Source organism: Xyrauchen texanus, chromosome 32 (genome assembly GCF_025860055.1).
Source record: "Xyrauchen texanus isolate HMW12.3.18 chromosome 32, RBS_HiC_50CHRs, whole genome shotgun sequence".
Taxonomy (NCBI): Eukaryota; Metazoa; Chordata; class Actinopteri; order Cypriniformes; family Catostomidae; genus Xyrauchen; species Xyrauchen texanus.
Genome location: NC_068307.1, coordinates 8,238,613 through 8,526,970, shown reverse-complemented (window position 1 = coordinate 8,526,970; position 288,358 = coordinate 8,238,613). Strand labels below are relative to the sequence as shown.

Genomic DNA, 288,358 nt, shown 5'->3' with positions numbered 1-288,358 from the left:
ATGTGAAATGTCTGAGAATGATTTATTTCAGCTTTTATTTATTTCATCATATTTCCAGTGTGTCAGAAGTTTACATACACTTTGTTAGTATTTGGTAGCATTGCCTTTAAATTGTATAACTTGGGTCAAACCTTTTGGGTAGCTTTCCACAAGCTTTTCACAAAATTTGCTGGAATTTTGGCCCATTCCTCCAGACAGAACTGGTGTAACTGAGTCAGGTTTGTAGGCCTCCTTGCTCGCACAAGCTTTTTCAGTTCTGCCCACAAATTACCTAGCAGATTGAGGTCAGGGCTTTGTGATGGCCACTCCAATACCTTGACTTTGTTGTCCTTAAGCCATTATACCCCAGCTTTGGAGGTATGCCTGAGGTCATTGTCCATTTGGAAGACCCATTTGCGACCGAGCAACTTCCTGGATGATGTCTTGAGATGTTGCTTCAATATATCCATATCCATCATGATGCCATCTAAGTGCACCAGTCCCTCCTGCAACAAAGCACCCCCACAACATGATGCTGCCACCCCCATGCTTCATGGTTAGGATGGTGTTCCTCGGCTTACAAGCCTCACCCTTTTTTCTCCAAACATAACGATGGTCATTATGGTCAAACAGTAACTTCTGTTTCATCAGACCAGAGGACATTTCTCTAAAAAGTAAGATCTTTGTCCCCATGTGCACTTGCAAACTAGTCTGGTTTTTATATGGTGGTTTTGGAGTAGTGGCTTCTTCCTTGCTGAGCATCCTTTCAGGTTATGTCGATGCAGGACTCATTTTACTGTGGATATAGATACTTGTCTACCTGTTTCCTCCAGCATCTTCACAAAGTCCTTTGCTGTTGTTCTGGGATTGATTTGCACTTTTCGCCCCAAACTATGTTCATCTCTAGGAGACAGAATGTGTCTCCTTCCTGAGCAGTATGATGGCTACGTGGTCCCATGGTGTTTATACTTGCGTACAGATGAGCGTGGTACCTTCAGGTGTTTGTAAATTGCTCCCAAGGATGAACCAGACTTGTGGAGGTCCACAATTTGTTTTCTGAGGTCTTGGCTGATTCTACCATGATGCCAAGCAAAGAGGCACTGTTTAAAAGTAGGCTTTAAAATACATCCACAGGTATACCTCCAATTGACTCCAATTAGCCTATCAGAAGCTAACTGGCTAATTGCCTAAAGGTAATCATTTTATGGAATTTTTAAAGATAATTAAAGGCACAGTTAACTTAGTGTATGTAAACTTTTGACCCACTGGAATTGTGATATAGTCACTTAAAAGTGAAAATAATCTGTCTGTGAACAAATTAAAAATTACTCAGTAGATGTCCTAAACGACTTGCCAAAACTATAGTTTGCCAATTACATCATGGCATGAAATCTGTGGAGTGGTTAAAAAAATTTGTTTGAATTTCTTCAACCTAAGTGTATGTAAATTCTGACTTCAACTGTATGTACTTTTCCCAGTGTACTCCCAGTAATGTTTTGTTGGGCTCCACCCCACGATGTTTGTTATTCAGTCTGTTCCATGAAAAATGCACTCATCAAAAACATGATAGAATGCCGCTTATGTTTTTCATGGCCACATAAACAGCTTTCTCCGTGGGAAACATAGGTGCATTAAACCGCTTTCCCTCAATCCCCTAAACGGCATTAGGAAATCAGCGTTCTCGTTTATATGACGTTTCAGAATGACACTTTCTGCAAAAACACTAGAATAACCTGCTTGCTTAAGTGCATGTAAATGTGGTCAGTGAGGCACTTAAATGGAAGTGAATGGAGCCAATCTGTAAAGGTTGAAACACTCACTATTTTAAAAGTACAACTACAAGACGTTAATAATATGCATTAACGTGATTTTAGAGTGATAAAATCGCTTACTTACTTTTTCTGTGTAAATGTACATACATACATACATATGCACAACATAGAGATTATTGCACATGCTAATGTGTATCTCGGGTCCCAAGATAGCCTTAAAAACAAGTAAACAAGTTAAAAAAGCATTTGAAAATTGAAGAGAAAATATTAACTATAAAATTGTATCCAACATTACCTATATGAGACTCAAATATATGGCTTTGAAAATAACATGAATGGGTCGCATTTTATAAGATGAACGGATTTGAATTTGTAGTACTTTTACTTTTTTGATACTTAAAGTAATTTTAAAATGAGGTAGTTTTGACTTTTCACATTAAGTAATACCTAAGCAATACATTTGTGTGGTATATCTGTACTTTTATTTAAGTATGGAAATGTCACACTGTTTCCACCACTGGAATGCATAACATGCTGTAATCCATGTTTAGGCTGTCTTTTCTGAATGCATGTGATGAATGTGTATGTGCTAGAAAAAATTGTGTAAGAGGGAGAAAAGTGTGCATGTGTATATAAATGAAAGGTCAGTGAGGATATATGTGTTTGTGTACAGCTCATCTGAATACTTTGCAATGGAAATTCTCCAGAACTCCTGAATTTTACTGAAAAAACACTCCAACTCAAGATTCCTATCTTATCTGTTTAACAATGGTGATTTCAGTTAGGATCTCGACAGGACAAAAGACTTAAGATAGAAAGTTTCTGTAATATGGCCCCTGATCTTGTGACAAACAAAGCATTGTGATAAAGTACAGAGTATGACATTTGTCAGAAAACAGAACAACGGAAGAGTAATTTCATATCAATGACAGTTCATCTTTTCACCACATGGATCTCTTATACAAATTGTGACAATCCTTGTGATTATTTGAATTATTAATTTAACATACACTTCTATCCAAATGAGAATTATGCAAGAAGAACTGATTAATTAATCTATGAAAACAATACAAGAGGTGTTACCATTCCAAATTTCAATTGAGTTGCTATGTGACTAAAATGTATATATTTGGCAACTGGCTGGTAAATGTTTACATTTCACTCACCAGTAATTGTGTAGTATAGTGGTTGGGTATTCAGCAGCAAGATCCTTTCACTGTATGTTGAGAGTAAAAGTTGTTCTATGTAATGTGTGTCCAAAGACGAGATCCATGTGACCCATTTGGTTCAGTCATCTCAAGTGGTCCAATACAGATTGCTTGACCATTTGTAATTTTCCTAAAAACATTTTAGTGTTTGCCTCTATGTATTGGGATTGCAAAACTACCAGTTTTTTATTTTTATACCTGAAAATTTCAGGTTCCAATCTGGTCCCTCATCAGATATATTCAACCTGAAAGTGAAGGGAATTAAAAGAAAATACCATAAAAAGTAAGAACCAGCAGTATAAACAAAATGTGTCATGTGCCATGACACAAAGATGGCCGTCATGGTTAAACCAAGTAAAATAAAAATTAAAAAATTAACTCGTTACCATGCGCTCATCTATTTTTAAAGAAATGCCATTTGTTAATGAGACAGTAATGAGTTTAACATGTGTACAACATATCAATGTAAATACTCGTTAATAGTTAAAAATTATGGAATTAAACAATAAACAAGCTAAATATATATATAATATATGCACTATTTTATAATATTTATCAATTAAATACATTTGTTCATTTTTTAAAAGCCAAATTGTGACCAAAAATCTGAAAAACGAATTAAGTATAATTTGTCAAATTAACATTTTCATAACGTACGTAGTTAGAAGGTCCTCTGTATAATTCACAGCATAAGCTGCGAGAGAATTTCTTTCATATGTAAGCAAAAGGGACATTAGAGAGTACGCGCATTCCTAAACGGTCAAATACACTTCAAAATTCCACCAAAATGTCAATTTTGGTGGTGTTCTTGTAAAAACAGGTTTATGTTAAAGTGAACGTAAACATTGGGGGACAAGCTGATTTGTATCTAAATGTACAACTTGTAAGTTTAAATGTAACCTAATAGACCTGCGGCAGTCTAGTGTATCATTAATATTAATCAAACAACAATAACAAGAAAACGAAAAACCACTCACTGCCCTTTGCTGGGTAACTTTACTTGTATAACTCTAGTATAAATGTATTAAAGTATTATTCAGGGAAGGCCAGTAGTAGTTTTATGTCAAATTCATTATGAATGTTTAATTGAATAGTTGATACTGTTTTTAAAGCTGTTAAAAAACAGTTTTTGTTGTTGATCTATAGCGTTTAAAAAAAAATTATATTCATTGTTTTTCCTTTGCCATTTTATTCCTTATTTTTTACTACTCTTGAATAATAACTTGAGAACTTAATTCTTCAAGCACATCACAATGCTTAATGTCAAGCCCTGCATGTCATCTGTAGAGAATGCCATAAGCAGGTTGCATCCAAAAGTGGAAGCACTTTAAAACTCTTCCACCATTTACAACAGCACCATAAACTGCAGTATATGTTAAACTTCGTGCTGCTGCTGCTGCTGCTGCAACCCCGGCTGCGAAGACTTGCAGCTCGAAAAGTCTTCTGCCCCAAAACAAAGCAGGTTGCAAGCTTAATTTACCATCTCACATGTGGCTTTGACTTACAACTAAACATTTAGCCCACTTTGTATAAAATATAGAGATATATATCACGTATCGCCATTCAGCATAAAAATATCGAGATATGATTTTTGGTCCATATCATCCAGCCCTAATCAATATCCAGCCCCACTGGAATAGTGCAAAGCTACAGTGGAGAAAGGAATTTTACAGTGCTCGCAAGGCTGCATTGTACTGAGATTTCTTTCTAACAAGTTTTTTCCTTGTTTTTTTAATTAAATTTTGATTAAAGTTTGAAAATCTGCCATTGACTTGCATGGATAGAAAGTTTGTCTTTCAAAATCTAACTATTAGCGATGACTGCGAAAGATACATGCATACTTGAATCTAACTGGATGGAGTGGTGGTGGTGTAATGGGCTAAAGCACATAACTGGTAATCAGAAGGTTGATGGTTTGATTCCCACAGCCACCACCACTGTGTCCTTGAGCAAGGCACTAAACTCCAGGTTGCTCCAGGGGGATTGTCCCTGTAATAAGGGCTCTGTAATTTGCTTTGGATAAAAGCGTCTACCAAAATGTATAAATGTAATTTAAGGCGTTTCTTTTTGTTTATTTGCATACTGAATTGTGATTGGTCTTATCGTCTTTGCATATTTAACCATTTATTAACACTGCACAGTGACAACGTAAAGTTTATTCTTGCAGCTGACACAAAAAACCAAGATGGGTGCGAAGCGTCATGACAACGTCAATTAGTGCCCGACCGATATATCGTATCGGCCATACTGGAAATAGATACTGGAAAGTTAATCAACAATGACCCCATCATTTTCCCTTTTCAATATAACTAATATAACAGTAACCCTGTCCCTGACAACCATGTCACTCTTGTTCATCACATCTGTTTGCTGATAGCCAGCTATAGTTTGTCAGTGCAGTCAGTAATGTAGCAGACTGAAAGGTAAATATCAGAGCATCTTTTTGCAGCTCAGCAGACAACAGTGCGGTGGTGGATTGTGTCTGTTGATTGTTGATATCACACTATATTGTTACCTAGTTGGTGAGACGCAATGCTGGTCCATCTTTTAATCTCTGTGACAACAAGCTTATAGCTAACTAGCTAACCACGTAGCTACTTTAATAACTTGTCAGCTGAGTGGAAGCTAATGTGTAAACATGTATTCACCAAACTGTTTTGTTCAGGATTCACAGTTTGGTACCCTCTTCAACCGAACATTTCCAGCATTTATACATTATAAAATGTAATATTTAAAAGTCTGGTTTTCCACTGTTGAAAGTTTCCCCTAGCAGAATACGGTGTAACACCAATGTCTCTGTTTACTCTTGTCTCAGCAGGTGTAAATGCTTCATGTATTACATTCTGTATCTCAAAGACTGGCAGTATTAAAATAGTCAGCATTTGACTGATATAAAAGAGTACTACTGATGTTTATTTAGCTATTTATTGTATTTTTATTTATTCTTTATTTTAAAGGTCAGCATTTGACTGATACTAAACAGTACTGAAAGTACTTTATTTCACTATTTATTTAATTTGAATGTATTCTTTATTTGATTGGTCAGCAATTGACTGTTACTAAACAGTACTGATGTTTACTTAGCTATTTATTGTATTTTATTTATTCTTTATTTAAATGGTCAGCAACTGACTGTTCCCCTTCTGTCGCCACGTTGTGTCAGAGAAGCGACACTAGGGGTCTCTCTTGAGCGCCGATATTCACCTCTGAACTATGAAAAAAGGCCAATGAGAGTTGGCAACCAGTATTTGCATGTCCCGCCCCGGACATACGGGTACTTAAGCGGCGCAAATACGGGAGTTCATTCAGAAAATTTCTTCGGAGCCGATGGTCGTGTTTGCAGACTGCTGCGTTTTACACACCGAGTTCCTGCTATCCTCTGCTGTATGCTGTTGGATTCTACGGCGCACAACAGCGGCTTTCTCCTGTTTGCACGGCTGTGCACTTCCTGCCCCTGAGCGCATCGACAGTTGCAGATAAGAAAGATCTCTCACGAGTTCTTTCATTCATAAAAGAATGATTTTATTTAAAAGAGTAATTTCCTCTAAAAGAGCAAAAAACACAGCGGCGTTGAACGCCCTTTTAAGGACGCCGTCTTTATAAAGATGCCTTTCCGCCTCTGTGTTGTTCCTGGATGCGGTAGAGTACTCTCCGCTTCCGACGGCCACAGGCGTTGTCTCGTGTGTCTGGGCAGTGATCACACTGAGGTTGCGTTTGTGGATGGTTCATGTTCTCATTGCGAGAACATGACCATGACACATGCTGGGTCGCGGCTTGCTTACAACTGTAAGCAAGCTACTCCAGCCGCCTCGCCGCTCCTTCCCACGGGATTGAGGACGATGCGGCTGGCGATGGAGGCGATTCGGGATGGCAGCGGTGCAGCTCGCCGGTACGCCCTCGGACCACCCGCGCCCGGCATGCTCGTTGACTCCGTCCCCGCCGAGGTGGCGGCGACTCGCCTCACAGCCAGTCTGCCTACCCTCTTGCGATGGAAGCAGATGAGTTCGCCGTGACATCGGAGGGCGGGCTCTGATGCTGAGGGCTCCTCTGGGCTGCCGCCTTGAGCTTGCATGCCCAGGAGGAGGCCGACGCACAGATGTCCGATATGCTTTCCGGCAGCCAACAGCGTGGGTCTGGATTGGAACCCTCCATCCTCCCCACAGCCATCACGGCTGGACGATTGGTTCTTGGCGTGGGCGCGCCACAGCCTCGCCCGCGTTCCTTTCTTCCCGGAGGTGCATGATGAGCTGACGTCTTCGTGGAGAGCACCCCTCTCCACTTGTCACTCCGCCACCTGCTCATCTGCCCTCGCCACCCTCGACGGTGGAGCGCGCCACGGGTACACGGAGATCCCCCAGGTGGATAGAGCTGTTGCGCTCCACTTATGTCCCGGAAGCACTACCACCTGGCGGGGCCGCCCTGTACTCCCTTCCCGGTCCTGTAGAGCAACATCCTCGCTCACCGCGAAGGCCTACAGCGCTACCGGACACGCCGCTTCTGCCCTGCATGCCATGGCTCTCCTGCAGGTCCACCAAGCCAAGGCACTTCGCAACATGCACGGGGGTGGCCCTGATTCCGGCACGCTGCAGGAACTGCGCTCAGCGACCGACCTCACCCTGAGAGCAATTGATGGCCTGGCGATGGCCACTCTGGTGGTCCAGGAACGTCAGCAATGGCTGGACTTGGTTGAGATGCGTGAAGCTGACAAGACTCGTTTCCTCAACGCCCCTGTCTCCCAGTTCGGCCTCTTCGGCGACACCGTTGAGGACTTTGCCCAGCAGTTCTCCCTGGTGAAGAAGCAGACTAAGGCCATTTCGCACATCATGCCGCGCCGCAAGCTTGCCGCCACGGCCCAGGCCCCACCTGCTCGCCGAGGGCGTCCTCCCGAGGCCAGAAGACCTTCTGCTCCGCCCCAACCTGGGCCCAGCTCTCAGCCCCGGTGTCGAGCAAACCGCAGGAGGCGTACGCCCCCTGCCTCACGGACCCCTTCGAGGACCCGGAAGGCTCCCAAGCGTCCCTGAGACAGCGGACCCAGAGGACGATAAGTTATCTCTGGAGGTGGTAAGACCACTCCGTCCCCCGGTGGAGGGCCGGGAGGAGAATCTTTTGTTTTTCCATAATTCTCAATAAAAGAGCTATTTCCTTTACCTCTGGGTCACATGGCCAGCAAATGCCGTTCTCACGGCACTTTGCTTTCAGGCCTCAACAGTCTCGGCGCCCAGGATGCGGTGCTTCCGCCCTCAGCCCCACGACTGTTCCCCGGCCGGCCGGTTCAGACGAGTCCAGAGGACGCCAGCATCAGACCTCCTCCTCAGTCACGAACCCGCCCCCTGCAGGGTGCGTGGAACAAGGTAAGGCTTTGAGTTTATTCTCAGCACCAGAGCCTCGGGACGCCACAGCGCCTCCCGACGCCACGTTACCTGTTCCGCGACCGCTGCAAGCCTCGCCGGTAGGTCCAAAATACTCGTCCCCTTGGTGCCCCTAGCATGGAGCTTAGAGGCATGGCTTTCACTGCCCAGCTCGTCACGGTGGCTGCACCGGACCATCCGACTCGGTTACGCAATTCAGTTTGCCAGGTCTCTGCCCCCCTTCGTGGGCGTTCGTTCCTCCGCAGTGCACGGCGAACATGCCCACTCCCTGCGCGAGGAAATCGCCTCCCTTCTAATCAAGGACGCGATAGAGCCTGTCCCTCCGACCGAAACGAAGAAGGGTTTCTACAGCCCTTACTCGTTGTACCCAAGAAAGGCGGCGGCATACGACCGATCTTGGACCTGCGAGTTTTCAATCGGACCTTGTCCAAACTCCCGTTCAAAATGCTTACCCAGAAACAAATTCTATCTGGCGTCCGACATCTAGATTGGTTCGCAGCGGTAGACCTGAAGGACGCGTACTTCCACGTCTCAATTCACCCTAGACATCGACCCTTTCTACGGTTCGCGTTCGACGGCCAGGCGTATCAGTACAAGGTCCTCCCCTTCGGCCTGTCTCTGTCCCCTCGCGTCTTCACGAAGGTCGCAGAGGCGGCTCTTGCCCCGCTATGAGGAGCGGGCATACGCATACTCAATTACCTCGACGATTGGCTCATTTTGGCCTCCTCGCAGGAATTACTATGCGCACACAGAGACCAGGCTCTCCAACGAGCGTGCTCAGTCAGTGCTGGAATGCCTCGCTTCTTTCGAACCAGGCACCGTGGTCCCTTTGAAATGTTTCCAACGGCTCCTGGGGCATATGGCATCCTCCGCGGTGGCCCAACCCAAATTGGGTTGGGGCGCCGTGTGCAACGGGCGCGCAGCTGCAGGCCGGTGGAACCGAGGCCCGCTGCGCTGGCACATCAACTGCCTAGAGCTGCTGGCCGTTTTTCTTGCCCTGAAGAAATTTCTTCCGTTGATTCGTGGCAAGCATGTCCTAGTCAGGACAGACAGCACCACGGTGGTGGCCTACATAAACCGCCAAGGCGGAGTACGCTCCCTCCACATGTCACAGCTCGCCCGTCGTCTCCTCCTTTGGAGTCAGCAGTGACTGGAGTCACTGCGTGCCACTCACATCCCCGGCAACCTCAATGTGATAGCGGACGCGCTGTCAAGGCAAAACTTGCCCGGCGGAGAGTGGAGGCTCCACCCCCAATCGGTCCAGCTGATTTGGGACAGGTTCGGCAAGGCCCAGGTAGACCTGTTTGCCTCCCAGGAAACCTCCCACTGTCCGCCCTGTATGCCCTCATAGAGGCTCCCCTTGGGACAGATGCTCTGGCGCACAGCTGGCCCGCGGGGCTGCGCAAGTACGCTTTTCCCCCAGTGAGCCTTCTTGCACAGGTGCTATGCAAGGTCAGGGAGGACAAGGAGCAAGTCACTCTGGTGGCCCCCTACTGGCCCAACCGGACGTGGTTTTCGGATCTCACGCTCCTCATGACAGCCCCTCCCTGGCGAATTCCCCTGAGGAAGGACCTTCTTTCTCAGGGACGGGACACGCTCTGGCATCCGCATCCAGACCTCTGGAATGAAAGACGGGACGCGGAGGATCTAGCCGGCCTACCTTCGGCCGTCATAGACACTATTAACCAAGCCAGAGCCCCTTCGACCAGGCATCTTTACGCCCTGAAGTGGCGTCTGTTCACGGACTGGTGTACTTCCCGAGCTGAAGACCCGCAGAAGTGCGCAGTTAGGTCAGTGCTCGTGTTTCTTCAGGAGAGGCTGGAGAGGAGGCTGTCCCCCTCCACCCTCAAGGTGTATGTTACGCTATCGCGCCCACCACTGACACGGTAGACGGCAAGTCTCTTGGTAAGCACGACTTAATCGCCAGGTTCCTAAAAGGTGCCCGGAGGATGACTCCTCCCGGCCTAACCTGTTTCCCTCCTGGGATCTCTCGGTCATCCTTATGGGACTCCTGAGACCCCCTTCGAGCCGCTTGACTCAGTTGGATTCAGGGCCCTCTCTCTCAAGACCGCCCTGCTGATCGCGCTCGCTTCCATCAAGAGGGTCGGGGACCTGCATGCGTTCTCTGTTAGCGACGCTTGCCTGGAGTTCGGTCCGCGGACACTTTCGTGATCCTAAGACCGCGACCGGGCTACGTGCCCAAGGTTCCTACCACACCCTTCAGGGATCAGGTGGTGAACCTGCAAGCGCTGCCCCGGGAGGAGGCAGACAAAGCCCTTTCACTGCTGTGTCCAGTACGTGCCTTACGTATTTACCTGGACCGCACATAGAGCACCAGACGCTTTGAGCAGCTCTTCATCTGCTTTGGGGGACAGCAGAAAGGGAATGCTGTCTCCAAGCAGAGACTCGCCCACTGGGTTGTCGACGCCATTTCCCTGGCTTATCACACCCAGGCCGTGCCCCCCCTTTGCGGGTCCGAGCCCACTCCACCAGGAATGTTGCGTTCTCGTGGGCACTGGCTAGGGGCATTGCCCTAGCAGACATTTGTAGAGCAGCGGGCTGGGCAACACCTAACACTTTTGCGAGATTCTACAATCTCCGAGTTGAGTCAGTATCGTCCCATGTTCTCTCAGGTACCGAGCCCGTAGAATTCGGTGGCACGTCCACGATCTGACTGGGTGAATCGCTTGCACCCAGCACCCTTCCCCCTAACCAGGGGAAACAGGTTTGGGACACTGGTTGACTCCTCCCTTGCCCTCGTGGGTCGCAGTTCTGTGGAGAAACTCGCCGACCCAAACCACTGCGGGTACCTCTAGCTACCCTGTACTGGTATAGGTGCCCCACAGGTAAGGCCTCCTGTTCGGACTCCCCCTGTGTGTAAAATCACGGTACTGTCCCCTCACGAGAGTTGACTCCGTGTTTTCCTTAGGCAGTTACAGCTGCCTCGGGTGCCGTGCTGTATGCTTCCCCCCTCTGCGAGGCTGGATCTACCACCGCACTACTGTTCCGCATAAGACCTAAGTATAGGCCATGCGATGTATTTGCCACTCAAAATTTGCCTCCCCTCCCGGGTAGGTGTGGCCTCCGCAGGGTCTTCTCCGCCCTAATAAGGGCTAAGACCCCCTTCCCTCAATGCGTGTAAGGGCCCCGGCCGTAGTTGCTCTATGCAAGAAACATAGAGAGAAAAGAGGCCCAGCCAGGCTGGCCCGTTCCCATGTTGGCGGCCGTCACCTTGTTCCCCCCTCCAGGGTAACGATAAGGAATCCTGATGGCTTAAATGGGGCATTGGGGAAGGGTACGTGCAGCCTGATACAGTTGGTCGTTCTGCACGTAGGAATACCTGCTCACTCCTGTATCAGCGGATCACGTACACGGCTCAGCGCATGGCTCTATTTAAGTGGACCCCTAGTGTCGCTTCTCTGACACAACGTGGAGAGAGCGACAGAAGGGGAACGTCTAGATTACGTATGTAACCTCCGTTCCCCGATGGAGGGAACGAGACGTTGTGTCTCCCCTGCCACGTCGCTGAGCCGAGCCCCTGTTGTGGCCGGACCATTTCCGGCTCCTCAGAAAAATCCTGAATGAACTCCCGTATTTGCGCCGCTTAAGAACCCGTATGTCCGGGGGCGGGACATGCAAATACTGGTTGCCAACTCTCATTGGCCTTTTTTCATAGTTCAGAGGTGAATATCGGCGCTCAAGAGAGACCCCTAGTGTCGCTTCTCTGACACAACGTCTCGTTCCCTCCATCGGGGAACGGAGGTTACATACGTAACCTAGACGATACTGAACACAGTCCTAATGTTTATTTAGCTATTTATTGTATTTTTATTTATTCTTTATTTTCTCAGTGTTCATTTCTAGAATTTGTTGAGAATGTAAAATAATAATGTCAAATATTCTTTGATAAAAATATTTGTTTAAGAAAGCAGCATTCTGAGTACATTTGCATAGTCATATCGATGCAAAATCGGTGCACAATCCACATAGAAAAGGTCTGTTTTCATTCCAGATCAAAAATTAACTATATCGGCCACCATATCATAATTGGTACATTTTCCCCCTCTAAAATCGGCATCAGTCTCAAAAATCCCATATCGGTCGGGCTCTAATATTGCATAATTAACACAATTGATAAAATTGACAATGCAGCTCTGATGCAGCACTTACTTTAGAAATGTATTTTTTTTAAAAGTGAAATAAGTCTTTGAGTCAATTAAAGGGGTAGTTCACCCAAAAAGGAAAATTCTGTCATTATTTACTCACCCTCATGTTGTTCTGAACCCATATGAATTTCTTCTGCAGAACACAAAAGACGATGTTAAGCAGAATGTTAGCCTCAGTCACAATTCACTTTCATTTTATGAAGAAAAAAAAAAAAAAGATTCTAACAACAAAAGAAGCCAACAATCTGGCTAACATGTTTCTGCATCAGCAGAAATTAGGCCTGCTTCCGCTACCCCACACCCAAGTAACCAGTTTTAGCCACAAGCACTAAGGAGTAACATATTGGACAAGACCATTGATTTCAGAAGCAGGGTCCTTTAATTACACATGATAGCCATTAGTGTGTCAGACCAGAGTTTTATTTTCAACACTGAACATAAAAAAAACTTATTCCAAAGATAGCATATCCTGTGTGAATGGCCCCTACATTTTACTTTGAAAATGCATGGTAAAAAATAACATAAACAGAGATTAAACCCATTTATTATTTGATGTTGTACACTGCAGCAACTACAAGGCATTTTATGAACACCGAAAAACAAAACAATTGAAAAGTGTATAGAAATGTACAATGTTGCAGTACTGTACATTTTTTAATATTAAACCCAATTCTAATTTTTTTTTAAATGTAACATTTATAATGTGTTCTGGAAATTAAAGATTAATTGTTTTTGAATTAATTTGAAATTCTATTGCAATTATTTAAAATCTCTTGCTTTTCATTAGTAACAATTCTAATTGACAGTTCCCAACCATAAAGGTCCAACAGAGTCTACAACTAAATATGTAGCATACATTTTAGCCAAGCTTTACATTTACCTATCTTAACAGTTTCAGTCATCTTTAAAAGGTCTGGCAGACTTGCTTTTTAGAAACAATCAATCTTCAGACAAACGAAGCAATAAAATAAACTAACTTCAATAAATTCTCTTGTTGCTGTACTTCAGCAGGTTTTTGGGTCTCTCTTTACCCCTATCAGATTTTCCACACTTTTGGACCAATCAATTTCCCTAACTTTCAGTCATTTGTGATTACTAGATAAAAATACAAATAAAAATCATTTAATAGAGATTGCACTCACAAATTGCAGTTTCTAGCCAACCAAGTAGTTTAGAACTGATCGTAACTGGAAAAATGTATTCACTAATCACATTTTTAAAATTCCCTGATATTTCCAGGCAAGTCACTGCTGGAAACAGAGAAAGTCCAGTTTTTCCTCACATGGCCTGGCCTCCCAAGTCCCATTTGTTACAGAAAGGGCACCACAATGATTAGGAAAGGGGCACTGTTGCTGTCCCTCACCTGTCCAGTTCTCATACTCTAAACTATCCCCATACACCCAGAACCAACTACCTTCCAGAAAGCGGAGCCCAATCCATACATAATCATTCTGGTCATGTTCAATTTTCCTCTGGGCCACCTGCTGTTCTGCGAATGACACCAGACTCGCCAAGTCCACATATGTTCCTCTGCAGTACTCCAATGCCTCCTCCCATGATTTGGGTTCTGAAACCAGGATCATGGAGCGCACTGTGGCCAAACAAAAGAAAGGGAGTGGCTCTGTACAGGGTTCATCGAACCATTCACCATCCACCGATGCTGCACAACTTTGAACATCATTTATTGGTTTGTTCATGAAATTTATATTATCAGGCTGCATGCTGTGCCAGTTTCGAATGTTTGAATTGCTGTTAGCCCAACACCAAGGCTCATTAAACAACCCAATCCAAAAGTAAAGATCATCCACAACAGATCTGTAGATTCCACGGATATACACAACCAGTGCAGTGATTTCTTCTTGGGTTTTCACTATGACTAATGTCATGTTCAACAGCTTGCAGTGTGTCTGAGATTCACTCCAGGTTTTATTCTCATTCACCAGCATGAATTCAAGTCTACTGTTGATTTTTCTGAGGCAGAGAAATGGGAGTTTCTCAAAACAAACACGGTCATACCAGAAGCCTCTCCAGTCCATCACAGCACAAAATAAGGTGGTGTACCAGTTCGAGTATGTAAGGGGATCGCTGTTCACCCATGTCCAGTTATATAAACCTTTAGTCAGCCCAATCCAGGCGAAACCATCTGGTATCAAAGCACTGATATTGGTGTTATTTACTGCATTACGTATAATCGCAAAACCATTATGATGCGAATCACAATGAGTTTTAGCATCCAACCAAGTCTTATCATGGTTATCAAATTTCCATAGTCCCGTATTTAGATTGCACACAAAGTTGAATGCTTCATTACATGATCTGTCATACCAAAATCCATTTCGGTGTATTGTGGCACAGTCCCCAGGTTTATACCAGTTGAAATAAATTGCTCTGGTTTTATCTACCCAATACCACGCTGGATGCCCCATATAAAGTCCGATCCATGAGAGCTGTTTTGCAGAACCAGAGAGATTCTTCAGATCATTCTCATCTGAGACTCTAAAGAATTCTGCATGATGATTACTGCAATAAACCCTTGCATCATACCAAGACAAATTCTTTTCCACATAGACGTAGTCCTTCACTAATCCTGGTTTAGGTTCATCGGCAAACGCATGTAGCACGAGCAGCAGGAAGCTAAGAAGTCCAAACTTCTCCATGATGAGATCGTCAAGTTGACTGTTACAAGAACTGATGTCATGTTATACTAGTCTTGAGAGTCATTTGCATGGCTTATAAGAACCAGCCTAGACACCAAGCAGTCTAATCAAATAAGTGGCGTGCAATGAAGAAACGACTGGAGATTGTAGTTTTCGACTTCTTGCACATATATTTAAGCAAACTTAATACACACTGAAAAGAATTATGAAATTGTAGACTTGTTGAAACTTGATGGCTAGAGTGTATTAGTAGAAATATGTGACTTTAAATGACAACAGTGTTTTTCAACTTTCTGTTAAAGCAAATGGTATTCAAATGAGATATTCAAAAACATTGAATCTTAGTTTTCCAACCAAACTAAACCACACCACACCATTAAGATCTAGTAGGAAAGAAAACAACAAATAACTAAAACAAATATGTTTGCTGTACTTTTATATACATATTCAACCTCAATAATTGTGTTTGTGTACTTATCAGCATATTCATTTTGTGCAAAAGCCTCAAATGACATTTTCAAAATAAAATGGTTTTAATTCATGATACCTTTATACAAATCCCATAAACCGGGCAAAATAGTTTGTCCAAGAGTCAGAAATAAAGCAATAAAGAAAAATTATTCAAAATTTAGTGATCAGCAATTAATTTGCAAAAATATTTTATAAAAAATACTGTATATGACAATGTCCTTGCCAAGGTATAGAAACACAAGAAGTAAAGCCACAAGTCTGGTCATGCAGTTACAATCTGAGAATGACAACTCTAATGTTTTATGAAACACTTTCTAAAATCAAGTCTTAGTAGTTCCAAAAGCCAACAGGTAACCTGGTTATATAGGCCAACTCAAAGTCATTCGATTCTTTTGACTGATATGTCTCCACTCCACCAATTTTTCCCATGTGAGATTTAACAATTTTCTTTTGTCTTTTCAAAATGAAAAGTCACACATTTATTTCAATAGTTTAGATGAGCTTAGATGTTCACAAACCAGAATTGTAACTTGCAGCATAAACTTAGAATTCAATTAATGTGCAGTCACATATATCAGGTATTACAACAGCTTTGAATTTGAATTTGGCTGTGGCTCAGATGGTAGAGTGGGTTGTTCACTAATCGCAGGGTTGGTGGTTTGATTCCCAGCCCACACAACTCCACATGTCGTAGTGTCCTTGGGCAAGACACTGAAAACCAAGTTGCTCCCAATGGCAAGCTAGTGCCTTGCATGGCAGCTCTGCCATCTGGTGTGTGAATGGGTGAATGAGATGCAGTGTAAAGCACTTTGAATACTGCTGAGGTTAAAAAGGTTTAGTTTAGTTTAGTTTATTAAGATCCCCATTAGCTGCTGCAAATGCAGTAGCTATTCTTCCTGGGGTCTATAGACTTCAACACACAAAAAAATATTCTTTTAACATAAAACCATACATTATATAGACAAAAAAGGAGTGTACACATTCATACATAACAATACAAAACAATCACAATACACAATTACAGCCCTACTACTATAGGGTTCATAATTTTCACAATGTTTTTCCTCTTTTCAACCATCATATCAAAGAAACAACACAAATAAAATAATTACAATTATTCAACTGTAAATAAATAAAGTCTTAATTTTTTATGAAAATTCATTGCATTCGTTCCCAAAATCAAAAACTGCGGAAGAGAATTCCATACCACCATTGCTATATATATCCAAAGGTGCTATATAAGTGCAGACCATTTACCATCTGAGTATTGGTTTTAAAGCTGCACTATCATTTCTTTTTCATTTATATTTTTAAAAAGTTAATTGAGTGAGTACATAAAAATTTTCAAAACCCTGGTCTTGTCTTATTCTAATTAGGGATGCACCGATACCACTTTTTCTCTTCCGATTCAGATACCGGAAATCTCAGTATCGACCGATCCCAGTGTTGTTGTTTGTACATAATCAGTTTTGAATATCTTTACATTATTGTGTGGAACTAATTGGGAGTACTCTTTAATATGTAAAGAACACAAACCTCCAACTACACATTATTTCAATATAAATGTAACACTTTATTGTTAACTAGTATACTGGATAATGTAGCAGCAAAATTAACAGTAACTCCAGTTTTTTTTCTCTCGCTCTCTTTTTTCCCCAAAACTGTTTCAACTTGCATCTTTAAAGGATTCAGATCTCATTTTTGTTAAATTTAGTTGTAAGACATCAGTCCACTTTTCATTCACAGTTATTTTTTGGAATCCATTCAACATAAATATTGTTATAAATTGAAAAACAAATACTAATGATGACAATAATGATAATAATAATAATAATACATTGTTATTAATTTTATTATTGACTTTTAATTTTAAATACAACAATAATATATTTAAATTGTGCACTTTTTAAACCCTCTAGCTTTTATTTTGACATTCTAAACTCTCCAGAAAGTCCTGTATGTGTCTGTTTGTAGGCAAGTTCACAGTAGTTTAATTTGCTTTTTTTCAAATTGCCATTCTAAGTGCACATTATAAGTGAACTGAACTATTGAGCATCTACATCCGGGATGTTGTTTGTGAGAAGCACTCAAATATTGCGCACCATGTGCAGGCTAAAAAAAATGCGCTGGCGCTTTAATGGTTCTTTTATGTCATTTTTGGAGCTTGACAGTAACGAACATGACTAACACTCAGTAACAGATTTGAATTGAGCTCGTCATACCGATACTCGATCCGTCTAAAAGCTTCAGTATCGGAGCCGATACTGATCCAGGTATCGGATCGGTGCATCCCTAATACTAATTCAAAAGCCTACAATAATGATTTTTATTTCGAGATGTAGGGTTGGATTTTGCACGAAATCACAGGCTTACATCATTCGTCCTTGCGTGTTTACATCACGTCCGTAAGCACAGAAAAGAAGGTCCGGCTGTGTTGCGTGTGTGTGCCAGCAGGGGAAGCTATGGCTGTCCAGTCAGTCACTGTTTGGCGATGTTGCATACTTGCTATAATGCTTGAATATGTATTTTGTTTTTTAGGGTTGTTGAAGCTTATATTATCATGCTTTAATGAATCGAATATTACTCATGCGTTTACTGATCACATTGTGTGTAACAGGCTACATTTTCCAGTGAAGTTACTGTAACATGTTTACTAATATACATGACTTCTGAGTATTTTATAATATGGCTGCAGTTTGATATTCCCGAGTGTTGTGTGTGTGTCAATGTTTTCTCATTTCTTTTACACCTGTCACGAAATGCACAAGTTGTTGTATCCCTTTTCATTGCCCTTTTAGCAGATAGTATGTTGTCCAAATTATTGTCCAATTTAAAACTGCATCTAAAAGCCACTATAAGAACAAGGTAATGTATGCTCAATTTGTTTATGAAGTAACAAATGACCCATGACTAACCACGTATACACATATATATATATATATATATTAGGGATGTCGATTTAACGCATTCATTCAGTGCGATTAATTTTACAAAAAATATCGCGCTAAAAACATTTACGCATTTAATCGCAATGCCCCCCCTGGACCATAATAAGGAAGAGTCCTGAGAAATGCAAGCTTGTAGTACCACCTGTTTACTCAAGAGGGCAGTAAGTGAAATTTCAGCTGTATGAGTTTATACAGTGAACAACACGTTCTTGCGTTCAAAACACTTGAAGGAGCGCAAATGCGAACTAAGGAATCTCAAGATGTGTTTAAAGATTGAGTATTAAACTATATTTAACTTGAAACAGTGACCTAAACATTTTATGTTTATCATGAAACACACCCGAGACACTACAAAAGCATGTCTGATGCTGGATTGAGATTTGGAAATTTGGAAATTAGCCATAAATATTTAATCATAAATAAAATCTAAGAAATTTCCTTCAAACTTATTTATAAGTACTACCTCACTAATTATTTTCTTGTAGAGAGATTTAATTATGATGCCGATATTTTGTGGTCTGCAGGAGGAAACTTTTTTGAGTTGTCCCTGCTCGACTTGTTTTTGGTCTTTCATGATTGTTAGAGATCATGTTATTCCCAGCTTTCAACTTTGTTTTAAAAATATTTTATTCATTTTTTTTTTTAGCTATGAAATGTCTCTTCATAATGAATATTATTTGATTAATGTTCTGCTTTTGTTAACGTTTAGTATTCATAAATGTAAGTATGGTGGTTATAAACCATTAGTTTACATTTTTAATTCAGAGGTTCAGCAATACCCAAGAACAATTTCCAATTTGAGTAACAAGAAAGCTGTAAAGTGTATTGAAATATGTAAACAATTTGATATTTTTATTAATCTGTTTATTTATTAATTTTCCTTTTTGTTGTTGTTTGTTTTAATATACCTTTTGGCTCTAGATGTAAAAGTTTTGTAAGCATTACTAAAAAAAAAAATGTCTGACGCAGGTGTAAATTGACGGGTCCTTAAACAAGCCCTCATAATAAATCTCCAACTGATTTACAAATTCAATTGTGAAATGGATTGCTGTGAACTGTGTGCCAATGATTGTCTTATGATCAATAATATGGTAGTAAACAATACATTGTATTCTAAAGCCGCTTTTTGTATTGTCTTATCAATGATTAAGAATGTAATGCATTTTAATTATCTGAATATTTTTATTTATATATATATATATATATATATATATATATATATATATATATATATATATATATATATATATATATATATATATATATAAGATAACCATGTATAATTATATATTGATTTAAATATGTATAATCATTATATATATTGAATTATTGTTATATAAGGGGCTTTCTCAGCAAATATTTATATATGCGATTAATTAATCGGGACACCATGTAACTAATTCGATTAAAAATTCTAATCGATTGACAGCCCTTATACACACACCCACACACACACAGTGGATATAAAAAGTCTATACACCCCTGTTAAAATGCCAGGATTTTGTGATGTAAAAGAATGAGACAAAGATAAATCATGTCAGAACTTTTTCCACTTTTAATGTGACCTATAATGTGAACAACTCAATTGAAAAACAAACTGAAATCTTTGTGGGGGAAAAATTAAAATGAAAAACCTTACAATAACCTGGTTGCATAAGTGTGCACACCCTCTTATAACTGGGGATGTGGCTGTGTTCAGAATTAAACAATCACATTCAAACTCATTTTAAATAGAATTCATTACACACCTGCCATCATTTAAAGTGACTGTTTAATCACAAATAAAGTTCAGCTGTTCTAGTAGGATTTTCCCAACATTTTCTTAGTTGCATCTCAGAGCAAAAGCCATGGTCCGCAGAGAGCTTCCAAAGCATCAGAGGGATCTCATTGTTGAAAGATATCAGTCAGGAGAAGGGTACAAGAGAATTTCCAAAGCATTAGATAAACCATGGAACACAGTGAAGACAGTCATCATTAATAATGGCACAACAGAGACATTACCAAGAACTGGACGTCCCTCCAAAACTTATGAAAAGACGAGAAGTACTACTTGTTGTCACAAATGTGCTACATGTGACAACAATCTCCTGTATTCTTCATATGAATGGGCTATGGGGTAGGGTGGCAAGACGGAAGCCTTTTCTTACAAAGAAAAACATCCAAGCCCGGCTGAAGTTTGCAAAAACAAACATCAAGTCTCCCAAAAGCATGTGGGAATAGGTGTTATGGTCTGATGAAGCCAAGGTTGAACTTTTTGGCCATAATTCCAAAAGGTATGTTTGCCGCAAAAACAACACTGCACATCACCCAAAGAACACCATACCCACAGTGAAGCATGGTGGTGGCAGCATCATGCTTTGGGGCTGTTTTTCTTCAGCTGGAACCGGGGCCTTATATTGCCACATCAAGTTGTGCCATGCTAATAGACTCCTACCCGAGTGCTGTAATATAATCAAAAGGTGCTTCAACAAAGTATTAGTTTAAGGTTGTGCACACTTATGCAACCAGGTTATTGTGAGGTGTTTTTTTTTCCCCTCAAAGATTTCAGTTTGTTTTTCAATTGAATTGTTCATGTTATAGGTCACATTAAAAGGTGGAAAAAGTTCTGACATGATTTATCTTTGTCTCATTCTTTTACATCACAAGAACCTGGCATTTTAACAGGGATGTGTAGACTTTTTATATCCACTGTATATACACACATACAGTGGGTACGGAAAGTATTCAGACCCCCTTAAATTTTTCACTCTTTGTTATATTGCAGCCATTTGCTAAAATCATTTAAGTTCATTTTTTTCCTCATTATTGTACACACAGCACCCCATATTGACAGAAAAACACAGAATTGTTGACATTTTTGCACATTTATTAAAAAATAAAAACTGAAATATCACATGGTCCTAAGTATTCAGACCCTTTGCTGTGACACTCATATATTTAACTCAGGTGCTGTCCATTTCTTCTGATCATCCTTGAGATGGTTCTACACCTTCAACTGAGTCCAGCTGTGTTTGATTATACTGATTGGACTTGATTAGGAAAGCCACACACCTGTCTATATAAGACCTTACAGCTCACAGTGCATGTCAGAGCAAATGAGAATCATGAGGTCAAAGGAACTGCCTGAAGAGCTCAGAGACAGAATTGTGGCAAGGCACAGATCTGGCCAAGGTTACAAAAAAATTTCTGCTGCCCTTAAGGTTCATAAGAGCACAGTGGCCTCCATAATCCTTAAATGGAAGACGTTTGGGACGACCAGAACCCTTCCTAGAGCTGGCCGTCCGGCCAAACTGAGCTATCGGGGGAGAAGAGCCCAAAGATCACTGTGGCTGAGCTCCAGAGATGCAGTCGGGAGATGGGAGAATGTTGTAGTAAGTCAACCATCACTGCAGCCATCCACCAGTCTGGGCTTTATGGCAGAGTGGCCCGACGGAAGCCTCTCCTCAGTGCAAGACACATGAAAGCCCGCATGGAGTTTTCTAAAAAACACCTGAAGGACTCCAAGATGGTGATAAATAAGATTCTCTGGTCTGATGAGACCAAGATAGAATAGGCCTTAATTCTAAGCGGTATGTGTGGAGAAAACAAGGCACTGCTCATCACCTGTCCAATACAGTCTCAACAGTGAAGCATGGTGGTGGCAGCATCATGCTGTGGGGGTGTTTTTCAGCTGCAGGGACAGGACGACTGGTTGCAATCGAGGGAAAGATGAATGCGGCCAAGTACAGGGATATCCTGGACGAAAACCTTATCCAGAGTGCTCTGGACCTCAGACTGGGCCGAAGGTTCACCTTCCAACAAGACAATGACCCTAAGCACACCGCTAAAATAACGAAGGAGTGGCTTAACAACAACTCCGTGACTGTTCTAGAATGGCCCAGCCAGAGCCCTGACTTAAACCCAATTGAGCATCTCTGGAGAGACCTGAAAATGGCTGTCCACCAACGTTTACCATCCAACCTGACAGAACTGGAGAGGATCTGCAAGGAGGAATGGCAGAGGATACCCAAATCCAAATGTGAAAAATTTGTTGCATCTTTCCCAAAAAGACTCATGGCTGTATTAGATCAAAAGGGTGCTTCTACTAAATACTGAACAAAGGGTCTGAATACTTAGGACCATGTGATATTTCAGTTTTTCTTTTTAATAAATGTGCAAAAATGTCAACAATTCTGTGTTTTTCTGTCAATATGGGGTGCTGTGTGTACAATAATGAGGAAAAAAATGAACTTAAATGATTTTAGCAAATGGCTGCAATATAACAAAGAGTGAAAAATTTAAGGGGGTCTGAATACTTTCCGTACCCACTGTATATGTGTATATATATATATAATATATATATATATATACACACACACACACACACACACACACATAAAACAATACATTTAAAAAAACAAAAACATGTCCCAATTGTAACCATTCAATCTGACAATGATGTAATGATGATCATCTTGGATATTTGAGAAAATCTTCATAATTTAAATAAACTGTATCACTTTGAATAAGAAATGGCTCAGGAGACAGCTTAAATATCAAAATGTATTTTTCAGATATGTCAAATCTAATTTAACATAGTACCAATCAACTAGATATTGAATGCTAGGCATACTGAAAAATCAGGCCATGACTGGAAAAAAGCCATTATGTTTCTGTTTGTGTAAATTGTACCGACATCGAATACACGTGACGACCTCCACTTACCCATTTCTTTGCAACCTTACTAAATTTACATTCTCAGTTCTAACTCCTCCAGGTCCCAGCCTGCCGCTGTCCAAACATACATAACATAAAAGTGATAAATATGGATATATTCTCCATTGTTTACATGAGATCTCACCTGGAAGAATTACCCTTCATCGTCATTCTTCAACAAACTATGCAATCTGAGCAGCATTCATGTTGTAAAACTGTATATGATCTTATATATTAGAGTCTTATAAACAAAACGAGCCCATCTCCAAAGTCTATTTTTAAAAATGCAGCGTAGTTTCATTCATAATAGCAGAGCAGTGCCATAGGAGATTGTGTTGAATTTGAGATGCGGAGCCTTAAGTTTACTCCCGGTAGCGATTTACAGAGAAAAAAGCTTGCAGGAGCCTCATTTTTTGATAGATCATCTTCAAATTTGAAACGTAACTTCTTTAGACTTGTGGCTTTGACATTGTATTTAAGGGTTGTCTTGGCACTTTTATTATTATTTTTTTTATTATTATAAAAACATGTTCAGCACAAAATATTTCCTTTACTATAAACTTCATAGTTCTCTAACTTTAAAAAATAACAACATATATTAACTCTGAAACTTGGGAAATAAAGCCCAAAATGTCTTTCAAAAGATACTACAACTGTGTCCATACTCCGAAGGGTCCAGTAAATACAACCATTTAAGTTCAGGTATGTAATTTTCATGGTTTGTGCTCAAAAAGGGGAGCACATCAGTGGCTAAATTCCAAGGTAATTAGGACACTAAATAATGTTTGTCACTAGCCTATATTTTTGTGATCTCTACAAATAACATTGTGGTCTTGACTGTCTGTTTTTAATATGCATTCAAAATGGTTTGAACCGCTGCCATATGGGCAATATAATAAGGAATAGCAACACATTTGACTCATGGCTTTAAGTGATGTAGTTGTCACACTAGTTCTACTAGTATGTACTACATACTAGGGTCTAGTTGTCACACCTTTCTACTCCAGTGACTATTTCTCTGGGTTGTTACTATTGTAAGTCAATTTCAAATGATGTCACATACCTAGAATCCACAAAAGTTTTTTATAATTTAAGGTTCTTGAAACCAACTTAAAAAAACCACAGCTAATAAAGACACATTTGTGCATTTGGAATTTTGACTCGAAAAAGAAAAAAGACGGTTACTGAGATATCACCCTTGTGACATCTCATTTGTTTGCGTATAACTTGCAAGCAATTCAAACTCACATCAAAGACTTGTCTCTCAGTGCACGTCAATGAAGCAGATACAAACTACCCCTACACCACATGAACAGCTTGACAGGTGCTTATAGATGTGGATAATCAAGGGCTGAGACTAATAGGAGGCTTTAGACTACACAATACTGTTGCTAGACTGAACTAGCCTTGTCCAGTTGTTCATAATCACATCAGACTACTCTGACAAGACAATCATGGATCACATTCCTTCCGACTACCTGACCTCATTTATGCATCATACACGGAGGCTGTGCCTCCAAACTGAGTGAGCTATCTACCTACCCCATTGGGAGAAAAAACAAAACGGCTAAAACCAGCCTAAGCTGATTGGCTGGGTTTAGCTGGTTTAAGTTAAGAAGTGCCCAAACCCCTCTAAAACCAGCCAACTGACTAGCCTGACCAGATTGGGCAACCAGCTAAAACCAGCCAACCATCTCAGGCTGGTTTAAGCAATTTTTTTATTTTTCAACATGCATACAGAGTTTTTAGACAGCATAGGTGCTAAAATGCTGTCTGGTACATTTTGAGAAGCTTTCAAACTGTAAACTGAGCCCCAAAAATATCAAAATGTCCTTTCTTAACCAGTGTGTTGGCATTATGAGGACAATGTCAAGATTATAACCCCACTGAACAGACGTATGCGTAACATGTTTTCACTCTCTCTAAAAAAAAAATAATAATTACATCATATATGTCTCTTTGAATGACATGTTAAGATGGAAAAAAAAATCTGTTACAACATTTAGACACATTTAACTGTTGAGGTTTATGAAACAACATTTAATAAACTAAGAGAAGATAGTCACAATATGGAGTAATTGAGATTGAGATTGAGAAGCAGCACCAGCCACTGCAAGAATGTGTCAATGTTCTTTATGGCGTAGAATGCATACAGTATGTAACACAGTTTTAGCTAATCGTTTTCTTACTCCTATTGCCAAAGGTCAAACTTCGGTTAATAGGAAACAAACCAAGCAGGTGTTCAGTTCAGTAAGCAAATAGAAGAAAAAAAACGAAGTATGTGTATATGAAGTTATGTTACATTCAACAACTCCAGAGCATTTCTGATAACTGTCATTCTGATGCTGATCTCACAAAGGAGGCGATGAAACAACGAGAGGCGGGTGATAATGATGACAAATCACTGCCAAGATGACAGCTTCATTTGCACAGTGCCAAAATAGAGGAATCGTCTTCAGGTACATTCTATATTGTATTGCTACATACACAGAATGGCAATGCATGAGATTATTCCATCATCAAATCAGACCTCTTCCATCATTTAAACATACCACTGAATGTTCATCCATGTATTCTTCCAATACTACATCATCCAATACTACACCATTTCTATCAGTGCTAGAGCTCCCCCAAAGTATATGAGAATTAAAATCCCCTCACCATATTGCATTACAATTACCATCAACCCCCATTGTATTTAAACTTTCAATTGTTAATTTCTTACAAGGATTATAAAAATTCAATACTCTTACCTTCCCATCTAACGTCCACACCTCAACCTCTACTATCTCTCAATATCAGTGGTGGTTCTATATCAGTCAGCATCTCCTTTTCCCTTTACACACTGCTGCTATATGACCCAACCTAACAACTAAGTGGAGGATGTACATATCAGCATACTGTATAACAGACATCCTATTTTTACAAGTTCTGGTACGCTTTTGCAGTTAAATGTTATTAACACCGTGATGCTTGCTTCTCTTCTACCATTCCTGTTTGTAGATAAATGTTGCACCTCTGTCACCATTTCACTCTTTATCTGTGTTTTTAAAACTTCATCAGCCAAAGAAATAGGCTCCCCTGTGATCACTCCTTTACTGTTTTCAGTTTCTCCTGATATATGGACATTTACAGCTACCCCTCCCATCTCCTGTATTTTCAATGCGGCATCTTATTGTTTCTTATCCACACAAAAAATAAGGACATGGTTTTTGGACAAGTATCATGCAGATTTAATATTACCAAGCATTTTATTATTATTATTATTATTATTATTATTACTATTATGGTCAATCTCATTGGGATATTGATGTTATTCACCTACAGCAGAAAACATTACCATAGCCTTGTACTCAACTTCCATCCTCCTTGTCTAATTATCCCTTCCTCCTGTTTCTGTTATGTTGTCATTTGAACATTGTCATCTGGATTCCCTTTTTTTCATTTATGTGCAGTTTGAAACTGGTACCATTCCTCTCGATCTATGTTTGAAGATTCATCTTCTCCATCAAATCTTCCCATCTCCATCCTATTCAGACAAAGCACAGTGTAAAGCAGTTCAATGGAAAGGAGAGGCGAGAACCGGCCTGGCGATATAAACAATATTTTAATGATTAACTTAAACCAAAGACAAACACACACACATGACGGACATGTCCGTAAACAATCTCTCTCTCCTCGCACCACTGTCTGCAATCGGCCTTGTCATATTCCTCCCTCGTTCTCCCAGGCAGGGGAGCCCCCGGCATGAAGTACACCCCCCTTTCCCTGGGGGAGGGCGTGCCCTAAGCCCTGTCTGCCAGCAGGTCATCCCCGTCTACCTGGATGAGGGAGGAGACAAGGGGAGGGAAAAATGGGGAAGTTCTTCCTGTAACAGTGTAGTACCCCCCAAAAAAAACACTGTAAAATTTAAACAGGAGGGAAAAGGCCAAGGCGGATCGGCAGTGAGATAGAGAGGAGAGAGAGATGAAAAAAAAAACCACTTACTCGCCAGTTCTCTGATACCCTGTAGCTTGTTCCTCGGCCACTCCTCCACCCTCTATCGGACGACAGCCGTGCCTCTCCGGGTGGATCAGAGGCAGTCCTCCAGCCCCTGGCTGACGGAACGCCCCGCTGCATTCTCGGGGAACAGAAGGGGTCTCCCCCGCCCCTGGTAGCGGTTCTCCCGCACCTGGCGGTCAGCAGAGAGCCCCTCCCCGCTTGCGGTCGGCGGTCTCAGACCCCGCCGTGTTTCAGAAGCCATTAGGGGACTCCTCCACCCCTGGCAGCGGCCCTGACCGCTCCAGGCAGTCGGTTAGGAGCCCCTTCTCCCCTCGTGCTCGGCGGCCGTTCCTCCGCTTCCAGGCAGCCGGGATCCTCCGTCCCCCTGCAGACGGCTGCGGCTGCTCCATTGGGGTGGATGGTAGTGGCGAGAACTCTACTACGGTGTATCCATCCTCCTTCCCGGATTTCGGCACCAGTGTAAAGCAGTTCAATGGAAAAGAGGAGGCGAGAACCGGCCTGGTGATATAAACAATATTTTAATGATTAACTTAAACAAAATACAAACACACACACATGACGGAGATGTCCGTAAACGATCTCACTCTCCTCGCACCACTGTCCGCAATCGGCCTTTATCCCTCTCGGAGGCTTAATTAGCCTGATAAGGGTCCGGGTGTGTATAATCACGACCCGGCCCTGCCCTCCGCCCTGTCACACACAGTCATCACTAATCCACCAAACCACCCAGAAAAAAAAAAAGAAAGAAAAAAGTTAGCCTTGCCCGTGTAACTGAAACTGGAAGAATAGGTTCACATTCTTGATAGAGAATCAGACTGGAATTTTTAAGCTATTTCTCTGCGTAGTGCTGCCATCATGTGGAAGAAAGAAGTCATGCACTCTGCTTTTCACAATACAGGTCGTTTCAAAGCAGCTTTACAGACAGTCATGTTGTAATGTCTGTAATGTCTTTAAGTCCCCCATTGAACAGAAGTCCTACATTGTTCCATTCTCATTATACATTCTGACTTACAAAAGTATGTATATTTGTATTATTTTTTTCAAATATCAAAAGAAAAGAAAGAAAGAAAGAAAGAAAGATAGATAGATAGATAGATAGATAGATAGATAGATAGATAGATAGATAGATAGATAGATAGATAGATAGATAGATAGATAGATAGATAGATAGATAGATAGATAGATAGATGGATGGATGGATGGATGGATGGATGGATGGATGGATGGATGGATGGATGGATAGATAGATAGATAATAAAAAGTACGGTACAACCAAAGGCCTCCCGGGGATAAAGGGTCATTTGTTATTTTATTTTCTCCCAAAACATTACATAGCAACAAAAAACACCACATTTCTTTGCTTAACACCTGCTTGTCACTACACTATACTATATATATGAGGTCAGTCATTGTCTGCAACATCTAAAGGTTAATTCTGAGGTCATTTTATCTAATATTTAATCATTTTAAAAATGTTATAAATTTATGTAGCTAATGAGAATCCAAAAAACTAGCATGTGGAGTAAAAAAAAAAAAAAAAAGAAAAACAAAAGGGGGCTGAAGGCTAAAGTGGGGAAAATTTTGATTTGTTATGAAAAACTTTCAAAGTTGGCTTATATAGACTGATCCAATCCCAATGGTGATTCATTTGTTTATATAATACTTGAGATGTAATGAAATGCAGAACACGAATGAAAATAAAAGAAAATGGTTAACCCTTTTCTGAAGTGTTTATTTTGTGTCTTAATTATTAACTCAAAAAGCATCTTGCTGTCTCAAAATTATTTGCCTTAGTTGACAAATTTTGCCCCATAACTATTGTCCCCATTCCAGGATATCACTATAACCCCCCTGGGAGCCTTTAACCCCCACACATCTGGGATGGCATGAGGGTGAGTAAATGAGAGAATTTTCATTTTTGGGCAAACTATCTCTTTAAAGATCTGTCAACTCTTTGAGAGTTCATTTTAACACTACTGGTGTTTTTATAATTCACACTGGCCAGCGTCAAAATAACACTTTTAATTTCTAAACTTTTAACTTTTAAAACTGGTAACAAATTAACACTACCTCAAAGTTGATACATAGGCTATCACTCATGGCGCTTCTCTAGTCTCCTATAACTTTTAAACCAATCCAACACATAAGTGAATAGATTGAACCAAATAAATCATTTTAAAGAATAGTACAGTTGAATGAACAAAACAGTGCACTTTAGTTTAATATTTTTTATAAAATTCTTCAAAAAGCCCTGTTCTAAACATGTTTAAAAAATCAATTTCTGTGCTCTTACAACAATTCAAACCTTAGATTGTCTTAACAAAACACTGTAAAGGCACAACATGTTCTCGTTTGGTCCATAGGCATTTTAAATATGGTTTATAATGCATTAGTTTTCATCTTGAACAAGGGTATCCTGTTCATTACTATTAACTAATCTGAGTGCATAGTAATCCTCACTGAACAAATCTGCAAGACTGCAACATGTTCTTCAACAACAAAATAAACTTTCTCACCCAACAACAGAATTCTTATCTGCTGATTGTTTTCTTTTTTCAGGTTACTTACTGATCAAACATTAAAAAAAGCCATATAGGTAAGGTCAGGGGAAATGTAAAAAAATTGCAGTGAGATGTGTTAAAAGATCCAGTTTTAATTTTCTGGAGGTCAAATCAGCAAAAGTATTGGATTACAGAAAATTTAAAGATTCTTTGCCTTATGGTATCTGACTGAGTAGAACGATCAGTCTGAGGAGATTTATTTAGCAGAAAAGTGTAGAAGTTGGTAAAAGCATCACCACAGAAAATTTTAAAAACAAAGTGGCTTTGAAAAGTTAATCAAAAACACCCAGATGACCAACCGCTTGACAACGAATAAGCTTATCCTTGGTGATGGAGTAGTATTTGTCCACTACCACTTGCTTACAGGTGCATCATCAAAATGATTGTAGGCTGTATGGAAAAGCACACACATTCTTTGTACTCTTCTCTCCTTGGTTTTTCCTTTAATGCTGCAATTTTATAAATATTTGGAGCCATGAACTACACTTTTTTTAAAATAAAAATAAAATAAAATTGTACAATTTTATCTAATAGTCAGTTTTTCCCTCAAATAAATTGTTTTACACATAACCTTTACATTTTTATATTGTAAGACTGAAAGTCTTGACAAGATTATAAAGGTAATACAATAAAAATCTATACATGTGTGCTTGTGCCTGTGAATAATGAAGGCTTTTTAATTATCTGTAAATTATAATAAAAATCAACCCTGACATTAAAGTGGCATGTAGACTAAACATAAAATACATTTATATTACATTTACCATTACATTTAAACGTCATTGGTGCTATGAATTTTAATCAGCCTTCTTGAACTTTTGTAGTTTTGTTATATTCCAAATTTAATTTACACGGGTTCCAGTTGACATAAAACATGTTTTAATTACACTGTTAAAGCTTTAAACATTTTCTGAATTAATTAGCATAAACCAAAAAGTATTTTGATTATCCCTGATCTCCCATGATTTAGAAGATGATTAAACAACATACATTTTCTAGAAAAATCAGATGAATTAGTGATGAGATCAGTCACAGACACACTATTCTTTATTCCACATACAATACAAGACTGCGTCAACACAATCAAGATAGCACCTTTGTAAATTACATGAGGACATGACAGAAACATAGGCCTGCACCACAAACAATAAATAAATAAATAAATAAACATGATTGCCTATTTCGCATTGCTCATGATCTACAGCCGTGGGCAAAAGTATTGGCAGGGACATAAATTTTGTGTTTCGCAAAGTTTTCTGTTCAGTTGTTGTGGTGTTAATTCACATTGTGTCTATTGTGCAGAGTGATCAGATGCATTTTAAATAATCACAAAAAACCAAATTTCACTGTTTTTTGGCCCTGGCACAAAAAGACCAGCTAACATAATTTCACTAATCATATCAGCAGCACCTGGGAAAGTGTGAATGAGTACTAGTCAGGTGAAATCACTCTATCATTCTGACTGGATTTTAAGAGCAGACTGATTCCTAAAAAAGGAGGGAAGAAGTGCTTCCAATCGTTGTGTTCTTGTTAGCAAGGGTTTCCTCTAAAGAAAGACATGCAGCCATCGTCGCTTTGCATCAAAATGGACTCAAATGCAAGGAAATTGCTGCAAAGAATATTGCACCTGAAAGAACCATTTCCTGGATCATCAAGAAATTCAAGGCGAGAGGTTCAACTGCAGTGAAGAAGGCTTCAGGACACACCAGAGTGTCCAGCAAGTGTCAGGACTGTCTCCTCCTCAGGAGTGAGCTATGGAATCCATTCACCACCAGTGCAGAGCTTGGTCAATATTGGCAGCAGGTTGGTTTGGTTATACTAAGACTTTTGGACAATGGCAGATTGTGTAAAAGAAAAAGACCGTTCTTTTGCACAAAATTATTGTAAAACAATATGCAAATATGTAGTTAATTAGGTCGAATATTTAAGAAAAAATGTAAACAAATATTAGATAGGTGCATTACAAATTACTGTAAAGTTACGCACAAATATAGGCTAATAATGTTACAATGATGAGCAGCACTGCACATTAACATTTCAGCACTGTCGGACAGACAGTGACTTTCTCAAGTATAGCACTTAAAGGGCATCCCACGTCATGTTAAGTGCAGTTTTTGGAAACGCAAGTAAAAACGTTAAGTACAATCGCTCGTGGAAAACCCTACGATCGATGCTTATCGGCATTATAAATCCAACAGCCAACTTAGATTGTTTCTTTTGGACTTGAGTTCGAATTCGATGACAATGATGCACCTGCGTCATAAAGCTTTATTTCGCACGCGGCGAAATGGTATAAATAGCGCGTTTCCATGCCCACATCCACAGATTACACTTGGTTTGAGATCAGTTAGGGCATTATGACTAACTCTACAAGCGAGTCGTTCCTGTCCACTGGTTCGCTGATTCGGTGGCTGGCGGCCGAATGGGCAGGGGAGCGGAGTGCCTGGGAGCAGGTAAGTAATAATATTATAATAATTATATTAATTACAGATGTAAATTAGTGCTTTCTGTCAATCGATAAAAATGTAATCAATACAAAAATGTAGTCAAATTATATGCTGATTAATAAATACAATTAATCACATATTAATATTTGCAGAGAAAGGCCATCAAATATATAATGATTACATAATATAAATAACGATGTTAAATATATATAATATAATGTGAAAAATTACAAGTTCAGAACTTCTTAATCTATTCTTCAGAGTTCTCATCAAAATAAAATCCTCCAAGTGCTGCAATAACAACTTTGCAGATTCTTGGCATTCTAGCTGTCAGTTTGTCCAGATACTCAGGTGACATTTCACCCCACACTTCCTGTAGCACTTGCCATAGTTGTGATTGTCTTTTGGGGCACTTCTCACGCACCTTACAGTCTAGCTGATCCCACAAAAGCTCAATGGGGTTAAGATCCATAACACTCTTTTCCAATTATCTGTAGTCCAGTGTCTGTTTCTTTGCCCACTCTAACATTTTCCTTTTGTTTTTATGTTAAAAAAGTGGCTTTTTCTTTGCTATTTTTCCCATAAGGCCTGCACCCCCCAAAATCTCTTTACTGTTGTTCATGAAACTGGGCAGGTGGAATTCAATGAAGCTGTCAGCTTAGGGCATGTGAGGCATCTATTACTCAAACTAGAGACACTGATTATGGTAAATGGTCTATATAGCGCCTTTTTAACCTTAGAGGTTACCAAAGTGCTTTACGTTGTGTCCCATTCAACCATTAACATACACATTCACACTCATACACCAATGACAGCAGAGCTGCCATGCAAGGCACCATTGGGAGCAACTTGGGGTTCAGTGTCCATGTGGGCCGGGAATCAAACCGCCAACCCTGCAATTAGCAGCCTACCCACTCTACCACCTGAGCCAAAGCTGTGCCAAAGCTGCCCTTATCCTCTTGTTTAGTTGCACATCTGGACTTCCACGTCTATTTCTGTCCTTGTTAGAGCCAGTTGTCCTCTGAAGACTGTAGTGTACACCTTTGTATGAAATCTTCTGTTTTTTTTTTTTTTTAAATTTCAAGCATTTTATAGCCTTTATTCCTCAAAACAATTATTGACTGACGAGTTTCTAGAGAAAGCTTTTCTTTTTTGCCATTTCTGACCAAATATTGACCTTAAGAAATGCCACTCTATTGCATACTTTGGCAACTCAAAAACAAACACAAAGACAATGTTAAGCTTAATTTAATGAACCAGATAGCCTTCAGCAGTGTTTGACATAATGGCAAGTGATTTTCTAGTACCAAATTAGCAATTTAGCATGATTACTCAAGGATATGGTGTTGGAGTGATGGCTGCTGGAAATGGGGCCTGTCTAAATTTGATAAAAAATTACTTTTTTTCGACCAGTGAAGATGCTGGGCCATGGCAGAACACTCACATTCCTGTCTTGCAGAAAATCATGTACAGAACGAGCAGTATGGCTGGTGGCATTGTCATGATGGAGTGTCATGTCAGGATGAGCCTGCAGGAAGGGTACCACATGAGGGAGGAGGATGTCTTCCCTGTAATGCACAGTGTTGAGATTGCCTGCAATGACAACAAGCTCAGTCCGATGATATGTGTGGTCCTGGTGTAACTCGGGCAGTTGTTGTTACCATCCTGCACCTGTCCCGTAGGTGTGATATTCGGATGAACCGCGATCTTGTGCATGTGTTGTTACACAAGGTCTGCCACTGCAAGGAAGATCATCTGTCTTAGGCGTCTCACAGTATGAACATTGCAATTTATTACCCTGGCGACATTTGCAGTCCTCATGCCTCCATGCAGCATCCCTAAGGCACATTCATGCAGATGAGCAGGGACCCTGTGCATCTTTCTTTTGGTGTTTTCAGAGTCAGTAAAAAGGTCTCTTTATTGTCCTAAGTTTTTATAACCTTAATTGCCTTCCATCTGTAAGCAGTTAGTGTCTTAACGACCGTTCCACAGGTGCATGTTCATAAATTGTTTATGGTTCATTGAACAAGCATGGAAAACTTTGATTAAACCCTTTACAATAAAGATCTGTAAAGTTATTTGGATTTTCACAAAATTATCTTTAAAATACAGAGTCCTGAAATTGGGACGTTTCTTTTTTTGCTGGGTTTATACACTACCGGTCAAAACTTTTGAAACGCTCGACCAAAACGTTTCTCATTATCTTAAAAATCTTTTGATCTGAAGGCATATGCTTAAATGTTTGAAATTAGTTTTGTAGACAAAAACACAGGGTGATACCTCAAGAAGTTGGTTAAGAAAATTTAAAGAGTACAGTACATGTCTACAATTTCTAGGCAAAGTGTGACTACTTCAAAGATTCTGAAATATAACTCAGTTTTTAATTATTTTGGATTTTTTTTTGAGTCACAACATAATTCCCAAAGTACCATTTATGTTATTCCATAGTTTTGATGACTTTACTATTATTCTAAAATGTGAAGAAAAAAATTATAATAAAGAATAAGTGTTTCAAAACTTTTGACCGGTAGTGTATAAATACATATAACCCCAATTCTGGAAAAGTAGGGACAGAATGAAAAATGCTGATAAAAACAAAAAAGAGTGATTTGTAAATTATATTCACAGATATGTAAAAATTTTGGAGCAACATATACTGCCATCCAGCACGTCTTTTCCAGGGACGTCCTGGAATTTTCCGCAGGACTACTTCAAACCACATACTGGCCGAATAAGCAGAGAGTGCATGTGCTAGACTGGCCTGCCTTCAGTCTGACCATCTCAAATTGAGAATGTTTGGTTCATTGTGCAGCTGAAGACCTGCATAATGGATGAATGGGGAAACTTGTGTCTTCATTGCCTAAATGTTTAATAAGTTTAATTAGAAGAAATGGTGATATTTCACAGTGGTAAACACTCAACTGTCATCTGATTTAAAATTACTGTACATAAAAACAACAATGAAATTCACAAGGTAAAACATATAATGTTTAGTTTTAGTGCTTTAAATATAGCAAAGGGTGAATATAATTAAAAAATCACTCCTTTTTGTTTTTATTAGTATTTTTCATACTGTCCCAACTTTGTTCGGAATTGGGGTTGTGTGTGTATATATATATATATATATATATATATATATATATATATATATATATATATATATATATATATACACACACCTCACATAGAGACTGCACAGATTTTTGTCCTGTCTGGGCGCAGTTACTCACCTTAATCCAGGTGGCAGGGAACAAGTCCCAGTTGTCTCCACTTTAATCTGCACATCTTATCACGTGGCTTGCTGTGCATGACACCGCAGAAACTCATACTACACTGCATGCGATCCATGCACAACTTATCACGTGCCCCATTGAGAGCGATAACCCTAATTGTGACCACGAGGAGGTTACCCTATGTGACTATACCCTCCATATTAACCAGGCCAATTTGGTTGCTTAGGAGACCTGGCTGAAGTCACTCAGCTCACCCTGGATTTGAACTCACGACTCCAGGGTGTTAGTCAGCTTCAATACTCGCTGAGCTACCCAGGCCCCCACAGCCATAGTTTTAATGCAATTAACCATTGTGTAACTACAGTAATGTGTTAATATAGTAACAATATTTAATGTTGTGGTAACTATGATTTTTTGTACTACAAAATAGTGTTGTAATACAAATTAGTAAAACAATGGATTCTTTTTGGAAGTTTTCAAAAAGTAGGGGCATTTTGACAAAGAAAGTCAGTGCCGGTCCTCCCTATAGGCAAACTAAGCAAGTTCCAATCTGCCAGGGGGTCCCCACACTGTCATCGACATTATAAGTAGTGTTTCGAACATACAAATCAGGGCCCCCACACACATTTATGCTTAGGGCCTCCAAAAAGCTAGGACTGGCTCTGGGCTCAATACACTCTCTTGTCGCTGCATTTTTGATTGCTGATGGCTTGCTTAGCTCACACATGTGCAACAACCAAATGACAGAGAGTTAAATCATTTGGATTAAAATAAAATAAATATCTGTTATTCAAGTAACAACAGAACAGAAACTATAACTGGACTAGTAATAAATGAAGCATCATCCATTCCATCACATCATAACAGGGAAAAGACCAACACTGCTCAGCAGCAGCATCTATACATTTAGGGAACAACGGACACACCTTAAGGAAAATGTGCTTTTTCTTGTCACAAAGTGTATCAAGATAAAAATAAATACATTTCTTTCAATTGAATATTGATGGAGCAACATCATTTGTGTGAAAATAAATAATAATGGAAGGTGGCGAGGGAGCCTGTTAGACCACATTTTAGACATAAAAGCAGTGAGCTCATGGATCAAGGGAATTTTGCAGTGTATAGTGACACACAGGTGTAAAAGAAAGCACTGTGGTAGTTTTTACAATGAAAATTGCCTTTTACCCCGAGGGGCCTTTAGCCCAATTGTACCCTATGTACTTTTCAGTGTGTGGACATCAAAGATAATGCTATCTTTTAGGCAGAAGTGTATAAAACAAAGTGTTTTTATACAAAGTGTGTTTAAAACTAGCACATTAAGCATATAAAGGTGATGTTATGGTGGCAATCTAAAAGCATTCAGGCCTTTTTTTAAGTTATTACAGCAATGTGGCCTGTGACTCCTAATCATTTTTCTGCATCTGGCCTACAGTTGAAAATGTTTGGACATCCCTGCATTACAAAATCCTTCTATAAACCTGCCTCAAAGGCCTTGCACCACATTATCAATCAGCTACTGCATCCTTACACACCAGTGCATTCTCTCAGGTTCTCAGATTCTAAACTTTTTGGTGTCCCTAGTTACCGTCTTTACTCTAAGGCTGTAGATCAAGTGTCATGGCACCAAAATTCTGGAACTCTGTAGCAGTTCCTTCATTTCTGCTTTCAAGTCCCAATAAAAATATATTTTTCAAAGTACTTTTCCCCTATCTCTTAACGTGCTTATTTTCTTCTGAGATTAAATCTATGTAGATTTTAAATGTTTTTCTGTTGTTATGTTTCCCTTCTCGTGTAAAGCAACCTTGATCTATGGGAAAGGCACTTAATAAATAAAACTCATTATTATTTAATCTTTCTGTTCAAAACCAGGCTGACACTGCTATCAAAGATGAGATGAAGCAGCTGAAAGAACAGAGCAGTGAGAGGGATTACATGATCTTGGCTTTGGAGGACCGGGTGAAGAAACTGGAAAGTGTTGTGAGGGAGTGTGCAGAAGTTTTGGCGGAGCAAAACGTCTTCATTAAAGAATTGAAGATGCCACCAAAGAAAAGCAAAGCTGAGATGGTCGCAGAGGACCAGAGAGTCAAAGCTGAAAAAGAGGCAGACATCAAGAGAGTCAAAGCTGAGCAAGAGGCACAGGACAAGAGAGTCAAAGCTGAGCTTAAGGCAGACATAAAGAGAGCGATGTCTGAGCGAAAGATTGAGGAAAAAATAAATAAAGCCCAGCAAAAGTTTGAGACAGAGAGAGCCAAAGCCTGGAAACATGCAGAGAAAGAGAAAGCCAAAGCTCTGCAAAAGGAAGAGAAAGAGAGAGATGAAGCTCAGCTAATGCAAGAGAAAGAAAAAGCCAAAGCTCAGCTAAAGGCTGAAAAAAGGGCTAAAGCCCAGAAGGAAGAGGACAAGAGGGCCAAAGCCCAGAAAAAGGAAGAGGAAAAAGGTTGAGGAAAAGGGGCCAAGCCCCAGTGTAACAGTGTAAGAGAGCCAAAGATTCAGAAGTTCCAAATTCCATGGCCGCTTTGAATCATGTGGAGATGTCTCAAATTAAGTTGAATTTAAAATACCACAAAAATTGGAGTATTCAACTTTGTCCATCTCATTTACAAAGAAAAAATATTGTGCAATAAAAAGACAATAGTGTTCACATATACTTGGACTGTATTTCATTGAACAAAAGAAAAACAGCATTTCATAACATTTCTTTACTGAACATGCAGTGTGTACACATGCATGGACATTGTATTTTGACTTCTCTATACGTAACCCATGGTTTAAATGAATTATACCAAATCATCTCAGTTCAGGAGACTCAATGCTGTCAGTAAAGGTTTAAACTTTCGACGCAGGAGGAAACGCCAACAAAAATACATCTGGTAAGAAAACTAATTAAGTTTTACATTGAAACCTGGTTAAGTCATAAGATCACATTGAGAATCAATGCCTTCATTCCAAGTCTGAAAACTTTTGCTTTCAAATGCTTTGTGGAGTTAGTAAAATAAAGAGCATTTCAAATTCTTCTGAGACCAGTGCAGACTGTAGAGGTTACTGGAGGTTAAGCCATTCACTAAATAGGGAGAGAGGAAGCTTCCCATAGTGCATTCAATCTAAACTTCCTATCAAAAGTTCAGATTTGGGGTGCAGATGATGTTTGAACAACTCAACATGTTTGGCAGACATGAGACAATGGTTATCAGTACACAGATTCAGAATTGATAATCTGTCATTTTATTTGAACACACTAGCCAGTGATTGGAAGATTCTGGCCATTACTTTGAATCAGAATTAATTATGCTAATTTCGAATGTCTGTAACGTCTCAAAAGCATGAATAACCAACACTACATGAAACATAATTAAATTGGATTTAAAAAAATAGGACTTTTTATAGCTTGTTTTTATAAACATTTCACACCTTAGTCCCACTGTCCACATACTGTATGTTGCCATACATTGTTTTGAAAACTATATGCTATGTTAATTAGGGGCTGCTTTTTACAAATAAAAAAGGCACAAAGCAGTCACGCTTGGGTCTAATACAGAGGCGGCGGCAGCTGATTTTGCCGGGGCTTCAGCCCCGAATGTTTTGAGTGTAGCCCCGAATGTATTTTGAAAAGTTGACTGACAAATATGAAACCGGACAAAAGCCTATGTAAACCCCCGAAATCATAAGTTGCCTTATTTCATTGTGCTTTGGCTTTGCACATACTGCATACAGCCTGTAAAAATAGACATAGGCATAATCTAGCCTATAGAATAAGTTCCTTTGCTGTCGGTAGCCTATGGGCGACTCCGTTTCTTCCTCTCTGTTGAATATGCGGCAGGTAGAGGAGGAGCTTGCCCAGTCGTTGACATCAACAAACGTTACATAGTGGCGAGTTAATGGCAGTTAGCAGGAAAGACAGCAAAAATGAAGCAAATGAGGCTTTGGGGATTTTTCCGAAAGAAGTCAGTGGGTAAGAATTCACATTTGTTTTTGTCCTTAAAGTCTGAAGATCATCATCTAGCTGGCTTTCACCCACAGTAGGCTAAACCTCAAGAGTTGTAGCCTGTAACCTCCTTATCTTGATTGATGCAACTTGGTAGCTCCGTGTCAACGCGGTTGCCTCTTACTCTTGAGACTGCGGTTCGAGCCCCGTTCGGAGCGTATTTTTCTTGTTTATCAGGTGTTGTTTTCGCTAAGGATAACCAATAAGCATTAGCATAAAATGTATGTGTGACTTGTTTTGTGATATTAGTTTGTAGTAAATATACACTTTGATTTGATTAAATGGTTTTGTAGAGTGTAGCAAAGATGAGCAACAGACTGAGGAGCAGCAGCAGCAGCTGTGCCGGAATCAGGCATGGAAACTGGTAACAATTAATAAGTCACTTTACTTTAGAGAAAGTTAAAAGTTAAATATTGTTTATCCCAATGATCCTAATGAAAGGATATTGACAGATGAATTATTCTCATAGAGATGATGAGAATTATATACAGTTCGATGCCATAGTGTGTCAATGAACTTAGACTAAAGTCATTCATGTATTGCTTTAACTTAGGATCTTATACATCATTTTGACTATTTATGTCAAAAAATATAAATTATTTATATTCAATATTTTTTTACCTCACTTTACTCACTATAATATAACTCTTTTGTGATGAATTTATGGTAATGTATATGAAAATTCAAAAATCATGATAGATATTAGGGCAATCCCACTGATATGCTCTTCCCAATACATTTTCTTCAATGGTATTGGTCTACAATTTGACATATGTAGCACTTGATGAATTAGTTGTTTGAAGCTGATTTGCAATACGTTATGTGCTGTATCTGTTCTTTTGCATCACAGATGATTCAGGGAGGAGAGAGGATGAGTTGGTCGAGGATAGTACTAGAGTAGAAGATTTAGGAACTGTAGAAACAGGCCCAGCCAGAGCAAATCTCAAAGAATACCTTCTCACCAGCTTTGGACTACAGAGAAGTGGTTGGAAGTCGGAAAACGAGGCACTGGTGAAATGAATAATGAAAAACAAGCATTGGAAACTCAGGGAGAACACAATGGCGACATCTAGTGAACAAAGTAAAACATGACAAGACCAAAACATTGACAATAGTATATTTAATATGTAATTTTCTACAAAGCAAAAACTACTGTATCTATTTTGCAAACACAGAAATATAAATCAGTGAAAAGTGTACAGAACTATACATTTTCAGTCTTATATACTTTTAAAGACTGCAAAAACATCATAAAATCATTAACATTCCGTGTCTTTCATTAGGATTTTAAAAATGTGTTACAAAATTAAAGAGCATTAGACATTTCTTTTACAAGAATTATTTCTTGAATGTTTATCAACTACTTTGAAATTCAGTTGCTATTACACATAATAATAGTTTATTTCCAGCTTTTTCACTAGCAATGCTTCTTCTAATAGACAGATCCAAACCTTAAAGGTCCTACAAAGTCTACAGCTACTGTAAATATTAAGCATACATTTTAACCAAGCTTTATAGTTACCTAACTTTACAAAGATTCAGCCATCTTTGGAATGATGCAATCAAAATAAGAAAAACTATGCAACTAAAGATGAAACTACATTCATTAAAATTTAATTAAACTCTCCTGTTACTGTACTTAAGCAACCTACCATGACGTTTTAAGACCATTTGGATTACTGGATAATGATTTTTAAAATGTATTTATTTAAGATTGTACTACTCACAGCGGATTTACAGCCAATTAAATGTTTTAGAACTGCGAATAACTAGAAAAGTCATATTCACTAAAGACATTTTCATTACATTCATACAACCTTTTAGAATTTAATTACATTCCATGAGTCTTTCTGGCCTGGAAATTTAAAAAATGGACCCGGGTATTTCCAAGTTTTTCTGCATTTTTTCCAGTCACTTCTGGAAACAGAGAAAGTCCAGTTTTTCCTCACATGGCCTGGCCTCCCACTTCCCATTTGCTACAGAAAGGGCACCACAACGATAAGGAACAGGGCACTGTGGCTGTCCACCATCTATCCAGTTCTCATACTCTAATCTATCCCCATACACCCAGAACCAACTGCCTGCTAGAAAGCGCAATCCAATCCATACATAATCATTCTGGACATGTAGAATTTTCCTCTGGGCCACCTGCTGTTCTTCATCTGATACCAGACTTACCAAGTCCACATATGTTCCTCTGCAGTGCTCCAAGGCCTCCTCCCATGATTTGAGTTCAGATACCAGAATCATGGAGCGAACTGTGGCCAAACAAAAGAAAGGAAGTGGCTCTGTACAGGCCTCATCGAACCATTCACCATCCATTGATGCTGCACAACTTTGATAATCTTGTATGGGGTTGTTCCTGAAATCTTTAGCATCAGGTTGCATGCTGTCCCAATTTTTTATTTTTGAATTGCCATTTACCCAATACCAGGGGTCATTATATAACCCAATCCAAAAGTAGAGATCAACCACAAAGGATCCGTAGATTCCATGGATATACACCACCAGTTCATTTATTTCTTCTTGGGTTTTCACCATGACTAAGGTCATGTTCAACAGCTTGCAGTGGGTGTGAGCATCACTCCAGTTTTTATTCTCATTAACCAGCATAAATTCAGGGCTACTGCTTATTTTTCTGAAGCAAACAAATGGGTGCTTCTCAAAACAAACACGGTCATACCAGAAGCCTCTCCAATCCATCACAGCGCAAAAGAACTGGGTGTTCCAGTTAGAGTACGTGAGGGGCTCGCCATTCACCCAACGCCAGGTATCTTTAAAAGGGTCTGCTGTAACTTTAGCCAGTCCAATCCAAACAAACCCATCTGGTATAACAACATGGAACATGCCGTTGTCATTTACATTATGTATAATTGCAAGACCATCATGACCTTGTTGACAGTGTGTTTTAGCATCAAGCCATTTCCGATCAGTATCATGAACATTCCAATCTCCTGTATTTTCATGACATACAGTGGTTAATATATCGTCACATGACCTGCTATACCACAATCCATTCTTGTTTATTGAGACACAGTCCCCAGATGGATACAAGTTAAAAAAAGAGGCTCTGGTGTCATCAACCCAATTCCACAATGTATTCGCCCTATAAAGTCCGATCCAAGACAGCTGTTTGGCAGAACCGTAGAGATTCTTCAGATCATTCTTATCTGAAACGCTGAAGAGTTCATCATAATAATGAGTGTTGCAATATGTCCTTGCTTCATGCCAAGACAAATTCCTCTCCACATGGATGAAGTCTTTCACTAATCCTGGAATAAGTTCATCGGCAGATGTACAGAGCACCAGCAGAAGGACACTAAGAAGCCCAAACTTCTCCATGTTGAGACAGTCTAGATGTGTTTCCAGATTGAGTAATTTAAACTAGTCTTGAGTTTAATTTGCATAGTATCCTAACGTGATCAAGTTTAAACATCCAGCATTCAAATGACTGTCATGCAATGAAGGTAGACTTTCGGTTTCATCATACCATGTTGGTGGAATTACCTTCCCAACTCCATCCGTGAAGATGTCTCAATTTCTGTCTTCAAAAAATGGCTAAAAACACATCTTTTCCATGAGCACTGAACCAGTCACTAAAAAAAAAAGAAGAAAAAAAAAAAAGAAAAAGAAAAACAATTCTTGCACTTTAATATGTCTTGAATACTACTATTCTGATGCTGGAGAAACTTTGTAATGCAGCATTTTCGTACTACTGTTCCTTAAGATGATTCGCTTATAACATATTCCTCTTTTGTAAGTCAATTTGGATGAAAGCGTCTGCCAAATGAATTAATGTATATGTAATTAAAATTAACTAAAATGAAAGAAAAATTATAACATTGAAAAGAATTTAACACTCTTCAAGGGAAATATAAACTATTGCCTTGCTGGCTACAGTGCAGCTAGAGTGCTTGGTAATGACAACAAGGTTATTCAACTTCCTGCCAAAGCAAATGGTATTCAAATGCATTGTTCATTCAAATGCATGTTTTTGGTGATTCACATTCTTGATGCATATTCTTGATGCAAACCCACACCTATCAAATCACTTCAGATGATATGGATTTAACCCCTGGAGAATGTTTATACTGCCTTTGTGCTTTCTGGAGCGTCAAAATGTTGGTACCAATTCACTTGCATTGTATGGACCTACAGAGCTGAGATGTTGAGATGTTTGTGTTCTGCAGAACAAAGAAAGTCATGCAAATCTGGGATGGCATGAGGCTGAATAAATGATGAGAGAATTTCAATTTTGGGTGAACTATCCCTTTAATGTCTGGTTAACTGTTACACTTCTTTGTAACATTTACATCTGAAATGTCAGAGTGTGTACTGTATTTGATGAAGGACGCACTTCTCGGCCAGTAAAACAATATGTTCTATGGGTATGCATGCAAGTGATATTTTAGAGCTCCTTGGTAGTATTAATAGATTCGTAGACCCGTCGCTCTGACATCTGTGGTCATGAAGTCCTTTGAGAGACTGGTGTCGGCCCACCTGAAAAACATAATTTGACCCTTTCTGGATCCCCTGAAATTTGTTTAAAAAGCAAACAGATCTGAGGATGAGAATAGCATCATATCCTGCAACATCTGGACAGACCAGGGACTTATGCAAGGATCCTTTTTGTAGATTTCAGTTCAGCTTTCAACACCATCATCCCAGCTCTCCTATGGAATAAATTAACCCAGCACTCTGTCACACATCTATCTGTCATTGGATCAACAGCTTTCAGATAGATAGATAGATAGATAGATAGATAGATAGATAGATAGATAGATAGATAGATAGATAGATAGAAGCTAGTGAGGCTGAGGAAATTCATCTCCAACACATGCACGATCAGCACTGGTGCCCCCCAGAGATGTGTGCTCTCCCCACCACTCTTCTCCAAGTACACCAATAACTGCACCGCGAAGGATCCCTCTGTCAAGCTCCTGAAGTTTGCAGATGACACTACTGTCACCGGCCTCATCCAAGATGATGATGAGTCTGCATAAAGAAGGGAGTTTGAATGGCTGGCTCACTTGTACAGCCATAAAAACCTGGAGCTGAACACACATTTAAAACAGTGGAGATGATTGTGGTCTTTAGGAGGAACACCTCAACATTGACCCAGCTCACCATTCTAAACAGCACCGTGGCAGCAGTAGAGTCAGTCAGGTTCTTAGGCACTACCATCTCACAGGGCCTGAAGTGGGAGACCCATATTGATTCAATGTGGAAAAGGCCCAGCAAAGATTGTACTTCCCTTGCCAGCTGAGGAAGTTCAACTTGCCAAAGGTGTTGCTAATCAAGTTCTACTCAGCAGTCATTGAGTCTGTCCTCTGCACTTCAATAACTGTTTGGTTTGGTTCAGCTATGAAATCAGACATCAGAAGACTACAAAGGACATTTCGGTCTGCTGAGAGGATTATTGGTTGCCCCCTGCATTCCCCTTCAAGAACTGTACACTTCCAGAGTGAGGAAATGCTGTAAAAATCACTCTGGACCCCACTCACTCTGCCCACTACATTTTTGAACTGTTGCCTTCTGGCTGGCGCTACAAAGCACTGAGCAATAGAACCGTCAGGCACAAGACCAGTTTTACCCTCAGGCTATCCATCTCATGAACAGTTAAAACTGCCCCACTGAGCAATAATTATGTGCAATACACAGCTTAGTCTATTTACTGTATATTCATCCAACATATCCTACCTCTTCTGCATTACAGTCCCTTGCACGGTATATAACAGATTTGTATTTGTACATGCGTATATATATATATATATATATATATATATATATACAGGGGCATACAGTTACATTCCAAAAATGTTTTGTTTACTGAAGAGATTACTTTGCATTTTTAAAGGAAAACAATAAAAAAATTATTATCAAGAATATGATTTTTGCCCTAATATCAAAAGGTTTTACTAGAAAAAAGATATTATGATCTAACGTGAATTTTCTTTATAAAATATGATCGTGGCTGGAACGTGCATGTAAAATGGCTAGAAATAGCATTTTAGCTTAGCGTAAAGCTGCAAATTACACAAATTTCTTATGCTCCAAACGTACTTCAAACATACTTCTCTGTCTGCTCGTATGAATGTAACACATCATAAGAAAGTGTTTCACCGCTGTTCAAATGCACTTTGGATCACGTCATTTATATGTATAAATGTTTTCCATCTGAAAGGACAAAATATTAAAGGAAACAATGACAATAAAATGCAAAGTAATCTCTTCAGTAATCAAAATACTTTTTGAATGTAACTGTATTCTAATTACCAATTATTTAAATTGTAACTGTAGTGGAATACAGTTACTTATATTTTGTATTTTAAATACGTTATCCCGTTACATGCATTCCGTTACTCCCCAACCCTGTATATATAAACATACACTCAGAGATAGATATACACACACAACCACAAATTGTTTTAGAGAACTCCCAACCTTCAATTCAGGATGTGTACAAAATATATTTCCTTTCCTCATTTATAAAAATATTTAATTCAAAATCAACATTCAAACCAAATGGCACCAAAGTTTTAATCTGTGTATCCAAAAGGCTTCTTATTGAGTAAGAGTTGATCCAAATCTCCACCACTTCTCGGTAGTGACACCTTCTCAATTCCTATATATCGTAATGATGCAACTGGATGATTATTTTCTATAAAATGTGCTGCTAATGGGTAATTTATATTTTTACATCTTATAGTACTACAATGTTCTGCAATTCGTATTCGTAGTTCCCTGCTTGTTTTTCCCACATATGATTTACCACAAGGACACATTATTAAGTAAATCATAGGTTTTGTATTGCAGCTTATTATACCTTTTATCGGAATAGACTTTCCAGTGTGAGGATGTTTGGATGACGTACAACGAACGATATGTGTAGTTACATTGGTTACATGCACCACAACGATGGTTACTTCTGGGATAGGTGTCAACATGCCTTGTAATTTCATAGGTTGAGAAGGGATCAAGTCAGATTTAACCAAGCAGTTTCTTAAATTACATCCTCTTTTGAACAGTGTGGGACCAAGTCTCTTATCCGATTGTAAAATATGCCAATGTTGATTTAAGATTTTCTTGATTTGCTCTGAACATTTAGTATATTTCATGGTAAATACAACTAAGAACTTTTGTTGTCATTTCTCTATTCTAAGTATTCAAAGTCTGCCATGATTATTTTAAACAATGAGTGAAAGTGTCAAAAAACAGGACGTTACTGAGATAATGCGAGTAGTATTCGGCTGGTCATGTGATTCTAACATGGCAGCCCCCGTGTCCTTACCCTCTCCATGTAGAATAAAACAGCATTAATAAGGTTATTGATATGACTGGAGTCTTCATATTAACGTGAGTGGTCATGATTTCTTCCATATATTGCAAAATTACAATTCATTTCTCTAGGAGTTAAACTTTTTGCACCTTTGAGTGCACCTTTAAAAATAAATTTGATATGATTTCCTTTTAATTATATCATATTGTTAGATATTTATTTTATTTTTGTTATTTCTTTTGCACATTGTTTGATGAAGAAAATAAAACAAGAAAAATACTGCAATTGTCATTTGATTAATCAAATAAATAATTGACAGATTATAATACTATCAAAATGTTGTTGAATTAAATATATTTTGGGTAGATATCACCTGTAGGCTTTACTTCAAAACAGTGTCACTTCTGTCAGCACTTAAGTATGAGGCTGAGACTTTGCAAAGAGTTGCTTTTATCTTCTTTATAAAAGCTCCTACTCTTACAAAAGTCCTATATTTGCTAATAATTATTTGACACTTAAGTCAGTCACTTGAGTATTCTTTATAGTATTTCTGAGAAGTTTCAGAAGGCCCTAAGGCAAGATCTATCCCAAGCCTAGAATTTCCATGTCATTTTCCTGTGTTGTGCTTCCATCTTGTGGTAGAACTCATTCCCTCTCACAAAAGAAAAAAATATATATAAGCTTGGTATTGCTACACATTGACTGATAGAAACAATGTGATAGTAACACACTCTTATTTGGAACCTTTAAGGGCAGCTGTATAGCAATATTTTGTTTGAATTGGCACAACATTACTTCTTGAATTGCCTGGCCAAAAAAAAAAAAGAAAGAAAGAGTTTCATGCACTACTATTTAATTAGACCGCCTTTAGCTTTGATTATGGGGCACATTTGTCGTGACATTGTTTCAACAATCTTATGCAAGGTCACAGCATTTATTTCCATCCCGAGTTGCATTAATCTTTGGCCGAGATCTTGTATTGACGACGGGGGAGTCAAACCACTCCATAATGTCTTCTCCAGCACATCCCAAATACTTTCAATGGCCAATTCATGTGTGAAAATGATTCCTCATGCTCCCTGAACCACTCTTTCACAATTTGAGCCCGATGAATCTTGGCATTGTCGTCCTGAAATATGCCCGTGCCATCAGGGAAGAAAAAAATCCATTGATAGGATAAAATTATCACTCAGTACATTCAGATAGTTAGCTGAGTTAATTTTATTGCCGCATAACATTGCTGAGCCTAGACCTGACCAACTGAAGAAACCCCAGATCATAACACTACATCCAGAGGCTTGTACAGTGGGCACTATGTATGATGGGTGCATTGCTTCATGTGCTTCCCTTCTTATCCTGATGCGCCCATCACTTTGGGGTATAGGGTAAATCTGGACTCATCAGACCACATTACCTTTTTCCATTGCTCCACAGTCCAATCTTTAAGCTCCCTAGTTTTTTTAGCCACACTAACAAGTGGCTTTCTTGTGGCCACACAGATGTTTAGTCCCAATTCTGTAAATTCTCGTTGCATGGTGCATGCGTAAATGCTCTTACTTTCACTATTAAACACAGCCATGAGTTCTACTGTTGATTTTTTACGATGTGACTTCAAGCATTTTAGTGATCTTAGATCACGACCATTCAAGACGGTTCACCACTATCCTTCCCGTTTTTAATAATGCATTGGACAGTTCTTCACCCAATTTCAGTGATTTCAGCAATCTCCTTAGTTGTTTTCTTCGCTTGATGCAGGCCAATTATTTGCCCCTTCTGAAACACAGTAACATCTTTTCCATGATCATCATGGGATACGACTTCTGACATGGTTGTTCAAGAAATGAGAATCTTCACACTGCATCAGTTAGGGTTAAATGAATTGTTGCCAGCGGAAACATATTAATCACTGCAATAACAATCCAATCAAAGGCTCTTAAGTGTATGCTTATTTAAATCCAAACAGTGATTTTTGTGGAGAGGCACTGTACCTTAAGTTATTGCTGTACAAATGACAAAATAACAACAATATTTAAAGCAAGCTACAGAAAAAAAACCTATGCTTACTGCTTTCATGTATGAAAACCGTACACCTGCATTATTTGGTAAATTAAAATAATTAGCATATATTATTTGTAGCTACCATATTTTCCATGATGCACTTGGACTTATTTATTTGCAAATTGACTCAAAGCTGCTGACCTGCCTGTTAGAGCTGACTACTTCTAATACATTAAACTGCTAAAATATTCAAATAAACAGTTTGGCAATTAGTACAGTTTGTTAGATAAGAAAAGTAAACATGAATATATTTTCAAATAATAACATAAAATGTACCAGCAAAGAGGATAATTCTTGATGGTAGGATGGAGAAGGTTAGGAAATGTAATGTATTATGGCAAATGTAGCTTTTTAGTGGTAATACGACCATTTAGTAATCTGGAACCATGTGAACAGATATAACAATATCAGCATAATATACTTGAATTGATATGATTTATATTTATGTATTTGGCAGACACTTTTATCCAAAGTGACTTACAGTGCCCTTAGTATAGGGACAATCCCCCCAGAGCAACCTGGAGTTAAGTGCCTTGCTCAAGGACACAATGGTGGTGGCTGTGGGGATCGAACAAACAACCTTCTGCTTAGCAGTTCAGTAATTTAGCCCACTACGCCACCACCACTCCGTATGATTTAAAGAAGAACCAAAATAGCACCATATAACTCTGCTCATATATTACAGTAAAGGTTATCAGGTGACTGCATAAGAGACAATGCATAACTGTGTACAGTTTTACCAACTGAGGGACAAAATAAAAAAATTTAAACACCAGAGGGATCTCCAGTTTCCCCTTCTGTCACTCACTCGAAGTTGTGTCGATGTAGTGACAATAGGGTCGCTCTTGAGAGCCCCTAACACCTCCCATTCTTTGAGAAAAGGCCAATGAGAATTGAGATATCTGGGTATAAAAAGAGCTGGAATGCCCACTCCATTTACATTTTTGCTGTTATATTCACCTCTTAAGAAGCGTATGCTGTTGGATATATGGTGCATTTCCAGCGGCTTTCTCTTCTTCTGCACGACAAGTGTAGATTTTGCCCCTGGGCGCTTCGACAGCACTAAAAGAGTGTATATTCCTGCTAAAGTATATTTTCTCTATTAGAGCACACACATTGACAATGAACATCTTTTTAAAGACGTGTCTTTATTAAGATGCCTTTCCATCTTTGTGTGATTCCTGAATGCGGTCGTTATCTCTCCGCTTCCGACGGCCATAGGCGCTGCCTCACGAGTCTTGGCAGCGATCACACTGAGGCAGCATTTGTGGATAGTACATGTTCTCATTGCGAGAAAATGACCATGGCAACGTTGCAGTTTCCTTCTACCGGGGGAAAGCCACTCTAGCCGCGCCTTCTACCCACAGGATATGAGGCCGGCCCGGCTGACACTGGAGACGATTTGGGGAGTTCAATTGGCGCGGTCTCACAGGGCAATTCCCCGCAGACCCCCCGTTCCCCAGCATGCTCGTTTGCTCCTGTTCGGTTCCGAAATGAGACCAGTCTTAGATCAATGCATTGGAGAGCGCACTGGCGATGTCAGACGCCGAAGACTCGACTGGGCTGCCACCTTCGTGTCTGCCCGGCCAGTCTGAGGCTGACGCAGAGCTGACCTTCAGGCTTGCCCGGGCCACCGTGAGAATCGGGTTGGACTGGAATCCTCCACCCTCCCCTGAACGCTTGCGGCTTGATGATTGGTTCCTGGGTTCAGGGCACCGCTCATGGCCATAGACTGGGATAGACTGGCGCTCCCCTCCAGAGCCTGTAGGGCTATGGCCATCCAGCAGGTACACCAGGCCAAGGCACTCAAAGAACTGCACGTGGGCAATGTGCCCAAAGTTCCCACGATCCTCTTCAGGGATCAGGTGGTGAGGAGGCAGACCCAGGCTTGTCATTGCTACTTGGATTGTATGCAGAGCTTTAGGTGCAGCTCTTTTGTCAGCAGAAAGGGAATGTCTAATATGCCCTGTACTGGGATTAGGTGATCCACAGGTGCCGATTAATCCGGTACCCCCTGTGATGTATATTCCGTGGTACGGTCTCCCTGTAGGCGGACCCACGTCTCCCTTGGGCAGAGCTCTCTCTGCCCCGGTCGATGTGTTTGTAGAGTCCCCCCCCCCTTTTAGTTGTGGGACCTACCACCGCACCTCTTCCATGTGCGGCTGCTGAGCCCATGTGTCGGATTGCCAAATGTTGACCTTCCCTTTTGGGCAGGATGTGGTCTCTGCTGGGTTTTTTCCCCCTGAAAGAATAGGAAAGGAAAAATTCCCCGATGTGTATGATAGCGTTAGATGGCCACAGCCAAATCTAATACTTTGTGGAGAAAAAACATTTGTGGAGTGAAAAGGCAATGGCTGGCACTGCCTGCTCCCAGGCTAGCTACACCACTTCCCCCCCTCAGGGATGTGGGGAAATACATGACTTATTTTGGGGCATCGGGGGAGGTTACATGCAGTCTGATGCACCTGCTATTATGCACGCAGCAGCTTGCTTGCACCTGCATCGGCAGTTCACGTAACATGGTTAAGCTGTCGTGGTGTTTTTCCATAGGGACCCCTTGTTTCACTACATCGACACAACGTAGAGTGAGTGACAGAATGGGAATATCTTGGTTACTGTCATAACCTCCGTTCCCTGATGGACAAACTCAATTTTCTGTGACAGAAATGTAAACTGCACTGGGTAGGAGGCTATTGTCATATGGTAATTATTTGGTTACATATGGTAGTCAAATAAAGAAAATCCTTCATCGCCACCATTAACAGCAGGGATGCTCATAGTTCTATTGAATGAGATCTACTTTTTCCATCATGTTCTTGCAGTAAGATCTACCATGTACTGCAAAGCCTATACATTATCACAATACCAAAATTTAAGAAGTCAGTCTAGAAATGTTACAATTCTGAATATCACAACAAATAACAACACTAACTAATATGTTAATTATGGAAGAATGGTTTCAAGTTCTTACATAATTATTCAAGACTAATATACAGTCAGTAATAAAATAACAATAAAAACAGCAATTCATAGAAATAGATTAAAAATAATAGAACAAAAAATACAAATAAAATCTGTGATTTTTAACAGCTTTAAAAGTTTTTAACAGCAGCATTCAAATATTCAAGTAAACATTCAGAATGAAATGCAACATAAAACTACTGGTCCTTACTGTATGATTATAATACATTAATAATTTTTAAAGCTACTCAAGTTACTAAGTCAAGAGCAGTGAGTGTTTTCTCGTTATAGTTGTTTGATTATTATAATAACACACTAGACAGCAGCAGGTCAGCATTTATACTTACAATTCGACATTTTAATACAAATCCACTCTTTCCTTCGCTGTTTACGTTCACTGTAGACATCACTCTCTATGTTTACATGAATACCTCACCAAGACGGGCATTTTGGCGGAAGTTTGAAATGTATTTGACCGTTCAGGCTGACTGACTCTGAGTGAGAGATGCTTTGCCGAAGCATCAAAACACATTTTATTATAATCATATTATTTTTATTGGTCTTTAAACTTCTGCATAATTTTAGCATTTCTCATGACCTTTGCACACATGAGCACATGTTGAGAGAGAGATTGAACACACCTTTAGTTACAGTTGCTAACACTTCATCCTTTTAGTAATTGTTCTGCCACAAAGCTCGGAGGGAGAACTAATGGAGTAAATTACCTCAGAAATTATTAAACAACACATTTGTTAACCACTGTATTATATATAAATATATTATATGGGTCATTGACAAATAAGATTGCCAGATGTGCTAAAAAATAAATAGCTATATTTGTAAAAATCTGTTTTAAAACACAAGTGTCAAGTTCGTAGGCATGTAATATTTGAGATAATGTTGTTTTTACAGTCTTTTTTGTAAATATTCATAGAATTTTGCAAAAAATAAAAGATTTTATGACTTTAAAAATGTCATGTTGTTCCCAAGTAAAATGTATTAAAATAGTTTCCTTTATGTGAATGTGTACACAATTTCATCAGTAATTTCAAAAATCTTTCAAACATACGCTAAGTTTCAAGATGAAAAATATATATTATATATGATGACTCATGACTTTGATTTTGTGGATAAAAGTTTTTCAAATATTAATCATTGTGAGAACTCGTTCGGAGATGGAAGGGAGGAGACGGGGAGCAATGATGCAGATTAATGCTCTTTATTTCTCTGCCTTCAACACTCTTTGTGCACTCTTCTCAGAGCTTTTCTCAGTTCAGTCAGATCAGTTTCATACAAACTTCGTCAACATAAACTTCTCTGACTTCAGCTTCACAGTACGTAAACACTTCAATATAAACTCTTCAGCTTCACAATAAACAATAAGACACGCTAGTCACTCATGTTGATCTCTCTCCCCCCCTCTAGCGGTGGAGTGGCCGTTAATATGCCGCTCTCCCCATGTTCACTGGAATTAGAGACAGATGTTAGACATAATTTAGCTCAGGTGTAAGAGCTCTTACCGCATTCTCTCTCTCCGGACGGACGCTTGACCACGCCCCCGCAATTATATTTTAAAATAATTATTTCACTGCATTTTTAAAAATAAATAAATAATAATAATAAAATATTATTTAGCACAACTCATGGTAGCATTTTGATAAAAAAAAAAAAAAAAACTTTTAATGAGACTGAATTCTTACCGTCTCCAGATGGTTGCACCACATGCCATTTTTACTTTAAGTAAAAAAATTAAGCAAAATATTAAAATTACTTTGAACTCATTCATTGAAAACATGTTAATCATAGAAGAGATTTATTCAAGTAATTGTTTTGTTTGAATTTCATTTGTAATGGTTTTTGAATAATTTATTAGGCACAGACAAATTTATTTTGGATCTTGTCATTGACCCATATACAGTACACACACACACACACACACACACACACACACACACACATACACACATACACACATACACATACATATACATATACATATACATATACATATACATAAACTCAGCAAAAAAATAACATCCTCTCACTTTCAACTGCTTGTATTTTCAGCAAACAACATGTGTAAATATTTCTATGAACATAAAGATTCAACAACTAAGACATAAACTGAACAAGTTTCACAGAAATGTGACTAACATAAATGCAATAATGTGTCAAAATAAAAAGTATCAGTCAGTATCTGGTGTGGCCACCAGCTGCATTAAGTACTGCAGTGCATCTCCTCCTCATGGACTGCACCAGATTTGCCAGTTCTTGCTGTGAGATGTTACCCCACCCTTCCACCAAGGCACTTGCAAGTTCCCGGACATTTTTGGGGGGAATGTCTCTAGCCCTCACCCATCCGATCCAACAGGTCCCAGAGGTGCTCAATGGAATTGAGATCCGGGCTCTTTGCTGGCCATGGCAGAACACTGGCATTCCTGTCTTGCAGGAAATTATGCACAGAACGAGCAGTATGGCTGGTGGCATTGTCATGATGAAGGGTCATGTCAGGATGAGCCTGCCGGAAGGGTACCACATGAGGGAGGAGGATGTCTTCCCTGTAACGCACAGCATTGAGATTGCCTGCAATGACAACAAGCTCAGTCCGATGATGCTGTGACACACCGCCCCAGACCATGACGGACACTCCACCTCCAAATCGATCCCGCTCCAGAGTACAGGCCTTGGTGTAATGCTCATTTCTTCGATACACGAGCCCGACCATCACCCCTGGTGAGACAAAACCACAACTCGTCAGTGAAGATAACTTTTTGCCAGTCCTGTCTGGTCCAGCGAAAATGGTTTTGTGCCCATTGCCGACGTTGTTGCTGGTAATGTCTGGTAAGGACCTGCCTTACAACAGGCCTACAAGCCCTCAGTCCAGCCTCTCTCAGCCTATTGACAGTCATGATCAGCTGTCCTTCCTGTCTACCTGTAGCACTGTCTTATGCGTCTCACTTTACGGACATTGCAATTTATTGCCCTGGCCACATCTGCATTCCTCATGCCTCCATGCAGCATGCCGAAGACACGTTCACGCAGATGAGCATGGACCCTGGGCATCTTTCTTTTAGTGTTTTTCAGAGCTGGTAGAAAGGTCTCTTCTTTGATTTTATGGCGGTTAGCACCAACATTAAGGTGCATTATTACTACTGTGTTGGAGTATGGACAAGAGTCAAGCCAAGTCAAGTCAAGTCAAGTCAAGTGGCTTTTATTGTCGTTTCAACCATACACAGTTAGTACAGTACATTTACATTTACATTTATGCATTTGGCAGACGCTTTTATCCAAAGCGACTTACAGTGCACTTATTACAGGGACAATCCCCCCGGAGCAACCTGGAGTTAAGTGTCTTACTCAAGGACACAATGGTGGTGGCCGTGGGGATCGAACCAGCAACCTTCTGATTTACAGTTATGTGCTTTAGCCCACTACCCCACCACCACTCCACACAGTACACAGCAAAACGAGACAACGTTCCTCCAGGACCATGGTGCTACATAAAAACAACAAAGGACCAACACAGGACCACATGAGACAACACAACGAAATAAAATACCTATATAAAATACCTGTATATACCTATATAAGTGCACGTGCAAACATGTGCAAAGTACGGGACAGTACAACAAATTACTGACAATGAACAGGACAATAGACTCAGTGCAGCGCCGACCAGTACTCAGTAGTGCAAAAAGATGACAGTTTCTAAAAATGTAAACATAACATACTATGAGATAGTGTTCTATGCACTTAGCAGTTATTGAGGTAGCAGACAGTTATAAAGTGACAAGAGTTTACCCATTTCATAAAAAATAAAAAATAAAACTTATTGTGAGAAGCTTGTGGAAGACTACCCAAAATGTTTGACCCAAGTTAAACAATTTAAAGGCAATGCTACCAAATACTAACAAAGTGTATGTAAACCTCTGACACACTGATAATGTGATGAAAGTAATGGAAGCTGAAATAAATAATTCTCTTTACTCTTATTCTGACATTTCAGATTCTTAAAATAAAGCAGTGATCCTAACTGACCCATGACAGGGAATGTTTTCTACGATTAAATGGCAGGAATTGTGAAACACTGAGATTAAATGTATTTGGCTAAGGTGTATGTAAACTTCTGACTATTAAATATGACTTGATATGAAATGTTTCTCATGATCTTAACAATCTTTGATCTGAAGGTGTATGCTTAAATGTTTGAAATACATTTTGTAGACAACTAAACTAAAACTAACATTTATTTATATATATATATATATATATATATATATATATATATATATATATATATATATATACATATATATATATCTATACTGTAGATTTATTTTAGTCTTAAAATGGTGCGTTCGTGCGTCTATCCAGTCATTCCAATCGTCCATTCATGGCAGCAAACACTCTCAGCCTCTGTTGGCATTACCTCGCATTTCCTGCATGAGCACCACCACTTCTCCCATACTCTCCATCTAACAGATTCTTTTGTTTGTACCGCTGCTGCAGCCTCCTCCATCTCCCAGAGTTCCTGGTTGGTGTACTCCGGTTCAAACAAATAGGGCTGGGCAAAAATTGAAATATTCTCTTGTATTGAAATATTCTGACATTTTTCTTTATAAAACCTCGTTGTTGTCTTCTAATTCGTGACCACTGTTTTGTTTTGCTCTATCCTCTGCGCTTCCACATTCATCACTTCTCTCGGAGCTTACGCTATGTCATACGCAGGAACTCGACTCTCTCGTGAATGTGCAGACGGCCGTTACAGGAAGCCAGTGATTATAGATTATACACTTCAGAATGCCTTTATTAACCAGCTGGAGCTGTATGGATTACTTTATTGATAAGGTAACATACACTCCTATTATAAGACTGGAAGAGCCATGATATTTTTTTATATAACTCAGATTGTGTTTGGCTGAAAGATTAAAGTCATATACACCTAGGATGGCTTTAGGGTGAGTAAATTATGGGATAATTTTCATTTTTGGGTGAACTAACCCTTTATATGTTGCCTCAAGTATATGGCTGAAACCTAAATGATGTATTAATAATTCCCCTTTCTGCTGGTCAGAGTGGATTGTGAGGGGGGTTACAACATTCGGTGAACCTATATGAGAGAGGAGTGCTAAGATGTTTTGAAAATTTGGTTCAACATTTTGAGAGGCTTGAGAGGCTCGAGAGGCTTGAGAGGCGGAGCCCTGGGAGGCTCAAGTGACTTGAGGGGCTGAGTCCTGGGAGGCTCGAGAGGCGAAGCCCTGGGAGGCTCGAGAAGCTTGAGAGGCAGAGCCCTGGGAGGCTCGAGAGGCTCGAGAGGCGGAGCCCTGGGAGGCTCGAGAGGCGGAGCCCTGGGAGGCGGAGCCCTGGAAGACTCGAGAGACTTGGGAGGCGGAGCCCTGGGAGGCTCAAGAGGCGGAGTCCTGGGAGGCTCGAGAGGCTTGAGAGGCGGAGCCCTGGGAGGCATGGGAGGAGGAGCCCTGGAAGACTCGAGAGACTTGGGAGGCGGAGCCCTGGGAGGCTCGGGCTCGCTCACTGTGGCTGACGTGGGCGCAGGCTCGCTCACCGTGGCTGACGTGGGCGCAGGCTCGTAGACCAGGGCAGGCGTGGGCCGGGAGGCGGAAGCCCGTCTTCTCTTCCTCCTCCGGACAGACTAAGTGGACCGTGCAGGCTCATGGGAAACGACTGGTGTGGGGGTTTGCTCGCTGGCAGGTGGGGCAGGCGTGATGGGAAGAGCCATGGGCGAGTGGGAAGTCACCACTGCGGGAGGTGAGGTTGGGTCCTCCTCTGTCACACCCACAGTGAGTGGCGAGCCACTGACCAGCAAAGTCTCTTCCACGATTTCCTGCAGGGTCCAGCCGCACGGGGCAGCCGATCCTTCAGCGTCGCGTTCAAATTGCCCCTAAAGAAGACCACCAGGGCTGAATCCGGGAAGTCCGAGACGTGTGCCAGCTCAAGGAAGTCCTGGATGTGGTCTTCAACCGGTCGGTCCCCTTGCTTTAAACAAAGCAGCTGATAGTTGGCCTGTTGGACCGCTGGATCCATTTTTTGGGTCGATCGTTCTGTAACGATGTGAGGAAGAGTCAGACGGGAAGTGCGGATCCAAAAGCGGCTTTATTTGACAATCATGAGACAGATAAAGAAATAGACAAATTCAGGAACAAATGAAAAGTCCACGATGGGAAAAAGAACTAAATACAGGAAAACATAAAGGGGGTACACAGGTTGGGGAAAACATCCACGAAGGGCAGGGAGACCTCAAACGAACACAGATAACCAGAGGAACAAGAGCAGCAAACATGCAACGATAACATTCAACTTACAACATACATCAAACAACGATTGACAAGGACTGAACAAAGAACCAGGGTTTAAATACAAGAGGAACAAACAAGGGAATGAGGGACACCTGGGGGGAACAATCAGGGAAGGAGAAGCAATCAGGGGAACACCAATCATAAAAAGAAACTACAGAGGACTACAAAGACCAAACAGGAAACGGGAACTAAACTAAACTTCAAAATGACAGCACAAAACAAAAGACAACAGTGAACATGACAGAATAAAAGAAACTACAAAAACCAAAACAGGAACTAACCTAAACTTCAAAATGACAGCACAAAACAAAAAACAACAGTGAACATGACAGAATAAAAGAAACTACAAAAACCAAAACAGGAACTAACCTAAACTTCAAAATGACAGCACAAAACAAAAGACAACAGTGAACATGACAGAATAAAAGAAACTACAAAGGACTAGAAAACCAAAACAGGAAACAGGAACTAAACTAAACTTCAAAATAACAGTACAAAACCAAAAGACAACAGTGAACGTGACAGTAATGGGATCACATATTTAAAATACAAAATATAAGTAACTGTATTCCACAACAGTTACAATTTAAATCATTGTTATTTAGAATACAGTTACATTCAAAAAGTTTATTGATTACTGAAGAGATTACTTTGCATTTTATTGTAATTTGTTTCATTTAATATTTAGTCCTTTCAGATGGAAAACCTTTATACATATAAATGATGCGATCCAAAGTGCATTTGAACAGTGATGACACACTTCCTTATGATGTGTTACATTCATACGAGCAGACGTATGTTTGAAGTACATTTGGAGCAGAAGAAATAGAAATAAACCTTTTGTAAATTGTCAGCTTTATGCTAAGCTAAAATGATATTTCTAGCCATTTTACATGCACATGCTACCAGGCACGATCATATTATTTTATTAAGAAAATTGGATCATAATGAATATTTTCTAGTAAGACCTTTGATATTAGGGCAAAAAAATCGTATTCTTGATAATCATTTTTGTATCGTTTTCCTGTAAAAATATCTAAAGATCATTGAAACAAGATCGTTTTGATTTATCTTGTTTTAGAAACAACATTGCATAAGATATTTAGGTTTTCATAGAATGTATTTTTAACATGTGTATTGTGTCTTACTGTACTTATATAGTCAAAAAGAGTGAAAAAAATCTACCAGTGCTGAAGAAGTAATCCAAACTATTTAGAATACGTTACTAACCTTCATGTCTCAATCTAACAAAATACGTTACAAATTGCATTTTACAGCATGTAATCTGTTATCTATAGTAAAATACATTTAAAAAGTAACCCTCCCAACCCTGAATGTATACATGTTGTGTTTTTTTCTTTTTGATATGTCGAAAATCATTTTATTGAGAAAAAAAAATGCATCTTGTAATTGCATACATGATAATCTACAAATGTATTTATAATTAAATGTTTTACATTGAAACTACTGTATCTATTTTACAAACACATAAATACAAAACAGTGAATATTGTACACAAAACTACAATGTTTCAGGACTATATATTTTTAAAGACTTAACACCAGTCTATGACATTTGTTTTCTCAATTAAATGCAAAGTGTGTTTTCATTTTAGGAGTCATACAAATGTTTTTGGAAAATGAAATGGTATTAGACATTCTTCAATTGTTTATACAAGATATTCTTTCTTGGATGTTTATCTATGACTTTGAAATTCTCAGTCCATTATCCATTAGCTGCTGTAGAATAGTTTTTTCCTGATTTTCATTGGCAACTGTTCTTATTGACAGATCCCAAAAGGTTCTTAAAGGTCCAACAGCAGCTATACATTTTAGTCAACCTATAAATGTAACTTTACAGAGTTTTAGCCATCTTTGGAGTGATGCTATCAAATTTCAGAAAAACTGTGCAACTAAAGAAGGAACTACGTTTAATTAAACTCTCCTGTTACTGTACTTAAGCAAGTTTTGAGGTTTTCTTTACCTCTGCCACGGTTCCAATACCCTTTGACCAGTTAATATTCTATGACTTTTTAAGTCCTTTATGATTACTGTATAAGGATTTTAAAATTCACTTTATAGAGATTGCACTCACAAATTGTGGTTTCTAGCCAATTAAATAGTTTAGAGCTGTGCATAACTTGAAAAGTAACGTTGACTAAAAATTCCATGAAATTTTCATGACTTTTTAGAATTCAATACATTTCCATGACTTTTCCCAGCCTGGAAATCACAATTTTAAAATGGACCCTTTTTACAAAATGATATGACACATTTCCACCTTAATTAGCAGCGTAAATCTTGCAAAACATTTATAACATTATTCTTCATGTTATTTTACCCTTCATTAATTTTTACCACTTCTGCAATGGGATTTCTTTTGCTGTTGGGGCAAATGGGAACACAAAAATAATATTTGCTGTGCTCTCTTATTCACTGCTATTGTTTGTTTTTTCCCCCCACTATAGTGAATTTATGTGAAAAGGGTCCATTCCCTGGTTTTTCTAGGTTTTTCATGACCGTGGGAACCCTGCATCTTTTCCATAAAAGTCACTTCTGGAAACAGAGAAAGTCCAGTCTTTCCTCACATGGCCTGGCCTCCCAGTTCCCATTTGTTACATTAAGGGCACCACAACGATAAGGAACAGGGCACTGTGGCTGTCCACCATCTGCCCAGTTTTCATACTCTAAACTATCCCCATACACCCAGAACCAACTGCCTGCTAGAAAGCGTAATCCAATCCATACATAATCATTCTTGACATGTTCAATTTTCCTCTGGGCCACCTGCTGTTCTTCACCTGATACCAGACTTGCAAAGTCCACATATGTTCCTCTGCAGTGCTTCATGGCCTCCTCCCATGATTTGGGTTCTGATACCAGGATCATGGAGCGCACTGAGCCCAAACAAAAGAAAGGAAGAGGCTCTGTACAGGGTTCATCAAACCATTCACCATCCATTGATGCTGCACAACTTGGGACGCCTTCCATGGGGTTGTTCCTGAAATCTTTATTATCAGGCTGCATGCTGTGCCAATTTCGAATTTTTGAATTGCCTTCAACCCAATACCAGGGGTCATTATACAATCCGATCCAAAAGTAAAGATCATCCACAACAGATCTGTAGATTCCATGGATATACACAACCAGTGCAGTGATTTCTTCTTGGGTTTTCACTATGACTAATGTCATGTTCAACAGCTTGCAGTGTGTCTGAGATTCACTCCAGGTTTTATTCTCATTCACCAGCATGAATTCAAGGCTATTGTTGATTTTTCTGAAGCAGAAAAATTGGTGTTTCTCAAAACAGTTGTGGTCATACCAGAAGCCTCTCCAGTCCATCACTGCACATAAGAAGGGTATGTACCAGTTGGAGTATGTGAGGGGCTCACCATTCACCCACTGCCAGGTATCTTTCAAAGGGCCTTCTGTAACTTTAGTTAGCCCAATCCAGGTAAAATCTTGTATTGAAGCACTTATGTCAGTGTTGTCAGTTACATTACTTATAATTGCAATATCAGCATGAACTTGTTGACAGTGTGTTCTAGCATCAAGCCAATTCTGATCAAAAGTATGAAAATACCATCCTCCCATATCTTCCAGACACACAAAGTTTAATACATTGTCACACGAGCTGCTATACCACAATCCATTCGTGTTAATTGAAACACAGTCCCCAGATGTATACCAGTTGAAATAAGAGGCTCTGGTGTCATCTACCCAACTCCATAACGGATCCATCTTTTGAAGTCCGATCCAAGACAGCTGTTTGGCAGAACCGGAGAGATTCTTCAGATCGTTTTCAACTGAAAAGCTAAATAGTTCATCATAATTAATATTGCAATATTCCCTTGCTTTATACCAAGACAAATTCTTCTTCACATAGATGAAGTCCTTCACTAATCCTGGTTTATCGGCAGATGCATGGAGCAGCAGGAAGCAAAGAAATCCAAACTTCTCCATGGTTGGTCTGTCTGGGTGACTGTTACAGGAACTGATGGTCTGTTTAATTAGTCTTGAGATTCATTTGCATAGCTTCTAAGGAAGAACCATCCTAAACACTCAGCCAACTATTCAAATGAGTGTCATGCAGTGAAGGTCCATCTTCAATTAAAACAAACTCATTAAAATGAAAGCAAAACTTTAACACACTAAAAATAATTAAACTGAGGAATGATGAAATCGTGGACTGTTGTTTTGATGGCTACGCAAGTGTTTGAATACAAAATTTGACCTTCTTGGTAATGACAGCAAGGTTTTTCAACATTCTGCCAAAGCAAATTTTATTCAAATGCACTTAGTCTTAGTTTTCCTACCAAACCAAATAAAAAAAAAGCCCTATCAGGTATAAAAAAATAAATAAATAAAAAAACACACACATATACACACACACACACACACACACACACATTACATTGCAATGTTTATCTTTCTGTTCGTTTGTTTGTTTTATAGTTTTTTTTATCATTTTAATTTTCCAGTGCTATTTTCACAAGACAAAATGAGACATCTAATATTCATTTGGATGTTTTTATGCAAGATGCAAGTAAGATGGCTTACATGAGTATCATTATTAAATGCAATGCAACAGATTCAGTTAATTACATTTTTTAGGATTGACGTAATTCACACAATTTAACATCTGATATATCTTATTCATTAAACCAATACCATAACCAAACCAAATAATACAAATCAAACAGGTTTTTTAGATTTTTCCAAATTTAAGTAATCAGTTCTTTTATCATCTTATCATGAATCTTTATTAATATATGAGTATGCTGGTTTTAAGTGGCTACATTCAACTTAATTAACTTAATTTTAGGAGACTCAAATGGAGCCCCAAAAAGATAAAAATAGGTGATGTAAGACAATTTCAGGATAAACTATAGGCTAACCTCAGTGTACAAACCTACTTCGTAACACGTTTTCCATAACAAATGAATGCTTTACATTACAAATTTCTTTATTTTGAATGGCTCAATGGTTGAGCAAAATAAATAAATAAATAAATAATGTCATTAGTAATCTCTGATGTTTGTAAAACAGCATTTAATATACGAACAGAAGATAAAATCAGGTAATTTTTTTGACAATTTAAGTATATGAGCAACAGCCAATACATCAATATCCTTTATTCTTTATGCAATACTGTAGCTGAAATTTCAACGGCAGCTAGACCATGCACAGCCATTTTAAGTGGCATTGGCCCAAACAATGAAAAGGGCACAAAACGTGTGGCCATAATAAATGATGCAACTAGAATTTTGTTTTAGTTTTGAGTTTTTGGTGTCATATTTCAGCTTATTTATTTCTTGCATTTTATTAAATTGTTAAAAAAAAGTAATTTATTTGTCACATAACTTTTCCATAATTATAAATCTGGTAATAAGAGTTAGATAATTCTATATCCTCCTGAGACACAAGCATGACTGCTGTGTGAATTCTGCATTTCCCTTTTGATTTGTAACTAGTAGCTCCTAATAAACGTGCAAAAAATAAAAAAAATAAAAAAAGGAAAAAAAGAAAGAAAAAGATGTTTCTACAGCAAATAATTTTCCTAAAAATATAAGGCAACATATGTGGACAGCAGGACAAAGTTGTGAAATTTTAAATAATACCAAGCTATAGAATATTTTTAATAAAATGGTTTATTATGTTTTCAGAAGTTTTGGTTATTCCTGTTTTTGAGACAGTACAGACATTACACCAAAAATTAGCATAGATTATTCTTATTCAAGTAATGGCCAGCATCATCCAGTCACTGCCAACTAGGGACTAAAAACGATTCAAGGAACGAAAATGAAAACCAAATACAAATAAATTTTTTAACAAAGAGGATTTTAAATTATTCCATTTTTAAATGCTGGTAACTGATTATAGCCTATATATTTGTTCAGATAATCTTTTCATGAAGCAAAGGCCAAAGGGTTAATCACAGTACATTTTTGGAACTACACTTCCAAAAGACACTTCCAGACCTGGCTGTATTACAGGGGAGCTCAGCTATGGAAATTTACACAGGGAGATAAAGTCCTTGTATTACTACCCACATCAAGCTCTAAATAGCTCGCAAAGTGGCAAGGGACCTTTGAGGTCACATGGTGAGTCGAGGAAGTCAATTATGAGGTTAAACACACAGATAGTTGCGGGGAACATCTGATTTACCACCTCAAACCCTTAAAACCATGGAGGGAGGTGGTCCCCGTGGCTTTGGTGATGGTGGTACTAGAGAGGGAGCTTGGGCCAGAGGTGAACTTCAAAGCCACGCTTCACGCTACACCCCGGTCACTTGCGGAGACCACCTCTCACGTCGCAAATCACGGACATCTCCGGTTGCAAAGAGAATTCTCGGACGTGATCTCGCCCCTTGCTGGTCATATGAACGTCTTAAAACAACCCCAGGGGTAGTGGTATGCAGTCATCCCTATCGATTACCTGAGCAAAAACAAAAGTGGTTCGAGAAGAATTAAAGGCCATGCTAGATATGGGGTAATATAAGAATCCCACAGTAACTGGGCCAGCCTGGTGGTGCTGGTTCCGAAGGGCGAAGGCTCGATGCGGTTCTGTGTGGATTATAGAAAGGCCAATGCAGTGTCTAAATTTGACGCGTATCCAATGCTGTGTATTGGCGAACTGCTCGATCAGTTGGGTGCGGCTCGCTTTTATTGGCAGATCCCCTTAACTCCAATGTTCTGTGAGAAAACAACTTTCTCCACACTGTTTGGCTTACACCAATTCGTGACCCTTCTTTCTAGTTGTTTGGGGCCCTGGCTACATTTCAGCACCTTGTGGGCCGAGTCCTCAGACTGCACTCTGCATACGCCACTGCCTATCTGGATGATATTACATTATATACAGTAATTATAAGCAGCGACATATGTTGCATCCGAGGGTGGTTTTTCAAGACCATGTTTCTTCTTTCTCTTGCAAGATCTGGCAAAACTGCAATAGGTATTTCACCCACCCCTTATACCTGTCATTTACTACTGTCATTTTAGAAAGAATATTATTAACCTTTTTATATTGTTCAAACCGGAAACCTTTTGGAAAGGAGGCTGTTTAACTTCTGAATGGAACAAAAAAATACAGATTTTGCTCATAACAAACCAAAACGAAAAACAGTTATTTTTTTAATTCCCTGCTGCCAATCATATTAAAATAAAATTGTACATTATAAATTCTGAATCTATGTACTGATTACATTATCTGATTACATATCTGCCAAACATGTTGAGTTCAAATATCATCTGCAGCCTGAAACTGAACTTTTGGTTGGATTTTAGGAGTGAATGCACTTAGCTGCATGCTATAGGATGCTCCCTTGCTCCCTATTTAGTAAATTACTTGACCTCCAGTGTGCTGTCTGTCTGCACTGGTCTCAGAACAGTTTGAAATGGATTTTCATCCAAACTCCATTTAAAAGCCTGTGAAAGCAAAATATTTCAGCTTTTGGGTGAACCCATTGATTCTCAATGTGATAATGCAGAGTAATTCTAAGATTTGTAAGAAAAATGCACTTAAGTACATTATGTTTAGCAGCGCGACATTTCACAATAAATCAAAAGAAAAAAAATGGCTTATTGGATAAAACTAGAAACTCAAATCTTTGTCTCAAACATGTTTCAATGTAAAAACTTAATTAGGTTTCTTACCAGATGTAGTTTTGTTGGCCTTTTCCCCAAAGACAAACTCTGTTCAACGCTGTGATTGGTGTCATGTTGTTTTTTCACATGATTCCGTTTCTTCAAACATTTAACACTTTACTGACAGCACAGATTCTCCTGAACTGAGATCAGTCAGTTTAAATAAATTTAAATTATGTGTTGCTTATAACAAGGCCAAAATACAATGTCCAAGAGGTTAAAGGTGCACTCAGAAATGTTTTGTACTCTTGGACTAACACTGACACTGGCTGTGGATGCAGCATCATTCAAACACATTAGTTTTCATTTACCGATGCCATTATAAAAATTCACTATTCACAATTAGCCATGGTTCATTTAATCCATAAGTGAAAATGTCCAATAATAAGGCCATTACTGAGAGTAAGATAGTTGTATTTGGTTGCTCATAGGCCCTTTCCCTCTGCAGGAACAAAAGCCCATTTTAGGAACTTTTACCTAGAACTAGAACTGTAGTTCCTCTTAGACATTTTGATGGACTTTAGAGAGACTTTTTATTTCCTACTTGGGGATAGGTACTTCTAACCCAGAAGAGGGGATGTGGGAGGTGCTGCAGCCTTTGATTGGACAAAAATGTATAAACTCAAAGGATTGTTCTAAGTTTCCTATTCCCTTAACAGAAATAAGTTAAAACCAACAAAGTTTTACATATGTGTATACGAGTGGTGACCAGAGTTGCTGCTGAATCTAATGGGAGACATGCTTTGAGTTCCCCTTCTGTCACTCACTCGACATTGTGTCGAATGAAGTGACGCAAGGGGTCTTCCTTGGGAGCTTCGCGTACCTCTGAACTTGTTGATATCTCTCCAAGACCGAAGCCACTTCAGCCACCCCCACATCACTCCTTTTTCCCACGGGATTGAGGATGGTTTCACCAGGTAAATCCCCACGAACCACCCGCCCTTCGGCATGCTCGCTTGCTTCCGTCCGGTCTTGGGATGAGCGTGGTTCGCTTCACGGCCAGCCTGCGTTCTCCCTTGGGCCCCTGGAATTTTATGAGGATGTCAGCGCTGCATTGGAGAGCGTCTGATGAGGATGTCGGGCTGCCATGAGCGTGAGCTTGGATTGGAACCCTCCGTCCTCCCCACAGCCTTCACGGCTTGACAACTGGTACCTCGGGTCATTGTGCCGCTCCCAGCTATACCCCACCCCCCTCTAGGACCCGTAAAGATCCTAAGTGTTCCTGAGACGGATGACCCGGGCAGTCAGATGTTTGCTCCGGAGCTGGTACCAAGACCACTCTGTCCACTGGTGGAGGGCCGGGACGAAAATCCTTATTTTCCTTTGCCACACCCCCTTCGGGCTGCGGTACCCACATTCTCAATAAAAGGTAACCGACTGCGTTGGAAGGCTCGGACAATCCGACTCGACTACGTGATTCAATTTGCCCGGCTCTTGCCTAGTTTCAGCGGTTTTCGCTCCACCTCCGTACGCGGCGAAAAAGCCAGCGCTTTACGGGCAGAGATCACAACTCTGCTACTCAAGGATGCGATTGAGCCGTCTCTCCAGCCCAGATGAAGAAGGGCTATATAAGTGAAGGATCAATATAAAGGCCGTGTTTTACATAATATTGAGTAGATTCTAAACCAATATTAAGGGAAATAATATTTGTTCCATAGTATCTATTATTTTTATTAGTACAACCATAGCAACCACAAAACCATAGTAATGTCAATCTGCAAAACAAAACATGGTTTCTGCATAAAATCAATTATCACAGTTAATTTAAGGGATGTTTTTTAGGAATATCCACATTCCTTATGGTTAAATCCAATACGGGTTTATATTTTAGTTAAATTTTTCATTTGCCTTAGTTGCAAGGTGTCAGGTCTGATAATAAAATGGAACACATGGGTGAATGGATTTTGCAAGTGTTGTTATGGAAATGTCAGATGAGGGACAATATAGGGACGGTCTGGCCCAGACGAACATTGGACTGGTCCGCCAGCGAACGTTACAAAGCGGACCAAATGGGACGTTCGCAACGTTCGGGGGACGTACCCTGTTTGCTGGGTTTGGAATGTTTTGAGACCAGTAGTAGTCATTAACTGATTAGGCTGCAATAAGGCCATTGCCTACATTTTCGGATACAACCACTGTTTGTGTAAAACAGTACTAACCAAAGTAGCTTTGATCCTGGAATCCTCCAAAGGTGTTTTTTTATTTTCTTGTTGTTGCCGCTGCTACAGATATCGCTGCTAATATATTGTGCGTGCAAACGGGGTTACTTTGATCTGTGCGAATGAGTGCTTTGTGCGAATGACAATTACTGAGTGAACCTTTAACTTGTTTTTGATGGGTACATGTTAGCTAAGGCCAGGTCTCTTCCATGCCTGGGATTTTTAAATCATTGTCCAGCATAGTGCTGCCATCATTTGGTAGAAATTATCTTGTGCACTCTGTCTCACATAGAATATTGACAGTACTGTAACCTATCAGCCTACTAAAAGACTGGTGCTGCAACTACTAGAATCACAATAACAAAGAGATGTATTTAAAACGGGTTGACTGACATACTTTAAGATGTGCATTATCATGGATCTATTTATGCAGCATCATATATCATGATGAATTATTGCTGTCTACTCAGCAGATTCATCTTGCAACCACAGAATCAATGTGATGTCAACGCATTCTTATTTAACCCTTTGAGGAAATCACAAATGGATGGCATATTTTTTTTTTATCATAATGGCCACAACATTACTTCTTAAATTTGTAATCCAATAAGATATAGCAGTACAAATTAGAAAATATCAACAACTTTTGTGAGAATATTCAAATAAACGGTGACAAACTTAGTGCAGTTTATAACACGAGAAAAGTAAACTTGAAAATATTAACAAATAATAACAAAATGTTTATAATAAAGTTGATAATCCTTGATGATAGGATATAGGTTCTGATAGGAAATGTTATGTATTTTGGGAAATATAGCTTTTAAGTGACAATAACACTAGTTAGTAATCGGAAGCCATATGGACAGATATAAGAATATATAAACATAATAAACTTGAATTGATTTCATGAAGGACAAAAGAAGCACCATATAATGCTGCTCATATAATTAATAGTTCACCCAATTATTATTTTTTTTTTTTTGCCTCCTAAACAATAAAAGTGACTGGCGCTGCAATTTTGCCTAACATCTCCGTTTGTGCTGAACTGAATAAAGTAAGTCATATGAGTTTGGAACAACATGAAGGTGAGTAAACGATAGAATATTTGGTCAACTCTCCCTTTAAAATTTCTTGAAACTAAATTAAAATCTTTTTTTTATTTATTTAATCTTATATATAATAATATATATATATATTGCATGTGGAGCAGAATTTATCCTCAAAAATAAAATTACATTAAAGCAACTATAATCCAGGCTGTTTTGAACTTTTAATTATTAAGGTTTGCATACTCATTGAAGCTGGATTCATTGGGATATATACAGCATGCCTGTTCCATTTCCCTGCTCTTTACCTGTGCACGTAAGCATAAAGGCATGACCCTCTGTAGAAGAGCCAAAGAAGCACTACAGATGAGGTGGAGGGAGATCTGACACTGGTTTGGCATAAACAAATGTTGGAGTAGAAAGAGTGCACTCAGATGAGTGTCGTATTTTCTCCTGCTTTCTTTTCAGCTGTGGAGTTTGTACACCTGTTCATTTCCATTTTATTCAAAAATCTGCTAAGCAACTGACTTGTGTTTTTCAGAATGAGATCCACTGCTTTGTGTTTTTTCCTGACAGTAAAACATGGAGTTAAATATAAACAGTGGGTGGAAAACACAGGGAGTAATGTAGGGAAATGGGAAAGTACTAAGTGGTTGGTTTAATTTGCCATTTTGCTTTAAAAGCTAAATGTAATTCTAAAAGTATTTTATATATATATATATATATATATACTTCTGAAAAATGTTGCATAGTGAGGATGTCTTAAAAAATAATGCCATAAATAGTTTTCATTTATCAATTAACATCATACAAAGTCCAGTAAACATAAAAAAAATACATCAATATTTGGTGTTGCTACCTTTGCCTTTAGTACCGCCCCATTTCTCCTAGGTACACCTGGACACAGTTTATCTTGGTTGTTGGCAGATAGGATGTTCCAAGCTTCTTGGAGAATTCACCACAGTTCTTCTGTCTATTTAGGCTGTCTCAGTTGCTTCTGTCACTTTGTGTAATCCCAGACTGACTCGATGTTTAGTGGGGGGTGGATTATATAGTTATATAACTGGTGAATTCTCCAAGAAGTTTGGAACATCCTATCTGCCAACAACCAAGATAAACTGTGTCCAGGTGTACCTAGGAGAATTGGGGCGTTCATGAAATGTCCTATAAAATGCATTAAAATCAATAGGGGCAAATGGAAACATTTATTTCTGAACACAGTTCCCAGGTTTCTACCTGTTGAAATAATTTGCTCTGGTTTTATCTACCCAATACCATGAAGGATTCCCCCTAAAATGTCAGATCCAATAGAGCTGTTTGACAGAAGCAGATAGATTCTTCAGTTCGTTCTCATCTGAGACGCTAAAGAGTTTATCAGAATGACTATTGCAATACTTCCTTGCATCATACAAGACAAAATCTTCTCCACATAGATGAAGTCCTTCACTTGTGCTGGTATAGGTTCATCAGCAGATGCATAGAGCACAAGCAGCAAGAAGCTGAGAAGTCAAAATCTCTCCATGGTGAGACAGTGTAGGTGAATGACATGTTATACAAATCTTGAGATTCTGCTTTTGCATGGCGTCCAAGCAAGACCCTGTCTAAACACCCAGCAGTCTATTCAGTCTTCAACCTGGTGATTTCACATTTTATTACTTCATGCACAAATATGTGCTAATTAGCTAATTTAAACAAAAGAAATGGAAATTAAAGCTAAATTTGAACTTAAGGAGGAATGATGAAAAATTAGAAAATGTGACCTCGTCTGTAATGACAACAAGGTCATCATGAGTATTGCTATTCAAATTTCTGCCAATGCAAATGGTAAAAACAAAAAGCATTCAGTCCACACCAAACAATACTGTTCAGTATATGGCTCTGCTATTGTCAGAAGACAAAGCAACTACATCTAACATTCACTGGATGTTTTAGAGAAAGCTCTGTGACCTGAGTATCAATGTGAATTACAGTGCAATATATTTATGTAATTTCACTTTTTAAGATACACATTTATAATTTCGAATTATTTAGGATCTGAGATATCTGTCCAGTGAACCATTATCAAATAATCGTCGGAGTTAACTAGGTTTTTAAGGTCTCATCAATTTGCAATTTAAGCAATTAATGCCATTTATTATTCTGTTTGATAAATAAATATTAACCTCAGTCTGACAACGTTACTACAGGGGAATGCATTACTTCTAACCAGGGGCGTAGCAATCATTTCAAAATTGAGGGGGACAGAACGATTAGCGCAAGACAAACATAAATATATAAGATATACTTTTAAAGCTCTCAATCGATTAAAAGATTTATTGAATTAATTACATGATTGACCAGTGAATTTTAACTTTTGCATTTACACATTTAGACATTTGCTGTATGAAAGACACAGCGTAAACACATTTGCCCTGTTAAAAAGTCGAGGGACGAACTTTGGTTTTATTGAAATTAAGGGGGGAAATGTCTCCCGCATACCCCACGTATTCTATGCCAATGCTTCTGACACCACTAAAATTGCTGTGCCTCAAAACTGAAGTGAGCTGCCTACCTACTTATATAAGTGTTTTTGGACATCACAGGTGCAAAGATGCTGCCTATTACCATTAGGTAGCTCTATACATTTTAAGAAGTTTTGGACCCGCCTCAAATTTTGGTCCACTTATATTTTGTCTAAATTATGAGAACTACCAGAATAAACTATAACCTCAGTGAACAGATCTGCGTGCGTATTTGTGTAACACATATTTTATGTAATAAATGACTGATTTACATCACAAATGTCCTTATTTTGAATGGCAAGTTGGCAGGAGTGTAGTCTACTCTAGGGCATTTGCAAGCATACAACAAATGCTGTCTTTTAAGGATTTTGCCCATGCCCCATCTAACACGAATAACAATAAATGTTACAAAGTTCTCCCATAACTTGAGGCGATGTGGCAGCAAGGATGAGTTTGTTGTTTGTGTTTCTGTTGCTCTTTTCATTGTGAAAATATAAATAAAATCTAATTCAATAAAAGGTATAATGATTAAAAACCTATGTAAGGTTCAGGTTAATTCAGGCCTCTCTTCGTTAAAAATCGATATAAAGTGTCCAGCACTGTTTAGTGAATTTTGGATTTATTATTTTATTTTAATTACTCTAGAGGGACTAGCTGAGTTTGAAATGGCATACTACCCATTCTACTCTTACTACTACTGCTATATCTATAGCTACATATCTTTCTATATCTATATATTCTTTCTATTTTTTATGTCATTGCGATTTTTTCATAATTAAAAATCTGGTAAATAAGCGTTAGATAATGCTTTAAATTGTATTTGTGTGAGGGCTAAAAATCAGATTCATTAGGCGAGGTCTCTCCCACACCTGGAAACTCCAAGTCAATTCCCTGCATAGAGCTGCCATCATGTGGTAGAAAGACATAATTTATTCTGTCTCACAAATAAAATCTAGCTATTACTATTACAGTAATTAAAGAGAGTCATTGGAAAACAGCTAAGGACAGGAGGAAGAGGAAGTAGGCTACCAGGTTATTTACTCTGTCCTTTAGTTTAAAAAAAAAAAAAAAAACTTTCTTTTAATTTTAATAAAAATTATTAAAGAGTAGGCTACTGCATATTAAATTTGTTCCACAAAAAAAAAAAAAATAAAAAAGGAAAAAAAAGAGTAATGTCAAGGCTAGTTTATCTTTATCATCCACATGGATGTGTTATACAGTATAAACAATGTAAATGTGACAATCTGTGGTATTATTTGCATTTATTCATTTAACAGAAACATTTATTCAAAGCTACAGTACTTACAAATGAGAATAATACAGGAAGAGCCAGTTAATTCAAGGGAGAAAACAAAGCATTACAATGGAATAAAAACACTAAAGCTACCAGACTACATTTCAAATGAGCCCAGGAATAGTAAGATAGAGCATAATTGTGTACAGTGGAGAAAGACTTATTTAATAGTGCACGCATGGCAGCATTGTACAGATATTCCTCAAAATTCTGGTTATGTTTTTTTTTGTTGCTTTTTTTAAATCCCCCATGGGTAAGTACCCCCATAAACCTCTGCAATTAATACAGACTTAATCAGGAATAAAGGTTGAAAATCTTCATTAACTTACACTAACAGAACATTTAAAAAGTCTACACTCCAGAAACCACCTACACAGAAATACAAAACAATGAAAGATTTATACAATATTCATGTTTCAGGACTATATATTATTAAAGACAAAATGCAGTCTACTAAGACATTTAAAAAAATGTACTCAATGTTTTCATTTTCAAATTTTCAAAAATGTGTTAATGAAATTAAAATAAGACATTTCTTTATTAAAATATTTTTCTATTTGGATGTTTATCATATTCTTTGAAATAGTGAATGAATAATTTTTCTGACTTTTTCAGGCTTTTACATTCCTTTCTGATTACTAGATAAGGATTTAAAAAAATAAATGAATAGAGAATGCACTCACAAATTGCATTTCCAAGCAAACAGATAATTTTACTAAAGACATTTCCATTATTTTTCCTAATATCCCTTAAATATTTAATTAATATATATGGCTTTTCCAGGGTAGCAATTCACACTTTTAAAATTGCCTGATATTTCCAGTTTTTTTTCATGACAGTGGGTACCCTGCATTTTTTCTAGTCACTTCTGGAAACAGAGAAAGTCCAGTTTTTCCTCACATGGCCTGGCCTCCCACTTCCCATTTGTTACATTAAGGGCACCACAACGATAAGGGACAGGGCACTGTGGCTGTCCACCATCTATCCAGTTCTCATACTCTAAACTATCCCCATACACCCAGAACCAACTACCTGCCAGAAAACGTAGTCCAATCCATACATAATCATTCTTGACATGTTTAATTTTCCTCTGGGCCACCTGCTGTTCTTCATCTGATACCAGACTTGCCAAGTCCACATATGTTCCTCTGCAGTGCTCCAAGGCCTCCTCCCATGATTTGGGTTCTGATACCAGGATCATGGAGCGCACTGTGGCCAAACAAAAGAAAGGAAGAGGCTCTGTACAGGGTCCATCAAACCATTCACCATCCATTGATGCTACACAACTTGGGAATCCTTCCATGGGGTTGTTCCTGAAATCTTTATGATCAGGCTGCATGCTGTGCCAATTTCGAATTTTTGAATTGCTGTTAACCCAATGCCAGGGGTCATTATACAACCCGATCCAAAAGTAAAGATCATCCACAAAGGATCCGTAGATTCCATGGATATACCCCATCAATGCATTGATTTCTTCTTGGGTTTTCACCATAACTAGTGTCATGTTATACAGTTTGCAGTGTGTTTGAGATTCACTCCAGATTTTATTCTCATTCACCAGCATGAATTCAGTACTATTGATTTTTCTGAAGCAGACAAATTGGTGTTCCTCAAAACAAACACGATCATACCAGAAGCCTCTCCAGTCCATCACTGCACAAAAGAAGGGTTTGTACCAGTTGGAGTATGTGAGGGACTCACCATTCACCCACTGCCAGGTATCTTTCAAAGGGCCTTCTGAAACTTTAGTCAGCCCAATCCAGGCAAAATCTTGTATCGAAGCACTTATGTCAGTGTTGTCATTTAAATTACGTATAATTGGAAAACCATCATAATTATCTTGACAGTATCTTTTACAATTAGTCCAAGGCCATCCACCTATGAAAACAACCAATGATTCAGGAAATCTATAACACACCAAGTCACTCCTTTTGTCACATGACATTTCATACCAAAATCCATTCCTATTTATTGTGGCACAGTCCCCAGGTTCATACCAGTTGAAATAATTTGCTCTTGTATCATCTATCCAATTCCATAATGGATACCAGCTATAAAGTCCGATCCATGACAGCTGTTTGGCAGAACCAGATAGATTCTTCAGATCATTCTCATCTGACATGCTAAAGAGATCCCCATAAAGATTATTGCAATACTTCCTTGCAAAATACCAAGACAAATTCTTCTCCACATAGATTAAGTCCTTCACCAATCCTGGTATGAGTTCATCAGCAGATGCATTGAGCATCAACAGCAGAAGGCTTAGAAGCCCAAACTTCTCCATGGTGAGACAATCTAAGTGACTGTTACAAGGCCATGTCATTTAAACTAGTCTAGAGATTCATTTGCATGGCATCACTGTAAGACTCTGCCAAAACACCCAGTGGTCAAATGAGTTTCATGCAATAAATTTATAGGCCTGCATCTTAAGTCTACCTGGTGATTTCAAAGTTCAACATTTCATGTGCAAATATTTGCACTAATTAGCTCCTGTAATTAAAATAGAATAATTCAAATAAAAGCTAAATTATAACACACTGAAAATAATTTTACATCTTTAAGAGGCAGTGATGAAATTGTGGACTATTGTCTTGTTGGCTATACTTCAGATAGTGTGTTTACAAAAAAGAAAAGCGTGACCTTGCACGGCAATGACAACAAGGTTATTTAGCATTCTGCAAACGCAAATGGAATTCAAATTAGGGAGTTGTTTATAAGCATTCAGTCATAGTTTTTTTACTACACCAAACCAAACAATACCAAAAATATCTATCATGGATAAAAAAAAAAATACAAATAAAAACATTATATTGCTGTTTTATCATTTAACTTTATCCCAATAATTGTGTTTGTGTAGTAGCCAAAATCCCATTCTGTGTTGTCACAATGTTTTTTGTGGCATCTACAAATTACCACTATGTTCATACTTTTCTATATGTATAATATAAAAACAAATTGAAATCTTAATTTAGTTGCTGGCATATGGGCAATAGGCAAAGAATGTGCAACACATTTTACTAATGGCTGTGTGTCACGAACGCCGGTGAAGGCGCCTCCTCCCTCAGTCGTCAGAGATCGCTTTCACCCGAATTCTGATCACTTAAACTACATTTCCCTTCTGCCCGCATACCTAGGTCTGATTAATCCCCAGCTGTTTTGTGTTACCCTACCCTATTTAACCGTGCCTGTTTAGTCCTTCTTTGCGAAGTGTTGTTAGCCCCGGCGACATTACCAAGCAAGTTATTCTCTGACTCCCTTACTAGTTATTCTGTGTACCGATCCAGCCTGTTACTTAGACCCTGTCAGTTTGCTGCCTGCCTTGTTTACCTCTTGCCTGTTCCGTACTACGTTTGTTTGCTGCCTGCCCAGTCCTCTACTGCGGTCAAGCCAGCCGCCACTTCGAAATGAGCGGTCAAACTAGCCGCACCTATATTTCTTGTTGCGCGTATACACTGGTTATTGCGGTATGTCCGTCAGAACTAAAACAAGTTAATTCCTGCTAAGGCAATTTCACATGCATTCATTTGTTCTGTCTGTCAGAAAGAAAGGAAGACAGAACGAAAGAAAGAAATATTTTGGCACACCTCACAACCTGTCACTGCATGATATATTGAAGTATAAAATAAGAACACCCCCTTCTAATAGAAATAAAAGTCCTAGTTTCCACAGACCAATTTCACCTCAGATGGGGAGGACACCTTCTCAAGGTGTGAACTACAATGCTTCAGGACATTCTGATGTTGAATTCTAAAATAAGAGCCCCCCAAACTCGAATATTAGATGTTTTGTTTACACATTCAGAAAATCATAAAAATAAAAGTCCTAGTTTCCACAGACCAATTTCACCTCAGATGGGGAGGACACCTTCTCAAGGTGTGAACTACAATGTTTCAGGACATTCTGATGTTGTCTTCCAAAATAAGAGCCCCCCCCAAAACTCATATATTACCTTTTTTGTCCATACATTCAGAAAATCATAAAAATAAAAGTCCTAGTTTCCACAGACCAATTTCACCTCAGATGGGGAGGACACCTTTTCAAGGTGTGAACTACAATGTTTCAGGACATTCTGATGTTGAATTCTAAAATAAGAGCCCCCCAAACTCGAATATTAGATGTTTTGTTTACACATTCAGAAAATCATAAAAATAAAAGTCCTAGTTTCCACAGGCCAATTTCACCTCAGGTGGGGAGGACACCTTCTCAAGGTGTGAACTACAATGTTTCAGGACATTCTGATGTTGAATTCCAAAATAAGAGCCCCCCAAAACTCATTACCTTTTTCCACAGACCAATTTCAACTCAGATGGAGAGGACACCTTCTCACGGTGTCAACTACAATGTTTCAGGACATTCTGATGTTGTTTTACAAAATAAATGGCCTTTTAAGACTTCTGTTTTCTGTAATTGATGAGTAATAACATTAATTTCCCTGTTTTTCTGTTTCAGTCACAACAGTGCCCAAGCCAGTGCAGATGATGTAAATTGCACCGTCGCAGTGTATTTCATGATCTCAAGTTGGACAATTATATGCTCTCAGTTGTGAACAATGCCCAGAAGAGACTTTTATTCCTATTCCCTTTGTGCTTGTGTCTATCCATTGAAAATATTAGTTGACACAAATCTCTCTGTGGTGGACATTAATTTGTGCAATATAGATGTCATTGTGATATGTAACTGGCATGTGAATACATTTACATCTTTTTTGACTCACATAAAATTATGTACTTTAAACAAGTATTGTAATCGCCCATGTTGCCTCAAGGACTGTGTGGCAGCGGGGGAGTGGTCAAGCGCCTGTCCGGGAGAGGAAAGCGGTAAGGGCTCTTACACCTGAGCTAAATTATGCCTAACACCTGTCTCTAATTCCAGTGAGCACGAGGAGAGCGGCATAAAAGCAGACACAGAGCCTCCAGTCAAGGGGAGACGACAAGCCAACTCAGTGCGCTTGTATTACATTGTGTGTTGTAAAGAAAGAGAATAAAAGCTTACCTTGCGCTGAACACCTGTTTCCTGTCCTCCTTCCTGTGGGAAGCGTTACACTGATGCCGAAACCCGGGCGTTGTTCATCCAAGTATGGAGATGGGTCGCCCCGTAGAGTCCTCCCAGCTGACGGAGGTCCTCCAGTCCCTCGCGACACTACACCAGAGCCACCAACAATCCCTGCTTGAGCTCCGGCAGGACCAGGATCGCCGGTTTTTTGAGATCATGCGGGCTCAGGCAGAGGACCGGCACACCATCCGGAGCCTCCTCAGCCAGGATGGGGGTAGCAGACGATCCTGAGGCCTTTCTGGATTTGTTTGAGCGAACGGCAGAAATCTGGGGCTGGCCGCATGAACAATGTGCAGCCCGCCTAGTTCCTCTCCTGTCCGGGGAAGCTCAACTCGCGGCTCAACAACTGCCGGAAACTAACCTCCTGGCCTATACAGACCTAAAAAGAGCCATTTTGCAACGGGTCGGTCGGAGCCCGGAAGAGAATCGTCAGCTCTTCCGGGGCATGAAGTTGGAAAAGTCCGGTCGCCCGTTCGCATTTGCCCAACGGCTCCGGGACGCCTGTCGGAGGTGGCTGCTCGCGGGGGACCGCGACGTCGAGGGTGTTATCGATCAGGTGGTACTGGAGCATTTTAGTCAACGGCTGCCCTGGAAATCGGCGGAGTGGGTCCAGTGCCACCGCCCGGCGTCGCTGGAGGAAGCCGTTCGTCTCGCAGAGGACCATCTGGCGGCGAACCCGAGGGCGGACGAGCCCTCTTCTTCGCTCTCTCTCTCTCCCTTCCCTTGTGTCTGCCCCTGCCCTCGCCCCCTCCCCTTTGGTCTCTTCTTCTGTTCTCTCCCCAGGGCCCGTTCCTGCCCCGCGCAGGCGTGGAGGGTTCCAGAGACCAGCTTCCCGGCCTTGGGAGAATGTACCCTCCCACTCCCCGTCTTTCAGCCGCTCTCCTCCTTAGTCCCCGCCTCACCCATCCGCTAATCTTGGGTACCGATTGGCCGAATTTTAAAGATATTTTAGAGGGTATTTGTGTGGATGGGTCCTGCATAAAGAGGTGTGCGGTGTGCGATGCTTTGGCAGGGGAGGCGGAGCCGGGGCCGTCCTCGGCTGCTCGGAATGACGAGGGAAGGGGCGAGGTGGCCGCCCCTCCTCTCAGGGAATTCCCTGAGGGGGACTTCCCTCTAGAGCAGTCGCGGGACAAAACCCTTAAACATGCTCTTGACCAAGTGAGAGTAATTGATGGTCAACAGCTCCGGCCGGGCATCGCCATTTCATACCCATATTTTGCCATGATTAGAGATCAGTTATATAGAGTGACGCAGGACGCTCAAACAAAGGAGGAAGTAACGCAATTATTGATTCCACAGAGCCGCCGGGAAATGGTTTTCCAGGCGGCTCACTATAATCCTATGGCCGGTCACCTAGGGGAACGGAAAACACTTCTCCGTCTAATAGACCGTTTCTATTGGCCGGGCATTGGCGGTGACGTCCGCAGGTGGTGTGCGGCGTGCCGTGAATGTCAGCTGGTAAACCCACCGGCGACCCTAAAAGCGCCATTGCGCCCTCTACCATTAATCGAGGTCCCCTTCGAAAGAATTGGGATGGACCTCGTCGGGCCATTAGAACGGTCAGCACGCGGACATCGCTTCGTGTTAGTCCTAGTGGATTACGTGACGCGATATCCGGAAGCAGTGCCTCTGAGCAACATCTCCGCATGTAGTGTTGCGGGGGCACTCTTCAAGATAATCTCCCGGGTGGGGATTCCGAAAGAAATCCTCACCGATCAAGTCACGACTTTTATGTCACGAACACTTCGCGAAATTTACGAACTCTTGGGCATTAAATCGATTCACACTAGCATTTACCATCCGCAGACTGATGGCCTAGTGGAACAATTTAATAAAACGCTCAAGAACATGATTCGTAAATTCGTACACGATGATGCTAGAAATTGGGATAAGTGGCTAGACCCCCTGTTGTTTGCAGTACGAGAGGTCCCACAAGCCTCCACAGGGTTCTCCCCGTTTGAGCTGCTGTACGGGCGACGCCCCCGCGGTGTCCTTGACGTCATCCATGGCGTGGGAGGAGGGACCTTCTAATAGCAAAAATGAAATTCAGTTCGTTCTCGATCTTAGAGCAAAACTCCACACACTGGGGCGATTAACACAGGAGAATTTGCTCCAAGCTCAAGAACGCCAATGCCGGCTGTATGACAGGGGTGCTCGGCTACGGAATTCGCACCGGAGATAAGGTACTCGTGATTACTCCCAACATCGAGCTCTAAATTACTCGCCAAGTGGCAAGGACCCTTTGAGGTCACACGACGAGTAGGGGATCTCGATTATGAAGTTAAACGTACCGATAGAGGGGGCGCACGTCAAATTTATCACCTCAACCTCCTGAAATTATGGAGGGAGGAGGTGCCTCTGTGACGTTGGCCACGGTAGTTCCGGAGAGGGCGGAGCTCGGACCGGAGGTAAACAAAAACTACAATCTTAACACTCTGGTTACTTGTGGAGACCAACTCTCACTGCGGCAACTCACAGAGGTTTCCGAATTACAAAAGGAATTTGCGGATGTGTTTTCCCCTCTACTGGGCCGTACAAACATCATACAGCACCACATCGAGACTGAGCCGGGCACGGTGGTGCGTTGCCGCCCCTATCGCTTACCCGAACATAAAAAGAAAATAGTACGGGAGGAATTAGATGCGATGCTTGATATGGGCGTAATAGAGGAATCCCACAGTGATTGGTCCAGCCCGGTTGTTCTTGTTCCCAAGAGTGATGGGTCTGTTCGATTCTGTGTGGATTACAGAAAAGTCAACGCGGTGTCTAAATTTGACGCGTACCCAATGCGCCGTGTTGATGAACTGCTCGATCGGTTAGGTACTACTCGATTTTATTCGACCTTGGATTTAACAAAGGGTTATTGGCAGATCCCCTTGACACCAATGTCCCGTGAGAAAACAGCCTTCACTACGCCGTTTGGATTACACCAATTTGTGACGCTTCCTTTCGGTTTGTTTGGGGCTCCGGCCACGTTTCAGCGACTCATGGATCGGATCCTCAGACCTCACACCGCGTACGCCGCTACCTATTTAGATGATATTATCATTTATAGCAATGATTGGCAGCAGCACATGCAACATCTGAGGGCCATCCTGAGATCGCTGCGGCGGGCGGGGCTCACAGCAAACCCTAAGAAGTGCGCGATTGGGCGTGTGGAGGTACGGTATCTGGGGTTCCACTTGGGTCATGGCCAGGTGCGTCCCCAAATTGATAAGACCGCGGCGATTGCGACTTGCCCTAGACCTAAGACCAAAAAGGGGGTGAGGCATTTCCTGGGGCTGGCTGGCTATTATAGAAGGTTTGTGCCTTATTATTCGGACGTCACCAGCCCGCTGACTGACCTCACTAAAAAGGGGGCTCCAGATCCGGTCCAATAGTCAGAGCAGTGCCAACAGGCGTTTATGCAGATTAAAGCCGCACTTTGTGGGGGGCCGCTTCTTCATGCACCTGATTTCTCTCTCCCTTTTATTTTGCAGATGGACGCTTCAGACAGAGGGCTGGGGGCCGTACTCTCGCAGGTGGTGGAGGGGGAGGAGCGCCCAGTGCTGTACATTAGCCGGAAGCTCTCTTTGAGGGAGCCTAAGTACAGCACCGTGGAGAAGGAGTGTTTGGCCATCAAGTGGGCAGTCCTCACCCTCCGGTATTACCTGCTGGGGCGGGCCTTCACCCTCTGCTCGGATCGCGCCCCACTCCAGTGGCTCCACCGCATGAAAGATACTAACGCCCGGATCACCCATTGGTATCTGGCTCTCCAGCCCTTTAAATTCAAGGTGGTCCACAGACCAGGGGTACAGATGGCTGTCGCCGACTTTCTCTCCAGAAATGGGGGAGTGGTAGGCAGGCCGGATGGTGCCCAGGCCTGAGTCGGGCGGTGGGGGTATGTGGCAGCGGGGGCGTGGTCAAGCGCCCGTCCGGGAGAGGAAAGCGGTAAGGGCGCTTACACCTGAGCTAAATTATGCCTAACACCTGTCTCTAATTCCAGTGAGCACGAGGAGAGCGGCATAAAAGCAGACACAGAGCCTCCAGTCAAGGGGAGACGACAAGCCAACTCAGTGCGCTTGTATTACATTGTGTGTTGTAAAGAAAGAGAATAAAAGCTTACCTTGCGCTGAACACCTGTTTCCTGTCCTCCTTCCTGTGGGAAGCGTTACAGACTGTTTGTCTGTCGAAGATCTGTATAACACTGCTTTCAATGTTTATTCCTTATTTACATTTACATTTAGTCATTTAGCAGACGCTTTTATCCAAAGTGACTTACAACTGAGGACTAAAGCAAGCGAGTCATCGTGAAGAGGCAAGAACATGCAAGAAGTGCTGAAAATACAAAGTTCAGGCATTGCTCAGAGTAGCAAAAACCAGAAAAGGGAGGATTTAAAGGAGAAGGAAAGTTTTTTTTTTTATGTTAAGTACTCATGGAAGAGATGAGTCTTCAGTTGTTTTTTGAATGCTGTCTGGGATTCTGCCTTCCGGATGAGGGTGGGAAGATCATTATGCAAATGTATTTCTCTGTGTCCCTATTGGAAGCTTTCTTCTCTCTTTCTGACTTTTACTCACAAAACATCACATATAATAAACACATATTGGTATCCTTGACCATGCCTAATAACTTTGAAGCCTCAAAAGTGCTCTATACAAATCAATTATGCTGTCCGTGGTGCTGAAGTAGCTACTCAATTTATTTTTGCATGTGTTCGTTATTCTGATTCTTGTGTTTCTCCCCATCAGTTTTGTGATGGATGTTATTTTCTCCATCCATCCATCCACCCGCTTATCCGAAGTCGGGTCGCGGGGGCAGCTGCTCCAGCAGGGGGCCCCAAACTTCCCTATCCCGAGCCACATTAACCAGCTCTGACTGGGGACCCTGAGGCGTTCCCAGGCCAGTGTGGAGATGTAATCTCTCCACCTAATCCTGGGTCTTCCCCGAGGCCTCCTCCCAGCTGGACGTGCCTGAAACACCTCCCTAGGGAGGCAGCCAGGGGGCATCCTTACCAGATGCCCAAACCACCTCAACTGACTCCTTTCAATGCAAAGGAGCAGCGGCTCTACTCCGAGCTCCTCACGGATGAATGAGCTCCTCACCCTATCTCTAAGGGAGAAGCCCGCCACCCTTCTGAGTAAGCCCATTTCGGCCGCTTGTACTCGTGACCTAGTTCTTTCGGTCATGATCCAGCCTTCATGACCATAGGTGAGGGTAGGAACAAAAACTGAACGGTAGATCGAGAGCTTTGCCTTTCGGCTCAGCTCTCTTTTCGTGACAACGGTGCGATAGAGCGAGTGCAATACCGCCCCCGCTGCCCCGATTCTCTGGCCAACATCCCGCTACATTGTCCCCTCACTCGTGAACTAGAACCAGAGGTACTTGAACTCCTTCACTTGGGGCAATACCTCCTTCCCTACCTGGAGTACGCACTCCATCGGTTTCCTGCTGAGAACCATGGCCTCAGATTTAGAGGTGCTAATCCTCATCCCAGCTGCTTCACACTCGACTGCCAAGCGATCCAGTGAGAGCTGAAGGTCACGGACCAATGATGACATGAAGACAACATCATCTGCAAAAAGCAGCGTTGAGATCCCCAGCCCACCGAAACGCACACCTTGCCCACCCCGACTACGCCTCGATATCCTGACCATGAATATCACAAACAGGATTGGTGACAAAGCGCAGCCTTGGCGGAGACCAACCCCCACATGGAATGAACTCGACTTCGTGCCGAGGACCCGGACACAGCTCTCGCTTTGGACGTACAGGGATTGGATCACCCTAAGAAGGGACCCCCTCACCCCGTACTCCCGCAGCACCTCCCACAGTCTCTCCCGGGGACCCGGTCATACGCCTTCTCCAGATCCACAAAACACATGTAGCATACATGGGCATACTCCCAGGCCCCCTACAGGATCCTTGCGAGAGTAAAGATCTGGTCCGTTGTTCCACGGCCAGGACGAAAACTGCATTGTTCTTCTTCAAACCGAGGTTCGACAATCGGCTGAACCCTCCTCTCCAGCACCTTGGAGTAAACTTTACCAGGGAGGCTAAGAAGTGTGATACCCCTGTAGTTGGCACACACTCTCTGATCCCCCTTTTTGAAGAGGGGAACCACCACCCCGTTCTGCCACTCCTTAGGCACTGTCCCATATTTCCACGCAATGTTGAAGAGGCGTGTCATCCATGACACCCCTTCCACATCCAAAGCTTTCAGCATTTCTGGTCGGATCTCATCAATCCTGCTTTGCCACTGCGGAGTTGTTTGACTACCTCAGTGACCTCCCCCAGGGAAATAGAATCTGATCCCCCATCGGCCTCCTGCTCTGCCTCTAGCATAGAGAGCGTTTTGGGATTTAGGAGTTCTTCAAAGTGTTCCTTCCGCCGCTCAATAACCTCCTCGGTTGAGGTCAACAGCGTCCCATCTTTGCTGTATACAGCTTGGATGGTTCTCCGTTTCCCCCTCCTAAGGTGGCAGACGGTTTTCCAGAAGCACTTTGGTGCGGACCGAAAGTCCTTCTCCATGGCTTCTCCGAACTTTTCCCACACCCACTGCTTTGCCTCCCTCACGGCCGAGGCCGCAGCCCTTCGGGCCTGTCGGTACCTTGATCCAACTGGTAACCCCACCTCCCTCACCAGTTCCGGCTCCTTCTCCCCCAGTGAGGTGACATTCCACGTCCCCAGAGCTAGACTTTGCTGCCCGGGTCTGGTCCGTCGAGGCCCACGGCCTTCACTGCCACCCATATGGCAGCGCACCCGACTCCTGCGGTTTCTCCAATGGGTGGTGGGCCCAAGGGATGTAGAGGGGGGTTTCACGTCGCTTCTTCGGGCTGTGCCCGGCCGGGCTCCATGACAAGCCCGGCCACCAGGTGCTCGCCGACGAGCCCTCCATCTGGGCCTGGCTCCAGACAGGGGCCGCGGGCTTCCTCCGGGCAGGGTAACTCCTCCTCTATCCGTTTTTTCCATAGAGTCTTTGTGAACCATTCTTAGTCTGGCCCCTCACATGAGACCACTTTGCCTTGGGAGACCCTACCAGGAGCACATGGCTCCAGACAACACAGCCCTCAGGATCATAAGGGCACACAAACCTCTCCACCTCGATAAGGTGCTGGTTCCCGGAGAGGCGTCGATGTAAGCCCCACCAGATCCACTTGTAGTTTAGAATATTATTTTCAAAACTACATAATTAAAGCATAAGCTTAATATGCTTAATTATGGAAACCACTGTTACATGGTTGTATGCATATATGCTAAGTTGGACTGGTGGTAGCTGTTGTCCACCAGAGGGAGCCATAATAAATCGTTTCAGGACTGGAAGTTTAATGTCGGTGAAAGTGGTTCATTATTTTAACCTAGGGTGACCAGAAGTCCCGAAAAATTCGGGACAATCCCGAAATCTAAGCTGTTGTCCCGAATCCCGAATCAGCCCTGATTGGCCCGAAAATTATTCTACAGCAAAATCTTGATTAGTTATTGTCTGATAAAACATTAAAAACTGTCCGTGGAGGTTGAGTCGTGAAGAGAGCGCAAGTTGCAGCAGCCACGAGCTCAGTGAATTAATGTGCAGCCAGTCGTAAAGGAGTGATTGATTTGTCGCGGCACACAGAAAAAATACACAGAAAACAATGAAAAAAATAATTTGGCAAAGAACAATGACTACATATTAGACTACAGGACCCCCCCCCCCCCCACCCCCCCACCCATTTCATCTATTTTAACCTGTAATAAAAACATTTAACTGCAACATTTTGCATAGAAAACTTAACTGCAGCAGTAATGTAGAATTAAGTAACTTAGATTACTGTTGCATTACATTTATATCTTGAAAATAAGCGATATTTTATTAACGTACTGTCTACTTCAGATTTGACCTCTATGATCGCCATTATATTTTTAATGGTTATTATGCCTAAACTATGTTGTATTTGTGAAATTACACTGTGCAACGTAGTGCAATGTCAAAAGAGCAAATATGTAATACGTTTTAAACAGGCACCTGCAAGGCCTAAACATGCACCTACACCTAAAACAACCGTGCGTTGACAGTAGGTATTGCTGTTTCTTAATGAACAACCAAAACCGTAACTTGCACCATCTGATGACGGAAAATATGCCGAAGAAAAAGAAAGGGTGACTGCATCTTTTTATTAAATGTACAATTCCCATTTGCTATACACAGCTGGATTTATTTGCACATTTGAGTAACGTTACTCATCACGGCAATTACATTGTTTGCCACACACCATTAGCCATGCATGTCAAATCAATTAGCCCTACGTTGCAAAATTCAACCATCTATTCTAGGCTAACATGTTATTTCTCTGAGGTCTGTCTAATGTCATGCAAATGTTTATTATACAGTAAAGTGTCTACTGAATAATAAAAGATAAATGTTTTACTTAGGCCAGTCTTTGGTTCAATCAATTGTCATAATTATTTTAAATAGAAACTGACCTTGAGAAGGTGTCCTCCCCACCTGAGGTGAAATTGGTCTGTGGAAACTAGGACTTTTATTTTTATGATTTTCTGAATGTGTAAACAAAACATCTAATATTCGAGTTTGGGGGGCTCTTATTTTGGAAGACAACATCAGAATGTCCTGAAACATTGTAGTTCACACCTTGAGAAGGTGTCCTCCCCACCTGAGGTGAAATTGGTCTGTGGAAACTAGGACTTTTATTTTTATGATTTTCTGAATGTGTAAACAAAACATCTAATATTCGAGTTTGGGGGGCTCTTATTTTGGAATTCAACATCAGAATGTCCTGAAACATTGTAGTTCACACCTTGAGAAGGTGTCCTCCCCATCTGAGGTGAAATTGGTCTGTGGAAACTAGGACTTTTATTTTTATGATTTTCTGAATGTATGGACAAAAAAGGTAATATATGAGTTTTGGGGGGGGGCTCTTATTTTGGAATACAACATCAGAATGTCCTGAAACATTGTAGTTCACACCTTGAGAAGGTTTCCTCCCCATCTGAGGTGAAATTGGTCTGTAGAAACTAGGACTTTTATTTTTATGATTTTCTGAATGTATGGACAAAAAAGGTAATATATGAGTTTGGGGGGGGGGGGGGGGCTCTTATTTTGGATTTCAACATCATAATGTCCTGAAACATTGTAGTTGACACCTTGAGAAGGTGTCCTCCCCACCTGAGGTGAAATTGATCTGTAGAAGCTAGGACTTTTATTTTTATGATTTATTTTTATGGGGGGGTTCTTATTTTAGACTTCAATATATCATGCAGTGACAGGTTGTAAGGTGTGCTAAAATATTTCTTTCTTTCGTTCTGTCTTCCTTTCTTTCTGACAGACAGACAGACAGAATAAATGAATGCATGTGAAATTGCCTTAGCAGGAATTAACTTGTTTTAGTTCTGACGGACATACCGCAATAACCAGTGTATACGCGCAACACGAAATATAGGTGCGGCTAGTTTGACCGCTCATTTCGAAGTGGCGGCTGGCTTGACCGCAGTAGACCAACGCCTGTTCTAGTTACTCCATTGCCTGCCTGCTATATTCTCTGTCTGCCTGCCCACGACCTTGCCTGTACGACTTGTGTTTTGCTTATAAATAAACAACCGCAGATGGATCCCAACTTGCCTGAGTCCTCGTTACACTGTGAGCTAAAACAACAACAACATAAGGTCAAACTCGCTCTAAAAACCTGAACGAAAGCAGCTGACTTCCAGCTGAATTAATCCGTGTATCATTCGTTCATTTTATATTCAATTAAGACTTATTTCTTTATTTGTTTACAAAACCAATATTAAAAACAATAATTTCCTATTTTTATCTTGAGCATTAAATCGAAATGACGAAAAACAAGTAATAATTTTGTAATTTTTTTATATTGGTTTGTAAATGAATAATATAAGTAGTTTTTTGGATTTTAAATTTGAATATAATTGAATATAAAATGAACGGATGATACACGGATTTGATAGCTCTGCATGTTGTAAAGCTACCTGCATACCAAGGACATATGTGTCACATGCCATGCGTAACACGTTTTCCATAACAAATGAATGATTTACATCACAAATGTACACTTTACATGTTGAAGTGGGGGGAATGTAATCCATGTTACAACTCCTAGATACATTTGAAATTTGTGATGCAAGATTTAATGAGCTAATATAAAGTCAGAATAGGGAATAATTCAGAGATTAATTTTAATGAAGAAGAAAGTAATTCATACACATCTGGGATGGCATGAGGGTGAGTATATGATTCGAGATTTTTCATTTTTGGCTGAACTTTTGGTTGAAAGCTGCTGACCTATCTGTTAGCATAGAGCTGTTTTCGGATGTAAGCAAATACATTTAACTAATAGACTTTTCAAACAAACAGCGACAAAGGCAATGTTCCAGTTTGCAACATGAGAAAACATAAAAATGTTAAATATATAATAACATAATATATGTTCTCTTCATAACAGAGAGAGTAGGATAGTAAGATAGAGAAGGTTCTGACAGGAAATTTTATATACAGTATTAAGGTGAATCAGTGATACATAGTTACTAATCCTTAGAATATCAGACAATTGAAAGAACGTATTGATGTAAAAAAGACTAGAATATTCTTAAGTACCTACAAAACCACATAGACAGATATAACAATGTAAGCAAAATATACTTGCATTTGTATGATTTCAATAAGGAGAAACACACATACAGTGCCGGTGCTAACCTTTTGGGGGCCCTTAACAAAACTTCATGTGGGAGCCCCCATCAGTATGTTTGTAACTTTACTTATAATGTCTTTGACAGTGTGGGGGCCCCTTGGACTACCTTAGTTTGCTTATAGGGAGGACCGGCACTGTACACATATACATATCACACTGCTCATGTCATACAGAAAAGGTATTCAGGTGCCTACATAAGAGATATTACATGTATTAATTGTCACAATAAGCAGCTTAAACAATTCAGAAGTTAAAAATCACAAACATGAACATTAGAAATGCATTTGGTGATGTACAGTAGCAATAGCTTTGGCAATATCGTGACCATGCAACTGTGAATATTTTAATTACACTTGGACATGAAATAACTTAAATCAGTTCAAGTAACTGTTCTGCCTAAATGCGGAGAGAGACATAATTTTAATTTAGAGAGTTACAATGTGTATAAAACATAAGCATAATGGTAAAGGTTAAAAGGTTGTTACTAAAATAGTACTTTGCCTAATCTTAACATTTATACATTTCAATTTCATGACACATTTCTATCTAATTGAATTGACTAACCTTTAACAAAATGAAATAATGTATAAGAATTTTCAACAAATTCAACGTTTCTTTTATTTTATAAATTTTATTTAAGATTACTTTAATTTAATGGAAAGTTCTTATGAAATGCATAAATCAGCAATCTGCTCAAATTGTTGTTGAGTGAAGAAACTAAAGTTAAATGCAAGATTTAAAAAGAAAAACACTTTTTTATATTGATTCCACATACTTGATAAGTAAGAAGTTTCATCCTACCATAACGCTTTCTGAGCTAACCATTTATTTATGTCACACAAATCCCAAACCTCACATCAATACACATATTCTGACACTCAAAACACTCACTGTAAGTCTGGGTGTACTTACTTCCCACTCATAGTGTGTGTGGCAGCATTTGGCAAAGAAAAAACATATGACTATTTTCTAATATATTTAAGCTTGTTGATATAATGCTAAAATAGAAATTATTTGCCATTAGTCTGCTATATCTGTTGTCCAAAATACTGACTCTGCTGTGTACAGCTGTGTCACACAGTCACTGGTCAAAAAGCCAAAAAAGATGGATCTTGAATAAGAAAAAACTGTACAACCATGCTACTCTCGCATTCTTTTCTGTCATGTCCTTGCTATATTTCACCCATCTTTATTTTCTTTTTTCTTTTCCAAATTTGCCCCTGGACCAGCCAGTGACAATGTGCCTCCTATTTCCAAGACAGCTTCTCTATCTCTGCAGAGAGAAAAGAGAATAGAGAGTGGCACTCATTAAGTCAAATAATAGTTTTAAAACAACTTGGGTAAGAAATCAAACAAACTAGCAATTATTCTGTACAGATTTAGTTACCTCGGTCCAAATCAATGGCTTTTGGGGAGCACAGTTTGGACATTTCTGCTTCTTTCAGAAGATTGTTCTTGTAGTCTGAGGAAACAGAACAGAAACAGATTAGTATATCCACAGTGGTTTAGCATTATGGGAGGAAATACAGAATAAGGTAAACTTACCCAGCTTTGTCTCTTCCTGGTTGCTTGACCTCATCTCTGAGATGCTTCGCTCACATTCTTTCTTAACATATGATTTGTGGCCCCTAGTTGCATGATAAACAGAGAGTTGATGCTCTACGCACAATATTTTAAAGGGGTGATGAAATAGAGAATAAAATTTCCTTGATATTTAGACATACTGTATAAGAGGTAACTGTACTATAAAAACATTGTGACAAGGCGGAGGGCTGGGCCGGGTCGTGATGCTACACACCCGGCCCCTAATCAGGCTAATGAAGCCTCAGAGATGGATAAAGGCCGACTGGAGACTGCAGTGGGACAGAGAGAGAGATGCCCTGTATTTGTTTGTGTGTGCCTTTTTATTTAACTAAATAGTATTTATATGGTTAAGCTAGTTCTCGCCTCCTCCTTGCCCTTCTAAACTCCTTTACACTGGTGCCGAAACCCGGGAAGGAGAAGGGATGTGCCATAGTAGAGTCCTCGCCACTACCATCCACCCGAAGACGGAGGAGCCCGGCCGCCTGAGAGCGGATGAATGGCCGACGACCGCAAATGGAGAAGGGGCTCCTAACCGACCGCCTGGAGTGGTCAGGGCCACTGCCAGGGGCGGAGGAGACCACTACCAGCCGCTGAAACGCAGCGGGGTATGAGACTGCCGACTGCGAGCGGGGAGGGGCTCTTGGCCGACTGCCTGGAGTGGGTGAACTGCTGCCAGGGGCAGGGGAGACCCCTTCTGTTTCCCGAGAATGCGGCGGGACGTTCCACCCGCCAGGGGCTGGAAAACTGCCTCCGATCCGTCCGGGGAGGCACGGCTGTCGTCCGTTGGTGGAGTGGCCGTATACCAAGCTACGGCGTATCGGAGAACTGGCGAGTAAGTGTTTTTTTTCTCTCTATCTATCCTCTCTCCCACTGCCACTCTGTGTTGTCCTTTCCCTCTCTTTTTTAATATGTTTTTGTTAATTTGGCACGATCGCCGTTACGGTGTGTAGGTGCCACATTTTTTTTTTTTGTTTCCCTCCCCTCGTCCATCCCTCATCCAGTTAGACAGGGATGGCTTGCCGGCAGATGGTCCAGGGAAAGGAAAGGGAGGGGGGGGGTGGTGTATGTCATGCCGGGTGCTCCCCGGCCTGAGAGAAAGAGGGAGGAATGTGACAGTGCGGAGGGCGGGGCTGGGTCGTGAAGCTACACACCCGGCCGCTATTCAGGCTAATCAAGCCTCTCAATCTGCAAACATTAAAATATTAACTTTTTCAAAGGTATAGCCATAAAAGGTGATTTTAGTGTGATAAAATCACCTAGTAACCTTTTCTGTGCAAATTTATAGCCAATTGTACAACTTCGTTGCCATTGACCATGTAATCCTAAAACGACTGTAAACAGGAACATTTACACAAATTTACAGCTCAAATAATATGAGTTTTAACAGAAAAATTTGTTGTAAGTGCTTTCATAAAATTATACGCTTCACTTTTCTGCCTTTAAACCCTCCAAAATGTTGTCCCATTCACTTCCATTGTCACTGTAACCTAGATTTTTAATTCTTGTAAAGAAAAGTAGGGACGAGTCAAAATGATCTTTTGTGGTAATCAATATTATGCCACAAATGCTGTCGATTGAGCTGAACTTGTTTTGAAACTGGAATATTCCTTTAAAATACTTTCTTTTATTCTAACTTAATATGGAATAACTTAATATCCAGATACAACTATAAGTAAGCCATTCTGAGGTTGATTTTCCATAAGGATTTAAACATTGTGGCTCTGTGGCACTTTCAAAATAATGGCTCAACCTATAGTGTGACTGTGGGGTTGGACTATCTGTACCAGTCAGGGGGAGTGTTAGTAGAAACTTGTCTGAACACAGTCATTGTTTTCGCAATTACATTTAGGGAACACTAGTGGAACAAAAATGTAACAAAAATGTAACACTTCACCTTTAAAATATATAGATTTTGATCATCAGTCCATACTCACACATACTTCACCGTTGGCAAAGGTGGGCTTTCAATTTTCTGTGGATCAAACTCTTGGCCTACATTTAACAAACCAAATTAGTTGTAAAGATGGAATCAAATATAGCATAATAATATAAATGTTATTAATAATAATAATATTTGAGCACACAATGTCACACATGTAATAAAAAGTGACACGTATGTACTTGAAATTTAACAGTGTAACAAACAAACTATTTTCACCAAGATTACTTGCATTGTTATGCAAATACATTGAAAATGTGGACACTGAAAACACTTATAGAAGGACAGAACAAAAAACCTTGTCTTTTACGGCGACGTGTGAGGAGAATGATAGCCAACACGATAAGAGCCAGAAGGAGAAGGATGGCCAGGATGTAGCCCAGCTGCTGAAAGAAGAGACTTCTGTGCTCAGGCAAGATGACGTTGATGACATGTGGCGGCACTTCCACCATGTTGGTGTCTAGGAAAAGATAATCAAGAAAATGCATTGAGGTATTTTGCCCTTGAACTTCTATCATTGCAGTCACCACCAGAGGGAGCTTCAGGCTAATACAGAATCTGTTTTGAAATGATTCTGTGAAAAAACAACTGCACAGTCAACTGTTTCTGGCCTTTATTAAACACCGGAAATATCTATAGGTAGTGAAGCACCCTTCCAGGAGAGATAGAGTTCTGCTACTGAAGAAATAATTCAGAGTACAAGTAGAAGTACTGAGAATTATTATGACTAAAGTAAGAGTAAATAAATTGTTTTCTGAAAAACTACTCAAGTAATTACGCTACAATTTACTTTATGAAAATTATATTATACTGTATATAGTTTATATGCTTCCATTTTTAGAACACAAAGACATTTTTGTTCTTGAAAGAAATAGATGCTTTCTTTCACCAAGGATGCATTCAATTGATAAAAAATACTACCAAAATCTTTAAATGCAAATTATTATTATGGTTTGAAATACCTGTTTTAAGTGGTATTTATTCTATGTCTTCTTTACCCATGATGGTCAACATATACTGTGTCACCTATTCCTTACAAAAGCATACTAAAGTGCTAATTTGGTACTCAAGAATATTTTCTTCTTATTAGAACAATTGGAAATGGTTACGCTACCAAACGGAAATAACAAAACAGTCTGTGATTTTACTCCATGTGGAGCAGAAAAACATCCTCAAAGATAAAATGAAAGAAAATAGGCTCCTTTGAGCTCTAAATCATTATAAACCCAATAAAGATCCAAATATAAATTAAACCTGGATTCATGGGGATATCTGCAGCATACCTTTTCTGTTTCCCTGTTCTTTACCTTCAGATCCCCCAGGCACTTGTGAGCATGTAAAGGCATGACCCTCACTTGAAAAGCTGATGAAGCACTACAGATGAGGTGGAGGGAGATCTGTCACTGGTTTGGAATAAACAGATTTTGGAGGGAGAGAGTGCACTCAGCTGAGTGCCGTAATCTCTCCTGCCTTATTTTTAGCAGTGGAGTTTGTGCACTTTTTTATTTTTGTTATTCAAAAATCTACAGAGAAACTGGCAACTGGATTCTTATTTTTTTCCTTTTCTTTTTTTGGGGGGATCAGAATGAGATCCACTGCCCTGTTTTTTTTTCCTGGCAGTAAAACATGAAGTTAAACAAAAAAAGTGGGAGGAAAAGTTGGAGAAATGGGGTAAATTGGGAGGTACTATGTGGTTTTCTTAACTATGAGTATCTTTGCCCTTTTGCTTTTAAAGGAAAGTTTAATCCAAAATTGAAAGAAATAGCAAGACAACGAGTGCCACATCATCTACGCTACAGACGTAATAAAGACACACAGCCATACATGACAACAGGACATGACAAAATATGACATCATAACATAAAAATGAAAGTCGAAAGAAAGGTGTTGTGGAAAATCACCCTCCTGTTTTCATTAGGCATTGCAAAAGGCTGAAAAGTTACATTTTTAAAGAGATATTCTTCCATCTTATTATTCTCAATGATATTATTATTCTTTTCAATAATTAGAAAGTGGAAGGGCCAAAAATGTATTTATTTTGCAAGGAGAGCTCAACCAAATATTTACATTTGCTCATGGATAAAATCAAGTCATACATTTTTCATTTTACATTTTCTATTGGAAAATTCTGTTTACTTGAAAATACCAACCTAGTCTCATAGAATGAGCGTTATTCTAAAAACAATTCACAAACTGACTTTTAAGTGCTGCGTTCTACTTTTCGCTGCAGTTTCCTTGTGAAATTAACAATATAGGCACAACAACAACAACTATGCTTTTTATTTATTTTCACACAAATCACGGCTGATTATGACTTTATAAACATTAATTTTTCACACTATAACTCACACACTGCTATACTATGATATCGAAACACTAAATGATGTGGTTGCTTCAGAAAAGCTTTTCATGAAACATTTTCTTTTATAGAATGCTATCGGTTAGGTTAAGGGGCTAGTGTAGGGTAAGGATGACTGTTTGTTTACCTCTCAGTTGCTTAAAGACAACATTGGTTAGGTTTAGGTTCAAGTTTTAGGTTAGGGAGGTACGTTTTACTCATTAAAACTTCCATCTAATATTCACCTTAAAAACCATGTCTGATTACAACACAGTTTCACTTGCTTTTGGCGCCCCCTCTGGACATTTCACTGGGAAACTGTAGCAAAATGTGTAATAAAGTACATCATTTCATTTGGCAAAAATGTAACTACATAATGTTCACAACAAAAGGCAACACAACCACGGAAAATCGACATGTTGCTTCCGAAAGTTCCCTGAATCAAAGTGTACCCTGAAATCAACTCTATTCAGCCAAATTATTAGCAAGCGCCATTACCCATCAGACATTTTTGCATTAATTCACGCATGAATATATTTTCATCTAGTGCTACTGAGAGAGTGTTGTGCGAGCAACCTCCAAAACAAAGGTTCTGGTCCTATGGAATATAAGAAAAAAGCCGTAAACAATTACTTTCTGCTCCAATTAAAACATTTTTTTTATTTTTTTTATGAGTAACCATGTGGTTCTAGTCCTGTATGAAACAGGAAGTAGTCACGTTCCCATTAAAAATGGTTAGCGTACTCAGCATACTACTGGTTTAAAATATCCCCATTAAGTGATTGTTACCTGTGAAAAACTGTCTCTACCTTGTAATCTCAATGTAAACCACTTATTGTTCCTGTCTGACTCTGAACCCATTCACAGAGGTGAACACAAGCTAATATCTTTAGGGAGATTACTGTAATCAGTGACAGCTGAAGGGTCCTCTACCAACATTTTTCAGAGGAGCCCATAAAAGTTCGGAAATGGCTGGTTAATGGCAGTCAGGAGCCTGTAAAAAGCAATATGGTGTATTCAGTCACCACATTGCGCTCTCAAGTTCTTATAACTGCCAATTAACAATTGCTTAATTTTGCTTCTCTTGTCAACTCATGTCGTAAAAACATAATTTTGCTCCACTGACGGTTAGGTGTAGGGTTGGGGTTGATAAAATATGCACCCCTGTTGACCATATTACATCATTTACTAATGTTCACTCTGTGACTTTTTCACCTGGAAACTGAAGCTAACATGTGCCTCTACGGTCAATAACAAACAGCTTTGGCCACTGGGGGCAGTGATTCGAATTTTGGTAGGCGCAGACAGTTTTCAGCAGCAAAATTGTCAACCTACTGATCACAATTAACAGTGTGATCAGTCTGAGTAAGGGTTATTTCAACCTAGCACTTTAGATGCACACCGAGGTTGTTTGAGATCAAAGTTCACTTTGTTGTCTTGATGTGAATGCTGTTTTCCCAAATCGAGTGAACTCCCATGAACCTCACTACCAGTATGTTTGAAAAGGTGGTCTGGGGTACACTTCATGTTCAAATGAAAAGTTATTTTGCTTAAAAGGCATTAAAACATTATACAAGGTCTTGAGAAGCAATCTTTACTATTTCCTGCTTCTTCTTGAATAAATGTATTCAAGGACAGTCATGTTCAGTCATAAAGCACTTGAGTGTACTGTAACTGGTTTAGTTCCAGGGTTTGAAAAGAAAGCAGGATATTTATGGGCCAAATAATTCAGAACAAGGGTCCCACATGGAAAACATTGGACAGACTTGTACTGTCCTGCTTTTAAGACTGAAGGAAAACAGCAAAATCCTCAAACCTTGCAACTTAGAGAACAGTCATTGATCTACCAGATCCTGAGGAAAGCTTTGAGTTTGTGAATCACATGATTAATACCATCTGGCTTAAAATGGCTGAACTCTAAGAGAATAAACAGAATTAAAAATAGGAAATAAAATATTTTTCCAGTAATGGTTAAGCTGGATCCAAACAGTTGTCTTCTTCCTCATGCTTAAACAAGACAGAGGAAAGTTCTGACAGGATGGCTGAAGAAAGGGATTAAGGAAGGTTGAAGGGGGAATGAGGGGATCTTGAGGGTGGGGTGACCTAAATCTAAAACAGTCTCCTCCTAATGGCTCACAGCTCTTGCTCTAACAGCTGGCCAGATGCTTTACAGATGAAGCAAACTTCCCTTTTCCTGCAGATAAACAAAACACTCTGTAAAAAAACTCCTGAAGATACGGAGGGTAAAAACAGAGGGAATGGCCAAAAAAGAAAAAGAGAAAACTGTGCAGGGGAAAGGGACGAGAGAGAGAGAGAGAGAGAGAGCGAGAGAGCGAGAGAGACACAAGCAAGAAAGAGAAAATTAAAGAAACAGAAGAAGGGAGAGGAAATGCACAACAAGGGAGGAGACGAAATCATGAAAGAAAGCTTGGAAAGAAGACTAAGAAGGAGGAAAATGGGCAGAAAATAAATGTCAGTAGTTGGACATTCGTATGAACAATAGTCTGCATATTGTAAAACAAAGCAAAGAGTAAGTTCAACCAAAAAAGCATATTCTGTTATTTCTGGGGGGAAAAACATGAAAGTGAATGGTGACTGAGGCTAACATTTTGCCTAAAATGTCCTTTTGTGTTCCATAAAGTAATACAGGTTTGAAAAAGTGGTCGATTGATATATCGGAGAGGCCGATAAATCATACGATATTTGGTATTTTAAAATGATCTGCATTGGCTGCAAATGTTTTCCTGTTTGGCCAATTAGTCTTAAAGGGAAAGTTTGGAACAACATGAGGGTGAGAAATTAGAGAATATTCATTTTTGGGTGAACTACTGTATCCCTTTAAGAGATAGTGTTTCTAGGAAATGTTTTGCTTGAACACAAATATCCATAGAGTGCCAAGACACGCAATTCACAAATGAAAGACAGACATGGCAAACCAAAACAACAGTGTATACATAAAAAAAGAACAGTTGCTGCTTACTTTTTTTTTTTACAACAAAAAAATATGGCCATGCAGAAATATGTCATTGGCAATAATGAGTGCAGCAGCACAGAAATAAATTTCTTGCGTGCCCAAAAACACTGTGTGATGTTATTCCACAAAATTCCACTGAGGTTTGTATAGTCTAGTGTCCAGCAAATGCAATATTTCAAAACTGTAGTAAATGACTTTCCCACATTCTCTTATTAGTGGTTTTGAAGCAGAATCCCCATACTACCCTAAACAACCAATATTTCTCCTACTCCCACCACTCTCTTTGCCTCTCTAAAAATTATTAAAATTGATGTATCAATTCCTATCCATCTCTCATCTGTTTCCTTCCTTATTTTTATCTCTCCATTCTCCTAACCTACCTCCCTCTGTCATATGCAAATAATCACCCTCTTATCCTCATTTTCCACTGTCTGCCTGGCAGGACCTCAAAGGAAAATATGGCTATCAAATGATGTGAACCAGAGCAGAATTTAAACTGAGAGAGTGAGTTCTTAAAGTAAGAGGGAGCAACAGTGGAATGTGAGTGAAAAAATGAAGAGAGAAATCAGAAAGATATGTGCAAGAAGCAAAAAGGAGAATAAGCTTTAAAGAAGATCCGCTGCATTTCAATAAGTGCTAAACATTTCGACCTAAACAGCAGGTTACCAAGATCTTTACATTAAAGGAATAGTTCATCCAAAAATGAAAATTCTCTCATTATTCACTTACAATTACTAATATTGTATTAACCATGATTAGTAACCATGACTGTAGTAACCATGTTTTTGTTTTGGCAGAAACCAAGTTTTTGATACAATTAACCATGGTTTTACTACAGCTTTACTGTATTATCCATATTGTAACTTGGTTTTAGCAATAGTAACCATATAATAATTTCTATGGTTAATTTTGAGGTTTTATATGTGGCTTATACTAACTAAGTTTTAAAGGGTAAACAAGGCAGTCTAATAATTTTCCGTTTAGGCCCATAAATATTTAAAAAATGTAAGTAATAATAAAGTTACTAATTTTATCCAAAGAATTCGTAAAAATAAAATTGAATAGAGGTATTGGTATTGATATCGCCGATATTGGCCTAAAAGTACTTGGTATCGGATCGAAAAGAAAATAAGTGATATCGAACATCCCTAATGTTCGTTCTTCTGTTGTAAATAACCGCAGCTTCCAAATTCTCGCTTGAACTCGCAGATGGGATTACGATTTATTTTTTACACAAACGTATCGATTTGCTTCAGAATGTATTCATTGATCAACTGAAGATGTGTGGATTACTTTAATGCCTAAATATGATTTTTAGACCGTCAAAGTGCTGGCACCCATGTACATTCATTATTAGGACCTGACAGATCTATCTTCTTCTAAAAATCTTCATTTGTGTTCTGCTGAAGAAAGACGAAAGTCATGCACAACTGGGATGGCATATGGGTAAGTGAATAATGAGATAATTTTCATTTTTGGGTGAAGTTTACCTTTAACAGTGCATTTGAGTTACTGTGGCTGAACTGGTAGATCACGGTGCTAGTAACACCAAGGTCATGGGTTTGATTCCCATGGAACACACAGTGTCGAATGAAAAGATTTTAAGACTAACATCAGACTTTGAAGTTTTGGGTGATAATGCTTGTGTTTATGCACTCTGTTTACATCCAGTCAATTTTTCTTTCTTTTTTTCATCCCTTTCTCACAAATTTTGTCTTCAAACTTGACTAAATTTAGAAGTTAGACAAAGGAGGCAGATGTCATTCCTGGGTGGTAGTTCTAGAGTTATTTCTTTGGCTCAACAGATGCTTGCTATGTTTGTTTGGATGTAATTGTGCGAAATTGTTTTGTAAAACAAGTTTAAACTAAACCAGGAACCAACCATACCCTCTTTCTCTTGTAAATATGGCCATTTAACAAACTTAATAACCTCCAAAGGGATTAAAAAAATAAATGAGGAGGACTCCCAACTCCCTAGCCTAGGGCTTTCGAATACAACATGATCACACATGAAGTTGACATGCTGCTTTCGAATGTTCATTTACCCTCAAAAATGCCAAATTTCAGAAAAGCACAATCCCCCATAAGACCCCCATCAGGACTTTTCTGTTGTCGCTCCCAAACTTTGGAATAGCCTTCCCTTTCATGTAACGTCTGCTCCATCTCTAACTATTTTTGAATCTGCCCTTAAATCTTATTTTTATTCATTTCGATACTATTTAATGGATTGTTTGATGGTCTGGTTTTTACTCAATGTAATGGTTGCATTTTGACTACATATTGTTTGGTTTTTTATATATATGTTTTATTTGTAAATTGTACAGCACTTTGGATCAACTTCTGTTGATTTTATATGTGCTTCATAAATAAAGTTTGACTTGACTTGACACTTACTGACTGCAGGCAGGGCAAAATGAAGACTCACAGCTAGGAGTGCAACTCTAAATGCAGGGGTCTCAAAAATTTTCTAAGTTTCAAACTAAGTTTTAACTTGACACCATGTACTAAAAGCGTTGTGTTTATGATGCGATGCATCCAAAGTGAGACGCATCAAAAAACGTCTGTCTGATGCATGTGTACATAGACACGTCCTTAGAAAAGCCCTTATAATAAGTCTATCTCTCACAGCTTGAGGAATTCAATTGCAAAATGGATTTGCACCAATTGATTGGCTTATTTTCAATGATCTGGAAATAAACAATTATAAACTGCCTGGCCAAAAAAAGAAATGGCATACATTAATATTTCATTGGACTGCCTTTAGCTTTGTCTTGGCATTGTTTTTACAACCTTATGAAATGTCATAACATTTATTTCTGTCCAGAGTTGCAAACATTTTTGGCCGAGATCTTGTATTTATGACGGGAGAGTCAAACCATTCTGTAAAGTCTTCTCCCGCATATCCCAAAAACTTTCAATTGCGTTAAGGTCAGGATGCTGTGGTGGCCAGTTCATGTGTGAAAATGATTCCTCATGCTCCCTGAACCACTCTTTCACAATTTGAACCTGACGAACCTTGGCATTGTCATCCAGGAATATGCCAGTGCCATCAGGGAAGAAAAATCCATTGATAGGATAACCTGGTCATTCATTACATTCAGGTGGTCAGTTGACTTAATTGTACTGCCATGTAATGTTGCTGAGCCAAGCCCTGGCCAACTGAAGCAACCCCAGATCATAACACTGCCTCCAGAGGCTTGTACAGTGGGCACTATGCATGATGGGTACCTTGATGCACCCATCACTTTGGAATAGAGTAAATCTGGACTCATCAGACCACATTACCTTTTTCCATTGCTCCACAGTCCAATCTTTATGCTCCCTAACAAATTGAAGTATTTAGCCTCACTAACAAGTGGCTTTCTTGAAGCCAAACAGCTGATTAGTCCCAATCCTGTAAATTTTTGTTGCATTGTGCAAGTATAAATGGTCTTACTTTCACTATTAAATATAGGTTTGAGTTCTACTGTAGATTTTTTACGATGTGACTTCAAGTCTTTTAGCGATCTCCGATCACGATTATTCAAGATTTGTTTCCGACCAAATTTCTTCCGCGAAGCTGACGGTTCACCACTATCCTTCCAAGTTTTAATAGTGCGTTGGACAGTTCTTAACTCAATTCGAGTGATTTCAGCAATCTCTTTAGTTGTTTTCTTTGATTGATGCAGGCCATTAATTTGCACATTCTGAAACATTGTAACAACTTTTCCACGACCACAGGATACGTCTTCCAACAGGGTTGTTTAAGAAATGAGAAGCTACACACTGCATCAGTTAGGGTTAAATGAATAGTTGACAGCTGAAACATATTATCACTGCAATACTGATCCAATCATAGGCTTTATCACTTCGGACAGAGATCTGAACACTGAAGTGGCCATTGATTGGTTTGGTGCACCTTGACAGAGATGGCGGTGTGACTAGCATGTCATAAGGTGGAGGGGTTTGCCTATAAGTTAATCAGAAATATTGCTAAAATGTCCTCACCCTTGATGTTAATCATTGTTCTCTGGAAAAGACTTTGAGAGACTTTCATCAACATGTCTCATGCCCGACCAGACACAACAAGATGCTGGACTTGTGTTAAAGGAGCGAACAAAGCTCTCCCCTTCACCTGCTGGGTGGGGCTGACCACAACTGCATCCAGCTCATCCCATTGTATTGCACTGCCCTGAGGAAGGGAAAAACCCTTGTCATAGGGATTTAGGACTGATTCCATCCTGAGCCTACATGGCTTTTATAACGGCATAGATTGGGGAATGTTTAAGGAGTCCTGTAAGGACAATGATGATCTTACTGACTTTGTCAGCTGTTATGTTTCCTACCGTCAAGACTAGGGGATAATTATCAGCATAACAGTTTGAGTTAAAACATTTACCAAAACCCGATGATTATGATGTAATCATCATCCTGCATGTACATTTTCACAGAACATCTTGTGAAAGTGCTTTGATGAAAAAAAAACTGTACTTTTGTACAAAATGAGTTAACACGGTTAATATAAAAAATGTGCTTATTTGATTACTTATTATAAATTACACGTGCCACAGGTTGCCGACCCATGGTGTAGACAATGTAATCCCTGAAAAGAAGGTGTACCCAAATAGTAAGCCATGGGTGACTAACTCACTTAAAGTGTTGTTAATTTGAAAGTAGCGTGCATTTCGGGAGGGAAACCTCCCAGAATTGAACAGGTTGAAAAAGGAAGTGAAATTTGAAATAATGAAAGCAAAGCAAAGATACATAGGAAAGATTGAGAGGGAGCTTGGGAACAACAATCTGGGTTCTACCTGGGATGGTATGAAAACTATTGTTGGCAAAAGGAGCAATAGGAACTCTAAGGCGGCACTGGAAGGTTGCAAATGTGACAAATAACTTGCACAAGAGTTCAATAAGTTTTACCTTAGGTTTGACACCCTATCTGACAGTGGTCTAACCCCCTTTTGATGAATGTGATGTGGCTAATATGTTATAACACTCTAGAGCCAGGAAAAGCCCAGGGCCGCCTGCTCATCTCCTGTGCATAGCAATTAGGTCCTATTTTTCATTACATTTTCCAGCTGTCCCTCAATCAACAGAGAGTGTAGAAAACAGTCTACAGTTACCCCAGGCCAAACACAACCACCACTAAGTGCTAAATGACTTCAAGCCAGTTTCCCTGGCCTCCTTAGTCATGAAGATAGTAGAGATGTTGTTTTTCTCTTTGGTGATGATAAAAGTGATAATGATGCTGAGGATGTTTGTTATGACAATTTTTCACGATGTTGCCGACCTTGGTTACCTGTGTGGATTTTGGATATGCTATTTACATAAAGTCATTGAATTGTTTTTATATATATATTTATTTATTTTTAATTTTATTTAACTTTATGATTGGGAAAGTCTTTATGACTGGGAAGGTCAACTTAGGACCACTGCTGTGTCCCCCACCTCCACCTCCTTGTGTATAGTACTGTATTTCATTCTTGTATTTTTGTATTTTCATTGTTGCCAAAAAACCAATTGCCCTCCGGGGACAAATAAAGTTGAAAGTAGAATAAAGTATCTGCTTATTTATATACAAAATATGCATTCCTTTTGACTGTATTAAAGCATTTTGAACTAGAAATACAACTCACTTTTGGCGCCATCCTGTGGACAATTTAACTCAACAACACCCCCAGCTTCGGACACTGGGGGCAGTCAGTGATTAGAATTTCAATAAGCACAGATCAATTTCAGTAGCAGAAATGTTATCTCCTGTCACCGAATTCAGTGTGATCAGCCTTTTTAAATGATCTGCTACTACATTCTACAACTTCACCAAAGGCAAATCTATGCACGTGGCAATCAACGCATTTCTTCAAGAACACACTGAAGATCATTTACGATGGAACATCTATTGTCCGTATGGCCTACATTTACTTCTACCACCTTTAGTAGTCTGCACTGGCATCCAGCCTCTTACAACTTCGGTCAACTATTTCACATTGTACACTTTATGAACTGTAGACATGTTCTGCAAAATATTTACTGGGTTCTGTGGTGCATACAAGTTGTTACAAGCCAAAGCAACAAACAGGAACTCAAGACAGCAGTAACTATTATGTTTGGAACAGTTTGGGAAAATCCCTACACACCACCAGTCAAAAGTTTGGACACACTTGACTGAATTTATGTTTCTCATTATCATAAAAATAATTTGATTTAAAAGCTTATGCATAAATGCTAGAAATTTGGTTAGCACACATTTAAATTGTGCATGCCTACATATGAATTTCTTCACAAACTACAATTTTAATCAATCTTTTTTTTATTTTTTATTATTTTTATTATTGGCCAGCAATTGCGCAGCATACACAAGAACTCCTTCAATACATTTTAAAACACATCATAGGTTTAATATCTTATGAAGTCAGTTGAGAGAATGCACAGAAAGTGCAAATCTGTAATCTACAACAGGAGGCTCAGTTGAAGAATCGAAAATATAAAATAGCTCCAATGGTTTTTTTATTTATTTTTTAACGTTTTTTTTTGTTTAATTTTTAACAATTCAATTTGTATTATTTCTTAGTGAACCTTGAAAATTGTAATAATAAAAATGCGTAAGTGTATCCAAACTATTGACTGGTGGTTTACACAACATTCTTATGGAGTAAAAGAGGGTGCTTCTCTTACTTGGGTCTTCATTGGGAAGGTGTTGTGGTTCATCGGTGGGTTCTTGAGGGACCGGAGGGGTCACGGTAAGTTGAAAGATGCGTCTTTCGTGCAGACCACAGTAGTGATGGTGAAGATGGCAGGAGTATAGACCCTGATCAATCTGCTGGATGTCTGATATGATGAGAGAGAAATCTCCTTGTGAGAATGCCATGGCAGAAATATTCATCTTTCGCTGAACGAATAGTGGCCCGTAGTGACGTCTCTCGCCGGAGGCGTACAGGTCGATGAGACGATTGGCACGGTCATGTTGGACCCCTGGAGGTTGCCGGTCCCAATGCACAACCTGCTGTTGGTCCTCCTGACTGTTACCTTCTGTCCATATTGGCCGGCGGTTAACACAAGGGAGAACCACCGTGCTGCCCACCAAAACCACATACACAGCCTTCTGACCATCCCAGAACCGTCTCTCCTTACGTGCTGAGAAAAAACAACAGCTGGATGAGTATGCATTGCTTCACGTGATTTCATACTGTATAAATACAGTGGAAGCAATGATGCACCACACTCAAAAATGTATACATTTCACTGTATCAGGCATCAAATCAAGTGGCATCTGCAAACAAATTATGCTAAATCTTTTCTCAGAACTAATTTCAATCTTTTGAGACAATAACCAACTGCTCTTAAAGATCATTTTTAGGGGATGCATAAAGTCATTTCTCCTCAGGTTCACACAGGTGTCCTAGCAGAGTAACCAAATGTGTAGTTCATTAAATGAACTCTGGACATGTTCCAATAATGACTGGCAACCAAAAGGTGTCCAAATACAACCAAACAGACTTCTTTTTGTGAAATGGTTTGCTTGAAAGTATGCGTGTGCTATCTTTCTTTAAAAACTTGGTTTGATATTTTGTTATTTAATGCAATGATATTTAAATATGGCTTGTGTCCAAAAACATTTTGGGGCCACTGTATATCACAAACACTATTAAGTGTTATATACACTCACTGAAAACTTTATTAGGAACACCTGTACACCTACTTATATATGCAATTATCTAATTAGCCAATAGTGTGGCAACAGTGCAATGCATAAAATCATGCAGATATGGGTCAGGAGCTTCAGTTAATATTTACATCAACCATCAGTATGTGGAAAAATGTGATTTCACTGATTTCGACTGTGGCATGATTGTTGGTGCCAGAAGGGCTGAGAACTGCTGATCTCCTGGAATCTTCACACAAACACACACACACACACACACACACACACACACACACACACACACACACACACACACACACACACACACACACACACACACACACACACAGACAGTCTGTAGAATTTACTCAGAATGGTGCCAAAAACAAAAACATCCAGTGAGCAGCAGTTCTGCAGATGGAAAGGCCTTGTTGATTAGAGAGGTCAACGGAGAATAGCCAGACTGGTTCGAGCTGACAGAAAGGCTACAGTAACTCCAATCTGTACTATTGTGGTGAGCAGAACAGCATCTCAAAACACTCAAAACACCTTGAGGCGCATGGGCTACAACAGCAGAAGACTACGTCGGGAACTTTATTAGGACCATAGTGTTCCTAATAGAGTGCTCAGTGAGTGTATTTTCTTGGAGCACCATACAAAAAGGGATTCAAAATACTGTGATATAAAAAAGCACATCAAATAGCAAAAAAATAGCTATAATGAAATTAAAGGTTGGTGAAAAGAGATTATAATAGGAGTGCAAAAGTTTCTTCCCAATTGTCCTTACATTCTTTTCATTCTTTAACTCGCAGTAAGCTCCTTATTTGGCATGAACTCGAACAGTTTGATCATGAGGCTGGTTAAAAGCCATGCATAGCACAAACCACCTCATGGAGGTGAATTTACTAACCTTTTTTCAGTAACCTTTACAATACGGTTCCATTTGTTAACATTAGATAATGCATTAGGTATAATGAACTAACAATTAACAATATATATTTTTACAGCATATATTTACAAACCTGACTTGGTGACATTAAGCTGCACTTTAATTGACTCATATAGGTGGCAGTAATGATGATGCAGATTACAGGAGTAGATTCCTTTGTCAGTCATTGCAATGTCTGTTTGAAAAAGCAAACACAAAATGTCTTAATTTAATTAGGTAGCAACAAAACGAAAGGGATTCGAATTAATAATTCTGAACATTTGAAGCTAATATAGTACTTGCACATAGCTAGATTTACAGTAAAAATCGAATTAAAGACTTTTTGTGTTTGTATTATTAGGTTTAAAATTTCACCTTCAATAACTAATGAGAAGTTGCCATCTTTGAAAGCAGTCTTGGGCATACTAATGCGTCCCTGGTTGTATCCATTGTAGATGCGCTGGTCTCCAGCAGAAAACATGTCTATGACACGCTCCATTGCATAAGCTGGGCCACTACGAAGGAGATCCCAGTGTACTACACGTTGGCGGTCCTTAATGCGGTCTTGGGTCCACACCATGCGCTGACTATGACACTGCAATACTGCTCGAGATCCCTGGGGGGCGCTCATGTTGTACATAGCCACCACCACCCCACTGCCATCACTTTGGCCTAGGGCTAAGAAACAAAAGGCGATTTCCCTGACACAAATTATGTCTAATCATATACCAGAAGTCACTATCAAGCATGAACACCCTATGTAAATGGAGCAGTGCTGTTGTTTTAAACCATATGTTGTAGCAGTACCAATAAACTAGTGTTTGAAGAAGTTATAGCACTTTCTTATTTTCAATTTTTTTGTATATTTGCAATTTCGTATGTTGCCCTTGATACACCTTATTGTTTGAAGTTGTATAGTCCTAGAAAATGTTTAAAGTTTAGAGAAGCATAGTAATTAACGTGTTGCTTACCAGGGCTGAAGACGAATGAAGCCAGAACTGTAACAGAATCAAACAGAGAACTTAGTTAAAATTAAATACACACATAAAAACAATCAGCATTGAACTGGGCCTCTTCATGAATTCCGTCCCACTGGATTAAAGGGACAATGTAGTTCATCCAAAAATGAAAATGCTCTCATCATTTACTCACCCTCTTGCCATCCCAGATGTGTATGACTTTCTTTCTTCTGCTCAACACAAATGAAGATTTTAAGAATATCTCAGCTATGTAGGTCCATACAATGCAAGTTAATGGTGGCCAAAACTTTGAAGCTCAAAAAAGCAGTTTTTGGTTAAATCCAGAAGCAATATGATAAGTGTGGATGAGAAACAGTTCAAAATGTAAGTCAATTTGTACTAAATAATTAATAAATTCTCCTCCCTGCCCAGTAGGTGGTGATATGCAAAAAGAAGTACAAAAACAAAAAGAAGATTGTGAAAGTGGAGATTTATAATAACAATGATTTAAATATTGATCTGTTTCTCACCCACACCTCTCATATCACTTCTGAAGACATTGATTTAATCATTGGAGTTATAAGGATTACTTTTATGCTGCCTTTATGTGCTTTTTGGGCCTTCTGGCCACCATTTGCATGAATTGAATGGACCTACAGAGCTGAGATATTCATCTAAAAATCTACGTTTGTGTTCAGCAGAAGAAATAAAATCATACACATCTGGGAAGGCATGATGGTGAGTAAATGATGAGATAATTTCATTTTTGGGTGAACTATCCCTTTCAAGACCAGTTATTTACTATATGGGTTTTATCACTGTGTTTTTCAATCTTTTAATTCACTAACAAAAATTCACAAAAATCTTGAACAGCACAGTTAACTTGTTTTTAAGTATATCCTATTTAAATACAGTAATCCAATTTTATTGTGTATGTGTAGTGGTTTTCTAGCTTAAAAATGTTCAAAGTATCATCAAGAACTGAAGTTAACTGACCAAGTCACAAAGTAAGAGATATGAGAATACAGCAATGTTCCTTTCCTTATGTTTACATGGCAGTCCTTTGTGAGCTAATGCTTTGGAAAAGTGAGCAGCACCAATTTTTTAACTTTCCATCTGAGCGGATTATGTCTGAAAGGTCTATTTATGGAGCAGTGTGTGACTGACATTGGGTTCTCAGAAATAAAATCTTCTTCTACTAATGTTTGCAAGAACAGTCAAAGCACTCCTTTTTGATATCTGGAATGATTAAGTGAGTGGTTAGATAGCCCCAGATCCTCTTTAAATATCAGTAAGAGACTGTTTTGGTATTATGAGAGATTTATTTACTGTAAAAATTGTTTACCTTTTTATTACACTCACACAACCTAAATAATTGGAGATTTGCAAAACATTTAACTCTTATTTACAACCATAAATCTCCAATCATTTCATGAAAATGCAGAAATGTTTACTTTTCAGAGTCTGTGCTTCTTCCACTGCTGTCTTAAACAGCTGTGACTACTATTCAAATGACTCAACAACTGGCACAGTAACTGGCCACTGTCTGTAGTTCCAAAGTAGTTCCAAAAAGGCTGTTCTTCTGAAAGGGCAAAATATCATGCTTTTTAGAGACTTCTGGACGGGCATAAAGATTCAATTCATTGAATGCTACTCAGTAATACTTCTATTTATCTGGCTTTCAATCTTTATATTGTCTTTTAGGGTTGTTAAATGTCAGTATGATTTTGTGTCAAATGGGAGAAAAGGAAAAAGCTTTGCAAATGTACAGCAAACCCTGAGCGCAATAGAAAGGCAGTAATAAGCATGTGTTAGAAGCCAGAAAAACCACAAACATCACAGTGTAAATGAGTGAAGGAGCAGGGAGAGGGGTCAACAGTTTGGAATCTGCTGAGGAAGCACTCTGAAGTGCAATGGATTGTACACACACACACACAATGGTTTTTATACTGTACAAACTTTATATTCTATCCCCTAACCCTACACCTAAACCTAACCCTCACAGAAAACTTTATGCACTTTTACATTTTCAAAAAACATAATATAGTCTGGTTTATAAGCTGTTTTCCTCATGGGGACCAACACATGACCCAAAACGTCAAAAATGTAGGGTTTTACTATCCTTATACAAAGTGATATATATACGCTCACTCACTCACACACACACACACACACACGCATACTCACACTAACCTGCTAAGGGCAAAGCTACATCTGCACATGAGACTGTAAACCCACACACATTTGTTTCTTTCTCATATCAACAGTTCGGCTTTCATTTTTAAAGGAATAGTTCACCCAAAAATGAAAATGTTCTTGTCATTTAATCACCCTCATTCCATTCCAGATGTATATGACTTTTCTTTCTTCAGCTCTGCAGGTCCATACAATGAAAATAAATGGTGGCCAGAACTTAAATATTGATCTGTTTCTCAAACACACCTATCATATCAATTCTGAAGATATGGATTTAAACACTGGAGTCCTATGGATTACTTTTATGCTGCCTTTATATGCTTTTTGGACCTTCAAAGTTCTGGCCACCATTCACTTGCATTGTATGGACCTACAGAACTGAGGTATTCTTCTAAATATATTTGTTTGTGTTCAGCAGAAGAAAAAATTCTGGGATGGCATGATGGTAAGTAAATGATGACACAATTTACATTTTGGGTAAACTATTCCTTTAAGTCTGAAGCTAGGGCTCAGATGTTCTTTTAACCTAAGCTTTCATATTTCAGTGGAACTTACCCTTACTATAACTTTTGTTTTAAAGATGCAAATTACTTCATAAATAGTTCTGCATCTGAAATGAGTCAGGGTTCAACCTCTTGCTCAAGCAGAGAAAAACGTTGATCATAGCTAAGTTTTGTACGTCTGTACCTAGACCTGCTGAGTGTGCAGAATCATAATGCTATGTACTGTAAATAAAAATTATAACAACATGATAGTATGTCTAGTGTCTTAATTTAAGATGAATGGTGTCAGGAAAGTGCAGGCATAATGTATTTGGCCCAAGATATAAGTAAAGAAAGACTTTTTCTTAAGAAATACAGGGTACAGAGCTACAGGCTGGCAGTTGCCTTAATAAACTGAGGTAAGGAACACTTTAAGAAGCTGAAATTGACTAAAGCTCCAATTCAAAAGGATATCTGGGTTAGTTTTTAGTGACACATCAATCTCGAATTGAAGAATGAACAGAATAGTGTAGTCATAATAATGATTCAGCCTGTGAAAAGATTAGTAGGTCTGAATAATAATACATATTCACTAGTTTTCAAATGAAACCTTATATCTTTTTTTTTTTCAGTTGAATCATCATGAGTCACTCTCGGATTTTGCTGAAAGAGTAAATTCATGTCTAATGTGCTAAGTTAGGGGACTTTTCTTGGTTCATTCTGTTCTATTAGTCCAAGAAAATGAGCTTGAAATCAGCATGCACTGTGTTTGCACAGTCTTTCATTGTATTAGACACATCACTTAAAGGGAAAGTTCACCCAAAAATGAAAATTCTCTCATCATTTACTCACCCTCATGCCATCCCAGATGTGACTTTTTTATACTGCTGTACACAAACAATGATTTTTAGAAGAACATTTCAGCTCCAAAATGTTGAAGCTCTGATATGCACATCAATTTATCATTAAAGTAATCAATAAAACTCTGGTGGTTAAATCTTTATCTTTAGAATTGATCAATATTCAGAATGCAAAAAAATAAAAGAAGAATATGAAAGCGGAGATCGACAGTAAAAAAAGGACTTCAATATTTATCTGTTTCTCACCCACACTTATCACATCTGAAGATATGGATTTAACCACTGGAGTTGTAGTCATTATATTATGCTGCCTTTATGTCCTTTTGGAGCGTCAACATTTTGGTACCCATTGACAGTAATTGCATTGTGACGATTTGCAGAGCTGAAATATTCATCTAACATTTTTTGTTTGTGTTCAGCAGAAGAAAGAATGTCATTCACATGTGGGATGGCATGAGGCTGAGTAAATGATGAAATAATTTCATTTTTGGTTGAACTATCCCTTTAAATGTGCACTCAGGCATGTTTTTGTTAATTGTATTTTCAGAAAATATGTACAATATGATGTACACTCACATGAGATGAAGACTTCATGTGACCATCAGAATATAACTGTCTTTATAACAATTGTCCCTTGTAATAAATATTTTCAGTGCTGAGTAAATTAATCATGGCTGACTGGGAATGGCAAAGTTTTACAATGGCAGCAGTAACTAAGAACTTACACTTGTGCGACGCTGCATCTTCAACTTTAGGTGTCAGATATATTGTAATCTTTTACTAGCTTGTTTTTCATTTATCAGCATTGACTTGCACATCAGCTCCAGCCTCAAAGTCTGCAATATGTCAGTTCGATCATTGTTCGGTTCTCAAGTCAGTGGAAATGTGTTTGGACTCATTATTGAGATCGCATCTCATTTCCCCTGGCTGAACACTGGCTTTGGCGTGAAAAGTAAAAATTTTATGTAAACGAAAGCCTATTTGCTTATTTTTAAAAGGCTGGAGCTGTTTGTCAAGTCCCACCCCAACTTCATGTTTCAGTAGGAAATATGTCCTACAAGTCAAAGAAAACTGCCCTCGTCAAGACACTTCACAGGGACGTTTAAGAACAGAAACTCCCAAGCGATATGGGCACACAAAAAAAACAGACAGACAGACAGACTGTTAGGAATGCAGACGAGGGCAGACGAGGAGTGGGGATCTAACCGCGGGTTCTTTATTTTTAATCAAAGTGAAGACAAAACAAACAGGAACAAAAGAAACATCCACGGGGGGTAGGGCTGGGCGATATGGCCAAAAAATCATATCTCGGTATTTTTTGGTGAAATGGCGATGTACGATATATATCTCGGTACTTTCTACGTTTTTCCTATTTGGATAAAGAAAATCTGTATTTTTTTATTTATTATTATTTCACATCCTGCCCAATGATATCCTGCAAAACAATGTTGATATTCAAGAATATGGAAACAAATATAGTGAATGTAATGGCGGCTATGCAATATATTATGTGCAAAAAGGTAGTTAAAATCACAATACATTCTAAAAGTCAAAGCCTTATGTGAGATTTCACAATCACCTTTATTAAAGCAGTGATGATCAAAATAACATACAAAACAAAGTTTTCTACTTGTTTGAAACTTTACAGCTGCACAACTCTGATGTGCAAATAATGTAAACAGAACAGTAGAACACTTAACTACTTTATCAGAACAAGTAGGTTATTTGAGGTAGAACATTCTTTAATAAACAAAGTATTTTATAGTGTATATTACTTACAGATTTTGCTTCCAACGAGCTTTGTTTTGGGACAGAAAACTTTTCGGGCTGCTTATTCTTCGTGGCTGAGGTTGTAGCAGACGAAGCGCGAAGTTTTAAACACTCATCGTACTGCACTTTATGGTGTCGTTGTAAGTGGTGGAAGAGATTTGATGTGCTTCCACTTTTTGACACGACCGTTTTATGGCATTCTTTGCAGATAGCTTGGTTTTGCTGCTCATCGGATCTTTTAAATCCAAACCATCTCCAAATAAACGAACCAGTGTTTTTCTTTTTACAAACCAGATCGTCTTCGGATGGTTTGATCGTCACTGTGTTTTCCTCCATGTTGTCAGGCGAACTTGTGTGATGGAGTGGGAGTGGGAGTGGGAGTGGGAGTGGTCCGGTTCGCGCGCGTTAACTGAAGCTTGAGCGGGAGAGGTTTGCATCAAACCATATCGATATACACGATATTGTCTCATCCTGTATCGCGTTGAGAAAAAATATCGATAAATTGTCAAAACTCGGTATACCGCCCAGCCCTAACGGGGGGAAAAACTGAAACTAAAACATGAAGACATCGGAGGTACACAGAACTGGATGAACACGACAGGATGACAACGGCAAGACAGGCAATGGCGCAAACATCTGAACATAAACACATCTGAAACATTAAACGATCGACAAAGGAATGGAGAAACAAACAGGGTTTAAATACACAGACACAGGATGATCACAAACGACAATCAGGTGCGAACAATGACACAGGGCTGGCAGTGATGAGGGCCGGGAATTGTGGGAAGTGTAGTGCATGACAATGACTAGTGAAACACAGGGCAGACAACAAGGGAATCGTGACATAAGATCGTCCAAGGAGTGAGGGGGGCAGGCAGACCAAAGAGGGCACAAGGGGCAAACAGACAGTCCAAGGGAGCACAAGGGGCAAACAGACAGTCCAAGGGGGCACAAGGGGCAAACAGACAGTCCAAGGGAGCACAAGGGGCAAACAGGCAGTCCAAGGGGGCACAAGGGGCACACAGGCAGTCCAAGGGGGCACATAGGGCAAGAAGGCAGGTGACCTGGGAGCTGGCCACAGGGCAATGACAGGATCAGGGGGCCTGGGAGGCGGCCACATGACAGGGACAGGTTCAGGAGGCCTGGGAGGCGGCCACAGGACAGGGACAGGTTCAGGAGGCCTGGGAGGCGGCCAAAGGACAGGGACAGGTTCAGAAGGCCTGGGAGGCGGCCAAAGGGCAGGGACAGGAGCTGAGGGAGGCTCAGGTGGCGGAGCTGAGAGAGGCTCTGGAGGCTCAGGAGGCGGAGCTGAGGGAGGCTCAGGAGGCAGAGCCGAGGAAGGCTCGGGTGGCGGAGCCGTGGAAGGCAAAGCCACGGAAGGCTCGGGAGGTGGAGCCGCGGCAGGCGGAACCATGGAAGGCTCTGGAGGCTCAGGAGGCGGAGCTGAGGGAGGCTCAGGAGGCGGAGCCGAGGAAGGCTCAGGAGGCGGCGCCGTGGAAGACGAAGCCGCGGAAGGCTCGGGAGGTGGCACCGTAGGAGGCTCTAGAGGCAGAGCCCTGGAAGGAGGCTCTGGAGGCGGAGCCCTGGGAGGCTCAGGAATTGAAGCCATGGGAGGCTCCAGGGGCGGAGCCCTGGGAGACTCGCAAGGCGGAGCCCTGGGAGGCTCGGGAGGTGGAGCCCTGGATGGCTCGGGAGGTGGAGGCTCTTGGACGGTCATGGCTACAGGCGCTGTCTCTGGGACGGTCGAGGCTACTGGCGCTGGCTCTGGGACGGTCGAGGCTACTGGCGCTAGCTCTGGGACGGTCGAGGCTACTGGCGCTGGTTCTGGGACGGTCGAGGCTACTGGCGCTGGCTCTGGGACGGTCGAGGCTACAGGCGCTGGCTCTGGGACGGTCGAGGCTACAGGCGCTGGCTCTGGGATGGTCGAGGCTACAGGCGCTGGCTCAGGGAGGGTCAAGGCTACAGGCGCTGGCTCAGGGACGTACAAGCCTGCAGGCGCTGGCTCACTAACGTTCAGGGCTGTAGGCATTGGCTGGTTGGTCGTGGTAGGCGGAGGCTGGAGAGCAGAAGCCCTTCCTTTTCTCCTCCTCCTCCGGGCGGACGAGACCGGCAACGCTGGATCGCTGACCGTGGCTGGCATGGGCTCAGGCCCACTGACCGCGGCAGGCGTGGGCTCTGACCCGCAGACCGCGGCAGGCGTGGGCTCTGACCCGCAGACCGCGGCAGGCGTGGGCTCTGACCCGCAGACCGCGGCAGGCGTGGGCTCTGGCTCGCAGACCGTGGGATGCGTGGGCTCTGGCTCGCAGACCGTGGCAGGCGTGGGCTCTGGCATGCAGACCGTGGCAGGCATGGGCTCTGGCATGCAGACCGTGGCAGGCGTTGGCTCTGGCTCGCAGACCGTGGCAGGCGTTGGCTCTGGCTCGCAGACCGTGGCAGGCGTTGGCTCTGGCTCGCAGACCGTGGCAGGCGTTGGCTCTGGCTCGCAGACCGTGGCAGGCGTTGGCTCTGGCTCGCAGACCGTGGCAGGCGTTGGCTCTGGCTCGCAGACCGTGGCAGGCGTTGGCTCTGGCTCGCAGACCGTGGCAGGCGTGAGCTGGGGAGCGGAAGACTTTCTTCTCCTCCTCCTCCGGGCGGATGAAGTTGGCAGCGCTGGCTCGTTGACCAAGGCAGGCATGGGGGTTGGCTTGCTAGCAGGTGGGGCAGGTGTGAAAGGACGAGCCATGGACGACTGGAGGGTCACCACTGTGGGAGGAGAGGCAGGGTCCTCCTCAACAATGCCCACAGTGAACGGCGAGCCACATGCCAGCAGAGTCTCCTCCACGAAATCGCGGAGCGTCCAGCCACGCGTCGCCGGTGGCAGCCGCTCCTTGAGCGAACTGGTCAGGTTGTCCCGGAAGAAAACCACCAGGGAGGAGTCTGGGAAGTCCGTGGCACTCGCTAGCTCAAGAAAGTCACGAACATGGTCCTCCACCGGACGGCTTTCCTGCCTCAAATTCAGCAAACGACAATTTGCCTGAAGAACCGCTAGATCCATAGCGGTCGATCTTTCTGTTAGGAATGCAGACGAGGAGTGGGGATCTAACTGCGGGTTCTTTATTTTTAATCAAAGTGAAGACAAAAAGAACAAAAGAAACATCCACGGGGGGGACTGAAACTAAAACATGAAGACATCGGAGGTACACAGAACTGGATGAACACGACAGGATGACAATGGCAAGACAGGCAATGGCGCAAACATCTGGACATAAACACATCTGAAACATTAAACGATCGACAAAGGAATGGAGAAACAAACAGGGTTTAAATACACAGACACAGGATGATCACAAACGACAATCAGGTGCGAACAATGACACAGGGCTGGCAGTGATGAGGGCCGGGAATTGTGGGAAGTGTAGTGCATGACAATGACTAGTGAAACACAGGGCAGACAACAAGGGAATCGTGACACAGACAGACAGACAGACAGATAGATAGATAGTGATTGTGGGTTTCTCAGTCGTGTGTTAAATGAAAATGGTAAATCCAATCAGTAAGAAACGCAATAATGAGTGAGAACAGTCTGAAGGTCTGTGCAAAGTTTGGTGGATGTAGCTTGAAAGCTCTAGGAGGATTTACAATTGATAATTTTGGTCTTGGTTTAGGGATTTTGGAAAAACCATAAACCATGTCTGTAGAGTAATATTATGTTGGCCTTGTCCAGGCAACATAACTACATCCAGATATTAATACATCTGGAATTAACTCATGCGAATGTCAACAAACATTTGCTTAATCTAATCTCACGTTTTAGTAAAAGACTAAAAGTAAAATATAGTAAAATATAGCCCATTTGCTGTTTTCCTTTATGTGCCTTAAATGTGATGGCAATGTCAAGCTGGACAAGACCAAACACTTTTCTTTAGTGCTTTTGAAACAAAAGCATCAGTTTTTGACACAAGCGTTGTTATGTTTTCTACAGCAGCTTGATTTGACATCTGGGTTTGGGTCACAACGGTGCAAAAGACAGCCTGAAAGTAATTAAATTACTTACAAATGTCATAAAAAGAAGTGAATATTTATCATGAATTACATATTACGACTGTTTCATGTACAAACATCTGCAATTAGCCTTCACTAAAGAGACACTAACACACTTAAACCAGTTTTAATCCAAAATAATACATTTTAAAGTTGAAATATTTTATGTAAATATAAGAGAAACGAATACTAACATGTCAAAATAACAATAATACTTGAAGAATAAATTATAACAACAGTTAGCCTAATTATGAGTGACTTTGGTTGGATTAACAGGTAAATCACAAACTCACGTTGAAAAAAGAAAATCGCTCGAGTCAAATTCTTCATGTCCGATATCCTCTTGGGTCGTTCTTCATAAAAGGACGCGTTGAAGAGTGTGTAAAGACAAGTTTTAGCAGTGCTGGATAACCTGACAAACTTCTACCACGAAGGCAAAGACTTGCTGTTTGTCGTCCAGCGACATCAGCGGCAGTCAGCACTACTGATCCACCTTCAGTTTTCAGACCATCTCTCCCCGGCCTGCCCCCCTTCAAGTGAACTACAAACCCTTCAGCTGTTTCCACTGAAGATACTGTATCTGTTTCATTTCTGGGGTTCTCTAATCGATGATGAATATAAAACATTAATGAGAATGCGAACTTTTCCTTGAACTAACGACTCGCTTTTTGTCAGCAAATGTAAGCGTCAAAAACGAATAGCAGAGAAGAAGACTGTTCTGATGTTAAATACACAAAACATATGTTGTGTGTATTTAACGTAAGTTTGCTTTTTTCCGGGGCTTAAAGAAGTATTCGGGGATCAATCGACAGCATTTGTGGAATAATGTTGATAAATTTGAGGTGTAAAGTTGTTCAAATCATAATTTTTACTGTCGTTTTAAGGTTTAAGGCGTGACGTAGTCATAGCAACTAAGTTATTTGATATAATTTTACACAGAAAAACGTTTCTGTGTACAATTATATAAGTGCTTACTACCCTTTTCTGTGTAAAATCATATCAAATAACTCCCGTTGTTATGATCTATATATAAATCAGTGGTAGTAAGCGATTTTGTCACACTAAAATAATATTAGAATGCATCTTGTTTAGGCCTACGTCATGTGGCTATACTTTTGAAACAGTGAGTATTTTAACGTTTACGGATTAGCCCCCATTCACTTCCGAGTGACGAGTCGAAATAAATGTGTGTATTATGTCACAAATGCTGTCGATTTAGCTTAACCTTGTATTAAACCTGGAATAATCCTTAAAGTTAAAAAAAAAAGAAAATAAATAAAAGTGGTGTTACCCCCCATTTAAAATAAATAAAATAAAAGTCTCATGAAGTGATGACGTTCTAAAAAAAATAAATCAAAAATACGAAATGTTGGCACAAGTAGTTCGGAATAATATTTTTTTTTATTATTTCTTAAAAAACAAAAACATGTGAAACAATTTTGCTTTATAATATATTATTTAATATTAATAAAGTACAATTATTTTTCAAGGTAGCCATTCTGTTGTCATGTGACAGAAAGCAAAACAAAAATCATATAACAGACCCTGTGTGTGAAATATGAAAAACCATTTTGATCAGATAAAATAGAGTAACCCCAAGGAAATTACTTGATAAACGTGACTCAAAAATTCATGATATTTGTAAAATAAAAATAAAATAAATAAATAATAAAATATGCTTGAAAGCTTTTTTGAAACTAATGATTTGTTTGTGTACATTTATTCAAGGTGCAAGGAAAGGAATTGTAAAACTTTTTACTTGATGGTTACACCATTTGACATTTTTGAAGTTATTAAATCATGCACTGTTGAAAATGCTCTTAATGCTTTTTTATATATGACAACATATAAAGATGACACTTTTGTTTCAGGATGTTTTTTTTATATATATATTTATCATTTTTATTATCTCTGGCATTTTTATTTGTCACAAAATGTCATCAAATCTGTTAATTCTGATAGTGTAAATAAATATTTATATTAACACTATATGATTAGGTCTAATTTAATGACAGGGTGTTGTTGAATAACAGGGACATAACTGGTTATAACTACTAAAGGTGGCTCCAGCCGCTGCATCTTAAGGGTGTTGGTGGAACAGTATGTTTACAGGCTTTTGCTCACAGCAAGTTTATAAGCCACAGTGCAGACTCAGCTCCTGCAATGACCAATAAAACTCTAGGGAACAAACAATCATGAGCCTTTAGACAGACTCATTAACCAAACATCCAAAAGGGTTCTGCTATTAGACAAAGAGAGGTTCCAACTGTATTTCTACAGTTACTTTATAAAAATGAAAGCAAACGAAAGCAAACAAAGATATGATATCATAGGACAAACAATATCCGATATGATAATCATCTCTTGCTAGCATTTTTGTTCAATGATCAGACAAGAATACTTAAAGTGCTGTAGTGGATTTTACTTCCTGACAGGATTATATATGAGTTCACTCAAGTTAGACGTTAATGTTGGAAAATTACTTGCATGACCTCAAGTCTTCCCATCAGCTGCATAAACAAAAGCCAATGATTAAAACAAATAAAAAAAAACAGGTCTTTGCTGCCACCTTATGGATTAGAAGAATGTTGCAGTTTTATCTTTGGCAGGACGGCTGCTGGTAAGTAATTGTGCACTGTGGTCTAAAAATATGTAGCATTTTTTACAAAAAAAGGTAGAAAAAAAAGCTTTCATGCACATCTTGTAGGCTAAACTGTACATGCTGTTCATGATCAAGTTAAGGCAAGGGACATTTAGAAGTGCTCAGTGTAAGCAGTATTATGTGTTTGAATTAGTCAGTGTAGACTAGTCATACTCTCCGCCACTTGTTTGTTTTGTATACAAACAAACACAATGGACAAATTTCGGCAGTGTGGTTGGCATTAGATTTTAATTGGTCATTTGTGAGTTGTGCTCTCTTTTCTTTGGGATCATGTGCATATTTGTAAACTGTAAATATGTAAGCTATGTACAGTATGTAAACTGATCCTGGGATAAGACATGGATTGAGCCCTTATTTTCTAAAAGACAAATTCTAAAAAATGCTAAACTTTGAAACAGTGCTTACCATTCAGATAGCAAAATGAGACAACAATCAAAGGGTATCAACAATATATTTTCTGTAAAACAACGCAGGGTCAATAAATACCATATTTACAAAACACTGAGAAAAAAAAACAGTAAATGCATGTAAGTTGATTATTGTGGCGCTCGAAGCAAAAATAGTCCACAGTCGTTCTTTTTGATTATTCTCACAAAAGTGATTTAAAGCTAAAGTGTGTAACTTATTTGATGGTTAAGGGATAGTTCACCCAAAAATTCTCTCCTCATTTACTCATCATCATGTCATCTCAGATGTGTATGACTTTCTTTCTTCTGCAGAACACAAATTAAGATTTCTTTGAAGAATATTTCAGCTCTGTAGCTCCATACAATGCAAGTGAATGGGTACCAACATTTGGAAGATTCAAAATGAACATTAATGCCACATAAAAGTAATCCATACAACTTCCGTGGTTAAATCCATATCTTCAGATGCTATATGATAAGTGTGGGTGAGGAACAGATTAATATTTAAATCCTTTTATAAGAACAATCCCTGCTTTCATTTTCACATTTTTCTTCTTTTGTTTTTAGTGATTCACATTTTGTTTGTGCATATCACCACCTACTAGGAGGAGAATTTATAGTAAAATAAGACTTAAATATTGATCTGTTTTACAACCACACTTATCATATCGCTTATGAAGACATGGCTTTAACCACTGGAGTCCAATTTATTATTTTTATGCTGCCTTTATGTGCTTTTTGGTACCAAAATTTGGTACCCATTCACTTGCATTATGAGTAACTACAGAGCTGAAATATTCTTCTAAAAATCTTCATTTGTGTTCAGCAGAAGAAAGAAAGTCATACAAATTTGGGATGGCATGAGAGTGGGTAAACGATGAGAGGATTTTCATTTTTGGGTGAACTATTCCTTTAAAGTACTAAAATACACTGGTGGCCAAAAGTTTGGAAAAATTTACAGATTTTGCTCTTATAGAAAGAAATTGGTACTTTTATTCACCTAACTGGCATACAACTGATTACAATGTATATTAAGGACATTAATAATGTGAAAAATTTCTATTACAATTTGAAAAAATGTTCAGAACGTCTTTAACTACTTCAAAGAGTTCTCATCAAAAAAATCATCCATAACAGCTTTGCAGATCTTTGGCATTTTAGCTGTCGGTTTGTCCAGATACTCAGGTGACATTTCACCCCACACTTCCTGTAGCACTTGCCATAGATGTGACTGTCTTGTCGGGCATTTCTCACACACCTTACAGTCTATCTGATCCTACAAAAGCTCAATGGGGTTAAGATCCATAAGATGGCAATTCTTCCCATAAGGTCTGCACCCCTGAGTCTTCTCTTTACTGTTGTACATGAAACTGGTGTTGAGCGGGTAGAATTCAATGAAGCTGTCAGCTGAGGACATGTGAGGCATCTATTACTCAAACTACATTCTGATGTACTTATCCTCTTGTTTAGTTGTACATCCGGCCTTCCACATCTATTTCTGTCCTTGTTAGAGCCAGTTGTCCTCTGTCTTTGAAGACTGCAGTGAACACCTTGTATGAAACCTTCAAAATTTTGGCAATTTCAAGAATTATATAGCCTTCATTCCTATATAGCCTTCATTCCTCAATCATTGTCAAAACAATGATTGACTGATGAGTTTCTAGATAAAGCTGTTTCTTTTTTTGCTATTTCTGACCTAATATTGACCTTAAGACATGCCAGTCTATTGCATACTGCAGCAACTCAAAAACAAACACAAAGACAATGTTAAGCTTCATTTAACTAAATGGCATTCAGCAGTGTTTGATATAATGGCAAGTGATTTTCTAGTACCAAATTAGCAATTTAGCATGACTATTCTAGGATAAGGTGTTGGAGTAATGGCTGCTAGAAATGGGGACTGTAGATTTGATAAAAAAATTAAAATAGTGATAGTGCTGTTTTTTTTACATAAGTAATGTCCTGACTATACTTTGTGACCAGTTGAATGCCATTTTGGTGAATTAAAGTGCCAATTTACTTCCGAAACAGCAAAATCTGCAGATTATTCCAAACATTTGGCCACCAGTGTACATTTTCATATCCAAGCTTAATATGCAGGGACAACTATAAGTAAGACATTTGTTGATTTAAAAAACTGGCAAATCTAGCGATGTAAAAAATATTGCTCTTGTTTGTCTGAGCTCACCAACCGCCCGACATAGACTCAACCAATGACTTGAGTGAGGTGAGGGACTATCTGCTTGTTTGACCAATGGCAGATTGAGGAAAGCTATTTAGCTATTTATTAGCTATTAATAGCTATAAAAGACTCATTATATTTTGCGTCTCAGGTGTCTGTGTGCTATTATCAGTTTAAGAAAGGAGACATCCAGAAAGTAAAAAAGAGCTGTGCTTGTTTGTCATTTACCTGATTACCAAAATGGACCAATTTTTGGTATTCAAAACAGTGACAATTATTCACCTTATTCACAGTAGCACATTCTTTGATTTTTGACGGTAATAAAAATGAGGTTATGAGGGATATACTTCAATGACATACACTGTATAAAGCTATCAAAATGCTACTAGATCACATCTAATGAGTTTTTTTTTTTTTTTTGTCTACTGAAATTGATTGGAAAATATTTTCAAGATAGCGGAAAGATCAAAAAACACTTTAAACAACAGTAAAGTTACTGACTAGCCCTCACAGCCTCGTCGTCATTCCCATCAAAAATTAAAGATGGCGTTGCTGTGAATATTGTTGACTACTACTCAATAGTGTTGACTTCAACAGAGCATTCACTTTCACAAATTGCAATCAGAGAAAAGACTATTGTCTTTTATAAGTCAGAAAGATATGTGTCATTTGATGCTGATGTGAAAGTATTAAACAGTAAAGATTACAATCAATTCTATTCTGTCCCTTTTACTTCGCAAAAGTCCTGACTGGTGCGATGTAAAATGAAGCTGCTGGATGTGATTTCAGCTGGTTTTACTCACTGAATTAAACTTCAACCAATGTATTCTTCAAAACCCCACCCACCAGGGACATTTCATCCACCTAAACACGTAAAAGCCAGAGGAAAAGACCATTTCTGATTGGCCATAAAACCCAGGATCCTCCCCCCACTCTCTTTTCTTTTTTGCTTTTTACAGAGCCTAGGGATGTCACATAGACAGGTGTGATTTCTTTGAATATCTAGAGTATTTCACTGATACAGTTGAAGTCAAAAGTTTACATACACCTTAGCCAAATACATTTAAACATTCCCTGTCTTAGGTCAGTTAGGATCACCACATTATTTTAAGGATGTTAAATGTCAGAATAATAGTAGAGAGAACTATTTATTTCAGCTTTTCTTTCTTTCATCACATTCCCAGTGTGTCAGAAGTTTACATACACTTTGTTAGTATTTGGTAGCATTGCCTTTAAATTGTTTAACTTGGGTGAAATGTTTTGGGTAGCCTTCCACAAGCGTCTCACTGTAAGTTGCTGGAATTTTGTTCCACTTCTCAAGACATAACTGGTGTAACTGAGTTAGGTTTGTAGGTCTCCAATACCTTGACTTTGTTGTCTTTGAGGTATGCTTGGGGTCATTGTCCATTTGGGAGACCCATTTGTGACTGAGCTTTAACTTCCTGGGTGATGTCTTGAGATGTTGCTTCAGTATATCCACATAATTTTCCTTCCTCATATTGCCATCTATTTTGTGAAGTGCACCAGTCCCTCCTGCAGCAAGGTATCCCCACAACACGATGCTGCCACCCCCACGCTTCACGGTTGGGATTGAGTTTTTCGGCTTGCAAGCCTCACCCTTTTTCCTCCAAACATAACGATGGTCATTATGGTCAAACAGTAACTTCTGTTTCATCAGACCAGAGGACATTTCTCCAAAAAGTAAGATCTTTGTCCCCATGAACACTAGCAAACTGTAGTCTGGCTTTTTTATGGTGGTTTTGAAGTAGTGGCTTCTTCCTTGCTGAGCATCCTTTCAGGTTATGTCGATATAGGACTCGTGTTACTGTGGATATAGATACTTGTCTACCTGTTTCCTCCAGCATCTTCACAAAGTCCTTTGCTGTTATTCTGGGATTGATTTGCACTTTTGCACCAAACTACGTTAATCTCTAGGAGACAGAATGTGTCTCGTTCATGAGTGGTATGATGCTTGAGTACTATTGTTTGTACAGATGAGCGTGGTACCTTCAGGCATTTGGAAATTGCTACCAATGATGAACCAGACTTGTGGAGGTCCACAAATGTTTTATGAAGTCTTGGCTGATTTCTTTTGGTTTTCCCATGATGTCAAGCAAAGAGGTACTGAGTTTGAAGGTAGTCCTTAAAATACATCCACAGATACACTTCCAATAAAGTACACCTCCTATAAGAAGATAATTGGATAATTGTCAAAAAGTTTGACATCATTTTCTGGAATTTTCCAAGCTGCTTAAAAGCAAAGGTAACTTAGTGTATGAAAACTTCTGACCCACTGGAATTGTGATACAGTCAGTTATAAGTGAAACAATCTGTCTGCAAACAATTGTTGGAAAAATTACTTGTGTCATGCACAAAGTAGATGTCCTAAACGACTTGCCAAAACTATAGTTTGCTAATATTAAGTTTGTGGAGTTTTTAAAAACCTCAACCTAAGTGTATGTAAACTTCTTCAACTGTATCTGTCAGATAGTAGGGACAAAAACAAAAACAAAAAAAACAATCACTTACAGCATCTTTAACTCAAGTCTCTTTTTTTCAGTGGCAGACATAAAACATAATGTAAGTCTTTGTATGGATGGTCTGTAGAAAAAATATTGACTTTATTGTCAATATTAGTTTATTATTAAGGTATGGTCATGGCTGTTTAATGAGAATTTCTCAGGATCCTCCCTGGACCTTCCTGTGTTTATATTTTAATCGGTGAGTTGCGTCTCCCTCTGTGGGTGAAGCCAACCTTCAGGGAGCCCAGTTGTTGATACAGGTAGTGACTTCTTATCATAAGTAGTCTTGGACATGGGCCCACCAATAGACCAGCTAATGGCATCAACTTCTTTTACACCTCCCTAGAGGAAAAAGGAGGAGATAAAAGGTCAACATAAATATCAACTAATATTTAAATCTGTCATGTTTTCCTTTTTTAATCTATTTTATGATCCAGCTGTTTAAAGGTATTCAACTATTAAATTCACAGAAGAATGGAAGCATTTTAAAGAAATTGCATATTTAAGAAAACAAATCATTCACTAAACAATTAAAGTCCACAATAGATCCTACTCTAGGCAAAAATATATATAATACATTGAATAAGTTGAAAACTGTACTCTATGTCCCAGATCAAGGCATTCTCTCTGAAGGTCTCTCTAAACTACAATTCCCTAATAAGTTTGGGTGGAGATAGAGATTTATAGATAAAGATACCGAGGGACAAAAGACCTGGATGTTGAAATGCCAGTTTCCCACAGACTGCTAGACAATGGGGCCTGCTATCTTAAGCCACACTGTGAGTCTCACTCTATTAAAAGTTATATCAGACGAGCACATTGTCATCTAATGGGCTGAGTCCACGGTGCAAAAAATGGACTGCTAATGAATTGTTGCCATACTATTAGGAGAACATTAACAATGAGGGGTCACATTGTGTGGGCATGTCTGGGCAATATGGGAGAGCTTTGATGTAACAATGTGCAGGAACAATCTGTCAGCAAGCTGTTAGTGAGACTGGTTTAGGTGGGTGCATCCTAATGCTTGGTATTGACATATACTACTTATGCTGATTGGCTAAATTACAGATTTTATGACATATAGAAAAAGATAGGGGTAGCATATTTTTAACTGTCTGTGCTTGCCTGTGTATGCACGGGCGAATCACACCAAAATGTTTGGGTCATATGTGACCAAAAAGTAAAATTCTGAGGAAAACTATTTAAGGAACATGATTGAAAAAAAAATGTGTAGTACTAAAAATGTTTATGATAATTAAGCACATTTCCCTACCAACTGTAATTACAGTAATGCAAAAAAAGTATTTTTCAAATTTTTGACATGAAAAAAATACATAAATTACAGTATGATTTCCATTACTGTAATGATTTTTTTTTCCTTTCACAAAATGAGGATAACATGTTTTTTGCATTATATATATATACCAGCCTATTTACCAACATATTTACACCATATACAAAAATTATGTATGTGTATAATTAAACAAATTATCTTAGTTATCTGTAGCCTACAATAATATGATAAAATCTTATTCTCATTCTCATTACTCTTAATTGTCACAATGCAAAAGCATCTTAAATGGTACTAAAGTGGTAGGAAAAGTAGTTTCATGTAGGTTAAACCTGTATTGCCAAACCAAAAGAAGCAGACTAAGTTTGTGTGTAAACTTACGAGGCAGTTAGTGTTGAGTTTAGCACCATGGTGGCACGTATTCTGTGCAACTGTGCCACTGTAAGCTTCTTATGCTGCTGATGAGGGTGCTGGGTCAACGCAATGTCACTCTTTTCCTCCATTCCACTAGGGGGCAGTATTTCAATTTCTGTAAGCTCACAATTTGCCTGACCATTGGGGCAGCTCAGGGTCCTTTGCACATGCCTGGCCTCTGCTCGCTTAAGACTGTCTGTCACTTTTCTTGAAATATTTTCTATGACGTCCTGCTGATGGTGTTCCACGTCTGTCTGTAATAGCTCTGAGCTGTGCCACGTTTGTTTGGTGAGGTGTGTCAGGCTATTGCTGATATTTCTACTGTCCAAGTTGTGGACAGGGCCATTGAGGTGTTGAAGAAGGTCATCTTCAGAGCGTGACCTGAGGGTAAATTGCTGCAGGTAGTCCGGGCGAGGTGAACTGCGTCGCAATGTTTGGGAGCGGCAATCCGTGTCCTGAGACATTCCAGCAAAGTCATTCTTCTTTCCAGGCTCCTGATTGGTTGACGGGTCATCCAAAATGTAGGACTCATTTACAGTAATCTGAGAGCCATTCCAGGTGATTGAATCCTCTTCATCTGCATCTTCACCATCCTCAAATGCCTCCTCTTCCTCTCCAGCATCATCTCCCTCACTCTGGCCTAGCCCTCCCTTTAAGTCCAGCTCTGTGATCAGGGACTCTGGTGAGAGAGTTCCATACGCACTGTCTATTGAAAGACAGTGACTTTCTGCATCCAGGTCTGTGGTGACCGAATCAACCAGGCTTTCCAGAGTTCTACTAGAATCAGTCGATAGGGAATCCCTCAGGCTTAAAGAGTCAGAGAGGAGCGAACTTCTCAAGGATGCAGTCTGCATTATCTTTCCAGTCGATGACGACTCAACCTCATCCGCATCCTCCATTGCATCCACAGAAAGGGTTTCAGTTGAACCATCAGAGTGACTTGGTGAAAGGGAGAGGCTTCAGACAAGAAAATTTATTTTTATTAGACTGACTGATTCAAACTTTGATCTTTCACTAAATGTGTTGTCTCATTTAAGGGTTGTTCATGCTTAGAGCCACTCTGATAGCAGCTGGGTTTCCATCCACGTATTTTTATACAAATTTTGGGATATTGCATAAAATTTGCTGGATAGAAACTCCAAGATGCAAATAAAATCTCCAAAATGTGCATAAAAAACATATAAGCTTGCTTGAGGTTTTCTATTCTATAAAAAAAACATGTGCATAAACTTCGATGGAAACACATTTACAGAATATATTCTTATGGAATGTATATAGGAATATATATGCGCATCAAAAAAGTAATGTGACTTTGCTTCAACAAGCCATGTGAATACATAATTTGCTCAGAGAATATCATCAATATCATCACTTATTAAACATGTATCTGGAATACTCGATTCTGATTGGTCAATGGTGCTATCAAGTGGTCTGATATTTCTGAGTAACAACCACACATCCAGGGATTAATTAATATCAGACTGGTCATCCGAGTATTGTGAGTCATCCTTACTACTTCTCATATCACTCTGCAATCTCTACAAGTACACTAACAAAATAATTCAACTCATATCAATGTTTCATGTCCATTTATTTGGCTAGTTGTCTTGTAATAAGCTGGAAAATGGGCAGTCATTTTTGCAAAATAAACACCATCAGAACTCCCACGCAATCCAGAGGTGCAAATCAGCTGTTCAGCGATTACATTATTCTCACATAATAACATAATTTCAATGCAAATCAATATTTAATGTCCATTTATTTGTTTGGTAAGTAGTCTTGTAATAATCTGGATATTGAGCAGTCAGAGAGTCATTCTCATAAAATAAACACTAGCACAACTCAGATGCAAACCAGAGGTGCAAATCAGCTGTTTAGCTATTACTTTCTTCTCACATAATAACCTAATTTTAATGCAAATCTATATTTCATGTCCATTTATGTATTGATTTGGTTGGTAGCCTTGTAATAAGCAGAACATTACACAGCTTCACTTCGGGGTCATGAACAACCTGTTGGAGTTTATTTTGCAATAACAATTGTTGACTGTACATTATCCCTTACATAGCATCTCCAGTGTTGCTCTGGTTATTCTGAAATGCTAACACCTGTCATAAAAATGATTGGCTGCTTTTACTTTTCAGAACTGTCTGACAGCTTTCGCTCCTAGACATAAGACCTCTGCCTCAGAACAATAATGAACATGAAGTTCCTCAAAGTGTTTTGTCTGCACAGTCTAAACTGGGAAATATTTATTACATTTAATACAAGAGCCACGGTGGCTTCAACTTTAATTTTCAAATCTATTTTGCGGCAGTTTCCCCAGAAGTGACTATTTTGTTCTCTTCAATGCATGGGATGGAAACGCTGCTTTTTTCGTAGATGCAAAAAAGCAATATTCAATATTTTTCACACAATCTGAATTGATAACTTGACCAGTGACTGCACTTATACACTTATGCATGTTTATTCATAAAAATGTAAATATACAAGGTTCTATACAGAGTGTACAAGCAAATTGTTATTACTTATGCAATGCATGATTAATTTTAATAGTCAATTTATAATGCTTACCTCTTGCCAAGTGGTTCTCTGTACTGAAGTGATGGAGAGCTGGATGTGGACATGCTGCTTTCCGTCTCAACCTCCTCTCTGTAATCTGTGTCATCTTGCTGGGACTCTGGACAAAGTCTCAGGAGCTGATTCAGAATGGAGTAACACTTAATTTTACACTCAATAATTAAGCCTAACTGTTAAAGGTCCATTATCATATAGGAATAGAATACTAGTGTCTTTTTTTAGTTACACACTTGCCATTTCAGACCAATTTGCTGTTATTTTTTTCGTAGTATACAAAAGGTGAATTAAAAAAAGTAGTATCATAAAGTAGCCCTCAACTATGAACTGTGAATGGTACAATACCTTCTTTAAAACTGCTTCATTTGTGTGCCACAAAACCAACAACAGCATATGGGTTTGGCATGACATGAGGTCATGTGACAAGAATGTAGCATACTACTGTTTAAGACGTTTGTTGTTACATAATGTCTATTGTGCTGAGTAAATAATTACATCATTTTCCTTTAATATGGTGATGTCACATGAAAGTTGCAAACAAATTTCACTCTACATGGTTGTGTGACAATGAACAAAGTTTGAAAAAGGTCTCAAGTGACTTTTCCACATTTGAAAAAGGTCTCAAGTGACTTATTCTTTGTTTATGAATAAGGTCAATACAGGGTACACGATACTATACCTGTGCATTGTAGATGGCCTCCATCCAGCTGCGGCCCTGAGTGCCACTGTTGGCCTGAAAGCAGTAGGAGGCCACGGCGCAACGAAATTCATTGAGGTAGATGAGGAGGAAGCTTCCTGGGTCCTTCAGTTCTCGACACACAATGTTATGTATAATTAGAGGCTGCCGAATCACCTTAACCTTTTCCACTCGCTTCACCGGCTTAGTAATCAACAGAATGTCAGTGAACAGGAAACAGTACACATCCATCTGTTGGAGACAAACTTTGAGACAACTATTGGCTGTTTGTTGAAAAAAAATTTTTCCATAGAGGAATAGTTCACCCAAAAATTTTAATTTGCCCATTATTTAAGCTCCCTCATTCAGTTCCAAACCCGTATGTTTTTCTTTCTTCCGTAGAACTCAAAAGGTGAGATATGGAGGAATATCCTGGCTACAAGTTTCCATATAATGAAAGTGAAAGATGACTGTCCAAAATGACAAAAAGCACCATAAATGTATCATTAAAGTGGTCCACATGACTTGTGTGCTATATTCCAAGTCCAAGTCTTATGATTGCTTTATGTGAGGAACGCAATGTCAAATGACATAGCACAATAAATGTAAGCTGTGCACTACATTTGAAGTACACTTAGTTATATGATAGCTTTCTGTGAGGAACAGTGCGAAAGTTCACGACATTTGTTTTTTTTTTTCTTTCATTTTGGAGCATGATGGCACCAGTCCTCATTCACTTTAATATGTGAAGAGAGAAACACTGCCAAGATATTCTTCAAAAATTCACCTTTTGTGTTTCACAGAAGAAAGACTTACGGGTTTGAAAAGACATGAGGTTGAATAAATAATGACAGCATTTTCCCAATTTTGGGGGAATGAACTATTATTTTAATATCTCAGCACAGAAAACACAATGTACCCTGCTTTCTTTCCCCTCCTTCATCTTCAGAGCTCCCTCTAAGAGCAGCTGACGGGTCTCTTCTGGTGGGGCGCCCATCACTGGAGCAGTCAGGTCAAAGTTATAATATTCCCTGAGGATCTGAAGGACAAATTCACAGAAGAATGGATTATTACAGACACTCATATAAAGGAGTGATGGTTCTTGGAAATATGATCATATAAACTTTTTACAGGTATTAAACATTTTTTTATATTATTTTCTGTAAATGACAAAAAAAAAACTCTAAGGTCTCATATCAACAAGCATTCTGAAACCAAGACAGTGACTCATAGTCTATGATTCTCACCTTCTCCACTTCCTCACTGGCCCCCTCCACGGCCTCATACGCCTCTATACGACCAGCAATGGCAGCCAGCTTCTGTTTTTCCTCTCTTTGTCTCATTTGAGAGTCCACACTGTTAATGAAGCATTCAACAGAAGCCACCTGAAAGAAACAATATAATCTATATATATGTGGCCAAAAATACTGTCACCCTTGGTAAATATGAGCAAAAAAGGCTGTGATTATCTTTTTAACCTTTCATTAAAAAAAAACCCCCACAAAGATCTAACCTTTATTTTAAGTAAAACAATTGAAAGTGGGGTAATATCTCATTATAAAATAAATATTTTTCTCCAAAACCTGTTGACCACAATTATTGGCACCCCTAGAAATTCTTATGAGTAAAATATATCTGAAGTATATTCTCATTCATATTTAAAAACAATTTAGTGCCCCTGGGTGACTAGGAACATGAAATTGTTCAGCCATAACTTCTTGTTTCACATGGGTATAAATATGAGGTAACACACAGGCTAAATTTGCTTAATCATCAATAACAATGTGCAAGACAAAATAATATTTTTCTGATGAACGGTAAAATGTTGCTGACCTTCACAAAATGGGAAGTGGCTATAAGAAGATAGCCAAAGCATTAAAAATTCCCATTTCCACCATCAGGGCAATAATTTACAAGTTCCAATCAACTGGAGGTGTTAAGAATCAGCCTGGAAAAGGATGCGTATCTAAATTGTCTCCATGCACGGTGTGGAGGATGGTTCAAGTGGCCAAAGAATCTCCAAGGATCACAGCTGGAGAATTGCAGAAATTAGTTGGGTCTTGGGAGACATAACCTACATCCCACCTTCACAACATACATCACAACCCTCCCAAGTTGTTTGGGAGGGTTTCAAGATAAAAGCCTCTGCTCTCATCCAACAACAAACTCTAGCATCTTCAGTTTGCCAGACACTACTGGAACTTCAAATGTGTCCGGGTTCTATGGTCAGATGAAACAAAAAGAGCTTTTTGGCAGCAAACACCAGAGATATGTTTGGCACACACAGAGATGAAGAAGTACCCACTGCCCAAGGTTAAATGTGGAGTTGGATCATTAATGTTATGGGGCTGTATTTCTGCCAGAGATCCTGGACATCTTGTTCAGATACATGGCATCACAGACACTATCAAATACCAACAGATAAAAAATCTAAACCTGGCTGTCTCTGCCAGTAAGCTTAAAATGGGCCCTGGTTGGATCTTCCAGCAGGACAATGATCCAAAACAAACATAAAAATCAACACATAAATGGTTCACTGAACACAAAATCAAGGTTCTGCCATGACTATCTCAGTTTCCTGACCAGAACCCCGTAGACAATTTGTGGGATGAACTGAAGAAGAGAGTCCACCAGCGTGGACCTGGTAGATCAGAGTATCTGGAGAGATTCTGTATGGAGGAATGGTCTCAGATCCCTTGCCATGTGTACTCCAACCTCATTAGGCATTATAAGAGAAGACTGTTATCTTGGCATAAAGGAGGTTGCACAAATGTGCCAATAATTATAGACAATGGGTTTTGGACAAAATTATTTATTTAGTAACAAGATACCCTGTTTCAATTGTTTTACTTCAATCAAGCAATTATTTTTAAGAAATTTCAAAAGGATAAACAATGCAGATTTGTTTTCATAGACTTCTTTGCTCATATTTACCACGGGTGCCAATATGTTTGGCCACAACTCTATATATGTCATGTAAAGCATTTTGATTGCATTCAAGAAAGACTAAAATTTGAATTATTAGGACGTTTTTTTTTTTTCCTCTATTTTTTTATTTACTTGTAAATAAATTTGCTGTTAAGAAGGCCTTTCTCCATCAGTGGCCTTAATATAGTTATATATAATTACTGTATAATGTTGCATTACAGTATAATGTCCTATATAGTTATTAGATTGCCTATAATAAATTCCAATTATTTCTATGTACTATACTTCTGTACATACAGTATACTGAATGTGTGGATGTGCCTCAATTCCTTTGAAGATTTAAAGACATTGTGTTTACCATTCTGTTAATGGCCTCTCGAGTTGATGGGTCATCAGTCTTTTTCAGCACGCTCTTAAGCAGCAGTGGGTATTTAGTGAGTCTCTGATGAGGCTTTACCAACATATCTGTCAGTTTAAGACGGTTGCATTGCTTATAAGTCTCAGCCCACTGTAGGGAAGAAAAGGTTTGTATATTTAAATTTTTGAGTCATAACGAGGACTGCTTTTACAATAGAGATTCTGCTAGTCATGATAAATATCTCTCATATATACAGTAATAAACCTCTAGAAAAGCTTTTATATTTCCAGACAGACTAAATTCCACAAAGGTTAATGTGTCTGGTTGAAGATCAACTGGATGGATGGTAATAATTACTCACAGTTACATATATTCTGAAGAGCTCATTGTCTTTCAGTAAAGTACGCATGTACTCCATGCAGCCCTCTTCCTCCATGCAGTAATGGATGTAGGGCTTGAATCTATAACCAAACTGCACACCAAAATTGACAATAATTTACAATCAGGTTGTATTTGTTACATTATTTAAAGGGATAGTTCACCCAAAAATGTAAATTACCTCATCATTTACTCACCATCATGACATCTCATACGTGTATGACTTTTTTTCTTCTGCTGAACACAAAGGTTTTAGAAGAATATATTAGCTCTGTGGGTCCTCATAATGCAATTGAATGGGAACCAGCATAGTGAACCAACATTTTGAAGCTCAGAAAAGCACATAAATGCAATGTAAAAATAATCCATAAGACTCCAGTGGAAAATCCATGTCTTCAGAAGATATGTGATAGGTGTAGGTGAGAAATGGGTCAATATTTAAGTCTTTTTTAACTATAAATTCTCTTCCCTGCCCAATATGTGGTGATATTCACAAAAAATGTGAATTGGCAAAACAAAACAAAAAACAAAACAAAAAAAAGTACAAAAATAATCACATTTGTTTCTCGCCCACACTTATCCTATTGATTCTAAAGGAATGTATTTAACCACTGGAGTCTTATGGATTTACATTTATGCATTTATGCATTTGAAGATATGCATTTGAAGATATGTGATAGGTGTAGGTGAGAAATGGGTCAATATTTAAGTCTTTTTTAACTATAAATTCTCTTCCCTGCCCAATATGTGGTGATATTCACAAAAAATGTGAATTGGCAAAACAAAACAAAAAACAAAACAAAAAAAAGTACAAAAATAATCACATTTGTTTCTCGCCCACACTTATCCTATTGATTCTAAAGGAATGTATTTAACCACTGGAGTCTTATGGATTTACATTTATGCATTTGGCAGACACTTTTATCCAAAGCAACTTACAGTGCACTTATTACAGGGACATTCCCCCGGAGCAACCTGGAGTTAAGTGCCTTGCTCAAGGACACAATGGTGGTGGCCATGGGGATCCAACCAGCGACCTTCTGATTAACAGTTATGTGCTGTAGCCCACTACGCCACCACCACTCCACACTGCCTTTACATGCTTGTTGGACTTTTCAGTACTCATTCACTTGCATTGTATGGCCCTAAAGAGCTGAGATATTATTCAAAATATCTTAGTTTGAGTTCAGCAATAGAAAGCAAGTCATACACATCAGGAATGGCATGAGGGTGAGTAAATGATGAGAGAATCTTTATTTTTGGGTGTACTATCTTACACTAGTGAACTTGAACTAACAATTAACAATACTTGAACAAAATCAAAAAAGAAGTTGGACATAAATTGAAACATTTGATGTGTGACTTATGTTTCCAATCTTTTAATAAAACTTTGAATATGGATGCATTGAATATGTATGTTTCTTTATGGTCACCACTTGCCAATTGTTTTCTCTTTGAAAGGTCTGAGATTGCTGGTTGTCAAAAATGAGTGACACAACTGTTGTTATCTGGGCTGGTGTTTCCTGTGTGCACAAACTCACAGTGCTGAAGCCCTGATGCAGGTCATTGGGGTCGAGCAGTGTTCGTTTTTGTCTGGCTATCTCAAGTGCAGGAAGCATGACCTCGGCCCATAGGGATATATGCAGCTGCACAATGTCCTGAATGTTACTGAAGAGACGCATAGGTTCCACTTCACTCAGTAAACCACTCTCCTGCAAGTTCAGCAGTCCACATAGAAACAGCTTGTGACAGAAAGAGAGAGAGTTTGTGGGTAAATATGCAATATTTGGTGCTTAATAAGGTGTGATTACTCCATTCACTGCATTCATGCACCTTTTAGGAACTATTTCCACTGATGTAAAAACTGAACTAATGGGCCATTCTGTATTTTGTCTAAATATACAGTAAGTTACTCAACAATAAAAGAAATATCACACGGGCAAGAGTACAATATTGCACACTTACTCCTGTAATATTGCTCAAAGTAAACACATTAATAAATCAGTTAGAATATGATTACAAGTTATATGAGACCTCTTCCGATGGTGTTAAGGATTTTGTGTGAATATCCTTGAATGCAACGTTATCATTCACTTAGATTCTGGGCAAAGATTATGTAATCAAATAATCCTAACTTCATGTGCTATCAGAATAATCCTAATTCCCACTTCTGAAGTGGTAATTATGAGGATGTCGTGTTCACGTGTTGAGAAACTTTTATTATGACACCTTTATGCATATCACTCAGTTAGCTGGCTGACGATAATGGAATTTTGGTCAAATACAAGCTATTTTCACAGTGTAAACAAATTTATAACATGCATAGAATGGTTGCTGATATACATAAATGAATATGACTAAAACGGCAAGTGCTAACAATTAGCTGTATTTAGAAAAATGAACAAAACCTGTCATTCACTACAGAAACTGTACTCTCCTCCGCCATTTTGAAAGTTTAGGATTCCTCCCATCTCGGAAACTCGGAAACTATTATAGAGTTTCCCAGTCGTAATTACGACTTGAGGGGTCAACTGGGGTCATTCATGTGCAACTTCCGAGTATGAAACTCATATGATAATTTCCGATAGCAGGTGAAGGTAGCAATCATATCAGCTGTTTTGCTGCAGCTGGCTCTTACATCAGTTATGACGTGCAGTTTCTTGATGTAGTCTGACTCTGTCTGCAGCAATTCCCATATAGACTCCTGCTGATGGCATTGGCGCCTGGTTAAAATCTACAAAAACAAATAAAAACAATTTTTTTTTAATCATATTTTCATATAAAGTGGTGGTGCGGTAGTGGGCTAAAGCACAGAACTGGTAAGCAAACTGTTGACAGTTTTATCCCCACAGACACCGCCATTGTGTCCTTGATTATCCCTTTAATAAGTGCACTGCATTGTCACTTTGGATAAAAGTGTCTGCCAAATATATAATAAATGTACTACTTACTAGAGTGCGTATTGTACACTTTTCTTAATATTTCCAAAAATGTGTACTGTTTTTGATTAATTTAGTTTCTCCTAAGGCTGGTTCACTCTGCACTGTAAAAAATATATTGTCAGGTAAGTTAAAAAAAATTACTTCATGTGGTAACATCTAAATTAACTACTTCAATTCAAGTCAAAAACATTATTGAATATTTCAATAATAATCAACATGAATACATTAGTTAACAGCACCCAAAAATAATTTTAAGGGTCAAATCAAGTGCAATAATTACTGGAATAGGTTACCCAAAAAAAATTTACTCACACTCATGAAATTCCAGATGTGTATCACTTTATTTCTTTTGTTGAACACAAACGAAGATTTTAGATGAATATTTCTGCTCTGTAGGTCCTCACGTTGCAAGTAAATGATTACCAAAAGTTTGAAGCTCCAAAAGGACTTAGAGGCAGCATAAAAGTAATCCATTCAACTCCAGCGGTTAAGTCCATATATTCAGAAGCGGTAAGATAGGTGTGTGTGGTTGAGAAACAGATCAATATTTATGTCCTTTTTTTACTATAAATCTCCACTTCAATTGCATTCTTCTTCTTTTGTTTTTGGCGATTAGCATTCTTTGTGTATAATGCCACCTACTGGGTAGGCAGGAGAATTTACATTAAAAAAAGGACTTAAATATTGATCTGTTTCTCACCCACACCTATCATATCGCTTTTGAAGATACACATTTAACCACTGTAGTCTTATGGACAGGGTTGGGGATTAGTGGAATACATGTAATGGGATTACGTATATAAAATACAAAAATATGAGTAACTCCACTACAGTTACCATTTAAATGGTTGGCAGTCAGAATACAGTTACATTGAAATAGTATTTTAATTATTAAAGAGCATACTTTGCATTATATTTTTAGTTAATTCAGATGGAAAACATTTATCCATGTAAATGATGTGATCCAAGGAGCGTTTGAACAGCGTTGAAACAATTTCTTATGGCGTGTTACTTTCATACAAGTTGACAGAGGGTGTATTCACGTGGTTATTATGAGAGAAAGGTGGATATGACATCAATAAGGAAGTTTCCTTTGGTAGTTTAACAGAGAGAATTCACATTCCATCATAAAAAGATGCTGTTGTGTTCACTCTGTGGGGTTTTGAAGTAAGTTTGAAGTAAGCTTGGAGTAGCAGAAAAAGTTAACCAGAAAAAGTTAACCTTGCTAAGCTTAAATGCTATTTCTAGCCCTTTTACATGCACCTGTTATCAGGCGTAATATAAAAAACAATTATCAAGATAATCCATGTTAGATCCTAATTTTTTTTTTCGTCTAGTAAGACCTTTGATATTAGTGCAAAGATGTACGGCAAAAATCGTATTCTTGATGGGAGTTTTTGTATTATTTTTCTGTAAAAATCCTTTAAAAAAAAAAGATACATTTACTTTATCTTGTTTTAGAAGCAACGCTACAAAAAATAGTGTTTTAATGTATTTTTAATATATTTGTATTTTGTCTTACTGTACTGGCAGATTTTATTCACTTATTATTACCTTGATTATTTTCAAAACAAAAGAAAACAAATCTGTACTAAAGAAGTAATCCAAAGTATTTACATTACATTACCGACCTTGAGTAATCTAATGGAATGTGTTATAAATGACATTTTACAGCATGTATTCTGTAAATGTAGTGGAATTCATTTTAAAAGTAATCATCCCAAACCTGTTTATAGATTACTTTTATGCTGCCTTTATATGCATTTTGAGCTTCAACATTCTGATACCCATTCACTTGCATTGAATGGACCTACAGAGCTGAGATATTCTTCTAAAAATGTTTGTTTGTCTTCAGAAGAAAGAAAGTAATACACATCTGGGATAGCTGGAGTATGATTCATTTTTGGTTGAATTATCCCTTTAAGGTTACTTACTGTATGCAACCATTTTTTACAGTGCAACATATGCCAAAAAAACAGCAACATTTCAAACATCCTAATGTTGCCTGATGAACTTGTAAGGGACAATGTAAAGCCAGCTGATAATTATCGCAAAATAAACACAGAAAGAGTGTTACCGATGTTATATTGCTTAACTGTTGGTGTGTGTTAGGGCAGTGTGAACTAGTCTTTGCATTACAGATCACAACAAGAGCAATAAAACAGCCATCTCCATGATAGCACAGCACAAACACAAATCATCAATATAAAAACAGAAGTCATTCTGGCGATTAGCAATATCAGCAAGAGTATTTTATTGCACGAGAAGTCTGATAACTTTCATCCTCAATTTATAATAGGTTGCGACATCCTAGTGAAACAATATAAAAATATAAATATATAAAATATAGTTTTGTTTAGGGTTTGTATTAACCCTTAAAGACACAGCATAGCAGAATTTTAATGTTTGTTTACAGCAACTAAATAACTATTTATTTATATAAAAATTGTAATAAATAAAATAAAATTGCATTGTCACCCCGAAGCCAAATGTTCTTAAAAATCAAGATTTTTATAATAAGTGGCTTCCTAAAAACACGATCAAGGAGGGGAAAAAATATCTCAATCACTATTCTAAGGTTTCAGAAGTTTAAGGAGAGTGTTATACCTCAGGGTTCTCCAGTAGCTCCTTCCAGCTCTCCTCTAGCTCCAGGTTAGGCTCTTCTTCCCATGAGTCCCTGTGGAATGAGAGCTGCTGTGGCATCTTTGGTAATCCGAACATAGTGTAGGAGTACAGCTTACTCTGCAACTGGTCCACACGATCACACTCCTAAGGAGAAGCGATACATTTTAAAAAATAACAACAAAAGAAAAGTAGGTAGTTGATGTAGAACATGTCATTACATGGACTTTTTCAATCAACATTAAGATTGTAGGTTAAAGTCGACGTGAATTGCAGTTTGCAATGTATTTTATTTCCATAATGTGAAATATTTCCGAGTGAAACTGGATATTCAAAGAGGAGGAAAAAACAACAACAACAGGAAATGTGGGTGTTACATTCCAGGGTGGAGCCAGATGAGTTTGCTTAATAAATGCTTAAATAGGTTTTAGCCTATTGCTTGAGATTATCCAATAGCCTAAGTGATGTCAGGGGGAAAGGAAAGTTATTTCAGAGGTGGAGCAAGTTATTACTATTAATAATTATTAATAGTATTTTTGTATAATTTTTCAGTAAAAATACTGTAGCATCCTTAAAATAAAAAAAAATGAAAAGATATTAAGTCTTGTTTTCAGAGCAGTCAACAAAATTAAGTGGGGTTTATGCTTAAAACAAGAAATAACGATTTGCCAATACATTTTAAAATTTTAAAATACATAAATGCATAAACGTCACTAAATAAAAAAAAAACATTGAATGTAATTTTATTCTCAAGTAAATTTATCTTGTTTAAGATTGTTCAGATATTTTTACTGGAAAACAAGACAAAATATTTTTTTGGCAGAAATTATGAAGAGAATTGACACATGTCAATAAATTGTTCAGACTAAGATTAGGCACATGCAATATGGTCAATTTTGATTTCTTGTTGATTTACACTGATGAGCCAAAATATTATGACCACTCACAGGTGAAGTGAATAATGTTGATCATCTCCTAACAAGGCCAAATGTCAAGGTCATTAGATGTTAAGCAAACAATCAGTTCTCGTAGTCAATGTGTTGAATGCAGGAGAAATTGGCAAGAGTAAAGACCCGAGCAACTTTGACCAGGGACAAATTGTTATGGCCAGACAACTGGGTCAGAGCATCTCTGAAACGGCAAGGTTTGTGGGGTGCTCCCGGTCATCATTGGGCAAGCAAGCGTTGGAATACGGCCTTGGAGAAGTGTAAGAAGGTCACCTGGTCCGATGAGTCCTGTTTTATTTTACATGTGGACAGCCGTGTACGTGTGGGCTGTTTACCTGGGGAAGTGATGGCACCAGGATGCTCTATGGGAAGACGACACGCTGGTGGAGAGAGTGTGATGCTCTGGGCAATGTTCTGCTGGGAAACCCTTTGCCCGGCAGACCAGGTACACCACTTCATGGCATTGGTATTTCCTGATGGCAGTGGCCTCTTTCAGCAGGATAATGCACCCTGCCACACTGCACACATTGTTCAAGAATGGTTTGAGGAACATGATGAAGAGTTCAAGGTGTTGCCCTGGCCTCCAAATTCCTCAGATCTAAATCCGATTGAGCATCTTTTCCAACTTTCAGGATTTGAAGAGTCTGTTGCTAATGTCTTGGTGCCAGATACCACAGGACACCTTCAGGGGTCTTGTAAAGTCCATGCCTAGGCAGGTATGCGCTGTTATGGTGGCACACGGAGGATCAATAGCATATTAGGCAGGTGATCATAATGTTATGGCTCATCATTGTATAAATATATAAGAATTAATATAGAAGAGGTTATATCTTGTAATTGTTCACTATTACTTTGATGTTTTTGTGCTGTGAGAAAGACATTTTTAAAAGCACAAATATTCCATGCAGTCTCTAATTAATTTGAGGTCAAAAAAGCATAATGCATAATATAAATGTAAAATAAATAATAATATGATTACACAATTTATTTATAAATACCATAGTGAATTGTTTGCAGGATGGTGTTAATCCAATGGCACCTTTAATGATCTCGTAAACTGTAGTCACCAACAAGCAGGCATTGCTGTCCATACCACACCAACATTATACTATTGTGAGATTTTTTAAAATAGTCACATTGAGAGGAAAAGGACCCGGCCTGAGCTCTGACCCCAGGTTTACACTCCTGGGACCAGGCAGAATGTGTAAACCAACCTAAATCATTAGTTCTTGCTGAGAAATAGTCACCAAATTTTGCTGCACGTGTGAGGTGTAAAAAATAATGTGCAACCATACAAAGACATTCGTTTATATCCTGCACACATTTACTTAAAGCAAAAGTCTACCTGTATTTGTTCCTGCTTTTGGTTGGACAAGTCGCAGCAGATCAAGTGTGAAATACAACAAGCTTGCCAAGAATAGGCAAGTAATCTTTTGCATTTGGGAACTGCTTTGCACATGTAAATCTAACACTGGGATGCTCAGAGATGCTGACCTTGCCAAGAGAGCCATTTCCTGAGTTGGAACTGAAGAGGCCACTGAAGCGGCTGGTGGCACGGTTCCTCCAACGGTCTGTACCCATTATAGAACCTGAGAGAGAACCGCTCAACTGCGATACAGAGTCTTGAGTGGGGACGCTGGTATCGCCCAGAAACTCCGGCATGTTCTTTCGCCGACGTGCTTGACTCTGTGAAAGAGGGAGCAGACAAGTAAACAGAGGTGTTCCATACTGTATGTTTATTACTAAGTGTTTATGTACACACCAATACACTGATTATTACCAAAAATCTGCTTTTTTGAAAAATCCGACAACCCAAGAAAACCGCGTTTACACGAGACTTGAGATCATCGGCTTGTTCTCTGCTTTTGATGTCAAAACATAAACAGGTACAGTATGGGCACAACACTTTAGCACATTGGATAAGTTGGGAAGATGGCTGGTAAAGTTGTTTACAAGCAGAGCAAAATCCAGGAAATGGGCATGAGTTGGTCAGTTTTTACAACATTTTTTATGACCATAAAACCACATAAAAGAACGTAATTTAAGGCGTTTACATGACCTTACGTGGTCGGCTTATTAAGCATAACTGATGTAAGAATGTGCATGTAAATGCACTCAATATTAAACCTAAATATTTGTTTTGATGTTTTACATTTAGCCCAGCAAAAAATGCACAGACCAGCTAAATAGAATAATGATGTAACCAGGATCCAAACAGTGAGAAGCAAATAGCCATATTTTTAGCCATAAAAAGTATTTTGCTAAGTATTTTGTATATATTATTTTTAGCGAAAAAAATATTTTTGTACCTACTGTATCCCTCTGTGTTTTTTTGTGGCAAACAGCACAGGTAATTTTCCCACTCGCAGCATCATCCAAGCCAATCTCTCTCGCACCATCAAGGCCCATCATTATTTTGTTCCTAATATTTTCATTTTGGTGCCTTCATTTGAGGAATATTCCACATATGAGTCACCACATGAAATTATAAATGATGTAAAAAACCCTAGATAAACCATTGAGGTAAAAGTTGTTTCAAGACATGCAAGTCTTCTAACAGATCACAACAGATTTTCTTAAGCAGACAGTTTGTATTTCGTTGAATTTCACTTTGAATTTGAATGTCACTTAAATCACTGTGGTTCAGATTATTGTTCTTAGAATTTTAATTAAACCATGTTGCAGTTGGTAATAAAGTAACCGGCAAACTAACAATTAACTCCGTTTTGCTAATTTGCCAAAGCCAATTTTTTACTCACTTGTCGAGAGATAATTTTGGACCCTGGATGTAATGATAGTACTATAATCAAAGGAAGCGCTCCTGTCATACAAAGTTTGACAACAGGTCAAAGCTGCCACCTTTTTGTACTCTATAAGAGTTTAAAGTCATCAGGCTGGGCTGTGGAATTTTAAGTGGCAGACATCGTCTGGCGCTGACAGGTAAGGAAAAGTACATACAAACCATTCAGGACATTTACACATAAACAAAGACAGGCTTGCTCTCAGACCATCTTTGTACATGCAGGGACATTTTTCACCTGAGGATGGGGTGGCACATGTGTGTAGACAAATCTCTATTGACCTTAGGGTGCACATTCTGCTGTCAACAGGTGAAAAGGTCATTTGGGTTTTGCCAACATTCTCAGCACAGAAAGGTTAAAGCATCAGAGGCCTGACTGACAAGAGTGAGTGAACCCTATGACCTGAGCGAGCGAGAGGAACCCTTCAACAACAACAGGAAAAGAGGCAAGGCAAGTCTATGAAAACAGGGGAAAAGCTTTTCCCTGAACACGACAATGGTGAGTATTGTAGAAAGCATAGAGTGTAGTGGGGAAAGCCACTCAATGTCCTTTGGGACGTATTACTTTTACATTGTGTTCTGATGACGCCCTACTTTTTAGTGGAAAATGCAAATACAATGGGTTAAAAACAAACTTGGCATTTTTCTTCAGAGGGTTGATTCATTGGTCAATGTTCTGAGACAGTGTCAGTGCTTCTGAAGAGACAGAATTGTCAGTGTTCTTGGTGCCCAAGATGGTCCTCGTGATGAAGATAAAAGCCATTTTATTGCTACTTAACCAGATAATCATTTCTGGATCAACTCAATATGTTCTTAGCTTTTCATGAAGCAAATAATCGCTTCAATCAGGTCAGAGAAATTCTCTAAATTCTAAAGGATCATATCAGCAAACAAGGACATCATGTAAATAAAATTGCTGATTTTGGTTTATTTGTTAATATGTTAAACAACATTCCCTTTTGTTTTCCTTTAAACACAAACCTACATGTTTTGTGTTATAGCTATTAGAAGATCTATGTGATAGATTATGGCATTCAAAACTTTTTGGAAGTTGACATATCCTGCAGTGTGACATGCTATAGTACTCCAACTAAAACTATTTTAAACAGCATTTTGCTCCTTATTTTAGAATAATTATGCATGCAGCTTTTATGAGCTTATATTCATATTCATCCTTTGAAATCAACTAGAAGGTACAATGGTATTAAAATTGCTGATAAAGAAATATTGGCCAGTCACAGGCCCAAATATATTCACTTTCCTTTATACATTCAAATAAATTTTAACCTGATATATTGATGTTGATTAAAAAAAAGTCCTTGGACACGTTATGCAACTATATCAACTACCCTCATACCAAAACATGCAATACAGATTGTAAATAAATGCACCACCAAATTCCGAGATATTTCTTTTTTAAGCAAAAAAAAGCTTATATAAAAAATACAAGCAAAAGCCTCATAAAAGTGTAAAACAGAGAAGACAAGGGGTTTTCAGCTCACCGTAGATGTGAGAGGCATTTCCAAAGCTGTACACATTGCACGGCATCAAAAGAGAGCCAGGTCCATGCTGCTCCTAAAATGAAGCTCGTACAACCTGCTTCCCTCCTGCACTCTCTAAGACCTTACAAAAGCTACATTGATGCTGCACACCCTTGAAGGAGAACAAATGGTGTAGTGCATTCAAATCCACCTCTAGAGGCTTGTCGGCTTGCATGTATATGTGCGTGTGAGTAAACCTGAAGGAGGCTGAGAGTCCTAAACAGCAGACCGCTGCATTGCTGAGGAGGGCTGGCCGGGTGTCATAGTAACTGCAGAATCCTGCCCTCCTATTGTGTGAGCAGGAAGAGAGGGGAAAGGAACAAGGTGGAGGGGCTCGTTTTGCTACCTCAGCTACCTCAAACAACGGATCCTAGAGAAGCTCTTTCAGTGGCTTGAAAATTAACAGCTCTCAATGAGAGACATGAGCTGTGTTTATCGCACATCTGCTATGAAGGCAGATGCTGAGATGAGAGCGAAAATGTATGTGACATTTGAGAGTGACAGATACTGTGTGCTCCTACTGTGAAAGCAACAGAGCTTTGATACTGTAGATTTTTCCCCAACTGTAAGTGAGTGAGGCAAAGCCTGCATGCCATTTGCGAAACAGTATGCACTAATTGGAACGGGAAACAAACACAAACTTAGCAATACTTACTGTATGGGTTAAATGTTGGATTTGTTAGGGCTTGAAAGCAACTATTATTTGATTGAATATTGATTTTACACTCTTTAGACCTTGGTCAGGGTAGACGGCCAAGTCAGAAATAAAATGTAACATTAAGGGGCAATAGTTGCCCCCGGATTTGATTTTCAGGGGCATTTTTTACCTTTATGAGGGCATATTTTTTTCAAATCGTTTAAAACAAACTTTCTCATCCATTTATGTAAAATACCTCAGTTTAATATCGTTGATATAAATTCTAAAGATTGAGAATATATTTCCTCTTACCCAAAGAATTACCCTAAGTAATAGAACGTTAATAACTATATACAGTGGCAAGAAAAGTATGTGAACCCTTTGGAATTAGCTGGTTTTCTACATTATGTAAAATGTGATCTCATCTTCATTAAAGTCACAAGTATAGACAAAGCACAATGTGCATAAGCTAACAACACACAATTATAATCTTTCATGTCTTTATTGAACACATCCTGTTAAACATTAAAGTAAGAAAAGTAAGTGATTCCCTAGGCTAAAGATGACAAAAAAAGCTAATTAGAGTCAGGAGTTGGCAAACCTGGCATCTAATTAATGAAACTAGTTTGGAGGTGTGAGTTAGAGCTACTTTGACTTATAAAAAGCACTCAAACATTTTGAGCTTGCAATTTGCAAGAAGCATCTTCTGAAGAGGACCATGCCTCGCAAAAAAAGAGATTTCAGGAGACCAACGATCAAGAATTGTTGCTTTGCATAATGCTGGAATGGGTTACAAGAGCTTATATATGTCCACAGTTAGACAAAATGTCTATAAATGGAGATGATTTAATGCTATGGCTCCCTAGAAGTGGCCGTCCAGCCAAGATGACTCAAAGGACACACAGCAGAATGCTCAGTGAGGTAAAAAAGAACCCTACAGTGACAGCTAAAGATTTAAATGAATAATTGGAACCTGTTAACATGTATATTCATCTATACAGAAAACATTAAACAGGTATGGTTTCCATGGCAGAAAACTATGTCTGTTTAATGTTTTCCATATAGAACACGCAGCACTACGAATTGCATGAAAAGGGCACCGCATCCCAACATGAAATCATCATCCCAACGGTGAAGTACGGTGGAGAGAGCATCATAATTTGGGGCTTCTTTGATGCTTCAGGGCCTGGACTGCTTGCTATCATCAAAGAGAAAATTAATTCCCATGTATATAAAGATATCCTACAGGATAATGTCAGGGTTGCTGTGCATGAGCTGTTAGGTGATGCAGCAGGACAATGACCCTAAACATCAAAGTAAATCCACTACAGAATGGCTTAAAAAAAAAGAAAATTCAAACTTTTGGAGTGGCCCAGTCACAGCCTAGACCTTAACCCCATAGAGATGCTGTGGAATGACCTTAATCGAGCCATATACACCAGACATCCTAAGAATATGCCTGAGCTGAAGAAGTTTTGTCCAAAATTCCTTGTGAATATTGTGCAGGTCTAATCCGCAGCTACCGGAAACACTTGGTTGAGGTTATTTCTGCCAAATGAGGATTGACCAGTTATTCAATCCTAGGGATCACTTACTTTTTCCACAGTACTGTGAATGTATAATGGCATGTGTTCTATAAAGACATGAAAGATTGTAATTGTTTGTGTGCTGTTAGCTTAAGCACATGTTTTGGTCTATACTTGTGACTTTGATGAAGATGAGATAACATTTTATGACCAATTAATGCAGAAAACCAGCTAATTCCAAAGTGTTCACATACTTTTTCATGCCACTGTAAAATGTAACAGAATTTTGGGGGCATTTTAATTAGCATATTTACCCCCAAGCCCCCCTAAATTTCTGAGACTAATAGATGCCATATTTAATTCTGAATGAATGAAAATGAGGCTGGGAGTGATAAAAGTACAGTCCATTCAATTAGCTGAACTGTTTTAACATCCTAACATGTCACATCTTATTTTAACCACCCAATAATGAAATATGCCATCTGCCCTGATTATGGTCCTTTATTAATGCTTTAAAATGAAATAATTGCCGTATAATCTCATTCTGGGGATATAAACACATTTGGTTTCCTGTTTTCTTAGGCACAGCACAAAGATCACTTTGTGACAAACCCAAAGGTAACTTTAGTGACTGTGACTAATTAGGTGCTTGTACAATTTGCATGACAGCCTAATTTGCATTTTGAAGAGCGGGTCTCTCTAAACTGTCCAAAAACAACATGGAGGCCTGACAAGGGAAGTGAGATAGGTAAATACAGTTCTGTTAAACTCCCCATCATTGTGTCAAATATTACTGAGATACAATATGCTGAAGGATATTGTGGTTTTAGATTTAAAAATTTTAGGGCTTAGATCGTAGTCACATTGTACCACAACAAATGAAAATTACACAGTAAAAAGTGGATAAGTGCAGTTATTATTTTTTTATAATAAAAAAAAGGTCCTCTCACTTTACACTGCTTTCATTTTCAGCAAACTTAACATGTGTAAATATTTGTATGAACATAAGATTCAACAGCTAAGACATAAACTGAACAAGTTTCACAGACATGTGACTAGCAGAAATGGGGGGTGTCAAAAGTATCAGTCAGTATCTGGTGTGGCCACAAGCTGCATTAAGTACTGCAGTGCATCTCTTCCTCATGGACTACATACGATTTGCCAGTTCTTGCTATGAGATGTTACCCCACTCTTCCGACATGGCATTTGCAAGTTCCCGGACATTTCTGGGGAGAATGGCTCTTGCCCTCACCCTCTGATCCAACAGGTCCCAGACGTGATCCGGGTTCTTCACTGGCCATGGCAGAACACTGACATTCCTGTCTTGCAGGAAATCATGCACAGAACGAGCAGTATGGCTGGTGTGAGTGGCATGGTAGGGTACCACATGAGGGAGGAGGATTTATTCCCTGTAACGCAAAGCATTGAGATGCCTGCAATGACAACAAGCTCAGACACTCCGCCCCAGACCATGACGGACCCTCCACCTCCAAATCGATCCTGCTCCAGAGTACAGGCCTCGGTGTAACGCCTATTTCTTCAACGATAAGCGTGAGTCCAACCATCACCCCTGGTGAGACAAAACCGTGACTCATCATTGAAGAGCACTTTTTGCCAGTCCTGTCTGATCCAGTGAAGGTGGGTTTGTGCCCATTGCCGACGTTGTTGCCGGTGATGTCTGATAAGGACCTGTCTTGCAACAGGCCTACAAGCCCTCAGTCCAGCCTCTCTCATTCTATTGACAGTCTGAGCACTGATGGAGGGATTGTGCATTCCTGGTGTAACTCAGGCGGTTGTTGTTGCCATCCTGTACCTGTCTCCCAGGTGTGATATTCGAATGTACCGATCGTGTGCAGGTGTTGTTAGACATGGTCTGCCACTGCAAGGATGATCAGCAGTCATTCCTGTCTCCCTGTAGTGCTGTCTTAGGCGTCTCACAGTGCAGACATTGCAATTTATTGCACTGGCCACATCTGCAGTCCTCATGCCTCCATGCAGCATGCCAAAGGCACATTCACGCAGATGAGCAGGGACCCTGGGCATCTTTCTTTTGGTGTTTTTCAGAGTCAGTAGAAAGGTCTCTTTAGTGTCCTAAGTTTTTATAACTGTGACCTTAATTGCCTACCGTCTGTAAGCTGTTAGTGTCTTAATGTTATTTTGATTTTTTACAAAATTATCTTTAAAATACAGTGTCCTGAAAAAGCATTCATGTTTATTTAGTCATATACAGTATAAAGAATATATTAATATATCTGAAATCCAACCAATTAATTTAGATGTTTTTCAATATTGTGCTGTAAAAAGTGGTAAGATTGAATTGTTAACTTACGAATCTATTTCAACTTGATTTAACCCCTAAAAAACAACTTTTGTTGGTGTAACATTATAAGGTCAGGTAGATTTAGTCATATTAAATAACTCATTTTGACTTCAATAAACCTGTTCATTTAGATTGTACCATATAAAGTACTTTTTTTTAGGTTACCTCATAAAAGTTTTATTGCAGGGCATTTAGCAGGTTTCTGGGAACATACATGATGTGACCACATCAATAAAAATGTTAAAGGTGGTGAAGATGAGGCACATTCCACACGTAAAGAAATAAGGAAACACTTAGGCCAGCAAAAGTGCAAAAAATTCTTGTTGCTTCTGTACTGTAATAGTTGCACATTAACCCAGAATTCCCTGGTAGCACACCTTTAATCATATGATACTACATACAGATAACACAAGAGATACATTTCTTTCTTTTTTTTCTCCCCTTTTCGCCCCAATTTTAAATGGCCAATTTCCAATACTCTCTAAGTCCTCGTGGTGACGTAGTGACTCGCCTTAATCCGGGTGGCGGAGGACGAATCACAGCGGAGACTTATTGCATATGGAAGCTTCATGCTATTCTCTACGACATCCACACACAACTCACCATGCAACCCACAAAGAGCAAGAACCACACATTATAGCGACCACAAGGAGGTTACCCCATGTGACTGTACCCTCCCTAGCAACCACACCAATTTGGTTGCATAGGAGACCTGACTGGAGTCACTCAGCACACCATGGATTTGAACTCGTGACTCCAGGTGTGGTAGTCAATACTCGCTGAGCTATCCAGACCCAGACAACACAAGAGATCATTTAAGTTTCAGTTTCCCACATAAGAGAACCAAACTACAATAGTAGTATTGGGGGGAAAATTCTAATTGTATAAAAAAATCTAATTAGCTCCAAATAAAAAAATGACCAATAATCAACAAATAAACAATGAAAATAACAGACTATTTGCAAAGTTAAAGAATCAAGTGTAATTGGCAATACAGTCATAACAGAAATGCCTCTATAATTAACAACTTATTGCTTTTGTATTAACATGCATTATAAAAACGTTATGATAAAACGGATAGTTCCACGTCTAAAGTATATTTAGATGAGGCAGTGTTTGAAGCCACTGTAAAATGACAATAAACACACACTTGTGATCACACAGTATATATTAATGCCCCAAGTTGCTACATTGCTTGGCAACAGTATACAGCCTACTGTTAGGCTTATGAACTACATTACATGGTAGAAGTTACATTGCATTGGTGTCTTATATCACAGTGCTGTTGCCACGTTTAATAAAAGCAATAAGCCGCAAGAGTCTGCTTCACCTTGTTTCTCACAACACCAATTATCTGTTATAAAATCACCATAATGCACAGACTCTTTTGGCTTATTGCTTTCATTTATAAAGCTATCATATGGATTGATAATCAAGCAAGAAGATGAAAGCAAACTTATCCTGAACTCAAAGGATGGGAGATTGATATGAGACTTATTTAATGCTACCTTGATCCCTTGTTTTGAATTATCTGGTGAATACAAGGGGAAATTAGAAGGGGTAGGTGTAGCCACAGGAGTAGGTCCGGGAGGCAGTGTACTCTCAGCTTCAAAGCACTGCACGTGGGCGGCCACCAGTCCCGTGGCATGAGACCTGTCGGCTTGAATATCGGGAAGCTCATTTAGAGGACTGTAATGGATCAGCATTCCAGCAGGCACCTCGAGCAAAGGTGACATGCTGGGCACATTCCACGTCTTCTGACGGAAATTCAGCATTTCCACACTGGTGTCGGTTTTTCTACCATGCAAGAGAATGAAAGACTTAATGGTCTAGATGAAATATTTCCAGTAGCTGTTCTGGATGTTGAAGATCAAACAACTCAGAAGATCCTCTCACAGAATGTCTCCACATCAACAAAGCAGCCCAGGTAGAAATCCACAACTGGGAACTTTTTTATTGTCTCTTTTGAATGAGTGTAAAAAGCTCAAACATGTTTAGTCCTTTTTTTTTTCTTTTTGTTTAGTTTTAAGGCAGCAACTTGCATGGTTGTTGAGTTATCCCTTCTGAAAAGAAACACAATGGACGATGACTGTAATCTTTCGTATCCACCTTACAATCCCCCCAATAAAATGTCTTCTTTTCCTTATTTCTCTGTTTGTGTAGTTCCTCACTTGTCTCTCTCCAGTTATCCTTTATTTTTCTGCTTTTACAGTATATGCCCATATGATCCTGGTGCCTGGGTTGATAGGAGGTGGAGCAACAAACTCATGCCATTATTCCTGCCCTCTCTGTCCCAGATTGTGACACATTTCACTAAAATGACACCCACTATTGTCTTGCGGAATGCCCTAACAGACTGCAGGGCACTATCTCATCTCTCCTGTATGACTTGACAAACACTTTTATGGCCAGTTATTTAAACAGTTTGGTTATGGTTCATAATATATGGTTCATATGGTTCATATATAACTTCTTACACAGTTATAAGCAACATAACATAATGTATAACTCTACAGTACAGAGACAATATTACAGCCTTATGTCTTCTTTGCGAATTGCATTCTGTCATTTTTAGTTAAACATCACATCAGTCCTATCGGAACCAGGATTAGCATACACGATGATTGAACGTGCACAAATATATTTTTCGAACACCAGAAGCAAAGTCTTTATTTTTTGTGGTTCATCTACACTGTAAATAAAATTTAGGTAACATGTGCTTTATGCGGTAACATCTAAATATATATATATATATTTTTTTTGTAATTCAAAATGTTATGAACAGATTTACCAGAAACAATTAGGTTATGCCAACAAAAGTCATTTTTATGGGTTAGATCAAGTAGAAATACATACTTAAAGCGATTAGTTCACCCAAAAATGAAAATTCTCTCATTATCACCCTCTTACCATCCCAGATGTGTATGACTTTCTTTCTTATGCTACCCACAAACAAAGACATTTACAAGAATATCTTAGCTCTATAGGTCCTTACAATACATATCAACAGGGTCCAAAACTTTGAAGTTCAATAAAGCATATAAAGGCAGCATAAAATTCATTTAAATTATCTTTATGCTTTTTTATGTGCTTTTTGAGCTTCAAAGTTTTGGACCCTGTTGACTTGCCCTACAGAGCTGAGATATTCTTCTAAAAATATTTGCTTGTGGTCAGCAGAAGAAAGTAAGTTACACATCTGGGATGGCATGTGGGTGAAAAAATGATAAGATAATAAAAAAAGTTTGGATGAACTATTCCTTTAAGGTAACTAACAACTGCACACAATTGCAACAAGTTCCCACAGAGCATGTCAATAAACAATCTTTGGAATTCATCATTTAAATGATTATACTTACTGTTTCAGTGTTCAAATTTCTCCATTAAGACCCTGAACAGACAAGCTGATTTTTCACTCTGGCTATAAGCAAGCTTTAATCTACACAAACACTCACAAAATGTAATATCTAGATGATTAAATATTTTAAAGCAGAGAAAAACTAGAAAATTTTAAGTGTACTATAGAATTTTCCATGACTTTAAATCACAATTTGAAATGATATTTCCAGATTTCCATAACCGTGGGAACCCTTTAGGGTATTTTTTTGTGTTTCTGTGTCTTTGTCATGAAAATCAATAACGGAAAAAAAAAAAAACTGTTTACAAAAACAGAAGCCAATTCCACATGATTTTCCATGAGAGACATCCCGGGTGAAGTCCGTTAGTTAACCTTGTTCTCCACTGAACTGATGATGAAGCACAACGAACTGTCGGACAGAGTTACAAGGAAATAAAATCTCCTGAGCATTGAACTTTGCTCCAGTTTGATACCATATGCAAATGCCCCATAATATGTGTCTCTTTGCTAAATACAGAGTAGGCCTAAATACTGAAAACACACATTCTGGATTTTCATAAAAAAGCTACAGCAAAAGAATATGTGTTTACTTAAGAGGGAAGGTTTCTTTCTTTGATGTTGAACTCAAATACTCAAGCTGGCACATGCTGCTTAAGTGGAAGTCGAGTCATTTGGCAGGGCGATCAGGACTTCCGAGACACATCCCTGTATTCAAACAAACTCAACCCTGAACGTGTCTCTGATATGATATGAAAATGTCCTTATAAGAAGAAAAGTGCAAGATGGTTAAGAGGCCTGGTAGTTTTTAAGTGAGCGTTATATCAGGAATACATAGTGACAGGTGGCTACACATGCTCCAAAAACATGGAAAATTATTCTGGGCAAATGTGAACTATCAAAAAAAAAAGAAAGAAAAAGGTACATACTGCACAGCTATCTACCAGCTGGCTCCCGTTACACTGTGACTATTTGCACTAGGTGTATGTTCGATCCCCACGGCCACCACTATTGTGTCCTTGAGCAAGGCACTTAACTCCAGGTTGCTCTGGGGGAATTGTCCCTGTAATAAGTGTACTGTAAGTCACTTTGGATAAAAGCATCTGCCAAATGCATAAATGTAAATGTAAATAGCAACAAAAGGCTGCAAATGGTGTTAAGTGAAAATGGTTTTAAGATGCAATTTGCACCTCTAATTAAATACTAACATACCATATAGTGGCACCACTGCAGCGTGTTTTTTTATTTTGAGTCCCACAGACAGCCTTCACCAACCCCTAAACCTAACCCTTACCTAAAATAAATTAACCATGGTTTTACTGCATAGTATCACCCTGGTATTTTGTAGTAAAATCATAGTAACCACAAAATTAAACATGGTTACGATACTAACACCATATTACTGTAGTAACACCATGGTGAATTGCATAAAAAAACATGGTTATTGCAATATTACTATAGTAAAATCATGGTAAATTTTACCCTGATAAAAGCTTTCTCTCGACTACTCAAACTTCACCATGATCAATCAACCTTTATATAAATGTTTTATATATTAGTAGTACTAAAGGTAATATTAAGAGTGGATATAGAAAACAGGATGCGAAAAAGTGGGACAAATGGCGAAATAGAACCTGGGTCGTCCGCACGAAAAAGGTACATCCACACCGTCGATACGCCCCATGCCACTGGGGGCCCCGTTTTCTACAATTTCTGTGTTTCCACCAGACTATTGGAGTGCAAATGGGTGCACTTTACACATAGTGTAAATGACAATATAGCTATTTGAACTTAGTGTAAATAGCACCTATTGCACCTATTGTGCAAATAACGTTTGCCAAAAAAAGAATGATTCAGTGATTCTGTTCAATGTTACAGGTCAAACATTCACAGGGCTAATGGTAAATAGTAAAAAAAACAATGACTGTGGAACAATCCTTCATTGCAATTATGTGTGGGAACACTCTTGCACAAGGAGTGAAATTGCTGGGTTTCGAAAGATAACAATCATGTGAACTCCTACAAGGCCAGTAAAACAGAGATGCAGGGCCGGAAACTGGACATAAAAGAGTAGATACACCCGCTGAAAAGATCAGCTTATGAATATCCATCCTATGAATGGTCCACATTGGTCCACACTGACTAAATGTTGCAGATTTGTGGTGGTTTGGAGCTGGTCTAGCTGGTGGACCAGCAGAATTCAGCTGGTAAAGCTGGTCAACCAGCATGTTCATTCTGGTAAAGCTGGTTGACGAAGATAGTCTTATAAATAGCATCCCATACTAGTGACCACCAACCAAAAACGCAACACACTGTATACTGGTGAGCATTGTTCTCCTTTATAAAGATTTGCATAGACTGATCCTAAATGTGATTGCAAGATAAATTCTCAAATGTTCCTACAAATTATACAAATAAAAATCGGTACACATGAAAATTTGTCCCTAAATGCATTTCACTATATAAATAGCAAATCATCTTAAAATCATACATACACCACCACGTACAAAATGCCCACAAATATGGTGAGACATAATGCAATTACAGCTCATGAGCAAGTTATTCATTCATTATGTAAAGTTGGCAAGCTCCTCTAAGAGAACAAGTGCAGACATGCATAGGTGCCTTTCCATTTCGTACTATTTTCCTGCATTCAATTCATTAAATTAATAAGTGATTCATTTTCATTATCAATAATAAATTCATTAATTGACTACAATTACTTAACATTATGTCAGTTTCAGTCTTTGTTAAATCCCAATATGTTCCTCGCCTTTAAATGGATAGTTTCCTCAAAACTTTAAATTCTGCCATCATTTAGTCACCCTCAAGTTATTCCAAACCCGTTTGACTTTCTGCCTTCCGAGGAATACAAAAGGAGACTTAAACCAGAATGACAGCCTTAATCACATTCACTTTTATTGCATATTTTTTAAATAAAATGAAAGTGAATGGACTGAGGCTCTCAGTCCCAAACATTCTGCCTAACATCTCCAAGGCAGAAGGAAAGAGAGTCCAAGAGATAAGAAACAACATCAGGGTGAGTAAATGATGACAGAGCAAACTATCCCTTTAACGTAGGATCAAAGCCATTTCATTTTTTATCTGATCGTGCATTTGTATTATAAATAAGGCCTCTGATATGCTGGTCTTGCAACACGGTATATAGAAAGAAAGAAAGAATGAAAGGAGCTTGACCTACCAGGCCAGCTAGCAGTTCTGCCGCCTCTCTGCGTCCAAGAGAGCCATGCTCCACTCGCTCAGTAGAGGTGTTATGAGCGCTGGACGACCTCATGGTAGGCAGACTTAGAGAACGAGGGTCCTTCACACACCTCTCCACCCTCAGCTCCTCTCCTGGTCGAGCTACATACAAACACACAAACACTATTGGTATGAATGCTTGTCTGAAAATTGTTGAGTGGTTATGTCACATCTATTCTCTTTTAAACACATTTCTGATAAATTCTCCTTTCTTAATTCGGTTTAGTTTCAAAACGGAAAAAATAGTTGATAAATACAAATGTCGACAAAGCATTTAACACTGTATATTAGCCTCTGAATTACTAGCATTACATCTTCGGAAAGCTGTTTTGAAAACATTGTTTATTTTTGCAATTCCGTTCGGTGCCACTAGTGTCGCTGAAATTACATACTTCATCTTTAAGATGCTGCATTGAGAACAACCAAATCACTTATTCAAACTCTCAAAATACATCTCAGACTGAGGCTATATAGCACTACGATTTTCATTTAGTCATTTAAGGTGAAATAAAAAATAAAAACAAGAAACTGGAGGAAGAACCGGAATTTAGTTATTTTTTACAGTGCCAATGAATGTATGATAACCTATTTACAGTAAAATGTCCAATACATTTTCCTTCACTGTTGCTAGGTGCTTTATCCATTTATACAGTATCTACAGCCGCGCCTCTACATTAGATGCAAGAGGGGTGGTGCTGTTTTAAGTTTGTAATATATTTTCTGCAACTTAAGTGTTTTATGTCCATTATACAAGAAAAAATATACATTCTTTTGAGAAATTCTATTATTATTAAGGTATGTTGCATAAAAGCCATTTAATAGTCATTTGCTATGTGTGGGGCTAGCCCTTCATCCTCAATGTTAATCAACGGAGATCTGGAGAACATCATGTGCATGTGCAATGAGCATTCAACGATGGCCTGAGGGGCTAGTTTGATTTTGCCCATGAGCCAATCAAAAGCTTTGATCATATTTATGTCAGCTGTTGGCATGAGCATCGGAAGTTACCGTTCTGGACTGCAGACCTGCTTAGTGAACTTGGTAAGTTTTAAAAGCAATTTGTTTTTTTATGTGCTGTTGGTTGGATCATTTCATTGAATTGTATACAATTGCACTGAGGTGTTTTGTTGTTGATGCATTGGTTTGTATTAGATATCAATGAATGCTAAATATTGTGAGTGTGTCATTTTGATTAGTATTGTTATGATGTTAATTCCTGTAAGTGAGATAACATGCACACCCTTTGACAATTTGCATATTTGTGGCTTACTTTCACAATCACTTGAGCTTTTTGACGTGGATGTGTACGTCTTAATGGTGTTATGTGCTGAGATTAAATTATTAGGAATTGTGACAGTGTGGAGGGTGGGGCTGGTTCGTGATTTTACACACCTGGCCCCTTATCAGGCTAATCAAGCCTCCGAGAGGGATAAAGGCAGACTGCAGATGGTGGTGCGAGAGAGAGAACGTGTTTACGGGTAGCTGTCCGACATATGTGTGTGTTTGTGTCTTTTGGTTTAAGTTCTCATTAAAATATAATTTATATTGTCAAGCCGGTTCTCGCCTCCTCCTTTCCATTGTTCCCTTTACAGGAATGTTTGTGTGGTTTCATGTTTAGAAGTTGCCCAAAAATGTCTTTATTCATCACTCTCTGTAAAATTTCTGTCATGGTCTATTTTTAGCAGTCATACTTGTTTTCATTTTATAAGTACTAGGTCATTGAGGGGCATAGCATCTATTATAATGATCCCACACTAAATAATGATCCTGAGATGCCACTGAGTATCTATAAAATAAGTGGAAGATATCTGATGTTCTAATAATTACGTTAAACTAATTTGATTAACAGACCAAATATTGATTATTGAGTTCAAACTATAACGCGTGGAAGACTGCAGGTCATTACCTCGTACTCTGAGGTAGTGGCCACCAAAGCGGTAGGCTTCAAATCCCAGTGAAAGTGGGGTGTTGGACTGATCAAGAAACAGGTTGACTCGTGATAGCTCAATGCCTTTTCTCTCAAACACGGCTCCCAGGACTTCTCTGAAACACAAAGCAGCTAACAGGTCATTAATGCACTTTTACATGTTTAATGGTTGGTTTCAATTTTTGTTCAGTTGAGAATGCCCACAAATGCTTGTTTCTAAACACAGCTGATTTGGGGTTCCCAGAAGACCACAAAACCACCTTAAAGTTTTCTTCTTCACAGCTGGGACAATCTCCATGCTGACATCAATATTTAGGTCAAACTTCAGAGTGAAGCACTCCTTGCTGGGGTCCTATAAGAGTGACAAATACAATCACCTTGTGTTTTAAAGCAAACAGGTTATAGCTACTTTTTCTATCCAAATGCATGACAATACATCAGTTAACACAAATACAGACTATGGGTATGTTCCAAAAACTAGCTGCCTCTAGAGGCAACATTTCAAGGGATCATTGGCATGCGTTCCTTATGAAAAGGCTGCCAGAAAAGGTTGGTATCTTAATTAAGCTACCTCCTAAATATCTAGTTTTGGCCAAGTTCCAAGGAAGCATTATATGTATCCTTCCCAGGGTAGGCAATCCCAGAATCTGGTACAGATTACAAATAAAATGACAAAAAATGGGAGGGAAAAAAACAATGTCTTGGATTATATTTTTAAAGTAATCTAATCGGATTGCTTTTGGAATACTTCTGACCTAATTCTTGTTTATTTACAGTCATGTCAGATGGATTTGAGTAGGATAAACTTGAAACATTTTGACATAATGCTGTGAAAATGTAAAGTAATTAAGAAAGAAAACTTAATGGATGAAAATATGAGAATTGTTATGGTGATTGTGAGTGTTTTACTTGCTAATTTTGTTTTTAAGGCACTTAAAAATTCTTTCTTCAGTAAGCATTACAAACGCCATCAGTGTGTGATAACATATCAGACCAATTATATTTGTGAACCAATGTCATGCAATCAAAGAAATGGAATCACTGCGCTCTACTGGTTCAGGGTGCGATGATCACACAACAATTTATGAATCAATGTCACAAAATAAAGTCTCAAAAGTCTAAAAGAACATTTTTTCATTGTAATTATGGTTGGTGGCTAGTGTCGGGTTTGTATGTGCTGTAGGCTTATTTAGAATGGAAAATGTGCAATATTTAAAAAGATTAATTAGAGGGATCAATAAATTATGAATAATTTACTGACATTGCCTGATTAAAAATGTATGTAATCATGTAATCCATAAAGTAAGTAATCAGCTTATGAGCATTTTCAAATGTTTGCTTTTTGTAATTTGATTACATAATCCAATTTACATTTACATTTATTCATTTGGCAGACTCTTTTATCCAAAGTGACTTACAAAATAGGAAAACAATAGCGAATCATCTTAAGGAGGCATTTGTACAAAAAGTGCCATACTACAAAGTTTTACTAGCATCAGAATAACATTCAAAACAGATTTAAGTGTAAATTATTTTATTTATTATATTTTATTTATTATATTTACATCTATTTACATCATTTATTATATATATATATATATATATATATATATATATATATATTTTAGTGACTGGTTAAGTGCTCTTGGAGAAGATATATTTTTAGCCATTATTTGAAGACAGAGAGTGAGTCAGCTTCACGGATGGAGTTGGGAAGGTCATTCCACCAACGTGTTATAATGAAACTGAGAGTCCGGGAAAGTGCTTTGGTGCCTCTTTGTGTTGTACAACAAGGCGACGTTCCTTAGCCGACCGCAGGCTTCTGGCAGGAGTGTAGCTCTGCATAAATTATTTTAGGTATGCTGGAGCAGACCCAGTGACTGTTTTATATGCCAGCATCAGAGCCTTGAATTTAATGCGTGCATCAACCAGCAGCCAGTGGAGAGAGACAAAGAGTGGTGTAACATGCGCTCTCTTTGGTTCATTAAAGACCAGACGTGCTGCTGCATTCTGGATCATTTGCAAAGGTTGCACATGCAGGAAGGCCTGCAATGAGAGAGTTACAGTAGTCCAGTCTAGTTATGACGATATATTACAAGTAATCCCCTACAACCCAGCACTGAATGTGTGAGTGCTATGTATATTGAGGCTCATAAGATCATTACATCGTTTCTTGCGTGTCACCTGTATGTAAATCAGTTGTGAGTCGAGTCTCCGGTGCGCAGCACATAAGGAGCACTATTAGAATGACTTGTGAAGTTGCAGGCTATGAAAAGCATTAAAAATCAATCTCTTAGTAGGCTCCACTTTAGTTAGGATGCTGCCATAGTAGACAGCTGTCTATGTAGGCAGAAGACAGAGAGGCAGCTCACTAGGTTTTAGAACAGACACTATGATGAATACACATGTATTCCTTCAAATATAAATAATTGGACAGGCACAGACAGAAATGCAGAGTTAACAAAAATCTGAATACAAATTATTTTCTTACATCTGTGTATCGCCGTCTGGTCTTCTTCTTTACCTGTCTCATTCCTCCACTCTTTCGATCCCTGAGAAACAAAACCAAGACAAAAATAGCTTGAATCGAAAGGTACAGTATGACAACAACTGACCGTGGGGCAAATTCAATAAACATTTGAGACACTTTTACACATGGTAAAAATGTCAGTCTTATTCACAACTTTTTATCATTAACCTGTTTGCATAATTTCCCTTAGTGAATAAAAAACAAACGACGCAATCAGCGAGTGCAATTCATTCTTAGTGAATATCCCCCCATATCCTTAATGAGCAAATGTCAGACTATGTCGTAAACTAATGCTACTCAGTCTTTCAAATTCAATTAATTTCTTAATTCACAACGTTTCAAGCAGCTGGCCAAAACACAGTTTGTACCAATTCACTAACAACGGCGCCAACTTGCTCAAGCAAGAGCTTGTTCAGATATATACTCAGTTTTATTCCATATACTAAAGAGGTTTGGTGGTTAAAAGCAACAGATTATCACATTCCAGATGTTATCCTGCAGATGACGCCACTGGAAAGTAAACAGGCTTCATTATCAAATCCCAAATGTGTACCCTATAAGAAAGCGAAACAAAGATACCCAAGACCAGAGGAACAGTTGAAAGGATTTATTAACAATAAATTGTAACTTAAACTGGGCTGGCAAATAGTGGAGAACCCGGCACCTGCTGCAGTAAGCAGGAGATAGGTGTTTGTTGATGCATGCGTGCCATGGCCATGCAGTGAGCAGATCCGTAAGGAATCCTCTGTGAAGAGTGTGTTTGTTGGCAAGTATATGTGATGTGGTAGTCAGGAGCAGATCCATGAGGAATCCTCCTTTTGAAGAGTTGTAGGTGCAGAGAACAAGTGCACAGCAGACTGAAAGGTAACCACACTCCAGACATGCAGGCTGAGATGAGAAATCCTCCATTGAAATGTTGTGAGTACTGAGAATAATCATACAGCAAACTGGAAGGTAACCACACCCCCTACATGCGTGCAGAGACGGAAAACCAAACAGATACACGAGACAGGACCAACTAGGCAGAGAGTAAGTTACTTCACACCAAACAGCTTTCTATAATGATAGCACACAAAAATCCAGCAAAGACACTGGCACAGAGTGGGGTTAAAGTAAGTGGGCAACAAACAAGGGACAGGTACCACCCGCCAGCTGAAAGTTGGCATGATCAGTGTTCCCATGGAAACAATCAAGTTTCCCATGGAAACGCTGATTCCTCATGCCAGCAGTACCTGAAACACATGAGGGAGAATACGTCACATTATTGGAACAAAACAAACAGAACATGGAGCATGAGTGTCTGGATCCTGACACCAACCAAAACCAAACTAGACAGAAAGTCAGGATCCAGACACTTCATGCTCCAGACATGAACAAGACCAACCAAAGCACACACGGCAGTAACTCGATGTCACAACCACATCAGACCAAAACCCAGCCTGCTAGTGTGACGGTACCATGACATCACCAAAGATCGCACGGCAGTAACACACACACACACCCGGACATGTGTACTCACACAAAGACAGCACAAGAAACACAGACATGGGATGATGATGTCACAGCCCCTTCAGACAAAAACCCAACCTGACAGAGTGACAGGACCGTGACATATCCATAATGAATGGAAGAACGTAGGGATAGATGTAAAAAAACTAAAAACTGACCCTAGGTCAGAGCACCCCTCCTCTCCGTCCACCACGTCAGAGGGGGGACCGGTGCGAGGCGGACAGGAACGAGTGGACACGTTCCGGGCCAGAATGGAACCTGTGGAGGAGAGGAAGTGAGGCAACACTTACATCCTGCCAGAAGCTAGTAATAGTTATTAAACAACACACATTCAGTGCTGAGTGTCATACTTTCCTCAAGGATAGCTGAATTTGAACTGTTTTAAATTAGCATTTATATTCATTGTATTTGTACACTTTTTTTAAGGTGTCTTTGTAGTGACACTGTGCAACTGCATTACAATTGTTTGACTGAACACCAGCCATTTTGGCAGAGAACAGAAAGAGACAATAATTAGGGCTTATTAACCTTGTGGCTGCAGGTCAAATCGTGGGTGCCTGTCAAACAGCATGCCGTCACGGGCGACGGGGTGGCAGTTTGAGTCACATGACTCGCAGAGGTGAAGTGGTCTGCCGTCTCTAAGGCCCTGACACGAGGGGTGGTGACAAACCTGAAGAATAAGTTATAAACAAATTGTAAAATTGAAAATGCATTGCTGTGTAAAATCCATTTGCTGCATCAACAGCAAGAGCCAGTTGTACCGGTAGTTCAACTGGTAGCACATGGCACTAGCACCTAGTCATGGGTTAGATTCCCAGGGAAACAAAAAGTAATAAAACAAATACCTTGAATGCACTGCATGTCACTTTGGATAAAGGTACATTTGCTAAATGCATAAATGTAAACTGAAATCCAACTGTTCGCATCAATCAGTTTTCTTCCCATGTAACGTTTCTATGCAATTATATGCAAGTAAGGCTAGCAGCAGAAGGTAAAAGTGTGGAAAAAGAGAAAAAGGGTTTAGGCCTCCTACTTGTGTGCTTCCTGCTATTGTTCTCTTGATATGCTGTACAACTGAAGCAGCTAACTCTCAAACAGAGCACCATGAAAGCGAGCCGCAATATGAAAGTGTAAAAAGTACGATTCCATCAAAGTACTGTTGACAAAAATGAAAAGAAAGTTCATGGGATACAAGCATGACAAAAAAGTGAGATATTCAGAAGCTTGATTTAGCACTCCGTCTATAAGGAGGAGAAATAGATCAAGCCCAGGATCTAATTCGCTCAAAATATCTCCTCCACTCACACACAAGCACACATACACAATTACAAGCCAAAACCTCTCAAGGTGCCAAAATAAATGCATCTCTTGGATGCCAATAGAGTGACGAAGTGACTGAGAACTTTCTGAGACAAAACCTCAAGAAGTAAGCAAGACGATGGAAAAAAAAGCAAACAAAATATTTTATAAAAGCACCAGTAAAATGATCAGATTTCATAGAGATTATATAATCACAAATTGAAAATGAATCATAATAATTGAAAATGTGAAGACTTAACTTTGTGATCGATTATATAATTTTCCCAATATAGCTTCCAGCTGTCTAAAAAGTGAAAGAGCGAATCCAGACTGCTGCTTATAAGTTATATTTCAAGATAAATAAATAAGAGAAACTAATGCCAAGTCAAACTGTTAGTTTATCCTATTTGGAATATATTTTATTCTATTTTCCATTTGTCTTGTTACTTCAAATGCATTTGCAATGAGTTACATTAAGGAGAAACTAACTTCAAAACCAGGAGATACACTCTGAGAGCAGAAACCAATGCAATTGGTTCCTGTCTTCAAAATGAATGCATACTCAATGCATTACATACACAGTTACTCAATAAGGGATATAAACTTGTTTTAGGTATGAGCCCAAAATCAGGTGGAATGGGGTGAGGAAAAGTAACCCAGCTTGGCCTCCTATCAACAGCCATGTGAATATATTTCTATAGGGCCATACATACATATCTGTGTAAAATCGAATGTTTTGTTCATTTAATCAAAAGGAGTTATACACTCACCTAAAGGATTATTAGGAACACCTGTTCAATTTCTCATTAATGCAATTATCTAATCAACCAATCACAGGGCAGTTGCTTCAATGCATTTAGGGGTGTGGTCCTGGTCAAGACAATCTCCTGAACTCCAAACTGAATGTCAGAATGGGAAAGAAAGGTGATTTAAGCAATTTTGAGCGTGGCATGGTTGTTGGTGCCAGACGGGCTGGTCTGAGTATTTCACAATCTGCTCAGTTACTGGGATTTTCACACACAACCATTTCTACAGTTTACAAAGAATGGTGTGAAAAGGGAAAAACATCCAGTATGCGGCAGTCCTGTGGGCGAAAATGCCTTGTTGATGCTAGAGGTCAGAGGAGAATGGGCCGACTGATTCAAGCTGATAGAAGAGCAACTTTGCCTGAAATAAACACTCGTTACAACCGAGGTATGCAGCAAAGCATTTGTGAAGCCACAACACGCACAACCTTGAGGCGGATGGGCTACAACAGCAGAAGACCCCAACGGGTACCACTCATCTCCACTACAAATAGGAAAAAAAGATGCTATAATTTGCAAGAGCTCACCAAAATTGGACAGTTGAAGACTGGAAAAATGTTGCCTGGTCTGATGAGTCTCGATTTCTGTTGAGACATTCAGATGGTAGAGTCAGAATTTGGCGTAAACAGAATGAGAACATGGATCCATCATGCCTTGTTACCACTGTGCAGGCTGGTGGTGGTGGTGGTGTAATGGGGTGGGGGATGTTTTCTTGGCACACTTTAGGCCCCTTAGTGCCAATTGGGCATCGTTTAAATGCCACTGCCTACCTGAGCATTGTTTTTGACCATGTCCATCCCTTTATGGCCACCATGTACCCATCCTCTGATGGCTACTTCCAGCAGGATAATACACCATGTCACAAAGCTCGAATCATTTCAAATTGGTTTCTTGAACATGACAATGAGTTCACTGTACTAAAATGGCCCCCACAGTCACCAGATCTCAACCCAATAGAGCATCTTTGGGATGTGGTGGAACGGGAGCTTCGTGCCCTGGATGTGCATCCCACAAATCTCCATCAACTGCAAGATGCTATCCTATCAATATGGGCCAACATTTCTAAAGAATGCTTTCAGCACCTTGTTGAATCAATGCCACGTAGAATTAAGGCAGTTCTGAAGGTGAAAGGGGGTCAAACACAGTATTAGTATGGTGTTCCTAATAATCCTTTAGGTGAGTGTATTTTGGTCTGTTCTCACCCAAAAGCAATTAGATCACTTCAGAAGACATGGATTAAACCACTGGAGTCTTATGAATTACTTTAATTCTGCCTTTATGTGCTTTTGGAGCTTCAAAGTTTTGGACCCCATTCACTTAGATATTCTTCTAAAAACGTTTGTGTTCTGCATAAGAAAGAAAGTCATACACATGACATGATGTCACACAGATGACATGAGGATGAGACATATTCAATCTAACCACATAAATATCTGAGAACACTGATTAGCTTGGTGTCGGAAGCTAATATGTTGAGAACAGGCAGAGCAATGGCCAACATATTGTCATAATACATATTATATAAAAATGTAAAAAAAATAAAAATAATAATAAAATAAAAAAGTAAATGAGCCCAGTATTTGAAATTAAATTAAACATTTCCAAAATATTTAGCAAAAATTTAACACTAACATCTTACATTAGAATGTTTTGTCTTAGCTGTTTGTGATCATTAGCTGCAAGGGTTAACAAGGCCTTGTGAGAGCAAATTGCCTCTCTAATTTTCCCCCACATGACCTCCAAAAGAGTATGTTGAGCAACATTAATAACTGCAGCTTGTGATTGCCTTGTGGCATCACTTCCAACGGGTCTAAAGAGGACTAAAAAAAAGTCAATCATTGTTCTCTCTCTCTGTTATAAGGACCTGACCAGAACTCAAGCAATCTCACACCAGTGCACACCCACATTTAAATGTCATTTTAGAGCATTTACCCAAGAAACATGATTAAAAGGGCCATAGTGTGCAATATCTACCAAGTCCTATAATTGTAGTAGAAAATTATAAAGCAAACTCTAACTGTGAATAAAAAAACATTGAAGTAATGCAGCTATACTTTATGGAAACATTTAAAGGGATTATACACCCAAAATGACTTGCTTTAATGCAGAACACAAAAGAAGATGTGCAGAACGAAAGTTCATTCACCACTCACTTTCATTGTATGGAAAAAAGATGCAATGAAAGTAAACGGTGACTGAGACTAACATACTGCCTAATGTCTCCTTTTGTGTTCCACAGATTAAATAAGCTGCATAAGCTACAAATAAGAACTACAGAAAAACGAGTTAGTGAGAGAGGAGAGAGAGAGAGAGTGAGAGAGCGCGAGAGAGAGAGAGAGAGAGAGAGAGCGCTATAACTATCATCAGCTTGGCTATGCCTCATTTCTCCGAGAACTTTTGGATATCTGTGGAGAAAAGCACTCCACTTCACGTAGCTCAGAGACTTTTCAATAACAATCATAAATCCACCATAGCTCCCACCCTGCAATAATACATTCAAAACACACACCTGATGCTGGTATCACACGCATATGTGTACACGTCTCTCTTCCCACTGAAGTGTCGACTTCTCTCTGGTCCACACTAGAATGGCAAAGAACAGTGTAGCGTTCCGGGACAAATCCAGCCTTCGACCGTGCAATACTCCCCCCTTTCTTGCTCTCCCTCTCTCCCCTCTTTCACTTCCCCTGCTTCCTTCCTCTCTTACTGGCTGCTTCTGAATGCTGACCTGGCTCAGAGTCTGTGTGTGTATCTGGTAAAGGTGATTCAGACAGACAGCAGCTGTGTGTACAGACTTCCAGGTTGAAAAGAAGGTTTAATGAGAATCAGAGCTGTGGTTTTCCTGCCACACCCAGATCCCACTGATTTTGCTGAGAGCAAAACCAACCTTAGAAAATGCTCTCCCTCACTTGTTGCTTTCTCTTGCGCCATGTACTATTTTTAAATTGTGTAATTTAACATACAGTATATAGTGATTAAAAACCGTAAACCCTAGTATTTAGACAAATTTACACATGAACAATAGTGATAGACTGTAAAAATACTTTATATGTTTACTGTATCAGCTAGTGTTGTCAGTTTAATTAATTGTTTTAATAGGAAATAATCACACAATTTTTGTAGTTAATCGCGATTTATCGCAGATTTTGAAAATGCTAAAAGACATTCCTGTCAAAATGCATTTATTATATATCTTAGGAAAGAAAACAAACAATAAATTTCAATAAAATGCTTTATTAACATTTTGCAAGCAAAAATCTTCAACAGGATAAGATAGAAATGCAATAAAATAGCACCAATTCAAGTAACATTAGTTGTTTCCCAAAGGCTAAAGGCCAATTCACACTATCCCATCAAATGCCAACAAAGCCAACAAAAGTTTGTTCGGATTAGTGGGTTCACCCTGTTGGCATTTGTAGGAATTCATTGGCATATTTTTCACAGATTCAACATGTTCATTCAGCGCTTGATGGGTCTTGGAATGTTTGAGTAGTCTGGTATGATTTTCCAATAGACTCTGACGTAATCTAACTTCAGCGTGAACCATTGCCATGACAATGAGGTAAGTATCCCTTTCAGCTCATAGAAAATAAACACGAAAATAAAAATCTGTGAAAACCTGCATCTGTATTGGTAGATCAGGAGAAACGCAGTCATTCACGATTAAACATTTTTTTGTAGCGAACATATTCAAGCTTTCTGTTTCCTTCCAAATAAAAGAAAACAAAATTATATGGGTTCAGCAGTTTATGTGGATGACACTCGTGAGGAAATATGTACAAATAGACAAGACACAGAGTCTGTGTCTCAGACAGAGATTAATAGATTTGTGGTTTATGGGAAGAATATAGTATCAAAATTATTCACAAATGTGAAAACACTTATCCATCAATTTGATAAATGTCATACATGCATCTTACTATCCACACAAATGTCTTTCAACTTGTGACTGTAAAATTCAGAATTAAATTAATGTGCACCTATTTGTACAAATAGAGACATATTTTTGAAAACAAATGTTCCCTTTTTTATAAATAGAACACAATTTGCGTGTCTAACCAAATTAAGGTGTTCCAAACTAAACACAAATTGGCCTTGTGAAGAACTGAACGTGCATTTGTGGATCAAGTGACACATGTGCATTCATGTTTTTGTGTCTATTCTGTTTTATTTGTTTGAATTTTTAGACTTTTGTTTCGCTGTTTTTACCATGACCAACCCACACAGAAACAAGTACCAATAAATAAGGCCTTAATTCATCCTTAAGGGCACATCAACCCACCAATTTGGGGAAAATTCACAAATGTATGTTGTTAGCCTTATTTAAATGTCTTTTTACTTGTGTCTGTGTAATTAATTACTAAATGAAAGTGCAGCTATTTGTACAAATAAAGAACAGTTTGTGTGTGCAAACAAATTAAAATGTTCCCAATTAAACATAAAATTGCCTTGTGAAGCATTTAATGTGCATTTGTGGATCAAATGACAAGTATACATTCATTGATGTTTTGTGTCTATTCTGTTTTATTTCTTTGAATGTTGAGATTTTTGTTTCACTGCTTTTCACAAATGGGCACTAAGTCACAAATTTGCACAGTTGCACAAAAGTCCTGCAGCTGTGTCCATATTTTTGTGATGCAGAGACCTGAGCAGCTGAGGCGTGCCGTGTACACGCGCATAATAAACAGGCTTTTTTCTCTGTTTCTCTATCCACTCGTCAACTACTGACTCAGCTACTACATCCGGGCTACATCCGAAAACATAGGCAGCTGACTACTTAATGGCTTAACGGAAAACTGTTTTGAATGAAAGGAACTCTTAAGGAAACTGGTCTCTGAACAGTTTGAAAAGCACTTATTTTCATCCTGATTTCGTATGCAGCCTCCAAAGGTAGTCTTCATTTGGTTAGACAAATAGGTGCACATTAATTTAATTCTGAATTTCACAGAAACAAATTAAAAGGCATTTGTGTGTCGATAGTAAGATGCATGTATGACATTTATTGAATTGATGGATAAGCGTTTACGCATTTGTGAATAATTTTGATACTATATTCTTCCCATAGTTCTGAAGTACTATTCTCACTCACATGAAGTTTCTTTATTCCTCAAACTGCGTCAAATCACACAGAAAACGCAAACACCAAACTCACTGCTAGGGTGACCATATTCTGGTTTTCCAAAAATACCTTTTTTTTCACCGGGTGGTGAATGCAAACTTGAATACAGTGAAAAAGACACTCTATTAGCATAACATAAATACATATGAATAAATACAAATTTCCAACATACTTTTGAATGGCCATGTATTAAAATAAAATATTTGATGCCATGAGAGTACCTTCATTTACTATTACTATTATTTTGAATGGTCATGGAAAATGAAGCAATGTGATAATTTTACCTGGTCGCAAAAAGTCCATTAATTTACCTGATGAACTTTCACCTTTTGCTGACCCTTTATGCATCCCAGAGCTAATGTGTGCTTCTAAATCACCTGCACCTTTATTAGCAACTGACACAAAAGTGCCAGCATTACATGTCATACATTCTGCTTCGTGGACGTGGACGAAAGCATGGGAATTTTTTGTGAAATCTTCTGTAAATTTGAACTTTCGTTTGGGCATTGTTTCCACTCTGCTGTCATTTGCTTCTACTGTTCAGTAATATATAGAGGTATCTTTGTATTAAATAAACAAAGACGAAAGTGATTAAATCATATGGTAATACAAGACACGTTCACCTTGAACCTACAATTGAGTTCTATTTTTTTCTTTAGGCAGCATAAATATGACCAAAATGGAATACAAACACATTGGATAAGAACACATATTTGGAAGCATTTTTTTGGGAACACAATAATTTTTTAAGCTAATTTATTATGATGATTATTATAATTATCTTTACATTTATAATTATCTTTAGTTCTTAAGTTGTATGCTAGTAATTTGTACCTGTTGCTGCATACTTGTGTGATGGCAAATTAGGTCGTTGGAGATGGTATAAATGTATGGATTTGAGGAGATGGTTATATATACGATTTTTTTATTACTTCGTTATTTGTTTTTCTTTTTCGTTTAGTTTAAAGTGCAATTTGAATTTGGAAATGTCTTTTGTTCAAGTTTTTCGTCTTTCAATAAATTAATTTACTTTTTAAAGCAAAATCAATAAAGCAAAAATATTCACAGATCTTGGGGATTGACCACATAATCGGATATTGATATTTTAAATGCGATTATCATTCAAATGTTTTTACATATCGCCCAGCCCAAAAGGTAAGTAACATTTTTAAGAAGTAAAATTAAGTAATTTTATGGAGACCTGCACAAACATGTGTACTCATTTCCATATTGCAACATGTCACCTATTAATATTTGCATATTTGTTTGTTTTTGAGTAGTCTATGGGCAATATAAACATTGTATTTTATTGAAAAACTCACACATGCACACAATGATGTATTAGACCAGATGCACATCATAATGCAACTAAAGCTGAATCATTTTTTCGAATATAGAAAAAATTCCCACCCGGACGCTTTTTTAAATGTCAGAAAAAGTGTACATGTCAGGGAAAAAAATAAGACGTATAGTCACTCTACACTGCAGATCTGCAATAATATTAAAATGTAAAAAAATATTATCACCTTTCCCTAATCTCATGTGTAAAATATTTTTCCTCCGACGGAACTTTCAGAATGAATAAGTTCATGCCCAATTACAAAACGTTTTTCCAACGTAGGTGTGTTTACTTGTGTCATAGTCTGTCTGCTCCACGTTCAAGGACTCTTATTTTGAAGTTCTCTCCCTCACTACATTTCCCAGAAGTCACTGCCCTAATCACTCCATCATTATCCCCACCTGTGTGTCATTCCCTCGTTTAGTCCCAAGTGTATATATACCCTTTTAGTTTTGCTTGGTTGTTGTCAGTCCTTGGATTGTCATGTATTGTTGTCGAGTATTGTTGTCGAGTATTGTTGTCGAGTATTGTTGTCGAGTATTGTTGTCGAGTATTGTTGTCGAGTATTGTTGTCATGTATTGTTGTCATGTATTGTTGTGTTTGCTCTACTCTAGTGTTTGCTCTACTCCAGTGATTGTGAATAAAGTATCTAAAGTTCCTACTCCTGTGTCTCTTGACTCCTAGGACACAAAACGTTACAACTTGGTTATAGCCTAATGTCACTACATGCTAAACTTGTTTGATCAATAATATTAATAGCGCATAATATTTATAGTTTAAATTGTGCATGTTTGGCTTCATCCACAACCTCTTCCTTGTCAATCATCTTCTTTAAATGTGAACAACAATATTTAGTTGTTTGTTGGATCAGTGTTAACACAACAGTTACGTGTCTCAGCATTCAAAATACAACAGCGAACTTTAGAATGTTGGAACTGTTGGCCTCCGTTGGCGTTTGTCGGGGCAGTGTGAATTGGCCTTAAATTGGTCACATAGGTTGCATATTCATTGCAATGGGCATTAACTCTCTTAAACTCTCATCCTCCAGAATATTTATCTGCTGGTGGACTGTGGCTATCCACTTTTCTACAGCAACCGTAAAGCTACATTCATGATTAGCGTCAGTGTCAACACCAGCATTGAACTCCACTTAAAAAGCGATTGCAAACACAAACGTCTCATTCTGCATTTTGGTGATAGTTAAAGGTGCACTCAGTAATTTAATAATAATCGCTCAATCTCAGTAACAGTCTTGTTATTTGACACTTTCACTCACTGGTTAAAGTAATCATGGCTGACTGTGAATACTACATTTCTACAATGGCATCTGAAACTAAAAACTATTGATTTTAAATTATGCTGCATCCAAGCCGTTAGGTGTCAGTGTAAATTCAAGATAATTAAAATGTGCCTTACATTATTTTTTAATTTTTTCATCAAATAGCACAAGGAGGTCCTTTCTCCATAATTTTTTCACTGACAGGGAAGTGCTGGTGTGTGTGTTGTGATGTTTGCGTCAGTTTAATGACATTACAACATTTTTGCTTTCCCAAAAAGTGTTTATGCTGGTTTAAGCTGTGTCAATGGATAATGCGTTAACCGTGATTAAGAAAATAATCACGTTAAACTTTTTCAATTATTAATCGCATGCATTAGTGCTCTAATATCAATTGGTCAAGTGATTTCAACATGGCAGTCACCATGTGGCGACACGCTTCATGTACAATTTAAACATTTTGCATGAGTAGGCCTATCATTGCACACTATAACCATTGTTTACAGTGACAATAGATGAGTGTTTATTGTTACTTCTTCTCATCACCACTGGTACACTAAATTGCAGTTAAACCTACAAATACATATTTAGTGTAGAGCAGAACTACCTTATATTTGCCAGATAATCTATGGGTATAACCTCTTTTTGTTATTTTTTGTTATATTGTTTTTTTATTAATATCACAATAAGCTCAAAATGATAAAATAAAAGGTCATAAATAAAGTTATAAATTGCCATTAATGACCTCAGTAAAAAAATGTTTATAAAAAAATTAAACAAACCAGCAAAGGATGTGACAGGTCATGTAAAACATGCCCAGGGAAGCCATTATCTCAGAAAAGTAGAGGGACAGCGTTGTCAACATGAAGGACGTTTCCAACAGTTAAGCGTCTTTCTTGTATTCATTTCCTGTTTTTACCGAACTCTGAATCCACAACAACTTCCTGTGGCTGTAAATTAGGGCATTCCATTACGAATACCGCAATGCATTAGAGGACTACAAGTATGTGAGGTCATTGTTTGTCCCTCAGTGAAAGATGAGAAACACATCAATCAGGGTGCCTCATTGCACATTTTAAGGCGAGTAATTACATTTTAAAGGAATATTCCGGATTCAATACAAGTTAAGCTCAATCGACAGCATTTGAGACATAATGTTGATTACGAAAAAATATATTTAGACTCGTCCCTCCTTTACGTAAAACAAAAAAACACCTGGTTTACAGATGTCAATAGAGCCAATCCGTAAATGTTAAAGTACTCTTTCAAAGGTACAGCCACACGACGTAACAACATGTCTGTTAACATGAGCTTACTAACCTTTTCTGTGTAAAGTTATATCCAATTTTACAACCTTGTTACCATGATGACATCACGCTGTATCCCTATAATTCACAAGCTTTAGCAAAGGACTTAATGTAAGTGTTTTTTATAAATTATAAGCTTCACATATCACATATAACCCTCAAATACCTTCCCCATTCACTTCTACTGTAAGTGCCTCACAGTAACCTCGCTTTTTGTGTTGAAATTGTTTTTTTTTTTGATAATCAACATTATGCCCACATGCAGTCGATTGAGCATTATTTATTGAATATTCCTTTAATAGGTTGATTTCCCCAAAAAGTGTAACTCTGTGGCTCTGTGGTGCATTGATCTGTTTGTTTACGCATTGTAACCAGCCCAACAGAGCAACACTGGCTCAACCAATGGATTGCGTTTGGGGTGGGACTGTCTGTTTGTCGGACAAATGGAAGATGTGGGGAGTGTTCGGAAATCCTGTTTGAAAACAAATTGTCATTTTTGTTATTTAAATTTGGTGTTGTTAAAGGCACACTTAAATATCTATTAACACCTTAGTTATATTTAATTAATTATTTGTGAGCTTTACAGTGACTGTACAGTTGTGGCCAAAAATATTGGCACCCTTGGTAAATATGTGCAAAGAAGTCTTTATTGTTAATCCTTTTGATCTTTCAATCAAAAATGTTCACAAGATACATAATTTAATGGATTTAAACAATTGCAAACAAAAATTGCAAGTTTTATCAAGAAACAAATATTTTTGTCAAATATACACTGGGGGCCAAAAGTTTGGAATAATTTACAGATTTTGCTTTTATGGAAAGAAATTGGTACTTTTATTCACCAAAGTTGCATTCAACTGATCACAATGTAGTCAGAACATGAATAACATGAAAAATTACAATTTGATTTTTTTTTTCAGAACTTCTAAAACTACTTCAAAGAGTTCTCATCAAAAAAACCTCCATGTGCATCAATGACATCTTTGGAGATTTTTGACATTCTAGCTGTCAGTTTGTCCAGATACTCAGGTGACATTTCACCCCACACTTCCTGTAGCACTTGCCATAGATGTGGCTGTCTTGTCAGCAGTGTTGAGGAGAATGCATGTAATGGGATAACGTATTTAAAATACAAAATATAAGTGAATGTATTCCACTACAGTTACAATTTAAATCAAGGGTAATTAGAATACAGTTACATTCAAAAAGTATTTTGATTACTGAAGAGATTACTTTGCATTTTATTGTCATTTGTTTCATTTAATATTTAGTCTTTTCAGATGGAAAATATTTATCCATATAAATGATGAGATCCAAAGTGCATTTGAACAGCGGTGAAACACTTTCTTATGTGTTACATTCATACAAGCAGACAGAGAAGTAAGTTTGAAGTAAGTTTTGGAGCAGAAGAAATAGAAATAAACCTTGTGTAAATTATCAGCTTTACGCTGAGTTAAAATGATATTTTACATGCATGTTACCAGGCACGAAAATATTTTTTTATCAAGAAAATTCATGTTGGATCATAATTTATTTTTTGATATTAGGACAAAAATCTTATTCTTGATAATCATTTTTGTATCGTTTTCCTGTAAAGATATCTAAAATTCCTTGTTTTAGAAACAATTCTGCATAAGATATGTAAGTTTTTCAGAGAATGTATTTTTAGCATGTGTATGTTGTCTTACTGTACTGACAGTAAGTTTTTATTTATCGTCAAAACAACTGGAAAAATCTACCAGTGCTGAAGAAGTAATCCAAAGTATTTACATTACATTACTGACCTTGAGTCATCTAATGGAATATTTTACAAATGACATTTTACAGCATGTATTCTGTAATTTGTTGTGGAATACAGGTGAAACTCGAAAAATTAGAATATCGTGCAAAGTTCATTAATTTCAGTAATTCAACTTAAAAGGTGAAACTAATATATTATATAGACTCATTACAAGCAAAGTAAGATATTTCAAGCCTTTATTTGATATAATTTTGATGATTATGGCTTACAGCTTATGAAAACCCCAAATTCAGAATCTCAGAAAATTAGAATATTACATAAAATCAATAAAAAAAAAGGATTTTAAATACAGAAATGTCGGCCCTCTGAAAAGTATAATCATGCATATGTACTCAGTACTTGTTTTGGGCCCCTTTTGCATTAATTACTGCCTCAATGCGGCGTGGCATGGATGCTATCAGCCTGTGGCACTGCTGAGGTGTTATGGAAGACCAAGATGCTTCAATAGCGGCCTTCAGCTCTTCTGCATTGTTTGGTCTCATGTCTCTCATCTTTCTCTTAGCAATGCCCCATAGATTCTCTATGGGGTTCAGGTCAGGCGAGTTTGCTGGCCAATCAAGCACAGTAATACCATGGTCATTGAACCAGGTTTTGGTACTTTTGGCAGTGTGGGCAGGTGCCAAGTCCTGCTGGAAAATGAAGTCAGCATCTCCATAAAGCTTGTCTGCTGAAGGAAGCATGAAGTGCTCTAAAATGTCCCGGTAGACAGCTGCGTTGACTCTGGACTTAATAAAGCACAGTGGACCAACACCAGCCGATGACATGGCTCCCCAAACCAACACAGACTGTGGAAACTTCACACTGGACTTCAAGCATCTTGGATTGTGTGCCTCTCCATTCTTCCTCCAGAATCTGGGAACTTGGTTTCCAAATGAGATGCAAAATTTGCTCTCATCAAAAAAGAGGACTTTGGACCACTGAGCAACAGACCAGTTCTTTTTTTCTTTAGCCCAAGTAAGACGTTTGACATTTGAAGCCCATGTCCAGGACCCGTCTGTGTGTGGTGGCTCTTGATGCAGTAACTCCAGCCTCAGTCCACTCCTTGTGAAGCTCCCCCGCACATTTGAATGGCCTTTTCCTGACAATCCTCTCCAGGCTACGGTCATCCCTGCTGCTTGTGCACCTTTTTCTTCCACACTTTTCCCTTCCACTTAACTTTCTATTAATGTGCTTTGATACAGCACTTTGAGAACATCCAACTTCTTTTGCAATTACCTTTTGAGGCTTTCCCTCCTTGTGGAGGGTGTCAATGATGGTTTTCTGCACAACTGTCAGGTCAGCTGTCTTCCCCATGATTGTGAATTCAACTGAACCAGACTGAGAGACCATTTAAAGGCTCAGGAACCTTTTGCAGGTGTTTAGCTGATTAGAGTGTGACACTTTGAGCCTACAATACTGAACCTTTTCACAATATTCTAATTTTCTGAGATTCTGAATTTGGGGTTTTCATAAGCTGTAAGCCATAATCATCAAAATTATATCAAATAAAGGCTTGAAATATCTTACTTTGCTTGTAATGCGTCTATATAATATATTAGTTTCACCTTTTAAGTTGAATTACTGAAATTAATGAACTTTTGCACGATATTCTAATTTTTCGAGTTTCACCTGTACATTTCAAAAGTAACCCTCCCAACCCTGCTTGTTGGGCACTTCTCATGCACCTTACAATCTAGCTGATCCCACAAAATCTCAATGGGGTTTAGATCCATAACACTCTTTTCCAATTATCTGTTGTCCAGTGTCTGTTTCTTTGCCCAAACATTTTCTTGTTGTTTTCTTCCCATTAGACCTGCACCCCTGAGTCTTCGCTTTACTGTTGTACATGAAACTGGTGTTGAGTGGGTAGAATTCAATGAAGCTGTCAGCTGAGGACATGTGAGACGTCTATTTTTCACTCCTCTTGTTTAGTTGTACATCTGGCATTCCACATCTCTTTCTGTCCTTGTTAGAGCCAGTTGTCCTTTGTCTTTGAAGACTGTAGTGTATACCTAAGTATGAAATCTTCAGTTTTTTGGCACTTTCAAGCATTGTATAGATTTCATTCCTCAAAACAATGATTGACTGACGAGTTCCTAGAGAAAGCTGTTTCATTTTTGCCACTTTTGACCTAATATTGACCTTAACCCTCTGGGGTCGACGGATGCGCTGGCGCGTCCTGCTGGATATTTTCGTCATTACAGCAGAAACAACTTAAAATACACCTTCATTTTTGGTTATACAGATAAGTGTAAGACATCATTAGAGACTATAAAGGGTCTCCTTTTATTTGTGTACACTCACAATAACAACAAAATCTTGTGCTTTTGTAAAATAAAGAAAATTAAAAGGGTGAGCTTTCAGCAGTCTCTTCACGAGCATATTTCAGAAACACGTCACAAAAATGAACTTAAACTCCGCGAATACTTATCACACAAACATGAAACATATGTCTAAAGAAAGCTTAAAATGTCTACTTTTAAATAAAACAATTCAAATTTAAAACACATATTCTCCTACAATGCAATCTGTTTGAAACTCAGCGATTTACAGTTTTTACCGGTCCATCTCATTATCTGTAATGTGAACCCACCCACCAGCAGAGCGCACCATTCATATGCTAATGTGCTGAGACGATCAACGCAAATGTACACGCCCCCCGACTGTGAGGTTGTAAACACTTTTTATTCATTTTTCTGCGCGTTTGCAACAATACACAGACGAGAAAGCTCCAGGATAGTATGAAAGATTTAACATTTTCCTCAGAAGAAGAGCGGGACTCAGATGAACATTTGTATTTTGAAGAGAGATTTGATCCAGCCAAGGATACAATTTCAGACGAGTAAGTCAATTAGTTTTCATTAGTTGACATGCTGTTTTATATAAACATGTTCATATTTTACTAGTGGTACTGTTTCCAGACTTGCCAGCCAGGATTCAGAGTATTGACATTTTAAATATGTCCTAATAAACAAGTTTTAGTTACATGTAAATGTTGTTTCGGCTAAAGCAGGCATTTAAATTGTATGCTATATGATATAAATACGATATGTAATATGATATAAAAATAATATAAATGTTTAGATTATATTTTATCTAGTGTTTAAAATGCCTCATTATCATCAACAAAGCTTGTGCTTGCAAATATGTGTTCAGGTTAAATGAGTAAAATACACTTTAAATATGCCCTTATTAGAAAATCAGCATATTATAATGATTTCTGAAGGATCATGTGACACTAAAGACTGCAGTAATGATACTGAAAATTCAGCTTTGATCACAAATTACATTTTGCAATATATTTACATAGAAAACTGTTCTTTTAAATTGTAAAATGAGTTCACACAATGTTTTTACTGTATTTTGGATCAAATAAATCCAGTCTTGGTGAGCAGAAGAGACTTCTTTTAAATGGTAGTGTAGGTCTAAAATTAAGTAAAGTCTTCATGTAAAGAAAATATATAGTCAGATTACTTCTTTTAACTTAAAACTTGATTTTGATCATTAAGTCTCCTCACATTCATTCTCTATCCCTCATTGATAGGCCCAGGGGAGGGGACTTTGTATCCTCAGGTGTGAAATACATCCATATTCAAGATAGTTCACACCTCCTCGCATATTACCTCTCAACACTAAAAGTGTCTTACAAAAGTTAAATTACTATATTGTTTTGTATGAATGAGTGATACGGATGGTTTTCACTTCATTTTGTAGCAAATACTTTAGGCTACAATATCCAGTTCTCAAAAGTCTTGTGGACAAATGTTTAGTATGTGTTATATGACCTTATTTCAGTGCCTTTTAGTTTCACTTTTAGACAGTGAAATTGTAGTTTTTTCAAAAACCATGCATAAACATTATTTTCTCAAAAATACAAACCTGTGCATGCATGTTGCTCACATATTACTGTAGCCCAGTTTGTGCTGAATACAGTGTAATCAGACTTTAGCCATTAATATGATTTTAAGCAACTGAAAAAAGCACAAATGTCAAGGCATGTCAAAACTTCTCCAGGGCCCAAAATACCCTCAGACCCCAGAGGGTTAAGACATGCCAGTCTATTGCATACTGTGGCAAATAAAAAACAAAAACAAAGACAATGTTAAGCTTCATAAAACAAACCAAATAGCTTTCAACTGTGTTTGATATAATGAAAATTGATTTTCTAGTACAAAATTAGCAATTTAGCATGATTACTCAAGGATAAGTTGTTGCAGTGATGACTGCTGGAAATGGGGCCTGTCTAGGTTTGATCAAAAATATTTTTTTTCAAATAGTGATGGTGCTGTTTTTACATCAGTAATATCTTGACTATACTTTGCAATCAGTTGAATGCCACTTTGGTGAATTAAAATACAATTTCCTTCTGAAAAAGCAAAATCTGTACATTATTCCAAACTTTTGGCCACCAGTGTATGTGTGGCACAATTATTGGCACCCTTTTATTCAATACTTTGTGCAACCTCCATTTGCCAAGATAACAGCTCTGAATCTTCTCCTACAATACCTAATAAGGTTGGAGAACACATAGAAAGGGATCTAAAACCATTCCTCCATACAGATTCTCTCCAGATCCTTCAAATTCTGAGGTGCATGCTGGTGGACACTCCTCTTCAGTTTACCCCACAGATTTTCTATAAGGGTTCAGGTCAGGGGAGTGGGATGGTTGATTTTGTGGTCAGTGAACCATTTTTGTGTTGTTTTGGATCATTGTCCTGCTGGGAGATCCAACCAGGGCCCATTTTAAGGTTTCTGGCAGAGGCAATCAGGTTTTCATTTTTTATCTGTTGGTATTTGAAATATATTGACATAAAAACAGCCCCACAACATTAAAGATTCACAACAATATTTATCTGTGTGCATGAGGTACTTTTCCGCATGGCCAACTCTCTGTGTGCGCCAAAGCCATCTCTGGTGTTTGCTGCCAAAAAGTTCTGTTTTTTTTTTTATCTGACCATAGAAACTGGTGCTAATTGAAGTTCCAGTAGTGTCTGGCAAACTGAAGATGCTTGAATTTGTTGTTGGATGAGAGCAGATACTTTTTTCTTGAAACCCTCCCAAACAACTTGTTGTGATGTATACAGGTGCATCTCAAAAAAATGTAATATCGTGGAAACGTTTTGTTTTTTCTTCAGTAATTTAAATAAAAAAGTGGAACTTTCATATATTCTAGATTCATTACACATCAAGTAAAATATTTCAAGCCTTTTTTTGTTGTAAACTTGATGATTACGTCTTACAGCTCATGGATATTACAATAAAGAATTTATAATACAGAAATGTCAACCTTCTGAAAAGTATGTTAATTTATGCACTCAATACTTGATCAGGGCTCCTTTTGCACGAAATGTTGATACAATGCTCTCATTAAAACGGATGAAAACACAGATTTGGCTTCACTTTGAAGCATGTTGTTACATGTACATATGCTTCAGGCGAAGAAGGTTCTGATATTTGATGCAGGGCTGAAAATGATTGTAACTTTACACCTCAGGGGTCATGCATTGTAAACTCTTTGTTCATCTACAGAGTGATAATTCCTGACAGGTGACATCACAGTTCTCCTTTAAAGGAGTGAATGAGCGAGCAAAGAGCAGTACTGTATTTGGCAATACAGGCCACTATTTGGCGAGACAGAGCAAACAAAAAAGAGAAGAAAAAGGAATCAGTGATCCTCATGTTGAAAAACATGCTGTTAAGTGTGGTAAAATGTGTCGATTGCTTGTTTCGATTGCTTGGTTCGAACCAGAGTTCGATAAACAAGAATGAAATGATACCCCACAGAAAATCTGCTTTGATTAAAAAGAGTATATATGCTTACCTGAGACAAATTCTATGTATATAAATCCTACAGATTCTACAATTCAATTATTGATTTCATTTCAAGAGTTAGAAATCTCTATTTTCACTTTCCATTAGGCTTTCTAACCACCACACAGGATGAGATATTAATTAAAAAATTAATTCTTTGAGTAGTATTGCTCTATCTGGTGGTAATCTGGGGTATTGAGTTTTGCTAATCCAAAGCATTCCACGAAAAACTAATTTATCAAACCTTTTTCCTACTTTTTGTCCTTAAACATTTCAGGGAGCTCACTGAATTTTGATTCAGTGTTTCTGACTGTTGTGCTACAGGTGTGAGCTAACTCGGGCTGTTCTCACACTCAGCTGTTGGGCAACACAGAGTGACAGAGGAGACAAAACACAGATATGCTGTAGAGTATAATAATCCGGATATAATAATCATGGTAACGATTGAGAAAGTGTTCAGAAACTTGATACTTGCATTTTCAAAATAGTGACACAAACAGAACGAGCATCTATTCACTTGCGTAAAAAAACAACTATATTCAGTAATGATCTATTTTTATTGTGTACGCATTTTCCTGCTTGTGAAATCTGAAAAACTAGGTCTGAAAAATTACTTTTTGCATTCCGATGGAATGCCAGGTTAACCCCAACCCAACAGTTTAAATATACAGCACTAGAGCGCTGAAAAGCAATTACCCTACTTTTCTCACTGAAATCAAGTCTTTGGAGCAAAAATATTGGCAACGCTTTGACAGGATGACAGTCTGGTGTTTTAGTTAAGAAAGTGTCTGAAGCACTGCAACCACCATCATCTGTTAACCAGTAATACTATGCCTTGCTCTAGGACGCCAGTGAAGTAAGTAATGTCTTTGTAAGCATCGTATTAATCTTTCTCAACACAAATTGCAGTCGGCAATTAATGTCTATGTTTATTACAGAACAGTCACTGTTTAGTCTGTGTGTGTGTGTGTGTGTGTGTGTGTGTGTGAGCGTGTATTTATCACTTTGTGGGGACCAAATGTCCCCATAAGGATAGTAAAACCCGAAATGTTTGACCTTGTGGGGACATTTTGTCGGTCCCCATGAGGAAAACAGCTTATAAATCATACTAAATTATGTTTTTTGAAAATGTAAAAATGCAGAAGGTTTTCTGTGAGGGTTAGGTTTAGGGGTAGGGTTAGGTTTAGAGGATAGAATATAAAGTTTGTACAGTATAAAAACCATTATGTCTATGGAAAGTCCCCATCAAACATGGAAACACAACGTGTGTGTGTGTGTGTGTGTGTGTGTGTGTGAGAGAGATGACAATGGCCTGAATTGTTTTTGTCACACACATACACAAACATGAAAATGCGCACACAACCCAACACACATACATTTTGCATGCATACTGTACAGATATGCACAAACACACAAACATTTGATTTGAAAATATTATCCTATCTCATGCTTTTTTTCTTTTTTGGTATGGAATTGCACTGTAATGGATACAGTTTTCACACATATGCATGCTTAGGTGTAGGCAATATAAAATAATATATATATATACACAGGTCCTTCTCAAAAAATTAGCATATTGTGATAAAGGTCATTATTTTCCATAATGTAATGATACAAATTAAACTTTCATATATTTTAGATTCATTGCACACCAACTGAAATATTTCAGGTCTTTTATTGTTTTAATACTGATGATTTTGGCATACAGCTCATGAAAACCCAAAATTCCTATCTCAAAAAATTAGCATATTTCATCCGACCAATAAAAGAAGTGTTTTTAATACCAAAAAAAAAGTCAACCTTCAAATAATTATGTTCAGTTATGCACTCAATACTTGGTCGGGAATCCTTTTGCAGAAATGACTGCTTCAATGCGGCGTGGCATGGAGGCAATCAGCCTGTGGCACTGCTGAGGTGTTATGGAGGCCCAGGATGCTTCGATAGCGGCCTTAAGCTCATCCAGAGTGTTGGGTCTTGCGTCTCTCAACTTTCTCTTCACAATATCCCACAGATTCTCTATGGGGTTCAGGTCAGGAGAGTTGGCAGGCCAATTGAGCACAGTAATACCATGGTCAGTAAACCATTTACCAGTGGTTTTGGCACTGTGAGCAGGTGCCAGGTCGTGCTGAAAAATGAAATCTTCATCTCCATAAAGCTTTTCAGCAGATGGAAGCATGAAGTGCTCCAAAATCTCCTGATAGCTAGCTGCATTGACCCTGCCCTTGATAAAACACAGTGGACCAACACCAGCAGCTGACATGGCACCCCAGACCATCACTGACTGTGGGTACTTGACACTGGACTTCAGGCATTTTGGCATTTCCTTCTCCCCAGTCTTCCTCCAGACTCTGGCACCTTGATTTCCGAATGACATGCAAAATTTGCTTTCATCCGAAAAAAGTACTTTGGACCACTGAGCAACAGTCCAGTGCTGCTTCTCTGTAGCCCAGGTCAGGCGCTTCTGCCGCTGTTTCTGGTTCAAAAGTGGCTTGACCTGGGGAATGCGGGGATGTTTCTACTCCAGACTCAGTCCACTGCTTCCGCGAGGTCCCCAAGGTCTGGAATCGGTCCTTCTCCACAATCTTCCTCAGGGTCTGGTCACCTCTTCTCGTTGTGCAGCGTTTTTGCCACACTTTTGCCTTCCCACAGACTTCCCACTGAGGTGCCTTGATACAGCACTCTGGGAACAGCCTATTTATTCAGAAATTTCTTTCTGTGTCTTACCCTCTTGCTTGAGGGTGTCAGTGATGGCCTTCTGGACAGCAGTCAGGTCGGCAGTCTTACCCATGATTGCGGTTTTGAGTAATGAAACAGGCTGGGAGTTTTTAAAAGCCTCAGGAATCTTTTGCAGGTGTTTAGAGTTAATTAGTTGATTCAGATGATTAGGTTAATAGCTTGTTTAGAGACCCTTTTCATGATATGCTAATTTTTTGAGATAGGAATTTTGGGTTTTCATGAGCTGTATGCCAAAATCATCAGTATTAAAACAATAAAAGACCTGAAATATTTCAGTTGGTGTGCAATGAATCTAAAATATATGAAAGTTTAATTTTTATCATTACATTATGGAAAATAATGACCTTTATCACAATATGCTAATTTTTTGAGAAGGACCTGTATATATATTTACACTGGCGGCCAAAAGTTTGGAATTTGGAAGTTGGAAATTGATACTTTAATTCACCAAAGTGGCATTCAACTGATCACAAAGTACAGTCAGGACATTACTGATGTAAAAAACAGCACCATCACTATTTGAAAAAGGCATTTTTTTATCAAATCTAGACAGGCCCCATTTCCAGCAGCCATCACTCCAACATCTTATCCTGGAGTAATCATGCTAAATTGCTAATTTGGTACTAGAAAATCACTTGCCTTTATATCAAACACAGCTGAAAGCTATTTGATTTGTTAAATGATGCTTAACGATGTGTTTGTTTTTGAGTTGCAATAGACTGCAACAGACTGGTATGCCTTAAGGTCAATATTAGGTCAAAAAAAGAAACAGCTTTCTCTAGAAACTCATCAGTCAATCATTGATTTGAGGAATGAAGGATATACAATGCTTGAAAGTGCCAAGAAACTGAAGATTTCATACAAAGGTGTACACTGCAGTCTTCAAAGACAGAGAACAACTGGCTTTAACAAGGACAGAAAGAGATGTGGAATGCCAGATGTACAACTAAACAAGAGGATAAGTACATCAGAGTCTCTAGTTTGAGAAATAGATGCCTCACATGTCCTCAGCTGACAGCTTCATTGATTTCTACCCGCTCAACACCAGTTTCATGTACAACAGTAAAGAGAAGACTCAGGGGTGCAGCCTTATGGGAAGAATTGCAAAGAAAAAGCCACTTTTGAAACAGAAAACTAAATAAAATGTTAGAGTGGGCAAAGAAACACAGACATTGGACAACAGATAATTGGAAAAGAGTGTTATGGATCTTAACCCCATAGAGCTTTTGTGGGATCAGCTAGATTGAAAAGTGTGTGAGAAATGCCCGACAAGACAGCCACATCTATGGCAAGTGCTACAGGAAGTGTGGGGTGAAATGTCACCTGATTCTGATTCTGTATCTGGACAAACTGACAGCTAAAATGCCAAGGATCTGCAAAGCTGTTATTGCTGCACATGGAGGATTTTTTTGGTGAGAATTCTTTTAAGTAGAATTTTTTTTTTCAAATTGTAATTTATGTTATTTATGTTATTTATGTTACATTGTGATCAGCTGAATGCCACTTTGGTGAATAAAAGTACCAATTTCTATCCATAAGATCAAAATCTATACATTACATTAGTTTTTCGTGGAATTACATTATTCTAAACTTTTGGCCGCCAGAGTATATATTTATATTTTAAATTTATTTGTCAATAACATTCTATCTATATATACAGGTGAAACTCGAAAAATTAGAATATCGTACAAAAGTTCATTAATTTCAGTAATTCAACTTAAAAGGTGAAACTAATATATTATATAGACTCATTACATTGAGGCTGTAATTAATGCAAAAGGGGCCCAAACCAAGTACTGAGTACATATGCATGATTATACTTTTCAGAGGGCCGACATTTCTGTATTTAAAATCTTTTTTTTTATTGATTTCATGTAATATTCTAATTTTCTGAGATTCTGAATTTGGGGTTTTCATAAGCTGTAAGCCATAATCATCAAAATTATATCAAATAAAGGCTTGAAATATCTTACTTTGCTTGTAATGAGTCTATATAATATATTAGTTTCACATTTAAGTTGAATTACTGAAATTAATGAACTTTTGCACGATATTCAAATTTTTCGAGTTTCACCTGTGTGTGTGTGTATATATATATATATATATATATATATATATATATATATATATATATATATATATATATATATATATATATATATATATATATATATATATATATATATATATATATATATATATATTTTTTTTTTTTAATTCATGTAAATCTTTCACTCTAAATATACAGTACTCTAAAATACAGTGCTATTCTTATTGTAGTCATGTTACCATTAGACTGTAACCCCTTAAAGTTGTAATTAATAAAAACAATTAAGTGGAACTAATTAAACATGACTTGGATATATATATATATATATATATATATATTTGTACATTTCTACAATGGCACTGGTAGCAAAATGTTTGAATGCTTTTGTCTCCACACCGCTAGATCCAAGATGACAAGTTAAAAAAATTACTCTAAATTCTATAATTTCTCGCTCCATGTTTGCCAGCAGCAGAACAAGTGCTAAAGTAGTAGGAAAGTGTGACAGAGATACATAGAGCATTGTGTTATGGTGCTAGCATACTATTTTGCATAATCACAATAAACACTTGAAAATATTAATCGGCTAACAAAATTCTACATGGTTTTGTTTCTGTTTGTTTGATTGTTTGTTTCAACTCTGCACAACCACAGTCCACTTTATATGTTAGTTAGCAGGCTGAGCAGCAAAATGTTGAAAACACACTGTCATCATCAGTGCTGGTACTAGCTTTTGCAAAACTGTACTTGGGGGCCCCATTCAGTGTATTCATAACCCCAAAACAATACCCCCACCTCTTAAGTCTTTCTCGCAGAGCAGTTTTCAAAGTAAAACAACATACAGTGAGTCAATATTAAGGAATAATTATTATTATTAGTTTTATTACTTTTTATACTGACAATAAGCCAACGGTCTCTAAGGTGCCAAATGTCTATAAATAAAAGGAACATAAGGCCAGTTTACAAGGTCAGTTGGCAGGAGACTTGCTGGCTGTACATTACCGGGGTCTGTGCTGTTGCTGCTGGTCTTACAGATAAACTTAAGAATTGTCCCTGACGGCAGATAATAATAAAAAAATAAAAAAATAATAAATAAATAAATCTTCTTATTCTTCATTTAAAATGGCCTAACACAGTGCTAAGTAATGATATCATCTAGGTTTACATTGATGACAAAGGTTTCACATTTTATTTTGAATTTTTATTAATTATAAACTTTTTATAAGCTTTTATGATCTATAAACTATAAGAACTAAAACATAAAACAGATCAAACATAATAAAATAATAATCAAGAGTAAAAGAATACAGGCTGAAAGACAGATTTAAATATTAAAACGGCAATAAGACAAATGAAATAAAAATTAAGTAAATTAAAAATCTAATTTTGATTGACAGCTAATTGATTGCATAAAATAACGCTTTCGCAAAACCCAGCTTTCTGAAAAATTCTAACACAAATATGAGAGCATTTAACAGCTGATTTTTTTTTCACACGATTTACTGGAAAACATGAACGATTTTTTTTTCTCTCAAGAAATCTAGGGGCCCACAGTTCCGGGTGGGGGGGCATATCAAATTCTAAACTGTATTTTTAATAGGAAAGGGGCCCAGAGCAATATACAGTCAGGGGGCCCAGAATACCTTGCTATGGCCCTAGTAATAGGCAATGTATTATGGTGTCAAAATAAAATTTACTCAAGAAATATGCTTAATCGAACCTGCGTCGTCCATGTTTCTTTTCCTCCTTCTACAACAAAGCACTTCAATGCGACATAATCGTAATTCATAAGAAGTGGAAAGTATTCCGCCAGCACATGAAGGCAGCATAAATACAAATTTTATATATGATAAATAGTTGTCAAATCAAGCAATTTTTGTTTATATAGCACTTTTCACAATACACATAGTTTCAAAGCAGCTTTACGGAAAATTATTCTACAATGTCTGTATTGTCGTAAAGTACTCATTGAACATTCACATTTTACATTTAATAATTTAGCAGACACTTTTATCTATACATAATGAAGAAGGATACAACATAAGTGATTCATCTTAAAGAGACAGTAACATTGAAAGTGCTGCTTTACAAAGTTTCAATTGCATTAGAAAAGTACTAGCCAAGACAGAGATAAGAGTGCAACAATATTTTTTTTTATATTTGTGTTAATAAGCCTAGCAGTTTCATTGAAAAAACTTTATTGAAAATCATGTTTTAAAATGTATTAAAATTGCCTTAAAAGTAGTACATACCTTCATGTTGTCTCATTTCACATTCCTGGTGCATTTTTATCCTTTTTTTTTCCCCCCTCCTGATAGAGAGATAGCATCGCTTCAAAGCCATAGCCATATCTACTTTTACATTATGTATATTGTTCTGGGCTAATTTGACAGAATGGGGGCCCCCTGGTGGTTTGGGTGCCCTATGCAACGTGCGTAGTTTGCGTATAGGAAGGACCAGCACTGAGCTTCATAACCTTGCCAGAGACAAGAAGAACAAACCTGAAATTTGTAGCCCATAAGTGAACAAACCACAAGTACCTCATAACATAAACATGAGGCCACACTTTGAAAACTCTCTCGTTTTCAGCAGAAACCATTGACAATAGTCCAGTAAGGGGGCCTGGGTAGCTCAGCGAGTATTGACGCTGACTACCACCCCTGGAGGCGCGAGTTCGAATCCAGGGTGTGCTGAGTGACTCCAGCCAGGTCTCCTAAGCAAACAAATTGGGCCGGTTGCTAGAGATGGTAGAGTCACATGGCATACCTCCTCGATTAGTGGTTCTAGCTCTCAATGGGGCACATGGTAAGTTGTGCATGGATCACGGAGGGTAGAATGACCCTCCACATTTTAGGACTCTATGCAGTGTCATGCACAGTGAGCCAGGTGATAAGATGCGTGGATTGACAGTCTCAGAAGTCAAGTGGAGACTTGTCCTCCACCACCTTTAAGGTGAGTAACCACGCCACCACAAGGACCTACTAAGTAGTGGGAATTGGGCATTACAAATTGGGGAGAAAAGGGACTAAAACAAAAAACAATAGTCCAGTAAGCTCATCTTTCATACTGTACAAGTAACGATATAAGTGCCTGCCTGGTTTGGATAAAAACATTGGCTACATTAAGTCAAGTCTGGCTTCGATCAGAGGTGACCAGAAACATAAGAGTGTACCCAGTCTCTTTTGAAAAGTGCACTAAAGTTCAGAGGACACAGTTGTGTTGACAAGATATGTAGGTCTCCAAAAGACAAGCAACAATCACATGGGCTACAATGAATCACACATGCCCAGCAAAATAATGGGGCAGCATTCTAATACAGACTTTAAAGGTGAAGGGAACACCTGTTAAAATAAAAAAGTGGACAGTGTTGGTAATGAATAGGGACCCTGTTTGCCAGTGAGAGGAAAATGGGAGTGACTGATTTTAAAAGAATAAGAGATACTGGCAGGAATACACTGGCTCTTTAGTCAAACCAGTTTGGCAATGGACCCGTGACAATAAAACTGAATAAAAAAAGTGTCACACCAGGCTGTATGTTTAATGCTTAAACAGACAGAGAGAGAGAGAGAGAGAGAGAGAGAGAGAGAGAGAGCATATGCTAAAAAGAGAGAGGAAGGGAGACACATATTGTGATTTGTGTTTAAGAGTGATTATGTGTTAACAGGCTCATATACTGTATGTGCAGGCCATAATCTCACTTTTCCATCCCTGTATCCCCAGACTCCCAGGAGAAAGCTGCAGAAATGGTAGCTATAACATCACATCCGTCCTCTCGCCCCAGAACATTCAACAGCACAAAGATAAACAAAACTTTTGGTTTTCCTGTCTGCTCCCCAAACGTATGTGTTGTCAAATGATTATTGGGCCGGAATGGTCTATGTGATAAATGCAAGAGGCATACTTTGCATTTTATGGCCATAAGTGTCCATGAAAACACAAAGTGGTGAAACTTTTCTGAAGTAACAGTTTGTTTTGCCTCTGCAGGGCTTTCACCTGCCACAAGACACATTCTAACTGTACCTGACTACTGGCGTTAAATTATCGGACATTTTCAATTCAGTTTAATTGCTGGAAGCTAAAGGCTATAATAAGTGTTTCAAAGCATTTCTGGTGCATTACTGAAATGGTTACATTTCTATATTTATTAGGCCTGTCGATTTAAAGGATTAATTCAGTGTAATTAATTATATAAAAAAATATAATTAAAAGGGGCAGAAAGCAAAACTCAAGCTGTATTGGCAATGTGCAGCTTATACAAAGAACAAACCACACTCATCGACAGCAGACAGCACAAGATGAGGACGGATGTGTTCTTGCATTCAAACACAGCTTGATGGAGAGCAAATCCGTAAGTGGGGATCCCAAGACATGCTTTTCTAACATCTCAAAATACAATAAATAAATCTCTTACAATAAATCTCGGACAGATTGATGAATTCAATTGCAAAATGTATTGCTGTGAACTGTTGGCCAATGATAGGCTTATGTTCAATAACATGGAAATAAACAATATATATATAGCATTATATACAACAGTTAGTTCCGGTCCTCAATCTGACTGGAGACGTTCCATGACCACTGATGGTCTGACAACATCAGCACTCGTTTCACTGTGTGTATATATCACTCCGCTTGTTTTCAAGCAGTTCTAAACTAAAGTGTAAGAGCAGTGCAGATCTATTAAGAGCTATGGTTTGTCTTTTTTTTGCCAACAGGTGGTGGCAAAAGATAATTTTTGTGTGTAATATGAGCCAGTTAGTGACGTGAAGTGAATCCGTTAGTCATTGTTTACATAGAACAGCTCCATGATCGCTCATATTACTACTACATTACTCAAGTTAGGAAATAGCATTAAGGCTCATCACAGCTGAAAGACACGATTGAAAAGACTGATTGACAACAGAACTCAAGGTGCTTACCTCTTACCAGAGATTCCACATTGGATTCATACTGTTTAAAATGGCGGAGGACATTGTGGTCTCTATAGAGAATCACTCTTGCGCACCGGCTACTGCGAAATGGAGACGTATACCCCCGCTTGGATGGCTATTTTACCACTGAGAAAGCTGATCTTCAGAAAGCTGACAAAATTTTTCTTGGGTGTGACAACAGATGATCACACACGGTCCATCTCTCTGTCTCTCTTTCTCTCGCTCTCTCTCTCTCACACACACACACAGACACACACACACACACACATCCATCCATCCTTGTTTATCCAATAGCTTGTTTGAAACAGCACAAGCCATGATACTATTTCTGAAGTGGCATTTTTGAATTACTAATAATGGCTTGGATGCATCATTTGTTTTCAACCAGCAACGGCAGATTCTGATAGGTCATGCAAGAAAGTAGTTCCATATATATATATTATTATTATTACTATTTCAATATAGCTATTTATAATTATTTCATCATTATATATTGAATTATTGTTATTTGAGGGGCTAATATCAGCTAATATTTTTATATATGATTAATTGCGATTTATTTAATTAATAGGCATGCCATGTAATTAATACAATAAAAAAATGAATTGATTGACAGCTCTTCTATTTGGTTAAGATTTCAAATGCACTTTCACTGTAGCTGTGGCTGGGTTAACAAAAGACTATTAAATTAACATGGTATGTACAGTATACTTTGTGCATTTAGAAATTTAGTTAGCATTTTTAGACTTTATGGACTGTTTATTAAAAGCAGTCATAAATCAGACACTGAAGACACTTGCTGTGTACTATAAAGACACACACCCCAAAGGGGCAGTCCTCAGGTGTTTGTGGAGGTATTGAGTGGATTTCTTCCATGCCAATGGACACGTACGGCAAGGGCTCACCTTGCAAGCAAGCCGGCGCTCAGAGCAGTTTGGATGCTGACACAAGATGCCGTTCTTCTCCTCCTGCACAGGCTTCTCACCTGAAACAACACACAAACAGAGGTCAAAGGTCAACCATAATGTATGTCAGGAGGTTATCTGGAAGTATCAGGAAATCAAAAGTATTATATAGGATGAATAGATATCAACTGATATTGTTTTTTATGATGATACCAATTGTTGATAACTGACATACAGAACCGATTTTTGCTTTTTGATACAATGATAGCTAAATAATCATTTAACTAAAAAAAATGAAATATAGGCATTATTAATATTTAAATAATTATTAATTATTATTGATGACATACAAAGTAAATTATGATGAAGCAGATTGTTTTTGGTAGACATTTTATCAGTCATTTATTAGTTTAAAAAACAAACGATAACCGTAAAACTAAGATAAAAAATATTGGTCAAACCAATTATTAGTCTATTTTTAAGTGAGACATTTTGTACTTAGGTACCATGGAGGGACTATTGTGAGCACAATGAGCCTGTGGGATATATGTCCTTGGGCATGAGCCAAAAGACATAACAAAAGTATGGCAAGAGATGAGGCAGCTGGGGGGGGGGATATAAGGGAGAGAGCAAGAGAATCAAAACTGAGAGCCAAAATGAACAAACTGTGGAGCTGGCTGGAGGGAAGCATGCATGTCACACTAGGGGTGGGATGTAAGCAAAACCAAACCAAAACCTATATCACGAGATGAGTAATTTTATATCCCAGTAACGGTATATATCACAATATAGTTATTTTTATTGGAAATTCAACCAATAAATGCTTTACAAATGAAGGGAATTTCATCTCACTTAATTATTTTCTCTTTTTATTTGGAACTTGACAAACACAAACCAAAAGATGTGATTATTTATAACCAGTGTTGGGTAAGTTACTTAAAATAGTAATCCACTACAAATGACTAATTATTTCCACTAAAATTGTAATCAGATGACTTTATTAATTGCTTCATTTTAAAAGTAATCACATTACAAATTACTTTACATTTTAAGTTAATTTCTAAAACACTTTTCTGCTCAACAAATTAAAACTAATTTCAATATTTATTACTTGTTTATTGTTACATACAAGTGATACACTCAGCACCTCACATTTCTCCTTTACACTGACTCATTACAGGTCCATAATTCATGCATTCTGCATAAATTATATATTAGATATAAGCATTACCATATAATGTACTTAAAAGTAATTAAATTCATTGAAAGTCGGTAACTGTAAGAATTAAAAATGTAATGCATTACACTACTTTTTCCTAAAAAGTAATTAAATTACAGTAACTAATTACTTTTTATTAATTACTAATTGGATTACACCCATTAATTACTGATTGGATTACACCCAACACTTTTCATAACAACTGTGTGATAAAACAGCAGCTTCATGTTATAAAACAACAAAATAGTCAAAAAATAAATAAGATTGGATGAGCCAAATTACCCGAGCAAAATAGGAGGTATGCAAACCTGTGATAGTGCGACTGCACATTAGTTGGATTCCACATTAATGTGGCAAGTTGTGATGGTGCATGGCAACCATTAATAACCTACAACTACATCGTATCTACACAAGACACAAGCAGCGAGTTGCATAAAAACTAATTCACTTCCATTACAATCAATAAGGCTGTCTCAACTGAAAAGCATAGTCCAAATCAAGTCCATGAGCCTTACATTTTTAAAGCCAAAGCAACATTCAGTTAATTCTCAGTCATCATGTCAAGCAAAATAGAGTCAAGAAAGACTCAAATCTACCAGGGTACCAGAACATATAAAAAAAAATTATAAAGTTTTGAAGAAGGGACAGGCTGGGAGGAAATTTGAAGTAATGACAATAACATAGAAAGGAAAAGAAAGAGGAAAAGGAGAGGGAGAAAAAGTTGGCGGAAATCTGAGATTTCCAGACATTACAAGTTTGCTGGAAGGCGGGCTGATTTTCCTTTCAGCCAGGGCCGTGATTCCTCTTACCCAGAAAACCAACAGGTCTTATGATAAAAGAGCATGTGAAAGATTTTTGCAAGATATCTCACCCATTCTCCTTCCCACAGTAACAGTGCTGCTATTTAGACTATCGCAAACTTAGAGAAGAGAGAGCTAATCTGATTTTGGAATATGTAATACTGCAAATAGCAGACATTATAAAGGGTTGATGGGGCTAGTTGTCACACCTTTTACTCTAGTGAATATTTCTCAGTCTAGTTTTTGCTAGTTCAGTCTAGTTGCTAATCATCTTAAAGTATACAAGGCTATCGTTATTCCCATTATATTTTTTTCTGTTAAACAAACTTTATTGTAACTGGACTTTTGATTCCAAATCTTTTTCAACTCAGCTATAGCCCTTGACACAACTTCCCAGTGTGTCATCTAGCCCTGGTCTTCCCTATTACTATGTGAGAGCAATTCCAGATGTCCCACAGGCCTATACAAAGTACTGTGGGAGTACCATGGTACATTGATGGCATCAGATGGTAATACCATGATATTAACTGATTATCATATACACTCACCTAAAGGATTATTAGGAACACCATACTAATACTGTGTTTGACCCCCTTTCACCTTCAGAACTGCCTTAATTCTACGTGGCATTGATTCAACAAGGTGCTGAAAGCATTCTTTAGAAATGTTGGCCCATATTGATAGGATAGCATCTTGCAGTTGATGGAGATTTGTGGGATGCACATCCAGGGCACGAAGCTCCCGTTCCACCACATCCCAAAGATGCTCTATTGGGTTGAGATCTGGTGACTGTGGGGGCCATTTTAGTACAGTGAACTCATTGTCATGTTCAAGAAACCAATTTGAAATGATTCGAGCTTTGTGACATGGTGCATTATCCTGCTGGAAGTAGCCATCAGAGGATGGGTACATGGTGGCCATAAAGGGATGGACATGGTCAGAAACAATGCTCAGGTAGGCAGTGGCATTTAAACGATGCCCAATTGGCACTAAGGGGCCTAAAGTGTGCCAAGAAAACATCCCCCGCACCATTACACCACCACCAGCAGCCTGCACAGTGGTAACAAGGCATGATGGATCCATGTTCTCATTCTGTTTACGCCAAATTCTGACTCTACCATCTGAATGTCTCAACAGAAATCGAGACTCATCAGACCAGGCAACATTTTTCCAGTCTTCAACTGTCCAATTTTGGTGAGCTCTTGCAAATTGTAGCCTCTTTTTCCTATTTGTAGTGGAGATGAGTGGTAACCCGGTGGGGTCTTCTGCTGTTGTAGCCCATCTGCCTCAAGGTTGTGCGTGTTGTGGCTTCACAAATGCTTTGCTGCATACCTCGGTTGTAACGAGTGTTTATTTTAGGCAAAGTTGTTCTTCTATCAGCTTGAATCAGTCGGCCCATTCTCCTCTGACCTCTAGCATCAACAAGGCATTTTCGCCCACAGGACTGCCGCATACTGGATGTTTTTCCCTTTTCACACCATTCTTGGTAAACCCTAGAAATGGTTGTGCGTGAAAATCCCAGTAACTGAGCAGATTGTGAAATACTCAGACCGGCCCGTCTGGCACCAACAACCATGCCACGCTACAAAATTGCTTAAATCACCTTTCTTTCCCATTCTGACATTCAGTTTGGAGTTCAGGAGATTGTCTTGACCAGGACCACACCCCTAAATGCATTGAAGCAACTGCCATGTTGATTAGATAATTGCATTAATGAGAAATTGAACAGTTGTTCCTAATAATCCTTTAGGTGAGTGTATATAGGAGTCTTTAACTACTCTTCAAGTATACCAAGGTACAGTACTTCAAAGAATAACCTGGTACTATGATAGTACAAACAAACTATAATAATAATAATACAAGTAAAACAAACATGGCATTGGCATTGTACATGTTCTCTTTGGTATCTTATGTTAGTGGTGGCACTATAAAAAAGTGAGCCTCAGGCAATCCCCTAGCAGGGCTGCATCATTTCCAACATCCTAAAAACAGACCACCACAACAAAGCCCGAACCAGACTACAGATATTCTGCTCAACACTGCTCACATTCCATCACCAAACTTGCTTCCATCTCACAATAAAGAATATTCCATTTCTCCTTCTTTAGTCAGAGAGGCAGAGGTCACCTCCTAAAAAATTCTCTATGTAAGGAATGTGCAGAATGCCAGGATCTGTTTTTCATGCCCTTCTGTTTACCCAGTCGTTTGCAGAAGTTCCTGTTGAGCTGAATATTTAGCACATCCACTGTCTCAAGCGCAAGTCCAGAGATATTTTATGTAATACTCGTTTCCTTTGACTCCATTGGAGGAACACCGAGCTGATGCCATGTATGCCAGTATATGTTTTGAAAGGTCTGAGAATGTCAAAACATTACTAGCTGTAAGTCTGGAAATGTCGCTGTCATTGGTTATTTAGTTTTGGCTAACTAATCCTCTTGCTTTTAAGGCTTAAATGAGATTACTTAGGTGGAGGGTTGGGTTGACATTAAGAAGTAGTGTCTAGACATTTAAAGGTAAACTGTGTGTAAATAGAAATACATGATAATGCTTCAGAGAATGAAGGGAAAATGAATAACCTTAAAGAAAATGTGTAATTTTTTCAGATGTTAAAATACTTTGTCCTATCCAAGTTTAAGTTAGCCACCTTTAGTAAGCCTTTTTACATTTTCCCATAAATTGGAACATTTCAACATTACAATGTTAGTTTGAGCAGTCCAACAGAGCAATATTTGCCCAAGTAGCATGAGTTTGGGGTGGGACTATCTGTTTTGTATAACCAATGGAAGATGGGCAAGGTGTTTGGGGAACCTGTTTGAAAACAATCATTGTTTTCCTATTCCATTTGGTGCCGCAGAAATTACAGCTGTAAACAGTGTATAAAAAAACAAAAATATTTCACCACTTATCTTCCCGGCCTCACTCTGCCCAGATGCCGCTCAGCTCCACCCTGCTCACCACAGGCACCATTCTGAGTAAACCCTAGAGACTGTTGTGCATGAAAATCCCAAGAGATCAGCAGTTACAGAAATACTCAAACTAGCACATCTGGCCCCTACAATCATGCCACAGTCCAAATCAGAGATTTTCCCCAATTTGATGGTTGATGGGAACATTAACTGAAGCTCCTGACCCATATCTGCATGATTTTATGCATTGCACTGTTGCCACACAATTTGCTTATTAGATAATAACATGAATAAGTAGGTGTGCCTAATAAAGTGCTAAGTGTGCAGCCTTAATTACATTGACATGTCAAGAGGATTGACATGTCAATGTAAATATGACATTAAAGGAATATTCCATGTAGAATGGTTCCAGGCAGAAGGTTGATTACCAAAAAAAATTTATTTAAAATTTCTTTAAAAAAAAGAAGCAAAAATCGAAGTTACAGTGAGGCACTTATAATTGAAGTGAATGGGTCTTTTTGAGGGTTTAAAGGCAGAAATATGAAGCTCATAATTTGATAAAACTCTTACATTCATTCTTCTGTTAAAATGTATTATTTGAGCTGTCAAATCGTCATTTTTGTAGTCATTTTAAGATTTGTTGGCATTGTAAAATTGTCAAAGAAAAGGTTAGTGTGGCAGGGAGGAGGGCCGGGTCATGATCATACACACTGGTCCCTTATCAGGCTAATTAAGCATCTGAGAGGGATAAAGGTCGAATGCGGAGGATTGTGCGGGAGAGAGAGATAGTTTACGGACATGTCCGTCATGTGTGTGTTTGTGTCTGTTTAAGTTTTATATTAAACTATTATTTATATTGAAAAGCCAGTTCTCGCCTCCTCCTTTCCATTGACTGCTTTACAGTTAGTAAGCAATTTTATCACACTAAAATCATGTTACCATGCATATTGTTAATGTTTTGTGGCTATACTTTTGAAATAGTGAGCATTTTTATGTTTACGGATTGGCCCCATTCACTTCCATTGTAAGTGCCTCCCTGTAACCCAAATTTTTGCCTTTTTTTAAAAGGCAAGCCAAAATAAATTTTTGTGGAAATCTATATTATGCCAAAAATGCTGTCGATTGAGCTTAACTTGTATTGAACCCGGAATATTCCTTTAAGTTCCATGTTACAGAGACGATCCAATTTGCACATCTTCAATTTTGTCTGACCCACTTTATATTAGATGTCTTTAACTACTATGTACTTAAGAATTATATACAATGTACTTATTATGTATAATCGTGTTGTTGCATTGTACTTACATTTAAAGTACCAGCATTTAATTGCATCTGCCTAAATCTACCCTTACCATCAACCTCAGAAGCAGCAAATTTGAATCTTGTGAGAATTTTTCAAAACAACATGTAGTTACACAATAAGTACATTGTATTGTATGTATTTTAATGTTAGTTCATAGTACTTAAAGACACCTAATATAAAGTGGGACCAAAATTCCCTTACCACAAGATGTCTGGGTGATGTCCATGAGGGAGGTCCAGGTGAACTTCTCCATCCCCAGCTCATTCTGTGTGCACGACAGAGTTTCCAGTTCATAAGACCCATGTCGTCGCCAATAGAACATCGTACCTCACAATCCAAACACAACCAATAATTCTAATGCTGTATTGACATCTCACTTGTCAATATATTGAGGAAATAATGATGTTCTTCACAACCCAAATCAAAGCATTAATTTTCAAAATAATAACAGCTCTTTGTGTCATCTAAATTAAAGTATGTATTCAAAATTGAGTGAGTTCTCTTGTGAAGAAGTGATCACAGAATACTGGTTACTCCAAAGTTTCCAGGCAGGGAGCTTTGGAGTTTGTGAGACTGTATGTAAAGGGGGGTGTCTTGACCCACACAACAAGACAGACAAGCGATGCATTCATCCACATGTGAAGTGCATGCTGGGATGTTAGGGAAATTTGGACCTGTGACTTTTTAGAAAGAGATACAAAGCTGCCTTTTCAAAAGTCCACCTACTTAAAGCCCACAAACTCCATGTATTTTAGAGCTACTGTATTATATAGAGCAATGAAGCAGAAATCATATGGTTTACAGACACTCAATCCACAGATGGGGATAAAGAGCATAATGGGAGATCTCTCTAATTTCCTGGTTAAGATAAAGATTAAGAGAAGAGCAACAAGACAAAACACTCCCCACACAACATCTTATTTTGCTCTGACAAATTAGAGAGAAACATGGGAGAGTCGTAGCTGGGATCCAGCTTTTTCCAGGCATATGTTAGTGATTTGGAGCAGGGTGACGTGCAGGGGTTAGTTTTAATGACCAGGCTTCTAGTGGCAGTGAAGCCAATGTGCCGCAGTCTCAAATTGTCAGCTTAATCTTTTGCTGGGACATAATATAAACAACAAAGCTCTTTTCATCTCCTTATAGACATTTTCCTCTGCCAGCTGGAGTATGAGTGTGTATTTTATATTTACAGCTTGTTTCATCTAACTTTTATTACATTATGATTGAATTTTATCATCAAGATGTCTAAGTGCTCTTTTGTATTGCTAGTTCAAACTAAATAATAACATAAAGGATTGTGCAGATTGTTTGAATATTCATATACATTTCTTGGTTTGTTGTTGTGTTCATCCATGATTCTGAGCATGCATAAGAGTTTAAATAAAATCAATAGTGTTTTACTACACATACACAGTCTATCTGAATTTAATAACTGCCAAGCATTGAAATATTATTAGGTGTGTAGTTCACCCATAAACTTAACATCTGACCTCATCAAACCTGTATGACTTTCTTTCTTATGCGTAACACTCTATACAAGGAGATGTTTAAATGAATATAGCGGGCCGCCTTTTCAACACAACGGCAGTTGATAGTGACTCACTTTAAAGTCTAAAAGGACCAAAAAGTATTAAACAAAAAGTAGTCCATGCAGCTTTAAAGTATTCTTGAGGCATACGATAGATTTGGGTGGTGAGAAAGAACCCAAAATGTCATTTTTCAGTAAAATTCTTGACATCTGTTTCAGGCTATGACAGAATGTTCTTTTTTGGGTGAATTATTACTTTAAAATACCTTCTCCTATCTCAGTTAAATATGCAGAGACAACTTCAAGTAACCCACCTGTAGGTTGATTTCCCCAAAAGTGTAAATACTGAGGCTCATTGGTGCTTTCAAAATATCGCTCTGTTTGTTTGAGCATCCAACCTGACCGACACAGCAAGTGAGTAGAAATACATGAGTAGAAATACTGGTTATAGACCTTATTCACAGTAGTGCCATATTTGATTATTGACGTGAATGAAAATGAGACTGCTTAAATGGCATCCACTTTATAAAGTTGCAAATAGCTCCTAGATCACATCTCATGGATGGATGGACGGATGGACGGACGGACGGACGGACGGACGGACGGACGGACGGACGGACGGACGGACGGACGGACGGACGGACGGACGGACGGACAGACAGACAGACAGACAGACAGACAGATAGATAGATAGATAGATAGATAGATAGATAGATAGATAGATAGATTGATTTTGCAATTAAAACTTCAGCTTTAATTTTGTAAAAGGAAATGATCATCACATACCAAACCCTAATTTTGTTTGAAGCACTGCAGTTCATGATAATGCACAGCATGAAAAGCATATGTTACCGCCAGCATGTTGGCCACACATAAAAGAACACAGTGTCACAGCAAGTCAAATCAATTATAGTAACTAGACTAATGCTCTGATCTGTGATTCTCCAGACATTATATTTATCTTTAAATAAACACTTGCAATAGGGTAGTCAGGCAAACAATGAACAGGACAGTCGATGTAAAACCAGTAATGGGTTTGGTTTGGAGGCTAAATGGAAAATAAGTCAGCCAAGTGACAGTTCGCTAACCGACTAGACAGTTCCTTAACCCAGACCCAATTCGAAATCAGGTAACAGGTCTTTATTTCTTCTGCATCATAAATTCAAAAACGTAGACTATATTTGACATTATTGTAAGAAATACCACTCAATTGCTTAAACGATCAACTGTGAGCTTCATAAAAGTCTCATTTGTTTGTTTGAAGTTTGAATTTAATAACTATGGCCCTAGACTTCACAGACAGAACATCAGAGGAATTTCTTTTGGTTGGAAGAGTCACACAGTTTCCACTGTCAAACTAATATTTTATAAGGATATCAAACTATTGTATCTTCATGAAATAATAATTTTGTTGGAAAAAACACTAGTTACGATCACTTTCATACAGCACACTGGAAGGAAAGCTTTAGGTAACACTTTACAATAAGTTTTCATTGATTAACATTAATTAGCAAATTTGTTAACAATATAAAACAATGAACAATTCTTTTACAGCATGTATTCATCTTGGTTAATGTAATTTCAACTTATAATAATAGTTACTGCACTATGACACATGAACTATTGAACAATTGTATTTTTATTAACTTACATTAACAAAGATTAATAAATTCTGTAAAAAAAAAAAAATCTGTTCATTGATGCCTAATGCATTAACTAATGTTAACAAATGTAACCTTATTGTAAAATGTTACCAAGCTTTAAAGAGCAACCTTTAGACAGGGAGAAAATGTATTTCAACTTTTACTATTGACATTTCATAATGGCCAAAAAACAAAACAAAAGCCCAGTTCGGTAAAATCAGCTGGTCTTCTAACTTTATAAAACATATATATATATATATATATATATATATATATATATATATATATATATATATTCAAAATGACAGCTTGACATGTAGTTTAATTTAAGTGTTCACCCCTGCTGACATCTTTTAGAGTTTTCAAAACTATGACTACATCAACACGTCAACCTATTTTTGCAAAAAGTTCCAGTTTTTTTCACCAAACTAAATGCAATCTCCCCATGCAGCTGTTGAAACAGAGCTGTTGACTGTTATTACAGAGTGAAACATATTTCCTTAGGATAAGCAGTAACAAGGTACAGCAAAGCGCTCCCTGTCTACCTGTACCAATGAAAACACGATTCCATTCAAATTAGCAAATTGTCAAACAAGTGCAATATTTAACCTAATTGTGAGGGATGAGAAAACCCAATGCCAAAGAGAGACAGGAAATCTGGGCTTAAATAGCCAAAAAAGGAAATAGTGGCAGACAATCATAATAACGAGTGACATACAATTACAGACAAATAGTTTTCGCACTACATTTACTACATTACATATATTTGAGTAACGTTTGAAAAACAAAAAATACTTTTAGAGTAAGTTAAAAAGTGGGAACTTTTTTACTTTTACTTCTTTAAAATGGCCAGCATTCCTGTCATTACATTTCTAGGTTTCATTTTAGTTTATGTGTCATTTATTGAGAGATTATTAAATGGGACTTTTACGAGAGTGGAAGTTCACACAGCTGCGCGTGCTGTTGACACAGACTGTCACTCAAGTCATCAATGCTGCAGCATCAAACTCTTCAAATTGAAACAATTGCTTCACTACGCACAGTTAAAAAAATAATAGTTTCGTCATGCAATTTAACACCAAGACAAGCAAATTTTTCAAGATTAAAATCTCTGCTTCAATTTAAGGCAGCACACCTAAGTTTTGGCTCTAATGCTAACATGGGCTATTCTGTGTGAATATCATTTTCAGGGTGATAATGTAACTGGGCTCTTATGACAAGTTTTTAAGTGTACATTATATTTACATAATAATAAAAAAAACAATAATTAAAATAACAATAAACTGAATAAAAAAATATAAATAAAAAAATTGTATAGAAAATAAAGTATATATAGAATACAAAATAAGACTATATATATATATATATATATATATATATATATATATATATATATATATATATATATATATATACACACACACACTATTGGTCAAAAGTTTTGAAACACATGACTGAAATGTTTCTCATGATCAATCTTTTGATCTGAAGGTGTATGCTTAAAAGTTTGAAAGTAGTTTTGTAGATATAATGTAGATATAATTGTGCCACCATATTAATTTATTTCATTATAAAACTAATATGTAATTAAAAAAAAAGGTTTTTGGTCAAAATAATAAAGAAAAGAAGCCAAAAAGTGCCCAACACTTTGAAGACACTAAAATATTACACAGTTTGATTTATTTTGGATTTTGTTTAGTCACAACATAATTCCCATAGTTTTGATGACTTGATTCGAAAATGTGAAAAATAAAAAAAGTTTTTCTAAACTTTTGACCAGTATATACATATATTATATATACACATACATATATACATACACACACACACACACACACACACACACACATACTTAGTGCAAATCTAAATACAAATCTGTTATATACAGTGCAAGGGAATGTGGCAGAAGAGGTTGGATGTGTTGGATAAACATAAAAAGACTAGACTGTGAATTGCACATAATTTTTGCCCAATGGGGCAGCTTTAACTGTTAATGAAATGGATATCCTGAGGGAATAACTGTTCCTGTGCCTAATGGTTCTGGTGCTCAGAGTTCTGAAGCGTCGGCCAGAAGGCAACAGTTCAAAAAGTTAGTGGGTAGGGTGAGTGGTATCAAGAGTGATATTTCCAGAATTTTTCCTCACTCTGGAAGTGTATAAATCTTGAAGGGAGGCAGGGGGCAACCAATAATCCGCTCAGCAGTCTGAACTGTCCTTTGTAGTCTTCTGATATCCAATTTCATAGCTGAACCAAACCAGACAGTTATTGAAGTGCAGAGGACAGACTCAGTTGAGTAACTGTAGCAGCAGCATCTGTGGCAGGTTGAACTTCCTCAACTGGTGAAGGAAGTACAACCTCTGCTGGACCTTTTTCACTATGGAGTCAATGTGGGTGTCCCACTTCAGGTCCTGTGAGATGGTAGTAACCAGGAATCTGAATGACTCCACTGCTGCCACAGTGCTGTTTAGAATGGTGAGGGGGGGTCAAGGTTTGAGTGTTCCTCCAAAAGTCCAAAATCATCTCCACCATTTTGAGCATGTTCAGCTCCAGATTGTTTTGAATGCACCAGACAGCCAGCTGTTTAACCTGCCTTCTGTATTCAGACTCATCATCATCATCATCTCGGATGAAGCCGATGACAGTGGTGTTGTCTGCAAACTTCAGGAGCCTGACAGAGGGGTCCTTAGTGATGCAGTTATTAGTGTAGAGAGTGAAGAGTAGTGGGGAGAGCACACATCCCAGGGAGGCACCAGTGCTGATTGTACAGGTGCTGGAAGTAAATTTCCCCTGTCTCACAAGCTGCTGCATGTCCGTCAGAAAGCTGGTAATCCACAGACAGATAGATGTGGGAACAGAAAGCTGGTAATCCACAGACAGATAGATGTGGGAACAGAAAGCTGATGTAGTTTAGTCTGGAGTATAGCAGGGATGATGGTGTTGAAAGCCGAACTGAAGTCCAAAAAGGATCCTTGCATACAGTATGTCCCTAGTCTGTCCAGATGTTGCAGGATATGATGCAATCCCATGTTGACTGCATCCTCCACAGACCTGTTTGCTCGATAAGCAAAATTAAGGGGATCTAGAAAGGGTCCAGTGATGTCCTTCAGATGGGCCAACACCAGTCTCTCAAATAACTTCATGACCAGAGATGTCAGGGCGACAGGTCTGTAGTCATTAATGCCTGGGTTGTTTTGGTTTCTTTGGGACAGGAATGATGATTGAGCATTTGAAGCAGCATGGGACTTCAAACTGCTCCAGTGATCTATTGAAAATCAGTGTGAAAATGTGGGCCAGCTGGTTAGCACAGGATCTAAGACACATGGGTGAAACACCATCTGGGCCCTGGGCTTTCCTTGTCTTTTGTTTTCAGAAGACATGGCACTCCTCCTCTTCACAGATCTTAAGTGCAAGTTGAGTAGCAGGAGGGGGGAGGAGGTGTTGGTGTTTGTGTGAAGTGAAGTGAAGGTCAGAGCGGGTTTGGGGTGTGAGATTGGGCCTTTGAAATCTACAACAGAGCACATTCAGGTTGTCAGCCAGTTTTTAGTCCGCCACAGGGTTGGGGGTAGGAGTCATGCAATTCATAAGTTGTTTCATGCCACTCCACACTGATGCAGGCTCGATAACTGAAAACTTGTTTTTCAGCTTCTCAGAGTATCTTCTTTTAGCCATTTTGATTTCCTTATTCATTGTGATCCTGGTCTGATTGTACAAGACTTTATCCCCACCTCTGTAAGCATCCTCTTTGGCCTGAAGAAGCTACCCGAGTTCTGCCGTAAACCATGGTTTGTCATTGTTTAATGTTAAATTAGTCCTAGTAGGAATGCATATACCCTCATAAAAACTGATATATGATGTCACAGTATCTGTGAGCTTGTCCAGATCGATGGTTGCAGCTTCAAAAACAAATCAATGCAGCATTATATCAGTACGCTTTGTCCCGTGTCCTGCACGTCATGGGCAGTATTTACGCATTTTTCTGGAAACTATTGCAGCTACGGGCAGATTAACTGTATAAATCCATGTAAACATCCAAGTTAAGTGTAAATGCCTTTTTCTCATCCATTCACGTAATTGGACAAATGGAGCGCGAACAGACAGCATTTCTGCACATGCAAAGTGAGGGGCGGCAGGCACGTGCGTGAGAGATTTGCAGATTGTATGACGATGAGAGTGGCTATGTCTGAAATCATTCACTCATTCCCTATTTCATTATAGTAAATGGCAGTGAGTGCACTATATATATCAGCAGTGAGTGAACAGAATGTGTGAGTGAATTCAGACGCTGACGTGTACACCGAGTGTCAGAGCTCTGGGGCTGTAGCAGAAACAACATCACATATGAACTTTTAAAATACTTGGGCCTTACTTGTTATTCTTATTTAATAATATATTAATACAATAAATCTTCATTCTGCTTGTCATTATTAATATATACAAATAAAGAGTAAACACATTTGAACAAATAAAGAGTACATTTTAAAATGTATCTCTATCTTTTGCCTCTCTATATGTTATTGTTATTTTAATCAAGAAATTATTTGTCAAAATGTAATTTAATACATTCAGCATGAAATAAAACATTGCAAGAGTGAAGGAAGCAGTAAACTCCCAGCTGGTACATCTTCCCCATGGTGGATTGTGGGCAATTAACTGCCATCGAGTAAAGGTAAGAATGAGTGAACAAAAGTAGGGAACGAGTGGGTCACTCAGAATTCAGACACTCCTACAAAATGGTGGACACTCGAAATAGTGCACTGTATAGTGGATAGGGGGCAGTTTCAGACACAGTGAGTGTTCCTCGACCGGGGTTGGTGCCCTACACACTAGGCTGCATACTCTGCATTTAGAGAGCGGCAGTACTGCTGTACAGAACTAATGATCTAAATTCTTTCAACACTGAAAACTGTAGCTACACTGAAATAAGAATCCACACAGGACTTTAAAAGCTATGCTATTAAAAGTAGGCATTAATAAAGAATGATCTTGCTTTGGTTTATATTACAGCATTATATATATATATATATATATATATATATATATATATATATATATATATATATATATATATATATATATATATAATGTCCTTGTGGAACATTTTAAGTTTTCACCGTAATAATTACTAGAAGAGTTTCAGAACCTCTCTTCTTATTGGCAAATTCATCCAAATCTGACAAGAGCCCTTAAAGGGATAGTTCACCCAAACATTTACATTTTCATTATTTACTCACCCTCATGCCACCCCAGATGTGTATGACTTTCTTTCACCTGCTGAACTCAACTGAAGATTATTTTAAATATTTCTTAGCTCTGTAGGTCTATACAATGCAAGTGAAAGGGTGGCAACCCTTTAAAGCTAAACAAAATCACATAAGTCAGCATAAAAGCAATCCATACGACTCCAGAGGTTAAATTAGTATCTTCAGAAGCAATGCGATGATGTGGATGAAAAACAGAGAAACAGATCACCTTGACATATTTCTTCTTGTGTTCTTCTGTGCACATTGCCCCCTGCTGGGCAGGAAGAAGAATGTCTAGCAAAAAATGACAAATATTGATCTGTATCTCACCCACACTTATCATATCACTTCTGAAGATATGGATTTAACTTCTGGAGTCTTATATACTTACTTTGTTGCTGCCTTTATGTGCTTTTTGGAGCATAAACATTTTAGCCTACAGAGCTAAAATATTCTTCTAAAAATATTAATTTGTGTTCTGCAGAAGAAAGAAAGTCATACATATCTGGGATGGCATGAGGGTGAGTAACTGATGAGAGAATTTTCCTTTTTGGGTGAACTATACCTTCAAAGTGATAGCTCAGCCATAATTTAGTAGTCTGCCATCACTTCCCTACCCTCATGTTGTTCCAAACCCATGTGAGGCTTTGTATTATGTGAAACCAAAAAATGTAAGACAGAATGTTAGGGACTGACAGTCTCGGTCACCATTCACTTTCAAAATATGGAGAAAAATACAGAAACTAGTGACTCAGGCAAACATTCTGTCTAATATCTCCTTATTGTGTTGCATGGTAGAAAGAAAGTCATATGGGTTTGAAACAACATGAGGGTGAATGATGACAGAATTTCCATTAATAATAATAATAATAATTATTCTGTAATACATGTTAAATGTGTATTCTGTAATGAAATATAAGGGAGATAACATCCATTATGTTATTTGTGAAAGTATTGAGTTACTCGCTACTTGAGTACTCTTTTGATTGGATATTTTCTTACTTTTACTCAAGTAATTATTTATGTAAGTGCTTTTACTTCTAATTGAGTAATAATTTTTTTTAAGTAATTGTACTTTTATTTGAGTTCAGTTTTTGGTTACTCTTCCCACCTCTGATCAGTGGGAACAAAAAACAACAATAACAGCATAAATAAAGTCAATAAACAGCAAAAGAATAAGCCTATATCACTAACCGCATTATTTATTCATGTTGCAATGCATGCTGGGAACTCACAAATCAGTTAAATTGTTTAATATGAAATTGTTCGTTCAAACCACTATGTTAGGCTAGTTGGGACAACATTCAGTTTTAAGTAGATGGAAGTATTTTTTTTTAAACATAAGCTGGAAATAATGCAATTTTCCTTTTTTACAGTGGTGATTTAAAAATCACACCTGCAGCCCAAGAAAAAACTCTCCTGTAAGATAATACAACTAAACAGGGAAGGATTGAATATTAATCGTATTATTATTAACTCATAATTAAAATACAAGGACTAACATTAAGTTCTCAATAGTGATATATCAAATATGATCATCTGAAATCAACCTGTTAAAGTAACAACCTTTTACAAATATAAATGCAAAGTGGAGTTTAAAGGTGTATTTAAGCTAACATTGCTTCAATCAATCAAATAATTTGAATCGGGTCAGTAACTGTGGAAGACAAAATTACACTCACTCAGTCGCAGACGAAGACCAAGCCAGCTCTTGGGTGGCGATCCATATCGATGCATTATGTGCCGTTAACCATGTGGGTAATTATCCAAATTCAATCCATTCATGTGTTCTTCTCAGTGATGAGAGATCCGACCATTTGTGCACCGAGTGTCAGCAGAAATGCAAACATTGGCACTTACGCTTTACTGGCAATGTTCCAACAGAGAGAGGCAGATACTGTACCGACAATTCACTTTAACCAACGTTGCTAATACGTATCATTTATATTTCATGGACAGCGTAACGACTATTAGTATTATGTTACAAAGCAATTCGAGTGAACAAATTCTGTGCGCTCGAGTGACTTCCAAAGCGCTTCACCGTGTGTGTGTGTGTGTGTGTGTGTGTGTGTGTGTGTGTGTGTGTGTGTGTGTGTGTGTGTGTGTGTGTGTGTGTGTGCGCTGAGGAGACACAAAAGGACCTGTTGAATGTGTCTTTGACGCACAAAGTTTTTGTCCTCTTTCTGGCCTCAAGGTTTGCTGAAACTTATTGAATTGTGTTGCAAGAGCATATCCCATTTCAAAGTCAATATAACATCTTTTTAGCACACACTGCTTATTGGCCAGGTTTTATTGAAAAACAGCAGGTTGCCAGGTTGCTAAAAAAAAAAACATGTCTGTCTTCATAATGTCCTAGTGAGGCTACCATCAACATAGACTGCCGTCTCATTTAATTAAACACGCAGGCATCTCCCTAACCAACTACCTCCCCTCCCCATTTCTCCCTCACTCTTTTCTTAAATAGCAATCTGATTTAAAACACGTTTTAAACAGGATATCTGAAGGCAAAAGTGTTGATGTATACTATATTAGGCTTATAACTGCCAATAAGTATGTCATCTACTCAATGAACTGTTCTACAATATCAATAGCTTCAAGACTTGAGCTCTTTGCGTGTGTTACTAGGCAATTTCACAAACTCCTGTAAACATAATATAATTTAAGGAATGTTACAGGTTCAATATTAGTTAAAGAAATATTTCGGATTGAATACAAGTTAAGCTCAATCAACAGCATTTGTGGCAAAGTGTTGATTACCACACAAAAATTATATCGACTCATCCCTCCTTTCCTTAAAACAAAAGAAGTTACAGTGAGGCACGTACAATGGAAGTGAATGGAAGGGTTTAAGGTGCAATCCTCATTAAATAAGTTTAACTCCTAAAGACATGAATTGTAATTTTGCAAAATATGTAAGAAAAGCATGACCACTCACATTAAAATGAAGACTCCATATCAGTAACCTTATAAAAGCTGTTTTATTCTACATGGAGAGGGTCCGCATATGGGGGCTGCCATGTTAGAATCACATAACCAGCCAAATAGTAATTGCTTAATCTCAGTAACCATTCTGTTATTTGACACTTTTATTCATTGATTAAAGTAATCATAGCTGACTATGAATACATTTCTACAATGGCATCTGAGACTGAAAAATATTGATTTTAAATTATACTGCATCCAAGCGACTAGGTGTCAGTGTAAGTCCAAGAAGATACAAAGACAGAAGTTACTGAGTGCACTTTTAAAGGCAGAAATGTAAAGCTTATCATTTTATAAAAGCACTTACATTAATTCTTCTGATAAAACGGATGAGTATTATTTGAGCTTTGAAGTTGTTTAAATAATTGTTTTTGTGGTAGGTTTAGGGTTTTATGGTGTAAAGTTGTCTTGATAACAAAGTTGTGATATTAGATATATCTTTACACAAATAAGGTTAGGAAGCAGTTTCATCACACTAAATCATGTTAACATGCATAATGTTAACATCTTGTGGCTATAGTTTTAAAACAGTGTGTATGTGAATGTTTTTGGACTGGCCCCATTCACTTCCATTGTAAGTGCTTGACTGTAACCGCAATTTTTTTAAATAAACAAACCGAAATTATCAAATGTTTTCAATTCTGAAACCTACTCTTTCAGTTATTTACTGCAACTCTTCAGACATGCTTACTCTCTTATAATAGTTTCTAAAATATGACTTGTTTGGTTTTTAAATATGAATGTTAAAAATGCTGTTGACAGCATGCAAGCACTGTTGCTTTCTGTCTTCTCTAGATTTATGGGGACATCTATTGTTATCTCTTTAAAGTACAAGCAACCCTGCTCCTGGCTTGCCAGGCAGGCCATATGGGGAATCTTAACCCTCTGCACTCTTCTCCCCCACCCCTTCACTCACCCATGGGCGAAAATGTCATCAAAATGTTGGAGGGACAATTAACATAACAATTCTCAAGAGCAATTTTTGAAGGGGACACCAAGGTTTTTTTTGTTGTTGCCACCTTTTGCATTTGTATTATTTTATTTCTTAAACAATTATTTTAAGAATATATCATTATATTATTTACAATACACATATTTTAATGATATTTTAGGGGGGGACAACCCTCATATAGGGGGGATCCTGACCCCCCGACCCCTACATTAAACACCTTGTGCAGAAACAACAGTTGTTCGGCCAGCTTGCAAAACAGACGAGACTGCCTTGCTATTCTGTGGTATCACTCAAACGATGGCTATTTTGGGCTCTTTATAGCTATTCCTTAAACACAATATCTTGTGGAGAAGACTAATTTCTTATTATTATAGACAATGAATCTGGTGTATGGAATGTGAAGATGTCTGGGCCTTCAAGTTATGGACACAGTGTTCCCTATTTTCAAAGGGGTGTTGTCAGGATTTGTGCCCATGTTTGTTAAAACAGAGTGCCAGAGCAGCATGCCAGACCTGGATGATCTATACCTGGGTTGTGTTGGATAAGATCCCTCACCCTAGAGGATCTCTCTTATCAGGTGTGACAAATCCCTAATCTAAGTCAGGTTGACAACAACCATGTTTTTGTTAACCACACATTTTGTAGGGACAAATCTCTTTTTATTTAGACATAAGACTATAATCCAAGACAGATTAAAACCTTGTCACAACAATTGCCTCATCTTTGATTAAATATGCACAAAGATGTGTGAGAAAAATATACATAGCTCTCCTTTCCACATGTGAAAACACACTTGTATGAGCTCACAATTCCTCCATGGTCAATATCATCCGCACTGCACATATGCTGCATATTGTAATTGATGATTGTTTATTCTGGCTTTTGTGAACCAAACATGTGTCTGATCAGAGGCATGGCAAACTGTCTCTACAGGCTCCTCTAAAGCTGATTAGCAGCTTGGCAGATTAATTAATTAGTTTGCTGGTAAAATGAATATATTTAGGCCATTATATTGTGTGTATCTGGTACTATAAGACCTAAATGTACATTTTTCTTCATGGTTAAATTGTGAAGGTTGGAATGTTTTCCTTTCCCTGACAATAATGAGAAGTAATAAACTACAAGTAGCATTATTCGGCTATTTTCAAAATAGAGTATCTATTCTTTTTCTGACCATATTTTAATGTTCTGTGATTTGTTCAAACCACAATGGTTCATGTAAATAAAATTATTAAAAAATAAAATAAAAAGATGAATCGATTTTGTGTCTCTCTCTGCAGCATTTACTGTATGTTTTCATTTTAATAGCAACAATTTTGTAAAATTCTGTTTTCGACTATTCTTATATAAGTTGAATTTGTTTTTTGTGCTTAAATTATAAATTAAATCATTCGATATTTATATATAAAAAAAGTCCCACCTTAAATAACTTCAAAGTAATTATCAAAATGTTTAGAAGCTTTGCTTGTTAGCTTGTTTTATTTTTCATATATCAAAGAGATGATACAACAAATCAAGAACAGGATTCATTACTTCCACATTGAAATTTCATGAGACGCAACTGGCTGTCAAACAGATATTGAGCGACACATAACACAAAATCTACACATAAACTTAAAAAAGCCACACACAAGTTAAGCATATATATATTTTCTCAGGCGCTTACTCAGTCGAAATAGATGCACAACTTAAATAATTTCAGTAGTACACCCAAATGACACTAGCCAAATCACACTGTTCATGTGTTACACTTGCTATAGTTTACTTCCACATTGCTTTATCAAATGTAAATCAACTCAATCACTGACACATCAGTGCCACCTTGAGTAAGAAATAGCATGTATAATATGTACGTGTACATGCATATGGAATACTAATAAAACTGATTGTCACACAGAAAATCAACGTGATATAGTAGTCATTTGGATGAATATTGTACTTATTTGTCTTGTAATAAACAAATAAATATATACCCTTTATAGTAAACTTATATAGATATGAAATAATCGTTAAGCAGTTATAAATATATAAACATTTCAAGAATATCTATATATCTATATATATATATATATATATATATATATATATATATATATATATATATATATATATATATACTCAATATGCAATTTGTTTATACACCATTCAGAAGAGAAAAGTGTAGGAATACTAAAGAGTTGTGGGCATAAATCCCAAAAATGGATGTGATACAGGGGGGTAGAATGAGGTCCCAGGTCACTAAAGATGCATGCAGTATTTTCATATTTATGCTGCTCTGCCACTGACACCTAGCTGTGTAGATACAGCATGATACAAAAACTGAAGTTCCCCAACATTGTTCCCTACTCCTTTTCCTCTTAAATCTACTATACCGTAATTATATAAGATGCCTCATGACTGTGATTTATGTTAACATTTGTTTGTTATTTCAGCTGTACTATGATCTTTTTTTGTCATCTGATTTTTGGTACTTGTGTGTTTACTGCTCTGACATCAAATTTTGAGAGAGGCTGTGTGTTCTAGTCACCTGGGACTTTTCGCTTTGTCTCTGCTGCTGACAGGAGCTGTTAACACTTGCGTGTGAGAGTGAGTGTGCTGCTAGATGTCCCTCTGGGCTCATGCTGTCAGATTTAATTCCTTCAGGCACAAATATACTTAGTTTAGTTCAGTGTATCAAGCCTGCAGGCTATCATCAACGGAGAGACCATAGTTGGTTTGAAGTTAGCCAGTTGCAGCTGCATTTCAGGTTCATGCTTTTTTGTGTAACTACAGTTGATAGTGGGTGTGTTTGATTAATCACTCTATTTGAAAGGTATCCAAAACCCTATTTGTTGTTACGTTTTTTAGTAATTTTCATGCATAATTTTGGTTGTATTTTATGTACGTTGTATGTAAATATATATATATATATATATATTGCAAATAGCATAAGATAGCCCACATAGCAGCTCTCAAATTATCAACCAAATGAATTAAGAGTATATTGGCATAATATACTTGTACTGCACTGCATAACCGAAGTTACAATGTACAATGTGACTGGTCAATTAAACATTGCATTGAATGTCTCATTTGTACAGCAGCACTCACTAAGCATCTGCCCTTACATCTGACTGGGGTGATGGGTTAATACGGAAGTATAAAGTGACTCACTGAGCACATTAACATGCACATTCTGATACTGATTATACTTAACAAAAACAATTCTTGCATTGTCAGATGTTTTGAATAAGCTGATTTTTGGTAGTTAACAACTTCTTTATGTGCATGTAAACCTGCTCACTGAGTGCGTTTACATGCACGTTCTTTTACCGATTATGCTTAATAAACCGACAACATATGTGGTCATGTAAACGGTGAAAACAGTTTTCGTTTATGGTTGTGAGATCATAAATTGTTTAAGCACAAAACGATCGACACACACTGATTTTTGCCAAGTACACAGATGTTGTGTTGCTTTTACATTTATTTACTGGTATTCTTACCAGGTTATGCAATGTGCACAGGTGATGTACACATGCCTATTTATATTTTGACATCATAAGCAGAGAATAATCTGATGATTTCAAGTCTCACATAAACAAATGTAAAAATTATTTATTTTCACGATGTCAGATTTTTTCAAAAAGCAGATTTTTGGTAGTTATCAGTGTCTTGAGGTGCATGTAAAGATGTAAAGGTAGCCAGCTGGTAGGTAGCTGTGCAGTGTGTAAACCTCACTCCCCTGGCCTCAAGAGGTGATTAGCGACTGATGCTAGTGGATATAGCCTCCTCATTAGTGTGCCCACCTACCATGCCGGAGACGCCGGTTCGAATCCCGCTTGGAGTAGGTTGAGTAGGACCAGTTAAAGTGGTGCTGTGACCCAGATGGGAGTGAGGTTTGGGGGGGTGAGTGTAATGGTAGCCAGCTGGTAGGTAACTGTACAGAGTGTAAACTTCACTCCTCAGGCCTCAAGAGGCGCACTAGCAACTGATGCTAGTGACTGTAACCTTAAGCTTCCTCGTTAGTGCACCCCGGTTAGAAATCCACTTGGAGCAGGACTGGTTACTCTCACTGAATGCATTTACATTCATGTTCCTATACCGATTATGCTTAAAAAACTGACAAAATGTGAGGTCATGTAAACGGCAAAAAAAGTTCTCCTTTATTGTTGTGAGCAAAAAACGATCGGCACACATATAGTTTTACCAATTACCCCAATTTCACATTGCTTGTAAAAACCTTTATCAGGTTACGCAATGTGTGCAAGTGTTGTACACATGCCGATTTACATTTTTGACTTCAAAAGCAGCCAATAATCAGAAGATTTCATGATTCATGTAAACAAGTATTTTTTATTTTTTTTTACATTGTCAGATTTATTGAATAATCAGATTTTTTAGTTATCAGCCTCTTGATGTGCATGTAAACATGATCACTGAGTGAGTTTACATGCACGTTCTTATATCGATTATTCTATATTTTTTTCTCCCCAATTTGGAATTGCCCAATTCTCAATGCCCTCTAATGCCGAGTTTGCACTACACGATTTTAAGCCTGATTTTCACTCACCTACAGTTTTGTGGTGATCGCTGACAAAAGCATGAAATCGTAAGTGTCCGAAAATCGGAGTTCGCTCCCTTGAGCGATGATCGCAATGCATGAATTATCAAAGACACGATCTGAGAGAATATCAGACACATCGCCGATGTCAGCAAGATATCTAGAATGTTAAATATCTGGACCTGTCTGCGATTCCAAATCATGCAATGTGAAATATGTTTTGACTGAATACAACTGCAGCATTGACCTAGAGCCAATGAGAGAGCACGAAACAGGGCACGGGAAGTTTCAGTGGGAGGAGTCCTAATTTACCTGCAACAGAACATCAACTAGCATATCTGCGGTATCAAGAAAGTCTCATTGGACCGAAGAATCTCAGTTGCCTCCGCGTCTGAGATGTCAACTTGTGCATCTTATCACGTGGCTTGTTGAGCGCATTACCACGGAGGCTTCATGCCATCCACCGCGGCAGCCACGCACAACTCACCACGCTTCCCACCGACAGCAAACCACATTATAGTGACCGCAAGGAGGTTACCCCATGTGTCTCTACCCTACCTAGCAACTGGGCCAATTTGGTTGCTTAGGAGACCTGGCTGGAGTCACTCAGCACACTCTGGGATTCTCAGGAACTCCAGTGAGCTACCCAGCCCCATATCGATTATTCTTAATTAACCGACAAATAGTGAGGTCATTTAAATGCTGAAATCAGTTTTCCTTCGTAGTGAGGTCATAATCAGTTTAAGCAAAAACAGATCGGCCCATTACCCCGATTTCACGCTGCTTGTAAACACTTTTACTGGCATTCTTACCAGGTATTCAACACACTCTCACAGCAAAATTGTAAGGATTTGTACGACTTTTCTAAATTTGGCTAATTCGTGTGATATCGTATGACTGCACTCCTATGAATTTGTCACTACAGCCAATGATGTTGCTGGACATCGTTTCTATCTAATAAGCTACAATTATTTGCTTCTGTCACACACAACATCTTTCTATCATGTTTACATACTCTAATGATTGGTTAGGTTTAGATAAGTGGTTTGCGTAAGGGCATACTATTAATGAGCATTGTACATAAGTGTAGTACACATGCCTGAATAATCTGATGATTTCAAGTCTCACGTAAACACATTTTTCTTGCATTGTCGGATTTTTGAATAAACAGTTTTTTGGTAGTTATCAGTGTATGTAACACCCTCATTAAGTAACTGAAATGGTTACAGGGGATTGATTAGGACATTGAGAAACCGAGCATTGTTACTGTAACAAGTAGTCTAAACATCTCACATCACTTAACGACTAAAAATAGCCTCCCACTTATTTGAATTTGTAATGCGTGAATTCCAAATGCTGTTTTCTAGATAAATGTAAAGGATGCATGTACCATCCATCCACGAATGCATAAACACACACTATTCACACAATTGCTGCTTGGTGTATTGTTTGAAAAGCAGCTGTATGTTTAAATTTAGCACAATTCTCTATCCATTTTCCATGTTATCACTTCTATAACACATCCTCAGCATTAATTGCTCAAGCTTTTATTAATGTCAAGTCTTGCAGCCACCAGTTTGAAGCTTCTTCTGGGACCTCTGTCTACATTCCATCCATTCTAATTAACATTTATGATAACCTCTAAGCCTGAAGGGTACATATTTTCCCAACTATTTTCTGATTGGGTTCGACTTCATATAGATAATGCATAGACATAGCCCGTCCATGGACACAAATCAGTTTCCAATCCTCCTATAGTGGAAAACACTATAGATTATCCCACAGGCACAGGCCTTTCTTAGGATGACCCTCGCTCATTACAAACTATCAGATTTCGCCTCAGTAAATAGGGCCTCATACCAGGGTGTCCCCACCTGAGGTCAGCAGCTTCTTATTGCTCTTTAGGCACATTAAAGGGAACCAAGCAATGTTAAGATAACAATGGTGAACTCACTCGCAGCTACAGTAGCCCTGCTGAAATATTTCACATAGAAGCACAGAGTATTTTTAGCAGACTACTGTAGCATATGCTGCTGAGAAGCTAAATGACCCCACTGCGATGATCCAGAATCAACGATTCCACTCACGTCTGAACACAGAGGCCTCAAAGTGAATAAATAGATGATGGTCTCTAAAGATCTGCAGTCTTCTAATCTAAGGTGTCTACAGGAGCTCAATCGCTCACAGTTCTCATTTCTGTTTCCCCTCCAGACTGATTACATTACAGTGGAACTTTTATCCATCGCAATAAAGGGGAATAATGAATGTTGTATTCCACAGTGCTGGTGTTATGACATGTCTGTGAGGGCTAATTTTTAGGAGCTTTGTTTGTTTATATGTGTGCAGTTACATCATGTTGTAAAATAAAGTAAACAAAAGTATAAGAGTCAGATTTATGGTATTAATTACTTTTTCTGATAAAAGAGTCTCAAATGGTCTTTTGTTTTTCTAGCTGTAGTATATTCTCTGAAGTCCACTAAGACTTCTTATGAAACAGCTAAAAAAAATGGTCATATATGTAACCTCACCCCTCTCCGGCGTGGGAGGCTACAGCCTCTAGTTCACCCCTTGAGGTCATGAGAGTGAGATTTACATGCTGAACAGCTATCTACCAGCTGTCTCCCGTTACACTCACCCCCCTAAACCTCACCCCCATCCGGGTCACGGCACCAGTGTAACCAGTCCTGATCGCCCCGCTCCGAACGGGACTCAAACCGGTGTGGGAGGCAGGTGTGCTAACAAGGAGGCTAAAGGCTACAGCCTCTAGCGTCAATCGCTAGTGCACCTCTTGAGGTCAGGAGAGTGAGGTTACACGCTGCACAGCTATCTACCAGCTGTCTCCCGTTACACTCACCCCCCTAAACCTCACTCCCATCCGGGTCACGGCACCATTGTAACAAGTCCTAATTGCCCCGCTCCGAACGGGACTTAAACGGCATCTCCGGCGTGGGAGGCGGGTGCGCTAACAAGGAGGCTAAAGGCTACAGCCTCTAATATCAGTTGCTAGTGCACCACTTGTCTTGAGGTCAGGAGAGTGAGGTTTACACGCTGCACAGCTATCTACCAGCTGGCTCCCGTTACATATATAATATAATAATGGTCAGTATACCGAGTGTCCTCCTATAAACAAGCCTCGTTTGAACAAGACGGCTTTCATAGGACAAACGGAAACCGAACGTAACATGGTTGCTATGACAGCGCTCCACTCTTTAACAATCATGAGTGCTTTGAGTGAGAAGGGAAGAAAGTCAAGGGAATGTATGAGGTACATTTTAGGAGAGTTATAATGATGTATAATGAGACAAGAAAATTATATATTAAAATGGAACATCATATTTATGGGAAAATTGGTTTCATTGTTTTTTTAGACATTTCCGTTGAAGCAAAGAATTGTAGGTTGTGAGTGCCCACAAAGGATACACCTCATGCATCCTCCGAATTCCAGTGAAAGAACGTCGCATTCGAAGTGTCCAACTCGCTTTTCTGAAATGAGACAAATGCGACCTCTGAAGGACGCAGCCTTCCAAATGAGACACATCCACTAATTTAAAGGTGAGGTGTGTAATTTATGTGCCACCAGAGGCACCAATCAGAATAGAGCGTAACAGTGCCCGCCCAACTTTTCAGCGGTTTTAGGTTTTCAGCGGTTTTTCCAACTTTTCAGCGGTTTTTCAACGGTTCGAAAGTGATCATCCCTATGCTCTACTTACTCCGAAGGACAGAGCTCTGGATGTGGACACTCTGAAAGGAACATGGCATTGCTGTATGAATGTACTTTTTAATAACAGTCTTGTGGAAGCTCTATCGTGAAAAAATAATGATCTGAATTTTTTTTGGAAAGACACTTCGAGTGGTATCCCCTTCCCGCAGTGCCCTTCAAGGGCAAAAAAATGCCCATTGGGAAACACCCTTATTTCAAGAAGTATTTTTCCCTTTCATTCTTCCAAAGGGATTTCATTAACCCTAAAACAGGCAAGAGTGGAAAAGGATTAGCAAAAAATCATCTCATGTTACTTTTTACATCATTTGGACTTAAGTAACATATATCCAAAGGAATTGTATCTATTCTATTTACTTTGGAGTTTGTGAGTTGTATCTCCCAGGATACATTGTGTGTGTGTGTGTGTGTGTGTGTGTGTGTGTGTGTGTGTGTGTGTGTGTGTGTGTGTGTGTATGTGTGAGCGTGTATTTATCACTTTGTGGGGACCAAATGTCCCCATAAGGATAGTAAAACCCGAAATTTTTGACCTTGTGGGGACATTTTGTCGGTCCCCATGAGGAAAACAGCTTATAAATCATACTAAATTATGTTTTTTGAAAATGTAAAAATGCAGAAAGTTTTCTGTGAGGGTTAGGTTTAGGGGTAGGGTTAGGTTTAGGGGATAGAATATAAAGTTTGTACAGTATAAAAACCATTATGTCTATGGAAAGTCCCCATAAAACATGGAAACACAACATGTGTGTGTGTGTGTGTGTGTGTGACAAATCTGAGAAACGTTTTGTGTAATATTGTGGATAAATCCTTTTTCTTCCCTTATATACAACATATACTTACTTTTCTTCTTCCACATCTTAAGACAATGTTCACAATTAATATTAGCAGTTTTGTTTTTGTTTTTTAATGAAGAAAAGAAAGTTGAATATATAATTGATTATCACAAAGTCAACATGACCTGCACCTTTACTCATGCCATTCCAGATTTGTATGACTTTATTTCTTCTGCTGAACAAAAACATATTTTTAGAAGAATATCTCAGCTCTTGAGGTCCATATAGGCAAGTGAATGGTGATCAAAACTTTTAAGCTCCAAAATCACACAAAGGTAGCATACAACTTATCCATACGATTTGATTGGTTTAATCCATATCTTCAGAAGCTATATAAGTGTGGATGAGAACAGACCAATATTTAAGTTGTTTTTACTATCGATCTCCACTTTCACATTCTTCTTGTATTTTTGGCGATTCACATTTTTCATGCATATTGCCACCTACTGGGCGGGGAGGAAAATGTATTGTAAAAAAGGACTTTAATATTCATCTGTTTCTCACCCACACCTATTATAATGCTTCTGTCTATATATTTTACCACAGGAGTCTTATGTATTATTTTTATGCTGCCTTTATGTGGTTTTTGAAGCTTCAAAGTTTTGGTCACCATTGACCTGATTTGAGATATTCTTCTAAAAATCTTCATTTGTTCTTTGCATAAGAACAAAAGTCATACAGTACACATCTGGGATGGCGTGGGTGAGAAAATTATAAGATAATTTTGGGGTGAACTGTTCCTTTAAATACTCCATAAAACAGTGTAAACCATTAACCAAACCAAACTGCTCTTTAGAGACAACTTTACAAACTTTGATTTGAAGCTAAAAAAAATTTAAAATCAGACAAAAGGTACAAGACTGTGCACTTCACGTCTTTAAAAAGGGAATGAACAACAATCCCTGAACAATATTTATTGCAATAAAAACTGGAGAAATACTATTGATTTTCAGTTGTTGGTTATAAATATATAAAGAAAAGTGGGAGGTCAATACTGGGTGATTTTGCCACGTTTTGTGCCAAAATTCTCTGATTGGTGGATTTTACCCCTCAGGATGATAAGCAGTGTAGTTTTTCACCAGTAATTCCGCTATTAAACATGACTATAAAAAAGAAGTTGAACTAATGTGGGATGATGGCTTCAGCAGAAGTCTAAACCATTGATTGACTACTTTTGAACTCACAATAGGCCTGACTTTAAAGGTTTATATGTTGTTGTTGTTATTATTAATAATCCACTGCACTCTTGCAGTTTTCTTCCCTGATATAACATTGGTTAAACAAAAAGATCCCTCCCCAAACTCTTGCCAATGTTGCCATGTTGGGTTGCTCAAACAAACAGCAATGTATTTAAAGGGCCACAACATCACAGTGTATACACGTTTTGGAGGAATTAGCCAACCAATGAGTTGTCTCTGCATATTAATCTGGGATAGGAGAAAGAATTTTTTTAAATAAAAAAAGAGATACATGTCTGATTATAATCTAAAAAGTGTCTAATTTCACATACAGAAGCTGAAAACTTGGGAAAGATTCAAAAGGGTCTTTCTCGCCAAACACATAAGCATGAAATGACACCAAATGCATTAGCATTCCTTGCATCATGTTCTGCATATTTAATTTCATTACTGCAAAGCTGAGCAATGAATACTACAGAGGGGCTCTTTGACAAGAGGATGAAAAATAAACATAATTTGTTTTTAATAAAACAATCCATCCAGAATATCAAGAGACAGTCTGCAGTCTGTGTCCAAAACTGAGGTTGACAGCTATGGTCTTTTTCAGTGGGCACATCCCAGTTGCCCTCTTATAATTGTGTAGTTGTTGTTGTAATTGTGTAGTTGCATGTTCAACATTTAATCACAATTTTCTAAGGTCTTTGCATAAAGCATTGCAAAATGTCCTTAAGTGCACGTCGTTAAATCTATCGATATGATTGGCAGACTAATGGAAGTACATCAACTGATTTTACCAAAGACCTTAGAGTGTTGGTCTGGACAGATAAAACATCCATGAATTTGTCTCTGGTCAAAATTATCTGCCTTGTCTCACCTAGTCCATTAATCTTTCTTTCTGTCTCTCTGTTTGGTGTGTCATGGTCATGCAGGTCAGGACAAAGACTGATAGCTAATGAGTCCTTTCTTCATGAGTTGCCTCCTCATTTGGAAACAAGAAACCCAGGACTGTAGATCACTGCTTAACCCAGGGATCCATGAACATCCATCTTACACTACAGTCTTGAATGGCCTGCAGCCAGTGGCCATTCATGGCCTGCCACCTTATTGTTTGTTCTTATGAGCGTCATTTGTCTTCATAGAAAAACAACATGGCAAAAGTCTGAGCAAGGCTGTGAAAATGGAATTTCCATTTTTTTGTGTGTGAATACACAACGAGAGATTTAGAAACATTGTAGTGCTTGACAAAGTAAATATCAATGTAAATCCATACATAAGCATGTACATTAGAGCAGTGCTTCCCAAACTTATTTGCAATTAGAGCCCCTGCAGAACCATCAGTAAGGCTTAGGTACCCTTTCATCAACACAAAACCAAAGAAACAAAAGGTTAAGTATTATTTATTCCACAGTGGTACAATTATATTCCACAGTGCAATCTGGTGCCATCACTTCCTCAGGTAAACGGCATACAAGTATATGGCCCTCCACTAGATGTAAAAGAAAACGGGACTCATCGGACCAGGCGACCTACTTACACTGCTCCAAGGTACAGTTCAGACGCATGCGTGCCCATTGTAGGCACACAGGGCACGCATGACGGTAGACAGGGGTCATCATGGGCACTCTGACCACTCTGCTGCATTCTGGGGCTAAGCATGTGTTGTGACACATTCTTCCCGTAACCATCATTAAAATTTTCTTTGACTTGTGTCACAGTAGACCTTATGTTGGTTCGGACCAGACGGGACAGCCTTCATTGCCATCACATCTCAAAAAACTTGCTAGAAATTGTTTAGTCATATTTTTTATATATATATATATATATATATATATATATATATATATATATATATATAAACATTATATATATACATGTTATATATACATTAATAGGTTCAGTTTTTTGCAGACTCATTTAAAGGTAGGCTATAAATCTTTGATAAAAGTGTATGTAAGCATGCCATAAAATCAGTGAACATGCCGTAATTTAAAGTCGGGAAAAATTGTTTGCCGTATTACAGTGGACTTTTTATATAATAGGATCAAATGTGCACATTAAATTCACATCAAGCTTTATTGGCAAGATAAACTTAAAGTGAAGTATGTAGTTTCTGCGACACTAGCGGCACTGAACGGAACTGCAAAAACAAACTTTCTGAATACAACCCTCGTCTTCAGTTGTTCAAACAGTCAGATTGTCATGCCCCCAACTCACACCATTGGTTGAGTAATGTTGTTTGGCTGGGTCAAAGCTGGTAACTCAAAACAAACAGGAATTATATAGCGCCACAGAGAGTGTTTGCAGACACACTATACATGCAAATATAAAATCAAATTGAATGCCGAATTGTGATTTGCTGAAGTTCACAATAATTGTGAAAAACAATAATTTTCTCTGTCTGCCATTCAGTCTCTATGGCGTGCATGCTGGGTCTCTCTCATGCGGTTTCGCTTCTGACACTGATTTACTCTGGTGACCAAAAGTTTGGAATAATGTACAGATTTAGCTCTTATGGAAAGAAATTGGTACTTTTATTTAGCAAAGTGGCATTCATCTGATCACAATGTATTTTCAGGACATTAACAACGTGAAAAACGTTTAACAACGTTTTTATTTATTACAGAACTCATCAAAAAATCCTCCTGGTGCAGCAATGACAGCTTTGCAGATCCTTGGCAGTCTAGCAGTCAGTTTGTCCAGATACTCAGGTGACATTTCACCCCACACTTCCTGCAGCACTTGCCATAGATGTGGCTGTCTTTTTGGGCACTTCTCAAGCACTTTTCAGTCTAGCTGATCCCACAAAAGCTCACTGGGGTTACGATCCATAACACTCTTTTCCAATTATCTGTTGTCCAATGTCTGTTTCTTTGCCCAATGTAACCTTTTCTTTTTGTTTTTTTGTTTCAAAAGTGGCTTTTTCTTTGCAATTCATCCCATTAGGCCCCCTGAGTCTCCTCTTTACTGTTGTACATGAAACTGGTGTTGAGCGGGTAGAATTAAATGAAGCTCTCAGCTGAGGACATGTGAGGCATCTATTTCTCAAACTAGAGACTCTGATGTACTTATCCTCTTGTTTAGTTGTACATCTGGCCTTCCACATCTCTTTCTGTCCTTGTTAGAGCCAATTGTCCTTTGTCTTTGAAGACTGCAGTGTACACCTTTGTATGAAATCAAGCATTGCCTAGATTCCTCAAAACAATGATTGACAGATGAGTTTCTAGGGAAAGCTGTTTCTTTTTTGCCATTTTTTACCTAATATTAACCATAAGACATGCCAGTTAATTCTCAAATACAATAACTCAATTACAAACACAAAGACAATGTTAAGCTTCATTTAACAAATCAAATAGCTTTCAGAAGTTTTTGATATAATGGCAAGTGATTTTCTAGTACCAAATTAGCAATTTAGCATGATTACTCCAGGATAAGGTGTTGGAGTGATGGCTGCTGGAAATAGTGACTGTCTAGATTCAATCAAAAATGACATTTTTCAAATAGTGATTCTGCTGTTTTTTACATCAGTAAATTCTTGACTATACTTTGTGATCAGTTGAATGCCACTTTGGTGAATTAAAGTACCAATTTCCTTCCGAAACAGCAAAATCTGTACATTATTCCAAACTTTTGGACGCCAGTGTAGATGAACGTGAGTGAGAATTTTCAGGCGATGCAAAAAGATACAGGCCACACCTGGTATACCACTTTTGCGTGAAGTCTCTACATACAGTAAATCCACCATAAAAAAATAAAAAACAATGGTGGGAAAGAAGTTTTGTAAAATTTGGTGATCTGTATGTTCACACGAAAATTACAATTCTGTCAAAGTTTACTCACCCTCATGTTGTTCCAAACCCCGCATTACTTTTTTCCTACGTGGAACCCAATAGGAGACGTAATGAATATACCGGTCTATCCTTTCGTTACAATGGCAGTGTAAAGTGATTCAATACTCCAAAAAGATGCAAAAGTATCATATTAATGTGGCTTTTATGTTACATAAAAGTTAAGATAAGTTAGATATGTCTTCTGAAAGCATATGATAGGTTTTGTTAAGAAATATGTTATAATTGTCTTTAAATTACTCCCAGAGTAATATCTTTTTACAAAAGTGAACTGTAACTGTACAAATTTAGTAAGCTATGCCAGCTACTTTTTTCCGTAAAATGTTTGCCCAGTTTAAATTGGAGAATACGTTTTTTTCTGCTTCCTTGGAGAAATTTGCTATCAAGTTATTTGTAATCCAGTTATATCAAATCATGTATTTAACACTGTGTGCACATAATAAAAAGGGTAATCACTGTTTCGCTTCCATGCTGGGTTTGCTTTCCCTGGGCCAGTAAGGACTCATCCTTCAGAATCTGTTATGCCACTGAGATTGAATTAATCATTCTGTCAGTAAGCATTAGGCTCTGTGTCTGGTTCTAAACAAGCACAGAAAGCAGAGCCACTAACTTACTATCTAGGGCTCTGCAATGTTGTGTCCCAATGTGTTTTCAGACCACTGGTTAAAGGAGAACATCCGGCCACTAAAAAACAAGGAGACTACACATGGAACTTCTTAGAAGCCTGACTGGATGAATATCAAAAAGTTTCATAATATCAGGCAAAGACTATGTCAGATAGATACAAATCATTTATTCACCTTTATTTTGTTTCAAACCTGCATGACATTCTATCGCCAATGGAACATGAAAGAAGATGTTAAGCAGAATGTTAGAGACTGACAGCCTCAGCCATCCTTAACTTTCATTGCATCTTTTGTCCATACAATGAAAGTGAATGGTGACTGAGGCTTACATTCTCCTTTACATCTTCTTTTGGCAAAAGAATGATAGCCTATCATATCACTTTAACACTGGTGCTTTGTGGGTGCGATCATTGCCTTGAGATGCGTCAAGAGAGCATCTTTGAATCTGGAGAAGGTGACACATGCATTGCCCTCCTTCAGAATTTGCACCTTATTAGCATCCCAACTGTTCAATCATCCATCTGAGGGCGAGATGAATTTAGTTTTAGAAAGAAAAACAACACAGGAAGACAAATCCAAACAATTCAAAAATAAGAAAAGTATGCACTGTATGAACATGGATAGAAAATCGACTTAAATTTCAGGTCAGCTACAGCTTTTTCTGAACACCACCCCTATTTCCCTCAAGATAAAAATTTAGATTGGCCTACATTACAGAATTGTAAAGTATGCAGATTTTGCCAGCACAGTTTAAAAATGCAGTGAAATTACCTTCCATAAAACAGGAATATGCACTTTAAAATTAAAGTCCAGCCCTCATACTGCATTCCTGACCTAACCTGCCACTGACATGTTTTTCCCACAGGTAAATCAACAATCTAGATAGACTGCGTGGGAAAACACAGATTACTTCCTGCTGAGCTCCTCTGCTTGAATAAAAATCCATGTGTAGTGTTTACGTATAACTCCTGGTCCATGTTTTCTGTTTAACGTCAGACTGTGATGTAAGCACGTAGGATTACGTGATACGGAAGAAGTGTTAACACAGAGTAAACCACATGTTCGAGAACAACTCTTCCTGTGTATGTGTGTTTTCGTTCATTAAACAAAGCAAGACACTACATATGGTCAGAGGTCTCTGTGGATTTTGCTGGTCCGTTTCCTTCTGGTGACTATTTGCTGGTAGTAGTTGATGATCATTCCAGGTATCCAGAAGTGGAGATAGTCAAGTCTACAGCAGCAACTGCTGTGATTCCCAAACTGGACAAGATATTCTCGGCTTTTGGCATACCCAGGACAGTCAAAACTGATAATGGCCCACCATTCAATGGTCACTGTTTTGCAGATTTCAGTTCATATCTTGGTTTCAAACACAGAAAGATAACCCCGTACTGGCCTAAAGCGAACGGAGAAGTAGAACGATTCATGAGAACACTTAAAAAGACAGTCATGACCAGCAATGCAGAAGGTAAACCATGGAAGCAGTGCCTGTATAGTTTCCTAAGAAATTACAGAGCAACACCACATGGGACCACCCAAAAGCCTCCAGCAGAACTACTGTTCGGAAGAAAGATTAATACCACATTACCTTCAAATCCACAAGACACACCAAAAACTGACCTCAGCGACATTGATCACGTTGCTAAGCAACGGATGAAAAGGTATGCAGATCTTCGGAACAGAGCAAAAGAATCCAGTATCAAGACAGGTGACGTTGTACTCTGCCGACAACCCTCGACAGGAAAGTTGACGACTCCATATGAGATAAAACCCTACAAGGTAATCAAGGTCAAAGGGTCAATGGTAACAGCAAGTCGTTCAGGAAGATGCATTACACGAAATTCCTCATTTTTCAAAAGACTCCCATCTCATCTCTCAGTTGAGCAGAACAAAATCTCTGATGACGAAGATGACGTCAGAGGACAAGCTCCAAATTCTGATGTGTTTCAGGACAATGTACCACGAAGCAGACGGCACACTACCGCCGATCCAAGACACTCTGACTTTTCACATACCCCTCGATACGACCTGAGACCAAATCGCAGGGCACCACGATATTTGATTGAGGAAATGTAAAATGTTATTTTCAACATGATTCAAACAATGGTCCACAAGTATTCATTTTATTTGACTGTTCCTGTTTTCAGGTTTTGACATGTTCCAACAATGATAGCTTAAGGACCTTAATCTTAGGTTGTTTTTTCATTTTCGTTTTGATTATACCGTACACAATATGGCATACTTTAAATCTTATGCTGTAGGTACATCTTCATTTTGAATAAGGGAGGAATGTAGTGTTTACGTATAACTCCTGGTCCATGTTTTCTGTTTAACGTCAGACTGTGATGTAAGCACGTAGGATTACGTGATATGGAAGAAGTGTTAACACAGAGTAAACCGCATGTTCAAGAACAACTCTTCCTGTGTATGTGTGTTTTCGTTCATTAAACAAAGCAAGACACTACACCATGCATATTGATCAGGTTGAATACCATTCAGAATTCCCCAGGCGTATAGCTTGTGGTGAGCGAAAACTATAAATCTGAGCCAGGGTCATATAGAGACCTTAAACACGCTTCAAAGTCACATTCGATCATGCTAAGGAGTCCTGTAATGTACTGTATTTTAGAAAAGTGCTGTGCAGACAGTTTCATGTTATAGGATATTTTTTAAGTTATATTATATATAGTAAAAATATAATTATAAAATATTAATGTATAATCATGTAATCCATCAAAGCAGAATATAAAGTTTACAGCATCCATTACTAGAACTAATAAATAATTTTATGTATTAAAGCAACAGTTCTCCCAAAAATGAAAATTCATGCCATTCCAGATGTGTATACATTTTTTTCTTCAGCTGAACACAAAAAAAGATTTTTAGAAAAATATCTCCGCTCTGTCCAATACAAGTGAATGGTTGCCAGAACTTTGAAGTGCAAATAAGCATATAAAGGCAGCAAAAAAGTAAGCCATTCAACTGCAGCAACTGCATGATAGGGGGTGAGAACCAGTCAATATTTAAGACCATTTGTTTTTACTATAAATCTACTTTCAAACACTCCTCATATGCACGTGCATAGGACCTTAAAAGAGGTCTTCTTTTGGTCTTTGGCGGTTTGCATTACTTGTGCATATCACCACTTATTGGGTTTTTGTGCAAATATGATTTCTTTATTCTTTTTCTTTCCTTTATCCCTCCTTTTTATATCTTTCTCCTCCATGCCCAGTAGGTGGAGATATGCACAAAGAATACGAATTGCCAAAAAACAGAAGAACTCAGTCCTCTCATGATCGTGCATAAGAGGGCTGTTCAAAGATGAGATTTAGAGTGTTGGCCAAAAATATTGGCACCAGTGTAAAATTTTAGCAAAGAAGGCTGTGAAAGAAATCTGCATTGTTTATCCTATTGATCTTTCATTAAAAGAAAATCACAAAGATCTAACCTTTAATTGAAGTAAAACAAGAAACAGTGGAAATATCTCATTATTAAATCAATCTTTTTCTCCTAAATGCATTGGCCATAATTATTGGCACCCTTTTATTCAATACTTTTTGCAACCACCCTTTGCCAAGATAACAGCTATGAGTCTTCTCTTATAATGCCTAATGAGTTTGGAGAACACATGGCAAGGGATCTGAGAATATTCCTCCATACAGAAGCTCTAAGATCCATCAAATTCAGAGATCCATTTTGGTGGACTCTCCGCTACAGTTCATCCCTCATATGGGGTTCAGGGTATGGAGATAGTCATGGCAGAACCTTGATTTTGTGGTCCATTATGCCATGTATCTGAACAAGATGTCCAGTTTCTGGCAGAAAAACAGCCCCACAACATTAAAGATCCAGCATCACATTAAACCGTGGGCACTGGGTACTTCTTCATCTCTGTGTGCGCCAAACCCATATCTGGTGTTTGCTGCCAAAAAGCTCTTTTTTTTTTGTTTCATCTGAGCATAGAACCCGGTCGCATTTGAAGTTCCAGTAGTGTCTGGCAAACTGAAGATGCTTGAGTTTGTTGTTGGATTAGAGCAGAGGCTTTTTTCCTGAAACCCTCGCAAACAACTTGTGGTGATGAAGGTGATATCTGATATTTTTTTGAGACATTCTGTCCCCAAGACCCAACTTATTTCTGCAATTCTCCAGCTGAGATCCTTGGAGATTTGTTGGCCACTTGAACCATCCTCCACACCGTGCATGGTGTTAATATAGACAAGCAGTGAGGTCACAGTCATGTCTGAGTCTGCTCCACGGCAAGTCATAGCCACGTCTGAGTGTGCTTCACGCCAAGTCACAGCCATGTCTAAGTCTGCTCTATGCCATGTCACAACCATACCTGAGTCTGCTCCACGCCATATCACAGCCACATCTGAGTCTGCTCCATGCCAGCCTTCCTCGACCCGTTGCTCTAAGCCTTCTGATGACTTCGACACAACGTTGTATGAGTGACAGAAGGAGAATGGCTGTTATATTACAATATTATTAACATCCACATTTTAATGACAAGTCATACATTTTCCATGTGCATGTAATATAATCACAAAATCTGACATTATTAATGTAATTATGAATTACTTAATCTTGTTCATCAGATGAAATTGTTTTAATATCAAGTGCAACAATATTTCACAAAACTACTTATTTTAAATTACAGTTGATTTAAATGTACCAACCTTATGCCTTTTTCCGGGGGTGCTTATAAAACTCAAATTCTTTAACCACTGACAAGCTCTTTTCAACGTGGTGGTGACCTTGCTCTTCGTTTTGTTATTGAAATTACCAATATGGCTCTTCACACAAAGAAAGGGATGTGCTTCGAAATAAAAGTCCCGCTTTTGCAATAAAAATAATGCAGGTTTATAAGGACCTTAAACACTTAAATATATATTTAAAAAAAATCAAAAACAAATATTAACATTTAATTAAAACCATTTGGACTTTTGCATTCAGTGTTCATCATCAATTCATCTTATGTCTAAAAAGTTTGTGTATATTAGCTGACATCACTTATGTAACAGCTGTAATGTATTTTTCTGACTGCAGCAGCTAAGCAATTTGCATAAATACTGTACATTTAATTAATTAAGATGCAAATGTGCTCACCTAAAAGGTGCCGGTTCATGTTTTGGAGAGCAATGTCTCTGAACTTTGCCTAGATGATGGATCACTTTTGACGACCGCTCACCGCTGAGTTTTGCACAGATCAAAATCAGTCTGACTCGGAGGGCCAGATGAAAGTGATTTGCGTGCAGCATCGAATCACCCACTGACTTACATTTAATAAAGAAATGACATCATACCGTGAGAAAAACGTCCAGTACTCTGTATACTACTGTATTCAGTACAAAAACAAAATATAGATATATATATATATACATACATTAATGATATATGTAGCAAATTTAAAATCTACAGTCTTTCTCTTTTTGTTTCAATAGAAAGTTAACTGCATAAAAATAATAAATGTGCCATTTCATGGGGTCTTTCATGCTTTATATCAAAGTTTTGTGCAATAAACTAATTTGAATATTTGAATTCCTTGGTGGAAGGAACAGCACAACTACTGGTTTCATGGTTCAACTGAAAAAAGGAATGATATGGCTCCAGCTGTGCATTTCAGAGATGATTTTCACCTCACAGAATAATTACTTATTTCAGAACATCTAACACAGAAAGGAACAGCTGAAATGAGTTCTCCAGAGACTGGCTATTTTTCTCCATCTTTGGTCTCTATGCGTCTCTAGATGCTCTTGGTAGAGGCAGGCACAGGTTGCAGCTGGGCCCCCTCACTGTTTGCATATATGAAATATTCATCTGTGTACTAGGCCTCCACGGAAGAAACTGCTGAGCCTATTTCAAGCAGATGCCCCCTATTCAGGAATATGAGCAGGAACAGGCATTCTGTTATTCAAAGTTTTTACACTATGTCCATGATTGTTTGAATGTGTTATTGCTTGGGCTGGTAATATTGGCAATTCTCGTTTATGTAGGCGTATCTTGATTCAATTAAGTTTATGAGTCGTAAAGGAATCTGAGGCAAATAAGATAACAAGACATATGATGGTGCCATGAGTCACACGAGATCGTACAAAATAATTTTATGATAAAACCTCCTACTTGCAAGCATTTCAACTTGTCCAAGCCAGGAAGAGTTGAGTTGTAATTCAATGATAAAAAATAAAAAAAATCCCCCTTTTTCATTTTTGTTTTCTCCTTATTTCAAAGAATCAAATATCATCCACTTATAGAATTAAATGTAAAAATAGCAAAAATATTAATTATGAAACCTGACATGACTTCTCAGAAAAAATGACAAATCATACAATTTGTGCTTACATACGAGCATGTGTATTTAGATAAAATGTGAATGAAAGGGATAGTTCAGCCAAAAATGAAAATTCTGTCATTATCTACTTACCATAATGTTACACCATACTCACTCTATATTACTTTCTTTTACTCAAAAGGTGAATTTTTAAGAAGTCTTAACAAGGTTTATTTGCCATATAATGAAAGTGAATAGTGACTCTTTTCTGTCAAGCTAAAAAAAGAGGGAAAAAACAACAACTGTCAGACCATCCTAAAATCATACGTGCATGCTCAAACCATTAACCTAACAACTTTGTTCAAGCAAAGCATCCGTATGGAACTTTTCGACAATGGGTCTTGTCACACATGACCTCTAAATAGAAAAATGGATAAGGCTGTATGTGTGAAAGCATCTTTTGTGGTATCAGGCCTTTTTTTTTTTACATTTATTGCTGTCCTTTGAAGAGAGCTTAAAGTGATTTAACACTTTTATGGTTCCAACCTATAGAGATTTGAGTACACTGACTTGAGACAAGCACAGACTCTGTAATGTATTCTCAATTCAGACTGCATACTGCATAACACAAGTGCTTTAGGTTTTCTTTGTGCAAAGACGAGCTTTGTAGACGGAAACATACAAGTTTTAGTCAGAGTGGCAGAGAGGCCATGTTTACTCTCTTGATACATTTTTAATAAAAGATGATTTTTACTACACATCTCCTCATCTTCTCTAGAAACAAAGATGCTATTTTTGAGTGCAGTTGAAGTAACTGTACTCCAAATACACTAAATATTAAACATAATGGCTATGTAGGTTTCACGAACATTTAATTTAACTTGTTAAACTAAGTATTAGATATTAAAGCTGAAGTGTGAAGCAGATTTATTTTTAAACTGATTCTGGAAAACTCTCCCCATCTTTCTTTGGTTGTACAAACAAATAGTAGATATACAATATGTACTTTATATGCCAATCACACCATTGGTTGAGCCAATGTTGCAATGTCAGGCTCAAACAAACAGAGGAATGTTTTCAATTAATGTGAGTGTACATTTTAAAAAGAGGAAACCTTTTTTAACGAGTAAAAATTCGCTCTCTGTTCATAATTTAAAAGACAATATTTACTGCAGTATTTTTTACCCAACTGGAATACAAGACCAACAGCATACACTGACTGTAAAGGTTTTAAATGTGTAATAGCTATTAAGGAGCTATTTCTACCTGATTTGACCCTTAAAATGACTTTACTTGATGTAAACTAATGTAGTTTATTTAGTCATTCAGTACATATTTGACTTAAAAAAAACTGTTCATTTAGATGTTACCTCATAAACCATTTTACTGTGCAGAAACACATACAAATTGATGTTTTCCTCATTACATATGCACATGAAGGTTGTGTAACTCAGAACATAATGTATTAAAAATATATACAGTATATTAAATAAGTTGCCTTCATCTGTCAGTCTCATGTTTCACCAGTTGCCCTATGGCTCATCAACTAACAAGAGTCAGCTTTTATCTAAATGATCTAGCCTACCTAACTGTAACAGAAACACAGTGACCACCACTGACTTTGATGGAATATTTTATTTATAGAGAAACAAAAAGAGAAACTTGTAATAAAGTTCAAGGAACGAGGAAGCAAGACGGTGAATGGTCAATTTATTCTTCACACAAAAACACATTCGCTTGACTGCGTAACAGCAAAGCTTCACACAAAACACACAAACGCTATATATAGTGGGACTGGCAGTGGCCAACACACTCGTAGCTTCAGCTGGGCTCTCTCTCTCCCTCACTCTGAGGTCTGGCCCCTTTTTATTTCTCCCATCTCTCACTGTGAACAAAGAAACAGCCATTACCAGCAATTCATCTCAGGTAAAAACACTTACCGCATCCTCTCTCCCCAGACAAATGCTCGACCACACCCTCGCCTCCACAAAACTATTTTGGGATCCCTTCAATTCTCTCTCACCATTATGGGGCAAAAATAATACACTAAAAAATTACAAGTAAGATTAACTTAATTTTGATTTATCAAGTTTTTGCACACTGTTTTTCTAAGTAAATTTGAATGGTATAAAATTAAGTTAAATCTACTTAACTTCATGGCATAATATTGATTAAAGTGGGTGAGTAAATTTAGCTGAAACCTTTCAGTTAATACAATACATTTTACTTTACTAATTATTAAAAATGTAACTGAGCATTTTATAGGTACATTTCACATTTTGAACTTACCTAATGAACATATGTTTAATCAAGTACCACATGACATATGAAAGCCTTTCACAGGGGAGTTAATGCATGCTATGTAGTCTATTGGACAACATAACCTTGCATTACTGGTGAGAAAACAAGACTTAACACTTGTGCAATACACGATGATGATCAAAAGTTAGTAGATAATTTTAAGTAGAAAATTAACTTCAGACTTCACAAAATGAACTTTTACATATTTACTAAATAAATATGCAAAAGGTTTATATTGATACAAAACTAGAAGTTACCAAACTTAACAACAAAATCAACTATAAAATCTCTTTAATTATTCAAGCCCGGTACATGCTGAGAACACCAGCTTTGAAAATGTAAGTACATTTTACTTATTTTATTTACTTGTGAAACTTACTCAAATTAGTAAATAAATACATCCATCCATCCATCCATCGTCAACCGCTTATCCTGTGTACAGGGTCGCGGGGGGCTGGAGCCTATCCCAGCTAACATTGGGCGAAAGGCGGGGGACACCCTGGACAGGTCGCCAGTTAAATAAATACATAAAGGTTTTATATTAATACATGATGTTACATTGTAAAGATAACAAACAATCATGAATAATATTTACTTATATGCTAGAGCATTCAATTTTACATGGTTGAGTTGAGTACAAATGTAGAATTTACTTAATTATTCAATATAGAAAGTACTTAATCTTTTCAGCTATATTTATTTCTCCACAAAATATTTTTAATGCACCAAAATGACAAGAATGCCCCAAAATCTAAATATGAGGGAGCAAAAAAATGCCCTTGTTATGTAATATATAATGTTGTAATTAATATAGTCATAGTTATCAGAATAATTGCATAAAATATGAATTAATGTTGATTTAATTTATAGGGTTAGAGATAATCATTCTCATTCTTAAGAGTTTTTATTAATTAGTTGATTAAATTAGTATCTGACAGTATTATTTGACATGGACGGATGAGAAAAATTATATGCCCACATAAATGTAAACAAAATGGCCCTGAAAATCAGATCCAAGGGGCAAATATTGCACCTTAATGTAAATGTTTATTTCTGACTTTAAAATAACCAGTTCATTTAGATATTACCCTAACCTAACCCTAACCCTAACCCTAACCTAACCCTACATTTTTCTTCTACAAATAAAGATTGTATCATTTTCTTCAACTTTAAATCTAAACATAACCATCTTCTAAGATAAAAAAAAAAAAGTCAAATGTATCATAAAGACACCATACTTACACAAATTTAACATCCCAAGGAAAAGATTGTATAATTTCCTTACATTTTAACTCTAAACAAACCAACTTCTAAACATGACCAACTTCTAATCAAAATACAAGTCAAATGTATCAAAAGAGACCATGCTTACACACAAATTAATTTTATTCAAATTTAACAAATTAAACAAATTTCCAAGATTAATACGAGTACACTGATGAAAAAGACATAACATTTACACTATATAGATTAAGTTACGCCATAGGAAAACCATGTTTTTGAGTCTAAATCAAACCCCTTAAGACTGACAAGGTCTTAAGGGGTTAGACTAAAAACCAATTGGATAGATAGATGATCTAATGTAGAACACGTATGCAAAGTTTCAACAAAATCGGACCAACGGAACCAAAGTTATAGACGATGGCATGTTCGGTAGTTTCTATCTTATAACCCTAACCTTACCTAACCCTAACCCTAACCTAACCCTAACCCTAACCTAACCCTACGTTTTTCTTCTACAAATTAAGATTGTATCATTTTCTTCCATTTTAACTCTAAACAAAACCAATTTACCTGGCAAAACATGCAAAACAACAGTCTGACAGACTTTTGGAGGGCTCTTAAAAAGAGTTAAATTGACTTTTCCTTGTCTGCTGCTTTTTACATCAAATCTCAGGGTACTCGTAAGTGAAGGGCTTGGGACTGTGCAAATTCTTGTGGCACCAGACAATCAGCATAGTTACAACATAATTTTCCCTGTGGCTCCAGAGTAAATAATCAAATGGCATTAATGGCTCAGGTGATTGTCTCAAAAACAATTATGTTCAGAACTGAGTGCCTAGACATTGGTTTTATCGAGGAAAGCCATCACAACAGCATAAAGAAATGAATCATCCACAAGAGGAGAAAACATAGAGCTACTCTATCAACCTAAAAATAGAGATAGACTTTAGGGTGGCACTGGGAAACACAGTTTATTCTGTTATAGTCAATAACAGAATTGTTGCTAGCTAATTCAGGGTCAAGGAGGGGAGAGGAGCGGTGGACAGGAGGAGGAGCTCTCCTTTTTCCTGTCTTATGTGAGAGTGACAGAGGATGTGAGGAACAAGGGGAAGGGAGTGGACAAATATAGGCACAAAAATCCCAAGACCTGTGTTGAATAGTGGCTGAGAGGAATGACTAGACGTAATCATCACTTTAGCTTTAAGACCGTTTCTCACAGAACCATCCCCACACTATCACTCGCCCACATGGGAACATCCAAGAGAGAGACTTAGAAGTATTTGCATCTATTTTTGATGTGCTACAATCACCACTCTTGCCGTTTGCCTACCCCGCCTTGTCCTAGATGATAAAGGGAGAGAAGGTCAGGATTTGGGCTCACAGAATGAGCGGAATCACCGCTGAGGACCAAGACATGGTCTGTGAGAAGGCAGTGGCCCTCATCGTTAACCTCTGCCTGGATGACAGCCCTCACCTGGACTCCGTAACGTGCCAGGATTTCCTGTTACTTCTGACCAACGAAAACACCAATGTCTCCAGTTCAGGTAAAAAATGGGTGGTTTTCCTGCAGTGTTTAATGGGAAATGCTTTTTTTTGGGGGGGTTGATGTGGGGTGGGGGATTCTCTTATGTTTATGGGTGTGAGGGACAACTTCAGAGGATGGTGACCTTTATATATGCCCACTTACTGCACAATCAAAACCAAGCTGACAGTTTTATTAAGAGTGATCTATTAAATGACAAGTTTTGAAAGTAAGGTTCATTATATAAATAATTAATAAGCATTACAGAGCATTACTGGCACTTTTTATTTGATGTTTTTCTCCTCTAAAAAATTAGGGATGCTAGTCAATGGCAATTTAGATCATTTGCAGCAGTGGCACCTTTTTTTGTTCCTGTCTAATGACAATTGCACAATTAAGCATCAGACAGAGAATTTTCATTGATGTGTTTCACAAAAAGATTTATGTAGCTGTCATACAACGAATCGCCCCAGACTACATTCACCGGAGCCGTGCGAGGTAAAATTGACATGAAATTGAATTTTGGACAGAAGATCGAAGGAGCTGTGATATCTCCGAGTTGGCAGGTGACAAGAATGTCCAAAGCAATACAAATTTAAATGAATTCCTGGTCTGGAAAGATGCCATGGAGGAAGACAGAATCTAATTGTCATGCTGACTTTCTATCACAGTAGAAATAAAAAAAATACAAAACTGCTGCAGGCCCTGACCTGCATCATGTCCTCGACCAAAAGGTTAGTGAATGCCACTGTGTGTTATCCACAAATAAAAATGAATCACTGATGCCACAGAAAGCTTAAATGACATCTTTTTAATAATGCTACTTCTGGTCTAGTTTTGAAGCAACTTTAACCCTCATGTTATGTTCGGGTCATTTTTGACATGGATTTAACCACTGGAGTCTTATGGATTTATGCTGCTTTTATCTTTACTTGTTTTGAAAGGACCAACAGAGCTGAAATTATTAATTATGATATTCTTCTAAAAACCTTTGTGTCCTGTTGTGTGAAGGAAGAAATTCATACACATCTGGGCTGGCATGAGAGTGAGTAAATGATGAGAGAGTTTTCATTTTCGGTGAACTATCCCTTGACCTTAAAAACCTCAACTGTTTTTCATATCACATTTGCTTTTTATGTCAGTTAGGTTTAGGTTTAAGGTTTAGGGAAGGGAGTTAAGTTTAGTTGATTTAAAACTCACTAGAGCATAACACCCTGGACACCAGACACCGGACAGGTTTGGAGTGTCACTTCGCGTCAAAAGCAATAAAACCCAGTGTTTCCCCTATATGCATTTTGCAGCAGCACTGGGATTTCACATTGTTTATTTAAGATTCTTGATGCAACATAATGCTTGCCAGCCCCAGTCAGCTGTGCACTTTGTACACTGTGAAAATGACCCCACCACACACACACACACACACACACATACACACTCACAGTGACGTCACCGTATAACAACACGTGTCAAACTTGCTTCATTTCAAGTGGCCCGCAAGCTCATTTCTGAAATGTAGGATGGCAGGGGATAGTAACGTTTCACTGAACAATCAGTTCGCGCTTTCCTCGTAAATATTAATGAGACTTCTCCATCTGTATGTTTTGGTGCGCATTTTGCTCACATCAAAAGCATAATGAAACAGCTCTACACAGGTCAATTATCAACTCGGTTCAATCATGGATAGAGCAGCACGAGCGCAAAGCAGGTGCGGTAATTGGTGGACTGGCCTCAACCGCAAAGACTATTTTAAATGCACTTGTGAACCAGTGAAATGCCCGGCTGGGATTGTGAAATCCGTTTGAATGCGGTACCTAGCTGTCTGTTGCAAAACTCTTATGTCTCACTGATGAATTTTTTTTAAAACAAACAGCCCCCAAATTCAAAACTGACAAAGAAAACAGGAGAAACCATAAATTTGCTTTTCAAAACTCAAATCAAAACACTTACACAAATTTACCATGGATTTACTGTAGTAACACTATCTGCACTGTATTAACCATTGTATTTGTTGCAGACATTTTTTATTATGTTTTACATTACAAAAATACCATAGTTATTTATATAGAAACCATAGTTACTAATCCTGGGAGTGAGGTACCATGCATGGTTTTACCTATGGTGACCATGGACTTATTACAAATATCATGGTTAAAACTATGGATATTATTATTATGGAGATCAGGCTAACCATAGCATACCATTCATTTCATAGTAAATACAAGGTTCGTAATATCATAATCATAATGACTGAGCACTAATTAGGAAGGAAGTGTCGAATCTATGAAGGGTGCTGCCTGCTGAACTGACTAGGGAGTAGAGGGAGGCTCCAAAACCTGCAGTCCACAGGCAGTAATACTAGATGAATGGAGGACTGCCGCTGGCCTCCGCAACCCCATGGTTAAAGCTGCACCCAGCCTGCCAAAAAGCAAAAGATCAAGCAGGAAAGTCAGGTGGTTCATCACTCACATAATGCCAAAACCCCACAAGATAGTTTATTATCCCAATAGAGGAAGCATCTGAACGTTGCTCTACAGTTTGGTGCTAATTGTCTGGAGTGATTGTACAAAATCCCACTTGAATGGATTTTAAGTGGTAGAGCATGTGTTACTGCAGCTGCACTGTACTGTGGAGTGTCATGTTCTGTTAGGATTTCATGGGATGCTTATGGTTTAGCCCCATGAATGAATATTTTAAAGATCTAAATGTAACAAAAAAGTTAAATAATTCAGGTTTTGATTCCTAATGTTCAAAGAATGTTTGTTTCCCTTTGTCTGAAAGAATGTGTACAAGTGCCTGGATGCTTTCTAGCCTGCAAGACACTTGATACTCAACACTTGATAAAATACACTTGCCAGTGTTTCTCAGTCCTGTTCGTGGAGTACTACAGCACAGCCCATTTTGGATGCCTCCCTTATCTAACACACTTGATTTAACTCAATAGCTTTTTAGTAGAGTGATCAATAAACTGAACTGGGTGTATCAGATAAGTGAGACATTCAGGACCAAGATTGAGAACCACTGTTTTATGTTATCTGTTTAGTAGAGCAGGATTATGTTCGTAACCTAAAACTAAGACGAAAACTATTGATTGAAAAAGAAATGTGTATACTGATATAAAATAAAAACAAAACAAAACTAACAACAGCTACTGAAAAACGAACTGAAATAGAATACAAATTATTACAAATAAAATCGTGAGGAGTACAGATTATTCATGGCTAAAAATGCAGAAAAGTGTCATCAATAATGATGTATACTGTGCTAGTAGCTCTCAACATGGGAAACGTCAGACTATGACCTCGTGTTTGAAAGATCTGACACTTGGGCAATAAATTCACATGAATTTAAGAAATGCGAAAATCTACATGTAAATTTGTTTGTTGAGACTGGTATGTTCACTAGACTGTGTGATTCAGCAGCGTTCAAAACTTTTAATGCTGCTCTTGACCCCAAGTTCTTCCCTCCAAGCTCTGTACGAATGAATCTCATTAAATGCGCTAAAAATGCAATCGTAACTTTTCCAACCGGTCTACCCTGAGTAAAACCGGCCAAATCTCTTTAAATGATGGAACTAACTGAAATTGGGTACTGACATCAAAAATCACTAGTGGTCGAAGTAAGTGGAACAGGAGAATCGTAGTGTGTAAAGGAAATGCTGAGAAAGATGTATAAAGTGACTGAAGCCTAAGTGTAGATGTATGGAGTAAAACAGATTTGACTGCTTCATGTCTAGTAACTCAGGGAGTGTTCTGTTGATTCCTAAACTATAATTACTGAAACTAAAATGTAAAAAAATTAAACTGTGTCCACAAAATAAAAACTTAACTGTAAATAGAATAACATTAATGAAACTTAACTAAAAATAAACTGAAATTTATCGCAAATTTGAAAACGATGTTAAAAATAAAAACTAATATGAAAATGCAAAGCTATAATAACTTTGTAGTGAAGCAATAAAACAATGTCTCACACAGAGAAAACCAAAAATATTAAGACACGGGTCTTGCGGGAAACCAAGAAGTAATCGCGTTCACATAAATAACGGTGAACGAGATTCAGAGGTTGCATTTTCGTACAAGAATTAGCCTAAACTTTTACTCCAATGACTGTTAGGGTTAGGGTTTGGGTAGAGGGTAGAGTTAATAAAATATACATTCCTGATAGCTGTTTTACAGTCAATTCACTTTTAATGCTACTCTGTGGACATTTCACCCTGAAAGTTAAGCTCACACATGACATGCCCATATGTTCAACAACACTTTAGGCTTTGGTCACAAGGGGCAGTGATTTGAATTTAGAATTTTGGTAAACTTTTTGACCTACTGTTGCCAAATTCCTAGTGTGATCAATGTGATTCATCATCAGAGAGCAGCTAGTATTCTATTAATCTTTTACAATGCATCTGTGGCAGACAAACGCAAGTGTTGTTTTGTGCATGTAACACTTTGCTGGTAAATCCAAATGGACAAATATTTTAATAATACAGTGAAACTGGCATTTTCTTTTCCTCAGACGTTACCTAGCTACAATGGTAAACAAATGCGCAGATGTACCGTGGTTTGGATCCAAAGGAACAATGCAAATAGAGACCAAGGGGTTCAGACCAAGCAATCAATGCAAGTGTGAAAATACCCTAAGACAGTAGAAGTCAATAAAATCCCACTCATGCACAAGATGGTACCGTTATGTTAGGGATGACCATCTTTCTCACCCCTTTTATATTGTATAGAAGCTCTCAATGTTAAATAAATTAAAATTCCTTTCAAACATGACAAGATGGATATAATATAATGGTTGAGAGATAGAGGGCACGTGGAGTAGGGACCTCATTTCTTTCCACTAGTGTTCTGACAAGTGAAAAAGATGTAAAATGCTGGTCACATTTCAGATTGCCACCTCTTCTCCTACTGTTGCTGTAGCACACTGAGCAGAACATTACTATTAGCCACTGTTGAGTAGCTTTAACAGTTTTAGTACACTGATCTCTGCTGCTGCGAGACATCCCCGCATTCTAAAACTAATACTGCAGCTACTGCATTTTGTGACCAAGAATAAATTAAACAGTGAGTAGACATCAGACCAGCAGGGAAAATCTACTGCATGTGAAATATTTTTGTTTTGTTTTGCGTGTGTGTGTGCGTGTGTGTGTGTGTGTGTGTGTGTGCGTGTGTGTGCGTGTGTGTGTGTGTGTGTGTGTGTGTGTGTGTGCGTGTGTGTGCATGTGTGTGCATGTGTGTCTGTGTGTGTGTGCGCGTGCGTGTGTGTGTGTGTGTGTGTGCGTGTGTGTGTGTGTGTGTGTGTGACAAGCCAACAAGACACAAGAGGAAAACAGCATATTAAACATACTAAATAATGTCTTAATGTAAATGTACAAAAATAATGCAGAAAGGTTTAAGTGAGGATTAGGAATAAAAAATATCTATATCTCAGCATAAAAACCATAAAAGTAACTGAAAACTTCCCTCAAGGGTTTATAAACTAGCCTAATGTGTGTGCGTGTGTTGGTGAAATCCTGTGAGGTCTGACTGAATAATTTAACATACCCAGTGCTGTGTGCCAAGTATCCCGCTACAGTAGTTAATTTGTGACAATACCTTTATTGACTTTATTCATTACTGAACAGGTGTACACTAGGAACAGAGTCAAAATGTCATTTTTCTTTACAGGGTTTAAGCATGTTCATTGGCACCAAGCATATTCCTAAAATAACAAAATCTGCTGGGAGTCAGGCAGTATCATCAACTTGTATGAATAATGGAGTTTTAAACAAAAAGTTCAGGAGAAGCTTGCTCATCTACTCCTGTCAATCACAGCACATGGAAATAAGTGGCTGCCTAACTCACTCCCTCAACAATATCACTCCTCCACCACCCCAACTACACATTTATTTCTAAAATATCAACTATATATTAACTTATATTAATTAATTGCAGGGGGAAGTTAGAGGGAACTTAGCTTAAGCCCCCACATCACCAGACTGGTCTCACAGTGAAATCAGTAAGAGTTGTTTGTCTTGAAAAGGCTAAAATCGGTCTGTGCTCACCGTAATGCGAAACACTGCCCCAGTGGACAACGCGATAACTTTTATTTAAAAAATGCAACCGTTAAATTACTTCTATCAGGAAGATAACATGGCTTGAGTGAAATTTAAGATTACATTTATTTGATGAATATAAAACAGAAAAGTAATGTCTTTCTTTGGCGTAGGCCCCGTCTGGCGGTCCGAAGTAGTTGTACTCGGAACCGTCATATCCTGCCAGAGATAGGAGGCAGAGGCGAGGAGACTTCCCCCGTGCAGGTCGGGACTCAACTGGTGGTGGTGGGGTGGTGGAGGTTGCCATGTTAGCACACTGAAACAGCAATGTGATAGATTGTGAGCAGACTTATAAAGCAACGGCTTACATGTGATTGGCTGGGAATTACCCAGCTAATGGTGCTATGATGTACAGCTGCTAGTCTTCCTGCTAGAACTACGCTGCGCTTACATTTTCTGGTTCAACCGGAGAACCAAAACGGGATCTCCCATGCTGCTAACGCAACGTTCTTTTGATCGCGCCACATGAGAATGTAAACACACTGGATCCAATGAAAAAATGTCTGACAGGAGATGCTGCATGCCGGTGAGTCAGAACTTCCCATTTGATTATGTTGACATCACAGAGAGCAAGCCAAATCTGTTTCTCCTCAACACTCTAAAGGATTAGATGAACTCACAAAGTGGAAATGTATGCATCCAGACAGCCAGTGTTCTTAAGAAGAAAATGTGGGAACCAAATTTAGCATTTCAAACTTGCTGTCTCTCAACTTCACAATATTACACTGACATCAGACCATATATGTCAGAGCTCAGAAAAGATCTTGCTAGTTCTCACAACATTTCAAAAGTGCACCATTGCGATTACATAATCTTGCTTTCTCTTTCACACACTGCATAAACCTCCAGGCTGATACCATTGAGAATAAGATAATTGAGGCCCTTTCATGCCAAATGCATTAATGCATCACAAAGAACATTTAGATATGACATCTACCATAATCTGCATCACTTTTAGGAATCAAGATTTACAAAGGATATTCACACAGTGGCAATCTAAAAAGATGAGAACCTGCAAAAAGGAGGAGCCAGAAAATGAGCCTGACTATAACAAAGGAAAACTGAATCACAAGCTGCCCTGTTCACAAGACATAAAGGTGATTCAAGGGGGGTTTAGGCAGAGAGCAACATTCAAATGGATTCATTTAAAAAAAAAAAAAAGATCAAATTTCCAGGGTCTGCCTATTACAGGTGACATTTCACCTCTGATTGTGTTAAATGTGTTCTCTGCTCACATGGGCCAAGGTTAACAAGCTATGCATGTGGGTATTAGCAAGCCCTGCGAGCAGATGTGCGTTCTGACAGTTAGTTTGCCTCTCAACATGCAGAGAAATCTTTCCCACAGTATTTTTAATATTTAGTGTATTGTTCATTAGGTTTGCTCAGCTGTCAGGCAATGTAAGATGGCATCTACCATTTAAAGTGAGTGATTTATGATATTGAATGCAGTTAAATTTGATGATGAATAATAAGGGGGCGGGATGTTGACATGAAGTTGTTTTTATAGTATGTGGTCTTCCTTTTGCTGTAATTTCAACATCATATGAATCTTGTGTGCTTCAACTTGTACAAAGCAGTTAACATGATCAATGTCACAAATTTGACTACTATTGATTAGTGACCTTGATATAGTGCTGAATCTTAAATATGACTTCTACAAGATGCATTTGGCAAAATTTGTTTGATAAAACAGCCTCTTCAAAATGAAGAAATGTAATGGCTTGGACAAAATGCTCTACAGTTCCCCCCAGAATATGTTGACAATGAAGAGGCTACTTGCACTAAGTGTAAATAGGAACGGAAATATTCCTTACACTTTTAAATATTTTCATGTTTCTCTGTACCAAGTGCAACACGAAACAGTACACAAGTTTACTTTTTCTAATTGAATTAAAGTGGCTTTATTTGATGCAACAGATTTATTTGTTACAGTAATCTTAACAGCTAAACATATACATTTTAAATGAATAATTTTGAACAATTAATTATCTGATCATGGTGTAATTCCCATTAAAAATAAAGTTGTAGTATGCCTTCTGGTAGGTAAGGCCATGGAGGTTTTTAATAGTATCATTGTACTAAAAACAAAATATTGTCTGGAAAAAAAATTTACTTTGTTACTCCCATTTATTCTTGAAAATAAAATCTTCCCACTATTAGATTTATTACAGAATGTATAAAAAAGCAAAAAGCTTTAAGTTTAATTCAAATGTATGAGTATAGCACTTTTCACCAAGAAAACAATTATTCTTACGACAGCAATGACAACTACTTCACTGCCTTTTCTCACTTATTCTTAATTATTCACAGACAGGTCATTAGGTTTATCTCTAGTTTTTTCTCCTCACAGACCTTTTACTCACCTTCTTATCCACCACGTTTAATTGAAGTAAGGTTTTTCTTCAGCAGATCCAGATTAACTGCTTTTCACAGTGGTCACACTCTCTGCATGAGGTGATTTTGTAAGTATTAAGAATGCACATTTGAGATGTAAGCATTTATTTTCTTTACATGTTTGTCAACATGTATTACTGGCACATATATACATGTATTGTGAATGGGTATTGCAATACAGGACAAAAGACAAATTCATCATGCCTGGCAGCATCTTTATCCAAAGCTTTTGAATATTGATTTCAAACATGGATAAACTATCAGGACTAAACAAAGGAACAGCCACACTAAATTAATATGTGATGGTACACCTTTATACACCATTTTTATAATTAATGAACAATAGACTAGCATGATTAAAGAATTAATGGTTTTCCACACAATTCATAAGGTTTAAGGTTTTAGGTTCAACTACTGTATGTGGAAAAGTCATCGTCATCATACAAACTAGAGTCCAAGAACAAAGCAAAGTATAAATCCATTTTAAAGGTACAGCCTAGACTGCCTATGTGTCTAACAGTTCTGATTCCATGGTCAAAGGTTTACATTGCATGCAGTATAATAGTGCTAATGCTGATTATTTAATTTAGGAATGACCAAAGAATGCTCTTTTGTACTGAATACCTCATACAGTACACAACACCATCATTAGTATCAAAGCAGTGGTTCAAAGGCACAGACACTCATGTCACATAATAATCATTTGAAGTGCTCCTTATATACAAAAAGGCAACATTGTTCACCCCATCCAATGTTATTTGATTTGATTTAGAGTTACATTTCTTATATCCCCTGTAAACCCTAAAGTTGTCATTACTGAACAAGTTGTCTTAATACTTGATATGTCAGGTTTTGGGCTCATAACTCAAATAGATAAGTTCATTGAACTTATGTTAAAAATCCACAGAATTGAGATAATAAGTGTTAATAACTCAGACTTTTGAGTACAAAATTAAGGCTATGGGGAATACCTATACTGCATACTGTTTCCATGGTCAAATGTATGGGGGCACATAAATAGTTGTATTAAAGAATGTATATAGGTTTTAGCTCTTTGGTAGGATTATTTATGATGTTTTGTTGCAAATAGTTGTTTCATGTGATGTCACCATTAGTGTGATCAGTGTCCCATTTGGTCAAGTTGAACCCTGTTTACTCTAATTAGTGCATGTGCAGTTAAAGTGCAGGTGTAATGTATAAGCATTTCTTTTGAGAAGTTAGTGTATTTGATGGCTGACCTAGAATCGATGAATTGAATTGAGAATTGATTTGAGCTGTGCTATTGTTTGATCTAAAATTTAATAAATTCAATTAAAATGATTAACAACAGTAGAAACAACCATATTTAAATAGCAAATATGAGTTAAGTCTACTTGCATCTACTCAATTCAATTGAGGGAATGAGTTTACTCAATCAAATGAGTAGAGTCAACTTATTAGGGTTTTCAGTCCCATTATAGAGCAGTTTCATTTTGTGACACATTATGTAACCTGCATTTTCCCCCAGTTGTGTATTTGTTTACTGTCCTTGCTCATTACCATTCTAACACTAGCTTACAACTTCTGTATTCTACACCCTCAGAGAGCAAATTACCAATTAAAACCTACAAGCTTCGTTCTTTTAGTTTGCAAAATCTGACTGCATGGCAAAATCTAGCCAATGTGATTGAGAGCACACATAATTACAACATGATTTACATAAGAATAAGCTTTGTTGTATAGTATCTCATTGTGGGCAGGAGATGGAAATTAAAACAGGGCTCTTTTGACCAACCCTCATATCAGCTGTCATTAGCATCCTTACAATGGGTCCATTCATACACTGAATTCCTGATCCTTATCCTGATTCTTGTTTTGATAAGGTAACAAACCCCACAACTACCACAAAATGTATTGATTATTTAATAAAATAGTTGTTCTAGTGTACTGAAATAAACTAAACTCACTGAGCCCTTTATTAGGAACACTATGGTCATAATAAATTACCTGACTTTGTCTTCTGCTGTTGTAGCCCATCCACCTCAAATTTCGATGTGTTGTGCATTCTGAGATGCTATTCCGCTAACTACAATTGTGTATTATCTGAGTTACTGTAGCCTTTCTATCAGCTTAAATCAGTCTGGCCATTCTCTGTTGACCTCTCTCATCAACAAGGCCTTTCAGTCCGCAGAACTGCCGCTCACCGGATGTTTTTTTGTTTTTGGCACCATTCTGAGTAAACTCTTGAGACTGTTGTGCGTGAAAATCCAGGAGATCAGCAGTTACAGAAATACTCAAACCAGCCCATCTGGCACCAACAATCATGCCATGGTCTAAATCACTGAGATCACACTTTTGCTTCTGACCCATATCTGCATGATTTTATGCATTGCACTGCTGCCACATGATTGGCTGATTAGATAGATGATTCCTACATGTGTACAGGTATTGAGAAACTTGAACATTGAACATTGCAAAGTAACAGTTTGATGGAAAAATAACAGAAAAGTTATGTTAACATTTTCAGACTTCATATCAAACTATTACATGGTGTTCTTTTTCCATTCTGAGATATGTTTCATTTTGTTGAAGTGAAGTAAGTGCCTTTGAGAAGAGTGGAGATGAAACTCCAAGGCTCTCCTTTCCCCCACCACTCTCTCCACATACAAGAGTACATCCCCATTTCCAATGCACCTACAAGATCACTGATGTTAATCTGTCTAGAAATCGGCTAGGGCGAATTGTGACATCTCAGCTGGAATAGTCGCAGCAAATCACACAAATGTATGAACAAGACACATAGGGTTGGCAAGACTGCTAAGCTTTTTAATGCAGCCATGCATGCATCACAAAGCACACAAGACCTTAATCATAGATAGATGGTCCTGGGTTAAGCTGCTTGGATCCATGCTTAAAATTAAGTCTTTGATTAAGTCTTCTGTATGAGTCATTGCATTTCAAAGTTGTCCCTTCTTTCATAGTCATTAGCCTTCCTGCCTTTTAATCATTCCTAAAATAACAACAAAGCCTCTGTTTGTAATGTTGCAATTTTTTGAAATTCATGAGGCATTTTAATAAACATGCATTCTTTTCAGATCATGCATTCGCTATTATAAATTAAAACTATTATAATGTATTTTTTCAGTGTATACTTGAGACATAGGCGACAGTATTATCATTTAGTACAATTGTTGCATCTACACAGATAAACCACAGGGTTATTTATACATGTTGATGCTACATTGTGGGGACCAAATGTCCCAACAAGGATAGTAAGACCTGAGATAACCTACATTGTGGGGCCCAGCCAGTGGTCCCTACGAGGGAAATGGCTCAGTAAGCATACAAAACAATTTTTTTTTAATGCAAAAATGCAAAAAGGTTTCTGTGAGGTTTAGGGGTAGGGTTAACAGATAGAAATTATCGTTAGATCTGTATAAAATCCAAGTCTATGGAGATTACAATGGTATTATAAATGTGGTTTATAAGGGCATTTCTAGTGTCCCCAAAATTCAAATCTCTTAAAAAACATACTAAAAGATGTTTGTATTTTATTTTATTTTTATTTTATTTTTTTGGAGGGTTAGGTTTAGTGGTACGGTTAGGGGATAAAATCTATAGTTATAGTATAAAAATCATTATGCCTGGAGAGTCCTCATAAGGACAGCCACACCAACATTCTGTGTGTGTGTGCATGCGTGTGTGCAATACAGCATCTCTCGCGCAGAGCAAAGGCTGGCTTCCTGGCGGTGCCATAGAAACGCGGTCCGCGCGCGCTACTGTGGAGAGCGCATTCTGAGGGGAGCTTGCGGACAGACAAGAGCTGATTTGAGGAAGGAGGTCGCAAAAACTGCAAGAAAGCGAGTTTAAGTGGGAATACTAGAAGTGAGTGAGGAGAAACTGTCAGTGGTAAGAAATCGTTTATATTTTTGTTTTTAATAAAGTTAGCAGGGGGGTTTGCCAGGCTTGACAGAATGCAACACCGCATTATACGAAGACGCATTATTTTGAATTACTCGAGGAACATTTGTTTACTTTGCCTTTTTCCTTCTATATTTTATTATTATTATTATTATACAAATTCAAAAGTTCTTGCATCACTGATAAGATTTTCATGCAGGTGTTCAGCTGATTGGCGTCAACACCTTTTGAACCTCCCTCGGCTATTGAAGAGATTGTAAGCTGTTCTGCTTCATAATAGGCTAATTAAGAAATACATTTGCATTACACATTACGTTTAGAGGGGGTGGAAGACTTTTATGTCTATTTCTTCTAATCTAGTTTTAAAGATCTCCATCTGTGGCTGCATAATTGCAAGAAAAAAGCCCTTAGTACAAAGGTTGATTTATTTTATACAGTATTGTATCGATTCCACAATAGGTGTCTCAGTCCTTTAGCATTATGCATATTAAACATATGGCTATGAAAGGAAGGGATCAGTGGTGCCCTGGGGCTGTTACTGTTGCAGCTTACATTTCATAGGAGTTGTATGATCATCCAAGCACGTGTCCAGCCTCTTGTGAATGGAGTGCTGAAAGAAGGAATGATAAACACAGCACATACATTATCATTAACTCAAACTGCAGTCAGCATTACACAAGCAGAAGAACAGGGCGTGCAAGTGTTTGTGCATGTGTGTGTGAGTTGTACATCCACACAAGTATGCATGTGCACGCTTTGTGTATGTGTTTTGCATGTATTTTGGCAGGTGTGCGTGTACGCATTTGAGTGAATGAGTGTACAGCAAGTGCCATGACCTGCTTCTCTGGTGCGGTGACAGTCTAGCAGTCCATCACTGGTACTCTCTCAGTATAGTAGTCTGCCCAGGCTGGGCATACATGCGCGGTCCTCCAGAGCTTCCTGCGTTGGCAGTCGTTTACACTGGAGGTGATGCTAGTGTTAAACCATTGTTGTCAGCTGCATCTCCCAAAAGCTGGAATGTTGGCAAACAAAAGATGTGGCTACAACAGGCTGTGGTGCATTGCTTACATCCATTAGTATCACACTGACTTAGTTTCAACCTTTAGGAGGTTATGATGGTGTGTCTTGTGCTGCCAGGGGGAAAATGTATGCAAAATGTGTGTTTAGGACAGAATGGCTCAAAAGCAATCAGAGAGGTGTGTGAATGCATTTAATGCATTATAGTGAGATACACAGGCCTGGCTAGAGTATACTGCCACCATCACTCCTTGTGCAGACCTCAACCACATACTCAGATGTACTATATGATTAAATTAATATTTGATTTGTTTCCCAATGACCTACATGAAATGTTATAATGATTTAATGAGACCTCTTTTTTTTTTTTTTTGGAAGTTGCCAAAAAGTATGTTTAACCACACAGATATTGGGGAATGGTTTCTAAAGCGCCATTGTAGGCCAACTGTATTTTCAATTACATGAATATTAATAAAACATAAAGGCTAATTGAATATCTTATAAATAGTGTTTTATTATCAGCCTTAAAGATAATGGCTGCATAAAATTGACTGACTTTTTGCTGACAGCATTGTATTTTTATAATACCAATCGCGCTGTGTCATCAGTACAGCACTAATGATCAGGTTGAACTATACAGCCAGCCTCACATATTATAAAGTAGATAGTGCAACAAGGATACAGTATGTTTGGTTAACCCTTAAATGCATGGTAAATCTCCCAAACACTATTACATATTTGGATCTTTAGAGGCCGGTACTTACTGTATATCTATCAAAAATGGATGTACAAATTGCCCAGATAGTGTAAAATTTACAAAAATATTTAAAAAACAATTAGAAGGAAAAAAATAATAATAATAAAAAAAAAATATATATATATATATGAGATGCAACTGGCTGTCAAACACATATTGAGCTACATACAACATATAATGTACACATGTGCAATGTATGCGTAGCTTATGTGTATTTTCTCAGGCACTTGTTGAGTTAGGGTAAGGGTTAGATAAGGGGCTCCCTATATCTTTAATGGTGTTTTGGACCTTTCTGGAGCAATGCCTGCAGCTATATCCTTCTTGGGAAACTGCAACCAATCGTGTAATGAATCACGTTTGCTTTGCAAAAAGGTTGCAATTGTCACATTAATTTCATGAGATCAAGATTATTAATTCAACTTCATGTTGTTCCAAATGAAAAAGAAGCATAGTGACAATATAAGATTTTAACTAAAACATACTGTTGACGAAAATATGACAAGAAAAAAATTACACTGCACGAGATTTACAATGCACAAACAGGGGGTCTGGCGAGTTAGAATCCAGGGTGTGCTGATTGACTCCAGCCAGGTCTCCGAAGCACCCAAATTGGCCCGGTTGCTAGGGAGGGTATAGTCGCATGGGGTAACATCCTCGTGGATGTTAGTGGTTTTCGCCTCCACATGCTGTGAGTCTCTGCTTTGTCATGCACAGCAAGCTACGTGATATAATGTGTGGATTGACTGTCTCAGAAGCGGAGGCAACTGAGACTTGTCCTCAGTGGTGGACGAAGTACACATACCATGTACTTGAGTTAAAGTAAAGATACTCAAGGTAAAATATTACTCAAGTAAAAGTAGAAGTGCTGCCTTTAAACATTCACTTGAGTAAAAGTACAAAAGTATTTGCCTTCAAATGTACTTAAGTATCCAAGTACTATGATTTTTTATGGCCATAATGTCCTATTATAATTTGTCACAAGACTCTTGCTTAACTCAGTCTACATGAAGACTAATGTCACTCTTGGCACACCAATCTATTAATAAAATGACATTAATTAGTTAGGTGTGTATATATATATATATATATATATATATATATATATATATATATATATATATATATATATACATATACATATACATATATATTTGAATTGAATACATTTTTTGTGTGTTTAATTTTGGAGGGAAGGGACTGTTCCCATAAGGTATAATACATTTACTGTATATATAATACATATATATACTGTATATATTTTTCTCGAGTGTCTATGGTCATAATTATTAACATCCTAATGTTATTATACATTCACATAAACCTGCACAACGCATTAAATATATATATATATATATATATATATATATATATATATATATATATATATATATATATACACACACACACACATATATATATATATATATATATATACATATATATATACATATATATATATATATATATATATATATATATATATATATATATATATTCTATGTTATGGGAGCAGCCAATTTCCCTCCAAAATTAAACACAAAAATGTATTAATGCAGTGTTTCTGCTACTCCCCAGAAAAAAATGCTATTATATGCAAGTCATTTTAGTGTCAACATAATAAGCAATGTACATTATGCGTCAATATTTACCGATAATTGCTGCAATAACAGCTGCTGCTCTCTGCCCCGCTTAAAATCATTGGCAACGCAATTTGTTTGGAACTATTGAGAGCTACACGAATCACGTGACCGCGCAGCGGCGAGATCACTGTCGCAACCATCTATGTTCGCAACTCTCATATTTAACGGCTCTGGGGTGCGTTTCCCGTACAACGACGTAACTTGCTGCTCCACTACCGTAGTACGATGCACTGTTGAAGAAATCAACTTGCTAGTCACGACTGTTTCTCGAAACCGTATTGTGGCAAATTGGTTGTTCAACCACGTTAGTTAATGATGTCACACATGTGGTGGAGTAAAAACTACTTTTAATGAATCTGTTTGCGATCTAATTAATGCTAGATGTTTTGCTATAATTTACGGACATGTCATCTGAGGACTATCTCATATTTTTCTCAGTTATTTGCTTTATTTCCAGATTCAATCATAGGCTCGTTCTTACGCACTAGAGCACGTTCACACATGCGCACTCTTCAAAAACGGTGCTTTAAATCTGTTTACAAACTAAAAGACATAAAGGACATTTGTATGTATTCTAAATAAAAGATACTGATTGTACTGAATGTCATCTTGCTTATTTGGCTCAAGATAATAATTTACTAAGCCCACATGTTATAATAACAAGAAACTCTGCTTCTAACCACAGGTCGAGAGCTGCGGTTCCAACCACACAACTCTGCGATGCTGTTTGCGAATGTTCGTTTTAACGATGGTTTGGGGAAACACCGACTCGTTGAACTATGATGATAACGACGGAACTTGCGACCATAGTTGGCTAACGATGCTTTCGGGAAACGCACCCCTGGTTCGCGCTTAGTAGATGCCGCCAAGGCAAGTTCAAATCAAAGCGTGTGCGCGCTGTACTGTGTGATTGGTGGCTCGTTTGACCAGTTACGTTTTTATCCACTCATAAATAAAAAGGAACGACTGATTTTGAAAATGTAGTAGAGTAAAAAGTAAGATATTTGACTTTGAAATGTAGTGGAGTTAAAGTAAAAGTCTCCCCAAATTTAAATACTTAAGTAAAGTACAGATACGCAAAAAAGCTACTTAAGTACAGTAACGAATTACATTTACTTCGTTACTGTCCACCACTGCTTGTCCTCCACCTCCCGGATTGAGATGAGTAACCGTGCCACCACAAGGACCTAGTAAGTAGTAGTGGGAATTGGGCATGCCAAATTGGGGAGAAAAGGGATAAAAAAATTAATAAATAAATAAATTATAAAAAAATTAAAAAAAACAATGCACAAAAAGAAACATCTGTTTTTAGAAGAAGAAACACCTAGAAACAATTGATTAATCTAAGCCAGTATAGGCCTACTCCAGGGTGTTGGTTATTTCTCTGCATTGAGCTGCGTGAACAGAGTTTTGACTGACACACGTTTTTGTAATTTTGCACATTGTCATCAACTAAAATATGTTATTGTTCTTGGCTAAAATGATATGCCATTTTATTCAGAGTAAAACTAATAATTAATGAATACGACATTATGAAATATTGACTAATTTTGAAAGATATTTCCTTCAAAAGACTAAAATTATGAAACAGAAAAACAAAACATTAACACTGGTCACCATGTACTATCATTGCATCTTTTTTCCATACAATCAAAATTAATGGGGGACTGACGCTTTCATTCTTTCTAACATCATATTTTGATGGTTGTTATTTGCTTGTCTGTTCATTTATCATCTTGTACAGCATAAAATACACTGCCTTGTAATAGAAACACTTGTGGACATTTTTTACCTTTTGGTTTAAAGGGATAATACACCCAAAAATGAAAATTCTCTTATCATTTACTCACCTTCATGCCATCCCAGGTCTGTATGCCATTCTTTCTTTATCAGAACACATTTGAAGAAAAACAGAAAATATCTTAGCTCAGAAGGTCCTCAAAATGCATGTGGATGGTGAGCCAACATTTGAAGCTCCAAAAAGAACAGACAGTCAGCATAAACGTCATCCATACAACTCCACTGGTTAAATGAATGTCTTCTAAAGGAAACGAACACTTTTGCTGCAAAAAATATAAATATTTATGTGCTTTTTAACTGTAAATCATCGCTTCCGGTCAGCAGCCCAGAGAGGGCACATTTCACACAATCTCGTGTAACGTATTCACGTTATATCACATTTATATCACATATATATCAAATTGTTCTCTCAATTGAGACACAAATGCCCCATTGTGATTAAACAAACAGATACTAAACCAAAACCATCAAAGCTTCTGTACAGCTTTCCTATTACTTAGTTGTAAACAGCGCTGCTCTTCCGGGTGTGTTGTGCGTGAACATCATTACATCTAGGGGTGGGCGATATGACCAAAATCTTATATCACGATATGAGTTCTTTTATATCACGATAACGATATGTATCACAATATAGTAAAGATTTTCTGAAAATCAATAAAAATTGGTTTATATATTAAAAAATAATGCCTATTTTTGGAATTCCGGTCAGTGAATTAAATACTTTATAAATTAAAACTACTTCCTCTTTATTTGGAACAAGAGAAACAATGTCAAAGTAAGTAAATAAATAAAAATCTAAATTACCAAAATGCAAAGTATGCCACAATTCATTATAAAATGTTGTTGACCAATATTATTATTGTTATTATTATTATTATAAACTTTGCTCAATAAACTTAAAATATTCTCAGTGCAATGCGACAAAGAAAAATAAGTTTATTTTTATAAGTAAAAAAATATCCAATGAAAATAAACTGAAATCGAGCTAACAGAAGTAAACAACTTCTTGAATAAAATAAATATGAAATAAATATCACTTCTTGCTAAATCAATAAATAAATGACCAAATTAATGCAGAGTTCATCTTTTGGCTTTCATAATATTCTTTTGCGAGCTTCATTTTGAGGTGTTAAAACAGATTGCTTAACAACCAGCAAACCATTTTCTTGACCTGTTTGGGAGTCGTCCCGTTCTGTGGAGATTTCTTTCTCCATTTGGGGTTTTCCTGGGTCAAAAATTATTGAGTAGCACGAGTGATCCTGCTTTGGCTTCTCCTTTCTCTGGAACACAGATATCAGAAAGCCTGCTAGACTCGCTTGCACTTCATAGATCCTGACACAGTGCGCGCCAATCACGTAAAACATTTGCATATCATATCTCCCAACCCATATTACGTCACATGCACATACTGCTGCAGACCGGAAATGATCATTTACAGTTAAAAAGTACTTAAACACTGATCTGTTTTGCAACAAAAGCGATCGTTTTGCATTAGAAGGCATTAATTTAACCAGTCAAGTCATGTGGATGACGTTTAGGCTGACTGTCTGTTCTTTTTGGAGATTCAAAGGTTGGATCACCATCTACTTGCATTTTAAGAGATAAGAGATAAGATATTATTATTTTCTTTTTTTTTCTTTTTTTTTCAAATGTGCTCTGCTAAAGAAAGGAAGTCTATACACCTGGGATGGCATGAGGGTGAGTAAATGATAAGAGAATTTTCATTTTTGGGTGAACTAACTCTTTAAATCCGTGACCAACTGTAGCACTGTTATTTGGTAATGCTGAATCATATTGTCATCCTCAAATTCTTATCTTAAATGGCTCAATTTCACCTTTCTTGGGAGCCTTGTTGCTACTTTTCAGAATCGCTTGACAGGAAGATAAAGGGGTATTTGTGTAGCCAAATAAAGGTATTGGCCACTCACTTTAGCCTTTTCTGTGAAAGACTGGCTGTGTCCATCAAGACCAGTAAGCTAGCTCTTCTCTCGCCTTATCTCTGGCTCACACTCCCCTTTGGCCTGCACACAGTTTCAACCTAAAGGAAAGGGTTGGCTCTTCCAATGTGTCACTTGTGATTTCTTTTGCTTATCAGTGAAAGACACAATCCTAAATTGTATGTACGTATGTGGCTTTTGGGGTGAAAACAATGCTTTTGAGTTTTGCTTGTAATGAGCTGTATTTTTAAGCGGTTTCAATACTCACTTCTTTCTTCTCTCTTCTGTGCTGAACACACATCAGCCTGTGGGGTGCAATGAAGGTGAGGAACATGCTAATAACTTGTTAACACTGCGGTGAGATTTTCTTGCTTTCGCCTAATTACTGGGAGGATTATTTTTTAACCTAGCACCGCCTATGACTTTCATTTATATTTTAAGTTGATCTGAACTCAGGTTTAGTTGCTCTCTTCGAATTATTGTAAATCTTGTCCCTCCCTCTTGTTGCATTCTAAATTGTATCAATTGTATGTAAGGGCAGCACAATTAATTAAAAAAAGAATCAAGGTTACAATTATGGCTGCCGCAATTAACTAAAGTATCAAGCATTCCGTTTAATCCTGTTGCATCCAAATTTTCTGTTAAAGTGTGTGTTTTTTGCAGCAGTTGAGCATTGAAACCAATCGCAAACCGTCCAAGGCTTAACCGCACCTTTAACTGGTCCTAGGAGTGAAGTTTAAAGGAATATTCTGGGTGCAATACAAGTTAACAGCTCAGTTAACTGCTTTTGTGGTAAATGTTGATTTCCACAAAAAATTATTTAGAATTGTCTCTCCTTTGTTTTAACGAAGCAAAAATCATGGTTACCGGGCATAGGTTTGGTTTGAAAGTTGGTAGACACATATTACAAGGAGTTGGGATGTCTCGATACTGGTATCAGAATCGGGTACGATACCACGCTCAGGTACTTGTACACATGCTCATAAAAATGCTCCGACACCGTCTGACATATCACTACATAAACATTCAACGCACAAATTAAAATCTCGATATGTCCTATTGAGATTATTTAACAAAAAAAAATGCCATTTATTTAATGAGATAAATATATAGTTTGCATGTGCAGCGCATCAAATGTGAGTGCTTGTAAATGTGTGCAGCCGGTGTTGTGCTGACATAAAGACACAAAGTGCTCATACCTTTTAGAGCTAATTGACTCATACATGGAAAACAAGTTCTGTGTGTGTTATATTTGTAGCAGATGACAGCAAGCAGAGCATGAATAATTTTTTTAGCATGAGGCAAATACAGAGTACATACTTATTTAATTAAATAGCAGCCTTTTGCAATTTATTAATCACTTTGAGTCACATAGCGACTGGCTTTTCCCGGAGTGGGAAACTACTGTCATAACGTCAGAGCTCTTTGGTTATAACAACACAAACATTTCAAAATAAAAGCTCAATTTAAAGGGAAAAAAGTATGACAGAAATAGATCACTACTGTATAGTTATGTAATAAACACAGTAATACTACTAATAATAATAATAAATCAATAGTAATTGTATAATATTTAACAATATCTCACATCTGTAATGCTCTGCTATGCAGCACTTTATTTGACAAATATAACTCCAATGTTGTATTTTGAATTGTGTTATGAATGAGGTTCTTTATAAAATAACTTTATTTGGTAAAAGTAATAAAATATTATGTAAAAAATTACTTGTTATACTTTTATTTGATACAATTATTAATTAATTCATTTATTTAAACACCATTTTAATGCGAAAATTGAAATAAACTGCTGATACGGAATTCAGAAAAAACAAAAGAGCTATTGGACTCGGTATCGGCGAGTACCAAAAATAAATTATTGGTACTCGTACTCGTTAAAATTAAACGGTATCAGGACATCACTTACAAGTAGGATAATATTCTAAATATTCATTTTAAGAAAATGCAAGAACCTCACTGGTAAAATAGTCCTCGTGGTGTTGTAGCAACTCGCCTCAATCCGGGTGGCGGAAGACGAATCTCAGTTGCCTCCATATCTGAGACCGTCAATCCGCGCATCTTATCACGTGGCTTGTTGAGCACATTACCACGGAGACCTAGCGTGTGTGGAGGCCTGATACTATTCTCCGCAGCATCCATGCACAACTCACCATGTGCCCCACCACATTATAGCGACCACAAGGAAGTTAACCAAATGTGACTCCACCCACCCTAGCAACCGGGCCAACTGGTTGCTTAGGAGACCTGACTGGAGTCACTCAGCACGCCCTGAATTCGAACTTCAATCAAATCAAATCACTTTATTATCACTCAACCATATACAGAAGTGCAACAGTGGGTGAAATTCTTGGGTGCAGTTTCAAGCAGAAGTATAACAAGTACAATAAACATCTGATTTACACATAACACATTTACATATCTTGTTACGCAACACAATCAACAATATGCACCTAATAATATACAATATACAGTATATACAGAAGACTGTATACTCTGTATATGGAGAAAAGTAACAGATGGCATGTGACAACCTCGTTTCTACGCTGCTCCACAAGAGATGGGACAATATAAACATGTATTATGATACTGAGGAACTTTAATAGTCATTAAAATGAAAATAAAAACATAGTATAAAGTTAAAAGTATTTTCTATGTGGTAAAATTGCCCATATGTTAATGGGGGCATTTCTGATTTTCAAAAAGTTGTCATACAATCCATACCATCACAACCTTAATCTATGCCTGTGGCGGTTAAAGTGAGATCTACCAAGGAAGTGAATGGGGCCAGTCCATAAACATTAAAATACACATTGTTTCAAAAGTTTAGCCTTGTAACACTGTAATCCCATTATTGAATATAACTCTACACAGATGAATTTAGTAAGTGCTTTAATCACACTAAAATCATGTTAACATGTATACTCTGTACATTTTGTGGCTATACTTTTGAATCAATGTGTATTTTAGTGTTTTTGAACTGGCCCCATTCACTTCCATTGTAAATAATTTTTGTGGTATTCAACATTATGCCACAAATGTTGTTGATTGAGCTTAAGTTGTATTAAACCCAGAATATTACTATAAGCAGTATGATACACAGAGATAATATGGGATGGTACTGTTCTTGTAATGTCTAGTATTTCTCAGTTTCTATGTATAATTTATTAAAAATTTGAATAACAGTTTCATTTTTAATGCGGCAAAGCAGACCAATTTAAAGTTTAGGCAATGTCTTGATTTAATGATGTGAAACAGCAATAAATATGCAAAATGCAGGCAACTTAGTTTATATGTAATTTGCACATAGTACAAGGGAAATATGATGAACTATTATTTTTGCCATAATTCTGCAGCTGTAGTGCATGTTTTAAGTGCATATAATAAAGCATTTAAATAAATAGTATAGAATAATAGTTGATCGATTTTGCGTATTCTTTTTCATACCTATTTCATACTTATTCTCAGTATCCACAACACTTTTGTGTCTATAAAATTATCACTGATTACTTTAATGTGGTTTGATAAATGTAGGTGGCAGTGGTTAACTCCAAGAGCTCAACAGAGACATAACTGAAGTGTTGAATTGAGGTTTTATGCACTAGGGGCACTGGAATTACAAAGAGCACATGGCCATTACCACTCTGCAATCAGAGTAATTGCTTGTCTGCAAATTGCTGCTAGAGTAGGGCAGGAGCGAAAAAGACTTTCCCATGTTGTCAACAAGGCCAGGAGGGCAGGAGCAGAGGGAAATATTAGCAGCAGTGATTTTTATTTAATCCGCTCGGCTTTACAAGTTCCTTCAAAAGAATTAAGACATTTTTCTCAGTTTTCCCATTTTTCGATGATTAATGGAAGCACTCAATGTTATTTCAAACTGTAAAAAGACTACCAGCATATCTGCAGGACATTGAATCTTATTATTGGCATCAATTCACCCTGCAGTCTGTTCATGCAGGGAATTCTTTGTCCTGCAGTGAGTTAAAAAAAATAATTAAAAAGAGCAAATCAATGCTATAAATAATAAGTGGTTTTAATGAAGCAGTTTTGAGATGCGGTTTATATTTGCATTAGGCATGCATTTTGAGTGATGATGACGAGCATGCATTCTATTAATTAATGTGGGCTAGTCCCTTTGCCAGCCCTGACCACAGCTGTCACAACAGTGTGCCAAAGGGACCTGTGAATGGCTGCAAGCTAATAGAAGAAGCACACATAACTGGATTTCACCTCTCTTCTTAAGCTCCCAGAGCTTTGATAGGCTCAGTAGTATTTTATGGAGTTTACATTGAATCTTACAGGCTTTCTTTGAGGTCAAGAGGATGTGTTAGAACTGTATAACCTCCTGAGACCCTGCATCCACATGCGTGGACATTCGCTATAGGCTATGCATAATTTTATTTAATTTAAACCGACTGATCTCAGTTCAGGAGGCTTTAGGGTGTCATTAAATGTTTAAACTTTGATGCACCGAGTCATATCACAAAACAACATGGCGCTGACCTCAGCTGAGTTTGTCTTTGGGAGAAACGGCAATATAACTACATACAGTATGGTAAGAAACCTCATTAAGTTTTTACATTTAAACCTGTTTGAGTCAAAAGAGTAGTCTCTAGTTTAAAATGGAATCAATTTATTGCCAAACAGCAGCTGTTAAACACAATGACTATATATTCTATATTCACTGTTCATTATCACATTGAGAATCAATGGATGCATCCAAATGCTGGAAAATGTTGCTTTCAGTCTAATGGACAGGTTTCTATGGATACCAGGTTAGATTTGAAGACACTTGAGAAGTTGAAAACTGGAGCTTTGGTTGCTTTCTGCCACTGGTACCAAACAACCCTTTATTAGATTTATTGGTCAAAGGAAATGCTCCACCAGACAGGATTTGTTTCAGCTTCATCTGGGAAAGCAACAAACACACGTTTTAAATCTCAATTTCTGGAAATAGTTTTTATAACTCAATATTCATAGACATATTAATATATTGTTGATATTATAAAGCTTTACAAGGATCATTACAAAGCAGTTTCTATAGAAATCCTGAAAACTTCCCAATATTTGCATTCAAGTAAGCTTTTGTGTGTGCAAATTGCCACTAAGAATAGACTACATTCACACTGCAGCTGGATCAATTGTTTTGTAATGTTGTTCACAAGACATTTTAAATGTACCCCATATCAAATACAGGTCTGAATAGCTGACACTCCTAAACTGATCTGTATGCATATAACAAACCCTGGCATGATCATCATTATATTATGTAGCCTCTAATTAATTAAATTATAATTCAAATTTAAGTTAGTGGTCATTTAGGTTTTTAACAGTTTATCTAACGGTCTAATAAAAATATATCACAAATTTGTTTTATATTGTTTGATATCTATATTGATCACAATTTCATACATTAATGGGGATGGAAATGCATTCCACATGATTTTTAGACCTCAAGAATGAATGTAAACATTATTTGATCACAAGTCAATTTTATAGGTTAAGCTACCTTTTAATTTGAAGTTCAAGTAGATTTAATCCTACATTAGGAGTGTGACCTCATTTCGCCACAATTTCATCATCTTCAGCTGAAAATGCACTCTCCTCATGGTCATTAATTTTTAAGTTTCCAACAATGTTCTTCCTGGTTTAGGCCAGACACTTGTCTGCTATGTAACCCGTAAATGACGTAACTTCTGTAGCCTAAAGGTTACTATGTCCAACTGAAAGACTTTCTTGTCTGTGTCAAAGAATTAGAATGTTGCAAAGATTGTAAAATATTGACAGTCTCTCACGTTGGCATATAAAATATATCTCTTACACTGGGGGAAATCCCAAAGTTTTACTTAAGAGGAAAACACCACTATTGAAGCACAATTCCACTGCAGGTCGTGATAGAAAGTGAAGGGAACAAACACTGCAACACCTCTGGAATATCTGGAAATAAAGCAAAGCAATGAAGAAAAATAATAGCAAAGTCTTCCTTGGATCCCATGTTTTTTTATTTACACAAGCTTTGGGGGGAAATTACATTGCTGTGAAGAAAGCTGCTCACTGACCGAGCCACACGTACAGTATACAGGAGTAAAGAGTATGCCGCTTATACAGGGCATGTAAATGGGAACGGCACTCTCTTGCAAAACTGCTTTCAGGTTTCCATGTAAATGAAGTCACTGTTGCCAGCTAGTTGCTGTAAAAATCGGATTACAGCAAGCTACTGCAATGTGTACAGTAATTTAATTATTACTGTAATTGGTAGCTGAGGTATATTACTGTAACTACATTGTACAGTAATTAGCTGTAATTATTCCATGGATTATTATTTGTATATAATCATAAAACATGAATTTTTCATTGTTTCTGACAAATCGCAATGAAAGAAAATGTTACAGTATACATGGTATAATTGTTTATTATAAGGGGGTATAACATTCACAGCTCTTAAATTAGCAAATTATTTTTATATCTTTCTTAAAGGGATAGTTCACCCAAAAATGAAAATTCTCTCATCATTTACTCACTTTCTTGCCATCCCAGATGTGTATGACTTTCTTCAGCAGAACGAAGGCGAAGATTTTTAGAAGAATATTTCAGCTCTGTAGGTTCACACAATGCAAATTAATGGTGACCAAAACTTTGAAGCTCCAAAAAGCACAGAAAGGCAGCATAAAAGTAGTCCATGTGACTCCAGTGTTTTCATTTCATGTCTTCTGAAGCCACACAATCATTTTGGGTGAGAACAGACCCAAATCTAACTAATTTTTTACAGTAAATCTTGACATCAACAGTCTCCTAGGTGATCATTTCAAGCTCAATTACACTTCCTAGTTGCATCAAATGCTAGGAGCATGGATCAAGCACTAGAAAGTGTAAAATTCTTGATCGTGTCTAGAGACTGCAATGGCAAGATGTACATAAAATGTTATTAGATCACTTTAGAAGACATTGATTAAAACACTGGAGTCATATGGATTACTTTTTTGCTGCCTTTGTGTTTTTTGGAGCTTAAAAGTTTACGCTGCAAGTCCTAATGCACAGATTTGGTATTTGATACAAATCCGTGGTATTTGTCCTGGTGTTTACTGTATACATAACTGAATGTTTCTATTAATTCTGTCATGACATATTTGAGGAAGGACCCAAGATGCAGAATGGCAATGACCTGTTTTTTAAAACGAAATACCAATAAAAATACAAACAAAACCAGTTGCTATAAAAAATAGAACTGAAAACAAAACCAAACTGTTAACAAAAACTCACTAGGAAGAAAACACAAAACAACAAGACAAATGAACTGAGAACAAACCGACTGGATAACGGGACAGGATGCAAACTGGAGACTGAACATAACACACCAATTTTATGGGGAAAGACAAGCCAAAAGAGAGAATATAAAGAGGAAGGGATGATTGAACACAGGTGCTGCCAATAATCACAAGCAGCTCAAATCAGCATAGCATGACAATGCTGACTGCGCTGCTGAGCAGCACCTGTGGGAAACACAAGGGAAAGAGGAAAACAAAAGCACATGGACAACCTGAGAGCAAGCTGGAGAAAACTGTCACAATCCTGCCACATCACAAATTAAAACCAGACCAAAATGGCAGGATCATGACAAATACCTCGTAAGGACAGACATATCAAAGTCAATTTTTTTTTTTTTTCCAATAAATATTGAGATTTTTATCTGCAAATTATGTAGAAAAACTTTTGATGGCTAATGTACTGTTGTATTTATTAGTCATTTTAATTTGTAATGTGGAATTCAATTACCATCGAAGCTCAAGAATGTAATATTAGCCTACTTACGAGTGAAACACACCTTAAAGGGCAGCAAGAAAAAAAGCATTACATATAAAGTAAGAAATATTAAAAATGTTGCATTGACTTGCATTTGCATTATGAATCCCTTGGAACTGTTATCTGTGTATTGTTATATAAAGCTACACTCACTGAGCACATTATAAGGGACACTGTGGTCATAATGAATGCCCGATGTGGTCTTCTGCTGTTGTAGCCCATCCTCCTTAAGGTTCGACTTGTTGTGCATTCTGAGATGCTATTCCGCTCACTACAATTGTACAGAGTGGTTATCTGAGTTACCGTAGTCTGGCCATTCTCCGTTGACCTCTCTAATCATTAAGGAGTTTCCATCTGCAGAACTGCCGTTCACAGGACATTTTTAGTTTTTAGCATCATTCTGAGTAAACTCTAGAATCTGTTGTGTGTGCAAATCCCATGAGATCAGCAGTTACAGAAATACTCAAACAGCCCATCTGGCACCAACAATCATGTCACGGTCAAAAATCACTGAGATCAATATTTTTCCCCATTCTCGTGGTTGAAGCTCCTGATATCTTCATGATGTTATACATTACACTGCCACCACACTAATGGCTGATTAGATAATTACATGAATAAGTAGGTATGCAGGAGTTCCTAATAAAGTGCTCAGTGACCTCTGTCCGATATCTTTTGATGTGGATGCATATTTTACTATTTACGTGTAACCCAAACAGATTGCTCAAAACAATTGTTGAAGATCGGTTTTGTTGAAATCTATGGCACACTTGCTGATACAAAATGGTGGAGGGGTGACAGACATAACGACTCTCCCCGACTCTCTCTGTGTGATTCCCTGTCATATGGAGCCCACCAAAATAACAACAGGAGTACCGTGAACATAAAACATTATAATAGAGTGATTTAGGATGCGATTCATGGAGTATCTTTACCTTGTGAATGTGTGATTTTGCATTTATCCCCTCGAGGCTTGCTTAGAACACGTATGTCCATATGCAGCTTTCGGTGACTGTATTGCCTCCGCTTTCTTATTTCATTAGTCATTTTAGTGTAGGAGAACCCCAAGAAAAATGTTTAGTGAAAGAATCACAATGGATTACAATCTGAATTTGTGATGATATTCTCAGTTGACCTCTCTCATCAATAAGGCCTTTCCATCTGCAGAACTGCCGCTCATCGGATTTTTTTTGTTTTTAGCATCATTCTGAGTAAATTCTAGAGTCTGTTGTGCTTGAAAATCCCAGGAGATCAGCAGTTACAGAAATACTCAAACCAGCCCATCTGGCACAAACAATGAGTGCGATCGCTAATGAAAATAATGTTCAGATCAGCATGATGTCTTGTTAGTTCAGAAGCTCATTGTTCACTTGACGAGAACAAAAGAGCCGCAGCTGCAGAGCGATTTTTCTTACCATTTTGATGCGCTTTTCCAGGTTTTCCCAGCAGAGAGTCCCAAAAGTCAAGTGATTACCTACTGGCAGATGCTAATTTGCACTCCATTTCTCACCTACTGGCCGGCAATTGTGCAAATGAAGCTTACTCCTGAAAATCGCTAGACAAATCAGCTAGTGTGCTGTAGGCTTTAGAATAATGTAAAAAAAAAAAAAAAAAAATCACATTAAATTTGACCTGGCTGTTCACACTGAAGACACATTGGGTAAAAAAATCTGATATGTATCCGATTTACTGTATTTCGACATATACAAGTGGCCCAGATTTGAAAATGTCACATTCAGTTCGCTAGTGGCTGTTCAAACTGTCATTCAATTAATAGATCTGTGTTGCATGTAAGTGATTTGGGCCACATTCAGCTGCATTGTGAACGTAGCATAAAATACATTGTAAGTTCGTTTTTTTATTTCTAAATGTCAACTGGATCTGAGTTTCTGAGACCTTTGGGTTATTGCAGTTGGTTTTTGTTAATACACTCCAGCTTGTAAGAGATGAAGCTCTCAAAGTGTAAACAGTGTAATGGTTGTGTAACTCTGCATCATACCCTTTAATGTTTAATTTATGGTGGAATAGTGTCTGGCTGAGAGTCTAATACAGCTTTTATCTGCTGAGGTTCCAATTCAGGTCATCCATGAACTTAAGATCCCTGATAATGTATTCAAATGAATCAATTTAATGCCACCAATGTTTTTTGGCTGTTAAAAATGATCAAATCCTTCTAAAGCCACTAAAGAATTTTGAACTACAACATCATTTACACCAGCACAGGCAAAATAACTGGGCAAAAATATGGCAGTGCACAACTAAAGACATTATGTTTTATTATGACCAAATTCATGAACACATCTCCCTCATTACAGAGCAGACAATAGATATTGCTTGAGACCAATTACGGCATTACCTCTTTTAAGGGAATTGTATGGTTTATCCTCTTCTTTTGAACAACTCAACATGTGTTGATGGCACTCCTGCATTTAAACTTAAAACATAAAAAAGTGGGACCCAAATTAAGACCTGATAATTATAGGCTATGTTTGGTCCTGATATTATTTTTCTAATTAAAGGCAAGAAGTCCCAAGATTACAAAGGGGATACTTGGCATTGCTCTGATCAAGGAGCCCATAGGCTTAACCAAGCCTCAGATGATTGTGAGAGACAGCAACTGCATCCAACAGTGCAGTGATTTATTGTCTCTGCTGCATTTTTTTAACTGTAAAAGAGTGTATTGAAATCAAATATGATACATCTGCAGTTAAGTGAAGAATTATTACATTTAAATCCTGCTAGCATATGTGGTATGTTTATACATATAAATGAGCACATTTTGTCCACAAAGCCTCCCAAGTGACCAGTTTTGCATATTTATTGCCACATTAATTATTTTGTCAAGACATTTGTGTTCCCACAGTCTCCTCAGTAGGAGAAGCAAATAAGCAGTAGGAGTTTTTTTTGGTTGCTAGCCAAGTGCTCCAACTCCTAAAGGTGTGCACTCAAACACATTTGTTTTTTCATTTATTCAAATATATAATTGTCACTTGCTGTTTCTTTGATATAGCCTCTGTGGGTCTCCTCTGCAGAAATTTGACCAATGACCTGCTCTGTTTGTATGAAGAGGATTGTAATTACATTTAGCTCATTTGCAATTCCATCTGGAGGTAGGGTTCACTTCAGAGCTAATACAGGGTGCTGAGAAGTTTTAGCGGCTTGAGGATTTAGTCATTACCCTGTGATATTCACACCAGAGATGGGTTTAAGAGGCCCATTTAGGAAGCATAAGAACCAATCCCAGTCCTTTGAAAAAACTAAATAGCCACTGCAGACTGTGCATCACACTGAATCATAATTTCTACAATTGTGTTGTGAGTTGCCTTCTCAGTGTGTAATAATTCATATTTATGCAAGAAATTGCGGTAGAGTGCTCTATGCTGCTTGACCAGGATCTCTACAAGAAGTGGGCAGCAACCAACCTTTGCAATATCAGGACATTTGTTGTAGATCAGTGCATTATCCGCACCACTGGCAAAAGCAGGAGATAAGTAGAAGGCTGGAGGCAGAATTTCTCAAAAGACGGGCATCTCTTTTATATTTGGACCAAATATGCTTTTAAGGCAATCTAATGAATTCTGGTATCCATTTTTGTAATGATGCAAGTAAAGCTAAGCCATTAATAGCACCTCTACAGGCTCTCTTTGATGTTTAAGCGGCTCTTTTTAAGACAAGTTTATAAAGAGCTGCTTGCTGTTGCTGATTATCTGTGGTAAGATCCAAGATAGCCTGTGTACTTCCTAATAGAAATGTTTACACAGTGCAAAAGCACTGCTATGAAGTAATACATAAGGAAAAATGTTAATAGTAGTTATCTTGGTTTTATATATAAAGTGGGTGCCAAAAGACTTAAGTCCACTAGTGAAAATGCTTCTAATTTGCATTCTCTTCTAATTTAATATAAGATTTTGCATTACATATTAAACTGCCTGGCCCCCAAAAAAAGTTGCATACTCTAATATTTAGTTCCTTTAGTTTTGATTACGGCACGCATTCATCGTGGTATAGTTTTGAAAACCTTATGCAACATCACAACATTTATTTTCATTCCATAGTTGCATTAATTTTTGGCCGAGATCTTGTATTGATGATGGGAGAGTCGAACCACTCACATCACAAAGACTTTCAATGAGGTTAAGGTCAGGATTTTGTGGTGGCCAATTCATGTGTGAAAATTATTCCTCATGTTCCCTGAACCACTCTTTCACAATTTGAGCCAGATGAATCTTGGCATTGTCGTCCTGGAAAATGCACGTGCCATCAGGGAAGAGAAATTAATTGATAGGATAACATGGTCATTCAGTACGTTCAAGTAGTCAGATGATTTAATTTTTATTACTGAATTTTATTGCCGCATAATGTTGCTGAGCCGAGACCTGACCAATTGAAGCAACCCCAGATCATAACACTGCCTCCAGAGGCTTGTACATTGGGCACCATGCATGATGGGTGCATCTCTTCATGCGCTTCCCTTCTTCATGCGTTTCAGTTCTTAACTCAACTCCAGTGATTTCAGCAATCTCTTTAGTTGATTTCTTTGCTTGATGCAGGTCAATAATTTGCCCCTTCTGAAACACAGTAACTTATTTTCCACGAACACGGGATACATCTTCTGACATGGTTGTTTAAGAAATGAGAAGCTACACACTGCATCAGTTAGGGTTGAAAGAATTGTTGCCAGCTGAAACATATTAATCACTGCAATAATTATCCAATCATAGGCTATTAAGTCTCTGTTTATTTAAATCCAAATGGCAACTTTTTGTTTTGTTTGTTTTTTGGCCAGGCAGTGGATATAGTGAAATTACAGTGAAAAGTTGAATTAAAATATTTGCATTACAATGTACAAGAATATCGTGTTATTTGTGTAACTGGTCGCCCCGCTCGAACCGGCATCACCGGCATGGAAGGCGGGTGCGCTAACAAGGAGGCTAAAGGCTACAGCCCCTAGCGTCAGTCGCTAGTGTACCTCTTGAGGTCAGGAGAGTGAGGTTTACTCACTGCACAGCTATCTACCAGCTTGTTCCCGTTACACTCATCCCCCTAAACCTCACTCCCATCCGGGTCACGGCACCATTGTAACCGGTCCTGCTTGCTCCGCTCCCTGCTTTTGAGTGTCATCTCTATTAAATAATTTCTAAAAACTGTACAATTTATTGACGGGTTATGGAAAAATCATAGAAACTCATTTGTCAAAAAGTGTGGGATCCAGTAAAAATCCCAGATTTTCAATGTGGTCTCACACTTTTGAACCTCACTGTTTTATTTTCTTTTAGTATTTTTTTAAATATTCATAACCACTAGTAAGTTTTAAATAAAATGTTTGTACATTTTGTAACTGTTTAATTGAAAAACTGTTGCATAATATCAGGCGGTATGCCATAAATTTGTCTTTTGCATGTGTTTTTTTACCTTTTCCTCTTCTGTCCGTGTTGTATCTTCTGTCCAGACATTTCTTTCAGTCTCCTGCTGCTTGCATTTGTGGTGTGTGGCTTTGCCCTGCTTGGCGTCATCAGTGTCGCTACCTGGAAGCTGTGCTGGGTGCCCTGTCACTGCAAAGCTCTTTCCAACAGTGCCATCACCCTTGCCCCCACCCGCTCAGAGAGAGACCAACTCAGAGAAGGTCACGGTGACCACTACCCGTCCCTCAGAGATATCATGGCAGCAGACAAGCTGAAAGATCCTGGGAACTTTCTTGAGGCGGCAGTGAAGATTAGTCATACGTCACCAGATATCCCTGCAGACGTTCAACTGTCCATGAAGGATCATTTGCTGAGACGCACACGTATCTCACGACAGACCACTGAACCGGCCTCCTCTAACAGGTCAGTGTTCTGGAACAATTTATTTATTTTTTGTCTGATGACATTTAGGCCATCGAGGTTTACTATAAATACACAGAGCCAGTAAAAGGTTAGTTCCAGTCATTCCTAATGATGTTAATGCTTTAAATCTTGTAAATGTCAGACAGAATTAGACCTGACGGAGGTCTCTGGCTTTGAATGGCTGTAAGGAAGGTCAGATGATAGCAACCTACTATTGTAGAGCTAGATAAATTTAAACTTGTTCAGCATTGTTAAGCTGAGTAAAAACATACTTTGCAAGAATTTTATGGGAACCTTACAACATAACCAGAACTGCATTTTGTCAAGCTTTTAATTACACCACCAATTTGCATTAGATCACGGGTTGTTATTCAAATGTAGATTAGCACCTGGTTTATCTTTTGTGATAGAACCAATGCCTGATATCAGGATGATTCAGCTGCCAAATTGTCTCAATGTTGCCAGGCACAGTTCTTTCAAGAAGCACCTTCCAAGACAGATGCACCATGTCACCAGTCTGGACCGCGGAAGTGAATTTTTGGATGTGGAGGACTATCCCACCTGTACCGCTGCCTCTCTTGGACGCATCCAACCGGAACTCTACAAACAGAGCACAATGGAGGCAGAGGAGTCGTCCAAGAATGGCACAGAAAAAACATGTGGCAAGATCAACTTCTCCCTTAAGTACGATTATGAGGGGGAGCTTCTTCTTGTTACCATCCTCAAGGCTTTCGACCTACCTGCAAAAGATTTGTGTGGCAGCTCAGATCCTTACGTCAAGATCTATCTGCTGCCCGACCGTAAGCGTAAATTCCAGACCCGTGTGCACCGCAAGACACTCAACCCCACATTTGATGAGACCTTCCAGTTCCCAGTCCCGTATGAGGAGCTGGGGTCTAGAAAGCTCCACTTGAGTGTGTTTGACTTTGACCGCTTCTCACGGCATGATATGATTGGGGAGGTCATACTGGATAACCTTTTTGAAGTTTCGGATCTCTCACAAGAGACAACCATCTGGAAAGACATTCAATATGCCACCAGTGTAAGACAATTCATCCTCTTTATTACTTGTGAGTGAGTGAAAACCCCACTGGTGATTTGTCACATTAATGTGACCCTTATGATTGTGCAATGTATATTAACTATTAAAAACATATTAGAGAGCAATAAACTAAAGTTATTGATTTGGCAAGCAGAAGACAATTCTGAGTCTGCAATTATAACTCTCAACTTTGAATCAAAAGAAGTAACTTTTTTTCTCAACCCTTGAAGCCCACAGAGAAAAAAAAGAATGATCAAAATATTAATAACTACAGTATTGACCAACACAAAATAGGTATTGTTTTAAAGTTTAGAAGTTGTACTTTATTTTATAATTATACAATTATTGTAAAATTACTATTTACTTAACCATTTGATACAATGTACTTATTATGTACATACATGTTGTTGCACTGTAATTACATTTAAAGCATTTAACTGCATTTGTAGTTACACTGTTAACTTTACCCCTTACCCCAAATCCTAACTCTAACCCCTTATCACAACCCTACCCTTACTCCTAAACCTACCTCAACCTCAGTAGCAGCAAATGTGGATATATTGCAGAACAACATGTAGTTACACAGTAAATACATAGTCTTGTATGTATTTATTGTAAGTACATAGTAGTTAAGGCCATCTAATATAAAGTGTGACCTAATTTTTCACTGTTCTTACTATCGTAATTGGTAAAAACATCAAAATAATCAGCAAATAATCATGCCAAAAACTGATCAAATAGAAATGTGTCATATGTCTTTGGAAAGCTCTCAAAGAGTATAATACAACCAGCCTATTTGTTTTACTCACAGACAAAAATATAGCGAGTAATAGCTAAGTACATGTCTTTGACATACATGTAAACAGGTGTTGCTTATAAGCTGCGTTTTTGCTTTTAACTTCATGAAAAATAAACAGAACATAAAATATCACATATAATTCCAGTTAAAATGAGCCTGCACACAATGTAATCGTATAGATCATAAAATAATCCACATGAAGCACAATGTGCACACAACACATAATGTGCTATCTGGCTAAAACACGTTAGCTTTCCTAGAAATTATGTATTATGTTGTAAAGCATCATGGAATGCTAAACGGATGGTATTAGGATTCAGATCACTGCAACCAGAGGTGGAAGTCATCCAAATATGGGCAGAGAGGATCATTCACTCTAATTACAAATGGCCACAAGGAGATGGTGCTAAGTACCACAGACTCAATGATGGCCCAAATGACGGCCCTACTAAATAGGATCTCGTTACTCATTCCTGCATGCTTTGACGATAAAGTATACCTGTAATCATTTTTGTATTTGCATGTGTAATAAGTTCTTATGTACAATATTATGTTTTATTTGTTTGGAGAGGCTTACTACACTTGGAGACATTTTTGAACACTAGGATAAACTATTTTTGTAATACTATAACTTTTGATTGCTTTGTTGTATCAACCCAGGTTACATGATTGGAACAAAATAAAAGCACTATTTTGGAGCTACCTTATTTAAACCATGAGATATATAATGTCAAATCAGAAAAATAAAAAAGTTGATTGTTGAGTTATATAGAATTATAGTTTTATAGAAGGCTAGACTCTCTATTATCAAACTATTTCAAGGAGCTTTTACATCATGTTAATGTGCTGCACATCCTTTTATGGGATTACAGTATGAAGTAGCATTAAGACTTAGAATTCAGGTTACTACATGTTAGTGAGATTGTATTTTCAGTTCCCGTTTCATATCTCTTCTAGTCTGTGACAGATACTGGCATAGACAATTTAGGCAGTCACCTAAGTCACTTTTAAGCGGCAATGTTATCTAGGGCACTACTCTCAGATGTGCACTCCAATTCTCTATCGATCATTTGCAACAGTTTGACGGGGTTGTGCGTGCTCTCTGTTCCACCCGCCAATCTCATTGAAAATGAATTTTCCAAGCAGCTTTCCAAAGCTTCCAAGCAACTCGTGTCTAGGGCACCATGTGAGACAACCACTGCTTCTTGTTACACTTTGACATAGGTTTCTCTAACAAATATTTCATATTTCAAAAAGAGTGATCTTATTATGGTCGTTTTAGCATTAAAGGCATAGCTCACCCAAAACATTTTAATTCTGTCATCATTTACTTACTCTCATATTGTTCTAAAAACAGTTTCACTTTTCACTTTTTTCCATACAATGAAAAGTGAATGGTGACTGAGGCTAACATTCTGCCTAACATTTCATTTTATGTTCCACGGCATCAAGAAACTCATACAGGTTTGGAACAACACAAGGGTGAGTGAATTTTGATACCAGAATTAAACATTTTGGGTGAACTTGCCCTAAGTAAGTCCAAAGTAAGTCCAAAATCAAATTCATGTTAGTGGTATGGAAAGGTTTGGAATCCAGCCAATAGGTTTGAATTATTGGCATAATGGTAAAATTTTCCAGACTGCACTGAGAACCTGTGGGTAAAACAATGGATGTTTAATGCTAATGATATCATGGACACATCAGCCATGCCAACTGCCGTTCAATGAATCTGTCTTACTCAATGACTCGTGAAATTGCCCAGTTGTCTTACAGGTAATCATAATCACATCTCACTACAGAAGTGTGTTCGGCCATGACTTTTAACAGTGCTGAGATAAGGTATATGAACACAGATGATTAATTCCACTAGATGCTGAAGATCACTGAACACAGTAGTTGAGCTGTCAATGCAGTAAATATCTCAAGATCTAATGGGTTAAATATGAGAGAATGAAATAATAAGTGTTTGTGCACATAAGTCTTCCATCATGTCAATTTATTGATCCCTCTCTCTCAGGCGTTTTGGAGTTGTTTATGGATATCATCAAATCTCCAGATCTGATGCTTATTGCCTTAGAATGCAGAGCCTAATAGCACAATATGACACATATACACTCCATAGATTTGGGAGTAACAACCGGAAATAAAGGAAAAGTTTAACAAAAAATTTAAATTATGTCATCATTTACTCATCAAGATGTTCCAAACCTGTATGATGTTCTGTCTTATGCGGAACACAAAAGGAGATGTTTTAATTATTATTATAATGGCAGTTTCTGTGAGTCACTCTAAAGATGAAAAAAGACCCAAAGGTATCATAAAAGTAGTCCATGCGAGTTGTGCGACACATTCCAAGTCATCAGAAGCAAAACAATAGATTTTGGTGAGAAACAACCAAATAATTATGTAAATTTTCGATTAAAATCTTGATGTACAGTGTTTGTTCATGAGTGCTAACAAGAGAATGTTACAATGTTTACGTGAGAACTTGCGTTGTTTTTTTAGCAATGATCATTTTCGGGTGAAGTATTCCTTTAAATGTAGAAGTTAATACCCTAATTAATTTAAATTGGTTCATTTAAAAATATATAGTTATGTCTAATTCAGCCGTTTTTCATATATTTTCCACAGACCCCCTAGCACCCCCTCGAGGCCCCCTGGGGATCCTAGTTTGAAATCCTCTGCCCTATATTGTTGTTTTATGTGTGTTTGGAATACAGGAGTCACTCCCGAACTCACATGTTGACATCTTGACGCTGTAATCAAGAAACATGGATGCTAAGAGTATAACCCATTTGGTGTTCTCTACTTTTGGCCAATAATATATTAAAGAAGACCTTTTTATTAACAGAGGCGCCATGTTTCATTTATGATTCTTAAATAACTGAAATCTGGAATTAAACACTTAGAAGAAGAGTGGTGGTTTGAATTTGAACCATCAGAATGTCAGTTAATACACACATTTTTGTTAGTAAATATTTTATTTTAAACCATGTTAATGGTTGTGTGTGTGTATCTATTTGACTTTGCAGGAGAGTGTGGATTTGGGAGAGGTAATGTTTTCTCTCTGCTACTTGCCAACTGCAGGGAGACTTACACTTACTGTCATTAAATGCCGGAACCTCAAAGCCATGGATATTACTGGTTATTCAGGTATGCTTTCCTTTTTGAGTGTCTTTAATTACTTGCATTTTTCTGCTTGGCTCCATCTGCCTGTTTATCGACCTTGATAGTTGCATTTTTCATTGTCAACAAAATAATTACATGTCTTTTTTTATACTTATTCAGAGCAGAAAAGAAAAAAAAGATAGCTTGTGAAATTCATGTTACACCTCTCTGCTTTGTTACAGATCCTTACGTGAAGGTGTCACTGGTTTGTGATGGAAGACGCTTGAAAAAGAAGAAAACTTCCATTAAAAAGAACACTTTGAACCCAACATATAATGAGGCGATCATTTTTGACATACCTCCAGAGAATATGGATCAAGTCAACTTGCACATATCAGTCATGGACTATGATCTGTGCGTAATATTCAATATCAGATATTCTGTGATTTCAATAATTTTTTTAATTTATATTTACTTCAACATTTTTCTTTTGCTTCATTTTGCTTTCTTAAATTGTCCTTATGGGTAGAGTGGGACATAATGAAATCATTGGAGTCTGTCGGGTAGGGTGCCATGCTGAAGGTTTGGGAAGAGACCACTGGAATGAGATGCTCGCTTACCCTCGGAAACCCATTGCTCACTGGCATCCACTCGTAGAGCCCAAGAAGTCGGAAAAGGAGGTGACTATCAAGTCTTAAAGGGATAGCTCTCCTAAAAAGGAAAATTCTGTCATCATTCACACACCCTCATGTTGTTTACAATCTGTCTGACTTACATTCTTCCTCAGAACACAAATGTAGATTTAAGGCATGTTAGTCACTAATTATATAATAAAAAGTTGCAATGAAAGTAAATGGTGACTAAGGCTAATGTTCTGCCTAACATCTCCTTTTGTGTTCCATGAAATAAAATAAAAAAGTCATACAGGTTTATAACAACACATGGGTGAGAAAATGATGACAGAATTCTCTGTAAATGTTTCCAAGGTGGAAAAATATGTATTCAGTTCACTTGCATAATAGAGTGAGGGTCACTGACTAAACTATTTTCATCTCTCCCTCTCTTTCAGTGGAAGAATCGCACTGCAAGCTTTGACAGTCAGGGGTCTTGTCCATCTCCCAAACTCCCCTCCAGTCCATAAGGGAGGGCGAGCCTCTCCCTACGTTTTCACAAAAGCCAAGGATCTCCCAGGAAGTGATGATGTGATTTAAATATGTCCTTAGACAACGTGAGACACAACTTATGTCTGTGTGGACATGTATCACAGAGCAGTAAGAAAGAGGATGCAGTCCAATCTGTTTGTGCTAACAGTGCAACTGAACCTAGCCAAGTTTTAGCCCCTTTTTTGTGTTTGGACTGAAGTGTTGCTTCCATGCATTGGGTAAATCCACAACCCACAGAGGGCACTATTTTAAGAGCGCTAAGTGCAGTGCTATGCCATAAGTCATACATTCAAAGTCAAAGGGCATCGCCAGGAAGTTCTGGTATTTTTGTGCAAGCATGCGCTAAGTCTAGGCGCAAGTGGGTTTGGCGAAATTGCATGCTCAAAGTGCTAATGGACTGGGTCAAGTGCAATTTAATTCTGCAGTTCTTCCCCGGCAATGTCTGCTTCCTATTATATAGTCCATTCCTTGTCAAGCACCAGTGATGTAAACAAAGTCAGCACATTCATAAGAAGTTGGATTGTGTGCAATGAATTAGAAGAATAGAAATATGGACTTACATTCTTTTGTGCATTAACCTGTTTAATGTCAGGCATATTTCTATTAGAGGTCAACCGATGGTGGATTTTGCAGATACCGATAACTAAGGTGTTGGGAAAGGTCGATAACTGATCAATCGGCAGATAGGTTTTTACATTTTAAAATATTCTTATTCTTTCTTTACTTTGATGGGCACATACATATAGGCTGCAAGAATTAAAAATGAATAAAATCCCAGATGCAGTTTATTGTTCATCCAAAATCCCATTAATAACCAGACAAAATGAAGATTTATTGAATAATGTGGGACTTTTAAGTATAAACAAGTGTGTGAAACACACAGAGAACTCTAATTTTGAAATAAAAAATGTATGTAAGATCTATCGACAACTATCAGCATAGATTTTTGCCAATAATCTATAGTTCCAAAAAGCAACTATCAGAAACAATTATTCTGTAAAACCGATATCGGTCTACCTCTAATTGATATGACAGTGACACGCTCCTTTTATACCCATGGAAAATGGGTTCTAGTTAGAATTTGTATTTACCCTTTATTATATTATAGAAAAAAGTATTATTCATATTTGTCATCTATTGACAAACAAATAATGGCTAGTATTAACAGTGATTGTATCAGAAAGCATTTCACATTATCTTTATTACCCCCTGTGGGTGGAATCTCCAAACTGCAAATCCAGGAATTGAGTTTAGACTTTACACAGAAAACAGATGTCCTTTTGAAATTGTCTAGTGCAATTATCTATTTCTCAAGAAATTAGCTAATTGTGCTTTGCCGCACTTAATTTACGTCAAATAAACCTCCAGTTTGCGCGCATTCACCCGCAGATAGCACAAACACTCCCACCCATGCCCACTTGCGCATTACGCTGTCATGACAATTGCACTTAGATTTCTCGTTCTCACAAAAATTGGATTAGATTCGTGTACAGTCCTCGCGCATATTGCTGTGCTTTGTGCACTCGCAAAAATTGTTTTGTGACTATAGACTGAAGACTGTATAATTGGTAGATGTATCAGATATTTTCATTGACATTATAATAGTATGAAGATACATTTTATTATATTTTAGCCATAACTTCCTTCTAGTTCTTTTTTGTCTTCTTTGAATATAAAATACCTGTGTTAAATAAGAGGAAAGTGTTTTAACAAAGATATGTGAATTCCTCATTATGTTCATCCTTTTGAGATATATTAGCAGAAGTGTTGTATATTGTTTACAGAGCAGAAATATTCCACTGATCTTCCTTTTGTTTGTGAAGTACAGAATGTGTTCTGCCACCATTAATGCCAAGAGCCATTTACAGTATATCCTGTCTACAAATATCTCATCATCACTGTAAAAATTGTAGAGGTTTTACTTGGATTTAATATTTTGACAATCTTTTTAAGTTGCTGATTGTTATTAATCTATTTCAATTTGCTATCATTTTCTCAATCAAGTTCAGTTAATAAAACACAGCCATGCACAGCTTTATCTTTCATGATCCATAATACATAACTCTGTAAAATTCTCATCATTTCACCATGCAGTAATTGTAGCTTCCAAAGTAAAACCATAATGAATACCAAGGTTTGTGTTGAAAGCATGACAGAACTAAAGGATTCAGAAACTTCTTGGTGTACTAACAAGACTTGAAGTACTTTCATGTAAAATCAAATAAATTAATGTTATCATTTACCGTTTTACAAGGAAACATTTTGTATTTTACATCAATTGTGACAAACCTTTGGTCGTATTTTTCCTGTAAGCTTTAAGGTGTTTTCTCCTCAAATAAATAACATGACATATTTTGTTGGTTTGGCCTGGCTGGAACCCATTGTAACAATAATCTTTTTGATTATTGTTTCTGTATGAAAAGACTGATTGAAGAGCTGAAGAGTAACTTTCCACTTTTATATTGATAAAGTGTATTTGTAAATGTACAGTTATTGTTTCAGAACTTCCTCTTGTACTTGAAAGGTGTGATTAAAGTTCTTGCCTCAACTGTATCTGCAGTTTGTTTGTTTTTTTGTTGTTCCCATTCTTCCATGATAATTGTTTGTTATGGTAATTTGTAAGCTTTTTGACATTACATGGCCATGTCTTTATGTAGTGTTATAAACCTCGCCTGCTTAGCTAACAGATTTTGTCAAAAGTGTTAATTTCAGTGAACAGAAAACAAAGCACTTAAAACACAATAATAACCACATATCAATGCAGTTTGTTCACAAATGAGAGATAAGAATTGAACTTTAAATTAATGTTGAAAAAAATCACATTTCATGTCAGCGTATGATAAAAAAGCATTTTAATAGTTCTGCACCAGGCAAAATAAGTTTGTGTTTTTGAAGTCCTGTACATTGATTTTTATAATATGACCAACCAAAGTGTGTCCAATCAATGTTATGTTGTGCTTTCCTTTTACTCTCTGTAACTACAAATGTCAAAACATATTGACTTGTGAGTCAATCATAGTCTGTTAAAAATAATAGTTCACCCAAAACTGATAATCTCTCATCATTTACTCACCCTCATGCAATCTCAGATGTGCACGACTTTCGTTCTTCTGCTGAACATAAACTAAGATTTTTTTCTATGAATATCTCTGATCTGTAGGTCCATACAATGCAAGTGAATGGTGATCAGAACTCCAAAAGCAACAAAAATGTGATAAAGTCAGCATAAAAGTAATCCATTAGATTCCATTGGTTAAATCTATGTTTTCTGAAGCAATATGATAGGTGGGTAAGAAGCAGATACCATTTGAATTCCTTATTTTATTATAAATCTCCACTTTCAAACAGCCCCCTTACATGCTCGTCCCTTCTAAGGGTTTTTCTTTTGTTTTTGGCAATTCACATTTTTTATGCATATTGCAACATAGGCTACTTAAATACTGATCTGTTTCTCACCCACACCTATCATATCGCTTCTGAAAGCATGGGTTTAAACACTGGAGTCGTACGGATTACTTTTATGCTGCCTTTATTTGCTTTTTTTGAGCTTCAAAGTTTTGGACCATGTTGACTTGCATTTTATTAACCTACAGAACTGAGATATCCTTCTAAATACCTTAGTTTGTGTTCAGCAGAAAAAGAAAGTCATACATATCTGGGATGGCTTGTGGGAGAATTTTATCTTTTGGGTGAACTATTCCTTTAGGCCAGGTTGTATAATATAAAGCAAGCTAATAACACAGTATACATTCTACACTTCCAGCTTCTTTTTCATTTGGAGTTTGTAGAGGATTTGATAGCCATCATCCCAAGCATAAAGCAGCTGCTCCAATGGGTTATATTTCAGGCTGGAATGAGTGCCGTATCTCTTAGGAAAGTACACATGTGGAGCATCATCGTTTGTGACCATGTCACTGACATCAAAGACGCACTGAATTCGGGATCGGCTGGGTAGTTTAGAGTTGTAGACCACGTAGACGGTACCGCAGATCACAAACGCCGCCTCTGCGTTCTCCCTCACACAAGGGGTGTCCCACATCTGTTCAATGTCAAGCGTTTTGGGGTCTATCTTTGCAAGAGAGATGTGCCTTTCATTCTCCTGAGTGGCATAGATGGCCCAAAGACCTTCTTCATCTGCTGCTAGATCAATGAATGTCTCTGGATTCAGGCTATAAACAGGGAGCTGGTTTTTAGCTGGAAACACAGCACTGTCCACAACTATGCTCTTCTGAAGATCAAACTTCATTAGTCTCATTTCCTCACCCTCCTTCACATAATACAGATGGTTTTTGTAGACAGCATGGCCCATACCACGCCAGGAGGAGGGGAGCTGGATGGTAGTGGCACCAGATGTACCTTGGGAGGAGGTGAATTCACGGACTGTACCAAATTCATAGAGGGTATTATCATCTGTCCCATTTAAGATATAGATCTTCCCAGCGGCACTTCCCATGTCTTTGGTCCACATTCCTTTAGTGCCGCCCACTCGTTTGAGGATTTTCATGGCTTTGATGCTGGAGATCATGTCACTACAGTCTAAACACAACAGAGTGTAAAATGATAGTATAAGAGAACATTTTTAATTTAGACGCTTAAAGGTTAGTATATAGTTGGTTGGGATGCTCAAACAAAGTAATATTTTGAATGTCTCTACATATTAAAGGTGCACTCAGTGATTTTTTTGCTCCTCATTGAAAAAAATGTAACTCCTAAAGACATGAATTTTAATTTTGCAATGTATGTGGGAAATCATGTCCACTTACATTAAAATGAAGACTCCAGTCATATCAATAACCTTATTAATGCTGTTTTATTCTTCATGTAGAGGATCCGCACAAGGGGGCTGCCATGTTAGAATCACAAGACCAGCCGAATACTACTCGCTTTATCTCAGTAACCATCCATTTCATTTGACTCGTTCACTAATTGATTGAAGTAATCATGGCTGACTGTGAAAACTACATTTCTACAATGGCATCTGAAACTGAAAACTATTGATTTTGAATGATGCTGCATCCATTCCAAGCCGCTAGGTGTCAAAAGTTACTGAGTGCACCTTTAAACTGAGATCAGAGAAAATATTTTAACATCAAAAAATTCCACACATCACCTTTAATTAGGGCACATAGCTTTTCCCTTCAATTATTTTTATCATCGATTATTTAATGTCACAGCCTTGGCAATCTGTCTCTTGCTTGCTGTACTTAATGTACATTAATGCCTGCCCTTTTCTGTTCAGCTACTAAGTTTATACTGCACTTCATCGTATTATTACTTACTATGTGCTTACTAAAGCCTGATTTAACACTAAACCCTAATGGGAATACACAGCAAACTAATGACAGTCTGAGTTAATCAGACGTGTTGCTATGTACTATGAAAAGGCAATATGGAGCTGCTGAAGTGTAGAGGCACTATGTGGAAAGCATCCGGATTTGTCCTTCAGCATTATAATTACCGTCTCTCTAGATGATGAAATAATAATAGATTTTATTTAGTACTTCTAAGTGGTTTTCTAAATGAGAACTTCAGAAAGATTAGACCTCTATTTAATGCATTATGTAGAATACTCTGTCTGGTTCTAATAGCTGAGAGCATGAGTGGTTGAATTTGCTACCTTGACTTTCTCGCCTTTTAAATATTGCTTATGCTTCTTACCAGTTTTTTTCTGTCTGTTATTATATACCTGTTATTTTCCAGCCCCTCCTAACACTTAGACCCTGTTTCTACTTGATATTAAAATATGTGGTTTTCGGATCACAAAAAACACATATGAATGTGGTCAAAATCGCATGTGACAGCATCACATTTAAGTTGTAAATTAATCCTTTATTTATTCTGGCAGCAGTGAAGCACCACCCCTCACCTGTCAATTAACAGCTGCGATAAAACAGAAGTTTGCTGATTATGAGCAGCATTAAGTGGAAATAACCGTAAAATCTGAACATTTTAAAAAATGGATACATACACAATCACAAGAGCTTCGCGGATCTTCTTTAGTGTGTCTGATATCAACACAGAAGTGAAGCATGAACACCTGAAACTCCTTTAATACAGGTAATCCATTAAAATGACAGATCATTCTTCTTGACATGTTGTGTTTGTGGTTAGATTAATTTTCAACCACAACTGGGAGAAAGATCGTGCCATTTTTTCACATTTTCTTAGTCTTTGGTGACTTTTTTGGGATTAAATATCGAGCAGTAACACACTGACAGGGTTACTGATGTATGTCATCATGAAACAGTGACCATCCTCTCCAAATCTGAACACAAGTGATCATTGTAATACCAGGTGGAAAAGGGGTCTTAGAGTTTTGCTGCTGTGCCTTTAAGACTTCTATGTAAACGGTCTCTTTGCATGTGACATGAGCAACAACATTTTGCTGCAAGCTGCAGGTTATAGTTTTAACTGTCCCCTTTCTTAAATTATAGCCTCTTTTGCAAAGCCTTTATACATTGTGACTGTTGTTCTAACGCTGGGTGTCTTCAGAAGGATATGCAGAGCTGCAGGTGCTACACACAAGGAGCAGCACAAAGTCTGGCAATTTTTTCTATACTTTTTAAAGGTGTTCCCTTGTCATTTTTCCACATTAAAAATGTTTTATTCCTCAAGAAATTAATTAATTACAATTTTGAAACATATATATAAAATCCATCTGTCAGTCAATTAAAATATTGAATCGCTATTAATCGCATGATTTGTCATAGTTAATCGCGAATAATCACAGAATTTGAAAGTTCTTAAATTTTACTCTAAACATACTTTTTTCTGCATTTAGTTTCATCTTAGAAAAGAAAACAATGTGTAACAATAAGCTTTTATTGACAGTTTCCAAACAAAGTATTCTACAGTATAAAGATAGAAATGCACTAAAATAGCACCAATTCAAGTAACATTAAATGTTCCCAAAGTTTACTGGTGGCCATCACTGGAACCCTCTCTGGCATCTATTTTTAATTTAATTTTAATATGTTAATTCTGACAGCTCTAATAAAACCATGAGCACTTACATGAGATGAAGACACCAATCATATTAGTAAGTTTATAAAAGCTGTTTTATTTTACATGGACAGGGTCCACTCATGGGGTTTGCCATGTAAAAATAACATGTTAGAATCATTTTAAATTAATAGTTTTCAGTTTCAGCTGCCATTGTAGAAATAATGTATTCAATGTCAGACATGAATCAATTAATTAGTGCAAGTGTCAAATAACAGAACAGTTACTGAGATTAAGCAAGTAGTATTTGACTGGTCCTGTGATTCTAACATGGCAGCCCCCAAGTGTGGACCCTCTACATGACAAAACAACTTTTTTTAGGTTACTGATATGACTGGAGTCTTCATTTTAATGTGAGTGGTCATGATTTCCCCCATATATTGCAAAATTACAAAGTTTTTAATAAAGAGTTAAAAAAATTATGAGGAAAGAATTACTGTGTGCACATTTAATGTAAGTAACCATTTACTTGTATTGCATCTTTTTTTTACCATACAATGAAAGTGAATTGTGACTGAGCCTGTCATTCTGCCAAACACCTTTTGTGTTCCACAGAAGAAAGACAAAATGACAATGACAAAATAAAATTTGGGGGGGGGACTATCCCTTTAAGAGCTTATTAATGTGTAGCAATGGCTCATGCCATAATGCTGCATTAAAGACAAACATTAGTATCCAACTATGTGTGCTTATACCTGTGAGCTTGGCATACTTGGCTTTGTTCCTCTCCTTGACAACCGTCACCTGCTGCTCCACCAGCTTGTCATCCACGTCCACGCAAGGCTGCGCACCATTCTGTGTTTCGAGGTAGTCCATTTCTCTCTCCACGCGATCTACGCGCGTGCCCACTGTGTCCAGCTCGCTCCGCACCGCTTCTTTGCTCTTGTCCAGGCCCTCTAGCTGTGCCACCATCTGCTGCTTGAACTCGCGCAGCTCGGAGGCATAGCGGCTGGTCTGCTCATGCCATAAGGAGATGCGGTCCTGCCAGTGGAGAAATAAACAAAAACAAATGTTAAGAGGCACGGTAAAAATATATGATTAGGCAGCTCTAACCATATCTGTCAAGGCAGCACACACATGCACACATAGACATTAAAGGGGGGCTTGAGCACCTGCCCTTTTTCTTCCTCGAGAGAAAGTGCCCTTTTTTCGGGGGTGTTTTTTTTTTTTTTTTTTAAGAAAATAATATATACATATACAGCTAATTAGCCAAAAGTCAAAAGACAAATATAGTTAACTTGTGTCTTGCTAACATGCATGACTCATGAGCTACTAGCTAATGTAATAAGTTAGCTAAAGTTTAGCTACGGCAATATATCATGGCCATACAAGCTAATGTACTGTATTTAATGTTGACACTACAGGTGAATACAGTAAAATTTGTGTCTAATAATGTCATCACAATCGCCACATTGATATGCAAATTAGGACGTGGTAAAAAAATAACTATGTTATTGTTGTGTTGATGTAGTGACACTAGAGGTCACTCTTGGGAGCCCCAAAACACCTCAGATCTTTGAGAAAAGGCCAATGAGAATTGGCGAGTGGAATTTGCATGCGGGTATAAAGGGAGCTGGAATGCATCCATTCATTCAGGTTTTGTGCTGAGGAGCTGAGACAAGGTCCCGGACATTTCAGCGGGTAGTACAGCATTGTGGCAAGAGGGACACCACGTCTCATTCCCTCCTTCAGGGAACAGAGGTTTGGACAGTAACCAAGACTTTCCCCTTCTGTCACTCACTCGATGTTGTGTCGATGTAGTGACACTAGGGGTCCCTATACAAAATGCCACAAAAGTTGAACTGTGTGCCAATGCAGGTGCAAGCAGGCTAAGGCTTGCTTAAAAGCAGATACACTCGGACTGCACGTAGCTTCCCCCAATGCCCCAAAAAACATTGAATAGTTCCCCATATCCCTGGGGGGAAAAGACGTATCTCACGTAGCTTTTCTTTCTATGTTTTCTCTCCACAGAGTATTTAGTTATACAGCTGGGGCCTTTTAATGCTCATTATATTCGCCAGGGGAAGGTGTTCTTTTCCTATCCTATTCTTTCAGGGGGAAAAGACCCCACACAGACCACATCCTGCCCTGAAAGGGAGGTTAACATGTGGCAAATACATCACATGGAATCACAGCCGCACATGGAAGAGATACGGTGGTAGGTCCTGCCTCAAAGGGGAGGAGATCTACAACACACTGACAGGGGCAGAGAGGGCTCTGCCCAAGAGAGATGCAGATCTACTGATAGGGAGACCGTACCGCGGAAGATACATCATAGGGGAATACAGAGGTAACCGGCACCTGAGGAGCACCTACTCCAATACAGGGCACATTAGCACACGTACTGGGTCCGACTGCGAATTCTTCCACAGTATTTGCAAACCATAGGGCTAGGGAGGACGGGCATCCAGGGTTCATGGTTCATGAACTTGCATGGGAGAGATAGCACAAGTCTTCACATGCAAGCGATACACCCAGCCAGCTTTCCTGCACTACCAAACTTAACTGTTCGTACCTGACAAAACACTGGATGAGACAGGCTCAGCCCAGAGATTATAAAATCCTTCCTCAGGGGAATTTGCCAGGGAGGTGCTGTCGCGAGGAGCGTGAGGTCGGAAAACTAAGTCTGGGTGGGCTAGTATGGCATCATGAGGGTGACTGGTTCCTCATCCTCCCTGACCTTGCTCAGAGTCTGTGCAAGTAGGCTCACTGGGGGAACGCGTATTCGCAACCCCCGGGGCAAGCTGTGTGTCGGTGCCTCTGTCCCAAGGGGGGCTCCCATCAAGGAATACCAGAGCAGGCAGTGGGAGGATTCCCGGGAAGCAAACAGGTCTATCTGTGCTTTGCCGAATCGACTCCAAACCACCTGGACCACTTGGGGGTGGATTCTCCACTCTCCCCTGAGCATCACCTGCTGTGACAGTGCATCCGCTGTGGCGTTGAGGCTGCCTGGGACATGAGTGGCCCACAGCAACCTCAGCCGCTGCTGACTCGAGATGAGGAAATGGCGGGCGAGTTGCGGCATGCGACGAGAACGTAAGCTGCCGTAGTGGTTTATATATGTTACCATCACTATTTTGTCCATCCGAACCAACACGTTCTTTCCCTGGATAAACGGCAATAGCCTTCACAGTGCGAGCTGTTCTGCCAAAAACTAATTTGATGGGCCAACACAGCCGCAGTCCTGTCCAGGAGCTGGCAGCTGCGTGCCAGTTGCACACGGCGCCCCAGCCTAGCTTGGAGGCATCTGTCGTAACCACGATGTGCCTGGACACTTGCTGTAGGGGGACTCATGCCCACAGAAATGCAAGGTCTGTCAAAGGTCTGAACAAGTGGCGGCAGACCGGCGTGATGGCCACGTGATGTGTGCTGCAGTGCCATGCCCATCTCGGCACTCGAGTCTGATGCCACAGCTGAAGTGATCTCATATGCATCAATCTGAGCGGCGTGACAACCACCAAGGACGCCATATACCCCAGGAGCCTCTGAAATTACTTCAGTGGAACCGGCTATCTGCCGCCTGAATTAATTCAGGCAGCTCAGCACCGACTGCGCACATGAGGGGCGCTATCATTGAGACTAGCACTCCATGCCGAGAAAAGAGGTGCTCTGAACCGGGGACAGCATGCTCTTTTCCCAGATGACCTGAAGCCCTGGCTGGCTGAGGTGCGTGAGCACCAGGTAGAATCAGCTAGTCATCGAGGTAGTTGAGTATGCAGATGCCATTTTCCCTTAATGGGGCAAGAGCTGCCTCTGCGACCTTTGTGAAGACGCGAGGGGACAGGGACAGGCCGAAGGGGAGGACCTTGTACTGAACAGTAGTCTGTGTCACGGTAAAACCAAGACGTGAAAGTACACGTCCTTCAGGTCTACCGCCGCGAACCAATCTTGATTCCGGACGTACAGCAAAATGCGCTTCTGCATCAGCATCTTGAATGGGAGTCTGTAGAAGGCCCAGTTCAGAACTCGCAGGACCAAGATTGGCCGCAACCCACCGCCTTCTTCGGTACGATGAAGTAAGGGCTGTAGAATCCTTTCTTCATCTCGGCTGGAGGGACAGGCTCTATTGCGCCTTTCTGCAGAAGGACCGCTATTTCTGTGCGCATGACGCAGCATTTTCGCCCTTCACCTTTGTGAAGTGGATTCTGCGGAACTGAGGCAGTTGCCTGGCGAACTGAATCATGTAGCTGAGTCGGAGGGTCCTGGCCAACCAGCATGAAGGGTTGGAAAGCACTAACCATGAAACCAAACTCCAGGCGAGGGGCACTAAAGGAATGATTGCATCTTACGTACCTGGGGGTGGGGCCTTGTGGCGGGGGGAGCAGGAAATATAATGTCGAGGAATGAGAGCCACCAGAGACGACATAGTCCTACAGGCCCTGGAAAGGAGTGCTGGGTGACTCCACCAAGTGGCTGCACTTTGCGGGCACAAGTACACCGCAACTGCCTTATCCACCTGAGGAATCGCAGCACAACCCTCGGCCACCTCGCCATCAAGGGTAGTGAGTGTGAGCGGGACGAGCGTACTAGGGAATGAGCGGCCCGCGGTGATTGCCCGGCAAATCCAAACCCATTGGAGCCCCCAAATCGCCTCCAGCATTCTCCATTCTCATTGGCCTTTTCTCAAAGATCTGAGGTGTTTTGGGGCTCCCAAGAGCGACTCCTAGTGTCACTACAACGACACAACGTCGAGTGAGTGACAGAAGGGGAACTACAAATAATATACATTTTCTGCCTCATTCTATAAACAGAATCGACATACAACTATAAAAAGATGTTGTTGTAAACACTCTGTGGGGTATTTTTGGAGCAGCAGATATAGTTAACCTTGAGTAAATGTTCATGTGAACATTTTGCTTTATCCCATGCTAAAATGCTATTTCTAGCCCTTTCATACACATATTAGCAAGCAGGATTATATTTCATAATTAATTCTAATAAGAAAATCCATGTTTGATCATATTTGTTTTTTATTTGATATTAGGGAAAAGATGTAATGCAAGAATCTTATTTTTGAGTAAAAATTATTTTTATTTTTTTGAAAAACCTAAACAATATCCTTAAAACAAGATACATTTACATGAGGTGCTTTTATTTCTTTTATCTTTTTTTCACATAATGTATTTTCTGTTATTGTTCTGTTATTTTCACCAGTCATTAATTGTTTATATTCAAAACAATTAAAAAAATCTTCCAGTGCTGTAGAAGAAATCCAGAGTACTTGAATTCCGTTACTGACCTTGAGAAATCTAATGGAATACATTACAAAATACATTTGAAAAGTAATATTCCCAACTCTTATTACTACCACTTATAGCACGTTAGCATTAGCGCCATGAATGCAGGCGCTACATACAAAATACATACAATACATACAATACATACATACAGATACATACAAAAAAACACATTATGTATATATTAATTTAAAACATCAGCGAGTGGTTAAAATAGCTTCTATAACCAGTGTTGGGGAGTAACGGAATACATGTAATGGGATTACGTATTTAAAATACAAAATACAAGTAACTGTATTCCACTACAGTTACAATTTAAATCATTGGTAATTAGAATACAGTTACATTTAAAAAGTATTTTGATTACTGAAGAGATTACTTTGCATTTTATTATCATTTGTTTCATTTAATATTTAGTCCTTTCAGATGGAAAATATTTATACATATAAATGATGCGATCCAAAGTGCATTTTAACAACTTTCTTATGATGTGTTACATTCATACGAGCAGACAGAGAAGTAAGTTTGGAGCAGAAGAAATATAAATAAACCTTGTGTAATTTGTCAGCATTACGCTAGGCTAAAATGCTATTTCTAGCCATTTTACATCACGATACAAGGCACGTTACGTTGGATCATAATATCTTTTTTTCTATTAAGACCTTTGATAATAGGGCAAAAACATATTCTTGATAATATTTTTTTTATTGTTTTCCTGTAAAAATATCTAAAATCCTTAAAACAAGATCTATTTAATTTATCTTGTTTTAGAAACAACACTGCATAAGATATTTAGGTTTTTCAGAGAATGTATTTTAACACGTGTATTTTGTCTTACTGTACTGGCAGAGTTTTTATAGTCAAAACAAGTGAAAAAATCTATCAGTGCTGAAGAAGTAATCTAGAAGTATCTATCTTAATTTGAATTTTTGTTTGTTTTATTATTCCATTAACTACTGGCTGTGTTAGATCATGTAGACAATGATTTCAGCTTGTGTTTTCTTTTATGCATGTTATAGACAGACAGTCATACATATTAAACCATGAACTTGTGTACACTTAATACTGAGTCAGGCAGCCTCATGAGTGTAAATTATTCAAAGATAACCCCTCCCTTGACAGCTGAAAAATTCATCAGCACTGTGGCATTAAAACATTTACACTGCAGATGGATAAACCTTTGGCAGAAAGTGTTTTTTTTTATTATTATTATTATTTGTGACTCAGTGGAAGGAAAGAAGAAGAAGAGAAGTGTGTTATAGCATAATAACATGAAATGGATCACCTGTCAAATACTGTAAGTGCAGAGTCAGCACAGAAAAGAGAAACAGAAAATGTCCTTCATGTGGCCAGATCCAAGACACAGAGGAGAGACTGACTCAAACCCTGCGAGAATACATCCTGGCAGTAGGCGTGGAGTGAAAGGGCAATGAAAAACAGAAGACAGGCAGTGTGTTTTTCCGTCTTTTTCTAGTTTGACTGTTTTGTCATGAACACGTACTACTAGCTTTCAAGTAATTGTAGATCCATAGGGAACATCCTATAGAGGTTACTGCATATCAAATTAACACTTTTGACTACTGTGTATTAAAAGATTAGTTCACCCAAAAATGACAATTCTGTCATTATTAACACCTTCATGCTTTCCAAATTCATATTACTATGAAGAGAAATCTTGTAACACCTAACATCTCCTTTTTTGTTCCTGAGAAGAAAGTAAGTGATGACAGAAGTCATCAGTCATCATATATACCAACTAACATCTGCTTGCACTACTTACTTAAACATATAAGCCTTTTCATAAAAAATTCAAACTTTTTGCTTTCTTTTTTCTTTTAGCTCTACTCTTCTCAGATATCTGCAGATTCTTGCAAGCCTGTATCTGGAGGCCAGGGTCTGACTGGGAGACCATGGTTATTCTTACCTCAATGGCAAGGAGTCTTCTCTCCAAGTAGTCCATGAGTGCCTGCTGCTGTGCTCCAACCAGGCCAGAGAGAACAAGGACGAGGAAATGGATGGCTCTCATCTTAAAGACCAGAGGAGATTGCTTGGAAACTGTGAATGTGTGCAGGCGGTGTGGCAAAGCCCTTGTACAGAACTGGAATGTTTTGAGACAGACTGGAGTTAGAGGAGGAGCCTAACACATCTGGAGCAGCTCTTTGCTTTCTCTTCACCAGAGAGATGGATTGCCTACATCTCCTTTTCTGGTAAAACTCAGTGACCATATTTAAACACAAGACAGTATCCATTATTGATTTCCGGTATGTCTAAATTACTTCAAACATTCAGGAATCTTTACAAAAATATTAAAAATAAAATAATATTTATTATATTCTATCCAATAATTAGTGGTAATAATTTTTCCAAATATTCACTGGAGTTAA

General features: G+C 38.3%; 5 protein-coding genes across 8 annotated transcripts; 1 reads left to right on the top strand and 4 right to left on the bottom strand.

Annotated features, from left to right (window-relative positions):
- Nucleotides 1–59,642: 59,642 nt before the first annotated feature.
- On the bottom strand, nt 59,643–76,167 carry LOC127625648 (macrophage mannose receptor 1-like). The gene is made up of 2 exons (XM_052100950.1): nt 73,780–76,167; nt 59,643–60,821 (listed from the first exon to the last, which is right to left on the bottom strand). The coding sequence occupies exons 1-2, from the start codon at nt 75,068–75,070 to the stop codon at nt 60,652–60,654; spliced, it is 1,461 nt and encodes a 486-aa protein (XP_051956910.1). The 5' UTR covers nt 75,071–76,167; the 3' UTR covers nt 59,643–60,651.
- A 12,493-nt stretch (nt 76,168–88,660) lies between these two features.
- LOC127626055 (matrix remodeling-associated protein 8-like) lies at nt 88,661–116,682 on the bottom strand. The gene is made up of 10 exons (XM_052101586.1): nt 116,444–116,682; nt 106,832–106,858; nt 106,236–106,538; nt 105,955–106,056; nt 103,966–104,424; nt 92,295–92,456; nt 91,992–92,049; nt 90,019–90,101; nt 89,861–89,935; nt 88,661–89,746 (listed from the first exon to the last, which is right to left on the bottom strand). The coding sequence occupies exons 1-10, from the start codon at nt 116,478–116,480 to the stop codon at nt 89,721–89,723; spliced, it is 1,332 nt and encodes a 443-aa protein (XP_051957546.1). The 5' UTR covers nt 116,481–116,682; the 3' UTR covers nt 88,661–89,720.
- A 966-nt stretch (nt 116,683–117,648) lies between these two features.
- Nucleotides 117,649–206,177, bottom strand: LOC127626064 (pleckstrin homology domain-containing family G member 5-like). Of its 4 annotated transcripts, XR_007968398.1 has the most exons (20): nt 165,074–165,341; nt 160,988–161,129; nt 160,618–160,717; nt 158,912–158,972; nt 156,681–156,772; nt 156,400–156,536; nt 154,435–154,595; nt 140,551–140,742; nt 138,095–138,256; nt 135,184–135,279; nt 134,087–134,287; nt 132,529–132,639; nt 132,168–132,317; nt 130,129–130,266; nt 129,801–129,920; nt 128,885–129,133; nt 128,203–128,327; nt 125,596–126,585; nt 123,931–124,265; nt 117,649–123,586 (listed from the first exon to the last, which is right to left on the bottom strand). XR_007968398.1 is itself a non-coding variant. In XM_052101603.1 (19 exons), the coding sequence occupies exons 2-19, from the start codon at nt 161,028–161,030 to the stop codon at nt 124,256–124,258; spliced, it is 3,138 nt and encodes a 1,045-aa protein (XP_051957563.1). In that variant the 5' UTR covers nt 161,031–161,129; nt 165,074–165,341; the 3' UTR covers nt 117,649–124,255. The 4 variants fall into 4 exon arrangements, 3 of the variants coding, with proteins under 3 accessions (XP_051957563.1, XP_051957565.1, XP_051957564.1); XM_052101603.1 differs by having other exon boundaries at nt 117,649–124,265; XM_052101605.1 differs by lacking the exons at nt 117,649–123,586; nt 123,931–124,265; nt 165,074–165,341 and adding exons at nt 189,817–189,896; nt 206,138–206,177 and having other exon boundaries at nt 125,592–126,585.
- Nucleotides 206,178–234,306: 28,129 nt separating this feature from the next.
- On the top strand, nt 234,307–276,444 carry LOC127626098 (synaptotagmin-6-like). Its single transcript, XM_052101652.1, has 7 exons — nt 234,307–234,466; nt 267,248–267,623; nt 268,089–268,665; nt 272,497–272,617; nt 272,815–272,986; nt 273,102–273,252; nt 273,642–276,444. The coding sequence occupies exons 1-7, from the start codon at nt 234,307–234,309 to the stop codon at nt 273,711–273,713; spliced, it is 1,629 nt and encodes a 542-aa protein (XP_051957612.1). The 3' UTR covers nt 273,714–276,444.
- Nucleotides 276,445–276,570: 126 nt separating this feature from the next.
- LOC127626097 (olfactomedin-like protein 3A) lies at nt 276,571–288,089 on the bottom strand. The gene is made up of 3 exons (XM_052101651.1): nt 287,899–288,089; nt 281,433–281,718; nt 276,571–278,271 (listed from the first exon to the last, which is right to left on the bottom strand). The coding sequence occupies exons 1-3, from the start codon at nt 287,998–288,000 to the stop codon at nt 277,487–277,489; spliced, it is 1,173 nt and encodes a 390-aa protein (XP_051957611.1). The 5' UTR covers nt 288,001–288,089; the 3' UTR covers nt 276,571–277,486.
- Nucleotides 288,090–288,358: the final 269 nt, after the last annotated feature.

Excerpts from the sequence above, each read along its gene's own strand:
- LOC127625648 (XM_052100950.1), bottom strand. The coding sequence starts at position 75,070 with ATGACATGGCCTTGTAACAGTCACTTAGATTGTCTCACCATGGAGAAG. Across the intron at positions 60,822-73,779 it reads TGGACTACGTTTTCTGGCAG|GCAGTTGGTTCTGGGTGTAT; the intron begins GTAGTTGGTTCT and ends GCTTTCTAGCAG.
- LOC127626055 (XM_052101586.1), bottom strand. The coding sequence starts at position 116,480 with ATGAAGAATTTGACTCGAGCGATTTTCTTTTTTCAAC. Across the intron at positions 90,102-91,991 it reads TTGCCAACGGTGAAGTATGT|GGGCCACAAATCATATGTTA; the intron begins GTGAGTATGGAC and ends TCATGCAACTAG. Across the intron at positions 89,747-89,860 it reads AGCCATTGATTTGGACCGAG|AGATAGAGAAGCTGTCTTGG; the intron begins GTAACTAAATCT and ends TTCTCTCTGCAG.
- LOC127626064 (XM_052101603.1), bottom strand. The coding sequence starts at position 161,030 with ATGCTGTTTGACAGGCACCCACGATTTGACCTGCAGCCACAAG. Across the intron at positions 160,718-160,987 it reads ATTTGACCTGCAGCCACAAG|GTTCCATTCTGGCCCGGAAC; the intron begins GTTAATAAGCCC and ends TCTCCTCCACAG. Across the intron at positions 130,267-132,167 it reads GAGAGGCCATTAACAGAATG|GTGGCTTCTGTTGAATGCTT; the intron begins GTAAACACAATG and ends TGTTTCTTTCAG.
- LOC127626098 (XM_052101652.1), top strand. The coding sequence starts at position 234,307 with ATGAGCGGAATCACCGCTGAGGACCAAGACATGGTCTGTGAGAAGGCA. Across the intron at positions 272,987-273,101 it reads TCAGTCATGGACTATGATCT|AGTGGGACATAATGAAATCA; the intron begins GTGCGTAATATT and ends CCTTATGGGTAG. Across the intron at positions 273,253-273,641 it reads CCAAGAAGTCGGAAAAGGAG|TGGAAGAATCGCACTGCAAG; the intron begins GTGACTATCAAG and ends CCTCTCTTTCAG.
- LOC127626097 (XM_052101651.1), bottom strand. The coding sequence starts at position 288,000 with ATGAGAGCCATCCATTTCCTCGTCCTTGTTCTCTCTGGCCTGGTTGGA. Across the intron at positions 281,719-287,898 it reads GAAGACTCCTTGCCATTGAG|GACCGCATCTCCTTATGGCA; the intron begins GTAAGAATAACC and ends CTCCACTGGCAG. Across the intron at positions 278,272-281,432 it reads CAAGTATGCCAAGCTCACAG|ACTGTAGTGACATGATCTCC; the intron begins GTATAAGCACAC and ends TGTTGTGTTTAG.